This window comes from Dermochelys coriacea, chromosome 5 (genome assembly GCF_009764565.3).
Source record: "Dermochelys coriacea isolate rDerCor1 chromosome 5, rDerCor1.pri.v4, whole genome shotgun sequence".
Taxonomy (NCBI): domain Eukaryota; kingdom Metazoa; phylum Chordata; order Testudines; family Dermochelyidae; genus Dermochelys; species Dermochelys coriacea.
In genome coordinates this window covers 120,865,104-121,118,704 of record NC_050072.1, presented here as the reverse complement: position 1 = coordinate 121,118,704, position 253,601 = coordinate 120,865,104, and the positions used below count along the sequence as shown (strand labels likewise).

Sequence of the window (253,601 nt, the reverse complement as noted above, 5' to 3'; positions counted from 1 at the left end):
AGGACAGACATTTACATTCCTAACCTTTGACCCAGAAAAAGTTACATACTTATGAGTGTAAAGTAGCCCCACTGACTTCAAAATGATTTCAACGAGCCTGCTCATATGCTTAAAGCTAAGCATGGGTGTAACTGCTTTGCTGGATCAGGGCTTTAGTGTGAAACATTGTTTTCTCTTACTGAATCTTGACAAATATCACCAAAACATCCAGGTAGAAGCAAAAAAAAAAAAAAAAAAAGAAAAAAAAAAGGGAGCAATATAGCATTGATCCAGAGTGTTTTTTTCCATTCGGTCACTGGATGTTAACTCTCAGTCCTGTGGAGGAAGAGGCTAGATTCAAATACTCATGGCCTGTTAGGATTCCTACAGTTCCCAGCACTGGAGCTGTCAATCTAAATAGCTGGCTTTCTGATCTCCTCAGGCTAGTTTATTGCTACAGAACTTCATGATTCATTCACAGATGGTTGTTTGTATAGGAACACAGCTCAGTTTCCAACCCCAAAAAGTAAGTTATCCCAATGCACTCAATAGAACCAGGACCAAGAATGAACGCACACTTCAACATGTACATTAACATAGCGCTGACACGATCTCATGATCTCTGCAGAACTTTCCCAGTTACTGATTTTTCTAAACACTTCTCCAATTTATTCTAAACTCAACATTTCAATTATTTGTATTAGTAAAGTGTGTGTCTAGCAGTTACAGCGGCGAACTAGAAGTCAGGACTCCGGACTCCTGGGTTTTGTTCCTGACCGCCACAGACTCACCAGGTGACCTTATGATTACAAAGTGCTTGACCATGAACCGCTGAAATCAATTGGATTTTTTACAATAATGGGAATGGGAGCAGGATTGAAACCTTAAGCCTCCTCCCGCATTCAGTTTCTCCAGCTCCGAAACTGTTAAAATAACCCACTTCACAAGGATGTGTTGGAAAAATCAGAAGAAAAACTTTCCATTTTTGAAGCACTTGGATGAGAGGAAGGTGATCAGAAACAATCAAGGTAGATTCACCAAGTGCAAGTCCTGGCTGACTAACCTGATTGAGGAGATAACTGGCTCTGTGGATATGGGGAAAGTGGTGGATGTGAGATACCTTGAGTTTAGCAAAGCTTTTGATACAGTCTCCCACAGTATTCTTGCCAGCAAGTTAAAAAAATATGGATTGGACGAATGGACTATAAGTTGGATAGAAAGCTGGCTAGATCGTCAGGCTCAACGGGTAGTGATAAATGGCTCAATGTCTAGTTGGCAGCTGCTATCAATTGGAGTGCTCCAGGGATCGGTCCTGGGGCTGGTTTTGTTCAACGTCTTCATTAATGATCTGTAATGCTCAGATAGTCGATCTGGAAGTTGATCAGGAGTCGATCATCACATACCAAACTGGTGGATATGCAGTTACATGCTGCCACGCGTATCATCTCCGTCATCCTGCATCCGACTCCACTCCCATGGCTCCCAGTTCTAAGCAATATTGCTCTGCCTCCTATCAGACAAGAGGTTGCCACTGGCAGGTTACTGGAGAAAATACAGGCCAACTCAAACCTGCTGCTGCACAATGACCTTTTTAAACCACCAGCTGCACGTTTGCCGTCACATCACCCATTATGGACTCATCCAGGGTGGAAACACTCTGGCGAGAGGAATGGATACCTGTTTTAATCCACAACCAGTCCCTCGTCACTGATCCCACAATCTGCTCACCTGGCTTTGACCTGCCCTGTCAGCAATGGTCCCTGTTGAACAGGTTCTGGACCTGGCAAAGTCTCTGTGCAGCTAACCAGTATCCCTGGGGCCTTCAGGACAGCCCTTTGTGCAGCTGCGGCGTAATAAAGACAATGGCACACATTGTTGATGAATGCCTGCTGACTAGGTTCAGCGGTGGCCTAGAAGAACTGCATCACGCCACTGAAGATGCCATCTCTTGGCTAGACGACAATGCACACACTAAATAATAAATTAATGATCTGATGATGGGATGGATTGCACCGGCAGCAAGTTTGCAGATGACACTAAGCTGGGGGGAGAGTTAGATATGCTGTAGGGTAGGTATAGGGTCCACAGTGACCTAGACAAATTGGAGGATTGGGCCAAAAGAAATCTGATGAGGTTCAACAAGGACAAATGCAGAGTCCTGCACTCAGGATGGAAGAATCCCATGCATGGCTACAGGCTGGGGACCGATTAGTTAAACAGCAGTTCTGCAGAAAAGGACCTGGGGATTACAGTGGATGAGAAGCTGGATATGAGTCAGCAGTGTGCCCTTGGTGCCAAGAAGGATAATGGCATATTGGGCTGCCTTAAGAGGAGCATTGCCAGCAGATAGAGAGGAATAATCACTTCCCACAATTCAGCACTGGAGTACTGCATCTAGTTTTGGGCCCCCCTGCCCAACTACAGAAAGGATGTGACAAATTGGAGAGAGTCCAGCGGAGGGCAACAAAAATGATCAGGGGGGTGGGGCACATGACTTATGTGGAGAGACTGAGGAAACTGGGCTTGTTTAGTCTGCAGAAAAGATGAGTGAGGGGGGATGTGATAGCAGCCTTCAACTACCTGAAGCGGGGTTCCAAAGTGGATGGCACTCAGCTGTTCTCAGTGGAGATGGAGGAAGTGGAGGATGACAGAACAGGACCAATGGTCTCAAGTTGCAGTGGGGGAGGTCTAGGTTGGATATTAGGAAACACTATTTCACTAGGAGGGTGGTGAAGCATTGGAATGGATTACCTAGGAAGATGGTGGAATCTCCATCTTTAGAGGTTTTTAAGGTCAGGCTTGACAAAGCCCTGGCTGGGATGTTTTAGTTGGGGATTGGTCCTGCTTTGAGCAGGGAATTGGACTAGATGACCTCCTGAGGTCCCTTCCAACCCTAATAGTCTATGATTCACCACCAGAAATTTTTAAATATATTTGGACAGAAATTAACCTTTCTGAGGACCCAAGCAGATTGTGTTACTCAGTCAGGAGTAAATGACTACATCAGCAAATCATTCATCTCTACTGTGTGCTACATTTCCTGGGGAGGGAGAAGTAAGGCAGTATTTTGTGGTTCTCTCTCCCTATATATGGGATATAGTAAGGATGAATTGGAGGAGTGGGAGCGGGAGCGGGGCGGGGGGAGGAAAAAAAAAAAGAAAGTGCTCAGCTTTGGCCTAACTCTGCTGACAATCAAAACTTCCATTGACTTCAGTGGGAGCAGAGTTAGTTACCACTGACTGCACTGGGAACAGAGGAGTTAGGTCAACACTGAGTGCTTTAGAAAATCCCATCCTAAATCTCAATTTTTATAATGTCAGTGGTTATGCAAGATAAAGCTTTACATCTAAGGTGAGATGAGGCAGGAAAGTTTCAATCAGTGAATGCAAGTTTATGAATTGCTGCATGTTATTCGTAAAGTTATATAAATGTGACTTGTGGCTGACTTCCTTGGCAGCTTCTTGACTTGCAATTAGAGATCTGCTGGCTACATTTTTGTTCTGGGGCCCAGACAGTTTGTCTAATTCCAGATACAGTACTCATTTTTGGCAAGCTGGATATCCAAACACCCTGAAACGGTCTCCTGGAATGGCTTCCCTTGAGAGTCATATACTTTCGTTGGCAGATGAATGGAAGGTTTTTTGGTTCTTTTCCCCTCTTTTTTCCAGCTATAATACATTTGTAAGGAACAACACTGGCATCCAGTGACTGACTAGGATAACAACAGGTGATCTCAGTGGATGCCCCCAGCACAAATACAACATGTTCATAGGTATCCTCTTTAACACACACATCTGGAAATATGGTCAAGTGGGACTGTATTTCCTGGAGTCTTCCACATGTATCTGTATAAAAGCACTAATGTACTACAGAGTCAAAGCAACGCAGTTACATTGTCCTGTCCTCTCCCTGCTGTCTATGGGACAGTGTTCATTACCGTCTTGGAATGTGCTGGTGTGTGCAGGTTGGGAAGGAATGAGCATTGTTTCCAGGCTCAACACTTCCTTCCTGGCTAGGCAGTTGCCAGCCCAGCCTATGCTGGTAGAAACCGAAAGCTACTGCAATCTGGTAGCTCTGGGGTTGGCTTTCATGAAATGAGCCGGTGGTCTCAGTCCAGTCCTAGAGAACAGGTCTATACCATCAATAGCATTATATAGTAGCCTTTTGGAGGGCTCCACAGAGAGGCTAAGGCTTGAAAGGCACCTTCTTTCTAGCTCTAGCAGTGCCCTGCTGAGAGTATGGGTAAAGCACATTGGCAGGGTGGTATGGAAAAGCTGTTGCTCCCCATACTGTACCTGTTCTGGGGGTGACAGCCTCTAAGGCTGTCAAGCAGGCAACTTTCATCATCAGTCAGTTCACCCTCACCCAGCTGTTAAACTCCAGGGTCATTCATTTGGGTGACGGGAATCCTGGACTGATCCAGCCAACCGGAACCAAATGGGCACAGTGGTGCAAGGTCTCTGATACCTATCTACAGTAGGTTTGCCACGTGTTGAAACGTGACTGGGATAGTTCTTGGAAGAACCAAGAGTGATGGACTCTCAGAGTCCGCAGTTGTAAATTTACCCATACTACTCCGATGTGGCTTCTCGGGCATATTGATGGGATTGGGGTTCAGCTAAATGATCCAGCAGCATTTTGCCAGCACGGCTTTAGTTAAAAGCCATTTACCCAACTGTCTGTCCAACTGAGGCATAAAAACCACACAGTAGCCTAGTGGAAATTTCATTAGACCTACCACAGTCAATTGATCGTTTGGCATTCTTCATGGAAGAAGGCAGACCCCTGTAAATGATATGCTGGATCGCTGTGAGAAATGTTCTTGCATCATCATTATTGATGGACCGAGTTCTGACTAGTAATTAATCCCAATTGAGTAGTTTATATGAGATGTCGACTACCACTCCCATGCACCCAACAGATGTCAATGCTTAACTGACCACTGAAATGAAAGCATCTGGAGCTTAACCCATCTCAAGCACAAAAGGTTGAGTATTTGACCGGGAAACCATTTGAACCTGCACATCAACAGATGCCTGGAAATGACACACCTACAAAATAAGCGTTCAAACAAATGGGATGTCTCTTAGAAATGTTCAGCCATGTCCTTCATTCCCTCCCCACACTGTGGCCTAACCTTGACTAAAATGAAAACAGAAATGTAGAATTATCTGTAGAGTCAGAAAATTAGTGCCTGATCCAACTCCCTTTCATGTCAATGAAAAGATTCCCATTGGTCTCAATGGGAGTTGGACACAGTCCACAGTAAACAGAAACATCTTATGGTCACTAAAGTTATGTAAACACAAAATAAGTACCTACTGCACATCAGTGATCTTGCCATAGGATATGATCTCCTCTGTTCTCATGAACTAAGCAGAGTCCAGGTCTGGCCAACATTTGGATGCAAGACCTCCAAGAAATCAGCCTGTTGTAGGAAATAGTTCTGGTGATTCAGTAAGTGACACTTTCCCCTGAATCAGTATTAAAGTAACACTCCTGCCTGATGTGTTGAGGGTGGGGGTGGTGCAGTGTTACCAGTGGCACTGTCTTTCAGATGAGATGTAGACCTGAAGTCTTTTTTTTTTTTTTTTTTTTTTTTTTAAAAAGTCCTATGGCAATTTCATAAGATTAAAGATTTTGGTCTTAGTGTCCTGGCCAAATCTGAATTTAGGTAATTACATTTTATTTAAATTTCCACTGCTGCTTCAACTAACATAGTTATTCTTTATTCCTAAAATGCTTTGAAGCATTGCTGTGTGCCATTAAGTAGTTGCAACTTTCCACCCAAGGGTTGCATTGGTTATATTTCAGTGGGAAGCACTATGATTCCTAAGTTTGTAAGGTGTTTGGGAATCCTTGGGATGTGGGATAATATATAAATGAGACCAGTGGTAGTGAAAACCATTTTCTATTGTGGGTCACTACCTATAACATGGACGTTGTCTTGGGGTCTCTCTCACTCCAATCCTGCTTCCCCACAGGTATTATACTAGATTGGTTATATTAAAAAGCATATTAAAACAGTATTAAGGAAACAAGATTAAAATAACTCTCTTAAATGTGATGGGTGTGGCTGCTTGGTAATATCTGCTGCCATCCTCTTCTCACCACCCCTACCCCCGATTATCTGTGCTGGTTACTTTTGTCTCTGGTTGCACAACTTCACTTCTATCAGTAGTGAATCTCCTCCATTTCTCTCAGACACTCCAGTGAGGAGTGTAGCATAAATGGTCACTAGAGAAACCTTCTGAAAACCCTAAAAGACTCTGAGGGCTGGGGTATGCTTAGCGGAAGGCATCACTGCTCAAAAACTAACAAAATTCTGACTACAGCAGCTCCATGGATCTCACCTGGAAATGTTCTGGACCACACAGTTTGGAGTTTGCTAGATACTGTTCCTTTCATGAATCTGGCCCTCTGTCAGACCTTCATGTTCTGTCTGATGTGGCTCTGTTTCCACAAAGGAAACTGGAAAAATATGAAATGATTCATTGGCTTTCATGCTGATTGCCTGAAATTTTCACAATCCTGTCCAATTTAGGATCTTTCCTCCTCTTGATGGGCCTAATCCTGAGAGGTGCTAAAAACACCCCTTTACTCTAGTAGATATAGGATCAGGCCGTATGTGCATACCCCCTCCCAGTCATATTACAAGAAGCTCCCTGTTTGGATTCAGAGGAGAATGAGTTGACACCTTTGCACTTTGAGGATAGGGTGAGGTGAAGAAAAACTATCACATTCAGTAGTGGCAAGATCCACTGAAGAAAATCCTGTGTGTGTCATCACTGTCCCACCATTCATTAGCTCCTGGCTGTCTATAGCACCACCAGTCACACCTCCAAGTGGCAAATGTAAGGGACCAAAGAGGTAAAATATTGTATGTTGGGGGGCGGAAGGTGGGGGAGAGAAACAGAAGTACTCTCTTTCCCTCCAAAAAAGAACCAAGAAATTATGGGGAGAGGGGGTAATGTTTACCCAAGAACAATCCAAAAAACAGAATTTGTAGCTGCTGAAACCAAAACCAGTTAAAATGGAAAGAGCTAAGGTCCAGTGGTGGGGGGGGGGGGAAGGGGAGGGAGGGAAAGAGATGCAGGTGCACCAAGCAAAAGGTCTGATTAAGTGCTAACATGTTTATGGAAGCCGGATGTTTTGGCATGAGTGTGCCTTTATTCTATTGTGTTCAACACCGTGGAGCTTTGGCTTGGAAATGCATTGGTGCCAAAATACAATGCATACTCCAGTCACAGCAGTATACTGTACTGTCACAAAGATAGCACAGCATACTTTTGGGGAGTAGAATGAAACAAGAACGGCAGGAAAGCAGCAGTCATGAGGTGGGATCTCAATGACCATTGTTCACCGAGTCCTTCAGTATGATTCTGTCAGAACATTTTGTGAAAGAGGGGACTTGCCACCCAGCAATCAACTAGCTACCACTGCTTTAACCAGAGGAGCTGTTGAGACATAGGGCTTTCATTTCCTGCTTTGTTCTTGGATCAGAGAAATTTTGGCCAACAATGTTTGCCAGGTTGGAAAGACTTAGAGCCTCTAAGCATCTGTGGGCTCATATACATCACATAGGATTACCCTTTTGTGGAGATCATATTAGCTCATCCAAATGTTTGACATTGCAAGTTACCAGGATGTAGAATTACTGGTAACACCATGTTGGTTGGGAAGTGGAAGGAAAGAGACACAGGAACAAGGCATTCAATATTCCTGGTCAAATCATTGGCTCATTGACTCAGGCACTTTGCCTACGGAAGTGATCAGCATTTCTGGAGAAGACAGCCCCCAGGCTAAAGAAAGCACATAGATAACTGTGGATTGGAGGGGGATTAAAATACCCCCGTTTGGCCACATTTTTCAAACTGTGGTCCCTAAAATTAGGCTCCTAAATCCATATTTAGGCATTTAAATAAATGGCCTAATTTTCAGAGATGCTGATCGCCTACAGCTAGTTTTAGACACCTACATTAGAAAATGGTGGCCTATGCACCTAGCCAAAAGTCTCATAGAATCATAAAAGATTAGGGTTGGAAGAGACCTCGGGAGGTCATCTAGTCCAATCCCCTGCTCAAAGCAGGACCTAATTCCCCCACTAAATCATCCCAGCCAGGGCTTTGTCAAGCCTGACCTTAAAAACCTCTAAGGAAGGAGATTCCCCCACATCCCTAGGTAACCCATTCCAATGCTTCACCACCCTCCTAGTGAAATATTGTTTCCCAATATCCAACCTAAACCTCCCCCACTGCAACCTGAGACCATTACTCCTTGTTCTGTCATCTGCTACCACTGAGAACAATCTAGATCCATCCTTTTCAGAACCTCCCTTCAGGTAGTTGAAAGCAGCTATCAAATCCCCCCCTCACTCTTCTCTTCTGCAGATGAAATAATCCCAGTTCCCTCAGCCTCTCCTTGTAAATCATGTGTTCCAGTCCCCTTATCATTTTTGTCTCACAAAGAGACAAAGCCCAGCATGGAACCCTGATCACGTGACTCTCAGCCCTGTACCTCAACTACAAGTCCATCCTGCCTCTCTCATTATTAGACCCTAAATACATAAAAGGTGTCGGATACCCTTGCAGAAATTACAGCCCTGCTGAATCAGGCTCAAATTCCTGGTGAGTGGGTTGATCCGGGACTGGAGGCTGTAATACCATGGTGGCGCTTGTGCCTGCGAATGAGGGATTGTTTTCAATCTCATTTTGGAACACTTTGGCTGGGACATGTCTGTATGCATTACATTAAATCTCTAAAGGCTCCCCTGGCTTTTGCAGAATCAGAGATTTGTTCCTGGAAGTTGGACGCAGGCCTCGTCTGAAGGAGCTGACTTTTGAGCCTGTACAATAAATCCTTGGCAAGAGCCTCAAACTTTAAAATAGGCTCATTCTCTAAAAACAAAGTCAGAAGGTCCTTTTTCACATAACGTTTTGATAAACCACTTCAGGAGAAGCTTTTTTTTTTAATTTTAAACAATGCACAGTAAAAATATGAAGTACCGAGACTAAGTTTTAACCATGGGAAGCTCACTGTGGCAGTTGAAGTAATGAACAGAGGGCAAAAGACAGTTTGCAGTGATTGAGCCGAGGGATCCCAGAACCCTAGGAAGATAAGGACAAGCACAATGGGGCTCTGATCCTGTTCGAGGCCCCGGAGCATTAGAATAATACAAATATCAATACTACTAGATTGGAGGTCTCCTGGTATTTTATCCATCCACTTTGAATAGTAACTACACAATTTTAAAGTAATAGTTTGCATTAGGGTGACCAGATGTCCCAATTTTATAGGGGCAGTCCCGATAATTGGGGCCTTTTCTTATATAGGTGCCAATTACCCTCCACCCCCATCCCGATTTTTTGCACATACTATCTGGTCACCCTAGTTTGCATTCAAGAAATGCCTCAATTTAAGCATTCCCTGCCCACATTTTTTGGCCAATCTAGAAATATGCTGAAATCCCATTCCTTTTTCCAGCTGTTTTGACTCTCAACTGGTGGTTCTGTTTGAAAGTGGGAAAAGGAAAAGCTTTCTTAAATGGTTTCTGGAGATTGTGGTAAGTGACTGAAATTTTAGATGCTGGAGGACTCATAAGATGGTCTAGGAATTAAGGGGTCCTTGCCAGTGGACTGGGGAAAAACCAAGTTCTGTTTAATTTAATATACTGTACTCTTCTCAACTATTGTATACATGACGGGGAAGCCAACTACAAAAAATGTGCCATTTCAACTGTTTCAAAATGCTCACGTCAGGACTTTGCTTAAGCAATTCCTCTGCAACAGAGACTAGTTAGTCTCTGTGGAATAGGTTAGGTTAAAACTACATTAGAGAGATGTCTTTTAGGAAAATAAGGCAACTTAATAGGGCAAATGCATCTTTGGTGTAATTCCAATTGAATGAGTTACATCACGGATGACTTTGACCTTAGCTGTTCATGGGGAAGGATGGTCCAATGGTTAGGGCAGTAGCCTGGGACTCGGAAAACTAGAGTTCAAGTCCCTGCTCTACCACATGCTTCCTCTGTGACCATGGGTATGTCACTCCATCTCTTTGTGCCTTAGTTTGCCATCTGTCAAATGGGGATAACGGTACTTTTCTACTGCACTGGGGTGTTATGAGGTTAAAGGTGCTCAGAGACAGCAGTCATGTGGGTCACAAGTATCTTAGATAGATATAATTTTAAGCATAAACAAAGCAGGGTTTAACACAGGAGCTCCCCAGGAGTACTGATCCTGCAAACACTTACTACTGGGCATAAAAAGAAAAGGAGTACTTGTGGCACCTTAGAGACTAACAAATTTATTAGAGCATAAGCTTTCGTGAGCTACAGCTCATCACGACTGCTTCTATTGAGAACAGGACTGCACATGGCAGTAAACACTATGCCTGGTAAGTGTTTGCTGGATTGAGTCAATACAGCTAGTACAAAGAGCACGAAGTCTCCCATCTTCCACCACATTCATATAAGAAGCACTTTTATTCCCAGAAGTGGATCCCAACATCAGATAACCACTCCCTCCATCAATGAATTTTTCCCTCCAACACTACACATGTTCTAATAAGTTCTTATGAAAAGATGTCAAGTGATACAACCTTCACAGACAGCATATAGAAGAACCTCATTAATTTGTATTTATGGTACTATGAATTACTGAATGTTGTGGTTTAATGAGTGAATAAACACAATAAAGAAAGTCAAGGATGCTGCATAACAGGAGACTAGTTAAATTATTTTGACAACTATTTTTATGATACTATTGAAAAATGAGTCAAAAGTATAGAAATGAACTATGAACTTGTAGAAAACAAACCACAGACTAGTTTACAAAAACAATGATGGTTTGGTAATACAGGGCCTAACTGGAATGCTGTTTTATCCAATCTTTGTTGGGATATGGGGAGAAACCACCATTTCTGCTGTGAACTGTACTGTATGCAAATTAACAACATGAAGATTAGCAGGGTTCTACTGTACTTTCTTTTGCGCACACAACATTCTTTGCAGCGATAAAGGATTTTGGAAGATAAGAATAGACGTAAGCCAGTAATTCCAAAAAGACACAGAACAATTTTTAAAGCTATTCTGCAGTAACTAAACAACGTATAAGCAAGATATATAGTCCACTGAAGAGACTTTAGCCAACTGGGACCTGCATTTGACATTACAAAAAATGAAACTGGCAAACAGAACATATCAGAGGCATCTGAAATTAATGTGGGTTGCAGCATATGCCATGTTTGTCTCATGCATGTAAAAGTTTGCCATAGTCTGCTATCTTAGACTATACTAGGATACTAAAGCAAAAAAAAGCATTATTATAAAGCACTCAATCTAAAGTGAAGTAAGAACAACAATTTAGAATAACTTCACAATCATACTGTAACGGAGCATAGACTCACCACCGCAGCGCCTCCTGCCAGCCTCTCTGGGAATTAGCTCCATTCTAGCCATGGAGCACCCTCTGCAGGTAGCTTCTCACCCATTGTATGCTCTACTGTGCTGTCTGGAACCCACGTTGATCCCTGGCTTGTGGAGTCTTCTTCTGGACATAGTCTGCCAGGTGTGGTCACCTGCCACCCCAAAGTCTAGTCCCTTGTTTCAGGGACAAGGCACAGTCCATCGGCCATGCTCCTCCATGGTAAGGTGCAATGTAAGAGGAGGACCCAGGCCATTCCACTACTCTGGGTCCCGATGCCGGGACCCTCTAGCAGCAGCTTCCCATTGTCCTCCTTCAATCCCCTCTTCTCCCTGTGTACCCTGGGCCACTTCCCCTTGGCCCTTTTTGTGAGGGGCCACTGCCTGGCAGCACGTGCATGTGCCCGCTCTCCCCTCCGCCTGCCCAGCACTGGTCTAGCCTAGGTGCTCTGTCTACAGGGAACGAATCCTTCTCCCTTGCTTGTCAGGAAGAGACTGCTATCTTCTGCTTTGCAGCCTTTATATAGGACCTAGCCTGGCCCTGATTGGCTGCCTTTCTGCCCTTCTCTAATTGGCCAGGTTCTGCACAACTGCTCTAAGGGCTGCTATTAACCCTTTGCCAGCCAGTGAGGGGCAGCTACCCCATCACACACTCTCCCCCTTAAGACCACACACCAGGGGTGGGGTGTCTACCTCCCCAGCTTCCCTCACAGCTGGGTGCACAGGAGATCCCTCTCCTGTTGCAGGCTCTCCATTCTCTGGAGCAGCCTGCTTCCCTCTTCCAGTGTTTAGGTCACCACTGTAGCCTGCTTAGCTCCTGCGTGGGTTTCCCTCACCATTTAGGTCCTCACTGTAGCTCCCCCAGCTCCCATGTGGGTTCCCTGGTTTAGCTGGGGCCTCTTTGCCCCAGTCCCCATCTCTTTTTGGGCCTCAGCCTTTCCTGTCCCTCCAGCCTGGGCAGGCTCAAACTGGGCCTACTGCTCTGGCCTCCCGCTCCATCTCTGGGGGCAGTGCCTTTTTAAATGGCCCTTGTTGTAGCAGTGAAAGCACCTCCTGTGCCTTCTGGGCCCTTTGCCACAGCCCTCCCACAGTCTGTCCCTGGCTTAGACCTTCCTTCAGGGCTAGCCTGAGCTCTGCAAGTCCCCTGAGGGCACTCCCTCTTTATGTGCCCTGATTTCCTGCAGGCCCAACAAGCCTGAGGCCCCTGTTTCCCTCACAGGGGTTGCTCTCCCAGTTCTTTCCTTGTCCAGGTGTGGCCTCTGTGCCCCAACCCGGTAGGGGCCTTCTAAAGTGTCCCGGTTGCCCACAGGAAAAACAGCTCTTCTGCCTTGGCACCAGCCTCCTGCCCTTGGTGTCTGGCCTCCCAGGAGCTCCATGTGCCCATCCTTGCAGCAGCCGGCATAGTCCCCATGGCTGCTCGGAGAGCTGGGCTGCACAGGTCCTCCGGTAATAGTCCATCTTCTCCACCCTTGGTCTCTCAAGTCTCTAACATGGCACAGTTTTCCCAGTCCTTACTCTATTCCCCTTGTATCGGGGGGAACACCGTGTATGCCTGTTCTTTTTGTTTGTTCTCCCTGTATACCCTGGGCCACTTCTCCTTGGCCCATGCACCTTCTTGGCCCTTTTTGTGAGGGGCCACTGCCTGGCAGGTAACAGGCCAAAGCTAGCTAGCGCACGCGCTCTCTCCTCCCCTGAGTCTGCCCAGTACTGCTGTAGCATAGGTGCTCTGTCTGCAGGGAGCCAGTCCTTCTCCTTTGCTTGTCAAAAAGAGACTGCTGTCTGCTCTGCTTTGCAGCCTTTATATAAGGCCCAGCATGGCCCTGATTGGCTGCCTTTCTGCCCTTCTCTGGTTGGCCAGGTTCTGCACAGCTGCTGCTATTAACCCTTTGCCAACCAGTGAGGGGCAGCTGCCCCATCACACGTACTTTTCAAAAATGCGTTTGTTACCGTTCAGAGTGAAGCTGTACCTTTGTGCGTGCATGTGCACTCTCTCTCTCAGCACCCTTTCCACGTGACAGGCCTACACCTGTACTTCTCTCAAGGTGGAATCCTGCAATTCACACCATTTTTAGACTGTACTGACCAAGCTAAAGCATGCCACATTTATCAACCATGTCTCCTGTAGTTTGGGCCCCTGCTATCAGGAGCTGCGAAGTGCCATTTAAAGTGGGTGTGTATGGCGCATAGATGTGCACACTCCTGCTTGACCCTCCTCGTCCCCTCTCAGCCCCCTCCCCACAACAGCCTGACCCCCATGGCTCAAGAGTCCCTACACTTACCCCCTCCAAATCTGAATATGGGGGGGTTGTGGCCTAGTGCATGAGGTCGCAGCATCACTCAAATCTGGGCCAAACCTGAGTGGTGCTAAGACCCTGCATGCCAGGTTGCAAAACCACCCACCCAGATTTGACCGGGTCACCCATCTGCCCAAACCGAGTGAGTAGCATTGAGACCTGGCGCATGGGGTTACAGCACCACTCAGGTTTGGCCCAGTGAAGAGTGGCTGGGCCATGGCCTGGGTGGCTGCCTTGCTCTGTGGCCTGTGCCTGCTTTAGACTTCTCTCCTGGAGCTCATGAACAGTATGAAATCACAGTGACTCAGGACAGCTTCTTTAAAACAAGTATTATTTATCTGTCCACTCAGCATGTGGACAGATAGCCTAGAATATGGAAGTAGAGTTGTGACCTCTTGGGTATTTCAGGTTCATGGGCCTCCAGACAGAGACTTGTTGTGAGTACTTCTACTGACTCCAGTGAGACTGCGCACCTGTGTAAGGGTGACAGGGCTGGATGCTGGAAGCCTCCATATGCCTTTAAGAAACAATACAATTCTAAAAATGGCCAATAACGAACGACGTGCATTCTGTTTTAATGTTCCCTCAGACCAAGTAAGTGCTGTTACAGACATTTGGAAAAAAATGAACAAAAACAACACTTCAGGTGAAATCCAGGACTCATTAGAGTCAATAAGCATTTTGCCATTGACTTCAGTTGGACCAGGACTTTACCCTTCATATTTTCACAGGCTACACTTTTACTTCCCAGAGCCAGCAAGTTGTCCCAAAGCCCCAAACCAGAACAAAATAGGGTTTCCAATCACATTTTCTCCCCACGGTAAATCAATAGTGTATAGGACTAGGATAGGTTTCACAGTAGCAGCTGTGTTAGTCTATATCCGCAAAAAAGAAAAGGAGGACTTGTGGCACCTTAGAGACTAACAAATGTATTTGAGCATAAGCTTTCGTGAGCTACAGCTCACTTCATCGGATGCATGCAGTGGAAAATACAGTGGGGAGATTTTATATACACAGACAACATGAAACAATGGGTATTACCATACACACTGTAATGAGAGTGATCAGGTAAGGTGAGCTATTACCAGCAGGAGAGAAAAAAAAACTTTTGTAGTGATAATCAAGATGGGCCATTTCCAGCAGTTGACAAGAACGTGTGAGGAACAGTGGGGGTGGGGCTGGGGGAGGGGAAATAAACATGGGGAAATAGTTTTTCTTTGTGTAATGACACATCCACTCCCAGTCTTTATTCAAGCCTAATGTAATGGTGTCCAGTTTGCAAATTAATTCCAATTCAGCAGTCTCTCGTTGGAGTCTGTTTTTGAAGTTTTTTTGTTGAAGAGTTGTGACTTTTAGGTCTGTAATCGAGTGACCAGAGAGATTGTAGTGTTCTCCGACTGGTTTTTGAATGTTATAATTCTTGATGTCTGATTTGTGTCCATTTATTCTTTTACGTAGAGACTGTCCGGTTTGGCCAATGTACATGGCAGAGGGGCATTGCTGGCACATGATGGCATATATCACATTGGTAGATGTGCAGGTGAACGAACCTCTGATAGTGTGGCTGATGTGATTAAGCCTTATGATGGTATCCCCTGAATAGATATGTGGACACAGTTGGCAACGGGCTTTGTTGCAAGGATAGGTTCCGGGGTTAGTGTTTTTATTGTGTGGTTGCTGGTGAGTATTTGCTTCAGGCTGGGGGGCTGTCTGTAAGCAAGGACTGGCCTGTCTCCCAAGATCTGTGAGAGTGATGGGTCATCCTTCAGGATAGGTTATAGATCCTTGATGATGCGCTGCAGAGGTTTTAGTTGGGGGCTGAAGGTGATGGCTAGTGGCTTTCTGTTGTTTTCTTTGTTGGGCCTGTCCTGTAGTAGGTGACTTCTGGGTACTCTTCTGGCTCTGTCAATCTGTTTCTTCGCTTCAGCAGGTGGATATTGTAGTTGTAAGAATGTTGATAGAGATCTTGTAGGTGTTTGTCTCCGTCTGAGGGGTTGGAGCAAATGCGGTTGTATCGTAGATCTTGGCTGTAAACAGTGGATTGTGTGGTGTGGTCTGGATGAAAGCTGGAGGCATGTAGGTAGGAATAGCGGTCAGTAGGTTTCCAGTATAGGGTGGTGTTTATGTGACCATTGCTTATTAGCACTGTAGTGTCCAGGAAGTGGATCTCCTGTGTGGACTGGTCCAGGCTGAGGTTGATGGTGGGATGGAAATTGTTGAAATCACGGTGGAATTCCGCAAGGGCTTCTTTTCCATGGGTCCAGATGATGAAGATGTCATCAATGTAGCACAAGTAGAGTAGGGACTAGGATAGTATCCCTTTAAATAGTTTGTGAGCCCTCCTGTGATGCTCCCTGTATTCAGTGTTTCAGAAAACAGGCAGAGCAGGCCTGTGTATATGTAGCTAGGCCTTGCATGTTGTGAGTATGTAGTAAATGTATTTGATCCCCTCTGTACCCAGATGGTTCCTGTACATTACGCTTGTTCTGTAAAAGACAAAAGACACACACAATAATAAATAAAAATAAAGACACACTTCCATAACCCTAGCCCATTTGAAAGAGAGATCAAAACCAATCAATAGATTTAAATGCAAAAGGTCTCTTTACTACTTTCTTTGCTCTTTTCAGGGATGGGGTTAATTAAGATAAGTCAATAATCCTTTCAAAAGCCCTGTCATAGTATTTGTGCTCTACATTCACTTCATATTATTATTATTAATTAAGACTATGTCTCATTCAAAATTGCACATGCAATTTCACACCTAATTTTTGCAGGCAACTATCATCATTGCATATGCAAGTGGGGCATTTACTCAGGTTAATAACCAGCTACTGCCATCATGCATGCAAATCCTCACTTAGATGACTGTGTGTGCAAATTAGATCCACAACTGCAGGCATGTTTTTTAGATTTGTACACATACAGTTGAACCCTATGTTTTTGCTGGAGAAGGGAAAGGACATGATTTGCAGTTCTTTTTGTTTGTTTAACAAACAAATCAGGAGATTGGAATTTGAAATGTTCTAAGAGTTTCAAGACAACATCTAGTCCAGGCTCCATATAATGACTATCCCTCCCTGACTTGTTCTAATAATCAGATCCTCTTAAGCCATAATGGCATCATGGAAGAAAGGAGAACTATCAATGTTATGGTCAGTTGAAAACAAAATAGGGCCCGATCCTTGGCAAGAGATGCTCAGCAAGAGAATTGAGCCCTTGCTGAGCCAAAACAAACCTCAAAAAAAGCAAGAATTCCACATCCTCCATATTAAACAAACATTCCACTCAGTTTATCGACTTATATTGTTTTATTGCTTTGGTGTCCAGATTCTAAATTAAGTCCTACATTTTATAGGAAACCAGAGGTCAAAAGCAATCCTTCAAAAGCAATAGACATCTCTTGACCTCTGCATGGCCTTTTGGACCACCCACGATCTTCTTTATTGCATGTTGTGTTCATGTTTCCAAAAAGAGCAGAAGATCAACTTCAATAACAATGTTAAACGTACATTTTAAAAAATCTTTGTTCTTAGAACGGACTTCCAAAAATAAAAATATACTATAATGTTGAAAGGCTGCAAGGTGAAACCTCCATAAACTAGTGTTTTATGAGGGACTTCTCTGCTGCTTTCACCAACATGTTGCTACGCTTAGAACCAAATTGTGACTATTCTTCTCTGGCTGTACTAGATGTGTCACTAGCTCAGAGAAGCTTCTTCCTCCATTTGTGCACCCAAACAGAAGTTAGGTGCAAAACTAGTTGTAGCCAGCTCTCCAGGCTCCCACCTGAAAGCCAGTGACAGAAAAGTGGGTGCTGAACCATTTTTAAAGGAGTAGTTGGGACTTAAGCACCTGACTCCTACTGGAATTCAGTGAGATTTGAGTAAGTGGGAGCAAAAGTAACACAGCTAAAAGTAGAGAGAAAACACCCCACTTCTTTTCTTGTTTTGGGTAAGTAGCACTCTTCCACAGCTCCCTCTCCTGATAGACGGAAGGCTCCCTATCCTGTTTCAGTCTGACAGTGTTGCCAACTCTCATAATTTTATCCCAAGTCTTGTGATATTTAGTGTTTTTCTTAAAGCCCCAACTCCAGGAGTCATGTGATTAGTTGAGAATCTTAGCTTTCATTTGCAGTAAAAGGTTCTCTTCAGGTACAATACAGTCAAAGCATGCAGAGATTAGGAATTGGTAATAAGAAGTACTGCCACCTAATGGTTAAACTTTTATCCTACATTCTAACAGGCCATCTACAACTAAAAATTCAAATACACCACAAATATTCATCATTCTCTGATTTTATACTGATTCTCCTAGTGTCCACTCAACAACAAGGCACAACTTTTAAGGAGAGACATTCCAATCCACACTTGCAACTGACTAATTTTTTTGTGTCATTTCCCTTTGATCTCCTCATTTCTGAATTATTTTGTCAAATCACTGTTCCTTACATGTATGTAACTCCTGTTGCAAAAAGGGGAGTTGAATAGATCACTTAAATTACCCTGTAAGTGCTACACCGCTGAGGGGAGGAGGTTCCATATCTATGTGCGGTTGATAACTCTGATTTCAAACATCGTCAGTTTAGAAGTCAAGAGATGATTATTTTCTCATTGCTATGCCTGCAAAATCAGCTGGACTCTAGTAATCAAGCTGCTCTTTCTGTGTTTTACCTTTTCACCAATAATATAAATTCTGCAGTCAGATCATAGCTGGAAATTTGGTGGGTGATGCAAGAGGCAGAAGAGTCTCCTGCTCATTCATAGCTGCAGTATGTGCTAACAGGAGTCAATAAAGGAAGCAAATATGACTCCTAGACATTCAGGGAATTGAATAGCAGAGTAAGAAAAGAGATATTTTTTTCCTTTGTCATTCTCCTAATCATAACCACGCCTCGATTCTGATCATCATGACCTGCCGAGAGGAAAGTACATCCCACAAAAAGGCTGAAGAGTCTATCTTAATATCACGTTTCTATGTTCCTAAAACTGAACCAATATCCTGCCAGTTTGTCTTCTGTTCATTGCCCTGCTTTTGTATAAATTGATTAAGAAATTATGCATCCTAAAGGTCTTTCTGCTTTGATTTAATTAATCCAAATAGGAGGGGTTACTTGCTCCTTTGTGGGTTATGAGTTTATCTAGCAGGCTAATATGATCACCAATTTCAAATAACCAGACACTCCAAGAAGGAGGTTGTACAAGATGCAGACAAAGAACACAAGTACCCTGCAGTTAACTAGCAGAAGTTTAGAGACAGGCCTTGTTATCCTTACCACAGGATTTTGTGCACAAGATATAATAATAAAAACTCTGAGGTGCACTTTTAAACCATTTTAAATGACTTTACAGGATGTAGCAGGCACAAAGCCAAGTGGCTGGAGCGAACTTGAAAGACTTGGGCTTATGCTGAATGTGTATAAAAAAAATCAGTGGATCTATAAAATATTGATGATAGGGGAATCCCAAAGGTTTGACGAGTTGGACCAGATGCTTTCCTGAAGCTTATTTAAGTCACCATGCCTGGATCAGGTTCTTGCATAAGATTTCTGCTTTCAGATGAGCTAGAAATACCACGAGAGACTCTCAGATATTTTGGTTCCTCTGTTTCTTGTGCCAGCCAAAAGCATAAGCATTAGAAAATGACTGAAAAAAGGGAAACCAAATATTTTCAACACATAGAGACATTGGGGTCAGGACAGATGAAGACTTGGGTGAAGTATCAGTTCTTATTTTATCTAATGTGGTTGGCTCAGCCCTATTTTAAACGTTTTCAGTGGGAACAAGATTGGGACTAACAATGATATAACACCTGTCAACTTCAATTGGAGCAGTATCAAACCCATGGTGGTAACGTTGATACATGTGCAACAATATTAGGATACATTCTCGATCCAAGTATGTGAAAAGATTGAGGGTGCACACAAACAAACTCATTCTTGTATGGCTGAACTCCCTCTCAAACCCCAACCCACTGCCCCAGCCCGGAGTCCCCTCCCACACCCAAACTCCACACCCAAACTCCCTCCCGGAGCCTGCACACCCCCTCCGCAAATATCCCAACACCCTGCCCCACCACATCCTTCACTCCAAGCCCCTCACGTCCAGTCCCACCGCAAAGCCCACACCTCCCGCCGGAGCCCTTCCCCCTTCCCCCCCCCCCGCCCAGCCCGGTGAAAGTGAGTGAGGGTGAGGCAGAGCAAGCGACGGAGGGAGGCAGGATTGGGGCCTCAGAGAAGGGGTGGGGCAGGGGGCAGGGCAGGAGTGTTTGGTTTTGTGCAATTAGAAAGTTGGCAACCTTACGTACCTTACCCAGCCCCCAGTTCAGAGAACAGGCTAGAAGGCTCCCTCGTCCTGTTCCTATGGCAGCTTCTTTGTGCCCCTCCCTGCAGCCCCCGTGTGATCCCAAGTTCTATTAATTCCATAGTTGCATGCAGTGTAGATTGCCTCATCCACCTTCTCTCTTTTCCTATTAACTCCTCATTTATCAGGGCCAGAGAGGGCCTCTGTGCCAGGCCTTGCTCAAATGTTGTAGATTCCTGCTCATCCTGCTACATTTATTGAAGCAGGCTTCTTGTTGAAATGGTTGGTAGGTGGGACTTGCTTTGTTAAAAGGATGGAAATCTAGTTCCCCAGCAAAATTGGACCATTTTCAAAAAATCGAAACGAAAGGCAAAAACCAGTTTTCAAATTTTGTGTTGGCTTTTTCACATCCTTCTAAAGCAAACCAGTTAAACAAACCCTTGGAGCCTTCTTTTATACTTTCTCCTCGGGAAGATGGACTGGCCTGTTTCTTACAGAGGAATATGGACAAAGCAGCATGTGTTTTATGGGCTAGGCATAAAGCATATGCATTTTCCAGTGGTGGTTTTGTAATCTGGAGTCCTACCTATCTCCCCATGCCTTGCTGCTTGGCAGTCACACATTTAAGGCCTTCTCAGTGAACAGTTCCACATTGTTACTGGCTAGGTCTCTTGTATCATACTATTTTTAAATTAATACACAGCCAGTTTTCCCTCCCTTATGGAAAAGTCATATAGAGTTTAATAGAGATAGTGGACTAAATTTTGCCTGGTGAGTAATGTCTTACCCTGTGAATAGCTCCATTGACAACGAGTTGTGGCAGAAGGCCCTGCTGGGGTGAATAAAGATGGCAGAATCTGGCCCTAAAGCAATTTGATTTTGAGTTTCTGCTGGTTGAACTGATAGAGAGTGGGACTGCAAAGGGTGATTCGGTATAGGGTTATTTTTTTTCTTTAAATATTAAGATATTTCAGGCAGAAAAATATTCTTTTCCCTCCCTCTGGTTGCACTATGGCCTTTCCCTATATTTGTCCCACAAAAGCACTCCCCCATCAAAGTCACCATACATCACTTGTCTCATGTTTCCCCTCAGCAAATGTACATCTAACTCCAATGTCTTTTAACTCATGCATCCGAAGAAGTGGGCTGTAGCCCATGAAAGCTTATGCTCTAATAAATTTGTTAGTGTCTAAGGTGTCACAAGTACTCCTGTTCTTTTTCCAATGTCTTTGTGACTGCCCAAAAATTCCTCCCAGACAGGTTTCCTGGAAACCAAGTGTCAGCTCCAAGATTTCTTCATTAATCATTAAGCTTACTGCAGCTAGCACCTACATGACATATGAGTCCTCTCAAATGACACCCAGCACAAAATGACCTCACACCTTTTCATATGCCCCCCCCCTTTGCCTGCATTGTCCTCTCTGTACTCCAGATGTCTCACTCTCTTCCTTCACGGCTTTATATCCATGATCCCTTGCATATAAATGAGCCTGATCCTGGAACTCTTAGTCAAATAGTCGCATTAAAACCAATATTAGAGAGAGAGAGAGAGAGAGAGAGAGAGGTACACCTACATATACAGTCAAATCAAGTATGTTAGTCTAAGTGTCTTATACATTCACTAGCTGAGGGAAGGACATTGTGAAAGTCGATGAGTGAACCAGGTAGGTCTTGCTGAATGGTACCAGTTGTATGTGGCCAACATCTTGCAACTGGCCACAGAGGCAAAGAGGGAAGTAAACAAAGGCCCCACTTATTATCATTCTCAACATATCTGATCACTCTGCTTCTGAAGCGATTGAGCTTTAGAAGCAGAGTGATCAGATGTGCTGAGAATGATAGCATGGACGATCTGGGAGATCTGTCCAGAGATAGCCATTGGCTAAGTCTGATGCTTGTCCTTGCCACTCAGTATGCTGCCTGGAAGTCATATTGAGACTCCTTAGGGGAATTATCCAAGCGGGGTGCCTGGAGCTGAGACAATGGCTTGGACTACTTGCCTGAGAAAGGGTTAGAGGATCAGGTCATACTTAGATGTCATCCAATAAATGGGAAGACATTTATATTTCGATTTGAGCATGTCCATTTTTTCATGGCACAGCAGCAGAAAGGGAAAATATAACAACTGGATAGGGAAAACTCCTAGCACAGCAATAACATGAGCAGAGGACTGGGAAAAAAGTCAATAAAATGCACATTTAGCATGCAGCTCCTCACATTCATATTGATGGCTCCCCACAGTCCTGCTCATATTTTTTTCCAGCAAGATCGTTTCAAGTGGTGGAATCCAGAGAGCAGCTGGCAGCATCTAGTCTGATTCACATGCCCTCAGATGCAACAGGCAGGTTTATAGCTAAACCAGTGTCCTTTGAAGATTAACGGTATTTGTCCAAAAGCATCTCGACAGGCTCAGCAGCTGAGTGAGATGGAACTTTCTGCTTGACAGTTCTCAACATCATCAAATATGTGGATCACGATTCTAACATATCGTCTCAGATCACAGTCCTAGTTGCCTTCCTTTGACGTAGGTGGACAGGTATATTAAAGTTTCCCACAAATTTCCTTCCATACATTGGATTTTTTAGATGTTTTAAAATCTAAATTTGCTCTTTTCATTAAACAAAACACAAAATTCTCCAAATCAATCTTTGTTTTGTTTTGGTTTTCTACAAGGGCAGCTATTGTGACAAATCATCCTACTCTTACCTGACATGACTGCTTTTACAAAACTAGTTAGGCATAGTTATTACCAGCATTTAGTTCTATTGCATTACAGCTCCTAGAGGCCCCCATCAAAGATCAGGGCCCTGTTGTTCTAGGGATTGAACAAACATATAATAAAGAGACATTCCCTGTCCACAATTAAGGACAAGATGCAACAGGTGGATGAAACAAATGGTAGGAGCAGAGCAGAGAGAATGAGGTCACAAGATGAGCACAAGATGAGACTAGCTGTACATACCATGTAGATCACCTGCAGCCTCGCTGTCCTCACATGACAATGTTCTGTAGGTATAACCCATGCTAACACAGCATGGTTCTTGGTCGTCCTCTGATGACCAGACCACTTATAGAGGTTTGTATTGATGCCCCAGATAAGGCTGTCTACAGGGTTGACCCTGCGACTTCTGGATCTAAAAGTATGAACCTCTGTCACTTGAGTTAATCAACCAGGTATGTTAGCTCAAAGGCAGTAGTGGACTCAGACAACCTCTAAAGGGGGGCTTAAGCCAGTAGAGGGAGACTAAGAGATACACTATATTAGCATAGGTTACACTAGCATCATGGGAGAAGCCAGTCTTAAGGCAGGATTAGGATGAGAGGAAGATAATGGCTCCACCATTTTTACAGGAACGTGTACCACCCATAAGGGGTGGCCTGGAAGATAGCATGGAGGTTCTTGAGGGAGAAGTAGGCTAATAGGGGGTGACTATTGCAAGATGCTGATAATGTGATAAGATGGGTACATTTGACCAGTAGGCTGGAGCCAAGCTGTGACGTTCCTTAATAGGGAGACTAAGAAGCTTGTATTTGATGAGGTGGAACTAGGGGAACCCCTGGAAGGATTGAAAGAGGTGGTGATGTAATTGAAACTGTGAATAAATATCTCAGCATCCACAGGCTTGGGAAAATGTGGAACTCGTACATTGCTCACATCAGCCTACAAAGAGCAGGTTTCATCTGTGGTGCTCAGGGTCCCCTTTCAGGTACAACAATAAAAAGGCAAACAAACAATGTTGATGGCCCATTGAGGAACTGCACACACTCACAAGGCTTACCCCTGGAACTGGTATAGTAGAAACCTCTCAGCAATAGCACTACACAATGGGAACTGCTATGACCTGGGTCATAGCAAGAGCTTTCCAGCAAGTTGGAAAACAATATAAAAGGGGGGGGAAGTGATGTCATGACTGGGCCCACACTCCCCACACAAGAGAACACCTGAAAAAAACTGAGGAAAAAGACTGAACTGGGGGAAGTAGAAGGGATGTCTAGTCTGTGTATGGAAGCATGATGGACTGTTTGTACTATTTAACAGTGAGTCACTGCTTGATTCAAATCCTATCTAGTATACAAGACAGACTGCGATTTTGTTATTTCTTAGGTAACCATCTTTGATCTGTTTGCTATCACTTGTAATCACTTAAAATCTATCTTTCTGTAGATAATAAATCTGTTATATATATTTTTTACCTAAAACAGTGTGGTTCGAGTGAAGTGCTTGGGGAAAAATCTCAGCTCAGGAACGAGAGTTGGTGCACGTCCACTTTCCTTTGTAGAAACGATGGACTGGGAAATAACTCATATATACTGATCAGGCTTTTGACCAGGGCAGGATGGTACAGCTCCAGGGTCCTGGGCTGGGGAGCTAGCTGGAGCCTCTGTATTGTTGCTTCATGAGTGGCTGGCAGAACATTCATGAACACAGCTGGGTGTGGCCCCTGCCTATGAATGTTTATGTGAAGGCAAGCTTGGAGGGCTTTGCAGCTTGTCACAATGTCACAGTGTGAGAGGAAACCCAGACCGGTAAGACAGATGGCTCAGTGATACCCCAGGTCCAGATGGCACCCCGGGATGGGGGGTATCACAGTCTGTCTGTACCAACACCAATATTCTGAGCCTTCCAGTTCCCCTTCGACTGCCATTTTAAATCATTCTTTTAAGTATAATAAAAACATATTGCAGGCTAAATCTTGACATGCCAAGTGCCAGCCTGAGAGTGTTTTATCTTTAAACATTACAAACAATATACTGAATGAGTGGAATATAAAAAAAAAAAAACCATCTGTCATACTCAGTGGGGTTTTTTGGTTTTGTGTTTTGCATTTGTCTAGTCATATTTTTATATTTACAAAATACTAATTTTCTGTGCAAATTATTTCCTTTGGCTAATTACAACGCGGGATGTCTTAAATACTCTAGTACATCGGGATTTAAATATTGCACTGTGTGCTGGTGCAGTACCACCTTGTAAATGAGGGTTATATGATCAGGAAAGGTCATTAAGAGCATGATTGTCAAAGCGCATGGCATCCAGCTACGCACACAAAATATCAGGTGTGGCTTTGTGCCTAATTGGCATATGCATAAACCAGGACTGTGCAGGCAAACTGGGGATATGCACATGCAAATGACCAGTTAGACACATTTATGTATGCATGTCCCCAGTTTGCACATACGGCTGTGCTCCCAAAGTAGGTGCAGAATTGCGTATGAATTTCGTGCACAGTTGTGTTTTTCATCATTTGAAAACCAGGTTCCAAAGGTCATTAAGTGAATCATAGAAGTAAAAGATGGAAAAGCTCTTACAGTTCCTATGAACTGATACCCCTGCACTCACAGGAACATCCCTAACAATGCTTAGAACTGGCCACATTCTGGATCTGCTGGTTGGATTGGGATTGGAGATTGAAGGAACAGATGTTATAGCCACAGCATTGTCCAATCATTGTTTCCTGTGGTTTGAAGATGGGGCCAGTTTCTCCTGTTGGGGATGAGAATCAGGACCACCTGGGGATGGGGAGGGGGTGGAAAAGGGGCAGTTTGCTCCGGGCTCCCAAAATGACAGAGAGGTGGGTAGGCCTAATTTGAGTGAGACATTGCAACCTGGCTCATGGGTTCACAGCGCCACTCAGGTTTGCTAGTTCAGGGAATGACTCACCTAGTCTGGCAGGGCCCAGATCCCACCGTCATCACTGCTGGCATCATCTTGCTGGACCCAAGGCAACCTGCCAAGCCAAGAGCTGGGAAATAGGAGTGGGATCGCGGGCCAGGGATACCTCTCCCACTGGCAGTGGAGCTGGAGCTCAGGGAGAGGTTGGACTAGGAAAGGTCTCACAGTTGTACTCAGGGTGGAAACCCTCATCTTCTTGGGGATGACAGTGACCCCGCAAGCCTTGGACTTCTCTGACCCCCTATCTCCTCCCATCTTCTTAAACTTTCATCTCCATGGTAATTTTTTTGGAAGGGTGGGGGCCTCCATTTCAGATTTTGTCCCAGGCCCCCCAAAATTTCTGTGCAGCTCTGCTGGGGATCTGTTTGGGGCTGGGGATCTCATACAGCCCAAGTGCTCCCAGACAGCAGTTAGGATGAATAGCATGTGGCCAACAGGCCTATAATATGCCAATGGCTGAGCGCGACTTGATAATGATCTCTTGTCCTGGTAGCATGACTCATAGGCTCCCCTTTCCACAGCTTCATTCTCACAGCCCATAGCAGCTTATGGATGGCCTATAAAAGATATAGCCGGAGGGAAGGCAGGAGTGCTGGAGAGAGAAGCCTCCTGGGGAAGCTGAATGGTTGGTGGTCAGAAAGATTTTCACAAGTCCCTGACCTTGGAATTCATCTCCCATCTTAGTCCAGAACAGCCTGAATTGCTTTACCTTCTGGCTACTTGCAAAGCCCATATCTCAGGGCAGGGTTCTGTGGCCAGCTGGGTGTCCTTTGGGAATTGGCACAGTGCAGTGATTTTCGTATAGGCTGGGAATGGTGATGCTATTTTAGTTTGCCCTGGTTTTAGTGAGCAAAGAAACTCACTAAGCGGGTGAAATCCGGGCCCAACTGAAGTCAATGGGAGTTTATCCAAACTTCAAGGGGGGTCAAGATTTCACCTTGTCTTCCTAATTGATTGCACAGTTGCAGAGTGTGGGATTTTCAGATGTCCTCAGCATGGACCTAATTCTGTTCCCAGTGACATCAGGGGTGTTTGACTATTTAGCTTCAGGGGAGCAGAGTTAGTTTGAGCTGAGCGCTTGAGAGCCAATGGACGGACGTTTTGTGATTGTTTAAATCCAGATAAATACATTTTCTAATAGAATGTTTTAGCTGATTTGAAATACTCAAAGCAACAGCACCTCCACCATTAATGTAGGGATACCACTCCAGAGTTTAGCAGACCTGGCAGTCAGGAATGTTTTAATAATCAGCCTCAATGTTCCCTCTCTTAACCTCACCCTCCTATTTATAGCCGCCCCTTTCCACTCTCCAAATAACTCCTCCTGCCCTGGTATTTACACCCTTCAGTCATTGTGTACACTGTCATGCATGTCCTCTCCAGAGTCATTCCACAGCAAAGCTTTACTTAATCCTATAATCTGCCATCATTATTCAATTCCTTCCATTCACAAATGTTAGGAAATGGTCAAATTATGCAGGTAATTGGAGACAGCACTCAAGTGTTTGTGCTGATACCTAATGGATCATGTTCTGAAGGGCCTTCAGCAGCGCTGCCCCAGTTGGCAAGGTTATTTCTATCCCCCATGGCAGAATGTAGTGTTTATTTCTTCAGAGGTCCAAAGAGGTGAAAGGTCAATGAGCAACTCTGGATTTTTAGCACTCCTACCTTAGCTGGAGATGGAGGAGGTGCTTTAAAAGAAGAGCAGACCATGAGGTGGGCTTTTTCCTGTGACTGACAGGCATTTGGTCAGGCAGGTCAGGAATGTTAGCTATTTGCAAAGGGCCTTCATGACTGGAATTTTGAGAATTCTCCAGTGGAGGAAGAAAGTTACATTTGGCCAGCAACACACAAGCCAAAAACATCCTTCATATTTTCAGAAGCACCGATAACCAAACTCCTATACTTTCCTGAAGCTTCCCTTCCTAAGGCCTCTATTTATCATAAACATGACAACACGGTGAGGATTTTTGCATCTGAGTGCGTGGTAGACAAGTGAATCAGCACATCACCAGCTGTGCAAACTTTATCAAACGCCTTATGGGAAGAGCCCATCATAAAACTGCACCAGAGACTGTTTGGAAACAGGTGCTCTGCAACAACATTGCAAGGGCAACAAGGTTGTCTTACACAGGGTGGTCCTTAGGATTAAACCACCAGGCAGTAGCAGACATGAAGGTAAAAAAGGAGTGGGGAGGGAGAAAGAGTGGCAAGTTATTTCCTAATCTTTAAAGGGGTTAATGCTGTGGATTCAGTGTGAGTTGAGCACAATAAGCATCTTGCAAGATCAAGCCCTTAGACAACACTTACAAGGGAATTAGGGGTTTTTTTCCCCCAAGGACAGTGATACAAGGGCAGTACATAAAAGGCCAAATCCTACTCCTAAATCTGATTTAGGGCACAAAATTGAGAGAGGTAAATTCCAGATTTATAGTTTAAAATCAACTCTTATCTAAGTATAGTTGCCATCCAATAGTTGTGCATGTTGTAATACACTATACGTTCAATACTTTCCACTGCAGAGTGAGTTCAGAGAGTAAATGGCAGCCTTAATGCCAAGTGCCTTTGGGTAAAATCCTAGCCCCATTTCAGCCAATGGGAGTTTTACCATTGACTTCAAAAGGAGCAGAGTCAGGATTCTGGTTTTAGTTATGGAGTGTAAATCTGGAGTGACTCCACTGACTGCAGTGGGGTTCCTCCACATTTATACCTGTGTACATGAGCCAAGAATCTGGTCATTAATGTTATTACACCATAACTTTTTATATTTCATATTCTTGGTTTTTATGGCAGTGCAAATAAAATATCATAGACATGGCTCCTGGGATTAAAAGCCTTTGACGTTGGTCATTGATTTAAATCCAGCCCAGTGTAGGGTCATCTCAAGGCCTAGAGGAAAAGAGTTGATGGCCCATTTTAGTTAGTGGACACAAAACAGAATTACCACCTTACCTGAGCACTAAATAGACCCCTATAGCAGTTGTGATGAAGACAGTAAGGACTACATGGACATAGGGAAGGAACTAACCTCGAAGTCAGAACATCTCTGCAGGTCAGGTCAGAAGTGCATTGTGAACAAGCTTGCCTTGCTGGTCCTGGGCTGAATTGGTCTGTGGATAATTAGTGGGAAGACCAAAATTCATGAAAGCAGAAGCAGTAATCACTCTCATAACAAAGTGCAGCACCCTCAGTTTGCCTTTCTTAAAGTGTCTGGTGCACTTAAAAAGCCTGAGACCAAAATTCTGCTCTTGCCTCAGCATTTTGATTATTGATCCAGGTCATCCAATCTTTAACGGCTTGATAATGCTCACTGCTGCTGAGCAGACTGATTTTTTTTTCTTTTTACAAGAGTGCAAAGAGAGATTTGGAAAAGGCCAAAATAAAATGGTTTCCTCTCATTTTGGAATGATTGGACTGATTCGGGGAAGGAGGCAGAGGGGTGGAAGGATACGGCGTTCTTTACCACCAGTTCTAATTCAGCTCATATTGGCCAACATTTGGTACCACTTGATGGCTGATCATAGGCCTGTACAAAGTGAGTTTGTTGGTCTCGGTCCCATCGCCTGCTGAGAGGCATCAGTTAAACCATCACCACCACAACCGCCATTATTCGTGGATCCCCCTAGCCGAGGAGGCTAAGGACTGAGTGGGCACAGAGGCTGAACCATCCCTTCACCCTCAGTGCCATGGAGAAGATATATTGCCCGGCATCATGGGGAAATGTGGGCTCCCACTCACTATGCTGCATCTGACCTGTGGCTGACCAGATGATTCTAATTTCCAATAACGTCAGAGAGACTAACACCTTTCCCCTACCATAGGGCCCCAATTCAAAGCCCTTTCAAGTCATTGGGCATCTTTCCTCTGTCTTCAGGGTTTTGAATCAGGCCTGCCCATCCCATTGAATTAAAAAAATCAAAATCTATTCAAAACTATGTAAATGAGAAGACTCACAGGTGGGCTGAGACCTGGTACTCCAGATTTTAGTCCCCTTGCATTAAAACGCCTGCTCTAGAAACAAAGCCCCTCAAACACCGAGTTTGCCACTCTGAGGCTTTTGATTATAGTAGCACGGCCAGGTGCTGTGATGATAAGGCCTTTTATTATTGTTCCTAGGCTTGCCTGTGTGAAGCCTGTGTTGCTGTTTGGCCTGTCCATAAATAATGGCCTGGGTGCACAGTAATGCTGCTGACTTCAGCTGCTGCACTCCAAATTCCTGGTCCCTCCAGTGCTGCTGTACTGTAGACTGATTGTCTTAATGAAATGCCTGCACTGTATGCCTTGCATACCAATCATACTCGTTTGGCTCCACAGAAGAAATGGGGAACACATTTCCATACAGCACAAAGAGGGAAAACAAAACAGGAAACACAGGGCTGGCAGCCTGACAGCTTAGGCTGCATCCTACACAATGCCCAATAGAAAACACCCCACAACAACTTGGCAGCTGGCTAGTGGAGGGCTGCTTTGATATGGTAACCAGAGTCCTTATCTTCCTCAAGGCTGAAGGTTTCATAGTGGAGCCTGTGAAGGCTCTCTCTTCCCATGTATGAAATGAACACACCTGTTACAGAAAACCAGGGACTATAGCTTGGTGATGCTTTACACTAAATGGACATGGATTAATAATCCCATCTGACAACCACATGTCTAGGTAAAGAATTCACTGCACTAGATACCAAAGAAAGGTCTCAATAATTCACTACTTGCAAAGTCCTTTGGGTCTACAGCACATGTTAGGGCTTTATTATTCTGTTCCTTCCCTTACTGTTCTGTCAGGGCAAATTCCCTCCTCTTGTATTTCTACAGTGATGGCACCAGGGAATCATAATGAAAACAGACCTCAGGTCTGGAGGCTGCTCTCAGACCTTCCATCTTCTTTCTCATGAACTGAAATGAGAATGTGTGTCTGGCTGAATAACTAATATAAACCTTCTAAGTTCCCTTGCAGGGAACTGATTTAGGGCCCAATTTGCACAGGAGCTCAGCAACTGCAGCATCTTTGACTTCAAGGGGAGTTTGAGTGCTCTACCCTTTCAAAAATCGAGCCCTCACGTTAGATCCTGCATGGTGCTGAGCACTCTGGCCACTATCTAGCAAAACATCTGCTTAACTTGAAACCCGTGCATAGTCCCATTGAAGTCAATGGGAGCACATGTGTTTCTAGTTGCTTTGCTGGATCAGGGGCCTAATGCTGGCGAATCTTCAGACATATCACAGTTAAAGCAGAAAGCCACTTACTTTTCATGTTTTTATTTTTTTCACCCTGACATCTGCCAACAGTGAAAGCTGTTTATGTTTCACCCTCTTCCTAGATCATCATATTTTGAGCCCTGACCAAATTCCAGTAGGTAATTTCATTCTGCTTTCCTATAAACACCACCCTGCGTAGCTTCAGTTGAATATAGCATCTGTGTCTTTTGGCCAAGTAGTGCTGCAGTGTGCAGTTAAGTGGTTGCTGTCTTACACCCCAGAGGTGGCTGCATTTTTGAGGTGGGTAGAGTGATATTTAGGTTATTATTTGTATTACAGGGGCACATTAGAGATCACTTCCACGAGCAAGATTCATTCACCATTCTGAAGTCTCTACAAACACATAATAAAACACAGTCCCTGCCATGAAAAAATTATAATCCAGATAGACAAGATAGGCAAAGGGTGGGAGAACAGAAATACTACCCCCTTTTAAAGGAGGGGAAACACAGATAATGTGCTTTCAAGGACACACAAAAAGTCTGTAGCAGAGCCAGGAATAAAATCTGTATCTCCTGAGTCTTAGTCCAGTGGATTAACCATTCGAGCATCATTCCTCTCTACAGCTGAGCCCTAATGTTAATTGAATGCTAATGGGTCTATGGGTTAAAAGCAGTATTGTAAGTGACTGGTTAATTTTAGTGCTGCAGAACTCCAGTGTAAAAGTGCTATATCCTGTATGTGCAAATTATTATTATTTCTAGTGCTATTATTACAGCATGTGAAGTCCAAATGTTTGTAACATCACAATCATCTCTATAGCATCAGAATGCAGTGCCAGAAAGGGCTGGTTGTTAGGGAGGGGGAATAGGCCCATGGAGGATCTGCATTGCAAAGGAGAGTATTTGGGAGGAATCTAAACTGGGGAGTAGGCGTTTTGGGGGGTGCACTTGGGAGCAGTTTGCCTGAGGGTCTGGATGGGTAGAGAAGCATGTCTGCTATGGCCTACGCTTGTAACACACCAACCTGAACTGGGACCCTGCCAGTGAGCCCACCTCTGGCAAGGCTGTAAATCGTTCAGCAATCCAGGAGTGCCAGAACTAGGAGAGCAGGGAGGCTTGGCACCCCCATAATGGAAATATTGTGAGGGCTCCAGCCCCTGCAAACTCATGCAGTCCTGCGGGAGAGAGATAGAAATGAGAATGGGACCCAGAGGGGCTGGACCAGTTGCTGCCGGGCCCAGGATTGGGCCAGGGAGGAGGAAGACGGACCCAGAGTGGATTGAACGGGCCCAGGAACAGATAGGATCCCCTGGGACCTTCATTCTCAGCCAGGAGTAGGCTCTCCCCTGGCAAGGCTGTCATCACTCCCCTTACTATCTCTCTGTGTCCCCATTCTTAGGGACTGTCTGCCCTCTCCTAGAAAACTTACAGCACAATTCTGGTCTGTAAAGCAGGACTGCCACTGGGCTGGGGTAAATAAGATCAGGATTAGGTTAGGGCTGGTAAAGAAACCACAACTAGGGGGAAACCCACCTGGTTTTGGGTTTCATTTCAAAGGCTCATTCAGCTTAACTGATGAATGATGGGACCTGCCTTGTTTTGCCCTGATATGCTTGAATTGCACACAGCATTAGCTAATGAAATCATGGTTTTCTTTATTAAAATCACACATATGTCATTATTAGTTTGTAGCAAACCACATGGGCTTTATAGTAAATTTATGCACAGTATGATTTTTTCCTCACTGCTAATGAAAAGCACTCTTGTGTTTGGAACATTTCCATATTTTTGGACGATAGAGTTACTCACTGAAGGTGGAAATGGACAGCTAGGTTGCTTTAAACATTAACATTACTAGTAAAGCCACTAACTCCAAAGAGGTTTCAGAGTAGCAGCCGTGTTAGTCTGTATCCGCAAAAAGAAAAGGAGGACTTGTGGCACTTTAGAGACTAACACATTTATTTGAGCATAAGCTTTCATGAGCTATAGCTCACTTCACAAGTACTCCTTTTCTTTTTACTCCAAATACTGGCTACTCTACGACTATCTTGACTAGGAGTAACATCTTCAAAAGTGCCTGAGTTAGGAGCCTAAGGGCTGGTCCACACAAGAAAAGTTTTACCGGCATAACTATGTCCGTTAGGAGCGCAGGTTTTTTGCCAATATAGTTATGATGGTAAAAGCCCTAGTGCAGACACACTTATACTAACATAAAGGCCTTCTACCAGTATAGTTTATAAATAAGATATATTGGTGTAAGTGTTTGTATACTGTTATAACTGTCCACACTAGAGGGATTGTGCTATTTCAACTGTTGGCATAGTTAGAGCAGCAACATTTTTACATACTGACAAGCCCTAAGTCTCATTTTCAAAAGTGACTTTGGCACTAAAAAACCCAAATCCCACTGACTTCCAGCTGAAGTCGTTTCATTGAAAGTCATTGAGACTTGGGCTCCTAGGTCAGTTAGGTGCATGTGAAAATCTCACCCTAGGAGATAACGAAGTTCTATTAGAAGGTATTGGTTAAGACAGTCTAACTAACATGTTCTAAGTCCATAATCCATGGTATGCCCACATCTTGAATACTGCGTGCAGATGTGGTCACTCCATGTCAAAAAAGATGTATTGGAATTGGAAAAGGTTCAGAAAAGGGCAACAAAAATGATTATGGGTCTGGAATGGCTGCCTTATGAGGAGAGATTAATAAGACTGGGACTTTTCAGCTTGGAAAAGAGACGACTAAAGGGGGATATGATAGAGGTCTATACAATCACGACTGTGGTGTGGAGAAAGTAAATTAGGAAATGTTATTTACTCCTTCTCAGAACACAAGAACTAGGGGCCACCAAATGAAATTAATAGGCAGCAGGTTTAAAACATATAAAAGGAAATATTTTTTCCACACAACACACAGTCAACCTGTGGAACTCTTTGCCAGGGGATGTTGTGAAGGCCAAGACTATAACAGGGTTCAAAAGAGAACAGGATAGGGCCATCAATGGCTATTAGCCAGGGTGGGCAGGGATGGTGTCCCTAGGCTCTGTTTGCCAGAAGCTGGGAATGGGTGACAGGGGATGGATCACTTGATGATTACCTGTTCTGTTCTGTTCCCCACTCTGGGGCACCTGGCATTGGCCAATGTCAGAAGACAGGATACTGGGCTAGACTGATCTTTGGTCTGACCGAGTATGGCCATTCTTAAGTTCTTAAGTCCTATATAGCCAAGGCAGTGTATACTTTTACCGTGTGCTCGTTGGCTGATGTAATCAAGGGTGAGGAGTCTAGGCTACAACTCACCACTTAACACATGTTAAAAGCATACACTGTCTTGTGTACACTTGACTTTTAGACCAGGCTATCTCACATCTTCTAACAACAGAACTTTACATCCTAGTCAAAACAAACCTGTAGGAACATACTGGGCCAGATTCTCAACTAGAGTACATATTTTAACGCTTTTAAAATCTCTGGAATTACATTGATTTACACCAGTGGATGAGTGAGTTCACAAGGTTTACAATTGCTTACAGAAAAGTAAGAGCAGGAAAATAAATTGTGCAACTCCACTCAGTTACACATCACTCTTAGCTCTGTCACAAAACTCCTGTGTCTTTAACGATCACAACTGCATTTGCAACAGGGGTCAAAGGCACCTGCCACAGCACAAACAGTAGCTGCTGTTTTGCAATCTGAATTCCCTAACGATAGAAATGTAGCTCTATCCCTGTCTTCCCACATCCCAAGCAACATGCTTTAGCCTCCCCTTCCATGGCAGTTGCAACAGTGCAAATATGAGACATGTGATTGAAATCCATCTAATTCTATTCCGTTATCTGACGTCACTTTGGAAATCACAGGTCAGATTCAGAAGCCAAGGGAGCCTATTCTCAAAGTCTGCAACCCTTCTAGAACAGTATGTCATTCACTAAAAGTTAGACCATCTTCTAAGGATGGCCATAAAAGAAAGAACTTTGCTTTCTACTGAACCTTTTTGGGTTTCCAGAATCAAACCTTTTCTACAATTTCAGAGCACTTAATTACATTCAGTGGGTGGTTCATCCAATGGCTGGTTTCAGTCCAGCTCCCACAAAAAATCATATATATTTTGAAGTTTTTATATTGTGCCTATACATTGTTAAATGTTTATCCTGTGAACGTTCATGATGTTTGGCTGAGTGAAATGGGCATGGTTTTCTTTCCAACAAAGGCAGTCTGATTGCACCAATATTTAATTTAATTACCTAGAAACAGTCAATAACTGGAGTAGTCATTTGCTGCTGGCCTCTACCAATCTCAAGTAGTAGGGTGGGTGAAACCAAGGCTCTCCTCATTCCAGGAGAAAGCAAGCAAGCATGGAGCACCCTCTTACACCCTGAGTACCCACAAAATCATAAAAAACTCTAAATGTTCTTACTCTCCTGCATGTGTGTCATCATCCAGCCTTTAGCCATCCTTTGAGCCTCATTTCTTCATCTATCAAATGGAGATATTAATTCTTCTCTAGCTGATAGGAGAATAATGAGAATGAGCTGGATAGTACTTGTAAATGCTTTGAGATCTTCAGGTGAAAAGCATAAGAGAAGGCCAAGCAGGATATGAAGGAATAGTCTATTGGGCCAGAAAGTTTGTATTCTATAGGTTATTTATTGGTCCAAAAAGAGGGACCACATTATCTACCTTGTAGTATATAGATAGAGGGTTGTATCCTTTTAAATGGCCCATGAACCCTCTAAGCATGCTCACCATAGTCTGTGTTTTAGAAGCTGCCAGAAACCAGCCAGGGCTGCAGTGGGTTGTGTATAATTAATAAACACCACTACCTGGAACCCAGCTGTGGTGGTCTGATTCCTTCAGGTTGCTGTTGCCATGAATACCACACCCTGAACCCTTTTCCTCAAGGCCTGATGTTCATTACAGAAGGTTCCTTTATTGAGGAGGCCTACAATAGTCATGAAAGGGTTCGATATTTAAATAGTCACATTCCAAACCCTACATCCTGCTGGTAGAACTCTCTTGATTTTATTTTTGATTAATAAACAGGTTTACACATTCATCCATACGGCTTTAGACTGACAGCTATTTTTGTAAATCGCTTAAATACAAGTTACGAAGCATACGAATGGCAGAGCCTGTTCCTTAAGTGCATGCCAGCTAGCTAGTTAGTAGGGAATCTGTAAATCGTCGGGAAAAAAGTATGCAGGGTCACCAGATAGCTGAACCAAATATCACTTAATTCATGTAAACAATTCTGGCCACTTAAGATGAATTAAGTCATGCCCTCTGGGGGTCACCCCATGAAAACAAGAGTATAAAGTAAACTGGATATGAACAGCATGATATTTATCAGCAGTAATGATCCTCTGGATTTTGCTGATATGGACTAGTTTATATCAAACCAGTGTTTTACATTCCTAGCTTCCCCCTTATCAGTCAAAGTAAATAATCTTCACTCAATAACCTGTAAAAACCTTTATTTTAAAAGGGATGATTTCCAAAGATCCTTCCTTCATCTCCTGGCAGTGGAAGTAACGCAACTCATTTTTCCCTGCCTACCCCCAAATCTCAGGTGTCTGGATCATGGCCTATTGTACAGAGAATATTGCTACCCTTCTCCTCGCATGCACACAGGAGTGTGAACACATGCCCCCCTCACCTGTAGCAGGGTCGGTAATTGTTGTTATATAACAGGAGTGCCTACTGGACATAACTGTGCTAGGTGCTGTCCATACATGTACTGTACAAATAAAGGAGCTTGCAATCTGGATAGTTCAGAGAAGCAAAGGGTGGGAAGGAAAACAGAGGCACTGAGAGGTGAAGTGATTTGACCAAGATTATAGCAGGTCAGTGGCAGAGGTGGGAATAAAATCCAGCATGAAAACCTTGCCTCCTTGAAGTCAATGGCAAAACTCCTACTGACTTCAGTAGGCCCAGGATTTTAGCCCAGGTCTCTTAAATCCCAGTGCAGTAACCTATCCATTAGGTAATGCTGCTTCCCATCAGTATTTATTTAGACTGGAATTTTCAAACTGCCTAGCACTGGCCTAACTCAGCTCCCACTGAAGTCAGTGGGTAACTCTGTGCCCAGGGAAGTCAACCATTTAGCAGAGACCATCACTTGGCCCTTTTGAAAACCCCACCCTCCGCCTTCCTCTGTGTCTCCTGCTTCTTAAGGCCCCCTTCAAACACTCCTTACCCAAGCCACATTCCAATTGACTTCATAGTGGTGAGTCTCCCCACCCAGGGTCAGTCATTTTTAAGCCTCGAGCCACCCTGAGTCAGGAAGCTGTACGTTTTCTTAATGTGCCTCTTTAAGAAACGCCATCTGAGGTAGGCTGCTTGCTCGCGGGATAGTGCATTAGCTGTAAGATCATGTATCTGTTGCTGGCATCTCCCCCGACACAGGAATTTTTAAACAAAATAAGTGTCGTCTGCTAGCATCCAGCAACAGTCCCAACTCAATCCTCATTGTCAATAAATGGCAGAGAGGTCTAGAAGGCAACAGCAGCTGGAATGACTCAAACTCGTGCACATTTCTGAGCAACTCTCTTGAATTGCCAAGTGTGTATAGATATAAAAGTTCCCGAGACAACACTTGAGGAGAAGAGAACAAGTTGCAAGCTTTTTAACAACAGGGAAGAACAAGCCATCCCAATACCCAGAAACCGTGACGCTGGGACAATCAGAGCAATGAAAAGCACAGGGTTTCAAGCTTTTCAGCATCCTTTAATTAGTTAGTGGTAAAGTGCCACTTATTTAAAAATAGTTGAACTTCATGTCAAATGTGGGTGGGAAAAGGGAAGGCTTCTCCTTGTTTAAATTGGCTCTTTGAGCTCTTAATAAATGAAATGCACCTAAAACAACACAAAGTCTTTTAGCCTCCATCTGGAAAAAGCCATACCATGCAATGGGCATTATTCCTTTTGAAAACAAAAAGCCTTCTCTGAACTTGTCAGAAACCCCCTGAAGAAATCACTGTCGAAACTCTGCATGAAAAGAGTTCAGTCCTCTCTCTTTCTTTAATTTTTCCCTTCCCCATCTCCCGATTTTTCAAATCACTCCATTTCACTGAGTGTTCCAGAGGGTCCCATGCAAGGCTGTAGGCAGCTCAATGTTCAGGTCTGAGCAGCTGACGATGAAGAATTATGTAGACAACATGGAGCGAGTTCAGAGAAGAGCAACGAACATGATTAAAGGGCTGGAGCATTCTTATAAGGGAAAAGTAAAAGAGTTAGATCGGGGTGGGCAAACTTTTTGGCATGAGGGCCAAATCAGGATTCCAAAACTGTATGGAAGGCTGGGTAGGGACGGCTGTGCCTCCCCAAACAGCCTGATCCCCGCCCCCTCAGAATCTCTGACCCATCCAACCCCCCCCTGCTCCTTGTCTCCGATCATCCCCTCCTGGTACCCCCCACCCCTAAATGCCCCCCCCGGGACCCCAGCCCCTATCCAACCCCCTGCTCCCTGTCCCCTGACTGCCCCGCCCCCTATCCACACCCCCGCCCCCTGACAAGACCCCTGGAACTCCTATGCCTATCAAACCCCCATGTTCCCCATCCCCTGACCACCACCACCCGAACCTCTGCCCCATCCAACTGCCCCGTGCTCCCTGTCCCCTGACTTCCCGCCGGAACTCCCTGCCCCCTTACGATGCTGCTCAGAGCAGCATGTCTGGCAGCTGCGCCGCCCGGCTGGAGCTCACAGTCCCGCCGCCCAGAGTGCTGATGGCATGACAAGCTGAGGCAGCAGGGGAGGGGCCGGGGGCTAGCCTCCATGGCCAGCAGCTCAAGAGCCAGGCAGGACGGTCCCAAGGGCTGGATGTGGCCCGCAGGCCACAGTTTGCCCACCTCTGAGCTACACAGATGGATTGCTTGGGCAAGCGATGAATAGAGAACATGCCAGCTATGTAGTACACAGATATTTGAAGGGCAAACATACACAGGAAGGGGAAGAATTAGACAGGACAGTGCTAGGCAGTATAATTAAGATCTCATCTACATGATGGTTAAAGCCCCATGGTCATTTGTGAAATACTGTGTCCACGCATAGACCACAAGTGATCCGACAACCAGTTAGAACAGACTGATTTTCAACTGGTTTAACAATGGGTGAAACCTAAAAAGTCCAACTTGAACCAGTTTAGTGTCAGTGTCCATGCAGAATATCAGGAGGCTGAAACAGTGCAACTAGTCCTCCCACTCCTGTCCCACAGTGGGGCAATCTCCCAGCATGTAACATATCCCTGCTCAATGGAATCCTCACCCAACTGCTGAGGGCAGGAGACAGAACCAACAAGGAACCGAACTCACTCCCACAAGAGAGAAAAATGGCCACTGGCATCATCACTTTCAGAACGAAATGTATGTGGACACAAACACCTCCCCCCCCCCCGCACTTAGACTCATCTCATTGAGCTCTCCCTCGTATAGACTGGGAGAAGCTGAGATATTACAAAGCTGGGGGCCCTGCCTATCTCGACAGATAGATCTGATTCTTTCCACGCAGGTGGTCTCCCTTCTCCCTCTCTCTTTCCTCACAGTAGGGCCAGCTTTCAAGGTGCTCCCTCACCATAGGTTTCTGTTGCTCACACAACCATGCTGTTGTCCAGAGTCAGGCTAAGAATTTTGGGGAGAGCTAGTAAGAGGATCCATGGGGGTAAACGTCATAGGGAATGGACTCATTTTACAGAGAGCAGACATGAAGGTCGCCCTTGGCCACCTGCTGCAGAATCAGAATCAGCTGCATGTTCTTTTTTACACTTAGCATAAGATTTACCTTTCCAAGGCTACCTGCGTATGCACTTATTTGCTCTAAAAGCTGAAAATCTTCATTCTGTTCCTCCAGGTCAGGGGCCTGTGGCCACAAGCTTCATAGGTCCTAAGAAGAGTTGTGCTCAAGATTCTCCCTGCCCTTGTCTTCTCCTTCCACCCTCTGCTTTCCCCATCTCTGTCTGCCTCCCCCTTAATTTCCCCCATCTGCTAGTCTCCTATTTAACCACCCGTCCCAGCCCCCAGGGGATTGGGACTGCAGGACTGAACAGATAGCTGCTGCTTGGCACCTCTGGGCCACCTAAGAGACTTCCTTCACCCAGAACAAGTCTGTCACCTCAGCTTTCCCTGCTCTGAGACATGCACAATGGGAGCCGGAGGGGAAACCAAGCTGGGTGAGAGCTCTGGGTGATAGGATGGCTGGCCAAGAGGAGGAGGAAATGGACCCTCAGGTGCTGGCCTCTCGCCTGCCAGTCTCCAGGAAGCAAAAATTTACAAAAAATAATCATAAAATGTTGGCAGCCAGCCAAGAAAAGCCAGAACTATATGGGGCAGCAGGCCAGGGAACAACAGGAATGAGAGGGTCTGGCCAAATGCCACAGGTTAGACAGGTCTTCCATAGGAAACCACCCTGCACCAGCAAAGAGATGGAGCAAATAGAAGACTAGTAAGTCTTTGCAGCCCTAACTTTTATGATTCTCAGGTCCTTCTTCTCTTACATTGAAGAGATGGCACAGCATCTCCCTGTTCTCCAGACTTGGGCCCTGCACCAAATGAGCAGACTGCTGAGAACGCATGAAGCTCATTGTAGAATCTGGGCCTTAGTATCTAAACTCTAGACCAGTGGTTCTCAACCTATTTACCATTGTGGGCTGCATATGCGGCCCAGAATGCGTTATATGGGCCGCATCCAATACTACCTGTGTGGCCCTGGGGATGTCACATGGGCCGCAGCTCTGTGCTGATTGGGCAGCAGGTTGAGAACCACTGCTCTAGCCTACTTCTCCAAATTATTGTTCAGTCTGGTGCCTAGTGCACGCCTAGCCTGTGCGCCCTGCATCACTGCACATGTTGTTTATTCAGTGTTAACAGACTGCAATATAAATAGTCCGACTTCCCCAGAAAATGGTTATTCAGGTCTAAAAGAAATCCCAGAAGTACCACAATGTTTTCATGAGGCTTGATTTGTACAGTAATTGTTTATGTTGGCTTCCTGCTCATTATGTCAAGGCAAGGCAAGCTTTATGAAGCCTCTTTATTTTGCCCATGACAGGTCATGGAGGCTCCGTTGTTAAACTTTAAATATTACATATAAAGGACTTTTGGGGGGGGGGGGGGAATTGAGATTGTGCCTATTTTACATCTTTATGAGGTGTTAAAAAAGCGTGAGAGGATTTTTTTCCCAGGCATGTCAACTCTGGTTTTGCTGAAGGACTTACTCAGCTCACAGTATATAAAATGTTAGCTTTCTACCTTAATTGAAGGCCTTGGGTGAGTTGCTGATTCTTTAACAAAGACCTTTTTTTTTGCAAGAGTGTTAACTAGTCAAAGTTAAACAGAGATTAAAAACAAACAAACAAAAGTTTAAAGCAGTCTGAGGGCTGAACTACCCATAAACGGGCACTAAAATAACTAAATCAGTTTTAGTCCACTCTCTTTCTTATTGTGGTGCAAGTCTGTGTGTAGACACACTGATTTTGGAATCTAAGTGTCCTATTTCAGTTTAGTTTTAGTTGATATTTTAGCTACTTCATCCAAATCAAAATAGGACATACATTCTGACATGGATGTCTACACACAGACTTGCACCATAATAGTAGAAGATAACTGAAAATGATTTAGTAATTGTGTGTTTGTATAGAAGGCCCAAGTAAAAATCCCATCCCTTCTCAATTGATTAACTTTCTCTCCCAGCCGTTCTAATGCCATCATTTCATAAGCTCTTCTGTCATCATAGTGTGTCTTAGATTGTAAGCTTGTTGCGGGGTGTGTGTTTGTATAGGACCTAGCACAATGGGGTCTGGTCCATGACTGGAAATGTTAGGTATTATGGTAATGCAAATAATAAACAAAAGGCTAAATTTCTATTGTGAAAATCTAGCCGAAAAAATCCCAACCACTATTAGGCTGCCTTTATAACTGACAGCGCAACAATAGAAAGCACAAGCCTAATTCTTTCCCCCATGCTTAAAAAACTCAACCCTATGTAACCAAGCCTACCATTATGCTTGCGTAACTCTCATTTACGCATTGTGGCTCTCTGTCTCCCTTTCATGGCTAGACCACATAGTGAGATTTATGAGTCTGCTACTAGCAGTGAGCTAACAGAGCTGGGTTTTCTTAGCTCAGGCAGTAGAGGCCTGTGATTTTAGAGCCATAGGTTCGGAGGTTGATCCCCCCCTACCAACAACCCACCTGGGGCATCACGATACATTTGCACCTAGGTAACCCCTTCAGAGGCATGAAGACCACCTGAGATTAAAATGCCACAATCATGGATTTAAGCAGCCCAGAATAAGGGCCAATGGGGGTTTGACAGTCTGGAAGAGGAAAGAGAATATGGAGCTACGCTCAATGCCAAAAACTAAAACATTTAAACTGGCTTTGATTTTAATACGATTCACCAGAAATAAACATCCCATAATGCTGCTAAATCATCCCGGGGCACCAAAAAGCAAGTGTATTGACTGCTGGAATGGAGCTGATTACACCTATATGCAGACATATTTGTAACAAATTGTCCCCACAGGAGAGTTCCCCTAAAAGGCCTTCTCACATACTTCATATTATACACGCCAAACACTTCCCTATAGTAGGTATAATCTATAAACATGTATCTGAACTTGACATGCCATTAATTTGCCAAGTAGTGTTGGCTCCATCCATAGTTAAGAGTTACAAGAAACACTTTCATTTAATTAGGGGGAAAAATAACTAGATTCCAAACTCCTCACATATACACCTCTCATTACAAGGAGTTTATTACAGGCAGGGAGGGAACATGTTGTGGGAGCCTCTTGTTAAGCTGTTGGCAGCACATCACTGGTCTGGATTTACTTAGGACGATGTAGTAGACAATATGATGGTTTAAGATCACAATATATTTGTCCAGCTGTATTTTTATATTGTAGGGGTTTTTTTCCTGGTAGCTTTAGAAATACTTATGAGGATGAGCAACTGTGTCTAAAAGCCCGTAAACGAAGAAAAGGAGAGGAAGGGATATATTGTATGACAAAGCATAGTCTCTGGAAGTGAGGTAGCTGAACACTTGAAAAGACTTTTGTGATGCTTTAGAAGGACTTTTTTTCTAAAACTGGACAGCTGAATTAACTCGTAAAAACTGGATGCAGTGGTTGGAAATTGAGTAGATTGTATTGGTAGGTAGCGTCAATTACGTAGACTAATCCCTAACGGCAGGATTGGAAGACTAAAATGCGATTTTGGGAGGCTCCATTAGTATTTATATAAAGCTTTCACTGTCTCTTAGTTCTTGTCTACGCTGCAATGGATAATCATGTTTTAACCCATGGTAAACAACACTCTTGTCGATTTTATGTAGACAAGGAACAAACATTTGTCACTAGTTGTGTTTCACCCTAAATAACACTTGGCATTTCTTCAGTGCCTTTATTAAGGACTTATCTACACTACAATTTGCAATCTCATTAGTTAATGTACTAAAATATGATTACAAATTCTAGTGCAAACAATCCTTTAATAAAGACTAAAAGAATGCGAAGTATTTCATTTATATAAATGTAATTCATTATGTCAATAATGCAACATGTAAAGAATTAAAATACTTAAGGCAACCTAACCACATTGCATGATTAGAATGGACAAAACAGAGTTCTAGGTACAAAGCACCTTCATGGCTTGACTAAGTGTCCTAGGGTAATAAGTCTTTCCTAACTGTATCTTGTATTATTCTCATTTATTTCAAGGAATTTGTGTGCGCGTGCGTTTAAACCTCTCAAAACCATGGTGTCCCCTTTAACATCACTCGAGAACTTTTTTGCACATAATTTTATCGAAAAATTGTTTTAGGCGGCGTTCAGATAGGATGGTGCTGGGAGCCCTACAAATATAGTTGACAGAGATATATACTCCCTCTTGATAGCTGTACATGCTTCAACAAACATTTTAAACACAGTGCTGTTCAATATTGTTTGAAGTTTATGCAGATATTTTAAGAATAAACTGTTGGCTCTTTGATGTGCAAACTACCTTGCTTTTAAATCGGAGAACTTTTGATGGGGAAGAATTCCCTACAGCCTCTTTGCCTTTTGAAATGCCTTGTGCCTGCGCTTAGCTCTACTGACCAATAACTGGCTAGGATGCCTGTTTGTAGATGTGACCACAGGCATTTAACTATAGATCCAGGTCTGAACTTTAAGTATAATTTGGATTTGTGGTTTTAGTGATAGGAGCCAGAAGTAAAGTTCAGCTCTGTTCCAAACTTCATTACACTCTGATCTGGGTTTTCAGTTTAGGCACATCTCTAGTTATTACAGAATCTGAGCTCTTCCATAGATATCAGAGGTCACTGATCAAGAGGCAGGGTTCACAACAAAAGAGATGCTGCAGCTAGAACACGATGTAGATTTGTGTTCTTACAAACTATAAATTTGTACAATTAATAGCTTCAGAAAAATTTCCCTGCCTCATCATGAGAGTATATATCAAGACAGCTGCAGCTATCCACTCCATCTAGAGTAAAAACAGGGAACATGGAACACAATAGAGGTAAGGAAGCTAAACATTCAGTGAATGTTCCATTTTTTAGATTGCAAAGAAATCTGTGGCACCCCCAAGAATGCCCTAACTCAGGGGTTCTCAAACTTCATTGCACTGTGACCCCCTTCTGACAACAAAAATTACTACACGACCCTAAGGGCTTCAGCCCTGGGTGGAGGGCCTGTAACCTGATCCCCGGGCAGTGGGACTCAGGCTTTGGCTTCAGCCCCAGGCCCCAGCTAGTCTAACGCTAGCCCTGGCAACCCCATTAAAACAGGGTCGTGACCCACTTTGGGGTCCTGACACACAGGTTGAGAACTGCTGCTAACTATTTCCATTTGTCCATAAAGAACTCTGACGCTAGTGCTGCTGCCAAATAACTGAACTGGGAAAAACATTTTGCTTATTGACATGCAAATGACCTCATCAAACATTTCACCTCACTAAAGAACTCCCATGCTTACAACTGTCTGAGCAAACACCACTACATTTGAACTTGGGTAATATTTGCTTGGGCGAGACATACAAGTATGTTAATTATGTTGGGAGAAACTTTGGAATTTTAAAAAGTCTCCCAAACCCTTTTATAGGATTCTTTGAACCATTGTTTAAAAAAAATTATTTAGCACTATATTTTAACACAACTGGAGACAATTATACAACAGCCTAAAGAAACTGAGAAATCCAAATGACAGATTTCTTGGTTTCTCTGCCAAAATAAGTGACATGAGAACCATCAGAGACAGGAGGTTGAAAGAATCATTCTATTCCAAACTCTTGTTTTCATTTCCTTTGCTCATGGCAGCTGTGATTACATTAGCTTCCAAAAAAACTATGCAGTTGGCAATTCAGAGTTCTCAAGGATATAGGTCGGTAATTTCATTAACATACAGCACCACTTACATTTTTAAAAAGCCACATGCTCAGTTCCTTCAGTGGAATCTTATAAAATAAGTTTTGCACTCTATTAACTTTAAGCAAACCTCCGTAGTTCACCTTTAAGTAGTGAAAAGCCACCTGTGTAACAAGTGTTCCTGGATTAATCTCTTTGATGCATGAGATGTAATTGCTGTTGCAAGTTCAAAAATTCTAGCTTCCAGCACTGGCTAGTGTCACTCTGGAAATGGCCACTAGTTAGAGGACGTAGGTGGTGACTTCTGCCCATTGTACCAGCAATTAAAATCTACATAGGGACCATCTCTTGATGAAGAAATAGAAACATCACAAAACATTCATCATGCACGCTAGGCTTGTCAACCCTTCTGTCTTTTGCAAACAATTCTTGCTGATTCAATCTTTCCTATACCTTTTCCAAAACTTTCAGTCACCCACATTTTAAAATATTTGGGGGGGGGGGATGAGAGGTGTTTGCTGCTGTCTTCTGGACCTCATTCCGGGACTAGATTTGGCTGTTTCACCAATCGGCTGATCCCTTTTCCCTTCCTTCCATGACAACCCACCAACACTGAATTTCCACCATCAGTCCTATCGACTCCCACATGTGACATCAGAAATGCCTGCAGGAAAGGAGGAAAACCACTATTAAACCCAGATAGTGTAGCGTCCCCCATTTCGCTGCAGGAGACACTGGAAGCTGGGAAGACTCTTCAAGTGCCGAGTCCTCTATCACGCCTACCTCCTCACTAAAGCAACCAGCAGAAGGGAAAGCAGATCTGGGAGCCAGGAGAACAGAGATGACATCCTCCCAAAACCTATTCCCTTCTTTGGGGAATCACCCTTGTTCTCTGAGCACTGACAGGCATGCACACCAAACATTGTACACTCATTGAGAAAACTTTATTAGTGGCTTAGTGTGGAGGGTCTTTTCCCCCCCGTTAAGTTCAAACAGCCCATCTTCTAGTTCTCATTGTAGTTACATGCGTGAAAAATCATGAGTTCATTTGTTCTCAACCTTAGAAAAGAATATAGCTATATGTGTTTTGTACAAAGTAAGCGTAAATATCCGTCCCTTGTTTGACACATGATCCCTGGACACCTTCTCTAAGCCCACCTGCCTGCTCTCATCTCCCCCACTTTCACATAGCCCATGCATACCTGCTAAACATTACAGGTGAAAATCCTGGCTCCACTGAAGTCAATGGCAAAACTCCCATTGGATTTCACACACACTGGCAACTTTACACTCTCTCTGCCTCCTTGGTGCTGAATTCCCTTTTTCAGGAATCCTTCTTAAATCTACATACTCTGTCCACCTCTGCACAATAGCCTCATGACAATATTCCAACACCTGTTATGAAACATTCCAGAGCTTTACACTGACTGATAAACCTCAAGCAAGTTATTATTTAGGCATCTAACAACATGGAAAACCGCCTGTCATGAACTTTAGTTATGGTCCATTACATTGTTATGCATACTTGGGCGCACACACACAAACAAGTAATTTGGCATACAAAGGTCCCAAGTTCTTTAATACAAAGATCTCTTCTTCACTAAAATTTATTTGATGGCAGACTATGGATTTTCATTAGTATTTAATAATTCATAAGAGTTTATATTTAGACAGGTGGTATCTCTTCTTAAAAGTAGCCATGTATGAGATGTCCAGATATTTGGCTGGCTTATCATAATGCAGGTTTCAGTTGTTTGACAGATTATATATTTGGTCTCGTTAAAAAAATAAAATTGTACTTTAGCTCCAAGTAACTACTGTTGATGAGATGAATGGTAAATAATTGTTTAGATACCCTCAAAAATGTCTCTCACTCAGTGCAAAAAAAAAAATCTCTTTTTAAAAAATGTTTACAAAGTACACTATATTATGCATTAAAAAATCCCTTTGCATTCCACAATGAATGAGGAAAAACACTCCAACATCATAAATACATCTTACAAAACACTCTTGTACTTCAGTTTAGCCTCACGACTGTATCTCTTTTAGAGCATTGAAGACATATCCTACTTTAAGGAGCTGACCATGAATAAACTTGGGACCCCTTGTGTATGTTACATATTTCAAGACCACACTTCAAAAAAGAAAGTTAACTACCTTGTGACTAGAGTACTGTTTATTTCATAATCTAAACAAACACTGTAATACAGTCTATGCTTTTCTACTTTCCTGTGGACATTACAACGAGCATCTTTTTCCTAATTAAAATAATCCACCAACACACAGAACAAGTGTGCTGTAACACCAGTGAAGAAGATAGGAAGAGTCAGAATTTCCATCATTTTCCTGTGGCCTGTATTAGAAAAATATTTTTGTTTTGTTGTAGTTATGGTATCGTAGCTAAGAATACAAAGACTACAGCATGTTTTTTCTCCCTGCACAGTTAATGTCCATCACAAGCATGCAGATGGTGATAAATATTAAGTGTCTATTAAATGAAATGCATTCTTTTTTTAAAAACAAGACTAAGTGTCTACACGTAAATGCAGTGAAGCAGGTATACGCTTAATTAATCGGAGTTGATTTCAACTGGCACCAAGACAAAGCATATTCTGACAGTCTAGTTAGTGTAGTCTAAATAAGACTTTCCTAGTGCTACTTATGAATTCCATTGCAAGGCATCTGCTTTCTACTTTCAGAAAGTATAAGAAAGGATGAGGGCTATAGCATGGCCAGTTCTGCATACATGGTTGGTGTTGTGCGTGGGTGCATTTTCTGGGGGGGGGGTAAGAGTTTTGTAGTCCATTAGTATTTAAAAATGTCTTGTGAGTTTGTTACTTTCCTTGTGCCCAGCCCTCTCTATGTGGTTTTCTAGCCTGTTATTGTTCGTCCATCAATAAAAATTCTCGGTGGTTCTTTTTGATCTTTCAGTTTCTTTTTAAACCACAGAATGATCATTACTGTGTACTCCAGCCAAGATGGTGTGATTGAGTGATGAAGCAGAGCGGTCAGAACCCTCGGTGGGGCCGTTGGCATTCTCACTGCGCTGACAGCAGAGGATCTGTTTGAAGGTAGCACTCATTTCCTTGTCCCGGTAGGAGTAGATGATGGGGTTCATGGCAGAGTTGAATTCAGCAAGTAGCAGGAAGAATTTTTCATAGGCCAGGACATTACATTGAGGACAGCAAACATCAAGGAGCAACAAGACTAATCCTGGGGTCCAGCAGATTATAAAAGCACCTAGTGACAAAGAAAAAAACAAATATCAATGCTTTAATCACATAAAAGGCTGTGCAAATGTTCTGACCAAAAGCAGCAATGTTTAATTTTATTTTTCTACAATAAATATACTCCCAGCAATGATTTCTTTAGTGACATGATGAAAGGTTTATCTCTTAAAATCTGAAAATAATGTTTTCTGGCAGTACTTCAAACCAGAAGAAAAGCCACCCCTCCCCTTTAAATATCCCTTCCTTAGCCAATATATTTCCATTTAAAGGTGATAATGAGGACATTTTTCCACTTCAGCTAGAGACCTTTGATTAAATCTTGCTCTGGGGAGACAATGCTGCAAATTACTTTTCAAGCTAACAACAACAAAGACAACCATTTTGTAGCACTGTGAATAAAGCAGCAGAAAGAGAGAAGCGATGCAGGGAGTAATTCTCAAGGAAAAGAATTTGTTTGGGTCCTGCTAATCAATTTCAGGTCCATAATGTAAAGGAAAGTACTAAACATGCCCTCCATGCACTGAAAGGTAGTTGTTCAAAGGGCTTTATTTCCTTTCTTAGAGCTCTCTTCAGCAGAAATTCAGAAGCTCCTAAAGCTTCAGTAGCACGATTGCCAAAGAATCTTGCATTGATTAAAACACTTTTTCTCTCCCCCCAACCCCCACCCCTACGTGCAGAACAGAGTGTGGGTAAAGCTCAGAACAAAATTCTGTATTTAAGTACAGGGATGAAATCAAGTAGCTATTATCTTAAAAGGGACAGTGAGTTTAGGTATAGTACTCTCTTACTGAGCCCTTCAAGATGCTTCCAATATATATATAGAAGACGAAGCTCTGACATGAAAATATTTTAGGGAGAAAAGGGGGGATTTCAATGCTCCTGAGATTTGCTGGATTGACATCAATGGAAAAATAAAGTCCCTGCGTATAGACATATTTAGCACAGACAATGACAATACAAGCTTCCGTATATTGCCCTGTACATTCTATTCTGTTTAGGTTTTTATACTGCAGCCATCACTATGGTATCTGTTAGTGTACCCCCATTGTGACTGGAGGGGTCAACTCAAGGGGGAAAATAGTTTACTATGCATGGCCCATACATCCCACAGCCTCTTTGCTGTGTCTGCCATGAAGGTGTCAGTTATTCTCACCTATGGCAAATGGTGGTTTTGTGCAATTTGGACACCTTTCCATTAGGAAACCAGATAGGCCATCAAACTCATTATACACAGGTCATTGTTCAGCCATAGACCTTGCTCCAACAGAATGAAGGCCCCAGAACACTTATGCGAAGACTCAGGGTTGCACTGTTCTCGTTACCTACTTTTATAGACATGCTTGTGCGCTCGGTGCCTCTGGGTGAAATTTCAATTATCTTTTTTCAAAATGGTTGAGTAAATAAATGCCATGCACTAACTGCACTATCCCCAGACCAATCCAAAGCAACACCACAATTTAAAGGAACTTTCAGACACCATTCCTCTTCAGGCACCTCCCATTCAAACTTCACCGAAAGACTTAGGCAAACGCAACCTTCATAGCCCGAAGAATCACTGATGTCCGGGGTGACATGGAACTTCCAGGTCTGATACATGGAGGAAGGACTGTAAAAGGAAGAAGGTCAGAATGGATACTCAAAGAGCATGGGTGAAAGGGCACTGCGTCCACCAAGAGGATTTTACTGTTTTTTTTCCAGGGAATGGTGCTTTGCAAATATTGTGGATATGCATAACAAAAGTAGCCATGAGACCTTATTTCTCCACCTGTTGTAGCTCCGACATGATGCATCTTGTCTAGGATTCAAATGAAATATCTTTGTGGCAGAGACGGTCTCGCTCCATGTTTTGAAAATACATAGCACATTTACAGGTTTCAGAGTATCAGCCGTGTTAGTCTGTATCCGCAAAAAGAAAAAGAGGACTTGTGGCACCTTAGAGACTTGTTAGCACATTTAGGGGGCTATCACAACAAGCAAAAATCATCATCATCATAAATCTGTCTTAAAGGATAAGAAACAAAGGGTAGGAATAAATGTTCAGTTTTCAGCATGGTAAATAGCGGTGTCCTCCCAGGGGTCCGTACTGGGACCAGTCCTATTCAACATATTCATAAATGATCTGGAAAAAGGGGTAAACAGTGAGGTGGCAAAATTTGCAGATGATACAAAACTACTCAAGACAGTTAAGCCCCAGGGAGACTGTGAAGAGCTGCAAAAGGATCTCTCAAAACTGGTGACTGAGCAACAAAATGGCAGATGAAATTCAGTGTTGATAAATGCAAAGTAATGCACATTGGAAAACATAATCCCAACTATACATATAAAATGATGGGATCTAAATTAGCTGTTTCCACTCAAGAAAGATCTTGGAGTCATTGTCGATAGTTCTCTGAACACATCCACTCAATGTGCAGCGGCAGTCAAAAAAAAGTGAACAGAATGTTGGGAATCATTAAGAAAGGAATAGATAAGAAGATGGATAATATCATACTGCCTCTATATAAATCCATGGTATGCCCACATCTGGAATACTGCATGCACATGTGGTTGCCCCATCTCAAAAAAGATCTATTGGAATTGGAAAAGGTTCAGAAAAGGGCAACAAAAATTATTAGTATTGAATGGCTGCCATATGAGGAGAGATTAATAAGACTGGGACTTTTCAGCTTTGAAAAGAGACGACTAAGGGGGGGAATATGATAGAGGTCTATAAAATCATGACCGGTATGGAGAAAGTAAATAAGGAAGTGTTATTTACTTCTTCTCATAACACAAGAACTAGGGGTCACCAAATGAAATCAATAGGCAACAAACAAAAGGAAGTATTTTTTCACACAACGCAGTGTCAACCTGTGGAACTCCTTTCCAGAGGATGTTGTAAAGGCCAAGACTATAACAGTGTTCAAAAACGAACTGGATAAGTTCATGGAGGATAGGTCCATCTATGGTGATTAGCGGAAGCTGGGAATGGGAGACAGGGGATGGATCAGTTGATGAGTACCTGTTCTGTTCATTCCCTCTCAGGCACTTGGCATTGGCTACTGTTAGAAGTCAGGATACTGGGCTACATGAACCTTTGGTCTGACCCAGTATGTTCCAAATTTGGAATGGCTTGGGTAAATATGACATAACTGATTTACAAACAGTAAACAATTATGCACAACAGATGTATGGTACCAAGCATTTAACTGTAATAGAAGTTTTTTTTTTTCAAAAGACATGCCTCATGAGAATAAACCCTTTGAGAAGATGGCATACAACACTATTAGCTACTTGGACTCAGAGGGAATACAGTCTCCTATTGTTAATGTTTGGAATATCAACAAGAAAAAAATGTATAATATGAGTAAGAACAAGATTATGTCATGGAGGTCAGAGATTCCATGACTTTCAAAGACCTCTGTGACATTTTCCACTTCAGCCCCAGCATGGTGGGGCTGGAGCTGTCATCCAGTGGGCCCCCACAGTTCTCAGCCACTGAGGGCAGCAGGGGGCCTGGAGCTCTCAACCACTGCGGTGGTGGGTGCTGGATCTCCCCCATTCAGCAGGGCTCGGGCTCTCATTCCCTTTCTCTGGTTTCAGTTGTCCCCCCATCAATCCTTCCCCCCTATTATTTTTAGTAAAAGTCACAGACAGGTTGCAGGCTTCCATGAATTTTTGTTTACTGCCTGCAACCTATCGTTACTTTTACTAAACATATCTGTGACAAAATATCAACCATAATTATGAGAAGATACTGCAGGAGGGAAGTCTAGGACATAAAGGACCATCCTGAAACAAAGTGATGTTTATTTAGGTCTCTGCTTCAGTGCAAGATGTATAGTAGTCACATTCACACTTTACATCAACCAGTCACAATCTGTCAGTTTGGTCAATCATTGATGAGAGTCTATTTTTCCTCTACCCATATATGCAGTCTTCAACCAATGGCTTTGCTTACACAAAGAACGTGAGAGCCATTGAAAGAACAAAAGGCCCTCTTCTGAAGAAACAGACATTGCTGGAAGTAGATCTGACAAGTGTGATTGAAAAAAGAGAAAACATTTTCAGGCTGATGGATTTTGGGGTTTGTTTGTTTTTTAAGCAAAAGCAGACACACTGCAGATCCAAAACCAAGTGAAGGTAAATGGACTTCAAGCCATTACCCCAGCGTGGACAAGTCAGGCTTTCTGCAAGGGAAGACACTTGGTCTAGTTTTACTCGAGTTTCACAGATGTTTTTATTGCAGTTACAGTGTGAAAACAGCTCTGTTTTAGCTGGAAACCTACCCAGTACTAACTGCAATATAATGTTGTATTAAGCTTCACTTTGAAGAGATTATTGGAAACTCACAGACAACTTGTTCCCTTAGGGCTCAAGTGAGCCCAGCCCTGTAACAGACTATTCCAAGCTAGTCCCACTGTGGCATTGGCTTCCCTGGACAAGGGAGGGGCAGTGCCAACATAGCTGGCTCTGAGTGGGAGAGAACATATGGCACCAGAAAGCGTGGTGCACGTGTCACGTTCCGCCTCTGCTTGTAGTCCACACACCCAAGAACTCCCAATGGGCTGCTGTGTCTCTCTGCCACCCCCTACTGCTCCGGTTTTAAGCCACAAAAACAGCCTCAAGCCTTCACATTGTCCCACAGTAACCCACACACTGAAAAGTTACGTGCTCATTTTTAAGTTACCCGACTGAACGGCAACTCTCTTAAAAGTTCTCCGATTAGCAGATGAAGCATTTCCTAATTAGCGCTCTTTGCCCTTTTGCCTAAAATGGGATATGATTACATTTATTCCATGAACATTCATTTTCTCCTACTTTACAACTGCAACATAAAATAGAAGGTGTCTGATCCCTGCCAAGTCACGCACCATGGTGATTTAGCTATTCCCAGTTTTCCAAGCTCAACAATTCCCCCGCTCCTCCCCCCTAGATGGGAGAGGAATATCAGCACTTCTTGCAAATATAAAAATAAAGTGTGTTTCGCTTGGAGAAGAAAACAACGAGGCAAAGCCTGAAGGAATGAAAGAGACCAAGGTAATAAAATCTGAAAGAAAGACAGGAGGAAGAAAAGGGAAGTTATTGCACAGCTCTGATAAGATGTGATGTATTCTGAAGCACTCACTTCCTCCTTTTTAACCGTATAATTTCCCCCCTACATACCCCCTGTGTCCCAGGCCTGGCTGCAGCATTGCATTCACCATTTGTAAGCAAGGCCTTTAACTTCGTCATGCCTGGTTCCTCATTTGAAAACTGGGGTGAATATTACTCATATTGTAAAGTCTCACTTGGACTGGAAGCTGTCTGGGCAGGGAGGTCTTTTTGTTTTGTGTTTTCACAGCTCCTAGCACAATGGGATCCTGGACCTGGATTAGGACTCCCTAGGTCTGACCCGTAAAACAAACCAATAATAATAGTGATACTTACCCACCCAGGAAAAAGTGCTTATTTACCTATAAACTGTTGTAAGTCCTTTGTATTATTATTTACTCCACCTTAGTCCTTCCATAAATATGTCCATCCAACTCTCCCATGCACAGGACTGTCCTCTCCCAGTACCCAAACTCCTCCCCACTTTTGTCCCTCTCCATAACGCCAGTCTCCTCTGCCCCGCTCTCCAGCCACTCTCTCCTCCTGTTCCCATCACAGGATTCTGCCTGGGGAGCTGCCTTTCTCGAGTCCACTCCCTACTTTGCTGGACACATTGAGACCTAGGGCTAGGAGAAGAGGAGTGCTGCACTGTGAGGATGAAACTGGCTGTTGCCGCTGGTTACCTGCAGGGGAAGAAGTGTCGCAGCACTTGGTTGGTGGCGGAAAATGCAGGGTCGGGAGACTTTTGGGGTGGGAAGGGCAGTAGTGGAGAAACCCATGCTCAGTGTGGGAACTCTGCCTGTGAATGATGTGGAAGTGAATTGGGATGTAGCATCCCTGTAGAGGACAGGAAAAAAAATGATTGCAATAAAATTAGCCCCAGACTAGCAATACTTGCAGGAGCGTTTACGCTGCACTTGGTTAGAGCTGTTACTCAGGGCAAGATGTAGCAGGAAGCATCTTTGGAAAACAACCTTAATTTAGCAAAATAAAGGAAGAAACAAGGCTCAGAAAGATCAAATCCCATAGGAGTCAGAGCGTGGTCAAACAGAGCAACAGGGATAGCATCCATACTGCATGACAACTTCTAGGATTTTAGTCATGACAAATGCTAAATAGCTAAGTATGACTAATTTCTCCGTAGGGAAAACTGTTAGCTCCAGTAACTTGGAATGTAAGCTAATTAGCCACGAGACAGCCACATGCTTTTCATGCCTTTGATATCAGTAAGCTTTCTTAGGCTGCAATTCTTTTGTGTGTAGCATGAAGCGCTAAACTCCCAATTAATTACATTAGCATTTATTTACAGCTTATTGTCTTTTTCCATTAATGCAAAATTCAGAAGGTTCATTCTAAGTTGAATACTATTATCTTTAACGAGTAATAGTGAATACAGTTAATGGTTCTGCAAATATAAAGAATAGGAGTAATTTTTCTTCTATTTCTAGCCAAATATGATGCTCCCTGATTTTCTCCAAAATGGCTAAGGTATCACCCAAAACTCTCAGCTCAAGAACAAATAGTTATTACTACGAGTTTGAAGCTTTGGTTGGAAATTTTGAGTCCGTTTTTTTCACGTAGTTTTTATTTCAATTTCTAAAATGTGCCTGTCTGAAACTCAAGCTCCATGAAGATATTTTTAAAAAAGGCCAAGTTCTAACCAACCCAATTCCAGCTCTCCACAACTCATCACAACAAAAGCTCTGTCCTTCCACTGACTCCCTCAGAAAATGTCTAGGGAAAAAGATGTTCCCTTACAAAATACAGAGAATGTCAACAAACTCGGGCTTCAGCAGAGCAAAGGGGAAGCAAGTTCCAGATTTGAAATCTGTCCTCTCAGAATGAGCTAGCCAATAAACATATGTAGGGACAGTGGCTTTGTTGAACACAGGGCAAAAGAATTTTACCTCGCAGTAAATGCCATCACAACATGCCAACAGTTTCTGCCACTTTCAGAGAGTTCATCTGAGCAAGCTGACCCTCTGGTATACATTGCTGAACAAATATGGAATAAGAAATGTGTTCCTGCGTGAGCGTGACACTATTGTACACCAACACAGCAGTGTTTTGTTGAAAGCATGGTTGTGCTCTGACCTATATACATTGTACTGTATGCTCTGCTGCAGTTCCCACCAGTTATTTTTTTAATTAAATGCTTCGATTGTATGCAAGAGGCAAACGTGATCTGTAACCGTTACAATGAAATCAGAAAAACATGCCATATTCATCCCACCATAAAACAGTATGTACGTATTGTAAGAGAATTCAGAGCAGGAGAACCAAAGCTAAGAGAGGAAATGATACACCACGGAATGAGGGAAAGATGGCATTCAGAATGTAGCATGCCACACAGAATACCACAAAGAGCCAAGAATTGGTCATCCTACCGCATCAATGTTTCCAGCATCATTTCACCAGGCCAGCCATTGGAACTCCCTATAGACATCACCATTCCAGAGTCACCTGTAAAATCCTGGCTCCATTCAAGTTAATAGCAAAACTCCCATTGCCTTCAATAAGGCCTGAATTTCACCTCAAATATCACCACATTTGCTGCATTTTTCGGTCCATTTGCGAAAAGCATTTTCAATAAATTGTGTCTACCAAGATTAAATCCCTCTCCTTCCTGAACCCCTATCTCTTTTTGATTCTTTCTTCAGATTGTTGGGATGTTGAGTTTGGTCCATTTGCACACAAGGTAATACCCAGATTACCTATTATGCAGACATCCCAACTTTTTCCAGTATTTCTTTCCCCTCCCTTAGGGAATAAAGCACATGTCTGCTTTGATATCTGTTGCCCTCTGATGCTGATCATTTAGGCATAGAATTTGTTCAGATTTTAGCAACGTGTGTGTCTCTCTCTCTTCTGTCAACAAATTACCCTCTCTCCTAGGACCGTGGCTGTTCTCCTCTTGAGGAGTTACACACTTCAACATTCTAATGACTTAATATCTTGTGAAAACATCCTTCATGCTCCGCCTTTGCTCTGTTTGTGCTAGGAACCAGCACAAACAAAATCAGGTGCCAATATCTATTGACATCACAGGGCTGACTTCATCCCTGGGCCTGATATTTAATATCTCCCCTTTGTCTTCCTTACCCTTTAGTTCTTTTTTTTTTTAATATATAAAAGAAAAAAAATCACTCCATCTTTCCACATTATTGAAGTTTCTAGCATGCTGCTACAGTAGATATTTCTAGGGGGCACGCAGGATTCTTTGGCATATGTTAATCTTTGAACTCTTTTTCTGTTCTCGTCCTACATCAATGTCATCACATGTTCTAAACCATTTATAATTCATAATACATGTGTACATGATTTTCACTTCCTCACTATATTCTTTAGGTTGAGTGCATAATATTAAAATCTTAAAAAATTAAAATAAAAATATTTTAAAAAAGTGTATATGTTGCTAGTTTTTTTTTTTTTTTTGCTTTTGGTTATGTTTCCTACAGTTCTACACTTTAAAAAGTGACTTTTTCTGAAGTATTATTCTCATTCCTTAACTTCCTCCATCCTCCTAGTATCTCCTCTGCTGGTTCCTCATCGCCATCCAATTACCTGCTTTACTGCTCAATAGAAGTATGAAGCTGTCCTGCGGTAGCTCAAGAGCCTGGGTACCACTCACAGGACAGACTGTTAGGAAACATAGTAAAATCCCCAAACTGGTTGTGAGTTCTATTTGCACCAACCAATCATCAAGAGTAAACTCCGCAGGTACTATAACAGCCTTAACATGGAATCACAGACAGCCCCCTGGGGTACTCCACAGTCTCGCCATCCAGACAAGCATACCTTTGTGACAGATGGTCCCTTACATCAAAGATCACAGCAATATTCAGGTTACTCCCAGTCTCAAAAGTAGCAGTCACTCACCCCAGGTAAATTACACCTTTGATATCATACCAAAGACACTGCTTGTAGCCAACCCTATAATAAATTATTTAAAATTTATTACTAGGAAAAGGAAATAAGACAGTTATTTACAAGGTTAAAACAGGTAAGCAGATATACAAATGAGCTATAATCTTAAGTTTGAAAAGATAATAGAAGCTTCTATAATAAGCAAGCTCTAGATTTCTTTTAGGGCCAACCCAGAGTCCAAGCAGCATAGAGATACACTTCCTTCTTGTTAAGGTTTTTATTTGTTCCCTCCCATGTACTCTGAACTGTGAACTCAGCAGATGGGAGGAATTCACTTGCATGACTCTTTCATGGGGTGTGTGGAGGGAATAGATGAACAACAAAGCCTTCTATCCTCTTTAATGTCCCACTATAGTCCATCTGGTGCTGATGGCCTTTTCCTGTTGGGAAGGATGTAACATCTTCTGCTGGAGATCAGCATTTCACACTAATTAATTTCTCTCTCCTGTTTGGTGATAGTTACAGAGGCTTATGATACAAATGATTAAATATTACCTTAGAATACGGAATACAGATGTTGATTAATGCATGAAGCAACTCACAAGCATTCAATGAACACTAAACGCATTCTTATAATCTTAGTGCCTATTTGAAGAATACTAACACACAGGTGGGCAAGTCTGATTCCAACTATGTATTTGCCAGCATTCAGCTGAGACATGGGGACCTTGGCATGAGCCTTGGCATGACAGCAGCACAAGATTTACCACTCTAGCCAGCCACTTCGGCTGCTTTGTCCATCACTATCTACCCAGAACTAAATGCGTCACCGACAGTATTTCTGAAAAACAAAAAACTCTTCACAGTTAATCCTTCATCTTATTTAAATGTTTCCATCTTTATCGCAGGTCACAGCACATGCAGTTTACTGACACTAATGTCATTGGCTTTAACATGAATCAAAATAACTTTTTCCTTCCTGGCTCTTGTTAGAAGTTTGTGCCCCCCGGGAGCAATGTCTCCTTCACTGGCATCCAGAAAGCACCAACTTCTAGAGACAACTGTTAAGTTGCAACGTTCCCTATGGAAAGGAATTCTATCCTAAAATAATGAGGAAAAACCTTATTGAAATCTGTTGTATTTCTTCATGTTTAGTGCACTGTAATGGAAGACAATCAGAATGTTACAGAGAAAAGACTGCATTTGCTCGTGATTGCTAATGAGTATGAGTCACAACTGCACAGTGTGCTAATTAATATCACGGGGCACATCTTGAAAAGGACGTAGCATGCAGGGTTCATCACATAAATTCTTCACCATAGTTCTTTTCTCTCCTCTTCACAGGAAGCAGCAAAATCTCTGCGCCCTCTTCAGATTTTTAGTGCTAAACTCTTTTTGGGCAACTACACTGCTTGGTTTGCTATGCCAACTTGGTCACCACATTGTTGTTCTACCCACAGCTGAGCTCCAGTTTTCCACTACATTATAGACTGCATATTTGTCAAGTTCTTGGCATGGTTGCTTCACTTTTTAAGAGAAAGAGAAAGAGAAAGAGAAAGAAATAAATGGCAGTTTCTCCCCCCTCCCCCTCCCCCCCCCAAGAAGATTGGCAAGTGACAATTTATACTGTCAGAAAACCAATCCTCATTTGTTAGCAGCACATGAGGGCTAGGAAAAACACAACATACATAGTGAGTCTGCTATAGTCTCAGACTAACACACAAGCAAGTTTGCTCTGGAAGACTTGGCTTGATGGCAACTTTCCACTGACAGTTGGATAAAGCCCTAGAACAGTCCTATTGTTTAAACAGTAGTTATATGCACGTGTTGTCTGTGGCTTCCTTATATCTAATGATTGCAAATCACCAAACGCCCCTTCATTTTCTATTTAGAGTTAAGAGCTCTTGAAACATCTCATAGCGACAGCTAAAACCCAGGAAAATATGAAGAGAAAAAAGAAAACGGGAGGCAGTGGGGATGCAAAGAGCAAGACTGATCACCTTATCTCTAAGTTGTGGGTTCAATTCCAGCACCAGTGCCGGCTAAGAGCCGCTACTGTCTGCTAGCTGTTTAGTAGCCACATGAAATAAATTCGAGGGTCTCTGTCCCAATTGTAAGGGACCATCTCCTCCATCAGACTTGACTGACTGACTAGACACTCCTACAAGAGAAGCCAAAGACTGAAGGGACATGGGAGTAAACCATACAGGTTTCCAATTATAATAGCTTTTTTTAAATTAAGGAGTACACAAAAGTCCCGCGTTTCACATATACAGTATAAGTTATTTATAAAAAGGCATTCTTCAGGATTGGTGCATGAAATTTACTTTCCTTGAACAACGGTAAAATCTTGGGCTGAAACAATTTAGCAACATGCATTTAAAATGTCGTAAATTAAAGATCCGAAGGAAAAAAAATAATTCACCATTAATCCAATAACTGAATTTAGTGAGATTCATGAATAAGTGAGTTCATTTTTTCCCTAAAGGAAGACAGTAAACTGTTTATCTATAGAAAAGCATTTTAAACAAAACAGGAAATTAGTAAGTGACAATGGTCAAGATTTTGGCTGGTTTCTAAATCAGAAAGTTATGGGAAGCTAATGTATGAATGAGGTCCAGCTGTTCCCAAGGAAATTTAAATTTTTTCCCTCCATAAAATAAAATGGAAGTCCCTGAGCCACACACTTGCCAAAAACCTGACACAAACAGGAAGTTTTGGTGTCTATCATCATCTTGCAAAGTTAAATAATGGCCTTCGCACTCCTAAGGGGGCACAACGGGTGACACAACCTCGCCTGTAATAGCAACTTGGCTGGAAAGGGTGCATAAAATATCGTCGATGACAGGGTCTTGCAGAGTCAGACCTTTGCGGTACTTGTGCCATTGGCACAGACCTATGTAATACTGTGTTACGCATTGGACAAGAGTCAAGGAAAAGCAGATGATGATTAAAGGAATTCAGATTTGGGGAGAGCTGGAAGGAGGAGAAAATATTTTCAGTGCATACATCCCCTCCCACCTGCAGCTTTTTAGGCTGGATTTGACTATTTGTTGGCAGCTGGACTACACAAATTTATAGCTTATGGCTATCACTGGATGTTGTTTGTTTTAATTTTTTGAAAGAAACTGGCCCCCCCAAAAGTGAAGTAATTAATATTAGTTGGTCTGAAGCAGATGCTTAGAAGACTATGTAATCCCCCCAATTCCTCCCTGGGTTACTTGGGAGCCAGCAACACTCACCTGTGTGACCGGGTGCCTGATGTTGCTGACATTAAAAGAGATCCTGAATATACCAGTGGTGATGTTGGATAGGTGAGAATCTTTTATCCACACCTCCAGTGCAGTCCCTTTACTCCTAAAGGAATTTACAATTGGCGGTGCCTCCCTCTGGCTGGTCCCTGTACACATTCAAGGGTGTGCCTTGGGAACCTCCAGGAATAAATCTATACTAACAACAACCACCTGTGGCATGGATCTAACTCCAATACCAATTATAAATAATATACATCCCATATACTCAAATTAGAGTTAACACACCTTTACCTAACAACAAAGTAACAGGGTATAACCGACTAAGATTAAATGTCACTATTAATTTAAATCCACAGAGGGCAGTTCAATAAAGCCAATTAACAAATATACTATACAGTAATAAATGAAACTTATCTAACTGGCATTTACACAGCCACTCTTTACCCCACCCCGGAGTGTAAACTCCTCTGGATTTCAAGTCCTAGGCACTTGCGTGGGCATGCTGGAAGATCTGCAGCTGGAGACAGCATTCAGTTAGTTCTGTGGATCAATCCAGCCAAGGCAACAAGCTGCACAACCCCACTGATGACTGGAGCCAGCCCCAACAAATGTCAGCAGCTCTGGGTCCTAGTTTGGTGTGATGATCACTCTACCTCTCCTTAGACTCAGTCTCTCTGCTGTGCCCCTCCCCTTGCAAGTACTTGCCCAAACCAGAATGGGGGTTACTCCCAGCCTTTCACTGCAGGCCCACCTCAGTCAGCTCCAGGCACAGCAATAGTCTCTGCCCTGGCTCCAAGGAAGCCACCAACCACCTATGAAGCTCCCTGCTCAATCAAGGCCCCTACAGGCTCTCGACAGCAGCTTCTGGCTTCCTAGCAGCAGCTCCTGGTATGGACAGAGCTCCACAGCAGCAATCTGGCTCCTTTCCCAAAATGGAGCCCATTGCCTGCTCTCCTTGCGCTCCTTGGAAGAGCAAGCATCTCACTTTTTCCCCAAGGTATCATGGGAGTTATGATCTCTAAATCTAGATTGCAGCACACAGGATCTTCCCAACTGGAACACTCCCAATAAAGTTCAGAGGCCCCTCTAGTAAAGGGGGCCTAGAACTACTATGGCCAAGATTTTTTAAAATGACTAATGATTTTGAGGTGCCAACCTGAGACACCTTAAAAGGACTGCCTTTTCCGAAAGTGCTGAGCATCCACTCTATGAGAATCTGGCCTCTTTAGAGATACCTCTAGTCGGATATTCAAAAACGTAGGTACACAAAATCACTAGGCAAGTTTGAAGATCTGGCCATATTTATCTAAGCAGAAGCACTTAGCCAAGTAGGTCTTTTTTATGTAATGCATTAAGCGCACCTGAACTTGTACTGGAATTTTAAAAGTAATTTCACTGTTACGAATTTCTTTGACACTTGGTGCCCCTTTAATTTTTAAAAAAGCCATTCTGAACCTAGCTATAGCAGTAGACATGCTTATGCAAACACGAGGGCTCACCACAAGAGGTCATCTGAGGCACAGAGTGGACAATTGGCACGCTGAATGAAGCCGCTTACAAACCAGACTTCGTGAGCACCTGAGTCTGCAATGTATATTTAACACATTGAAGACTTTGCTGTTTCCTTACTACCACACATATTGCAGTTTTTAATCACAGAAAATTATTTCATGCTGAAGTTGAAAGAACTTTCTTTTAAAAATGTCCTCCCCCTCCCTCTCCCCACTTCTAGTATTTTGGTACTTCTCCAAGTTCAATCACAATGCTACATTTAAACAATATGGTTTGTTCAATATCTTTTCAATGTGATTTCTTTTGTTGTTAAAGTCCTTAAGTATTACTTTATTATGATTGGATCAGCTCCAACTGCAACGCAAGTTTCTGACAAAATGATGTATGTATGAAGTTTAAATGTTAGGAGCTGTTGTGATCCCACTATAAGTAGGATGAAATTACTAGGGATAGCAGAAATAGAATTATTAGAAACTCTTGGTTTCCTTAACAGAGCTAAATTTGCTTCTAACTTAACACACTTCTGGAAGCCACTCAGACATTATAGCCATGAGGATAGTATAAAATCTGAGCAGAACAGAATAAGAATCTAAGACAGATAATTCCAATTATCAGATTCAATTCAAATTCCAAATCAACTATGAGCAATGCAGATGTGTTTTCTCCCATCTAGTTATAGTTGAATGGTATCCAATTATGGCTAGGTAGTTAAGGAATGATCATAATCTTTTAAAGTAATTAATAAATCAACCCCAACTACATTAAAGACTGAATTTTGATCTATAAAACACTGATAGCTGCACTCCCCTGCGGCAATATAGATCAATACACCCAGAATGAAACACACAAGAGCTGGGGACAAAGCACTCTCAGCCAAGGGGAACTGGTTATGGAACAAACTTCCAGGGGAGATAAGGAAAATCCTGAGTCTGACTGTCTTTTTGCAGGAAACACTGCAATACCTTCCTGTCTGAAAAGGCCTTTTCCACTATAAGAATGAGACTCAGCTATGAAACCCCCTTCTGCCTCTAAAGGTGTGTCTATACTGGCAAGTTTCTGTGCCACAAGTTATACCACTTCTATTAAAATGCTGGAATTAAACTGCTGTTGTGTGTCCATACTGTGCTCCTTCTGATGCTGGAGGCGCATTCACATTAGCAGCTCTTGCAACGGCGAAGACAGCAGTGCATTATGGTAGGTATCCCACTGTGCAACTGGCCGCAAGGTGCTTTGGGAAGGGTTTGCAATGCCTCGTGGGACAGGCACAACGTCACATGATGCAGGTTTCCCAATCCCATTGTTCCATGGACATCCTACTACATTATCAGCTGCTTTTCAACTGAAGGGGGGGGGCAGGAAGGAAAAGTTTGTGACAAGGAGTGCGTGTGTGTGTGTGTATGGAGGGGGGGAGAGAGACAGTGTGTTTTGAGGGGACAGAGTGTGTCAGCATACTGTCTTGTAAGTTCAGACATCGGCAAGAAGCAACCAGTCCTGAGGCAGGGGGAAGGGGAAACACACACACACACACACACACACACACCTGCCTCTGTGTTCAACAACACCAGCATTCCACATTAATGGTTTGCTTTGTGTCCCGGAGCAGATCAGCACAGCACAGCACACAAAGGCGATCAGAAATGGTGCTTTGAAAGGGGAGGGGCGTGTGTCTCCAGGGCAGCTGAGTTCCAAACAATGAGCAGAGTGGTCACTTGAAGCATATGGGACAGCTCCAGAGGCCAATTACAGCCCAGAAAGCAATCAAGTGTCTACACTGGCAATAGAGCGCTGGAGCCTCGTGGAGGTGGTTTTTTGCAGCGCTACAACTGAGGAGTTTCTGCGCACAAAGTGGCTTAGCAGTGGGTACACGTCTGCAATTTGAGAGCAAAAAGCTGCTTTACTGTGCAGGAACTTGCCAGCGTAGACAAGCCCTAAGCCCCTATCAACCAAAAAACAAAGTTATCCTGAAACCAATAAACCTTCAATGAAAATGTTAATTAATGAAAACTAATTAACTAAACAAACACACACACCCCGCAAACCTTCCCTACTCAAACAGAGTTTTTACCCTGAATAGGGAGAGGTGCCAGAGACTCCATGAAGTCTGCCAGGACCTCACTATTGCTATCAACTTTATGTTGAAGACCGTCAGATACTATGGTAATTGGCAAGAGTATAAAACCCTCAGACAAAAGGCAGATAGTTATAACTCCATTTAGTCACAGAAGAAAGTCAATGGAAAGGGCACCCAAACTTTGCTCAAATGAGCACTATACTGGCAACTTCTCAGAAGTCCAAAGGCTAAGTACAAATATGCATGAAATGGAGCAGAGCAAGTTTAATTCTACATACATTGGATGTAGGTGGCCTAGATCAGGTTGAACCATAATACGCTGGAAAATGTAACCTCCAGCCTGGACTTCCGTATTCAAGATGACATGAAAAAGCACAGAACTTTGGGGACTGTATTTAGCTTATACCTAACATTTCGACTGTCTCTGCTTCATAGTTTCCATAGCTCCTTCAAGTTTTCCTGGGATTCAGCTAACTGGCAGTGTCCAGACAAGCTCCCTTTACTACCAGGGAAATTAAAAGCAACAGAAACAGCCAGCTGACATGCACTGGAGACGCTGTACCACTACATATCAGTTAACAGAGGTTTAATTCATTTAAACCTATCTGTTGTAGATAATTCTCGGCTTTCACTCGTGTAGACATGTAACAAATCCACTGAATCTAACAGAGGTCCTTCAGATTCACAACATGCAAGATATGAACACCTGGCTCAAGGAGTTGAATTCCTTTTCATGTTGCTAATCAATCTGCATGCATAATATACATACACCTAGGCCTCTCTTGGGTCACTCGGCAATGTATTCTCATATTCTAAATCCACCAGTCAGTAAAAAACAAAAACTCTCACACCAAGAATAGCATTTGCCTTTCAGCAGTGGACATTACTACAATCTTCAAGTCATCACGATACTGCTAAAAACCTATATATAAATAGCTGTGATAAATGAAGGGGGGGGGGGAAGGGTAAACTCCCTTTTATGGACACCCAGCCAGCCAGTAGCTATAAAATCCCTTTTAGTAGCTGTTCTCTAATTGCTAAACCTGTAAAGGGTTAAAAAGTGTCACTACTATGCATAGGTTAAGAGGAAGTGAGTGGACACCTGGCCAAAAGAGCCAATGGGAAGGCTAGAATTTTTTAAATGGAGAACAGACTCTCCTTCTGTCTGTCTGTCGTTGTCCCGGGAAGAGGAGGACAAGGCAGCAGTTATGCTGTGAGAAGCTTGGGGCCAGGTATGAAAAATCATCAGTATCAGATGAAACTACTAGAAACTACTCATTTAAAACCCCAGATATGTAAGTAAATCTCGAAATGTCTAGGAAGACATGATTAGGTTTATCTCTTATTTCTTTATGACTTGAGGATTCCTCTGTGCTAACCCCACGTGCCTTTGTTTTGCTTGTAACCTTTAAGATGGATCTCAAGGAAGTTATTCTTAGTGCTTAATCCTTGTAGTTGCTCTTTTAAAATCTAGCAATAGCCTGAGGTCCCAAATGTATTTTCTTCTTTTTAAAAAAATAAAAATATAATTTACCTTTTTTAAGAACATAATTGGATTTTTGTGTCTTAAGAGGTTTGGGCACATGTAGTTTAATTAGCTGGTGGCAACAGCTGATTTCCTTTTTTCTTCCCTTTTTCTCAACTCTTCCCCGGAGGGGGGTGAAAGGGCTTGAGAATACCCCACAGGAAGGAATTCCCAAGTGCGCCTTCCTGGGCACTCAAAGGGGGTCTGTACTTGGATGGTAGCAGCATCTACCCATCCAAGGTCAGAGAAAAGCTGTAACCTTGGGAGTTTAACATAAGCCTGGAGTGGCCAGTATTAATTTTTAAAATCTTTGCAGGCACTCACCTTCTGCACTTGAAGTGCCAGAGTGGGGAATCCACCTTGACAATAGCCTTTTGATAATCATGACAAAGGGCAGTGGTGTTAATATTTGGAAGGCTGCTCGATCTGCATATTTTTGACAATACGACTATTTTAACCTTTAATTCCCTGTTTGCCATAGTCATAATGAAAGACTAGGTTTTGGCTGTGGTAGAAAGGAATCAAAAACTAGTGCTGACTCAGTCTTCTCAGTACAACAGTCATTCTAATCTAGTCATAAAAACACAGTTGTAGTAGTACAGCAGATGACTGAAACACAAGCAGGGCAAAATTGGGTTTATCCCCACCAAGAGGACACTGAAAACTGCAGTCCACTATCCATAGAACAGGTAAGGAAGGGAGCAGCAATGCTGCAACCTTTCCTACAGAGCTCTGTCACTTGTCTCAGCTTTGTTCTGGAGGTTCCTTTGCTAGGGATGAAAAGGGACTGCTGCCTCCATGCCCCCTGAATTATCCACTAAGATCAATTATTGGCACAAAGGTGCCAATTATCATCCACTGGGATTCAGAGTAGACTGAGATCACTTGTTTCACATAGGTCACTCAGGAACTCTCAGATGGTAATAAATTATGGTTACTACCAACTTCCAACACCCTTATTCACCCTAGGAGTTCCGTGATCCTGCTTTCTCATGAGGGTAACTCAAAAGCTGCTTATTTTGCTGACTTCTCCATTGAGGACTAAAATCCATGGCAAGTGAGGACACATGCCTTTGACATGTGTATAAGAAACGTACTTCAGAAATTTTAATTTTAAGTGTTTTCTAACATTCTCTGCTGTGTTTGGATATCAAGGTGTTGAGACATATTTTACACAATGTACTGAGATGTAAACTCCAGAAGGGTCGAGCTGGTATGGTAAATCCCAGGTCCTAATAATTCATTCCCTTTATAAATATGCTACAATATTATTTTACCATTTCCTAGTGACATGAATGACGATCATGCAGATGTGTCAGATATTACATTAAGGCACCCAGTCCAAACACCCTGAGGGCGGGCAGGCGCACGCACACACACACACAGACTGACACCTGTGAAACACCAGGAATACCAGTGAGTGCATAGGGGATGGCAAAATACTGGCAACCAACAAACCCTTAATTTCTGCTGCATGGCTCCTGTGTTTTTCAAATCAGCTCTTATTGATGCTGCACATTATACCCACCAGCTGAAGTCTAAAACTATTGGCATGACCTACAACTGTGATAATCCACACTGATCATCCTCTTCTAACTAGATCATATCTGATCCATGGATGGGGCAGTGCTTTGGCGATACCCATGAAATTGCCAACCCCATTAAGTTCCAGAAGTAATTGCAGAATTTAAACTGTTCTGATAGGCACAACAGCATTACAAGAGAAACCACCCTCAAAGTTATTTCAGTACTAGTAGCAGAAAGCTCACGCTGTCTCACAACTATAATTCACAAAATCATGTGTGTAAAAAATGGCTGAGAACTTAAAAACTGGAAGGTAACAGACCACAAATCCCAGCGATGATTCAACCTGGTGATATTCTAGACAAAAGAGCTCTCAAATATGTGTCTACCTTTTCCCAATTACTCCACAGTGACTGAAGAAGAGCTCTGGGTAAGCTCAAAAGCTTGTCTCTCTCACCAATAAAAGATATTACCTCACCCACCTTGTCTCAGATACTTCAGGTATTCAATTCTAAAATTATTCTAGCATTTTTCAAGGCTTCAGCATGTCTGATGGGGCCAAACTCTGTTGGGGTGTTGGGGCAGATAATATAACCTGGTCAGGGGAGGTATTTCCTTTCCCTATTAGCTCCAGCCATATTTGGTTGTTCTCATCAGCAAAGCACATGCTGACAGCTCTTCACAGTGGTTGATGGGTCTGATGTCTGGGCTATGCAACTTGGGTTGACTAGCTGGTTGGTTCGTTATGCAAAACAGCTCTGCTGCATTGAGTGAGGAGGAGAAAGCTCACTGTGTATCCTGTACTGCAGTGACAGTCTTATAACAATTGCTTGTGCTGCTGGTGGATGGATTCAGAAGTTTTTTTGTGGCACTGGAGCTGTATCTTTCTGCCTGTTCACCTTATGGGTTATGGTGAAAGGAAGCAGATGGTTTAACATTCCTGCTGGACTTGTGTCTGCTTTCACAAGGCCAGACAGGAATAGTGGTCACACACTATTTCCTGCTCAACTCAGAAGACTGCCTCATAAGTCAGCTGCAGCTCTAGCCACTGGATCTATCTGCTTGTCAGCTCCAGGCTAGACTATTGTACTTCACTACATTTGGGCTGATCACAGAGGCCACCTGGATGTTAAACCACCGAGCACCCCACCTACTAACTATCACAGAGCCGTGGCATGGTCTTACCAGTGCTTCATGCTCTATGCTGGCTGACTATTGACTGAGTCCATTTAAAGATCCTGTTCATTTATAAATCCTTAAGTGGCCTGAGGCCTGGTTACCTCAACAGCTGCCTCTTGTTCTGCATCATGGAATGGTCCCTGTATTCATCAGGGACATTGTGTTAAGAGCTCTCAGAGTATGGGAGGAGAGCTTTTCCGGTGCTGGGCCTGCAGCTGTGAAACTGACTTCTGAACCTGAGTTTTACTACCTTTCAGACATGTTGCAAGATACCCTTCTTCCTGCAAATGTTTGCCCAATGGATAGGCAGGGCCCATGATTGCCACTTGGGTCCTGATTCTTCGAATAAGAGAACATGATGGAGGATAGGAGGCATGAGAGCGACGCTCCAACAGAGGGACGTCTCTTGCTTAAGAATAAACGTAGGAAGGGAAGGCCCAGGGTTACTGCAGTGATGGGGACCTCAGAAATGCGTCCAGTGCAACCAGTGAAAAACAAGAAAGTATCAGACACACCACAGTTGTGAAAAATAAATGAACAAAGTATGTGCTGATATATATATTTTATATTTTAACTGTGCTTGCAGTTATGACAAGTTCAGTAATTCACAAAAGGTCTGGAAGATTTTTGTTCAGTAGAAACTCACTTGCACTAAGGGATCAAAACAAGAAAAGAAATGGCTTTGTCTGCAAATCTGATATATACTAAGATTATACCATGAACAACAAATACAAGGATGGATTGCCATATGTGCTATCAATTTACATAAGCAACCAATGGGCTTCTCTCTTCTGAGTATACAGGGGAGTATGCACCAAACTCTTGCAGCATTCGTATTGCTAGAACAGATCTGGCTAAATGTCTAGAGAAGGTACTTCTTAAAAATAAATCTCAAGATTTATGGAAAAAAATGAGTGAAGCATCAAATACATCTGTAACAAAGGAGATAAAAAGTAATTACCCAAACAGAAGTTATATGATCGTCTCTGAAAAGCTAGTTAAGAGCTGCTACCTGCTTAGCATTTTTCCTGGCTGTACGTCATGCATTTACTGATGAGTACCAATACGAAACAAGTCTGTCCTATGGAGCTATTGTCACAAGAGGATGAGCTGTCTTCCTGTACTGAGTAGCCAAATCATATAACCACAGTTTACAAATCTGAGAAAGCACAGTGTCAGGTAACATCTGCTGACAAACCAATTCCTGATCAAAACAGCACTTTGACAGTGTTTCTGGGATACTCCCATGTACAGTTAAAGGGACTAACAACGTGTTAACTAGGGGGAAGGGGAAGAGTATGGGTTAAGGAAGCAGAATCCCCAAGCATTTTGTATCCTTGTTTGTGGCTCATTTAACAAATGTTACTTTTGACATCTATTTGATCATAGCATTGGTAATTAATTAGTGACAGAGGATTTATTTTTTTAATTGAAGACTTTGTAGCTGTTTTTCAGTGGTGCAAAAACTCTTTATTAACACCAAGAAAAGTGCTGGCACTCCCTGAGCATCGTACTAAAATACCACCCTGCTTTATGGCAAAACTCCAGCATGTGAGAGCTGAGGTGGAAGACAGGAAACCTCCTCCACTTAAAGATCACTCAAGAGAAGACAGGAAGTGAGCTAAGCATCCCAGTGGGTTCTAGAAGAGAAACCAGGCTAGCCAATCCTGCACCTCTTCATGGCATCTTGTTGTTCTTTTGGGGTACTTTCAGTTACATGTGACTAGTCCAGAAGGAACCTAATAAAACCAAGACCATCTAATCCAAAAACTCATTCAGCTTGGAGATAGCTATTATAAACAGAGGACGTAAAGATGACCAATTCTCTACAGTTGACTCAGGTCTGTTTCAACAACAACAACAACAAAATAATCACTAATTCTATGTATATTTGAAAATAAAAAAAATGTTTTAATAACCCCAGAGCAAAATGACAAAAGATCTAACCTGCAGCAACACTAAACCTACATTGTATTTTCTTTTTTATACAGATTGCCATTCTCTCACCATGTTCCATTTGTTTTGAACAACCCACCCTTCCCTCTCCATGCTAGACTAGATTGTTATACAAAGGTCCCCTCTACATTGTACAAAATACTACATGCAATGCCCTTGCTACAACATGCTAATTCCCTGACAGGGTTAAAAATTGCAGGTTTGTTTTGTGGTGTGGACAGGGACTTAATTTACATAGTTTTCCTGAGCCTTTCTGCAGCCTTGAGCTACAACAGGGAAGTAGTTCAGCAGAGGAAAAGAGCATGCAAGACTGAACTGGATTTCAACCATGTTGTAACTAGATCTCCACACATGGTAATTTCTACAGTGTAACTGCGTCCAAAATCTTGTCAAATTATCTTATATTTCCTATGCTTCTACTAGTTACTGGAGTGAGCTCCAGTCCATAAGCCTATTTATCTTGTGGTGTCTTTCTCCAACCCAAAGGAAAGGCAATAAAAGAGCAGGGAGACAACAGCCCTTCCGTCTCAGAACCCCATAATGCCGCTACTTTTCAATATGATTAATTTGTACTATCCTGGAAGCCCAACCAGACAATAAAAACACAATTACCAGAGGCACCACAGAAGTACGTGACCACTCTTTCACAATATTTGTCTTTAAACTTGTCTAGTTCCCATGAATCTGCTTCCCAAGCCCTTCCTGCGATTGAAAAATCCTAAGGTGGTCTATCAAAATAACCCACCTAAATGCGGATGGCAAAATTCCAGCTGGGGAGGAGTTGGGTCTGGACCAAGGATAAGGCCAGTATGCTCACTAATGGTGAGGATCCACTAGCAATAACCACCTCTTGACGGCAGTGCTGATGACATTACCACTAAGTTTGTTGCTGTGGAATGTTGGTTGTGGCAGTGACTGTCCCCTCACCTCCCGCACAAGACCAGTGTACACTGAACTTCTGTGAGGGATGCAAGTTTCACCAAGATTTTTTTTAAAAAAATCTTCAGTAGTCCAATCTAGCCCATATAAGTCTTCAGCATCTGCAGTTGACTATAACTAAATGTTTGCAATAAACTATGCTAGGAAATGTTTGAGGTGTCTGTTATTGATAGCTATCATATTAGTACATGATAATGTTTCTGAACCCAAATATTAGCCTGGAAACTCCTCTCTCATTCTAGCAGTTCTTTCAACCACTGGCAACTGCCTATCTTTGGCAACTAAGTTTTTCATTTGTTTTTTCCACCTCTATTTTTAATGCACTGATGAAAAGTTTATTTCCCAGGGACTTGGAGAGAGAAAATTCCTTTTGAGATTTATTTGAAACTGGTATGTACATGAAGTGGAGGAGTAAGGCTTGAAGCTTGGGGTTGTAAGAACACAGAACGATACCATGGATTTACTAAGGTAAGCAAACGAATCCTTTGAACTCAGGACAATATATGCTGCATGCCCAACTCTGCATTCTATGCTTTACTGATATTCAGCGTCCACCTCATGCTGATGACTTGATTAACGAAAATCTAGAAAGTTACCAGAAGCTTTTGTTTGCACTTACATTCTTGTGTTTGTGGTGGCTGCTGCCTCTCCAGGTACATCGAGGCTGCTGTTCACTCAAACTAACAAACACAGCAATCATTCTCCCATTTCCCCTCATTTCATTTTTTTAAATGCAATGAAGACACTGGACTTGCTCTTCATTTGAAGTATATACTAGAAAGGCTGAGACATTGTTATAACTCCACACTATGTTTGTTTTTCGAAAATTTAATATTTTCAGTAGTCTCCACACATTAAAATTATGCCACTCCCACTAAGATCCCCAGTTATCAGTGTAAATTAGGGCTGTCGATTAATCACAGTAAACATGCGATTAACTCAAAAAAATTAATTGCAATTAAAAAAATTAGTGATTAATTACAGTTTTAATTGCACTGTTAAACAACAGAATACCAACTGAAATGTATTAAATATTTTGGATGTTTTTCTACATTTTCAAATATATCGATTTCCACAGAATACAAAGTGTACTGTGCTCACTTTATATTACTTTTGATTACAAATATTTGCATTGTAAATATGACAAACAAAAGAAATATTTTTCAGTTCAGCTCATACAAGTACTGTAGTGCAATTTCTTTGTTGTGAAAATGCAACTTACAAAACAGATTTTTTTTTATTACATAACTACACTCAAAAACAAATCAATGCAAAACTTTAGAGCCTAAAAGTCCACTCAGTCTTATTTCTTGTTCAGTCAATCTCTAAGACAAACAAGTTTGTTTACATTTACAGGAGATAATGCTGCCCACTTCTTATTTGTCACCAGAAAGTGAGAACAGGTGTTGGCATGAGGGTTTTGTGGCCAGCATTGCAAGGTATTTACGTGCCAGATATGCTAAACATTCATATGCCCGTTCATGCTTCTGCCATCCTTCCAGAGGACATGCTTCCATGCTAATGATGCTTATTAAAAATAATGTGTTAATTAAATTTGTGACTGAACTCCTTGGGAGAGAACTGTATGACTCTGGCTCTGTTTTAGCTGCATTCTGCATATATTTAATGTTATAGCAGTCTCAGCTGATGACCCAGCACATGTTGTTCATTTTAAGAACACTTTTGCTGCAGATTTGACAAAACGCAAAGAAGGTACCAATGTGAGACTTCTAAAGATAGCTACAGCGCTCGACCCAAGGTTTAAGAATCTGAAGTATCTTCCAAAATGTGAGAGGGATGAGGTGTGGAGCATTGCTTTCAGAAGTCTTAAAAGAGCAACACTCCGATGTGGAAACTACAGAACCCAAACCACCAAAAAAGAAAATCAACTTTCTCCAGGTGACATCTGACTCAAATGATGAAAATGAACATGCGTCGGTCCACACTGCTTTGGACTGTTATCGAGCAGAACCTGCCATCAGCATGGACACATGTCCTCTGGAATAGTGGATAAAGCATCAAGGGACATATGAATCTTTAGTGCATCTAGTATGTAAATATCCTGTGATGCCAGCTACAACAGTGCCATGCGAACACCTGTTCTCACTTTCAGGTGACAATGTAAATGAAGAGAGGGTAGCATTATCTCCTGCAAATGTAAACAAACTTGTTTGTCTGAGTGATTGTCTGAATAAGAAAAAGGACTGAGTGGACTTGTAGGCTCTAAAGTTTTACATGGTTTTATTTTTGAATGCAATAATTTTTTGTACACAATTCTACATTTGTAAGTTCAACTTTCATGATAAAGAGATTGCACTACAGTACTATTAGGTGAATTGAAATAATATTATTTCTTTTGTTTTTTACAGAGCAAATATTTGCAATAAAAATAAATATAAAAGTGAGCACTGTACACTTTGTATTCTATGTTGTAATTGAAATCAATACTTTTGAAAATGTAGAAAATGACCAAAAATATTTAAACAAATGGTATTCTATTATTGTTTAACAGTGCCATTAATCACGTGGTTAATTATTTTAATTGCTTGACAGCCGTAATGTAAATATATAATAAAGGTATCAGATCTGGAATTCCTTCCAAGCTCCTAGCTGCTGAATGGGTCAGAAATATCTCTGGACAATAGCAATGATCCACAATGCCAGCAGGAATAGTGGGTGGGTGCAGGGGACTCAGTAAATCATGATCTGCAATTTTTAAAGACTCTTTCAAAAGGTGTTTCTATTAAAGACAAATGGGATTGAACCAAATATGGATCTACCCAAAAGCTCTGGGGGTGTTTGGCTCCAGGGTTTTAGTTACAGTAAAAGCCAGTCAATTTCGGGTCCTCTTCCAGGGCCAAATTTCACCAAGATTCAGGGGGTGAAATCCTGGTGCCAACAAAGTCAATAATTAAACTCCCATTGACATCAATGGGATAGGATTTAATCCAAGATGTCCAGATCCTGGATTCAGGCTTATCTGTACTCCTAAAAGGAGGGGAAAATATTAATATAAGATGTTTTAGAGTATCCTATACATCTTAGGAAACTAGCTAGTCCTCAGGTGATGGATGGAGTGTTACAGTAGTCAGAACTCTTACCTGGAGTGAGTCCTGACTGGTCAGTGTCCCTGGTCTGAGTTTTAGCATGACTAACTTCCCCTATTGTTGATGCCTGATTAGTTCCTTGGATTGGGAGCAAACAGGGAGAGGCAGATAACATTGCTCAGGCAAATGGAGATTTTAAATTTAGGAAATAAAAAAGTTAACTGGGGTAAAAATTTCAGAAGTGCCCAAGTCACGAGGAGCCTAAGATCCATTAAAACACAATGGGACATTGGCACTTCTGAAAATTTTATCTTATGTGCCTGTAATGTTAAAGTCATAGAGCCTGATCTTTCCACTGACTTCAATGGGCTTTGGATCAAGTTCATAGCACACAATTTTACTACACAGTAATGACAGAGAGAGCAGGTGGGTTGTTAAGTACCATTTGAAGGGAAAATCAAATGACTCATAAATCATGGTACTGATTGTAAAAAAAACAATTACTGTTGATAAGTGGCATTACTTACTAAGGATAAGTAAAGATTTTATCACAGATCTACTTGTACTTCAGAAACAGGGGCATTTCTCAGTGCTCTATTGACACAGATTAGTTCAAACTATGAAGCAGTAACTTCATAGTAACTGGCCTTCTTTTGCAATGTCATGGTCTCTTTCACATTTCAAACATGATCATCAGCAAGTTTATGATTCATTTTTAAGAAATAACATTTTGCAGACTGAGAAAAGATGGATCGAGTTATGTTGCCACAACAGTAAGCCCCAAGGAATGATCTGATATGAAAAGTGGCTCTTCGTACAATTGAGAGCTTTTCAAATATATTGAGACCATTAAACTACTTTCTTAGCCCGCCAGATTGTATAATTTGATACCACAGTTCATCTTGCACATTCTCCATAGCACTGATAGCTACAGGTGGCTGAATAGTTATCACTTGATTAATGAATATTTTCACAAATAAAAAAGAACTAAGAACAGCTCATTATGATGCATATATTGTTCATTATTCACACATACTTAGAGACCAACTAAGGCTTAGTGAAAATTTTTGAATCCGCAAAGTTTAACATGAATTTTCACTTGTTCAAAATGTGTCACAGACAAAATATTCTTCAATATTCTCCCCATTTAAAAAGTTTAACTCATCCAGTCAGTGAGTGGAAGCAATACCATGCAACTTAAGTGTCTGACCAAACACCACAAATAATCAATAGCAAGGAATTAAGAATTAAATTTTCAAAAGTCCCTAAATCTCATTTCCAAAAGAGACATAGGAACCGAAGTGCCTACCTCACTTCTGAAAAAGAAGCTTCAGCTTCTAAATCATTTAGGCGCTTTGAAAATTTTATCCAAAATTAACAGTTTGCAAATAGCCTAGTGGCTGAAAATTATGTATCCAAACTATTCAGCAAATACTTACAAGTAACTAACTAACAGTTAAATCGGTTATTTATATTAGAGACAAGGTGGTGAGGCAATATCTTTTACTGGACTAACTTCTGTTGGTGAGAACAACAAGCTTTCGAGTTTACACAGAGCTCTTCTTCAGGTCTGGGAATTAGGCACTTAGGTCAGAATTAGTTCATGAACCATTTGTTAAAGGGCTGAATCCACAATGGATATTATTGATATCGATCAGCTCTACTGCTATTTTAAACTTCATTTGTTTTATGGACAGTGAACAAAATAGGTTATCAAAAGCAGTTACAATATAAGCAAATACTGTCAAAGAGCCAGCCCTTCTTCCAGCAGTCACACTCCATGCTTATTCAATCTTGAATGCGAAGAAGGAAATGCAGGGATATTTATGTCCATAATAAAGCTTTGCAACTAGTCAGCGATGTTTCATTTTATAAAACACGCCCAGAATTACTATGCACTGCCAGGATAAAAACCCAGGTAAAATTTGGCATCGAAGTCCAGCTCCTAGGCTCTGAGACACTTGAGATTGGGCTCACTGAAACAGGAGAATGCAGAGTTTGAGCTGAAAGATGCTGACTGTAATGCTCTTGCAGTATCTCCTGATAATCAGTTCTTCCACTTACCATCCAGCATCTGTGCAAGCTCTGAAATGCGTAACTCTTGCCTGCCATCTGAATGGGAGCAAGGTCACGAAGATAAGGTTAAAAATAAAAAAGGGAGTGGAGATGTGAACAAGGAAGAAATGGTAGATAATAAAACTAAAGAAAGAAAAGTCACATGGGGCAAAACATGAATCACTGCTTTATTCTCTGGAATGTGTTTCAGAGGTCACATTTTCCTAAGTACATACAGCTTTACATATACCAATAAGCTTATGTGGCAGGTCAGAAAAAGCGATATTGAACTTGTGAAAGCCTTCTGCTCATTAAAAATCGCATCGCAACAAGATGGTGTGAATTTAGTGTTGGTGAATTTGCTGGATTGACCGTAATGGAGGCTGAAGTCCTCTAGCTACAGAACAACGAACTAATAAACTGGGAGTGATTAATTTAATTTTATATATTTTTAAATGGACACCTCTACCACTACAAACTGCCCTGACCACATCATATAGCCATCAATGGTAAAAACTTTCAGTCATTACTAACTAGGATTGAAGCTAAGAAATCTTGTTTCATGCAGACCACCAAACAGCCAGCAGCAGATAAATTTCTGGTCACCATTAACTCAGTCATTCTTATTTAGAAATACAAGGCCCTATAGCCCGATAACCAATATGCAGAGCTATCCAGTCTGCTGTGAATGCTGTCTGGCTGGTAGCATCAATTTAAAAGGACACTTTCAGAAATGAATTTATGTTTTAAGTCATTTTTAAACGGAAAGTGGTGTAACTCTACACTCAATTAGAAAGTAATAGTTGGTCTGTCAGGCTGGTCATTTACATCACAAGGGGAACAGGAAAGTCCTCCATGGCCCTGTGCTTTTAGCCTATGACTCAGCAGTCCACCTCTGATTCTGAAATAAGCACACTTGTTTCTTATAAGTTCATTAACTGGAACAAAGGCCTTCCAGTCTGTGGAAGCGGGGAGGAGATGGGAGGGTAACACTGCACAACATTCAAAGAAGCTGCCCACTCAGAACTAACTAGGATATTTTCATTCTATTCAATTAGTTTCATACAATGATCATTTTCAAAATAATTTACACGCTATTTTTCTTTATAGTGCGGATTTAATTCCCTGAGCTGGTATTCACAGACCAAGTCAAGTCCCGCAGAAGAAGGCAGACAATGACACTTGAACAAAAGAGCTACAACTCCAGAAGCACATGTCCTCATTTCCACATGATCATTACCATCTGTTTAGATGTGTTACATTCAGAGTATCTCTACTGAACAATACTATCTCCTCAATAACGAGCCAAGATTACATTCTATAGTTATATATAGTAAGGTACAACTCTAACTGGCTGTTTTACGGACATAAAAGTGCAGAGTTCTTCATGGAATAATCACATAAGCTCCAGAAGCTATGTACTGTACTCTGAACAAATGCTGATCTCTTGCATATTGTACAAAGTACATACGGTACCACTATCAATGACGTAGGAAAGCACTTTTTTCCCCTCATTTAACAATATATTTCTTCCTCTGATTAGGAACTAGACTTTTAAGCAAGATGTTTGATTGCTGTGATGTAATTTGGCAGTTTACTGATACACCTTAGTCAGCAGAAATTAAAAAAGGTTTGTTTCTTAGTTAACATTTAAGACCATCAACTTTTAAAAAATATCACCGACTTTGGTTATTTTTGTTTATGCTTCCCTTTAGAACCATGAAAATAAATGTCTTCCTTTATGGTCTTGACTACATTGCAGATTTTGATGTTTTTGGAGTATTAACCACTGTTTCTCTCCCCCCTCCCGCCCCCAACTTGCCTGTTGAGATGTAATGGGGAGAAAGGTGACTCTGGTTCTATTCCTAGCTTTGTCGTAAACTGCCTGTGTGACTTGGGGCAAGTCACTTGAAATCAGATTTTGAAAGCCATTTTCTATTCCCATAACATGCAGGTAGAACTCTTTGCAAGCATAATTTTGCCCTCACAATAGCATGCACCTGCAAGTTAGGTCAGGTGGAAGTTTCATGTGTTATCTGCATAGTGGCCATATGGAGGCTGAGGCCCCATCATGTTAGATGTTTGTACAGCACATGATAAAAAACAATCCCTGAGCAAACAAGCGTTTTATTTTATGGCTGCAATTATTTACTCAGTATCAAAATCACCAACATTGCAAAAATAACTGCTTCAACCCACTAAATAGACACCCACATGAGCTAAGCTGCAGGTACAACATGGAAGCCTAATTACGAGCAGGCTAAACATTTGGCCCTTCATCCCTGGGCTTCAAGTCTCCCGTTCTGGATAAGGAGATCATACTTTGCTGGATGTAGGAGTTGCCAAACTAGACTCTCTAGGGTTAAATTCTTGGCTCTGAATCGGCCAGTTTTGTGCAATGGGACTGGTGTAGGGGGTGTAATTTAAAGCACTTCTAAACTGTTCCTACCCCAACCTGGGCTTATCTCATCTGTATAAAGTTTGCCTCCCTCTCCCTGCAATTTTCAAAGTTGTAAACTTTGGAAAACTCAAAGCGTATTTCACACAGCAATGAAAATCTCCAACAAATGTACAGTGTCTTCTTTTCGGGGCAATTGCATGTTAATAAAATATGCACTTGGAATGGGGAAGCTGGGTTGGGATTGTCTGGGGCTCTGTCATAGGAAAAATAATAAGTGGAAATTTTACCCTGTAATCTCTGAGTCAAAACATCTCTTCCTGCATTGTTGCTACTTCAGAAGAGACCCACCAAGAATCAGTGATACACTGGCCCTCCTCAGTATGAAAGAGCAAAGGCCCAAGTCATAAAACATGACCTGGCCCATTTCCAGGCAATTCTTACATACTTTACTTGGGGAAGTGTAGAATGCACCTCTTGCCATGTAAATTAGGATTTTTGGCAACTCCTTCAAAGCATTGTTTCCATCTTAAACCAATACCGTGCATTGCACACCCAGTGGGTGGAGGGGGGCAGGTGCAGACAGGAACAGGAGTAGATTAGACTAAAATAGGTCCATGCATACTGTTCCTCCATTTTGGAATCTCTCTACTGAATAAAATGCTTGTGAGCATGGCATTGCCTCTGCCATACCAGAGAAACCCTCAGCTGAGAGGACGAGTTACCAAACCAGAAATAAAGGGCTTGGAACAAAATTTGCATTTCTTTCTACATGCCCCAACCCTCCTGCCTCTCCAACAAAACACACACTTCAGCTTAACAATAGAACAAAACAGTAACACACACACACACACCCCGCCACAAAAAAACCCAAGATAAAAACCAAAAACAAATCCCAAACTCAAAATAAATACGTACAGGGCACTCCATGTCTTAGCAGCCCAACAGAATCCTAGGTCTGGCCTTCACCTGCCATTTTTACCAGTATAATTATGTTGGTTAGTGTGTGATTTTTTTTTACCTAATACTAGGAAAAGTCATAGCATGGACACAATTATAGTGAAGTAAAGGTGCCCTATATACTGGTATAGCTTATTCCCCTTCCCTTGCAGCAATAAGATATATCAGTATAGAAGTGCTTAGACTGATGTAACTATGTCCACATTAGGGAGGTTTTGCCATTGTATGGGGGTGTATATATAAAGTGGTACAACTTTCTAAATTGGATAGGACTACACTTTTAGCCTGTGCCCTGTTCTCTTTCACCATCCTCTCTGCAGAGGCTAGAATTAAGCTTCTTCTTTGTAACCCTTTCACCAGTTAAATTAGAGCAACAAGGTGAAGAAGATACCATTAGTATTGAAATGTTCTCATTGTACAGTGAAAGGAAAGAAACATTTTGCCATGTGTTTATCATACTTCTATGGTCAACTGCCTCATCGCCTAAGCACTTGCCCAAATGCAGGTATGCATGTCAGTACATTTTCAACTTAAAAAAAAAAAAGCACTCTTCAGCACTCCTTGTAGATTAATGGGGACAACACAATTTACTTTGTACTTTAGTAATGAGCCAGTCCTTTCATTTTTCACACTGCACGTCAGTGGAAGAGATAAAATGTTTCAAAACACAATTTCTGTTTCTCATTTTTAAGTTCACATGATTTATAAATCAGGGGCTTTTTGTTGCAAATATGTAGCGGTCATTCCTAAAATATTAGTTTCCAGAAATATGTACAGTTATATCCATATTAAAACGTACCTATTTTGACCTGTGTGTTACTTACAAGACTGGCAATGAGCAGTGATCCTGATTCTACATATAAATCTGTTTCTTGGAATGTTAGCACAGCTGCATACCATTTAGATGACAGTTCCAAAGAATTTTCTTCACTTTTTGTTACTTAATTAGGTCCCAGTATTCCAGGACAAATATTAGTGCCAAAAAATATGTGCACAATTTCAGTATTCCTGATGTTGCTTTGCTTGACTACAAAGTGAAAATGCATTCAACTAATTCAGGTTCATACCTAGACCAAGATAGCAATTTACTATTTGTCTGAATGTTTCTTTTAGATATAGAATTTTTTCAAGTTATCTAATTTAGCTGTGCCAAGTAGTAGCTTCTTATGCAGACATGCAATAGACTTACATAGCACATTTATTTTAAAGGTCTGATAAGAGAACTAATCTTTATTCGTTAGCTAGCTAAAGAAAGAGTAAAATGCATGAGTTTCAGAAAAAATCATCAAATGAAGAAAAAATAACAAACCTGTATATAAGAGCAGAGTGGGTGCTGAGACCACATCAAAATCTTAAATGCACAAGCAAAAGAGTGAGCAACAGAAAAAGGAAACTACCGGATCAGAGGAGAGAGGGGGGAAAAGCTATTTTTGCGCCAGGAGATAAAAAGCTGGAGACCACCAGCCTTTACTACTTCTGAAGGCTGTGATTTCTTTTCTTTAAAAGATCTCTTTCAAAAGAAAGGAGGAAATTACGTCACAAACTTTAATGTATCTTTGCAATTATTCCTGTGTTGTTAATCACAGTCTTGTATGCAGAGTGTGTATCTTAATATAATAAAACAGGGTTGTAGGTTTTTATTCAAATGCAAAGCCTATAATGAAACAGTGAAAGTTGTTCCTTTACCCCCCCCCCCCCCCCCGGTATGTCTACACAGCAACTAGACACCCACAGCTGGCCCATGGCAGCTAACTTGGGCTTGCGGGCTTGGACTGCAGGGCTGTTTCGTTCCTGACTTCTAGGCTTGGGCTGGGAGATGGGAGGATCCCAGAGCCTGGGCTCCAAACGTGGGGTTTTTCTTTGGTGTACAGATACACCTTTAGCGACCCATTTTCAGTCTGGCTTATTATTACATCTTATGTTTTTACACTAAAAATACTGATTTCATTTAAAAACAATATTAATTTACAAAGAACAAATAGATCCTCTCCTCCATTCTGCTTCCCAGAAATTATTTCAACCTACTCCAATGTTTCCCTGATAGTACAGTAGTCTGCCACAGCAAACTGCCCTCTAGATACAAATGGCACATGCCAATTTATGTAGCAAGTTTATATTTTACCTTTCCTAGTCGCAGAATGTAGATGTTGCTCTGTAAGAGTATTTCTAAGGCACCTATCACCATGGTACTTAAATTTCTCCTTTTCACAGTCATGTCCAATTTCCTGGAATCGATTTTTTTAAATTAATTTCAACTAAATATGCCTTCATTAACTTCCACATACTCAATATTGCCAACCCTAAGCATTCCAAAATAATAGTTCAGGCCTCAAAAATCATACAATTGTCTTTAAAATCATGAGATTTTTAAAAATAATAGATTTGGGGTTCTTTTCATTTGCCTTCTGGTTTTTGAATCCTTAGGGTTCATACTTTCAAGTTTCTGCAACCATGAGAGATAAAAACTTCCTTTTTTTTAACAAAAGGTGAGATTTTGATGTGTTCATGACTCCAAGAGCTGACACTTGAAGAAAACCACCAGATCTCACAAGACTCGCAATAAAATTGAGATCACAGGAACACTGGAGCCCTGATTTTGTTGTAATGGTTGCAATGCTAGAATTTGCATTGTTTGAGATAGTTTTTAAACTTCATAGCAGCAGTAGGGCATTACTAAACAAGTTAGATTTCAGAGAGAATACACCATTCTCAAAAATGATAAGATATCTAGTGGCTCTAAGTAACAGCCAATGGTCTACTAATTATTTCAATAGGCCAATTTGTAAACTAACATGTAATGTATTTTGTGGCAGACACATGGGGATGTCAGGTGGGTTTGGCAACCTTTATGCATGTAGGTAATCCTGCAAGTTGTCCTGACTGACAGCAGTAGGATAACTTACATGAATGAAGACTATTTAGATGAATAGAAGGGTTGTAGGCTCAGCCTCATATTGTTACTAATTATTTGCAATTCAGTAGTGCTGAGGTGCCTTAACTGGGGATGAGGGCCCCAAAGTTCTAGGCAAAACATGTAACAAAAATATGGTCCCTGCCATTAATTGCTTTCAAGCCAAGTATAAGACAAGAGGATAACAGATGGATACAAACAGGTAGGCAGAGCACAGGGGAACAATGAGACCCACCATTATGAACAATGGGATACGCAGTATTTTAATGACATCGTGGCAGAGGTATTTTTAAGGAGGGATTTGAAGCAGGAAAGCTGACCTATCTGAAAACCCATTTGATATGCCTATAAGAAACATGACTGCACATAACTGTGAATGTTTCCTAACACAGCTCTGCTGGACTGCAAAGAAAATGTACTTCAGACTGCTGACCTGTCATATCCCAAACAAATGCCATCAATTGGAATTAGTTTTACAATGACTCTGAAGCTTTATTTGGAGGACTGTAGGTGTGTATTTATTTAGGAAAGAGATCAGTCCAGCTGAGAGGTCTGCCTGAATGCCATCACCGCTTACTATATTTTCTGTGCAATATTCTCCAGTCTATGGTAGATTGCACTTTCTAGAGTAGCAGCAGACTCCTGGTCTGACTGACAGTAACCACACACACACACATATATATATATATATACACACACATGGTTCATAATTTTTCAGTGAAAGAAAAGCTGTTAAATCAAACATAGGCTGTCAGCTAAGACATAAAGGCATCACTGAGAGAATACTATGTGTTCACAGTGATTTGTGGATAAAAACCATGGAAGTGTTCCTGTTACCATAAGGGAGTGCCAACATGTCAGTCTTTGCATTAACAACTGCTTTCTCCATCAGCTACTGTATTTTTAGGCATACATTCCTTAGTGTTTCCTTTAGCAAACCTTTACCTGTACAAATAGTGTGAATGTCTTGAAAGAGCCTTAAAAAGAGATTATTTGCATAAGTAAGGACTATTGGCAAGAAGATTTGCAGGATAAGGACATGCATAGCAAGGTTTCCTTATACTTTTTATTCTATGTTATTTTTAAGCACACCAAATTTGCAAATATGTTGACGGCAATTTATTTCGGTAGCGAGGTTGAAAAATCAGACATTCACTGATTGTTATCAGTTTCTGCTTAAGTCACGTTTGCAGACTTAAGTTATAGAGTTCACTATCACAGAAACAATATGGTGGTTCAAAAATTCCAAACACAGATGCTAAAGCCAACATTTTCAAACATGGATGCATTTAAATTCATATTCTATTTCCTCTTGTGAGAGCAGAAAAAAAAACCAGCCACAGACATCAACATCAAATAACTCTCTCCAACACATTCCTAATTTTAAGTCTAATACTGTACGTACAATGGCCTGTATTTGAAAGCTAACATTTACTGACAATTTCCTATTCTATATGTAGGGAAATACAAAACTGGTATCTGATACCATTCTGTGTACTTCTGCTGGCAAATGTTAACTTTAATAGCCATCACTACACTAAGGCTATAATGAAAGGAAAAGTTATTTTTGGGTGCATCTACATATTAAAGTATTTTCTTGCTTTGCTGGAAGCTCCTAAATAAATTACACCTGGAACAGCTGCAAGTACTGTTTACTGTAATGTTTTTTTATTAATAAAAATGAAACTTTCTCAGAAGTACACTACTAGAATTAAAAAAAATTTCTCACTATTTGTGACACTTTGGGCAATACATTTAGAACAAGCCAATTTTCATGACTCGGTTAGCACAAGAATTACACAATTTGACAAAAGTTAATAACTGACATTTTTATCTAATTTTTTCCCCAGTGTTCTAGGTTTCAGTAAGGTCCAGTGGTTTGAGTTCCGTTTTCTAGTTAAGTTCTCTGAGGTAGATGAAGGTCAAATGATTTGTGCAAGTTACAGTATGAGTCAGATTTGGCTTGGACAAGAAACCAAGATCCTCCGAGCTCCCAAACCCTTTGCTTTCAAAACCACACGACCACATGGGAACAAACGTTTTCCAAAAATACGGTAGTTTGGATGAAACCATATTACAAAAGTGGTATGGGCATCTTTCCTATAGTGTGAATGTCCCCCTTCTGTTTTAACAGATCCTATTGCACTGGAACATTGAGTGTGGGTCATTCTAAGGCCTGAGGTCTAAATCAAAGAATTTTACTTGTGTTCTGAAATAATCACATATCGATCTTCTTATACCCACTGAATTTCTAGTTATGAAGTTACATACTTGGCCACCCCTTCACAGCATCACAGATCTTCACATTGCTCACTAAGATCTTTGGGGTAGAGAGATTCTCTCACAAAAAGGTCTCAACCTCTAGTATTATGGAGGTGTCAAGACTGACAAGTACATCTTTCTATGCAGTATTGTCACAGACCTGATGGTCCTAGGATATTAAAGAGACAAAGAGGGTGAGGATCTTTTATTGAAACAACTTCTGTTGGGGAGAGAGACAAGTTTTCGAGCTTACAAGAGCAGCTCTGTGTAAGCTCAAAAGTTTGTCTCTCTCACCAACAGAAAATGGCTCAATAAAAGATATTACCTCACCCGCCTTGTCTCTCTAAGTACATCCTAGGCTGTAACGCCACTGAAGGAGAGTAGTTTACTCAGAACTATTTCATTTCCTTTAGGTGGGGCTTTCAGCAGCTACATTTCACTACTCAGCCAACTGTTCATTATTTCAACTTTGCCCAGCAGAAAACATTATTTTCTGTATTCCAGGTGCAAGGATATGCCCAATACTTTTGTTAATGCATGTGTCATAAATATAAAGGGAAGGGTAAACACCTTTAAAATCCCTCCTGGCCAGAGGAAAAACCCTTTCACCCTGTAAAGGGTTAAGAAGCTAGGATAACCTCGCTGGCACCTAACCAAAATGACCAATGAGGAGACAAGATACGTTCAAAGCTGAAGGGGGGGAGAAACAAAAGTCTCTCTCTGTCTGTGTGTGTGATGCATTTGCCGAGAACAGAAAGGAATGGAGTCTTAGAACTTAGTAAGTAATCTAGCTAGATATGCGTTAGATTCTGTTTGTTTAAATGGCTGAGAAAATAAGCTGTGCTGAATGGAATGGATATTTCTGTTTTTGTGTCTTTTGTAACTTAAGGTTTTGTCTAGAGGGATTCTCTATGTTTTGAATCTAATTACCCTGTAAGGTATTTACCATCCTGATTTTACAGAGGTGATTCTTTTACTTTTTCTTCTATTAAAATTCTTCTTTTAAGAACCTGATTGCTTTTTTCATTGTTCTTAAGATCCAAGGGTTTGCAATTTGCAAATTGCAAATTGGTGAGGATTTTTATCAAGCCTTCCCCAGGAAAGTGGGTGTAGGGTTTGGGGAGGATTTTGGGGGGAAGACGTTTCCAAGTGGGTTCTTTCCCATTTACATATCTGTTAGATGCTTGGTGGTGGCAGCAATAAAGTCCAAGGGAAAAATGAAAATAGTTTGTACCTTGGGAAAGTTTTAACCTAAGCTGGTAAAAATAAGCTTAGGAGGTTTTCATGCAGGTCCCCACATCTGTACCATAGCGTTCAGAGTGGGGAAGGAACCTTGACAGCATGTTAATTATGTGCACCAGAATAGGCCCAAAGCCTCAATTTTGCTATTTAAAGAAACCCATTGAAAGAGATCCTAAAAAGTGCTTTTAAAATGAGAGTCTCTACAAGTCACTATTCCAAGACTCTTTACCAAGAACTGAACTTGGAGAAAGAACAGAACAATGAGGATTACTCAAGATTTATCTTTATCCCATGCATTGCTGAATGCGTCAGAGTTTCCATTTCCCCTCCAATATGTGCCTCCCTACAAAAGGTATTAATCTGAACTGAATTTAGAAAAAGGTCTTTTATAAATGAGGCATCATTTTCTCCCACTGTAAGGTATTGGCCCTCCCACAGGGATTCCTCCCTCCCCCCAAACATAAGACCACATGCCTCCTTTAGGCCCTCACAGAAGTTCTTCAAACCATAGTCTCAAAGGAACCCAAAAGGAAAATAAATCTGTCCTATTAAGTCAAAGGAGCCAAACTTCCAGATGGTTTCTCCCAGGGCGAAGCCATGAATTCAACAAGGAAATTTTAACTATTTTAGAGAAAAGCTGTTTCTTGAAGATGCATCAGTTTTACTTGTGGATGTAGTAGATTTCACTGGGAGGGGCAGTAGGGAAAGAAAGAAATATCTTTAGTTTTAAACTGTCCGAACATCAAACCAGAAGTAGAGTTCACAGAAAGGACTTACTACATCATTTTCTAAACTCGAAGTTCAAATTACAGTCGCTTCAGCTATGTGAGCAAGCATTGGTTTGTTTTTGGAAAACAAAACCGTTGTGAAGCCTCGAGTCGGACATACGCCAACAGTGTCCAATACGTCAATCTCCATTATTTTGAGGATCAAGACAACCAGTAGAATTCATTTTTATTAAAGTATCATCTTTGACAGCCAAACAAGTATTAAATTAGTTATGATAAAGCTGATTTCATGGCAAATCAGAGATAAACGATAATGAGTTGCAAGAAAATAAATTCCATTAGGAGTGCCAATTGAGTCAAATTCTGAGAGATTCTTTATGGAAAGAGTGCATGCAATAACAGTGTTTTTTCTCAAACCAAAACCAAATCACTAAGTGACTTTCAAAACTAAGGTTATTTTTCTGGACCCTGGTAAGGATTTACAGATTTTGGGCCAGATCCTCAGGTCATGCAAGTCTGAATAGCTTCACTGACTTGAATGCAGCTATCTAGATTTACAGATGAGAATCTGGACCTATAGTTTGCTGATGCAAGAACTGACTTAACAATTGCATAACACATTTTTTAAAATTTCCTATGTATTATAACTGGGTCTAAACCAGTTAGTACAATAGTCAAGATATATTAAACAGGAAAAAAAAATCAGGAAAGATTTTATGCCTGGGCTGGTAAATTATCTGCCTACTCTTTCCATGATGACAGTAATGACAAAAATTCAAGACATGTATGGCAAACTACATGGCAAAGGTATAGCATAGCTGGATTTTCCTCATCTATCATCCTCACAAACTGATTGTACTCAACCTTTTATCTAACAATACCCAACATTTTACGCAGGGGATATGCAAAAAAGGGCTGCATTATAAAACTAGCAGTATATATCATTTTAATAAAAAAAATAAAAAGAACTACAGCAGCTATTTCCTCCAATCAGAGCTTTAGACGTGTGTTAGTATTAAGTCACAATTGCTCTGAAAGTCCTTACATGAAACCGTCAAAAAACCCCAACTCAAATGACAACACACACAAAAACACAAAGTAAAAACAAAAATCAGACCTCTCTCAAACACATTTAAAATGCAGAAATCCTTAAGGTATCAAATTTGGTTTCACTTTTTCATTCAAATAGTATCTTTTATGGTATAATATAATAGTTATCAGACATGTACCATATTCATCATTTATAACTAATGATTTTACAGTATGTTACAAACTCATTGTTTCTTCATGTATAAATACGTAGTAAGAGAATTTAATCCTATGAAATACATTAGATATGATCAATTTCGTCTATAGATCATCAGCTGCAACTTCCCAGTTTACTCGACCGTGGGCTAAATTCACAGTCTATGCGCTTTTAAAATATACTTATCTAAAAACACCAGGAGACCAAATACTGCTTCTCCTGTTTTAGAACAGAAAGTCATTGATGGCCAGACTCCGATTCCTGATGCCAATTCCTGAGTTTGCAGAACTTGTTTTCTCTTTAGGCCTGAATCAACACACAAACAGCATTACTGTGCAGGATTGGCGAAGGATGAACAAGCCCCTCACATTGAAGAGATTCTACTCTGCTTCCCAATTCCAGGAGCACCCCGGTTCTTAAAGGTACCCTTTGCAGAGTGGTTGTGGGAAGCAGAGCCCCCCACCAACACCACAACTGCCTTCTCTATCAACATGAAAAGAAAACCCCTAACAACCATCCAAATCAGGCCATGCCTGCTAAATAGAACAGTGCTTTAAAGTTAAGAAGAGATAAGCATTTTCAAAGTTCTCCTGGGGATACAGATTAGCACCCAGGTCGCACTCTCGAGCAGCACGTGGCTTAGGCCGGGGAAGCTAATGGTCCAACCAGTGGACCATATTCAATGATGAATCCCGGTCACGTGCCACCTGAGGCACGTTGCACATACACTAAGAAGAATGATCTCAGGGAAAATGATATTAAGGCTTCAGTGCACTTTGTGTTGACAAACTCTTCAGGAACAGGATGAACAAATGAAACCATGAGTCTCCAGTCAACAGGGTGCCACAATTAACCACAGATGCCAAGTTAAATCCCTGCTCTACTAAAGGATCCTGATATTGATGTGTCGCACTGCTACAAAGTAATGTTTGCTTTCGACCATAGAAATAACGGTCTATTGGCAGGGAAGGTCTGCCAGAGTTTAAGTAAAGCCACAGCCAAGCTCTGCCTAGACAATATTGTCTTCACCTCAGTCCCCGAGTCCACTCACCTGAGAGCTAATGAAACTCAGCTAATAAAAAGTTATGTTAGCGGCCTTAAGATTTGAGGAAGTAATAGACATTCATGAAATGTAAGCATTCACCATCATATGAGCTGTGTCTATATGCCAGTATGGGGAATTAGCTCATTACAACTGCTAAATGATATGGGGGTTGCTTTATATTTAAACGACAAACCTCTCTAATGCATGACAAAGATGGGCGGACACACTTGTGAATATGTCAGTTACAACAGACAGACAGACAGCATACATATTGAAAACATCTTTTAAAAAAGTCAGTCTCCACAGTATTGGCTGGTTTTCATCCTACCATGTAACAACTGCATGTCAAAAAATCAATCAATCAATCACCTGGTTAGGGGGACAAGTTACTGATAACACAGTGGAATTTGCTTTAACCAACTGCATATGTCGAGAAATAGGTGACTTCCTGCTACATTCCTTTAACCAAGCAAAATGAAAATTACCCCCAGCCCTGAGGATTAATTCGGTTCATAAGAGCTCACTATATTACCTTTGTTATTGTCTGCCACATTTAATTTCAGTTTGGTAGCCCGGTTGTGAAAGAGTTTCAGAGTCAGTACAACAAATTAAAGTCTCTTGTGCAATTCATAACTGTGGCAGGAAAAACTCCCATGTCAACAAGAAGTTCTACCCTTCCAGGGGTTTACCCTGAACTTTCAGATGTTTCCATCACATTTCATCTCTCCACAGCAATAGTGGGGGTGGTGGCAGCCTTTAAAGAAAGTGACACTCTTTTATGGCAAAATGGTTAACAATAACTAAAATTCATTATAATCCAGCACCTACCTCTATTTCCAAGTCTTGCAGGTTAAACTAAACTGATCACTCTCGCACACTGCCAGTGCCCTTACATTTCAGAGAAAACAAATTGTGCAGGTTTTCCAGTTCCCAGGGAAGTCTAGGTGCAAGCAATCAGGAATTCATTGCTTGCTCCACCTAGGTCACAGAAGGCAGCTACGGAGTTAAAGTCAATATACATAACTAATTCTGGTAAAATAATATTGACAATGTGCAGGAAGGGAGGCTAAAAAAGGATGGAATAAATCTGTGGCTCCATTATATGCAACTTTGTCACATTTCTATCATTTAATTGGGAAGAGTTGTTACTATCATTTCAATGACAGACACAAGAGCCCAATTCTGCAAACTCTGACTATTGGCTGTAGTGTTTGCTATTTTGAGCAGCCCCACTGACTCCCTCCTATGGGAGCACAGTAGCGATACCACACTGCATTATGGATAGCCTCTAATGAGACTGCTCACTATAATGTGCGCCATGAATGACCCTCACTATTTGTTCATTTGTATTACCATAGAGCAGTGGTTCTCAAACTGTGGGTTGGGACCCCAAAGTGGGTAGTGACCCCATTTTAATGGGGTCACCAAGGCTGGCATTAGATTTTCTGGGGCCCAGGGCCCAAGTCCAAGCACCCTGTCTGTACCCAAAGCCCAAGCCCCATCACCTGGGACCGAAGTCCAAGGGCTTCAACTTAGGCCTCCCCACCCCGGGGTGGCAAGGCTCAGGCTTCATTTCTTCCTCCCCGACCAGGACAGCGGGGCTTGGGCAGGCTCAGACTTTGGTCCCACCTCCTGGGATCGTGCAGTAATTTTTGTTGTCAGAAGGGGGTCGTGTTGAGATGAAGTTTGAGAACCCCTGCCATAGAGGCTCTGCAGAGACAGAGTCCCTGCCATGAACAGCTAACATTTTAAATAGATAAGACACGTTTTTGCTTACCCTGTGTGTATCCCCATGTTACAGATAGGAAACTGAGAAACAGAGATTAAGGGCCAGATTTTTAAATGTCTTTAGCCATCTAAATATGCAGATATACCCCAAGTGCTTTTAGGAATTCCACTTGCAACCTATCTTTGTACTTAGACACCTAAATAGCATTAAAAAAATCTGGCTGCAAGTACTTTTTCCAAGGTCACACAAGTACTGTAGTCTAAGACGATGCTAGGATTTGAACTTGGATCTCTGGAGTCCTGGTTCAGAGCTTTAATACCCATCTTCCTCATATAGCAGCGAATGTTTCCAGCCCTGCGTTTGGCTAGTGAAGAAGATTCAGATAACAACTTAACTAAAAACCCAATAGGAAAACTGGTTTAACTTCCTCCTCAAAGAGTGTTCTAAGATAAGCAACAAAAAGGAAAAGCTGCATGTTTTAAGCTTATTGTATCTGTTAGGTTCTTTCTGCAACTTCCCTTTTCTACTTTAATACAACACTGCAATGAAATGCTGTCGGTATGGTTTGAGTCTCAGCCTAACCGAGACCCCGTTTTACATCTGTGTTTGTTATATGAATCAATTCTGCATAAGCAGAGCAAAAAGGCATGTTATGGAGAAAGAGTTTTATGTTCTTGTTATATTACAGATTTCCAAAGGGGCCTTGTTAAAAGAAAGTCCTCAACTATGAAATCACTTCCTTCTGTTTAAAATATTTTAATCAAGGGGAAAACACAAATGGGCATGAAAAGCAAAAAAAAGAAAAAAAAAATCTAGTTTCTGCTTTGACTCAGTCCCAGGATTCAACACCCTAGCAGCTCTGTGGGATGATGCAGTGTGCCGGTTCCCGACCGCTCCAGCCAGAGCTTCAAGCCCTCTTAGTCATTGGGGGAACAATGAGTCCTCTTATGCAACTCAGTTGGATTCCACCCCACACATGTTGACAGCACAGCCATCAGAAGAGGATTCTTTTCCCTCTTGGGTGGCTGTCCACTTGGAGCAAGGCAATGAGATGTGGGATGGCAGACACTGTTCGGCATTTACTCGGGCTGATAAACAAGAAGTTCTTTTGTTTATCCGCCTCCCCTTGAAACTGCAGTAAGGATGGATGGAAAAGAATTCTACGCTCATGGGCTAACTTCAGAAAGACCAGTTTATGTAAGTTTAGAAATCAAGTGAAAGAATCCCTTGTTGACTGGCTTATGGGATGGATATTTATGGATTCAGAGGACTATAAAATAAGATCAACATTATATCTCTTTGCAGTGTTTGTTGATTTATATTTGAGGATTCCTCTAGAGCCCCTTTCCTCCACTCATTTTTCATTCTGATTCTCACCTTACCCCTGCCCCATTGCACCAAAGCAGCTCTGTGCTGAGCAAACCCAATCTTCCAGTTCTAGAGGACTAGCACACACTAACTGCATTCTTGAGTCAGCTGCAGGGAATTTCAGGGGAGAAGATCTTTTGAGAATAAAACCAAGGCATTTCCTTTCCCCTCTCTCTGTAGAGGGGCTGAGCTTTGCCTCAGACTTTAATGCACTACATTGCATTGACAGCTAGACCACCAAGAAAGCCCAAGTTCTCCCTTTCTGGGTAATGTACTGAGGTAGAAAGAGAAAGCTGATTTGGAAAGAGCCAAGTAGAATAAAGATAAACATTCCAAGAGCTTTTCCACACGGGTCTGAAAATGTATCTTATCCCAAGGCTGGGAAAACCAATCCCAGCATAGTTTCCCTATGGTGTACTTGTGCGGTCAGTTTGCTATACAGAAAGACATTTAGAAGCTGCTATAACTGAAATCAAGCTCATTTTGCTCACCATGAACATTTTCAACCAGACCTAAAAGCAGGCCTCTAGAAGTCTAGATTATGTTACCCTGCACCTTCTCTGGCTCCCCTTCCCCCTGACAGTCTGATTTCTCACTGAGATCCATACTGGCGAATAATATAGTGCGGATATAGAAAGCTATGCTTTGAAAGTCTCACTGGAAAGCCCAGCTAGAAACTTCCACCTCTATTCATTGTGCAGTCATTGCATGAAAGGCAATATTCACTGGCTGATGGATCACCATTAATCCATGCCAACAAACTGTTGTCCTTAATACTGAGGAATAACTCATCTGAGAATTAGAGGAAATTAAACCTGAAGGCCAGAGTCCAAATGCATCTGGAGGCCAAAGTGGGAAAGCTAAGTCCATGTTTGATACATAGGCAAGTGCGCTGATTTTCAGAGGGGTTCAGCACCGGTGACTGTACAGGTGGTCAAAGGCTATAAAAACCATGCAACCTATTCAAGGCCCTCATTCAGTAAAGCACTTAAATATGTGCTTAAGACCCAATGGGATTTAAGCCCATACTTAAGTTCTTTGCTGAATTGGGGCCTGGATGGTAACTTTAGAGACCCAAGTTTGAATATGTTGGCCTCAAATACTAATTTTTTACTTTTTTCGGTAATCCTTACAGTGGTCATCACTATGAAATCAGCATTTGCAAACCACAGCCACAAAGGCGATAGCTATACTAACTGTGTGGCTATGGTTGCTGAATGTTGACTTTTAATTGGCTTCTACAGATAAGGAAAATTACTGGAACAGACTGGTCGTCTACCTACTTCAGTCCCTTGGTCCCCACAGCCACCAACGTCAATACTCCAGAAGAAGCCTTCTAAACATATAGCTAATGGCAATAATACACCCAGTAGAGTGGTTCAGTGAGTTCCTTCCTGACCCCAGCTAGCAGTCAGCCCAATACCCTGGATTATGAGGATTCACAGCCCTTGTAGATTGTCCTAGCAAGTGTAACTACAGCTTTTATTTTTCATGTAAGCATCTAATCTGTTTCTAAAAGCTACTTCAAGTGCCCTATACTTAATATCCTGTTACGCACAGGATACACATTTCATAGAAGAGTTGGCCACACAGTAAAACACACACAGTAAAGTGCTGGAACCTGGGAACCGCATTCATTCTTGTTTTTTAAGGAAAGCAATTTTATAAGACTTCTCAAGAAGTGTTTTATGGGACTACAGCCAAGTCTACACTAGCACTTATGTCAGCAAAACTTTCAAGGGTGTGAAAAAAACACTCCCCTGAGCAACACAAGTTTTGCTGGCATAAGCGCTCACGTGAGCATCTGTCACCGACATAGTTACCATTGCTTGTTGGGCCTGCTTTTATTATGCCAACGGGAGAACTCTCTTGTCAGCATACTGCAGGCACACAAGCGCTCTTACAGTGGCACAGCTGTATTGGTGCAGCTGTGCCACTGTAAGCTTGCGAGTGTAGACATGGCCTAAGATTTAGTGCATATAGAGAACATGAGCATCACTGAATGGATGTCAGCACTATTACGGAATCAGTAATGTCAAGTGCAATGAGCCTGTTAAAATTATGTAGCAATCTGCACGTGCTAACAATTATTATTCAGAATAACATACCAAGGAGCCATGGTGGTTGTTATTTAAAGATATTAGCAGTGACATTAAATTAGTGTGATTTATGCTAATTAACCTTCTGAGTTCTTCCTACTGTTTTCAGCAATGCCCCAGGAGAGAAGATGTCTCAGTTTAAGTTCTCAGTTCAGCCTTACTATTAAGGAAAGGCTGAATCTGATACCCAACTCTTCAGCATAAACTTCTGGTTGAACTGCGAGGAGAAAGGAGAAGAGTGAAGAGAGATTTCCCCCGACTTTTACCAGCGCAGACAATCTTAGTCCCAAGGATAACTGGCATTAACTATCACATGAGATTTACTCGGTAATTTTTTACTATTTCAAAGCACTGATAGAAATGCTTACTATTTGCCTGGTTTACGGGATTTAACCAGCCAGCTACGTGACAGGAAGTACTTTACTGCTACACAGTTGGAAAGAGTGGCAGTTCATCCAAAAGGGAGAACATAGATTTGCTTTCGGAAGATACGCTCAGAGCTGAAGCTTTCTTCTGAACCTCATCTGCCTGCCTGAATTTGGCGAAAGGGAGGTAGGATGGGTTGGGTTTAAAAACAGTGCTGAGTGGAGCAGTGCAGTCCATGAATCAAGGGAAAAGTGTACCCATTTTATCTTACCCACCTCAAAACAATTTTTCTACTCTAGAGAGAAAAGCAAAACATGATAATGATGCAAGTAAAGAGACAATACAATAACATGAATTGTTGGTAAATTTCCAGCTTGTTCTTGCTATGGCACACAGACATTTGCTCCTCTACCAAAGTCTGAGCTAAGTCAGCACACCAACACTTACCTGCTTGTATTAATGAAACTAAAGCACAGATCCTTGCCTCTTGCTCCAAGATTAGTCAGCAGGCAGTTAAATATAAACTTCCACCAATTCATGTTAATGTAACTAATAATATAACAAAGATGTCCATGCATTTGAACATTATATAATAGAGATCTGAACCTAGCGGGACATACTTTCACTTCACTTGGTGAGATTTAATAGTTTTTGACAACATCAGTCACTGAACAGAGGGAACGGTTTTGTGCCACAGAAGCAAGTCAAGCATGTGTTACCTGGACTATCTCCAAATATGGCAACAGACACCTGTGAGAGTGTGCCACTTCTTGAGCAACAAGAGAGGGCAAACACAACGGGTGCTTACCTGGGAGATGAAAAGCATGCAGCAAGTAGCAGCTACCTCTGTGCCACTTCCGTGCTGCAGCTGCTTAGCTCTGCCAAATACACAGGCCTAGCACAAGAAAGACTCTTGGGGGATAAAGTTTCTATGAAAGAGGGTACGTGTCTGCATTGGGGAGGTTTATAATGGACCAGGAAATGTAAGTGAAGCTCCCCCTGGGGAAGGGGCTGTTACTGCCTTTTGCATATCAGCATTATAATCCATGTCCTGTTTTCCATCACTCCCTGAAGTGTTCCCTAAAAAAAAGTTATATTACCAGGACAGATGTGGAATTATAGAATGATTGAGATTCAGATATCACTGCCATAAATATGATAATTGCAAGAGTGGTATGAACACTTGGTGTTCGCTCGCTCATCACTTCCTTTCCCATCCCCCACAAATTTATGATGTGCCAATGGGACTCTTGAGCATGCACGTTCCAGTTCTCCTCTAGCACTAATGAAATGTTTTATTAACTTACGCTATGGGAAACAGAGAGGAACATTTTTGCTGAAGTAGACACTCACCAAGCACAATGACCACGGTCTTCAGGAGACTCATCATGGTGTCCCGATTTCTGCGGGGCCCAGAACTGTGTCTGGACATTCTCATAGTCCTTTGGCGGACATACCCAAAGATATGAGCATATAGGACCACCATGACCAAAAAAGTGACCAGGTTGAAAACAGCCCAGAAGACCAAGTAAGAGTCACTATAGAGTGGCGCCATATTGGAGCAATGGGTGATATCACAGATACAGTTCCAGCCGACACTTGGTATGGCACCCATGACAATGGCCATAGTCCAGATGACAACAATTACTACCACCACTCGTCGGTTGCTCATCCGAGTATGCAGCTGCATTCGGAAGACCGTAATGTGCCTCTCAATAGCAATGGCCAGCAAATTGGCTACAGAGGCTGTCAGGCTAGTGTCGATGAGACCCTGGCGAAGAAGCCAGGTGCTTACAGTCAATCTTCTAGTGTTGGGTCCCGTGTTAAACATTAGGTAAAAGTAGGCCAGCCCTGCAAAGAAGTCCGCAGCAGCTAAATTGGCCATTAAGTAATAAATAGGAAAGTGGAAGCGGCGGTTGACATAAATAGCCACCATAACCAAGAGATTGGCCAGCATTATGAAGATACAGACGGTAATACCCAGTCCCATCACAAGCTTGCTGACAGTGTTCCATTCAGTGGCTAAGTATTTTCCACTCCGGTTATAAAAGAAGGCAATGTTTTCATTGTAGTAGCACTGGGGTTCACTCATGACTGTGGACTGAAAAAAAAAAAAAAGAGAAAACAGACATCAGAACTGAAAGCAGCATTCCAGTGACTGCAAACTTGTCTCTGCAAGTAAGGCACATGCTGAAGCAAGGAAACATGAATAATTCTGCAGACAATGTATTTAAATTCATATCCAAGATGACAATACAATTGTTGTTACAATGCTAGAACTGGCATTCAGACTACAGGGAACCAAAGGTGCTTATATCAGTCTTTGGAGGTAGAATTTTTTCTGTGGTAGCTGTAAGCTGCCTAGCAATTCTGACAGCCTGCTATACATACAGTCCTTCTAAAAAATAAATCAAGTTTAATACAGACAATGCTGCCCATGATATGTAATGAGAGAGCTTTAAACAGTATTAAAAGAACCATTAAGTATGTTACTGATACATAAAAATAGACTAGACTGCCTTAGGTAACTATTACCCTTCCTCTTCTTTCAGGGCACCTCCTTTTTAGCATGCATCTCAACAAGCTCATCATTCAAGTTTTCCAAAAGTGACATTCAATAAAGGCATTCCCCTACCACTCCTTCTGTTCTCTTCAGCATGGAATGCATGAGCTTACTTTAATAGCTGATCTCTAATTGTAAATGTCTTGGTGCAAGGGCTTGTCTACTCCATATCCTTTGTAGTACTCAGTACACTGCCCAAGAAATAAATAAAAATACCACAAACAAAAGCAACAGGCCTGTTATTTTCACTATTTTCCCTCCCTCAATTTTAGTCTAATCAAGTCCCTCAACACCTGGGATTAAATAGCTTAAGCACCACTCCTTGCTCAGGTCTGTGCCTTAAAATCGAAGTATCACCCAAAATGGCCTTTTTTTTTTTTAGTTTGGGGTGAGGTGAAGGAGACAGGGAATATTCAGAAAGTTTTAGCCATACTAATATTAACAGCATCAAGCTTTATTTCTTGATTTCCTGACATTACAGCTGTATCAGGAACCAATTTAGAGATGAATGGTTTTTATCTATTCATTCTCCTTTCAAAATTGCCTTTTGAATGCTTATATGGGCTCAACAAAATCAACCCTATACCCTACCAGTATCTTAAAACATTTCTTAACGCATAAAAAAGGGCACTCTCTCATTAACTAAATTATTTTCTTCCCAAATCATTACGCAGGATGGAATTCCCAAAAGGCGAACTCCAGGGTACATGCACTTATTTTTATATTATTGTTGCTGCACTATGTAGCACAACTTAAAGATGGTTTTAAAAAATCTTATATTTATTCACGGTGTCTGACTCTCTGCTCTGTTACACTAGTTTTATGCCTGTGGAACTCAACTGACTGCACTGGAATTTCACCTGTGTAAGAATGGGTGGGAATCATGGAGTGGAGAACAAGACCCACTATTAGAACTGGTCAAAATAAAATAATAATAATAAAAAATTTAGTGACAAAATTGTTTATCCTCCTCAAAATAATTCAGAATTTTTCAGCCAGCTCTACTCACTATGTATAAAGCTGTACTTTTAGTATTACTAATCCGTTAGAACTAAGTATGCACACAACTGGGAAACAGAATTGGGGGGTGGAGCTGAGTAAAAACAGCCCCAGAAAGATTTCTTTGGAATTATTAAAAGTTATTTGCACTAATTGTCATTTGTGAAAGTCAACACTATTAGGGCAATTCCTGTAAACCAACATGGCAAAATTTTCCATGTATACACAAAACGTGTTGCAGAGCAGCTAAAACTTAAGTAAAACTTAAGTTAAGGAATAAAAATGTCCTTTTAGTTACAATAATTTTACCCTCCAACCTAAACACTGCTTAGCAGGCTGAGCTTAACTTTTATAACTCTTCAAATAAAGCTCTTTCCTAGACGTTTGGCCTTTAAGTCCTAATTATTTATCAATTAAAATCTCTTACAGAACCCCTCAATTGAATAGGGCAACTCATGTACAGTGGATACCTTCAGTAGGACAGACTTAAGGACATAACACATATGGCTTTAAATTCTTTGTTTAAAGATTGAGAGAGAATAATAGGTCAAGTATAAAAACCCTTGGGAGAGAGGGGAAGTCGTATAGGATTTAATTAGTGAACATTATAAAAAGCTTTGCCAGAATCTGATTATCTGAAAACCAGACTTTTTGCAAATTTTACAGGAGTAAATTGGATGAAGTTCTCTGGCCTGTGTTAGGCTGGAGGTCCGACTAGATGATCTAATGGTGCCTTCTGGTCATAAATCTATCAATGGATGTTCTCTGTTACATTCATGCACTAAGTTTAGTTGCTGGAATTTCTTTTTCAGATGGTCAATACCCATATTTATGGTCTAGCTTCAGTGTTGCCTCTCCGCAACTGATTAGGGAAGCCAGTTTATCCTTGCAAATATAGCTTTGAGGAGTACATTTTTGTAGTTGTTCTGCAAAATAGAGTTAGCTTAAAAAATGCAATTCATATAACAGTTGAGTATATAGCATTGGCCCCTTCCTGTCAGAACCCCCACCACGCCATACACCCATAAGCAAGCTATGATAAAATCAATGCATTACAGGTAGCAATGTTAAGTGTAATGTATCTCAATTATGTATAAAAACTGAATCACCAAGCCAGCAGGAAATATATATGCAAACAATGCATATATGAATATAGGGTATGCTTAAACTATAATTGGTTAAATTCAGGAATGCTATAGAACTTGAGTATCCTAAAAAGTACCTGACTGTAGAGTCTAATAATACTGAAGACAGTGGGGCACAGTGCTCTACAAACTGCTCTTTCGAGGAGTTTCAAAAAGAAAGAGGTTTGCTTTTCAGTGGATGTTAGTCTAAAGTCTGTAACTGCTGGTAAGAGTCATCTCTATTCCCAAGGGAAAGAAAGGCATTTCTACATTTCAGACATGCAGGTGTTTGCTCTTGAGAAGGAAAAGGACAATTGATTCATGGTCACTACTGGAATTTTAAGAGACCTCAAGAGGCATATCTGGGATAGTAATCAGGTGTGGTTTGCTGACATAATTCAAACAGGGGAGCTTGCAGCTGATCAGCTCTCCTAATTCCAGCACACATCTTTATAGAAGAGTTAACCACCCAACTACTGATGCTGAGATTCCAAGAAAATGCATTTATATACTGAATGGTTCTACACGACAGCTTATGGCCAAGCAATAAAAGAATAGGGGATGTCTTTGGACATCCAAAGCGTTAACCTAACATAATGGCATAAGCAAACAGACAGGACTGTCCCCAGCTCCTGCCCCTTCAGGAAAGAGGCAGGGAAGTTTATATTTTATTTTAATTTCCTGAAGTTTCACTCTCAGCATTTCATAGCCCAGTTAAAAACAGATGTTCAAGATCCTAAACTTTACCTTATCCATGTAATAGATGATTTTTGCAGAAGTTGATTTAAACTGAATTGCAAATGTTCATCTTAAATACATCTTTATAATGTTCAGGAAATAAGTCTATTGTGAAGCATAGATGAGACAAATGAAAGGCAGAAGAGAAGGAAGCCAGACTCAGAGTACCTGGTTAATCACATCAGGCTGAACTTACCTCTCAAAGAGCCAATTCCTCCCAACAAAATAAAATAAAAGTTTGTTAAGAGATGGTCACATTTGTAAAATCGTATTTATTAAAACTTTATTAGAAATAGTTCTAACCAAAGCAAGACAGGGCCAGGAGATTCAGCACTCAGATTTAATGAATAAAATTCACTCTGCCCCTCTAATCAATGCCCAATCTTCACTCTTGCAGGAAAGGCAACTTTGCAAAAGGCTCAAAGATGGCTATTTCCTATCTTTTTTTTTCCTTTAGGCTCATAACTCCCCTTTTTTAAAAACCACACTAGGGCCAAATCATGGATATTGTCTTGTAACCACCCTGCAGGATATAGTTGGGTGGGGAACAAACATCCTGCCTCAGCTACTCTCCCTCCTCTGCCAGGTGCATGAAAAACCTGGTATTAAGAGAATTGCAACAGCATCCACTCCATCTCTCTGGGGAATGGCACGGGAACAGCTCAGGGGCTAGCAAAGAGGAGCCAGTGAGTCAAGAGGACAAGGATATCTGAGGTTGGTGAAGATTCCATCACCACCTTTTCTCTTATGGTAGAGAATGTGAGTGAGAGGGAGGTGCTGGCTAGCTGAAGCAGGAACTCGATAGAAGAGCTCTGGGAATTCACTGCAGCAAAACTGGGAATAACCTGATTTTCAGGGTGAAAAACAAATACTTACTAGTTTTCAGACCACTAGCAATTGACTGATATTTTCTAAATGGAGCATACGTTAGCACTGGGAGGGTCTGAAGGGTTAATGGTCATGGTATATAAACCCTGCTGGGACCTGACAGTTTTCAAAGCTCATTAGTGAACAGCTCTAAAATTAGCTACCCAGCCTACCTAAAAAAGAACACTCAAGTGCGTTATTTTTTATTTATCGCTGTGTAATCTTCGGACCTGGAAAATGGCTCATCCTGGAATTTCCAAATGTTTTTTCAATAGTACCTGACATTTTAAAAACTGAAAGAATAATAAAAATAAGTTTTAAAATCCCCCCAATAAGTTTTTATCAAAAAAGCAAAAATCTCATCTATAATTAAAATTAAAAATTCTGCCACATTTTTCTTATGTTGTTAGAAAACATACAGAAGGGATGAAGGCTTTTGGGGTTTTTTAAAATGTTGAGGGAGGGATCAAAATCATGCTTATAATAAACATCAAATAAAACTCAATGCCTGAAATTTTGCAAAGGGATTCAGCTTGTATACAGCCTTCCCAAAGCCAATGAAACTCAGAGCAGACTGATTGCTTTTGCAAGATGAGATCTTGACTACCTTGCTTCCTACTTAACAAAGATCCCGGAGAGAAGAGGTAATCTGAGTGCACTCAGAGAGATCCAGAAGACAGTTTCTTCAACAGAAATTTAGAGTCAGGAAGGATGTGGGATTCTGTACTGAGAGAGACTTGGATTCACATAGAGTATTTACTACAGGAGTTGTCAGGAAAAAAGCACTGCTGCTTTGAATTTAACTACATGACTTTAAATCTACTAATGTACCCAGAAGGCTAGACTTGAGACAAATCAGCAGTCCCAGCCAGGGGCCCAGAATAAAGGGTAAGAGGTTAGTCAGCATATGAATAATTCCCCACCCATCCCATAATTACAAAACCATATTTCAGAAAAGTAACATTGCAAGTTGAAAAGGGTCTGGTTAGTGGTAAACGTAGAGTTAGAGCATAGACTAAAATGACATGGCTGCAGCGTGCAAGATAAAAAGGAGATACAAAAACCAAGTGTAACAAATATATATATTTTTTACACACAAATGTATTCATCAAAATCTATGTTTGAGTAAAGATATTAACCCTTATTTTCAAGTTCTTACATTTAGAAGAAAGTAAATGCCTTGCTGTGAAGTCCACAAAAGAGGGAACTTGGGAACAGAGAGCCTGATTCTCCACTGCCTCACATCATGTGTAGCTATTTACATCTTACAATATGGAGTGTAAAACATTATCTGGTAGCACTTTACATACATTTTGCACAGTCATTTTAGTTTGTGCTCTAAATCTGCATGAGAATCATGCCCAGAACGTCCGCAGCCCATGACTGCTAAGACCACCACAAAAACACAAAAGAACTGTAGGCATCAAGAGATGCACTGAAGGAAAGTCAACACCTTCCTTGGTTTTATAGGTAACCTGCCATATAATGGGGCAGCAATGAACAAGCAATGCTCACATGCATGAATAGGCAGCGCTAATAACCATACTGCTCCTCTCTAAGGGCATGCCCACACGTACCGGTAGATCGGCACTGCAATCGATGCAGCAAGTGTCGATTTAGCAGGTCTAGTGAAGACACGCTAAATCAATGGGAGAGCACTCTCCCATCAATTTGTGTACTCCACCTCCCTAAGAAGCATAAGGGAAGTCGATGGGAGCTTGTTGCCTCCTTGGAGGTGGTTGAGATATCCTGGGCTTTGACTCCACTTTGAGGAGTGAGACAGGGCAGGTGTGGTACTCTTCCAAGACCACGCTTGTGCTATAATACCACTGTCACTCAGTAGATTGTGCAGGTCTTCATAATACGGTCCTTTATCTTTACATGTTTCGATAAGCAGAGAAATAGTTAACAATGGTAACATTTAAAGTATTGCATTAGGCATCTGAGTTAGTATCTACTGAAATTTCTAGTCCAGTCCACGCCCAGCTTGCATCTCAGATTCTGCAAATGAAGGTACACCTCAATGCACCAGCCAGCCTTGAAAATGTGGACCAAATGCACTTCAGCAACCATAAACAGCCAGAGACTGACTGACTGTAATGAAAAAAACCTATATTCTGAACCAAGAAAGCATCATGAAAGAGGTGCCAGCTCACCATTTTCAGATAATGCTGAGCACCCAACCTAAAATGATCAGGCTCCTTTAAAAGATGTCAAGCCAGGCAGCCATAAATCACTCATTACCACCTTTGGAAATCTTGGCCAGAAAATCTCTGATGTCATTGGACTGCATTGCACAGCAAGTTGGGATGTTCACTTGGCAACTGCAGGTTTACTGCTCTTATTAAAATAATGTGTAATTGCACCGGTTCCCAGAGGCCTCAATCAGGTTCAAGGTCTGATTGTGTTAATTGCTGTACACACACAGTCTCTGCACTGATGTACTTTGAGATGAAAGAAGCTATCAAAATGCATTCAGTGCTTTCAGTCCATAGTGAACTGCAACGCGTAGACTTTGTGTCCAATTCTATTTATATCAAAATACTATTGGCTTCAATGGGTGCAAGATTGGTTCTCTACAATAGGATGCTTGGACCACTCTTTACTTCCAAATAAGATGCACCTTCCAGCTTTTCCATGCAGTGTACAAGCAAGGTAAGCGTGTGGGAAAACTTAGCCAGTAAGGAAAATGTTTATTTAGAATTATGTTTACTAGTATAGGACATTTAGCTTGGGGTAGAAAAACAAGTTTTTAAATGGAAATAAGACTACTCAGTATTTACCTCTTGAAATACTTTTTCCTGGCAATATACTGGACCTTTGAGTACACAGACAGCATTGATCAGTCTCTCAGTTTACTTTGCTTTGATGGACTCTTCCATGAAACACGTCTAAACAGAATATATGAAGATGTACATAACAGAACCCCTCTTTTTGGGACACTTGCAACAATGGGCTCTCTATCAGTGACACATTCAAGCCCGAACAACCAGAAATCCATAAGACACAATGCTATTCTACTCTGAAACCATGAATACATATTTTGAACACTGACCATTTCATTTGGTGCAATGAGAAAGCCACACAGTATTTAAGTTTCCCCTTATGAAATGCTTGTAATTGGGTGAATTCATGTTTATCACTAGTTATTCATTTCCTGGCCTGTCTGACCACAGCTGATTTGCTCTCTCACTCAAAGTACTCAGCACTACCAGACATCTGTTTTGGTAATGACTTTAATCTGTTTACTCACCTTGAGGGGGAAAAATGCTACATACTTCACTCTGCTTAGTCCTGCAATTGGGTGCCAACCCCAAACCACAGACAATGCTGTTTTGTCTAAGTGGAGGGGACAGTAATAGCTTTGCTGATCTTTTCTATATTAAGACTGTCCTCAGGAGTCAATAGTTATGAGCATTAAAACTAAGTCTATTATCAACACAGACTTCAGCGGGGTCGCTGAGAGCTACAGTTCAACAGCCTATCAGGAATAGCCGCTGTGGAGGCAGAAGAACCCAGATCATTCTATGACAATCTAGACTAGGGAGACACTAGTAAGATAGTCTCATTAGTTTAAATTACAGCAACACTTTCTACTGGAATGAAAAATGTATCAACATTTCTCCCCTCTAATGTTTGTTGTTCATTTTATTCCAACACTGTCATTGTAATTCCACTGACTGTACTGCAATTAAAGAGTTCAATTAATCACCTTTTCAAAGCTGCTGGCACTACCACTATTTAGCCACATGTCAGTGACTGGAGTTTTCTACTATGCCACGTTTGGAAGAAGCAAACCCCAATGCTGTGCATTTCCCCCTTTTCTGAAGCAAACAGTCATTTCACATCACCTACATTAAAGGTCATGATATCTTGACTTAGGATTTCACCTTCACAATGGGGGTAAGGAGTGTAAGGAAGAGGTCGGCATGTCAGCATGTCTTACAGGATTATTCAGTATAATGAGTCAGGGAAAAGAGCTCAGATTAAGCACATGGAAGAATAAAGCTACAGTGCCAATAGAGAGAGGCTAGAAATGGGATTGAAAATACACAGGTCCAATATCAGCTACCATTGCATTCTCCCTGCCCTTTTCCCCTCCTACTCATTGCCACACTTAAAAAGTTACAGCATTAGTACATGGGAATCCAGGTCTCCTCCATGAAGAAGCAGGAATACGTGGAGAAGAGCGGGGAACAGAAACTTATTCCATTTCAAAAAGAGAATTGCTTTCTGAAGACTGGTTTGGCAAGCGCGGAGAGGACAATGAAAGCTGTCTTCTGGACTCTCTTTTAGAGCGATTCCAGCTATTTATTTGTGCGTCTCCATTTACATCTAGCACTAGGTAGCTCTCGCTGGCAAAATCCTCTGCTGGCAAAATAAAAAATCAAAATGTAAACAAAAACACAACAAGAGAACGACGACCTTTCTAGCATGTTTGAAGTGCTCGAAGAGCTCTTAGTTCATAAGAGCAAATAATTTCTTCTTGAAGCTGTGAAGTGTAAACAGGATGGATCAACTGTTTCTGGCTTCTAATTTCCCACTGTGGGAAAAAATATAATAATCTCTCCCTTATCTGCCACCTCATCTTTAAAGGCAACCTTCTAATCACTCTATGCTGTAAATTATCCTGTCTAGAACATCATTAGTTATCGTTTCCCCTTGCAAACAATATACAGCCTTCCAGGCATCCTGAAATGCTTCCTCAAGATTCCTGCTGGCCACTCAGTAAAGCTTTTAACCTACTACACTATGAGGCTCATACAACGTATCTCTCTGTGTAGCATTTTTGCCTTGATGAAGATGAGGGGGAAAGATTGGCTGAAAGGAAGGAGGAAAAAGGAGTAGGAGGAAGTCACACTTTAAAAAAAATCAGTCCAAGACTCTAAAGATGAAGAATCATGTTTGTCAAGTGTTGGTTACTTTGTGTCTCTACACTACTTCAGTTAAGGAGAGTGATTTTTTTACTATTATTTTTTGTATTGCTGTAATGCCTCTGAGCCCTAAGCATGAATCAGGATCCCAATGTGCTAGACGCTATACAAACACAAAACAAAAAGATGGCCCCCTGCCCCAAAGAACTTACAATCTATTGCTATCCATTTCTGTATGTGGGCAAAGTAACCAACACCTGAGAGATTTATTCTTAGATTCTTTCATTGTTCAAGTGCCTTTCCTTGAAGGATTTGAGAGGTGTTGGTACGTACAGTGAGCAGCTTTAACAGAAGTTATTCATATTTCCTAGTCACCTCCTCCTCCTAAACTTCATAATCTTCACAAACTTCTAAGAATTAATCTGCATAACCATCAGGATGTGCACACATCTTCATGTACAATGTGAGCACAAACATAAGATGGAGAACATTTTAAGTTACGTGCAAGTTTTAACAAAAGGGCGTTCAATTATATTGAACACTGTACTACATACAGTGACAAACCATAACCGTCCTTCCTGATACACACATAATTTCACATTAAACAAAAGAAAGATTAAAATGGGGCAAAGATTTTAGGCACTGAAGGCAGAGAGGGACATTAGTTATTTTGCAAGTTAGTTGTGAATCATACAAGATCATAGAATATCAGGGTTGGAAGGGACCTCAGGAGGTCATCTAGTCCAACCCATTGCTCAAAGCAGGACCAATCCCCAACTAAATCATCCCAGCCAGGGCTTTGTCAAGCCTGACCTTAAAAACTTCTAAGGAAGGAGATTCCACCACCTCCCTAGCTAATGCATTCCAGTGCTTCACCACCCTCCTAGTGAAAAAGTTTTTCCTAATATCCAACCTAAACCTGCCCACTGCAACTTGAGACCATTACTCCTCGTTCTGTCATCTGCTATCACTGAGAACAGTCTAGATCCATCCTCTTTGGAACCCCCTTTCAGGTAGTTGAAAGCAGCTATCAAATTCCCCCCTCATTCTTCTTTTCTGCATACTGAATATAAAAAAAGAGCAGCTAACAGCCATACCAAAATGAATTGCAAAATTAATGTACAGTATGGACAGATTATGGATAATCTATGCTTGTACCAAAGAAAAACTATGGAAAAATAGTGATCTTTTATACTAGTTAAATCTTGACTAACTCTTTAAATCTCATGTTAAAAGATGTGATAGACCCAAAGAACCTTGTCTGGGGTTAATGTAGGATGATCTTCAGTAAAAAGATACCACTTGAGGATTTCTACTGTTATTCATTATTAATTAACTCCAGCAAAAGTGGCCAATATTACAAATTCTTACAATAAGACTTTTAGAAATAAAATGGCCTAACCATTTGGAAATTAGAAAAAGACAAATCCCTACCGTGGAATGTGACTACATCTTTTTTAAATGTATTGGAAAAATAAAAATGCCTAAAACATCTGAACACATTATGAGTTACTGGAATGAAAAACAAATGGATTCGTTTAATGTGTAGAACAGCCTCCTGGAGCAGAGATTGCTTAAACTAGGTTTCAATTCTGGATGAGCCAACTGCCCTGAACGTTCACCACCCTTCAGCTATAAATTTTACTAACATCCCTTAAGCCATGCACCCAAGTACCTAATCATTTTTTATCTGTGGTAACAGTATGCTGGAAGGAGGAAAAGGGTGGTGTACCGAGAACCTGAGACAGCTCAGCAGGGTGAGGGGGCTTATGAAGGGACTCTACTGAGGAGGTTTTGATCATTCAGAAGACTTTACCAAAGCATCAGAACCTTTGACAGTGCTGAAATTAGTGATGGACAATTCTCAAAAAGATTAGACCATCTAGTACCACCAAACAACTTTTGGAAGCTCATCTGAATTTTCAAACTTTCAAAAAGCACCTGTTACCCACTCCAGAAAACATTCAGGAAGGAGATCACCTTACCAATCTTAGTTTTTGGGGTGACACTGAAAGAATTTTACCTCTGGAAGTGCCATCAGGTGCAATTGTAGGTCCCACTCCTGGACAAGGATCTACAAGTGTGGACTCTTGTTCCTACACAGAGACCTACTGAGATCAGTGGGAATCCATCCAGGATTAAGGGACCATGGACCTCCCCGTGCAGGATCAGGGCCATAATGAAAGGATGGGGGTGGGGCAGAGAAGAATTAGATTTGCTCTTTCTAAAATAAATATATCCAGTGTTTTCAATGTATTTCCTAGATAACTGTCCACTTAACATGAGGAAATCTGATTGCATCCATAATTTGAGTTTTCAAAAAGAGGATCAGGTTTTTTTTTAATGTAAATTAAATGTAATCCAGCTCCCACAGGAGGTATGCAACCTTACTTCCAAGCACAGAAGAAGAAAAAAATCCCTGAAAATGTTGTCTCAATCTCCTCTGCAGAAAAATGTTGTCACCTCTCCTGACTAGACAGAATAATATACGCCACAAAAACTATATTTACTGAAGCATTGGGACTTCCTAGGTAGCCTGGAAAACATTTAAGTTTTATTAAATTTTAAAGATTTAAAGTGCTTACAGAGAATACAAACAAAATAACAAACAAAGAAAAATCTCTGTGTGTTTAGTTTGCATTAATTGACTTGGTTCCAACCTAATCATCGTTCCCATTAGCCATTTTGGTTCTTTATGTTCATACCTGCTGTAAAAAAAAATAAAATAAAATAAAAACCACACACACACACACACACACACACACACACCTTACTTTAGTCTACAAATAGCAGCAATTCAAAATCTCACGTAATAATTTTTTTTACATATGTAGTGATCCTGGATGATATAGCGTATTACAAGCTATATGCCAGTTGGTTTACAGTCATTACACATTTTAAATTGACTAGCACAGCAGTCTTAAAGTCAGATTCATGCAGGTGCACTGATCACAGTGGGAATTCATTCAGACACACAAGTCTACCTATCTGGAACTTAATGAAGAATCAGAATCTTTGTAATAGTGCTGTGATAAGACAGACATATAAAAAGAGATGAACTCATGAGTGTTTAGAGATTATATCTACACTGTGTGTACACTGCAAAAAAAAAAAAAGTGTGTTAACTCATGTTAACTAACCTGCCGTTTTTTTGTTTGAGGGCTTTTTTTGGTTTGTTTATTTTTGCAGTTTAGACATACTCTACATGTAGCTGAATTGTTCATTTTCTAATGTAGGGGTAGTACAGTCCCTGCTAGCTCATGTAACATTTGGTCAATGGATGTGAATTTAGTAGCAATATTTTGGCCAATAGAGACTTCCTGTGTTTTCTCATTAACAAAAACAAATGTAGACTAATTGCTTTTGCGTGCATGTGTGTGTGTGAGTGAAAGAATGAGCGTGCACATGACTGCGCCTAGAACAATTAGGCCCTGATCCCAGTTGGGACCTCAAGGTGTGACCAAAACACAAACAATGGACTGTGAACTAGCTTCTATTAATAAAGTACTGTAGCTACTAACAGAATACTGTCACTTCACAAAAAGGATAACATTATGCAATGAATGCCGAGTATATCCAGAGTACAAAACATTAGGAGGAATTCTATCAATGACTTGAAACCAAGCTAGCCAATGATTAGGAATCCAATCTTAACATCTTTCTGTACACAAGTTTGATCAACTCTACTCTACCAGAATTTTGTATTAGTCTACTCACCTCAATTACCTGTGGTAACGACATCATTGAGGAGGGCACCAAAGCAGATGGGACTGCCATGGTTGCTCAGCAGATGTTAACTCTGTTAGGCCCTTCCTCCACACCTGAAGTATTGACACAGTTGGTCAGATCTCAATCATGCTGGCATCCACTCCTAGAAGGAAGGAAAAAAACCTTTTAGATCATCAAGAAAGCCATGTAAGCATAACGACCGAAATACCAAACTGCCTCCAAACCAATCTCCGATTAATTTAATTGCATGGCACAGTTTGCCTATTGGATGCATGACCATTTACAGAAGACTTCCAAGAGAAGTTTCAAAGGGCACCTTTGAAAGTTTGGTTCAGGACAATAAAATATTGAACCCAGACATGTAAAACTAAATTCAAACATACTGAATCCAGCAACATGTTAACAAAAAAATTCCAATGTATGTTTCAAAAGAAATGAGATATTGTGACATACATAGTACCAGCATTATATGCATGCATTTCTTCACCAGGAAAATTGTTTCAGAAAAATTAGTTTTCAGCTTCAATGATATTAACAATTTCTAAAGTACCAACATGATAAACCAACATTTTATTTTTTATTTGAAACAAAGATAATATAACTACTCTCATATCTCTAATTGTAAACCAGGGATGGATTTCAAAAATGGAAAGTATCTCCCCTCCCCTCCAAACTGTCTAAATACTGCAGCATGATAGAGTATGATCACATTAACTGCATAATTTTTCACCATCAGAACAGACTAACTACTAGTAGCTTGAGTCTCAACATAACTGATACTCAGTTTTAAAAGCAAAATATGCTTATTCAAGAATGCAATTAAATACTTGAAAATTCCCCAAACTTCTTCAGAAACATCCCAGTGTTATATTTAAAAAAAATACAAACATTACTGCTCATTACCCATCTCTAAAGGAGACAGGCAATTGTAGTTAAAGGTAATATAATGATCTCAGCTTTCCCAAGACATGCTGAAATAATTTGGAGGATGAACAGAAGTATAGCAGCCCTTGGTAATTTTTAGTTTGCATTCATTCTTTTTTGTTTGTGCTACTTACACCACTGAAACAAACTGTTTTTTGTGAAGTATGATAAATGTATTCCCTTGTGTCACTTATTGGTTTAAGGTTCAATTGTTGACTGATTTTTGTTTTATGGGGGAGAATTTATTCAAACATTTTAACTTTGTCTTCCACTGCCATAGATATATTCTTTCTAACATCCTCATTTTGTCAGGTATCTCTTGCATAGTTTTAGATAATTTATCTGGATAGTTTAATTGAGTGCATAAAATGATATTTTAAATGAGTCTGCCACTTCAATAAGTATGCTAAACCATTTCAGAAAACAGCAACGACCCTTCTTCTGAAAAATTTGAGTTTTTTGTTGCCTGTGTCTAGCGTAGACTTGTTGTGCTGTTGATCTTCCAGCATTGTATTACCACTTGTGCAGTTCCAGAAGCAGTAACAATAGTGGGGGCATGAATGTAGACAAGGCACCGTCATTTATACCCCTATGTCATCTCACCCTTACCAGAACTAGTCTAGATATCATTCTGGCAAAAATGCCAGCAGCTGCCTGATCCCACCATTGCTACCACTAGTTTAGCTAGTAATGCAACAGTAGAGGTTTAAGAAAAAGAAGTCTAATAGACAACACCATTGTGTCTTGGTAATTAACAAACATGCATGCAATACAGTTGCAACATTCTATGCATCTGGTACTCTGTGTGAAAGTAATATACTTCAAATGGTCTCTCACTTAAGTTGCAGGTATTTAAAGGTGTACTCAAATGTAGTTTGAGCTACTGGTCTCAGGCAGAGATAACACATTTGTGAACTCTGGGCACGATCATTGCAACTCGTCTTTAGAAATGAAGACACATTCTGAAAAAACTCCCAATGATACAAAACAGAGCGGCCTGTGTGCTTAGGGATACAGGTCACGGTAAGCACATTGCACCAGTACGCCTCAAGCTGTGCTGGCTCCCCAGTGAACATGAAGTACAGTTCAAAGTCTCAGTCCTGATTAAAGTCCTCCATAGGATCAACACTAGGTGCCTAAGCGATGTTTTCTTCCTTGGTAACCATGACAACCTCCCAACAATGGCTACATGCCACAACTCTTGAACAACATGGGGAGATTCATGGAGTGCTGGAGACAGAACTTTCAGAGGAGCTGGACCTACACTACGGAACTCACACTCACGGACAGAATGATGGTGCTCAGGACTAAATGCAAAACATACCAACAGCCAGTATCTTGGTAAACAACTCAAGACATTTCTCCTACATGTTTTGAAGGAGGTAAGAAGAGTGATCGTCTTTACTGCTGTTTCAGTCCTTGCAACATGCTCCGATACTAGAATAATGGTTCAAGACAAATTTGATTACATTAGACATGCCATTGTTAAAGTTTTTCCCACAAACCAAGAACAAATGTGCCGTAGGAAAACAGATGTGTTAGTCAAATGCAAAAGAGTTCCCTATTCAGGTTGCTTTGGCCGAGGTTATACTAGCTTCTTTGTGTATTTCCCTTCATTATATGTGCAAAAAATGAAATAAAGAACAGTGAAAAGAAATGAAGTTAGTGTGTTCTCTGAAACTAGTTTTAAGATGATCAAATTCCAGGATCTCAACTTTTGAAAATAGAATTTAGCAGTTTCATTCACAAAACAAAAATCCCCAACATCCCTGTATACTGATATATATTAATGGCCATGGAAAAGATTTAAACGTTTTGTAGGCAAATTTAATGCTGTCCCTGCCTAACAGAAGAAGTTGTGGAAAACTGCTCCCACTGACTGTACTGAACATCCAACAGATATGCAAAAAAGAGTTAATTGGCATTTATCAGACTGAGGCCACAGCATAGTCATATAGATCAACCCTGCCAGTAAAAAGAAAAGGCGTACCTGTGGCACCTTAGAGACTAAGAAATTTATTAGAGCATAAGCTTTCATGAGCTACAGCTCACTTCATCGGATGCATGCAGTGGAAAATACAGTGGGGAGATTTTATATACACAGAGAACATGAAACAATGGGTATTACCATATACACTGTAACCAGAGTGATCACTTAAGGTGAGCTATTACCAGCAGGAGAGGGGAAAAAAAAACCCAAAAAACCCACAACCTTTTGTAGTGATAGTCAAGGTGAGCCATTTCCAGCAGTTGACAAGAATGTGTGAGGAACATTGGGGGGGAGGGGGGGTGAATAAACATGGGGAAATAGTTTTACTTTGTGTAATGACATATCCACTCCCAGTCTTTATTGAAGCCTAACTTAATGGTGTCCAGTTTGCAAATTAATTGCAATTCAGCAATCTCTCGTTGGAGTCTGTTTTTGAAGGTTTTTTTGTTGAAGAATTGCCACTCTTAGGTCTGTAATTGAGTGACCAGAGAGATTGAAGTGTTCTCCGACTGGTTTTTGAATGTTATAATTCTTGACGTCTGATTTGTGTCCATTTATTCTTTTACGTAGGGACTGTCTGGTTTGGCCAATGTACATGGCAGAGGGGCATTGCTGGCATATGATGGCATATATCACATTGGTAGATGTGCAGGTGAACGAGCCTCTGATAGTGTGGCTGATGTGATTAGGCCCTATGATGGTGTCCCCTGAATAGATATGTGGACACAGTTGGCAACGGGCTTTGTTGCAAGGATAGGTTCCTGGGTTAGTTTTTTTGTTATGTGGTTGCCGGTGAGTGTTTGCTTCAGGTTGGGGGGCTGTCTGTAACGAAGGACTGGCCTGTCTCCCAAGATCTGAGAGAGTGATGGGTCGTCCTTCAGGATAGGTTTAGATCCTTCATGATGCATTGGAGAGATTTTAGTTGGGGACTGAAGGTGACGGCTAGTGGCGTTCTGTTATTTCCTTTGTTGGGCCTGTCCTGTAGTAGGTAACTTCTGGGTACTCTTCTGGCTCTGTCAATCTGTTTCTTCACTTCAGCAGGTGGATATTGTAGTTGTAAGAGCGTTTGATAGAGATCTTGTAGGTGTTTGTCTCTGTCTGAGGGGGTTGGAGCAAATGCGGTTGCATCGTAGAGCTTGGCTCTAGACAATGGATCGTGTGCCAGTAAGTTTCCTATTCTTAATTCACTTTCCTCAAAGCCAACATATATTTAGCATGCCAAGTAAGAGCAGATACTAATGTAGGAAAGCTGTATTCCACATGCTTCTCTGAGTCAGTCATGTCTTTTTTTGTTTAAGCTCAGTCTCTGCCTGCCATTGTGTAAGGTATTCCTCCCTCTTAAATAGGGTCATCCTAGAAAGCTTGCTTCAGTTTCATACATAGCTCAGCATGCTTACATCACATGTAACTGAAACCGACCATCTTCCATGCATTAGGGTCAGTTTTTCCATCTTCTTTATATAGCTCTCCACTGAGCCCTCTTCTCCCCAGCTTAGCTCCTGCAAGAAATCTTTTCATTCTTTCCATACGGCATTCTGCTCCAGACCTCTGCTACTGTCCTCACACTGAGGAAAAAACATGGGGATCTAGCCTTCCCCAAAAGGCCTTCAGAGGAAACTAAATAACCAAGACAGAGCACTTTAAAACTCCCAAATCCTTTGCAAAACGCAGTTTTGGCTATTTTATAACTCTCTGATATTTAGACTAAACAATGATGCCCTCTGACAAACACAGAAAGCAGATTAACACTGTGTGAATATTAGTGTGCACTTATTTTATTTTTTATCAAAAGAAACTTCATTATTTGATTAAACACGAATACATCAATAAAGATCTTTTCCAGTCCTTGGCCACTAGCTTCCCCTGCCGCTGGTTTGATAGATTTTATCACTTTCTCTCTAGCCTTGGTAAGCCTAGCATAAATGCCTCATGATGTCTTACTGCCTTCTCCAAAGACAGCTGGGGATAATGGTCCACACACACTATATTTTTCACATTGCTTCTTCTCTTCTCTTTTTATTCCCCAAATGTTGTTACTGTTGGAAAATAGTCGTCAGGCTTCCATTGAGAAAAAAGGGGAGGCTCTGGGCTGGGCCAAGGGGTTTGGAGTATAGGAGGGGACTCCAGGCTGAGGCAGGGGGTTGCGAGTGGGTATGGGCTCTGGGCTGGGACCAGAAATGAGGGGTTCAGGGTGCAGGAAGGGGATTCAGGCTGGGGAAGAGGTGCGGGCTCTGGGGTGGGGCTGGGAATGAAGGGTGTGGGGTGCAGGAGAGGGCTCCAGGCTGGAGCTGAGGGGGTGGAGTGTGGGAGGGGGTTCCGAGCTGGGGCAGGGGGTTGGGGTGCAGGCTCCAGCAGCAAGTTTGGGTGCTGAAGGGGACTCAGGCCTGGGGCAGCGATGTGAGAGGGGGTGTGTGGTCTGGGAGGGAGTTTGGGTGTGTGTGGGGGGGCGCGGGCAAGGGGTTGGGGGGGGGCTCGGGCTCCAGGAGGGAGTTTGGATGTGGGAGGGGGCACGGATTCAACTCACCTCGGGTGGCTCCCCACAAGTGGCAACATGTCCCTCAGTTCCTAGGCGGAAGCACAGCCAGGCGGCTCAGTACGCTACCGTTCCCTGAAGGCGCTGCCCCTGCAGCTCCCATTGGCCACGATTCCCAGCCAACGGGAGCTGCACAGCTGGCACTCGGGGCGGGGGCAGTGTGCGGAGCCCCCGCGGCTGGCCCTTTGCCTAGGAGCCAAGGGATATGTTGCCACTTGCGGGGAGCTGTGTGAAGCCAGGTTGGGAGCCTGCCAGACCCTCGCCAACCAGACTTTTTAACGACCCAGTCAGCCGTGCTGACCAGAGCTGCCAGGGTCCCCTTTCAATCGGGCATTTCAGTTGAAAACCAGACACCTGGCAACCTTATCTCCTTATACCTACCAGACAGCATCAAGAGACAAAAAAGATTCTGAATCCATTCGTCCTTAAATTGATTATGTTCACTATCTCTCACTTTGGTACATGATATACAACACAAAAAGCATAAAACCTTTTAAATGCTATCTTAATTTGATTTTATTTAGAAGTTTAATGCATCTTGGTCCATAACTCCTCAAATGTGGAGAAAGTGGTTATATCTGTTTCCATAAAAACTAACGATTTGTTTTAAGGTTCCTCCAAACAAATACAAACTAGATTTAATTCAGAATTCCTAAACATACTCTGAGGACACGTCTATTTATTCATTCACTTCACCACATTTAATCGCTTCTACAAACATATAAATTATTTCTTTTAGCAGCTACGTTTAACAGCCAAGTATTTTAAGACTCTTTTGGGAATCACCCGCTTAAGCAGCAGAGGGTGCCACCAGATACAACGTACTAGTATGTGTGTCCCGCGGCATGAGCTTCTTCATTTGTTACATACCATAGATACTTTGACTAGATGCATTAGAGATACTTTAAAATGTTGAGCACAGCACCAGAGAGGCTACAGGCCTGACCTGCAAGATGACAAGTGTCTAGGGCAGGGGTGGGCAAACTTTTTGGCCCGAGGGCCACATCGGTGTTGCAAAACTGTATGGAGAGCCAGGTAGGGAAGGCTGTGACTCCCCAAATAGCCTGGCCCCTGCCCCCTATTTGCTCCTTAACACTCCCCCTCAGAACCCCTGACCCATCAAACCCCCACTGCTCCTTGTCCCCTGACTGCCCCCTCCTGGGACCCCCCGCCCCAAACCACCCTCCCGCTCCCTGTCCCCTGACTGCCCTGATCCCTATCCACATCCCCACCCCCTGACAGGCCCCACAGGACTCCCCCGCGCTATCCAAGCCCCCCTGATCCCTATCCACATCCCCACCCCCTGACAGGCCCCACAGGACTCCCCCGCGCTATCCAAGCCCCCCTGTTCCCTGACCCTTGACTGCCCCAGAACCTCCACCCCATCCAACCGCCCCCTGCTCCCTGTCCGCTGACTGCCCCCCAGGATCTCTGCCCCAACCGCCCCTGTCCGCCCCACCAAGCCCCCACCGAACCCCCCCCTACTGCCTCGTGTGCGCACCATCACCCCACTACCATGCTGCTCAGAGCGGCAGGAGCTTGCAGCCCTGCCTTCCGAACAGCGGCATAACAGCAGGGGAGAGGCTGGGGGTGAGCCTCCTGGGCCGGGGCTCAGGGGCCAGGCAGGATGGTCCCACAGGCCATAGTTTGCCCACCTCTGGTCTAAGGTGACCAGACAGCAAATATGAAAAATCAGGACCGGGGTGAGGGGTAACAGGAACCTATATAAGAAAAAGACCCCAAAATCAGGGCTGTCCCTATAAAATCAGGTCACCCTACAAGTGTCTCCTGACAGATACTGAGCATCCTCAACTCCCTCATTCACTGCATTGGCAGTTGAAAGTGCTCAGTAATATGCAGGAACTAGCCAGGAAAGAGGAGAAGGCAGACCATAAAGAGAACCAAAGAATCAGATTTCAGAGTAGCAGCCGTGTTAGTCTGTATTCGCAAAAAGAAAAGGAGTACTTGTGGCACCTTAGAGACTAACAAATTTATTAGAGCATAAGCTTTCGTGAGCTATGAAGTGAGCTGTAGCTCATGAAAGCTTAGAGACTAACAAATTTATTAGAGCATAAGCTTTCATGAGCTACAGCTCACTTCATAGCTCACGAAAGCTTATGCTCTAATAAATTTGTTAGTCTCTAAGGTGCCACAAGTACTCCTTTTCTTTTTGCAAAGAATCAGAAACTCTCTCTGCAAGTGAAAATGGCAAGTGCTATCAAAAGGGATATGGCCAATTTTTACCACCTGGGACTTATTTGCAGTGAGCTGTTTAAACATAATATTAAGAGTTGAGAAGTAAAACTAAGACCCCAGGCCTGTACACGAGTTACACTATTATTGTATGGGTTTTTTTGGCAAACAAGAGTCACTCTAATGCTATGGTCACAGGTACCACATACAATCTCCTCATTCTGAAAGTTTACTTTGCATATGAGACTGAAGAACTAACCAGCACCGTTTTTTATTTGAATTATATGTCCGTATATTAGGGAAACCAAATACATAACCTCATCTTTGAGGACTGAGTTCATTCTACACAAAAGGCACATTTCCTGCTCCCAAAATTTTCTTTTAGAAAATGAAAACTGGAGATGAGTTTTCAAGGCAACAAAATGGGCCAAACAGATTTAAATTAGCTTGTAATTTAAAGATAGGTTACAGTGGTTATTTGTACGAGGAATTTAAGGTCTTTTGCAGTTCATACAGACATGGGAATTTGTCCTATATAAAAAGCAGGGAGTATATAGATCGATCTACCTATATATTTTAAGTAATCGCCAAAACAAATAATGAAACAGTTAAATTAAGTACTATCAATAATTGTATATTACTAATATATTGTAGTATACCACTAAAAATAAGGAAGCATGAGACACCACTACAGATCTCTGGTATTCAATTTTGGAGAAGTGAGGAGAGACTGAAAATGTTGAGCTTATACAGCATGAAGATTAGTGAAGAACAGGGGGTGGTGTTCTGTCGACAGGCAGAATTCTGTTACGATAACGGACGGAAGTATCAGAAGTTATGAAGAGGTTCACATGCCCTGCAGGGGCATCTCCTTGTGGCTAGGTCTGGGAATTAGCTCTGGCACCATCTGTCGCCTCCTTCCATCGGTTGGTTACTCACGCTGCAGCCCCTTCTCTCTTTGTAACTCTGCCCTCCGACCAAGTCACTAGATTGGGTAGGACTAAGCCTCATTGGATAAGCTGTCCATATGCTATTTCAAGTAGTCTTCCATTCCAATTCCACACCCACATCCTACGCCACTCTCTCAGTGACTGGTAGGGGAACCCAGGCCTGCCTTCTATTCTGGGTTCCAGCCCTGAGGCCCTATGACTAGCAATATAAGGCTGTTTAGTCCCAGACCATGTTATTTCCCTGCGCTCCTTTCTACCCCTCCTCCCTCTCCTTGCTTATCTCTGAGGTTACCACTGGAGCTTCCTCCATACCCTGCAGCTACTTCACCCCTCTAGGCCTCTTGTAAGATTGACTAGTCCAGGCAGGATCCAGGGCTTATTCTCCCCTGGCCAACTCCCTTCTCTCTAGGGAATGACTACAGACTTCATACCTGCATCCCCTCTCCTGCTCTCACTTCCTAGGTTTATGCTTCTATCCCAGCTGGGCTTCATCTGCCCTAGGACCTATCAATCCCTGGTTCCCCTCCAGGTGCAGCATTTGAGATTAACTGGCCCCGCCTGGCCCACATGAACCTGCTCAGGGCTTGGGTGTGGCATACATCCCATCACAGAAGTATTGCAGTTAACTTCCAGTGTGGTTGTAGCCATTTTGGCTCTAGTATAGAAGAGAGACAAGGTGGGTGAGGTAATATCTTTTAGTGGTCCAACTTCTGTTGGTGAGAGAACAACAAGGAGTCTGGTGGCACCTTAAAGACTAAACAGTTTTATTTGAGCATAAGCTTTCATGGGTAAAAACCTCACTTCTTCAGATGCATGTGTGGATACAGACTAGCACGGCTACCCCCTGACACTTGCTGGTGAGAGAGAGGTTTTCAAACTTACACACACTGAGAAGTTGGTCCAATCAAAGTAAAAAGTAGCCTAGAGCACAGTAGCCTGCTGATTCAATGAACCTCGCCCCAGTGCTCCACTTTCTTCTTTGTCTTGCCACTGAATACCAAGTTTCAGAACTCATCTTTTAAGTCCACTGTGGGAATAGCACGAGTTACTGGAGGGACTGCCTACCTCTGCGTGACCACGGCCTCCTACAACGGCTGCGTTCCACTGGAGCAATGTAATTGTCAACTTCAGGAGTGAGGCTTGTGTGAGCAGAAGACAACTTTTAAGAAGATCTGCTTCCTGAAGAGATCAGAATGACCACAAACCTCAATGAACGTGAAGTTAAAAATACCTTCATGTTTCAGAACACATAGACACCATGTACAAGAAACCAACAGATCAAGGTTCATTCAAAAGTACAAAATACTGAAAAGTGATGGGGACAATGTATTAACCAAAATCACTGATGCATGGAACTCTCTCCCTTCTCTTAATGTATATATGCGCGCACATGCACACACACACACAAATAGCGCACATCCACAGAAAATCCCTGTAATAGAAGGGGCAACAGGATATGAGAAACGGGGTCACATCATCCACAAACATATGTATAGTTTCTGCTGAGTATTTTTTTCATAAAATGCTTATCTGAATTCCTCAACTAGCCTATCACGTGCAGTAAAGGAGAAGTCACTAAAGTAGTAGTAACTAAGCAGCTCATCTGGACTTAACAGCCAAAACCAGTAGAGAATATGTCAGAGCAGTACTAAAACACTGAAATCCCTGTCACAGTCAGATACACATGCACAGATTAATCTAAACCAACAATCCAAAGCTAGTATCGTGTGTGTTGCTGCAACAACCTGCACTATTCTGAGTAACTAATTTTTATGTATTATATATAGAACCCTGGTTGGAATCCAGCTGGTGGCCGGATAGGTGGATTTCCCACTGGAGCATTTGCCTAGAACCACACTGCTGTGAGCCCCACCCCTTCATCTTTCATAACATCTTCTAGCTTATGGCATCTGGTAAATTTTTAAAGTACTGGTTGACAAGAAAAATCTTAAAATCTTTCCAAGTAAAGGTTAAGACAGTTTCTAAGAGCTCTCCAGATTTAACAAAATAATAGAGCATAAAACCTGAAAATACACAGGAAAACCATTGTGTAGGCAAATTATAAAGGTCGGATCACAAATTAAGCAGGGGGGAAAAGCCTGCTTGTACTGTGTCTGACTACTTGACTTGCTTAATAGAACTATTACAGTGAGAAGCTTCTGATAGATTATCAGGTTTTTGAAAGTGCTCCATCTGGAAATTAATAGATCCATATTAAAAATACTCCACAACTCTGGCTGGATGATATACAATAGGCACTGCTGTAGAAACCCACATACACGCACACAAAGTTGATTATGGTCTTGCATCAGTATAAAATCAGGAATAATTCCATTTAAGTCAATGAAGTTACATGGATATAAAATGAGTGAGTTCAGAATCAGGCCCTGAGCCCCTGGGGGAAAAATAAGGAAACAGAATCCTCAGACAAAATTTAGTAGAGCAAAAAGGCACAGTGCCAGAAAATGCAGTCGCTTGTTAAAGAGGAACAAGTCTGAACCACAAAAGGACAAGGGCAGCTTCTTACTAATGAGGTTTTGACAGCTTGCTGTATTACAAGGCATTGAAAAAGAGTGCCAAGAATTAGTGAGTGGATTCAAAATCATAACCAAACTATGAAATGGCAGGTGTTTAATACAAATATTGCTCTAATTACTCCTACTGTTTATAGATACAGTTATCTTTACAGTAAACACATCCAGCAAACAAACTATATATGGGGAAGTACATAGGTGCCATACATTTAATGATGAAACCGCAGATTATGGAATTTCTTCTGCTTTATGAACATGACTAATCTCTACCAGATGCTATTTGGCCACAAGACAGTATTCAGCATCTAGAAAGCTTCATTTATTTTAAAACTTCAAGCATTGGGTTTGCTAAGATAATTGACACTGTAGTATAGCTCTGACATACAAAACACACAAATATCCCTAATGAATAAAGTACATCTCTCTCAAAAAATGTTGTCCTTGATCATGTTAATCTCTGGATCATCTGTCCCAGACTCAACACAAAGAGGAACAAAAGTGTCTTTTTAAAGTTATTTTTAAAAGGTAGATGAATAGATCTCTGTATAGAAGTAAAGGTGAGGTTGGAAGTACATGGGCAGTGGGACAGCATGTTGTTTGAGCTCCACAACTAATTTGTTTGAGACCCTAAGTATATATTTACTTCATTGGAAAGAAGTCGAAGCTGTTATAAGCAGACTCATTAGGCCGAAGGGTAAACTGGGATTTTAGAATTAGTAACTTTTCACTTTGCCAGATTCTCTCTTTGATAATCTGCTCCAACCTTACAGTGTTAAACATTGAACCCAAATCAGAGCTAGGTAAGGAGTACTTGTGGCACCTTAGAGACTAAGAAATTTATTAGAGCATAAGCTTTTGTGAGCTACAGCTCACTTCATCGGATGCATACAGTGGAAAATATAGTGGGGAGATTTTATATACACAGAGAACATGAAACAATGGGTGTTACTATACAGACTGTAACAAGAGCGACTAGGAAAGGTGAGCTATTACCAGCAGGAGAGCGGGGGGGGGGACGGGGACCTTTTGTAGTGATAATCAAACTGCTGGAAATGGCCCACGTTGATTATCACTATGAAAAGCGAGATCTTTCCAAGGGACAAGGGCACATAGACAGACCCTCAGACATACACCCATGAGCCATGGATTGTCCTAGAACTCCCTTTCTTAGCTTCTGGTGCAGAGGGCCAGTATAGTAGCAACTCACCTCTGCATCTTCTTCCAGACACAGTTTCTTCTGGTGGGCACCCATTGGCTGAAACTCTATCCCTTAACCACTCTGACTCACTTTCTCCATATCAAAAGTGGGGGGGAGGGTAATAGTACTGCCTGCTATACAGGAGAGTTCTGAAACTTAAATCCTTATTTTTTGGAAAGTTCTTCGAGGTACTTGGATGGAAGGCACAACAGAATTAACAACTATGTGCCCCACCTGAAACTGGGTGCGTACCCTTATTACTCTTTGTCACTGTGCTCCATTTTTTATGAAATATCTAAAACCAAAAGTACATGAGAAGTAAGTCATATTGCTCCCCATATTTAACAGTATGCGTCACTTTTATTGCACGCTAACTAAATGCACTGTTTCGTGTTTGTGTTTTATATATGCACACACAAAGTGAATTTTTTCACTGTTCACTTTAACAATTTTACTGTTTTAATATTACATGTAGGCACTAATGTAATAAAAATTAACACAAAAATACCCAAAAGAGTGTTTGTTAAAGATATTTATTTTATATACATAAATGTACATTTGTGGTTGTTTTGTGGGGAGAGGGAAGGAAGAAAGGGTTGCAGTGGTTCCTGGTAGTTTTCTCTAGAATTTTATTGTAGCATCATTTGGTCAATGCAGGAGCTAATATGTGCTAGAAAACGTCACCATAAAGTATGTAAATACGAAAGAGAGAAAATGGATCTAATTCTGCTCTGTTACAAAAGAAAATTTAGTTTAGTATTATTATATTACAGTGATGCTAGGCACTACTAAAAATTTTAAGCACCTCAAACTACAACCACAAAATGTTGTCCTCTAGCTTCATCATCACAACATAGACCATGTTACACCAAATTTATGGACAACTAGGTTAAAGTAGCTATAAGAAATTTAACAATATTTCTATTAGACAAGAACACCAAATTAAAACCATTCTTGAAAAAAGTGCTTAAGCAATTACTACTTTTTGTTTTTTTGCAAGCGACGAAGGGCAATATTTTTATTAAGGCAAAAAGGTCTTTGAAAACAGTGTTTTATTTTCAGGCCAAAAGTCAAACTTGGCAAATGCAGGTGAGAATCTATCAACTTCACTGTGACTTGACCCAGGTCTAAATTTGACCAATTGTGCAACAGACATTGGTTACTCTCCTTTTCTATGCAATAATTTACTCCAGTAGTTTACTTCAAACAAACCACTGTATAAATATGGCAACTATTTTTGGTTTTTATAGCTGCACCAGTATTTTAAAAAATGTGGAAGCACAATTAGCTTTTATGCCAAAGTAATGTTTTATCAGGAGACATTGTCTTATTTTGTAGCAGTGAGCAGATTGTTGAATCTTGACCTTGAGTTCAGTACATGCTGTACTAAGACAAATAAATTTGCAGAAGCTAAACTCATGTGAAACTTTACCAAATGACCTAGCTAAGCACACTGGCTCAACTCAAATTGATTAAACAGTTATGACCTAAAGATGCATGTTTGTTTATTCCCCCCCCACCACCACAACTCATTACTCATTCCAGAATGTATTTTGCCTGAAGCTGCAATCTAAGATAAACTCCTGCACTCTGCATTCAATTGCAAGGCGATTACAAGGATTACAATACATAATGCCTTTGTTTCAATAATTGGGGGTCTGGATAGCGATCGGAGAAGAGAATGACAAAGAGGAGGGATGCATATACAAAGATATTGATGTGACCAGTTACTAGACAACATCAAATTACTTAGATCTTTTGAGCAAGAGAAAATGTTTGCTGACAACACACATATTTAATGGGAAAATAATCTTTTCAGTTAGTGGAAAAGATCAAAGCTCTTGCAAAGCTATCAAATGTCCAGAACTGACATGTTGCATAAATAGAATTTATAACAGTTAAACGATGAGAATTCAAGTAAATAAAATACATGGCCCCAATTCTGAAAAAACGTATGGAAGTACTTAATTTAAAGTACACAGACTTCAGTGGGATAACTCACTTGTGTTTGCAGGATTGGGTCTCATTTGTTAACACACCAGGACATGTCAATCTACCAAGCCAGTATCAGCCAGTGTTTAGAGACATTTGTTTATAGATAGTTATCTACATTCTCATTTCAGCAAATCGCTCTGTTTATCATCACTGATCAACTATGTGTCTAACAAAAATCAAATTAGTACTTCCTTAATATTAATATCTGTGGCCAGCTCTATGGATGACAGAAGTTCTGTAATTTTACCTGATATTCCAGAAATTTGGTTTAGACAACTCCTACAAAATTCTATTCTCCCACAACCCACAACAAAAAAGGAAAAAATTTATAACAAATTTGGGAGGGCTTCTGAGGACATGAAGTGTCACCTCAGAATAAGAACTTAAACAAATAAACATTTAAAAAAAAAAAAAGACCAGGTATCCTACAATGCATTTTGAAATAGGGAAATCTGTAATATGCTATTTAGAGGAAAAAAGTTTTCAAATCTAATGACAAATCAATATAGACACATTTGAAAGCAGCAAAAAGCAGATTTCACGGAACCTTTGCCAGTTTAAGATGGTGTTAGGGTGGTGTATCAATTCAGGATCAGTGAACAGAGAATTTATTAATTAATTAAAGAGGCCCATTTCTTTCAATTATCTATTCAAGTCTCTTCTGAAAACCCACTTCTGCCATGATACCTAAACAAAACTTGCTGATGCACAATGGCAAATTTGAGGGGTAACTAGAAATAAACAATTTAGTAGGCTGTATAAATTAACAACCCTGCCTTACCAAGATGTGGCCAGTCACCAACTGGATCACTTTACTTACACTGTGCACCCCTTGCTCCTCTCCTCTTCAGTTTGTGAGCTTCTCTGAGCAGAGACTGTACCTCCTTTTCTATTTAGAATGTGCCTAGAACAGTGTGGTGCTACCAAGTAGAGTTAATAATCCCATGAGAGCTTATTAATGTAGATTGTATTTCAGTACAGTCAAGAATGAATGAATTTTATTCTATGAACTGTGTTATTCAATTAACTTTTGGCCTGAGGAGAAATATTGTTTGCTTGACTCCTTTACCAGACTTCATTATACTGAACATGATAAAGGGATTTTGGCAACCATTGCTATTTCTCTATTAATCACTATTTGAATACATTTTATAGTATTGTAATTAAACCAGTTTAAACAGCAGCAAATCTGCAATTACAGTGCATAACGCAAAAGAAATTCCCTCAATAGCAAGGAAGGTAAGAATTTCTTTCAGACATCCACAAGACAGAAGAAACAGGAATTCTTCTTAGGTTTCAACATTGCTCTGCAACTTTCCGTAAAAGAAAGAGGCAACTGTTCAGCATGGTTTTGGACACAGCAAATGACACAAGTAACACCACCCTTGCAAGATATGCAATAATTACCAGACTTCTCAGATGAAAAACAGCTATATTCTCCCACATAAAATATGTATCCCAGAGCCCTAACTGCTCCTCAATTCTACTGATTGGAAGCATTTTTTATTGGAGTGAACAGAGAGGGGTGAAAAACAAGAGCTGGCTACAGAGGTGCGCATTCTGTTCTCCACTGAGCTTTCACAGATGAATATGGATTCCTGAAGTTTTAATACAGGTTCTCAAAAATCTGATCAGGCAGTCCCAGAAAACAGAAAGACAACTCCTTCATCTTCCCTAAAGCAACATGTAATGGAACAGAACTCAGCTGTATGTTGTATATTGAAGAACACAAACACACAACTTCATGATCGCCAGAGTATTCACAACACACTAGCACATCCACCTCTCTCTCACACTCTCCTTTTCTTTGTTAGCAGCACATCTCAAACACCGAGAGAAAATCATTGGAGGCAAAATACACCGTTTAAACTGGGTTCATATCATATCCCTAAAAATATAAATGACATTCGAGTGTCTTAAATTAAAGAAGGAGGGGAAGGAGCCAATCTATACAGTGAAACTTCCTATAAATGTATTCAGTTAAAAAAACCCAACCCTTTGGTGGTGGTCTCTGTCCATTTTCCAGAGGACAAATGTCCACAATCACAAAAAAACACCAACACCATAACTGGCTCTAAGGAACTGGCAACCTTTATCAAGTCTCAGCAGAGAGGTCAAAGACTGATTGAATAGGCACAGAAACCGAACTACTATCTCACTTCTCCAGGAGTTTCCTCCATGTCATTAAGGCATACTGGCAAGGAATGGGAGGAAGTTTGCTGTATCTCTATTCTAGTTTTGAGGGCTGTCAGTATAGCACCTTTCACAGGAGCTAACTTTACAGAGACAAAATTAAAGGCAGATCCTAATCAAGATTGCATAATCTGAATTTTGCGGCAGAATTTGAAATCCAAACCAATATCCAGCTCCATATTTTGCAAAAAGGCCCTTCTTCCTCTCCTTATAGTGGGATGAAGCAGTTATTTCTTAGCATATAGTCAATTACATATTTCTTAGTACACAGTTAATTGCCACTTTTGATTTGGTATTAAATAATTACATCTCTTTTCAGCTCATTTTATTTAAAAGACAACTTCTTTTGTAAGTGGCATTTTCTCCAACAAAATCAATCTCTACCCAGATGGGGTTTTGCTTACAAAACTCCTGAGCAGGAACTAGTGAAAGTGGAGAATTTCCGAGAACCAAAACAGATTGTGTCTCAGGTCTCTGACTGGTTTCCCCAGTGCGAATTCCATCATGCTTTACTTATTAAAAGACAGGCTTTGAGCTCAGATCAGAGAGAAACAATGGGATGGAATGAAAGGGACGTAAGGGACATCCCCCTTCAAGAGTGACTTCAATTTTACTTGGTTTACCTACTAAAGCACTAGACATTTGATCTCAAAAGTTTACTTGAAGTCTAAACTGAGGGCCTTCCTTCAATAAAAGTTCTGTGTGTTCAAACTCTAGTTAATTAAGGTAAAAGGTCAAAAGCATGTTATTAAAAAAAGAAAATCAGATCAACCTCCTTCCCTTCCACCAACCCTGCTGCCCTCATACCATTCACTCTCAGGGCTCAGAGACAGTTATTAAAAAGGGGCTCTGGTCAAGCTTCCAACTTTCTGTGGATATAAAGGATTTTCAAACCTTTCATTTTCACAAGCATTGTACAAATATTCACCTTCTTAATATAAAATAGAGTACTTGGCAAAGCAGATTACCCAGTGTATAACTGCTCTGTGAAGAGACCATCTTCTGTGCCAACCAATTTACCGTTTCTGTACAAATTAACCCCTATATTTAATTTTGTACCATTCACTTTCTTCCCCCTTCTGCATCCCATCACTTGTTCTTTCTTGCTACAAAAGCAGCTTTCCCTAGTTATTTTGTTAACAAAATTTACCCTTACATGCCGTAATATTTTCCACAACATGACAATCAACAGATGATCTCAGACCGAGGGCTGATTTACATCAGTTGCATTCACAGCTCAGCTTTTCCTCAAAAATGACATCAGACAAACCTCTTGGAAAGGACCATTGTGGCTAATCAAGGAAAGACCATTGTCCTGGCAATACTGTGCATACTATAAAACAGCATCTTTTTCTGACTGAATACATTCAGCAACAAGTTTACTACAAACTATTTTGAGCAGCCTCCACATATAAGCTGAATAGTTTCACTTACTCTGCAAGGATACTGCTTTGTCTGAAAACAGGCACAATTGACTGTTCCTTCTTTATTGCTGTTGTTCAATTGGTTCTTTAAATAATCATCTGCCATTTATCTGCTAACTTCAACAAGGCACCATAGTACAAACCAGGTGGCCACTGCTAGGAATAGGCTCATTAAAGCCAGTGGGACTACTCATATAAATAAGGGTGTGCAGGATCAGGAATCAGGTTCTCGGAACAATCTCATGTAGGGAGAACAATCTGAAGCAACAGTGAAGAGGTCATTGTATTATGAGAAGCAAACACTATGAAATATCATCTGAGCTATAATTTGAGTATTGTAATGAACTCAAAGAGCCCTCAACATTTTACTCTCTCTTATACAGAAGGCTTTTCCATGTGTCTAATCATTCTGTTCACTAGAGTTACCAATTTTGGTTGGACACGTTCCTGGAGATTTCCCCCACATGACATAATCTTTAATTAAAAGATTAATCTTTAATTCCTGGATGGTTGGCAACCCTACTGTTCACCTGTCTTTGGACCCCCTCTATTTCATTTGTATCTTTTTAGATAGAGTGACCGCAACTGAATACAGTATTACTTCAGGTTTGGGCATACAGCTAATTTATATAATGGCATTGTATTTTGAGCATGCCTTTCTATCCCCTCCTTTATATAACTTAATGTTTGTTTTGACTGCTTCTGTACATAAAGAGGCTTTCAAAGAGCTGTGCATGATGACACCCAGACCTTTTTCCTGAATGGTTTATTTAAAACAATGTTGATTATGAGTAGTTCAAATTACTCCTTTGCATTTGTCAACAGTGAATTAATGATATATGCCGTTGCACTCTCCAGTAGCTTTATGTCACGTCTCTCTGGAGCTTCTCATTGTCAAATTAGGAGCATGATCCTACACCCGTTAAGTGTAAAGATACTTTTGCCATTGACCTGAATTGCAGAAGGAGAAGGCACTCAGGGTTGGATTTTCATGAGTGTTCAGCATTGGTTTTATACTGTTCCTACTGAAGTCAACGATAGAAATCCTATTGACTTCAATGAGAGCAGAATTAGGATAACACAGATCACTTTTGAATACCATCCAAGATTTCTGAATTAGATATTTACTATTTATTAGGACTCTTTGAATGCTTGAAATGAACGTTATTCTTCCTGCAACATGTAAGCATACAATGGTTTGTTTTTGCAGATTATTCATAAGTAAGAGAACACTGGCTCTGCTTTAAAAAAAAAAATCACAGAAGCATTTGGGCAAGGGGATTTACCCTCCCCCAAGAAAAGAATTAGATAGCAAGTGGTATTAAGAAAACAAATCAGAATAGATTTCCTCTTTACATGCCTTGACAATGTTCCTTTAAGATACATGGAAAGTACAAACAACACCTTAGAAAAAGGCTATAAATGTTAGTGCTAGCATGAAATTATCTTATAAGTCTCTTCCGAATCATATAAACATCCCATCATGCATGCAGTAAGATAAACAATAGCATATCTGATTAAAGAAAAGAATTTTCTTGACTGTGCTTTCTGTGTACAAAACAATTATTTCCCTTCCCTTAGGGTATTAAGCCAGATTTTTATCTCTAAGAAGTCTATTTCCTCAGTAACAGAAATTCAGACCTGAACAGCACATTTTACCAAGCTCTGTGTAGCTTGAGGATACATTTTGAAAGGACAAATCCAGGGTACTTGATTTGATAAATGACATGAACTCACAACATAGTTTAGAAAAATTCATTAAACTGCAGTATCGGACTGAAGACTGAAATCCACTAACCGCTGAATAGGTACAAAATAGGCAACAGCAGTTCAAGTTTCTCCATACTGTCCCAGTGTGCCTGAGCCCTGGCCTTCAGAAATAAAAGAGTCCAAAACAGTCCAATCACTTTTCCTATTCAGATCTGGATTCTTCAGTTGAAAGAGCCAACATTCAGCTGTCCACAATGACGACCAGGTTCCTATCTCAAGCTGAGTTTCCAGAGTTCAAGTTTTTCCCTCCATTACGCATCTATCAACATTGAACTTTATATACGTTATGTCAGCCATTCATCTAGCTTGGTTAAATCCCTCCTAAATTCTTCACAGTCTTCTCTGGACTTCACTAATCTAAATAACTGTCATCTCAAATTTTGCTACCTCACTGCTCAACCCTTTTTGCAGATCATTAACAAATATATTAAAAACATGGGAGCTATCACAGAATCTCAAGGCACCTGGCTGTTAACTTTTTGCTATGATAGAATTGGCCATTTATTCCTATATCTTTTTTCCTATGCCTTAGCCAGTTTTTGATTTACACACAGTGAATGCAAATTTCGGAGAAGCTTGTTCCGTGACACTGAAGAGTTTGATTCTGAGCTTCTTAAAAAGGTACTGATGGGCTGTAGTTTACAGGCTTTCTGGACACATACAAAGAGTGTCCAGGTTACAATATGTTTGGCAATGGGATCTAAAAAGGGGCTAGATCTTGTTGCATCTGATGAAGTGAGCTGTAGCTCATGAAAGCTTATGCTCAAATAAATTTGTTAGTCTCTAAGGTGCCACAAGTCCTCCTTTTCTTTTTGTAGATCTTGTTGGTAACTCTAGTATTGTGGTAGCACTTAGGAGCCCCAGTTATGGACCAAGGACTCCCATTGTGGTCAGTGCTGTACAATTACTGTTCAGGCAAATCTTAGATTCAGTTAAGGAAGAATGTTCAGGCAAATCTTAGATTCAGTTAAGGAAGAATGTCAGATGTCTTAACGTCATATGATGGGTGGCCCTTTCTTCATTTGGGGAGTTTACTTATCATATGTTAAGTTCAGGATGGGAAGAATGAGATCAAAATCCCCTTGCTCATTTAGCAGTGGAGAATAGGAAACAGTGCTGCACTAGTTCATGCCCGGAGGCTAAAAAATGTGTTTGCAGTGTTGTAGTCATGTTGGTCCCAAGAGGTTAGAGAAACCAGATGGATGAGGTAGTAAAACTTCTGTGTTGCTCAAAAGTTTGTCTCTTTCAACAACAGAAGTTGGCCCAACAAAAGATCTCACCTTGCCCACCTTGTCTCTCTAACAAACATTTGGTCAGTTTCAATGTTGCTATTGAGGACTCTGAGGGATGTTGTGAAACAGACAGGGCATGTTCACTGCATTCTGCAGCTTAGGAAATCTTTGAGCTGAGCTCATGTAAATATCAGTTTGGAAGTTGATTTGTCTGAGCGTTTTCTTTCCTCTTGTGAACAGTCCATAAACTGGATGTGACTTTTTTCTTAAAATTAGCTTGTTCACTGTATTACGTTTCTGAGCTTCTTGGTGCACAGGCTGTCTCTTGCTGTTTAGAGTGCTCAGCATGACCAATCATGAATCCTGGATTCAGTCCTCTGGCTGCTACTGCACTAGAAATACTGGTAAATGGTGAATAGTCTTTCAGAGCCCTATTTTGAGCCTACTAGTTTTTGCAAACTGTTCACAGAAATATCTCAATTTACTGTTTGGTCATTTTAACGACACAGTCTGTTTTTTGTCCCGTGCCTGGGTGATCCAGCCACTGCAATTAGTAGGGCCATTTAATCTCCCCTGGGAGGTGCAGTTTAGGGGAAGAGATATAGCAGAAATGAAGAGGCTTGTGACTTCTTTAGGACAATTAAATATTGTACCTGCTCTATTATGTATAAGATACCAAATATAATCTGTGTACATCCACTCCAAATTTAAAAGTAGCTAGGCTCCTTAAGTGAAGGAGTGAGAGAAACAGTATAAACCAGACCTATTGGTTGCCTCTCTAGGAAACTTTACAATCAATTTTCTCGTCACATGCACAGAAAGCTATTGTGTGAATGTTATTTATATCTCTAACACTAAATAAATGGTTTTAAAATAAGGTGTCGGAATGAGGACTTCTGATATGAATATGCCTATTTGTACACATATTTTTGCATGCCTAAAATCTTCTCCCCAAATTTTCATGTGAAAAAAAATTCACCAACAAGATGTTCACAGGAAAAACAAGCAAAGAAGGGTCTGAACATGGTTGGCAGAATTGTGAGTCAGTTTTAGTGAAGGTGCCTGTGAATAGCTCTGAAGAAGCAGTCAGTGAAGGGGAATGGATGGACAGAAAGGGCCCACTTCCCTTCCAGCAGTGAAAAGGAAGGTGGTTAGTTGTGGGACTTGAATTTGATCAGACTCATACCTAACTGTGGGCTGATCTGGAATTCTGCACCCCTAACTTTTGGTGGTAGGCTGGTTTGCAGGTATAGATAATTGTGCACACGTGAGGGAAGAGGAGAGGGCTTTACTTAGTTACAGTGCTAGTCTTTTCCTACTTGGTAGAACATGTTACTAAGTTGGTTGTAAGCATATGCAAAATCCAAGTTGTTGTGGAACTACAGCCAAGTGGGATGCAGCACTAAGTTTGTTTAGGGCATATCATGCAATAAGTACCAGGCGACTATGGCTATTGTCCGATAAGCCTGAATGCAATGGCATGTGTTTATGTTCCTTTCTGAACACCTCAAAGCAAACAAACAAAAAGCTTGTTTCAGGAATAAAAGGTACTTGGTAATTTAGACCCCAGTATCCTGTGCAGTGCCCTACTGAAGTCACAGAGGGGATCAGCCTGGGTGCAGTGGGTCAGTCACATAGGTCCATTTTGGGGCCACCTGTGAGTTCCAAAACCAACCGTCTGAGGCGATTTTAATTTTCCTTTTGTTCTCTGGATCCCTAGGATTCCTTTGCACTCCAATTGTATCTTCACAATAAAAAAAATATGTTTTGCTGGTTTCCCTATAGCGCTTTACATTTACGCTTTTGTTGAGAACTATCATGACATCATTCTGAAGTATGCGCACATCTATCTCCATCCATGCAAATGTTCAGTGAATCCCATGGGGAGAGTTTGAGGTAACTGCCATTTTAAATATTAGTAGAGTTAAACAGTTACAGTAGTTGCCCGATTTTTTTTTAAAATTGTTTTACAGTTTCTTACCCTTTAAAACGTTTTGCCCTCCTCGCTTGCTGTGTGAAGGACCCAAGCAAACAAGCGGGAACTTATTGACTATACTAGGAACCAGTGAAATCGACTACACAGGTGGTGCTGTCAACTAAAGAATTCTAGTGTTACAAGTAGTGTTGATTTTAAAGATGGCTGTATCCCTCCAATTTACTTTTCTGTCAGACTTATCTTTTTTGAATTCCAGGGACAGCATCTTCTAAACTTTCTGATCAGAATGCTTGCCAATTCTGTCTATTCTGTGGGATAGGAAATTTTAAAGTTGGTTTATCTGAGAACTAAGATTGCTCAGTTGGGTCTATGCTAAAAAAATAAAGTTATCTTTTTGTTGTTGTTGCATCCTAAATAATTGCATGATTGTGCAAAGTCTTCAGCATGTGGTAACTTGTTTCACACATCAATCACTTGCTAAATTGACAACTAAAATTAAAGAAATACATGTTCCTCTTTCCAGGACAAGCTTTGGAACTGATCCACATTTAAAAATCCTGAATGTACTGAACGACCAGCATGACCTTCCTGATGATAAAAATGAAAACTGGCCTCCTGCTTCAGTTTTCTAGTAAATGTTGTTGGCAATTGCAGCTTCTTTAATACTTTTGAGAGAGCCCGGTATATGTACTCCCCAAAAATGAAGGGTGGGGCACAACTGGCTGAGTCGTGGCATTGAAGAAATTGAGGAAAGCAAAGTATGTGGCAGAGGGGTGGGGGATGGGAAATCATCCCTTTAGACTGTTTTTGATCTTTAAAAAGGAACTAATGTCAGCAACCAGTCTTGATTTTAAATCTGGTACTACAGCCAGGACTTATTAGTGCCCATCAGAAGCATGTGAGATAAACAGAAAGTAATAAAAATTTTAATTTGTCAGCCTTGGGATTTTGGTTGTTCTGGGCCACTCGGTTTGCTGGCCTTGTACTGTGCCAAAGATCAAAGGTATGATCTTCTTTCTGGGTCGCTGCTGTTCATCAGATAAGTTTGTTTGCGGCCTTGGGTGGAGGGAGGGACTTGAGAATAGAGAATTTAAACCAGGCTATTAAGATAATTCTTCTTTATTGTCAATTGTTAATTGTTGCCAAACTTTAGCCAGCTTAACTATACAGAATACAGTACTGCAGAGTTAATTAAATGAGCAATTAACTGGACCAATGCAAATGTTAAAGTAATATTGCACCAGAAAATATTTTCATATTTCCAGTTTGTTTTGAGAGGCTGATAAAGTTACCATGTCTGCAATAGTGTGAGCCTGAAACCCATTAAACAAAGGTCTTGACAGTCTTCAATGTACAGCTATAGCAGGGAGAGGTTGGCAAATGTCTATTTAAGATAGCACTAATTAAACTCCCATTTGCACACCATGGTCAGGGTCCATGTAAATCTATATTCAGATGTTACATTTGTGATTTGGCTTGTTTTAATTCTGGACCTCCTTGACTTCAGCAATTCCGATTATTGTATTTTGTGGTAGTTTATTCTGCCTGCAAATTGAACAGCTATTTTGTGGATGTAGAAGGAGAATAGTGTATTTGCTTTAGCTGTGCCCCCCCTCAAGGTTGTTTAGAGAATTGTGATATTCTGTTATCATGCAGATATCTAATGAAAAGGATATAATCTGAATGTTTAAATGCAAATTGGCTTCAAAAGAATGTCAGTGAATTATTCAATTAAGAAAAAAAGCCTCTAACCTATGAAAGAAGCATGATTTTTTTTTCACTTTCGCTTTTTCTTTGAAAGGTTAGATTAAGAGTGAGTTTGCAAACTTCATATAAACTATTATACATGTCAGGTCTTGCTGCTTTTCATACTGAGAAATGTTGGATAAGGGAAAGAACTTCCTGATCTCTTCCCATTCTCCCTATGTGTGAACATTTTACACCTGGAAGTAGGGGATTTGTTTGCCTTCTGTTGTCTTAACTCTGCATAGAAATAAATACTGCTAATGGTAATAATTCTCTAGTGCACTTAGACTCAAAAACTGTAGCTAAAAGTTTGACATTTTTTCAGTGAATTCTACAGGATGACTATGTTGTGAATAGCATTATTTCATTTATTCTAAATATATTACTCTTTAAATTACTTCTTATTTTCAGATTATTGGTCAGGATAAAAAGCAGTAACTGATCGATTTTTCCATAGCCTTGCAAACACTTAAGCACATTATTTACTTTATTCTCACAAATATTCACATTGAAGTCAATCAGAGGGAGGGAGAGATGTTACCTATATGAGCAAAGTTGCACACTTGTTTGAGGCTATGGGTACACGGGCAATTGAACAACAAAACTTTTGTCTTTCAGAGGTGTTAAAAAACACTCTCCTGAAAGACAAAAGTTTTGCCGATGATTAGCGCCGGTGTAAACAGCACTTTGTCGGCAGCTCTCCTGCAGACAAAGCTAACACTGCTCGCTGGGGATGGAAGTTTTTTTGTCAGCAAGAGACCCAATAAACAGCAGCTAAATTGCGCGCCTTTTAGCGGCACGGCTGTATCGACACAGGCGTGTCGCTAAAAGCCGCATAGTGTAGACATAGCTTCAGAGTTTGCAAGACTGGGGCTTTAACTTATGCTGCAGACCTATCTTCAATGAGCTATCCATGGTGACTATGATGAGAATTTCCATCCCTCCCCATGTTCCTTCAAATCCAGAGTCCATCAGTAGATACCCAGAGTTCTGATGCGTTTTCAAAGGTTTATTTTGGAAGTATGAGCAGCTTTCGAAAAGTACCAGAAACTGTTGCAGATTCTGGAAGCAGCACAACACGGTGCTGCATTTTTCTGTTTTTATTGGCTTTTATAAAAAAACTACCCGTTTTCATTTTAAGTTACTAGGCAACCATGGACAAAAGTGACTCCCTTCAATCAGACTGTAGGAAAGATACTTAGTTTCCGGTAATGAAATGCAATCTACGCATTTTGTAAAAAATTCTTAATTAGAGTTCCACCTACACTGGCAAAACTGTACAATCTGGTGTCCGTCAAAACCTGCAAACAAACCTCTAAGTGATCCAAAAGATCAATGTAAAGGTTAGTTATACTACGTCTTTCAGGGCAAAGTCCCTGTAGTTAAATCACAATCTCATGGGTTGAGCAGTTTGTGTTGCCTTCTTCCAGTATGGTTGGTTTTTTCTCCCCCCCTCGTTTTCCTGGTGGTTCTTTTTCTTCACATTTACATCTGACTAGCAGTACAATATCAAACAAAAATGTTCATCTGATCTGACTGAATCAGCAATATTTGCACCTCCAATAATTAAATTTAATTTTGTTTTGTTTAAATGATAGTACATTAATCAACAATGAAAAGGACTAGTTTGAAGTACAAGTTCATCTTTCATTGAGTGTCAGTGAAATATGGGGGAGCATACATTAGAAAAAAATCTAGTCCAAGTTAATTATAGTTGAAAGTTGTTCTGAACTGGTAATTTGAGTGATAGCTACTCACACAAGAGGAGAGGTAATTCTCAAATTAGTTTTATGTTATTTTGATTTCTGATGCTATTCTGACCGGTTATTTCCCCCCCCCCCAACCTGTCATGCAAAATCTTTTATACTCTAGCAATTAACATGAAGTGTAGAACTATCAAGTAAACCCTGCAAAATGCTATTAAGTTTAAAGCAATAAACATTACCCCAGGCAATGTAACCAAATTGTCCATTTACATCCTGCATCAAAGCAACACCCCTTCCATTTAACACAGCTCATCTCACAACTACTTACACATTGTAAAAACCACACCTAATCTCTCTAATGAATCACTCAACTCCTACCTGTTCCAATGCCTGTGTTGTATGAGAACCACAAACCACCCAAGAAAAACCCAGCTCATATAATTTACCTCTCTGTTCTACTATCCAGACTGTCAGAAGAAGAGTCCCACTGGTCTAGGAAGATACAAATAAAAAAAAAATCACGTTGACTGCTCCTGACCTGAATAAACGGACAGATATCATTCGTAAAATAGAAAAGGAGTACTTGTGGCACCTTAGAGACTAACAAATTTATTAAAGCATAAGCTTTCGTGAGCTACAGCTCACTTCATCGGATGCATTTGGTGGAAAATACAGAGGGGAGATTGATATACACACAGAGAGAACATGAAACAATGGGTTTATCATACACACTGTAAGGAGAGTGATCACTTAAGATAAGCCATCACCAGCAGCAATGATAAACCCATTGTTTCATGTTCTCTGTGTGTGTATATCAATCTCCCCTCTGTATTTTCCACCAAACGCATCCAATGAAGTGAGCTGTAGCTCACGAAAACTTATGCTCTAATAAATTTGTTAGTCTCTAAGGTGCCACAAGTACTCCTTTTCTTTTTGCGAATACAGACTAACACGGCTGCTACTCTGAAACCTGTCATTGGTAAAATAGAATCACAATTTTAAAAAGTTACGTCCCAGGAAAACTTAGCTGATGCAAACTGAAATACTATTTTGCTTTTTGTTACCCACGAAGTGTAACCATGAGACAATTTGTTAATGTGCCAGCACTGCTGGCTGAATGTAGCAGTAACAGTTATATATACGGAGATTTAACTGCCAAGATCAATCCCTCAGCCCTTCTAGAATTCCCAACTATGCAGCTAGACCTGAAATTTGCAGGCCTTTGCATTCTTCTGCACCATTCATTTAAATAATTAATATTTGTAGTCTAATATAATACTCATTCTGGAGGGAAAGGAAAAAATGGACATAACTTCAAACAATGTAACAACATTAAGTCACCAGTGTCACTACTAAACTTGCAACGAGGGCTCAAAACCAAACTTCAGCAAGGCAATTCAATGATTATTGTGCCAGCACCAATGACAGAATACCTTGCAGCTGAATCTACACAATAGATCAACTGAAATTCATGTGGAACCTTTACTGATACCTAAGGCCCTTCCAAACTCACGGTCCTAGGATTTTAAAAATAGCAAATGTCATGATTTCAGCTATTTAAATCTGAGATTTCACGGTGTTGTAATTGTCATGGGTCCTGACCCAAAAAGGAGTTGTGGGGGGAAGGGTTGCAATCCTGCTACCCTTACGTCTGCACTGCTTTCAGAGCTGAGCGCCCTGCTAACAGCCACCACTTTCTGGCCGCCCAGCTCTGAAGGCAGCGCAGAAGTAAGGGTGGCAGTATCCCCTAAAATAACCTTGCGACGTCCCTGCAATTCCCTTTTGGGAAACTCTGCAATCCCCCAATTTAAGAACCTCTGGTCTCCCTGTGAAATTGGTATAGTGTAGGGTAAAAGCACACAAAAGACCAGATTTCACAGGGGAAAGCAGATTTCACAGTTGGCGACGCGTTTTTCACAGCCGTGAATTTGGTAGGACCCTACCGATACCCCACAATAACAGACAGAACAACTTCAAACAAAGAAGCAAGACATGTTATGCCCATATCTTTCTGCAACAGGAGGATGAGCATATTGGTTCTCTTTCATCCCACATGCACACCCCCAAATAAAAGGAGTAGTCAGAGTGAGCTATGCAGTATCAACCAGGCACTTCAGGTATTGATTACTTATTGCTACAGTTGATATATGTGTTAAGCTCAGTAATATTAAATAGCCACCAATATCTAGTAAGAAGTTATAATACATAAGTCTATATTAGGGCTGTCGAGCGATTAAAAGAATTAATCGCACAATTAATCGTGCTGTTAAACAATAATAGAATACAATTTATTTAAATATTTTTGGATGTTTTCTACATTTTCAAATGTATTGATTTCAATTAAAACACAGAATACAAAATGTACGGTGCACACTTTATATTTATTTTTGATTACAAATATTTGCACTGTAAAAAACAAAAGAAATAGTATTTTTCAATTCACCTAATACAAATACTGTAGTGCAATCTCTGTCATGAAAGTTGAACTCACAAATGGAGAATTATGTACAAAAAAGTACCTCTATTCAAAAATAAAACAATGTATAACATTAGAGCCTACAAGTCCATTCAGTCCTACTTCTTGTTCATACCTTGCAATGCCGGCCACAAAAGTGCCATGCAAATGCCTGTTCTCACTTTCTGGTGACATTGTAAATAAGAAGAGGGCAGCATTATCTCCCGTCAATGTAAACAAACTTGTTTGTCTTAGCGATTGGCTGAACAAGAAGACTGAGTGGACTTGTAGGCTCTAAAGTTTTATATTGTTTTGTTATTGAGTGCAGTTATGTAACAAAAAAAAAAATCTACATTTGTAAATTGCACTCTCACGATAAAGAGATTGCACTACAGTACTTGTAGGAGGTGAACTGAAAAATACTTTTTTGTTTTGTCATTTTTACAATGAAAATATTTGTAATCAAAAGTAATATAAAGTGAGCACTGTACACTTTATATTCTGTGTTGTAATTGAAATCAATATATTTGAAATGTAGAAAAATATTTAATAACTTTCAGTTGGTATTCTATTGTTTAACAGTGTGATTAAAACTGAGATTAATCGCGATTCATTTTTTTGAGTTAATCACGTGAGTTAACTGCGATTAATTGACAGCCCTAGTCTACATATAAAGTGAGGATTGAATCTAAGCGCAAAACTCACTTAACTTGAGCTCACAACCAACATCTCCATAATAAAAACATATAGCCATAGTCTTTTATCCAAACAAGAGCCAGCCATCTTCAAATGGCCAGTCTTTGCTTACTGCTGACATAGGACAGGTTGCCAACACATCATTTTACAAGTCCTCCCTAAAAGAAAAAGAAAAATGCTTAAAAATGGAAGATAGCATGGGTTCCCTTTGCCAAATTTTACCATTGTCTTAAATCTCCAACATGTTATGCAGAATGGCCTCGATTTTGATTTCAATCCCTTTTTGTTGTTGTTGTTGCTTGCTCCTCTGCATATTATAGGATGAGATTTTTTTTCTAGCACAGAAAGAAATTAGCATATTCATTAAACCATGTCTCAAATTCACCCTGTGCAGAGATGACAGATTTCAGAGTAGCAGCCATGTTAGTCTGTATCCGCAAAAAGAAAAGGAGGACTTGTGGCACCTTAGAGACGAACAAATTTATTTGAGCATAAGCTGCTGTAGCTCACGAAAGCTTATGCTCAAATAAATTTGTTCGTCTCTAAGGTGCCACAAGTCCTCCTTCTCTTCCTGTGCAGAGAGATTCATACATCACTTCAGTCCCATAAATAAGGACTGAGTAGGATTTAAGTGGTGCATAGGCCTCCTCCTAGCTGTATTTCACTCCACATGATTACCAAGATCATCAGCACCCTTTTCAGTAAGCTTTAAAAAAAAAAAAAACATTTCAGAGAACTTTGCTTGTTAGTCAGAAATGGAAGCAGAAAGAAGATACTGGACTTGCAAACTTTGTACCAACACATTTTTAATAACGGGTAAGATAGCCTCCAGTTTGTATGTAGCATGCCAAACTCAAGCTTAAATTTCCCCTCCTCCCCCCAAATGTTTGGTTCTATGATGTTTAAAAATCTTAACATTGGTACAAAACTTTAGTGTACCACTCAATTTTCATTTCTACAGAGAGCCCAAACAGCGTTCGCTCTAATATCATTTATAGTCTCATTTTTTGATGTAACTGCAAACTGCTTTCTTGTTCTCTACTCATAATATTTCCACCGAACAGATCACCTATATAGCTGCTTGCATGAGAATCACAGGCTATGAAACTGCAAGGAACAATGCTTAGCCCTGCATTTCCCCATTAGAAATGGGGTAATTTTAGTCATCCAACTTCCCTGATATTTTTAAAAATAAGTGTCTCCACATTTGCCAGTGCAGGATTCTGTCCAGTCCATTCATCCCAAAATTGACCTAAACAGAGTCAGAGGCAACATGGATATCATATCCGCACCAGATGTCTGCGCACACTGTCAGAAAGAGGTAAAACATGCCAACCAACCAGGATCTTTTAACCTGAGCAGACAAGTCTTAAGGGTAATGTTTTCTTCTGTCAAAAGAAGAACATTTGTTTTCTTTTTAACAAGAAATTCTTCTTTTCTCTAAAGTAAACACCACTTGAACTAAACTACTCACAGTTTTATACCTACTAATCTAATTGCCTGCATTGTGGAGGTCAAAATGAAGGCGGACTTTCTAAGAAGAGGATGCAGGACATACAGCATGATTAACAAGTTGGTCCATGCACAGCAAACTATGTCTACAGAAACTCTGAATAGGTCATATTGATTTTAGAAAGAATACTATTCCACCATACAGAAAAGCAGAGCCATCCCGGTCTGAAAATGGAGAAGCTAATTAAGAAAGGAGCACATATAGACAAATTGTTGTCATACAAAGTAGACTTTTCATGGTCAAGTTACAAATTTGTAAAATAATATTTGCATTTTCAGAAATATTAGAACATATTTTAATTCTAGAGCATATTCTTCCACCCATCAATACCCACTAATCTGGAATTCAGGGATACAGGTAATCAGCTTGGGGCTACTGGTGGGGAGGGTGGGAACAGAAAGGGAGGAGGAAACGGGCTGGAGATATTAGAGCAGACATTTGTCATATGTTTCCCTGTTTCTTCACTAAAAAAAACCACCACCACAAAATACTGGACTGTTTCGTATGTTAACATTTTGTTATAGCACAAGTGTTGAAACAGTGAGAACGTACTGGCAATATTTCCACTTCTTTTAAAGCAGGTTTCAGACTAGCAGCTGTGTTAGTCTGTATTCGCAAAAAGAAAAGGAGTACTCGTGGCACCTTATTAGGCAATGTTATATAAACATTACATTCTACAGTATTGCAGTGTAAGAACTGTACTGAAAATTTTCAGGTAACTGGGGAATTTTCATTTTTTTTTTTTTAAAGAAACTTTCAAGGGCTTGATCCAAAGGCCTTGAATGTCTATGACAACACCCTCCTTGACTTCAATGGATTTTGGATCAAGCCCAAAGTTAGGATTTAGATGAGGAAGACAAGATTGCTTCCAGAAAGGAAAGTAGTACTCAGGGGTGAAAGTAAGTTAGAGGATTTACCGGTACGCCGGAGTCCTGAGCAGGGGGCATGGCCTCAACCAGAAGAGGCAGGGCCTTAAATCCCCGGGGCCCTTTAATCCCCGGGGCAGAGGCGGCTGGGAGCCCCGGGGTGATTTAAAGGGCCCGGGGCTCCAGCTACTGCAGCTGGAGCCCTGGCCCTTTAAATCAAGATTTAAAGGGCCCGGGGATTTAAGGCCCTGCCTCTTCAGGTTGAGGCCACGCCCCCTGCTCAGGACTCCGGCGTACCGGTAAATCCTCTAACTTACTTTCGCCCCTAAGTACTACTTTCCTTTCTGGAAGCAATCTTGTCTTCCTCATCTAAATCCTAACTTTGGGCTTGATCCAAAATCCATTGAAGTCAAGGAGGGTGTTATCATTGACATTCAAGGCCTTTGGATCAAGACCTTTAAAGTTTCTTTTTAAAAAAAAAATATGGAAGTTCCCCAGTTACTTGAAAATTTTCAGTGCAGTTCTTACACTGCAATACTGTAGAATGTAATGTTTATATAACATTGCCTAATAGCATATGCAGACACACTGTTGCAAGACACACATGGTGAAAGTTGTATTTTGATTTTACTTAAAATAGCTCATGAGCAAATTTCTTGGGAAACAATACGGATTTTTTTCATATCATTTAATTCCGACAGCTAAAAAGGGTGTATCAGCCCAGACCTCTTCCATTCAAAAGGAAAGGAGTACTTGTGGCACCTTAGAGACTAACAAATTTATTAGAGCATAAGCTTTCGTGAGCTACAGCTCACTTCATCGGATGCATCCGATGAAGTGAGCTGTAGCTCACGAAAGCTTATGCTCTAATAAATTTGTTAGTCTCTAAGGTGCCACAAGTACTCCTTTCCTTTTTACGAATACAGACTAACACGGCTGCTACTCTGAAACCTGCCATTCAAAAGGGAAATTATAACAGTCTGATATTAAAGGGGCCCTTTCAGTTCAAAATCTAGTCAATTAAAAGAAGAGTTTCTGCTAATATCTACAACCACATTTTCCTATTTTTAGAAGTCTTTTTCTCTCCTTTGCTGCTGTTTAAAAGATCCTCACAAACAAGAGTGGAACCTGTGATGGGGTGGGGAGGGGGAGAACAATGAAACTGACTATGGACAAGATGTTAATCCACAAAGTAAACACACTAAAAAGGCCAGACTTTTTGTTCAGTTACATGTTTCTTATCTGGGTATTATTTGTCACAACTGCAGTTAAAAATGGCACTTCTGTCTGAAGTTTTTGAATTAACAGTGTCCCTTAAAAATACATACAGCTTTCTTTCCCTAAAGAGAAACACCTAAAGTTGACAAACTCAAATTATATTCTTATTGCCATTTTTCATAAAGATACCAGTCCGACTGTGTAACTATTTCATTCCTTGGGCTTCTTCTAGGTGTTCCCGACCCACAGAATCAAGTATGTATGCAAAGTGGACACATGCTTTCTTAAGATCCAAAATACCTTGTGTGTAGTTTTGTAAAAAATATATTTACATATAATCAGTCACCATATAGGACTTCTGCATTTACTGCTTGGGCACTGTAATATGTTTTATAAAAAGTTAGCATGGTGACAGGACACCACGTAACATTGCCCAACCCCCAGCACTTAAGATTTCTGATGGAAATATCTCACATCTGGAAGTTAATGAACAAAACATCTGGGAACTGAAAGAGACAAAATGGTGCAAGAATCTCAAGGAGGAAAGCTGCTTAAAGAAATATTATTCTATTGGTTTAAACAAGAGACTTCTATTTAACTTTGGCCACATTAAATTCAATGAAAGATTTCACAAAACCCCTGTTACCTTATGATCAGGCCCTTCTGAAGCAATTCACTCCTCATTAGGATACTCTGAGCTGTTCATCACAACTGTGTTACTGTCTGCCCTATTTAAACCCTAAGTACATTTAGGTTCCAACCAATTTCTCCTTCAACTCTGCATTATAGATTTTCTAACAAGCTTCATCCCTGTGCTGAGAATGCTTTAATAGTTGTCCAATTTTCTCTTTGCATATCTTAGGATGAAAGCAATTATTTTTTATATTTATAATGCACTGCAAAACTTCCCAGTGACAAACATTTCATCTTGACTAGATCCCTTAGCACCTCTTAACATGAGTTAGTTGTTGCCCACTTACCCAGATCACTGGTTCAGTTACTAACCGGACTCAAAAGCTGTTTTTAATTTTTAAGCCATGTGTTTTGAAGTAGAGGGGAAAGGAAATATCACTAGTCACTTTTCTCCTGAAGTTTTTCTTCTGTAACTCTCTCTGTATAGCTGATAATATAAAATGATTCCAAGGAGTCTGTAACTAAGAGTTAAGCACCCAATTTCCACTACCCCACCAATGAAAAAATGAATACAAGTGAACAACATCAAATGGCAGAATTCAAAAAGAGGGCTCTCTGAAGTACATTTAAATGTATTTCCTTAATTATTTTGGTTAAATGCTAAACAAAACAAAAACCACAACACACACACATACCACCTAAGATCACCAGATCCCTTTTGAGTCATTAACATGATTTACAGGTTTGTATGAAAATAGAACCTCAGAATTACAAATACCTGGGGAATGGAGGTTGTTCGTAACTCTGCACAAAACGTTATGGTGGTTCTTTCAAAAGTTTACAACAGAACATTGACTTAATGCAGTTCTGAAAATTTACTACGCAGAAGAAAAATGCTGCTTTCCCTTTATTTTTTAGTAGTTTACATTTAACACTGTACTGTAGTTGCCTTTTTTGGGGGGGGGGGGGTATCTCTGCAGCTGCCTGATTGTGTACTTCTTGTTCCAAATGAGCTGTGTGGTTGACTGGTCAGTTTGTAACTCTGAGGTTCTACTGTAAATACAAATCTTAAGTATGGACCTATCAAAGGGGTTATATAATTGTGTATTTATAAATAAAATCACAGTAACCAGTTCTGTATTGAGATTCCAACTAATGTCAGTACCTAATCGGTTGCTGAAACCACTGGGATATTTCATTTTAATGATACAGTATACTCATGCTAGTAGAAGGCTGCATGGCATGTAATTTTGACTGCCAAATTGAAACATGATTCTCAGACCTTAGTAACTCATTTTAAACCAAATGGGACAACATAACAAACCTGACTTGGCATGAGAGAGTCTTTCTTTCTAAAGATCCGCTCGTTTTCTTTTCCAGTAGTTTCGTCTAGGCGAAGTCAAGTCACAGCCAGCCAAAATTTAGACAAAAAGTTACAGAAAGTATGTCATCGACTGAAGCTCAGAAGCCATATTTTCTCAAACTTTTAAAAATTATAGGAGTGAGGGGAAAATATCAAGAGGGTTTCTACTTCTCAGTCAACAGAAACCATGAATCTTTGTAAGAAAAGTCAGGGGACGTAAGAAAACAAGGAGAAAAACTCCATGATTAAAAGCTGGAGCTGCATATGAGGAAGACAGCTCATATCAATGGGAGTTTGGGGAGGAGAAATAGTCATAGAAGAGCTATCAAAAGAATCTTCTATTGAGTTTCCAGGCAGAGAAGTTTCCAAGTCACCACAAAAAGCAGGAGAAAAGTTGAAAGGGGGAAAATAATGGGAGGGAAAGGAACAGAAGAGGTCTCTCCATCTCCTGTTTCACTCTGGTTCTACTCCCTCTTTCTTCTCCTTTCCTTTAACTTCAACCCTTTTGTCCTCACACTTTCCTACAGTTCACTGTTCTCTCTAACTTGTTCATGCGTCTGCCTTCCCATCTGCTCTTCATTCACTGAACTATAGTCCCTCCTCTCGTCCTTTCCTTTTACAAGTTCCACTAGAACATTCAGACTGTAGTTGATCATGTTGGCAATAGGGTCTCGGTTTCTATTGAGCCAGCTTTGCTTTTAAGCGATTGATGTGGGGGGGGGGGGTGTGGAAGAGGTGGCAACCCCTGAAGGAGGACTTCTCAGTGTGTGGCTGGTATAAAGAAATCCAGGGACATTGTATAGAAAAGCTGGATTGGTCCTAAGTAAACCAATGCTGGCAGCACTATTAACGTCCATTAATCAAAGAAACCACCAGGACTTATTCCAGGCAGATTTTTAACGGGTTTGATCATTATGTTAGTCCAGAAGAAACGAGACTGGTAGAGCAAGAGCGCCTATTAAACAGGATTAGTGGTAAGCTATTGACAAGACCACACGCTATAGACCAGACGCAGAGAGCACTAGGCGATACACACAGACACCAAGCGGTCTATATTCATACCTACATGCCCGGATAAATTAAGCAGATCACGGACTGAGATGCCAAAATAGAAAACGCACACGTTTGTTTTAAGAGGGTGTGAATCAACCACCGTTGCCGGTGGGCTCGGGGCTGTCAAGTTCTCCGGGGACAGAAAGGATCCAGGCAGCGAGCGGGTTAAGCATTAAGCGCCGGAACACGCCTCACCTGTGTCAGCCAGGATGGACGCAATGAGCCTAGGGTAGCTTCACTCTCGGGGCGTCACGGGCCATGTGGCATCAAAGAAAGGACACAAAATACCCTTTGAACCCTATGCCTGCAGCGCGGCGAGCCTCGACGGTTCCAGCCTCCGACTCAAAGCCAGGTCCCGCCCCTGCCTTGGCGGCCCCGCGGCCGCTCGGAGCTCCAAGCCAAGCTGCGGCCGGGATTAGGAAAGGGGAATAACGCCGCGAAAGAAAGGAGAGGGAAAGGAAAAGAAAAAGAAAAAAAAAAAAAAAAAAGCCGCCGCGAGCTAAAGCAGGAGGAGCCGGTTCGGTGAGGCCAGACACCGCCCGCAACACGAAAGGGCGAAAAGCCGCGCTCCTGCACCGAACGCGGCGGACTCGAACCCTCGGCAAAGCCCCACCCGCGCCGCGCCGCTCCCCCGGCCCCCGGCCCAGCCGCGCCGCTCCCCCGGCCCCCGGCCCCAGCCCCAGCCGTGCCGCTCCCCCGGCCCCAGCCGCGCCGCTCCCCCGGCCCCCAGCCCCAGCCGCGCCTCCTGCCTCCTGCCCCAGCCGCGCCGCTCCCCCGGCCCCCGGCCCCCAGCCCCAGCCGCGCCTCCTGCCTCCTGCCCCAGCCGCGCCGCTCCCCCGGCCCCCGGCCCCCAGCCCCAGCCGCGCCTCCTGCCTCCTGCCCCAGCCGCGCCGCTCCCCCGGCCCCCGGCCCCCAGCCCCAGCCGCGCCTCCTGCCTCCTGCCCCAGCCGCGCCGCTCCCCCGGCCCCCGGCCCCAGCCCCAGCCGCGCCGCTCCCCCGGCCCCAGCCGCGCCGCTCCTCCTGCCTCCTGCCCCAGCCCCAGCCGCGCCGCTCCCCCGGCCCCAGCCCCAGCCGCGCCTCCTGCCTCCTGCCCCAGCCGCGCCGCTCCCCCGGCCCCGGCCCCAGCCGCGAGGGGGAAGCTGGGCTGAGCAGACGCCCCGATTTCAGAGGGACCGTCCCAATAATATTTGGGGCTTTGCCTTACTGAGGCACCTCCCCCGCTGTCCCGATTTTTCACACTGCTGGGGCGGGGGCTGGGCTCAGACCCGGGAGCGGGCTTTGCTAGGACCTGACGCGAAGCGCAGCGGCGGGGGCGCGGGGGGGGGGACGATGGAGATTAAAAGCAGCGGCTGCCCAAGGCGCGGGACGGACGGACGGACGGAGGCCAACGCCGACGGGCTCCCCCCCCCCCCGGTTACCTGGGCGGGCCGAGCTCGCCGCCTCCTGCAGGCGGCCGGCCGGACCCCGTCCCACGCGGGGCAGACGGACCCAGCGGGCGCCGCTCCGCCTGCAGCCGCCCGGCGCCGGAGTCCCGCGGCAGCGCCCGGCCCGCTCACTCTGCGGCGGGAGAGCCGCGCGGGGGGCGCGCCCAGGCGGGCGGCAGCGCCAGCGCCATCCTCCGCCTCCTCCCACCCCGCCCGGCGCCGCGAGTGGGGCAGCCGGGGCTGGGCTGGGCTGCGCCAGGGCAGTGGGGCGCCGCCTGCTGCAGGGCCGAGGTGCACGGAGAGCGCCCCCCTCCTCCGCACGCGTCAGCCCGCCTGCCCCCCTCCGGCTGCCCCCGCCATCTGCCCTGCCCCGCACGCCCCCGGGATCTGCCCTGCCCCCCTCCGGCTGCCCCCGCCATCTGCCCTGCCCCGCACGCCCCCGGGATCTGCCCTGCCCCCCTCCGGCTGCCCCCGCCATCTGCCCTGCCCCGCACGCCCCCGCGATCTGCCCTGCCCCCCTCCGGCTGCCCCCGCCATCTGTCCTGCCCCGCACGCCCCCGCGATCTGCCCTGCCCCCCTCCGGCTGCCCCCGCCATCTGCCCTGCCCCGCACGCCCCCGGGATCTGCCCTGCCCCCCTCCGGCTGCCCCCGCCATCTGCCCTGCCCCGCACGCCCCCGGGATCTGCCCTGCCCCCCTCCGGCTGCCCCCGCCATCTGCCCTGCCCCGCACGCCCCCGGGATCTGCCCTGCCCCCCTCCCGCACGCCCCCGCGATCTAGCCTGCCCCTCTCCGACTGCCCCCGCGATCTTCCCGGCCCCTCTCCCGCACGCCCCCGCGATCTACCCTGCCCCTCTCCGGCTGCCCCCGCGATCAGCCCTGCTCCCCCTCCGGCTGCCCCCGAGATCTGTCCTGTCCCGGCTGCCCCATCTCCTCACGTACCCCCTCCACCTGCCCCCCCCGCACCTGCCCCCCTTACTCGGGCCCCGCACCCCGCCACACACACTTGTCCCTGTGCTCGTATCCTCCCCCCACCGGTCCCGCACACCCCATCTCCCCACGTATCCCGTCCATCTGCCCCCCCAGTCATGCTCTTCCCCCAACCTGGCCCCCACATCCGGCCCCCTCGGGCCCCTTTTACACACCCCTCCAGCTGCCCTCCTGCTCATGCCCCTCCCCCATCGGCCTCCCCCATCCCACCCACCTCCTTTCCTCCTGCCTCACACACCCCTACAGCTGCCCCGTGCTCATGCCCCTCCTCCCCCACACATCCCACCCCCATGCTCATTCCCCATCTGCACCCACACCTCTCCACCTGCCCCCATGCCCCACACACCCCTCCCTCTGCCCCGTCCCTCTTCCCCACCTGCCTCCACCCCACCCCCATGTTCATATCCCTTCTCCCCACCGGTCCCCCGCCCCCGTGGTATTTCCTTCTCCCCGCTCCATCCCCACCCCTGTTTTTTCTCCCTGATTGTCCCACTCAGCAAATCTCTGGGCCTGTTTCTGGCCGTCTCTCCTCTCATTCACTCACCAGTTCTCCCTTTTCCTATTTAGCACCTGTATTTATTAAACCCAGCCTCGCGATCTGCCCAGATCCCATTCCCCCCCCCCCCCACTCTCCTATACAGGTGCATATAGTTTCCCAGGACTCAGGGTTTCATTCAGTTCTTCCAGATCTCTTTCTCCTCCACCAGTCATTACAGCCTTCATGGATAGCAAACACTATAGCTAAGGCTGAGTCTATGTCACCCCGGGATTGGTGAGGGGAAGAGTTTCCTGAAATCCATGCAAAAGCTGCTGGTTTCATGATCATTACATTGTGGGTGGGGGAGCACTTGCTTTATAAATCCAGTCGCCTATGATGTCCTTCTGTCCTCTGATTATTAATAAAGACTTCGGTTTTTCTCCTCAGACTTTTCTGCCATTTATCTCCTTGCCTTTCCCCTTCTTCACAACATAAAAGCCTCCTCTGTTTCCCTTCCTTTCCATTCATTCTTCTGCCTTATTTCATGTAACTCAGCAGTCTCCTCCTCTCTGTAACTCTCCCCTGCTTTTCACAAACATGCTGCCTATTTAGTCTTATAATAACCACATTCTGTTTCTCCACCCTGGCATCCCTGGGCTTCATGAATCCCTAAATTCCTTTTCTTGCTAGTGGATTCCAGTTCCTTACCCAGCCACAAAAAAGTCAAGTTTTCAAATCAAGTGTAGTTCAATCTGGATTTATGATATCAACAGATTAAACCTTTATCTGCATTATTTGTATACATTTTACAAGGATCTCTTGCAAGGACCAGTTGCAATTGAGCCCACTGCATATTGTCTTCTAGATACAACTTTTTCCATGTACCCTTGAGAGGTACATGCTATGAAATAATGAATCCTGCTTGCCTATTGTATTCAAAAATGTATTAGAGCAACACCCAATCATTAGGAGTTCTGTCAGCATATCATTACAAACTCCAGGCCTGAGTCTCCTGGCAGTTACATCTGTGTAAAGGAAGAGTAACTACGTTATTACAAAGTTTCAATAGTTCATACAACTGGTGTTAATCAGAGAAGAATTACATTCTTTGTTTTTAGTTGGGGGGGGGGGAAGAACCTAAGTTATTTTAAACTGACACAGGCTGATTTTTTTCTCTCAATATTAGCATTCATGTACTATCTACATGACAGATAAGGCTAAAAGTTTAAGAGTTTACACCTCACCCCATTTTCGGCATGTGTGACTTTATAGAGTGGATGTTGTGGCAATTGGGGGCCAGGGGTTGATGAGAGTAAAACAGCCTACTTCACAAAAAGAAAAGGAGTACTTATGGCACCTTAGAGACTAACAAATTTATTTGAGCATAAGCTTTCGTGAGCTACGGCTCACTTCATCGGATGCATTACAAAGTGGCTGCATACATGAAAGGGGGTGTCAGGGCTACTATTGTAGTTAAGAGCTAATAGAGATGCTACTGTCCTAAAGCTACGGGACCACATTATTTGTGATCCATATGAAGAGAGCATATGAGGATGATGTATTTTCAGTGCACCAATAGGATTATCAATTTGCAAAAGTCAGGAAACTCAGCGTTCAAGTTTTCAGGTGAACCTCAGCGACACTTGTAAATGTTCATGTGTGAAAGGCAAGTGCAGGGTGTGATCCATCCACCTTCTTTCAAAGCATGGCCCAAGGTATGTGTTTGTTGAGGGTTGAGCCATGATGGAACTGGTTTAGCAGTCGAGAGTGGAAGGTGAAGAGGAGATATTCAGCAAAGTTTTGTTTCCAGTTTGTATTTCAGAGTGTGTAGGTTTGCATGCATCTGAAATTCAAAGCAGAATTTGGAGTTGCTAAACCTGTATACAAATCCAGGCCTTAACCCAGGCAATCAAAAATGGATCAGGTTTTGCACAGCTCTGTTTATTTGCACAATGGATCATTTGAAAATAGAGCCTTTTTATGACTTGACAGAAACACGCTATTATTTCAGCTCTGTATGCTACGTAAAAGAGGTTAAACGTTTCAACTGTGCAGGCTTTTTTACCATAAGCTTTTACTATCAAATAACTTATTTGTATTGCAGTGGCATCTGGGGGCCCCAGGGCTCTACTGTGCTATATAATGGAAAGAAAGCCCCTGCCCTGGAATTTATAAACTAGTGGCTGCAATGATGTAGTTCTCTTTGGAAAGATTCTATAGCTTTAAGAGATATTCCTTATACTTGAAAGAAGGAATACAGACAAAATCAAACATACACTATAAAGTATATCAAAGCCTTGTCATGCAGAAAATATTTCTTATTGTGTTTCCAAAGGAAGCGGAAGATAATACCACTAACTCTCCTTAAATTACATCCCTGTTTGTGCACCATCAATATAAAGTACCCACTAGACTCAGTGGATACTGATGACTGTCATGTAACAGGGTATTACTGTTACAAAGATCATCAATATCAACATGAGCAGATATCTGAATGTAATATCTGGTTAACTCTTTGTTGTTAGGCATTAGGAAGAACTCAGCATTGTTGGTATATCAAAAATAGCAATTTAAATTTTTAAACAAAATTGCACATCTAATTCACAGACTGATATACTGCTACTGAGAATGCACATTGGGTATCTCCATGGTGAAAAGACCAGTTACATGTTTAACTGGCTGTTTGCATGCAGAAATACCTGATTTTCACATGCAACCATGCTAACTCCTGTGCATAAAATCGGAATTCAATGACACACCATGGCAGACTGTACCCCTATGTCCATCCTTTTTACAAGACTATGATAAATTTTGTACAAAATATGTCTTATGAGGTATCATTTGAAAACTCATAATCTGCTGAACATTATTGTCCCAGTAAAATATGTGTAGCAACCCCGCATGTAAAGTTATAAGAGTCTACTGCACAACATTGCTGTGATATGTTCCAAAGTTAGAGAAGCAGGCCCAAACCAGTTCTTCAGAGACAAAATACCCCAGCCAGGTATCAGCATAATCAAATGGAATATCATGGACTGTCACTCAGCTAAGCGGCCATTCTTTGGCAAGAAGAAGAGGGTGAGCAAGAACTTTACATATTGGCAATGGAACAGCTGGGGTTTTCCATGTAAACATTCTGGCTGTCACCTGAACCCCAGCTGGAGGTAATCCTCAAAGAGGCGAGAAGGGTATAAGAATGAGAAACAGATGCTCCCAAATCACCTCTATCCCCTCATCTCTACTCACAACATCAACAATATTTGAAAGACAAAGGAAACATTACTGAACTGTGTGTGTGTGTGTGTGTGTGTGTCCTGTCTGAAGCAATCCAGCCAGACTGCTGTAAACTTATGGTGAGAAAAAACTTTTTTGCTTTAAGTTCACTTAGCTTGTTAAGTTAGGTGTTGGTTACAAAGAAAATAAAAGGTAAAAGGCAAACTAATTTTGATTTTTATGCCTCATTACTTGCAATCACTTAAAAACTATCTTTCTGTACTTAATAAACTTGTTTTATTGTTTTGTCTAAACCAGCGTGTGTTTGGCTTGAAGAAGTGTTTGGGAACCTCCACTTGAGATAACATGATTTGTGCCAGGTTTCAGAGTAGCAGCCGTGTTAGTCTGTATTCGCAAAAAGAAAAGGAGTACTTGTGGCACCTTAGAGACTAACAAATTTATTTGAGCATAAGCTTTTGTGAGCTACTGCTCACTTCATCCGATGATTGAAAAATCTTTTCATGATTTGTGCATATCATTTTCCATTGGTGAAATGACAGACTTTTTATGATCTTGTATTGTCCAGAGGGAGAGAGCTGGGCAATACAAGATGCACATTTCTGGGAACTAGCCTGGGACTGGAAGTTTTCTGGTGTCATCTTGTATGTAATTCATGAATGACTGGCCAGAGCATTCATGTAATTCAGCTGGGAGTGATTTTGCATGCTAGAGGCTGTGTGTAAACTGGCCAAGAGTGATTGTACTTACTGCGAAGCAGTGTAAAAGGCACCCCAGATTGGGGAATTGAGGGGACAGAGCTGTTCAGCAGTCCAGATTGCACCCTGGGTGGGGTAATATCACACATACACATGCTTTTTTGTGTGTGACCTTAGGGGTTCTGCCCTGAAAATCCAAAACTGATTTCCTCAACATTATAATATTTTAGAACTCCTTAATAGTAAAGATGATCTTGTGTCAGGGGTAACACAAAGGATGAGATGGCACAGCTAGTTTCTGTCATGTGAGGGATCTGTAGCCTTGATTCTGCAGTCAGAGTTGGATGGGACTCTTTGCAGGAGTATGGTTGCTTGGCCTATGTTTGCAAGCAAGCCTGCAACTGCCACTTCTTAACAATCATGAAGATGATCACATGGAGTGGGAGGGATGTGCTAGTCTAATTTGTTCTTCAGCTCTCTGGCAGCTGTCTCTAAGAGTTTGTCTTCATGGCAAAAAAATGGGGGGCATGCATTCTTAATTTGGGTTAGCTAACTACAGTTAAAACAGTGATGAAAGACACAACAGCTCTTCTTTTAACTCAAGTTAGCAGCTGGAATTAACACCCATAGAGGACCCGAGGTTGAATTTGAGCTAGTAACCCGAGTTAAAAGTCAACATACTGTGTCTTCATTGCTATTTTAACCCCAGTCAGCTAACCTGGGTTAGCTACTCCAAGTGAAGGTTAACCCTTTTTTTCCCTCCCATACCTTAAGTGACAGTCTCATGGGAGACTGGCTGACCTTGCTGTACATCCAGGGAAGTACAACAAGACTGCTCCGTGCAGGGGATGGAGCTATATAAAGACATCAACACATATTGAAAGTGAGGTGGCCACTGCCACATCCCCAGAATATCAGACATTCCAGTACTTCCGGGAACAGCGTGGGCCCATCCTGAGAGTGTGACCTCACACTCACAGAGGATGCCATTTTGAAGAGCACATGAGGTCATGTCGGTGGGGGCAGATCTACATGCTCTTCAAAATGGTGTTCCCTGTCCACAATTCTGGACAAAAACACATCTGGTTTTGTCTCAGTACCATACAGGGGACAAAACTATAGAAAAAGAGGACTGTCCAGCTTACAATGGGACAAATGGCTTGCCTAATTGAAAGGATAGAAGTTCAAATCCGTTTCTTGGGAAAGGTGATGGCCTCTGTGGTTAAACCAGCAGTGATCTTTCAATTACCATTAAATCTACTATAAATTTCAGACACAGTTACTCGGTATTGTAACAGTGACTTGTTATTTATCCATATATCAGATAATCAGATAACAATTGTTCACGCTGGCTGTAACCATGAAAGAAATGAGATCTTCACTGAGTCTTAGGAACAGGCAGACATTTAATACCAAGAGAAGACCAGACGTCTGGAGCATATTTACAAAATCATGTACAGATGTACTGAATATAATTAAATATGGAAGCAGTTTCTCACATCTAAAAGCCTTGAAAAATACATATTTCAATAATATGTTATCTAAATTCTATGCTCCTATTTTTGTAAGTAGATTTAAATCATAAGTACCCTTTACCTGTACACACACACAAACATATTTATATTTAATTCTTAGAACTGATACACTTTCAGCACTTCTGGAAAATTAGTCATGAAAATCTAATAGATGCTAGGCAGCTAATCGCCCTTCATCATAAGCTTGAAAAATTATTCTAATGCTTTTGATTTAAACTGAACAAACAAATCCAGGAAATTCAGAATTAAGATGGAAAGTTTGGTGTCTGCCCACTCACTTGTTTATGTATAATATTAAAGAGTTCTTTTAACAGTGGATGATTTCACATAGGATTTGAGATGTGCTATCTTCAGGTGCAACAGGTCTTGTTAAGGGAAAAAAAAATCAGCCTTAACTGGGTTTTTTATGCTTCAGGTCAGACCACAAATATTTTTTCTTTAATAAAGCAATAAGAAAATACCAAACCTTAAGAAATGTCTGAGGTGAGCATCACCACAATTAACTGCACTACAAAAATATTTTAAGTGGACATTGTTTAGCTGAACGAATGGAAGGGCCTTAAAATAAACAATTCTTAAAATATTGTAATTTCTCAAACCAAGGCAGTTCTGCATTGTCACAGCATGTGTTATGCAGTGTAGTTATGTAGTTACTGTAAATGCTTTTCAGTGCTTGATATTTTATCCACTATATATATTTAAGACCAAAATGTTAGTTACCAATTGTAAGTTCTGTAAGGCCTGTATGTTAAGACAGATTTGATTAAATAACAATGGTAGCTGATATCCTGTGAATATTTACTCCTAGAAGAAGCTTTACGCAGATGGGAAGTGCCATTGAAGGAAAGCCAGGGTTTCAATGCAGAGTATTTGCCTAGTACCTTTGCTTCCGATCCTCCCTCCGTTCACGCCTCCGGGCAGAGTTACTCTGGGCGGCATCCACTGACTCCCTTGATGCCTTTGAGGAGCAGTGGGTGCTGTTCAGGGTTCTCTGCTTGGTATCCCCATCCGGTTCCCTTCGTTTGACACTTTGACCGCACTCCTCTCCCTGTTGTTCATTAGTTGTCCCCCGTAATTATTTGGTTTTCCAGGTCCTGTGGATCCCCCTCTTAGGCTGGGGGAGGGGGGATCCTTTAGCAGTGGGCGGGCTTTGCCCGCCCACTTCCTGGATCCCAATAAGACCTTTCCCCAGTTGCTGACTTTCACGTGGTAAATAACCACCCTGACTTTCACAATAAGCCAAAAAACAAGCTAATCCCATTTTAAAACAAGGCCAGAACAAGCCACTCCCTAAGAACCCCAACACTCTATGTGACTAGATCTCCCGGCCTGCAATCTGGGACTGTGGTTGGCCCAATGTGCACTCCTGACTTTCTCCTCCCCTTGCTTGCCAGGAGCTGATCTTTTTAAAAAAAAAAAAAAGAAGAAGAAGAAGCAACTAGCTTCAAACCAAACAAGCTACTAGCCAACAAGCAACTCACCAGCCAATTAAGCCAAAAACAAGCCCAATTTCTCCTTTTTTTTCATGGGTTTGGCATGTTTGTACCTTTCTCAGCTGACTCTGTATAGCTTCCTGCAACAATTTTAAAGAAACAGTACACCACAGCCTCACAGTTCAGCAGATCCTCCAAAAATCTGTAAAGGTTTCAAGGCAAGAAACAGTTTTCTGTGCAGGGTCCCTCTCTGCAATGGAGCCTCACCTTCTCCCTGGTCAGGTCTACCAAAGTTGGTTTCCTTCTGTAGAGTATTCATACCCTAAATAGTTAACAGTATTGTATTGCAGTGTTGACCCAGTGAGTGTTATAAAGCAGACCTGAAGAAGAGCTCTGTCTTCCAAAATCTTCTCTCTTTCACCAACAGCTGTTGGTCCAATAACAGATATTACCTCACCCACCTTGGGTCTCTCCAGGGTATGTCTACACTACGAAATTAGGTCAAATTTATAGAAGTCGATTTTATACAGTCAATTGTGTGTGTCCCCACACTAATGCACTAAGCACATTAAGTCAGCGGAGTGTGTCCATAGTAACGAGGCTAGCATCGAGTTTCAGAGTGTTGCTCTGTGGGTAGCCATCCCACAGTTCCCGCCATCTCCGCTGCCCATTGGAATTCTGGGTTAAGCTCCCAATGCCTGATGGGGCAAAAACATAGTCGCGGGTGGTTTTGGTTACATGTCGTCAGTTGCCCCTCCCTCCGTGAAAGCAATGGGAGACAATCGTTTTGCGCCTTTTTTCCGTGCGGGCGCCATACTGCTTTCAGCAGACGGTGCAGCAGGACTGCTAACCGTCATCATCATCCACCGCTTCCGCTGCCACTCTGCTCTCCAGATGCTATGAATCCACCTTGCAGGTCCTCTGTATGACCGTCATCATCCACCGCTTCCGCTGGCACTCTGCTCTCCTGGTGGTCTCGCAGGGACGCTTCTGCTGCAACTCTGCTCAGCTGTTCTTGTCTCGCCACAGCATGGCAATCATGTAGCCACTCAGCTGTTGTGTCCTGGCTGCAGACGGTGCAGTAGGTCTGCAAAACTGGTCATCCAACCACTGCTTCCCCTGCAACCCTGCTCTCCTGCAGATGCCATACCACGGCAAACATGGAGCCCGCTCAGATCACGAGGCAGTTTTGAGCACTGTAAACACCTCGTGCGTTATTGTGCAGTATGTGCAGAACGAGAACCTGCAAAATCAGGCGAAGAGGCGATGGCAGCGCAGGGACGAGAGCGATGAGGACATGGACACACACTTCTCTCAAAGCACGGGCCCCGGTAATTTGATCATCCTGGTGGCAATGGGGCAGGCTCATGCTGTGGAATGCTGATTCTGGGCCCTGGAAACAAGTTCAGACTGGTGGGACTGCATAGTGTTGCAGGTCGGGGATGATTCCCAGTGGCTGCGAAACTTTCGCATGTGTAAGGGCACTTTCATGGAACTTTGTGACTTGCTTTCCCCTGCCCTGAAGCACAAGAATACCAAGATGAGAACAGCCCTCACAGTTCACAAGCAAGTGGCAATAGCCCTCTGGAAGCTTGCAACGCCAGACAGCTATGGGTCAGTCGGGAATCAATTTGGAGTGGACAAATCTACAGTGGGGGCTGCTGTGATCCATGTAGCCAATGCAATCACTGAGCTGCTGCTATCAAGAGTAGTGACTCTTGGAAATGTGCAGGTCACACTGGATGGCTTGGCTGCAATGGGATTTCCTAATTGTGGTAGGGTGATAGACGGAACGCATATTCCTATCTTGGGACTGGAGCACCAAGGCAGCCAGTACATAAACCAAAAGGGGTACTTTTCAATGGTGCTGCAAGCACTGGTGGATTACAAGGGACGTTTCACCAACATCAATGTGGGATGGGCAGGAAAGTTATATGACACTCACATCTTCAGGAACTCTGGTCTGTTTCAACTGCTGCAGCAAGGGACTTACTTTCCAGACCAGAAAATAACCATTGGGAATGTTGAAATGCCTATAGTTATCCGTGGGGACCCAGCCTTAATGCCATGGCTCATGAAGCCATACACAGGCAGCCTGGACAGTAGTCAGGAGCTGTTCAACTATAGGCTGAGCAAGTGCAGAATGGTGATAAAATGTGCATTTGGACATTTAAAAGCGCGCTGGCGCAGTTTACTGACTCGGTTAGACCTCAGCGAAACCAATATTTCCATTGTTATTGCTGCTTGCTGTGTGCTCCACAATATCTGTGAGAGTAAGGGGGAGATGTTTATGGTGGGGTGGGAAGTTGAGGCAAATTGCCTGGCCGCTGATTATGTGCAGCCAGACACTAGGGCTGTTAGAAGAGCACAGCAGGGTGCGCTGCGCATCAGAGAAGCTTTGAAAACCAGTTTCATGGCTGACCAGGTTACGGTGTGACAGTTCTGTTTGTTTCTCCTTGATGAAAACCTGACCCCTTGGTTCACTCTACTTCCCTGTAAGCCAACCGCCTTCCCCTCCCCACTTCGATCACCACTTGCAGAGGCAATAAAGTCAATGTTGTTTCAAATTCATGCATTCTTTATTAATTCATCACACTAATAGGGGGATAACTGCCAAGGTAGCCCAGGAGGGATAAGGGAGAAGGGAAGCACCGGGTGATGTGGTGGATGAGGGGAGGAGGGAAGGACAAGGCCACACTGCACTTCAAAACTTACTGAATGCCAGCCTTCTGTTTCTTGGGCAGTCCTCTGAGGTGGAGTGGTTAGGTGCTTGGAGCTCCCCCGCCCTGCGTTCTTGGGTGTCTGGGTGAGGAGGCTATGGAACTTGGGGAGGAGGGCGGTTGGTTACACAGGGGCTGCAATGGTGGTCTGTGCCTTTCCTGCAGCTCAACCATATGCCGGAGCATATCAATTTGATCCTCCAGTAGCCTCAGCATTGCACCCTGCCTTCTCTCATCACGCTGCCGCCACCTCTCCTGTTGCTCCAGCCATCTATCCTCTCGCACGTCCCTCCTGTCCTCGTTCATTTTGTGCTTTCCTGGACTCTGCCATTGTCTTCCTACATGCTTTCTGCTGGGCTCTTTCAGTGCAGGAGGACTGCATGACCTCAGAGAATATTTCATTGTGAGTGCGTTTTTTTCGCCTTCTTATCTGCCCTAGCCTCTGGGACGGAGATGCTAGTCGCAGCGTTGAAACATTTGCAGCTGCGGGAGGAAAAAAAAGGGAGTTTAAAATTGAAAAAGACACATTGGCCATTTAAAAAGAGGGGCTGATGTTTTTGGCTTAACTTGCAGCACAAACCCAACTAAACCCTCCCCACACCCAATTCTCTAGGATGATGGCTTCACCCCTCCCTCCACCGTGTGGCTGACAGCGGGGATGATTTCTTTTCAGCCACAGGCAAACAGCCCAGCAGGAACGGCCCCCTCTGATGTCCCCTTAATAAAATTGCCCTATTTCAACCAGGTGACCATGAATGATATCACTCTCCTGAGGATAAAGAGGATAAAGACAGAGAGATAAAGAATGGATGTTGCTTGAATGCCAGCAAACACTGAGACCACACGCTGCCATGCTTTCTTATGTAATGGTTTCAGACTACGTGCTACTGGCCTGCCATGGTAAAGTGTCCTACCATGGAGGATGCAATAAGGCTGCCCTCCCCAGAAACCTTTTGCAAAGGCTTTGGGAGTGCCTCCAGGACAGTTTCATTGAGATGTTCCTGGAGGATTTCCGCCCCATCCCCGGACACATTAACAGACTTTTCCAGTAGCTGTACTGGCCGTGAATGCATCCCAAGTCTTCAGGGCAAATTAGTCATTAAACACGCTTGCTTATAAACCATGTATTATATTTACAAAGGTACACTCACCAGAGGTGCCTTCTCCACCTTCAAGGTCCGGGAGCCCGGGTTGGGAGAGTATTGGATCCAGGGTGATAAACAGTTCCTGGCTGTTGGGGAGAACAGTTTCTCCGCTTGCCTGGTGTGCGCTGTCTTCAACTTCCCCCTCCTCATCATCTTCCTCATCCCCAAAACCCTCCCCACTTGCAGGAGTCCACATACAGGGGTAGGGCAGTGGTAGGGGCAACCCCTAGAATTGCATGCAGCTCATCATAGAAGTGGCATGTCTGGGGCTCTGCCCCCAAATGGGTGTTTGCCTCTTGGGTTTTTTGGTAGGCTTGCCTAAGCTCCTTAAGTTTCATGCGGCACTGCTGCAGGTCCCTGTGACAGCCTCTGTTCTTCATGCCCTGGAGATTTTTTCAAATATTTTGGTATTTCGTCTTTTGGAACGGAGTTCTGATATCATGGATTTATCTCCCCATACAGCGATCAGATCCACTACCTCCCGTTTGGTCCATGCTGGAGCTTTTTTGCGATTCTGGGCCTCCATGGTCACCTCTGCTGATGAGCTCGCCACACTGGCCAAACAGGAAATTAAATTCAAAAGTTTGCGGGGCTTTTCCTGTCTACCTAGCCAGTGCATCCGAGTTGAGAGCGCTGTCCAGAGCAATCACAATGGAGCACTCTGGGATAGCTCCTGGAGGCCAATACCGTCAAATTGCTTCCACACTACCCCAAATTCGACCCAGCAATGTCGATTTCAGCGCTAATCCCCTTGTTGGGGAGGAGTACAGAAATTGAATTTAAGAGCCCATTAAGACAACAAAAATGGCTTCGTTGTGTATATGGGTGCAGGGTTAAATTGATCTAACGCTGCTACATTTCACCTAAACTCATAGTGTGGACCACGGCCTAGTATTGTATTGCCCTTGTAACCCAGTCCTGGACTCTTACAGACTTCCTGCCACGCTCAGCCTGTACCGTGGAGGATAATGAGACCAGAAGCAACTTTGTGTATCTTTGTCATCATTTCTGAATTATGAACATTATACCTTCTACCCACACAGGCAGAGGAAGTGCCCGAAACTGATCACTGTTAGGTTATGAGAGGCTAGCACTGGAGTAGCGTCATTCTAAATAACTAAAATGCCTATTTTTTAAAATGGTGTTTTATGTTCATTGCTACTGCCACAAGGCTACCTTGGTATCATAGGCATCTATGTCTGTGCAGTTCCATGCACAACATTTTATGAAAATTATCTTCTGACATGCAATTCATGAGTTCATTAAATATGTTGCATCTCCACATACAATTTGCATAGGGCCAGAGACTTCAGCTGAAGGTCTTTAGTTTCTGTCTCAAACAGTGGTGAGGGTCAGACATAGAGCAGCACAAAACTTGACGGCTGTGGAAGATGGGTGGATGGATAGGGATGGTGCAGCTGCTGAATGGCTGTGGTGAGCAGATAGGGGCTGTGTACAGTAGGGGAAGCCAGGACAGCTGTGTTTGTAGGGGTGTCTGGGCAGTTGTCAGAGGGGCTGGGTGGCTGGGGAAAGCCGAATCTGAAGGTGTCCAGGAAGGGAAGGCTGAAGGTAAGCTTAGTGGCTGGGGAAAGCTGAGGGTAGAGGTCTGGGTGGGTGGAGGGAGCTGGGTTTGTGTGGGGTTGCTGGGAGGGCATCTGGGATAAGAAAAAAAAAAGAACTGATGGGGCAACTAGGGGACAGGATTAATTGCTGGACAGGTGACAGGCAGATGTGAGGGTGAGAGCTCCTGCAGCAGGGACCAAAATCACCTTATCCAGTACATGTGGGAGAGTGGGCAACACTGTCAGATGCCCACACCCTGGGGATGGGCAAGGCAAGGGTAGTTCAAAAATCAAGAGACAGACCTAAAAAACACAATACAATCTTTTTTTTAAAGTGTCATGAGTTTTTGGGCCAATCTCATGACTTTGGGGGGGTCCGACTCATGACTTTTGATCTCTTGAAGTTGGCAAGACTGACATCCGTACTGGATGCAGACATGACAGTGGGAAGCTGGTTGTTTACACAAATAGTTTCAGAGCTGAAAAGGCCATTAGGATATTGCTTCTTTGTTAGCATTTCAGCTGTTTGGGGTTTTTATTTAATTCATTCATTTATTATTAATTATTATTATTATTATTCGAAAACTGTGTATAAGAGTGAGAGATGCAGAGAGAGAGAGAGAGCAAGTGAGCAGGCGTGTGCATGTTTTGGTAGTGAAGCCAGGATGTTGTTCTGAACAGATTCTCAGACAATCAAGCACAGGCCCTGCTTTCAAACATTCTTCCTTGCAGACTGCAGCTGCAGAGAATGATTGCAACCTCCCAGGGGAAGAAGGGAGGCTAGCATTGCCCCTGAAGAAGAACAGCAGTGGCTGGGAAGTTGGTGCAGTGGCTGGAGAAGTGCCGCTTTATCATAACCCCTCAGTAGCCTCCTTAGTGCATGTGATTTGGAGCTCCAACAATAACGCAAAGCTGTTCTCCCATGAGGATTGCTTGCTGGCCCATGGAACGCTAACCTATGCCTTCTATGGTGAATCTGGCCCCATTGTCTATATTTTTTTTAAATGGTATTTTGACTGAAAACTGTGTGCTGTTTCACCACAGTGAGAGAGTTCTCAACAACTGACAAACACACCCCTTTTCAGAAAAAAGGTTTTATATGGAGAAGTCTGAAAGATCCTTCTCTTCTGTACATAAAGCCCCACACATGCTTTTGTGATGACTTTGTTTAAATTCCAGCTTTTTAAAGCGCTGTGAGCTAATCGCCAGTTGGGTAACTGAAATAGGTGCAAGTGACATGTTTACCCATGGCTGCTAACAAAACGTTAGAAGATGTGCAATAGTATTTACTCTCAATTATTAAATATTATTTTCATTGAAGTGAATTTTGCTACATTGGACTGCAAGCCTCCCCCTCCCCCCTGCACAATACAAATAAATGTTCAGCTCTTTTTCTTTTCCTTCTCCTACAACTTGATCCTGAGAAGTGTTGAGCATCCTCCATTATCACTGAATTCAATGGGAGTGGAGGGTATAGAACACCTCACAGGATTGCAAGGCTCAAGAGTCTGAAACTTCAACCATATAAAATAGTGGAAAAGGAGGACTGTAACATTAGCCAACTACAAAGGGTTTGGATACATTTAGTTAATGAAAGCCTTTGCTTGGAGGTAAGATTGGGAGATGTATGTCTGCAAAATAACAGCCCCAACAAGGAACATATGAATGCCAGATGGCTGGAGCTGTTCCATTAATGAACTGATGTTTTCATTGTTTTGAATATGATTGTGTAGCTCTCTGCGTATAATGATTTGATTGCAGCATTAAAAACTTTGGATAACTTTCCCATAATTATTCAGTTCTATGCATGTGAAAGAGGGTATGCCTGCGAGCCTTGTTGTCCATTGGTCTCAATGGGACCAGCAGGTGCTCAGCACCTCTGGAAATCAGGCCAAAGCATATATATATCAAGCAGTTTTCTAATGGATGCAGAGCTAAAGAACAATGGTTTCTTTTCAAGTATGGACTAAATTCACTCGTGGTATAACTCAGTTAAACGCAGGGATGAATATGACCCTATTTGTTCATAGAGGAGTATATTTGGGGAAATCTCATCTGGATATGACTGTCTCTCAAGTGCCATACAAGATTACTTCACAGAACATCTCATTTACCCAGAGTACAGTTTGCTTAAATGTATTTCTTATTAAGGAACTCACTAATCATAATTCATCAGTGTCCAGCTAAACCTCGCCTCAGGTTCCATTTGCCCAAACCTGCTCCCCACTTGCACAACTCCATACATATTCACTTTCAGCTTGGACCTGCAATGGCACAGGCCCCCTTCTTCCCAATCACACTCAAAAGCAGAGCCGTCACTGTGACCTCATACCTCATTTTCTTATTCACAAACAATATATAATAGACTAATGCTGCACTTCTGTCTATATCCGTGAGATACCTTAATCTTGCAGTGGTTCACCCAAGATCATTGGGCCTAAGCAGACCTATTGGACTGGGACTCTCATTGGGCAAACTGGGGAGAAGGGTCCTGGATGTGTAGGAACTGGCAGGAGAAGTGGACAGCAAAGCTCCCTGCTGGCACCCTGGCTTTCCAGCACACCTATGCCCAACCTGACTGGAGTTCAAATCCCTGACCCCTAGGAGAGAAGTTCTGGTCCCCAGCTCCACTCCAATCCTCAGTCCATCTTGTTCATGCCTGGGAGACAGGAGATTAGGAAAGATGGAGGTGGGAGCCTGGGAGGAGGGAGATGGGCTGCTCACTGGGGCCAGGGAAACACAGCAGGGAGCCCTATTGCCCATCTCTGCTTCCCAGGACTGAGGACATCTGGGCCTTCCCATCATTTATTTCCTCCCAGCTTCTGTGGGATGTGCTAAACTTGACAGAAAGAGTCCCAGTTCCACAGAGCTGGTAAAATCTCTCAGAGCAGGGCCTCTAAGAGCAGGTTCATCGGAGGGAGCAGGTCCTGCTCGTGGTCCTTCTCTGGAGAACTGCCTGCCCTTCTCCCTGGCCCCTCTGGGTAACAGAACATGGGAGCAGGGTATGAGCGCAGCTACAGTGAAATCTGCTGTAGAAGCTGCGCCAGCAGCTCTCTTCTCTAGAGGGCCTGATGTGGTTTGTTCAAAAGGAGTCCCAGTCTGATGGACTCTACCTGGTATTTATATTATTGTAGCATCTAGTCATGGCCCCAGGGCCAAATTGTGCGAGGTGCAGATCAAAAAGACAGTCCAAAGTATTTACAATCTCACTAGGGGAGACAATAGATGCAGACGTACAGATAGACAGGGGAATGCAATGAAACAATATCCGTCGGCCGATCAGCAGCATACCAGCAGTCTAACCTTTACGTTTTTTGTAGGCGTTACGACAAAGTGGACTCTCATTGTAGAAGGTTACCTTATCTGAGGGAAGCTGTTACTACTGCTGGCTGGGACTGTAGGGCTGTTAGGGGGAGCAGCGGCTACAAGATTCTAGTCTGGAAACCAGAGAGGGGAACATAGGGCAGGAGGGCTAAGGTGGCAGCAACGGAGAAAGAAAGTTCTCGGGGAAGATTCAGTGCTTCACCCCCCTCCATGGTGGCAAATATCACAGTTATGAAACAGAAGCACAATAACCACGGTTTAATTATTTAAAAGCCACCTTCTGTCTAGGTGCAGTTTTCAGTGTGTGATGTCTAAGACCCTTATAGAAGAAGCCTGAAAGGAAGGTTACAATGTCAGTGGAAATGACAAAAGGGAGTGATTTTAAATCTTCCAGATCTGTGCCTCTCAAGAGCGTGAAAAATACTCAATGAGTTAAATGTCATTGTCCTCCTTAACACAGTCACATTTGGGACTGATCTCAGAATATCCATGTTTGATTAGGGGATTTACACCCTGCTTTAAGTTGAAAACTAAACACAGCTTTACTTATAGAGCCTTTTAAAAAGTATATTTTATTTGCTACTTTTCTTAACTGTGACAGCACTCTTAGCAAAATAAGAGCCCCTTATCCTTAGAAATGTGAATTCTGATTGGCTACCAGTATGAAATGAACACAGTGTTGCTGTTCAATCAAATAAATTCATGCTTCCCTTTCAGCTGCCCAGTTAGACATTTCCACTTGCCACAAGTAATGAAGAAAGTGTAGGCAGTCATCTCAGCCCCTTTAATTAATAATTAAAGGCCCTTGTCTCCTGCAATTAACTATTACCTTTCAGTTATGAATGACTCTATTTGCAAACCCACAGATGTTATTGTTTTCTGCACTTGTTTGTGTGTGCATCTAAGGTACTGCCTAAGAGCAAGATTACAGTATGATAGGGAACAGCTACAGAGCTATTTGTTTCAATAGCAGAGGGATATTTACTTTGCTTGTGTTCTTTGGGGCTATGTAATATAGGGGGCCAGATTCTTAGCCAGTGTAAATTGGAGTAGCCCCCTTGCCTTTGAGTTATGCCAATTTACACAAGCTGAAAATCCGGCCCAGTATTGTATCAACCCAATTTATGTTTTAAGCCTCTCTTTTCTTTCCCCACATCTGCGTTTTGATCAAGGCCACAAATTCCTTCTTTGTACACTTAGGCAGCTTTGAAAATAACCGTCCAGGTGTCTGGATTCTCATCCCCCCGCCACCTTTTTTTTAATGGGAATTGGCTGTCCAAATTGCAGAGGCCATTCTAACACTCCCTGCTTTAATTCTTTCAGATATAGTTGGCCTGATTCTGATCTTGCTAATACTGATGGAAATCAGAAGTAATTTGATTTTTTTATCAATCGAGTTGCACCATAAGACTTGTAGAGACAAGATCAGAATTTGGATTTCTGCTTTATCCTAACCATGTCATGTAAGAATAAAGACAAAGTAGAGAATATTTCTTACAATAAGGATCTAGGAGGCTTGTTCCTATAGTTTCATCAGATAGAGAGATGGATTTTCCTGTGGTTAAGGCACTTACCTGGGCCTTAGGAAACCTGGGTTCAAGCTCCTGCTCTGTGACAAACTCCTGATGATTTCAAATTAAGGCTGGGTGCTTTTCTAGAAGATACACTTTAATCAGACAGAAGTATTGAACTCAGTAAAAGGATAACTGGGTGAAATTCTATGGCCTGTCTTATGCAGAAGGTCTGATGAGATGATATAATGATCCCTTCTGGCCTTAAAAATCTATGACCAATTAGCATTGGCCTGATTCTAGGCCAGCCTGGTGTGGAAATTTATTATCTGTTCGGAAGAGATGACCAACAGTGATTAGAGGGAAAATGTAGTTCCGAGGGAGGGCATTGACCTTTGCACCACCTACCACCATTGTGCTGAGTATAGAGATTCTTACACATTCAGAGAAAAGATGATTGAATAATTAGAAACATTGGCTGGGTCAGTTGAATTTATCTCCTACTGACTTCAGGACACTGATTGGGATTAGTAGAACAAGAAAGGTGTTACTTTGATTGGAGAACTGAATCAAAATCAGCAAATTTTACATTAATTATTATTATTATTATTTTTTACTTAAAACAACTCCTAGATTTTCAGGATGGAATCACAGCTAAGACCTTGGAAGTAAGGATAATTAGCCAAAACTCAATTAAACACTACCATTTTGATACAATAGAAAAATGCAGCCAGATATATGGCTACTACAATAAAGCTGCATGGTTACTGAGAGACTGATTTTGGCGCATACAATTAGTGATGGTTAATAACAAGATAGAGCACCAAAGAATGTTCTGTTCCCCCCCTCTTATTACACACATTGTATCTTTTGCTCACAGAAGAGCAGGAGACAGGCTTCAGTCAACACCTTGCTGACATAAACAGAGTCCAAATTGAGAAGCTGTCCCCTTTATCCCCCTCCAGCAAGACACACAAGAGTCTGTTCCTTTGTAGGTCTGTATAGCCTATGAACATTAATTAGCGATATGGAAGTATTTATCTCCGAAAAGGGTGGAGGCTAAAGAAAACTCTATTATTAAAATGCCTGAGCTGGACAGAAGTCTGTGGATTTGTTTCTCTATCTGCATTCAGCATAGACATATTAGAACCCTGTTCTTCACTCACAAAGTGTAACTCCCATTGAAGCCAATGGCATATACATCCTGTAGCTGGAGAGTTGGTCAAATGGAATAATGGGGAGTGTGAGTGAGATGTGAGAAGTCCATATCTGTACATTGATAGTCTGACCTCTCAATGGCCCATTCTTACTACCCCACAACTAAGCCACATGATCCAAATCTTTTATAACTTTGTTCCATCCTGCATGGAATTTCCTGTTCTACCGGGTGAATTCCATTGAAGAATATCAAGGAGAGGAGTTAGGCACCTAAGTACCTTTGCGAATCCCACCAGAATGTCTGCAAGATGGGAAGAATTTTATAGGACCAGGATTTTATACAGTTTCTTGATTATATGAATGCATATGCAAGTGGTATTGTGCATGTTTTCTTATGGCAGGAAACACCATGATGCCTGCTTCCTTTCAGTTGGCAATGATGGGGCAAGATTTGCAGGCAGAATTACACTACAAATACACCTCTCATTTGCACAAAATCCTGCCCTAAACCGGCTGAAGGCACTGGCTCTATGTGACTTGCCAACATATAACAAAAAATATGCATAAATTGTGAGGAAATATCTGATTCTGTTGCAGGACGTGTCTTGGAACGTTATTTGCTCACCGAATTGTGTGTATTTTAAGAATAAAATCCACAAGCAATCTCTGGGTAAAATTTAGACATGGCATAAATGGGCACGTCTCCATTCACATTAATGGATTGGCACCCGGTTAGGCCAACGATGGGTTTGTGATATGTCTAGCCAACCTGTGGCAGACAGTGGGAAATGGTGTGAATTCTAAAATTCAAGATAGAACTTGTGTGTTATCCCCAAGCAGTCAGCTACACAAGCACATCTCTAGAGTATGAGGGCACAAAAACCATGATTTTGCCTCTCAAAAACATCTCAAAAAACAACCTTGCTTGAATGAAACACTTCAGATATTTTTTAGCCAGCAGGAGACCCAAGAGAGACCAGCACTCATTCATGCTCAACTCACCCACTGTTAGCAGAAGTCAGTACAATCAGTTGTACTTTTGAAACCTATGTTCACCAGATTTCAGGAAAACATAAAGAAGAAATATGGGTTTTCTCTTTAAGGAAGACTGATTATGAGGGTATAAGATACCTGTTCCCAAGAGTTAACCTCTGTCTCCTATGAACATCCTTGTAGAAGAAAAGGCAAAGTGACTCTGAGGCGAGAGAGCTAGCAGCAGGTGAAGTGAGAAGCTCTGGAAACTAACTAGGTCAAGAGAAAATACTGAAGAATCAGATTTGTTTTAGCAGAGAAATATCTAAATATATAGCATGTATATTTTACAGAACATAGCATCAGAAATATGGCATCTATGTAAAAGAGTTATTGCATTGAGGAAAATTCTTTAACAAATTATCTCAACAATTGTCATGACCTATGAGGAGTATAATCTCAACTGGTCATTCAACACAGCTGTTGGACATGTCTCTTTCTTTAACTTTGACCAGTTCTCCATCTATATTGTCACTAATACAAAACTGTGTTTACTAAAATAAATTAAAGATTACACCTTGTGGGGACTGTAATGACTACAATATTAACAAGATGAATCCTTCAGGATCAGTCCTGTCCTTCCAAAATACAGTGCACTGTATATATATATTTTTACTCCAAAGATGCATTGCTTCCCCTAAGAACACAAGAACTAGAGGTTTGCAAGCTTGTCTCCCCATCCCAGAAAGGACTAACCACAACCAAAGTCTGATTCTGTCCCTCAACTTTAAGGAGTCTGGTGGCACCTTAAAGACTAACAGATTTATTTGGGCATAAGCTTTTGTGAGTAAAAAACCCACTTCTTCAGAATCATGGAGTGAAAATTACAGATACAGGAATAAATATGAAAAGGAGTACTTGTGGCACCTTAGAGACTAACAAATTTATTAGAGCATAAGCTTTCGTGAGCTACAGCTCACTTCATCGGATGCATTCCGATGAAGTGAGCTGTAGCTCACGAAAGCTTATGCTCTAATAAATTTGTTAGTCTCTAAGGTGCCACAAGTACTCCTTTTCTTTTTGAGAATACAGACTAACACGGCTGCTACTCTGAAACCAGGAATAAATATATATTGGTACGTGAAAAGAAGCGAGTTACCTTACAAGTGGAGAACCAACGTTGAAGACCAATTCAGTCAGCATGGATGTGGTCCACTACCAATAACTATGAGGAGGTGTCAATACCAAGAGAGAGAAAATTGATTTTGTATTGAGCCAGCCACTCCCAGTCCCCGTTCAAGCCCAAATTAATGGCGTTAAGTTTGCAAATTAATTGTAGCTCTGCAGTTTCTCTTTGAAGTCTGTTTTTGAAGTTTTTTTTGTTGAAGAATGGTTAGTTTTAAACCTGTTATAGAATGTCCAAGGAGATTGAAGTGTTCTCCTACTGGCTTTTGTATGTTAACATTCCTGATGTCTGATTTGTGTCCATTTATCCTTTTACGTAGGGACTGTCTGGTTTGGCCATTGTACATGGCAGAGGGGCATTGCTGGAACATTATGGCATATATCACATTAGTAGATGTGCAGCTGAATGAGCCTCTGATGGTGTGGCTGGTGTGGTTGGGTCCTATGATGGTGTCGCTAGAGTAGATATGGGAACAGAGAAGGCAACAGGGTTGTTACAGGGATTGGTTGCTGGGTTAGTGTTTCTTTGGTGTGCTGTGGTGTGTAGTTGCTGGTGAGTATTTGCTTCAGGTTGGGGGGCTGTCTGTAAGTGAGGATTGGCCAATGGTGGACCACATCCACCCTGACTGAACTGGCCTTCAACATTGGTTCTCCACTTGTAAGATAACTCCCTTCTCTTCATGTGCCAATATATATTTATGTCTGTATCTGTAATTTTCACTCCATGCATCTGAAGAAGTGGGTTTTTTACCCACACAAGCTTATGCCCAAATAAATCTGTTAGTCTTTAAGGTGCCACCAGACTCCTCCTTGTTTTTGTAGTTATAGACTAATACGGCTACCCCTCTGATACTTGCCCTCAACTTTGTTTCTTCACAGTAAAACATAGAATCATAGAACCACAGGGTTAGAAGGGACCTCAAGGGTCATCTACTCTAAGCCCCTGCCAAGTTGTAGGATTTGTTGTGTCTAAACGATCCAAGAAGGCTGCCCAGCCTCCAGTGAAGGAGCCTCCACAACCTCCCTAGGCAGTCTGTTCCATTGTCCTACAGTTCAGTACATAAGCCCAGTCTTTCCCCCTGACTTGGGATCTTCTGCAGGGGCCTATCTATTCCCTAGAACTTCCTGCTCTACCAGCCATTTCCCTAAAGTCACCCTGTCACAGACACAGCTTCCTGTAACTGCTTCATAGAATCATGAAATCCTGTAACTGCCTGTAACTAAGTGCTTCCTGCAACTCACCGGTCTTTACAGGAAAACGCTTGAGCCCTTCACCAATAGGTCTGATAATCCGTTCCACCAGTCCCAAACACCAGTACATAAAGGGGCTCTGCCTCAGAAAAAGGCTGTCTGGCTTCAAATCCTCCTGGCCTTTAAAGGGGCAGACCAGGCTGTTACCTGATGATACTTGTTGTGGTGATAAATGCTCATATATTGGGAGTCAAGATCAAGTTCTTAGTGTTAAGAAGGAACAAATACCCTTTTAGTAACTTTAGATGAAATAGTCTATATTGTCATCCTGATGCACGGAGTACAGCACACCACACATAACTTGCACTAGCATTTAAAGGAGTTTCAGCTGTGCAGTAAATTTCCTGACCGTCAACCCTGGTATTTCAGCACATTACAAAGAAGCCTAGAGCCATAAAGTCACCATGGCTCCACACCGGTGGTTTCCAGATACTCTTTTTGTCACTCAGATAATTTTGGATTGCACACTTCTCCTTTAAGTGACATTGGCCCACAGCATCGTAATAATCCTCGGGCTGCTCATTCTGCAAAACAAAAAGCCTATACAATAAAATTTAAGACTCTAAAAAGTGACAGAAAATAGCATTTTGTTTTTCCTAGCCTGCTTCCCATGGGTGGAGCTGTTTGATCCCAGCCTCAGGGATTTTGTTATGCCTGAGTTTCTCTGGATGTTCTTGAGTGTAACTGAGAGCAGAATCTGGGCCCAAGACAAGCCTGGTTCTCTCATAGTGAAAGAAAGGATCTTGTCACGTAACAAATATTTGGAAGCAAGGAGAAGTCCTCATCAACATGACATGCTGCCCTTATCTCTTCTCTACTATTCACCGTGGTACTGCCACCACCAACTGGAAGAGAATGGGATAAAAGTAGAGACTGACCATCATAATTTTATCTCCCCTGTTCATCCCATGTGCAGGTTGAGGCCAGGGGAGGATTCCCTTGCTGCAGCTACTGCTGGGACAGCTGTAATGCTCCTACCAAGCCCCAGTGTGAGCTACGTACCAGAGGCAAGGCTGTGGAAGTGTGTAAGAGGCAGGGCTGCTTCAGCACGCAGTGCTGTGGCTATTAGGGTGGCTTTGGGATGTTTTTATAATGTAACTCAGTCCCCAGGGGTGTCCAAATTACACAGCCCCTGGAGTAGGTCAGGATCAAATGGATTAAAGCCACGTTAGTACACCAACACCACCACCCTGGTCTATGAAAGAGGTACTGCACAGAATCTCATCCTAGCGTTTTCACTTTATTTCAGTGTTTTAAGTGATCTTTACAGCTTCAAAATAGATTTAACAACCCCTCTCTCCCCGCACCCCTGGACACTGTTTTTAGTTACTCCATGTAAGAGGATAAGAATAAAACCTTATGAAAGCAACAGCATTGATTGTAAGCTCTTCAGGGCAGGTGGGATCTGTACTGTGTTTTTTTACAGTCCCTAGCACAGTAGGGCCTTATCTTGACTGGAGCCTCTGAGCAGTACAGTAGTATAAATATGAATCAAGAATGATGATATCTTGGTTACGGGCACTTGTTGGGTGGTTGAAGGCCTGGGGACCTCTGACTTTGTGCCTCCAAAGCACATGAGATGCACTGGCGTCTGATATAATTTCTACTCCTTACATACTATGTTACATGCTATTACTTATATAAACATTGTCCTGGTTTTTCCTCACACTTTGGAAAAACTTGTATTTCACAGCTATAATGTCACACCTATGAATTAAAGCCCTCTAATGACATCATAGCTATGAGGCCTAATTCTTTTCGCTAATTGGTAGTGAACATGGCACACTCAGTTTTCATTTATACAGATGATAGATACATATTATGCAGAGGAGAAATGCATGAACTTGAAATACAAGCTTATGTGATCAACTGAACCCATTTTCCCAACAACAATATGAACCCTGTGCTGGGATTTGAAACGATCAGATCACAGCTTGGAAACATTCTACGCAAGCTCCACCCTTTTCTCTCCAGTCTGAAGTCTCAGAGACTGTACGCTGCAAAACTGTAAAAAGCCAGGAAACCATAAAATAAGCACAGCTGTAATCCATAAAATCCCCCTTCAGTTCTGAGACAACTTTTAAAACAGTCTAACTTTGAATGTTTCTGTTTTGCTTTTCCACTAAATTTGAATGTGAAAGATAACTTTTGGGAAAGAGGTGGGGGGTGAAGGAGAGAGACTGGAACATTACAAATAAATAAATCCAGTTATCACTCCTTCTTGATTTAATCACCATTATTTTATTTTCCTCAGTTCAAAAAAATTATGCTGGTCACACAGATGTCATTGGATTATGCAGACTGAATATATTAGATATGAGAGAAACCTTGAAATATGATAGAATATAAATAAGTGATTATTAAAAGGCAGGCGAAAAATTGAATTTTGTGTAAACAAAAATCTAACTTGTACTAACAAAAATTACTTGTTGTCTGCAGTACAATCCCTTGGGTTTTGTTGCCTCCTCAGAAAGATTATCTGGAAAATAAACTAAAAAAAAAAAATCCCTTTAGTCCAAGGACTACTCAAGTATTTTGGGATATCTCCATTTTACAGGCATCCATATGTCCCAGTAATGAGGGAGCAACACAACTGGTTTCTGTATTGTTTATTAGTTTAGGAGGGTTTTTTTTTCCTACCTGGAAAGCTCCTTTGGGATGATCGTTTTAAAATACAGCATATTTTTCTTTCATTTACAAAGACCTTGGAGAGCTGCTGGTGGTTTCATGAACTCTGACAACTACACTGTGTCCCTTCTCCTCAAAAGAGGAAAAAGGTCCTCTCCAGAAAAGTCAAATTATTCACAAAACATTTTGGATCTCAAATCGAGATCTGGCCAATGTAATGTCCTAAATCAAGGAGACAGTTTAGGGAAATAATCAAGGCTCACTGGCAGTCAAAGGTTAAGGGGACTGACTGAATCAGAAATACACACATACAAACACACATTCCTCCTTATTATTCCAAGTGTCCCTCTTTCAGAATAAACAGTCACTGACCTCCTTTGCTTTTCATCTATGTCTGTGCTCCAAAGCTTCAGAAGCTGCATGTGCAACGAAAGAGAGCAGAGTGATTATGCCAGCCCTGGTAAACATCTCCTTCATATTAAATATTGGCTGGATTTTTTTTTTAACATAAAAGACGACCTCTTCAAGGCTTTGAAAGGTGAGCACAGGATCAAAGCAGCCAGTACTGAGGTTGCCAGACGGGAATGTCATCAGTGCAGAAGGAAAACCCATTATTCTTTTAAAAACAAATAAATGCATAAATATAAACAAGCCCTAGCAGTTTCTAAGGGGTTTGGGCCTGGGTTGTATGGAACATCAGGAACTAATTACACCTTTCTGTGGTGGGGCTGGGGCTGACCCCCCGAACTCAGTGCTGCCCGGAGCTGGGATTGAGAGCCTGAGCCCCATGCTACCCGCGGCTGGGGCTGACCCACCAAGGTACGCGCCACCCAAGGGCTCAGCTCTGAAGGCAGCACTGCTCTCCAAGAGCAAATTTCTCCACTGCTGCTGGCGGGCAGTGCTGCCTTCACCTGATCCCTGGGCAGCAGCTGCTGGTACTCTCTGCTCTGCCTTGCAGCTGGGACAAATTGGCAAAAAAGTAGGGACGTCCAGGGCAGAGCTGAAAAAGGTGACCAAAATGGGACGTGTGTTCACCCTAGCTCAGAGGCACCAGCTGAGACCAGGTCCCATTTTGCTAGTTACTGTACAAGTAGCATAAGAAAGTCTTGGTCCTCCAAGCTGGCAATCTAAATAGGGAAGACACGTAAAGAGTCAGAGAAAGGAAAACTCATTTTCCCCATTAGCAGCTGAAGTACAGAGACATTAAGTAACTTGCACAAGGTCACACATGAAATCTGTGGCAGTGCTAGGAATTGAAACCAAACCCCTGGGATCTCAGACTAGTGCCTAAACCACAAATTTGTCCTTCCTTTCTGTACACTTTGCTGATGCGGGGGGGGGGGGAGGAGAAAGTAGCAAAAACGTACCTTAATTAACCCATTTTGTTTTTGATCAAAAACTACAAACAAACAAACAAACAAAAAAAACGAATCACATACACATGAACAGTGGGATACATTTAGTCCCAATATAAGGGGTACAACTTTGTTTATTTCACTGGAATTGTTCCTACTTACATCAGGGCTGAACTCAGCCCACTACGTTTTTGGGGACACACATGATTGATAGCACTGCGGGTATGCATCTGAAACACACTCTTCAATTGTTCAATCTGCTTTTCAGTTGCTTAAACTTTTCACCTCCTAGCTGAGTTTCTAACCTCTGAACATTCTAGTTTGAGTTCTCTCTCTCTCTCTCTCTCTTTTTTTTTCTTCTCAAAGTAGGCACTTTGAGCATGAAGTGTTGGAATAAATACTTAGTAATGGGACTGATTTTGTCAGCCTGACTCATGCTGAGTAGCATCTTCCTCCTTTGGTTTCAGTGGGATGCCTTGCAGAGGAAGATGCTTCTTGGTGTGAGAAAGCATGGCAGAATCTAGCCCTTACGAGATATGAAGCACGAAAACGAAGCTAATCCTTCAGCCAACATGCAATGGAATTTGCATGACAAAGGAACCCATATTGCACCATTGCTACCACAGTGACTGCAAAGGGAACTGTTCATTCTCAGCAATGTTTAATGATTTTGTTCTGTGACATTTCACATTACTGGGGGCGGGGGGGGCGGGATGTGTCATCTCTCTGTAGCTGATGCCGAAGCATGGCTCTTGTTAAAAATCCTCATCCCCACTCTACCACCCTTTTTATACTGCCTATAGGGACTAGAGCAGAGGCATAAAGCCACAGTTATGGTAGAGGATTCCCCCAGCACAGAGACACTACAGAAGACAACCACGAGACTTCCCTCTGAGCCCTGATATAGGGGGTTATGAAGGTGTCTGCAGCACTGTGGATTCCAGGCAGTGCAGTGGCCTATAGGCCAGCTTGGGGAGGCTGCCCTAATTTAGACAGGCCCCCAGGGCTGTCCAAGTTATGCCAGAGGTCCCAAAGCACCCCAGGATTGGGAGGGCACAAAGGTGGCTTAAAACCAGCATTGCCTTCCCTCTCCCCTAGGCTGAGAGTTCTGTGCGAGGTGCAGCCCAGAGTCTCATCCCTGGTTCACTCTATCCCCTCGGTCAAAAACCAGCTGAACTCTTTCAAATTTGGCACAGCCTAAGCTGCCACTATACAGAATTGTTTCCACCAGCTGGGTGGTAAATTAAAAACCTGAGTTTGTGGGAGGTTGCGTCCAGCATTTTTAAGTGTGCTGACATTTTAAGAATCCTCCAAACATTGTTTGGCTTGCTCTGTTTAACTTCTTCCTTTATCTACAAATTTCAGAATGGTCTGATTCATAGAAAGAGGGAGAGCTCAGAAAGCCTCACAGACAAATTTTGTATATCGAGAGCCTACATCTTATTTACACTAAGGTCCCTTTGCATCACTCCCATTTTAATATCACGTTGCATGGACAGATTGGCATAATGAAATCTTGGTGTAAATGTGAATCACATTCATCATTTGCATGCAGATATGTTTTTTAAATGTTATATTCAGAAAATTGCACTATTTGACATCTTGGCTAGGGTTTGCTCTACGGACAGGAGTAATTTAAATCTATGATGAAAAAGTCATACATTCCTATATATAAATGTACACACACACACACAAGATAAAAATGGTCACATTTAGACACCAGGTCAAGCCCCAAGGACGAGTAGACAGCACCGTAACAGGTTTTGGGGTGGGAAGGGTCAGGTTTGGGTTGGGTCTGAAAGCGACTCCACCCTCTCGGGCTTGGGTAGGGTTCAGGTCAGCTTGTGCTCAGATCAGACTTTAATATTAGGCCTGAGCAGACCTCTAACTTCTTGATCTCTCCTTCAGTAAAATGACCCACCTTCTCTGGGCTCAGTGTGTTCTGGAAACAATGCTCCTTACTTCATCCCAGCCAGCAGAGAGGGCATTCCGGATTTCCCCCCCCCCCACGCTTTTTTTTTGTATGATTAAGTTCACAAGTGGTTTTCAACACCTCCATCTGAGAAAACATCCAGTGCGTAAGGCCCATGTCTGACCACTGGCACTTGTTTTACACTTGGTGTAACTGTATTGACTTCAATACTTCAGTACAGTAACTCCTGGTTTACACCATTGCGAGATCATAATTAGATGCATAGTTCTGGGGAAAGACTACCTGCATGTAAAGGAATTCTTTAATGTAAGTTCTTCCTTCTACTTCTTCTATTTATCCTTTTTAAGAAGGAGGGTTAGGCAAGCCAGGGGAGATTCTCCTTCTGAGTTTACAGCAGTTTGATTCCTGGCCAAAACGAGACTCCAAAAACCTCCTACAATATGGAATGTAGACATTACAGCAGTTTCCTGTAGGGTTCCTAAAGGGTGGAGCTGGAAAGTTATGTGGGCGAACATGTGGGATCATGGTTGTTTTCGCTATTGTAATGGATATTTTGACAGGGAGGTTTTGACAGTTCATTGTGTGATGGGCTGTCAGTTCACCTCATGGCATAGGGTGTCTGACACTGAGCAAGACAATGAGCCGATTAATTTAGGGCCCAATCTTGATCCCATTGAAGTAAATGGTAAAACTCCCATTGACTTCAAAGGGACCAGGAATTGTCAGCTTCTGAGAGGGAGCTTTACTATGTATTAATTTTAGGGCTGTCAAGTGATTAAAAAAATTAATCGTGATTAAACGCACTGTTAATATTAGAATACCATTTATTTAAATATTTTTGGATATTTTCTACATTTTTTCAAATGTATTGATTTCAATTACAACACAGAATACAAAATGTACAGTGCTTATTTTATATTTATTTTTATTACAAATATTTGCACTGTAAAAAAACAAAAGAAATTGTATTTTTCAATTCCCCCATTACAAGTACTATAGTGCAATCTCTTCATCATGAAAGCTGAACTTAAAGGATATAATGCTGCCCACTTCTTGTTTTCAATGTCACCTGAAAGCAAGAACAGGCATTCGCATGGCACTGTTGTAGCCGGTGTCGCAAGCTATTTACGTGCCAAATGCACTAAAGATTAATGTGCCCCTTCATGCTTCAACCACCATTCCAGAGGACATGTGTCCATGCTGATGACGGGTTCTGCTTGATAACAATCCAAAGCAGTGCGGACCGACGCATGTTCATTTGCATCATCTGAGTCAGATGCCTCCAGCAGAAGGCTGATTTTCTTTTTTGGTGGTTCAGGTTCCACATCAGAGTGTTGCTCTTTTAAGACTTCTGAAAGCATGCTCCACACCGCATCCCTATTAGATTTTGGAAAGCACTTCAGATTCTTAAACCTTGGGCTGAGTGCTGTATTTATCTTTAGAAATCTCACCTTGGTACCTTCTTTGCATTTTGCCAAATCTGCAGTGAATGTGTTCTTAAAATGAACATGTCCTGGGTCATCATCCAAGACTGCTATAACATGAAATATATGGCAGAATATGGGTAAAACAAAGCAGGAGACATACAATTCTCCCCCAAGGAGTTCAGTCACAAATTGAATTAACGCACCTTTTTTTTTTAAATGAGCATCATCAGCATGGACTCATGTCCTCTGGAATGGTGGCTGAAGCAGGAAGGGGCATATGAATGTTTAGCATATCTGGAACGTAAATATCTTGCAATGCCAGCTACGAAAGTCACATGCGAATGCCTGTTCTCACTTTCGTGTGCCATTGTAAATAAGAAGCAGGCAGCAATATATTCCGTAGATGTAAACAAAGGTGTTTGTCTTAGCGATTGGCTGAACAAGAAGTAGGACTGAGTGGACTTGTAGGCTCTAAAGTTTTACATTGTTTTGTTATTGAGTGCAGTTATGTAACAAAAAAAACTTGACATTTGTAAGTCACACTTTCACGATAAAGAGATCGCACTACAGTACCTGTACAAGATGAATTGAAAAACACTATTTCTTTTGTTTGGCTTATATAGGACCCCACAGCTGAGCCTGCTTCCAATCAATTTCCTGCTCCCTGGCTCCTCCTCTATATGCAGCCTGTGGTGTTAATTGGCCCCTTCCAGTCCTGTGTGGGGTGGACACCCCATCACATGGTCGCACAACGTTCTCCCAACACATCCAAAAGCTTGGTAAGCAACACTGGCCAAAACTCGTCAAGCAGAAAGACGGAGGCCGTATGTACACTGCAAACTTATGCCAACTCAAGTTGAGTTGGCATACAGCTGCCCCAGTTAGTACATTGCTCATGCATGTGCATACAGTACTTGGCTCCTTGGGTCAGTGGCATGCGTACTCACCAGAAGTGCTTGTATCGATTTAGAGTACAGTGTACCATGGATAGATATCCCATTGTGCAACTTGCCCAAGTCCAATGCAATGCAAAGTTTTGGCAATGTATGATGGGGCCAAAACGAGTCATGCAGGGGGTTCTGGGAGCATGGGGGTCAAATTCCCAGTTTGCAACTATCTCCCTCCCACTATGTTATCTGTAGCTCATAATTTTTGTGCCTTTTTTTTCAGAATCCCACAAACCTGCTTGGTTCTCCTTACTATCCACCATCTCTGACAGAAGCATGGACCCTATACAGCTCTGCACTATGGTTAGCAGCGTTTCAAGCACAGGCTGCACAGTCCTGAAGTATTTGCAGAGCTGAAAGAACCACCAAATCAGTGAGGAACACGGCGATTCTTTGGAGGACAGATGGCTGTGGGACATAGAGAGAACCAATTCAAGGTTGTTGGGGGCATCCATGAGCAGCAGCAAATGGAGTGCTGCCTCTGGGCCCGAAAAACAAGCACTGACTGGGTGGGATCACATCGTAATGCAGGTTTGAGATGATGAGCAGTAGCTGCAAAACTTTCAGACACACAAGACTACACTCTTGGATCTGCGTGCCGAGCTAGTCCCAGCCCTCCAGCACAGGGATACCAAAATGAGAGCTGTCCTGATAGTGGAGAAGCAAGTGGTGATTGCACTGTTGAAACTTACACCACCAGATTGCTACTAGTCAGTCGGGAATCAATTTGGAGTCAGGAAATGCATTTGGGTACCATTGTGATGCAAGCGTGCAGGATCATTAATTGCCTCCTGCTATGCAGGACTGGGACTCTCAGCTATGTGCAGGACACAGTGGATGGATTTGCAGGAATGGGGTTCCTGAGCTGTGGTAGAACGAAAGACGGCACACATATCCCTACTTCGGCATCAGAGGTGGAGACAAATTTAAGTGTAGACACATGCACAACAAGGTCAATCTAAGCTGCCTTGTGTCAACCTAACTGTATAGTATAGACCAGGTCATAGTGTTTATCTTCTCCAGATGTTGCCTGACTCCATGATACAATCAGTTCGGTCTGAATCTGGTTGATTTTAGCTACAACGTAACATGACGTTTCCTGACAATAAAAAAGACTCAGCTCAAACACAGAGTGGAGAACAGAATAGGACCTAGCTCCCTCTCTCTTACCTCTGTTGGCTCTTGAGGACTAACTAGAGTGAAAAATCAGCTTACACCTTATTTTTGTCACTAACGTAAGTGTAAGCAGAGTCAGGATGAGCTCCACCCTGACATCTGGTGGTGAGGTGTGGCAAGTTGTGGAAAAGAACTTCAGGGGCTGATCTCATTTGCATAGGCACACCCACCCTGCCTAAAATGAGCCCATAGCTGCCCAAATGGTTACTTTGGCTGCTGTGGGATCCCCAGTGTCTCTGTTATTGGGGCAGGAAGAATAAATTGTTATTATCCTGATTATGGGAATCAAGGACAGTGGAACTGTACTTGGCCTTTTGTTATGATGGAGGGACTCGCCATCAACTAAGTAGCACTCGCTAGGCAAGGAACATGGGTTCCAAAACTCTGTGACTTAAGAGAGGCTGGAGATAGGTGTTAGTACTTGCTGGCGTGGACCCTAAAACATCAATTGCACCTCTGTCTCTAATGTGGAACATCAGAGCTAATTTTGGGTCTATTAGGAGTCTAGCTACAAGTGCTGAGCTGAATTCACTTTGGCCTTATGGTGCACCAGCACTGAGGCTCCCATTACTACAAGCTGAAATCACTAAAGAGCTAAAATTACTAAGAGCTGAAATCACTGAGCACTGTGTTAAGTAGTGGGGAGCCTGAAGATATATTGCGGAGCAGAGCAGTTCATGGGACGGCTAGAGAGGCTCGTGGACTGGCTGGTTGAGCAGTTCATGGGATGGCGAGAGCTGCTTGTGGAGCAGTTTGTGGGACAGCTGGTGGAGCAGAGCAGAGTGAAGCCCTATGGAGCTGTGGGGCAGTCAGCTTCAGATTATGTAAGGTGCCCCTTACCTCTTCCCCCCCCAACACACATTTTCACCCAGACTGGGGAGTAATACTCTGCAGATGAACTTTTGAACTCTGAGGCTGGACTTTTGGGTTGTTGGACTTTTTGGACTTTGGGTGATCTTTGGTTGCTGGACTCAAGAGACGTTTGGATTGTTGGACTCAAGAACCCGAGTGAAAGGACATGGCCCAATTTGCTGGGGTGGGTCTTTGCTCATGGTTTGGTTGATGAACCCCAGTTGTGGTGTTTTCCCAATTTAATGCTGATGTCGTTTACCTCATGTTATTAAAGATTCTCTGCTACACCGAGACTCTGTGCTTGCAAGAGGGGAAGTATTGCCTCTTTGAGGCACCCAGGGGTGTGTGTAAGATTTTCCCAGGTCACTGGGTGGGGGCTCGAGCCAGTTTTGCACTTGCTTTGATGAGAGGGAACCCCTGTGTACTGAATCCGGCCCTTGCTGCTATCAACTCGGCCTGGCAGAAGGGTTACATAAGCAAGCATGACTCAAACAAGGACATCAGTATCAGTAGAGGAAGTAAGTGCTATTTGTCACTTTTCAGAGGAAAAACTACCACTCTTAAGCAATCACAAAATTTGCTATATCAGAAAAATCTCTGATATAACAAAAGTGGTCAGGATATGTTCTGAGAACCGCTTTTCTCATAGTATGTTGGTATTTCTGCTTCTAGTGCACATTTTATTTTTGTTGTTCTTCTATTCAAATCAGCTCACCCCTAATTCCTGACAATAAGTCTTCCTAACATGAGTGACAGCATTACACGGTCATCAGAGCTGTCCTCTTGCACTCCGTTTTCCCTGGATGTTCCCAGTCTGACCCTGCTCATCCTCAGCTGATAGTGAATCCTCAGTTTGCATTCCTGTGCCATCAGGAACTAGCTCACACACAGGACATTGTAGGGGCAGGGCAGGGGACAGGCAGCCAGAATAGCAGTGTCAATGAACCTAGATATAGATTGCTCATTTTGCACTGGGAAAAAAGGTGATTTACTGACACCCTCTGGAATTTAGGGCTTTTTTCTCAGCTTGGAAAAAGGGTCTGTGACCTGATTTATCAGCAGTACTGAACACTGCAATTCCCATCGACTTGCAGGATCTCCTGGGACATGTCAGCCCATGTTGTCTTCTTTCTCCACTGGCTCAGGCAATCCACAGGAGGGGGTTTGCGGGTGCTCAGCACCTAAGTTCCCTCTAAGCTGCATGGCCGTGCAGAAGCCTATTAAATGCTGCGCAGGTGCTCAGGGCTGTGGTGGGGAGAGATGCCTCTCCCTGCCGGCCCCAGCCCAGCCCCAGACCTGCTGCGGGGAGGAGAGGCACCCCTCCCCCCGGCCCCAACCAGCCCCGGCCCTGACCTGTCATAGCCATGGGAGAGGCACCTATCCCACAGCCCCAGCCCCAGAACTGCTGCAGTAAGGAGAGGCACCTCTTCCCCCCCCCCACCCATATGCTGCTGCAGGTAGAGAGAGCTGGGGGGAGTCCTCTCTCCCCGCTATAGCCCCAGGGCAGCCTGCACCACAAGCCTATCATCCCCGGCCCCACTCCAGCTGGAGCCCTCACGCCCCCCCACCCCCCACCCCTGAACCCCTCATACCCAGCCCCAACCCAGAGCCCTCACCCCCCACTCCAACCCTCTGTCCCAGTTCTGAGTCCCCTCCCATACTCCAAACCCCTTGGCCCCACCCTCCCCATGTATTTTGTTATGTGCACCAATATGGAGGTGATGCGTCACACATCACCTCCATAATGGTGCACATAACATTTATTCCACACATGGGTGGGAAAAATTAGAGGGAACACTGCTCAGCACTTCTGCAAATGTGACTATTCACTGATTTTTTTTTTTCAATGGCTTCAAATAAATGATTTGGTGCAGTGTGGCGGGAGACCCGCTGCCTTGCAGAAGACCTGGGTTTGTGAGCAGTCATGGCTCTCTTGCTTCTCCTGGGTTGATGGAGCTCAGCAGCGGTGCTGTCTGCGATCCAGTGGGCAGGCTTGAGTGTCTGTGCTCCTCAGGAAATACGCAACCGTGCTGTCCTGACTGTGATGAACTAATCTACAGAGCATCATCGGTAGTAACAGTAATGCCACCTCCCACCCCATCTCCCCTTGAGTCATCAGGAGTGGGGATTGAACATAGGACCTCTGGATCCTAAAGCACAAGCCTCTCCTGCCTGAGCTAAACGGCTGTTAACCAAGGCTAAAGCAGGCTCACCAACCTGTGCCCCAGCATCCCCCCACACTGAGTGAATCACACAGCTTTGGAGGAGACCTCATTTAATATCCTCTAAACTGCAACCCATCTAGCTGTGCTACTGCAAGGTAAAAGTGGAAGCGGTAAGAAAATGAAGTATTTAAAAGTATCCATTTCATCTGCTGGCACAGTAGGAACAATTCACCCGGCCCATTAAAGGTTTAAAAAAAAAAAGTCGTGCTGAATTCCCATCACGTCCCATTGCAGCCTTCAAGTATCGGAACACAACATTCGAAGATTCGTGGCAGGAAAAAACAAAAGCCAAGAGGGCTTGCAGTGCTCTCAGATAGCTTTAGTGGAGTGGGATACATTTTTCAAGCGGGTCAAAAGGTAACAAGTGTAACTAATTACCGTTCTATGAGTGCTTTTCACACCACTTAGCATCACCCCGCTGCACAGCGGAAATGAAATGGCCATGTTACAGGTGACTGCGGCAGGCTTCGTGTGACAGCACATCAGCCTCACATGCAGCCAGGAACAGTTCGTAACGGGCAACTCTCAAAAGATTTGGTTTGGTTGAATAAGCTACCGAATGTTGGGATGCTTACCAAACCAATCGAATAGTCTAAGGCAGAACAACAGAGTTAGAAATCTCACTCATGCAGGCTTCTTTCACATTTCTGGCCAGAAGCTGCCTTTCCCCTACTTCCTTGGAACATCCAATTCTGCACCCATCTAGAAAAAACACTCAGCCACACATTTCAGAAAAGTTTGGTTCTAAAACTGTGCTCAGACTCGGGGGCCTCTTCTTTGACTGGAATTAGTTTGCCCATGACTATTACTGGGCAAATGCATCATTCCTGGCAGACCCCACTTTCATGTTGAAGTCCGTGGGGTGCACCAATAATTTAGAGTAAGCCTGTAAATAAATGAAGAGGCTTTAGAGAGTAGAGTGAGCTGGGCAAAATATCAGTAGGGAATTAATAAACAACCCCACAAATGTACACGTTTGCAAACAGCAACTGAGCAGCTCAGTGACTGCTCTCCTCTAGAGAGCAGATTTTCAGTGGACTGGCTTCCCTTGTCAGACCAGCCCTAAGAATTTACAGTCACAATTCCATCGTCTGAAATTATGAAGCTGCTTTCTCATCAGAAAAGAATCACATTTTTCTCCTCTGGAGCAGAGCATCTCTTGGAACATGTCCTCACTGAAGCACTGCAAAAATGCAAGAGTCTCATTTTACAGAATTTCATGTGAAAGCTTTTTTTTTTTTTTTGCTACTTTGTGTGCGATTTCATCTTTTTCCCCTGCTCTCCAAGCCCTACAAACCCGGACCCTCCAAGCAAGGAAGGCATAATCCAGACTTCAATAGAGCTGAATTTGCCATCTTGGTTCAATTTTCTGCTCTATCACAGACTCTCTTTGCGATCTTGGGCAAGTTACTTAGAAGCCTAAATACCTTTGAGGATCTGGGACTAACTTCCATGGACTTGGAGGGAAGTCTGGCACCAAAACGCCTTTGCAGAGCTGGGCCTTAAACTCTGTGCCTTGTTTTCCCCATCTGTAAAATAGGAACAACAGCACTTCTCTATCCTCCCCAGGTATGTTGTGAGGATAAATACAGATTGTGAGGCACTCACATACTATGATAATGGGAACCATGTACGTTTAAAAGTATCCTTTCCTTCTTCCACAGCAGGAACACTGCAGCTACCCATTAATGTTTCAAAATTTAAAAATTGATATTTAGATATCAAGTGCCCTTCAGGCCTTCAAGTCAAGGAGGGCAGATTTGAAAAAGAAGATGCTTGGCTAAATTCATTCTTGGCACGAGTGACTGCAACTCTATTGAAGTCAAGAGAGCAGCAGCTGCTTATGTAAGGGCTGACTTTGGCCCATTGGTTTGGCATAAGCGTCTGTTCTATATAATCACTACCTTGGAACATTACCATCTGAGGAACACAGGAAACAAACAGAGCTAGGGGAGTGAGGTTTTGCTTCTTCTGTCAAAGGCAAATGTGTATAAAGGGGAAAAAAAGTGGAATGAAAAGCACTCAGTTGGAGAAAATATCTGTGTGACTATGTTGGTGAAATTATTCCACAGCAGTACAACTTAAGTGACTTAATCCAAAATATGTCCCTTTACTTATTTATAAAGGGGACAACCAACTAAGCTACTGATTAATGGCCAGCTCTCGCTCAAAGGAATATAAAACTTTGTATCCTCAATACTTTCCTTTTGTAGCTTTGACTTTAGCCCTGGGAAAAATATTAATATATTGTCTTGTTTATGAACATGCTAGAATTTACAGTCAGTTTGGGACTCTTGAGGATTTTCTAAATGAAATTTTACTTTGAAGTTTATTTTTTATTCCACATGATGAACGCGGTTTTTGGCTATGAGAATAAAACCGTCCCTCTGTCTACCATTTCCAAATTTCTCACTAACTGAAATTCCGAGGAAAATCTCTGTTCTGTGTTTTCTTAGTCTTATTTATTTGGAGTCAGTTTCTGCTGTCCTGAGGTGTGACCCTTTGACCTGCACTCTGATTTTCACTCTGTCTAGTATAAAAAACACACAGTTTTAGTCTATCACCCAAGACCTGGCGTTTGGAAGCATTTCCATTCTGGAGATAAGCCAGATATCTCCTTTTCTGTCAGGCATAGATATATGGACCACTAGGTTACAGAACAGTCTCTCTCACAAGCCTCTCCCTCTTGTTCCTCTCCTCACAAGCCTCCACAGACTTGCCGTGGAAGATGGAAACACACTGTGTGCGGTTTTGAAACTGAAAGCCCAGCTTTGGCCCACGCGGTGTGTCATGCTCAGCACAAAAGAACATTTAAACCTGTTCCGGTTACAAAAAGCTCCAAGGACAAAAGGTTGGGAATTACGGAAGAAAATCAGCAGGGTGTTATTCTTAACAAGTCTGTGGATATTTTCTCTTACAGAGAAAATGATAGTTTTGCTTGTGCATATCCATCCAACATCATTACTAAGGGAAAACAAACTCCTGGGATGCAGACTGTGTCCCCGAGATCCGTGCACCAAGGGCACTGTTTAGATCTCCTTCCACCCCTGGAGGAAAGGTGAGCTCCCTCTATGGCACCATTCCCACCCCCGCCTCCTGGAACTCTGCAAGAGACCATTGGTGTGGAGCTTAGGCAGGAGGAAGTCAGGGAATGGATGGACCACATTATCTGCCATCAGTCCTATGGTAAATACCAGGCTGTATTTCTTTTTCCATCGAGACCCTTTACACAATCTCCCTATCTGCTTTTATACGCCTCCATTACCATAATATCTGAGCAACTCACAGTCTTTAATGTCTTTATCCTTACATACCGCCATGAGGTAAGGAAGAACTATTATCCCCATTTTACAGATGGGGGGACTGAGGCACAAAGTCTTTGGGTATGTCTACACAGCAACTATACATCTGTTGCTGGCCCATGCCAGTTGACCTAGGCTCAGGCTGCAGGGCTGGTTCATTGTTGTGGTTTTGGGCTCAGGATGGGAAATGGGAGAAGTCCCAGAGCTCGGGCTCCAATCTGAGCCTGGAAGTCTACATAGCAATGAAACAGCCCTGCAGTCTGAGTGAGCCCCATGAGCCCAAGTTGGCTGGCACAGGCCCACCTTGGGTTTTTCTTTTCTGTGTAGACATACCTTCATCATGCAGGGAATTACAGCCAGGAACTGAACGTAGTCTCTCAAATCCAGGGCCAGCATCATAACCATTGGAGCAGGGAATCCCTTTTAAGTGGGATTCCAAGGCTAAGTATAGGTGACCAGCTTGGCTTAATAGTGAAATCCTTGCTGATCTTAAACACAAAAAAAGAAGCTTGCAAGAAGTGGAAGATTGAATAAATGACGAGGGAGGAGTATAAAAATATTGCTCAGGCATGCAGGAGTGAAATCAGGAAGGCCAAATCACACTTTTGTGTGAGTTGCAGCTACCAAGAGATGTTAAGAGTAAAAAGAATGGTTTCTTCAGGTATGTTAGCAACAAGAAGAAAGTCAAGGAAAGTGTGGGCCCCTTACTGAATGGGAGAGGCAATCTAGTGACAGAGGATGTGGAAAAAGCTAATGCACTCAATGCTTTTTTTGCCTCTGTCTTCAGGAACAAGGTCAGCTCCCAGACTGCTGCACTGGGTAGCACAGCATGGGGAGGAGGTGACCAGCCCTCTGTGAAGAAAGAAGTGGTTCAGGACTATTTAGAAAAGCTAGATGAGCACAAGTCCATGGGGCCAGATGCACTGCATCCGAGGGTGCTAAAGGAGTTGGCAGGTGTGATTGCAGGGCCATTGGCCATTACCTTTGAAAATTCATGGTGATCGGGGGAGGTCCTGGATGACTGGAAAAAGGCTAATGTAGTGCCCATCTTTAAAAAAGGGAAGAAGGAAGATCCGGGGAACTACAGGCCAGTCAGCCTCACCTCAGTCCCTGGAAAAATCATGGAGCAGGTCCTAAAGGAAACCATTTTGAAGAGCTTAAAAGGACAGGAAGGTGATCAGGAACAGTCAGCATGGATTCACCAAGGGCAAGTCATGCCTGACTAACCTAATTGCCTTCTATGATGAGATAACTGGCTCTGCGGATAAGGGGAAAGCAATGGACGTGTTATTCCTTGACTTTAGCAAAGCTTTTGATACGGTCTCCCACAGTATTCTTGCCACCAAGTTAAAGAAGTATGGGCTGGAAGAATGGACTATAAGGTTGATAGAAAGCTGGCTAGATCGTCGGGCTCAATGGGTAGTGATCAAGGGCTCCATGTCTAGTTGGCAGCTGGTATCAAGTGGAGTGCCCCAAGGGTCAGTCCTGGGGCTGGTTTTGTTCAATATCTTCATTAATGATCTGGAGAATGGCGTGGACTGCACCCTCAGCAAGTTTGCAGATGACACTAAACTGGGAGGAGTAGTAGATATGCTGGAGGGTAGGGATGGGATACAGAGGAACTGAGACAAATTGGAGGATTGGACCAAAAGAAATCTGATGAGGTTCAACAAGGACAAGTACCGAGTCCTGCACTTAGGATGGAAGAATCCCATGCACTGCTACAGACTAGGGACCAAGTGGCTAGGCAGCAGTTCTGCAGAAAAGGATGTAGGTGTTACAGTGGACGAGAAGCTGGATATGAGTCAACAGTGTGCCCTTGTTGCCAAGAAGGCTAACGGCATTTTGGGCTGTATAAGTAGGAGCATTGCCAGCAGATCAAGGGATGTGATTGTTCCCCTCTATTCAACATTGGTGAGGCTTCATCTGGAATACTGTGTCCAGTTTTGGGCCCCACACTACAAGAAGGATGTGGAAAAATTGGAAAGAGTTCAGTGGAGGGCAACAAAAATGATTAGGGGGTGAGCACATGACTTATGAGGAGAGGCTGAGGGAATTGGGATTGTTTAGTCTGCAGAAGAGAAGAACGAGGGGGGATTTGATAGCTTTCAACTACCTGAAAGGTGGTTCCAAAGGGATGGATCTAGACTGTTCTCAGTGGTACCAGATGACACAACAAGGAGTAATGGTCTCAAGTTGCAGTGTGGGAGGTTTAGGTTGGATGTTAGGAAAAACTTTTTCACTAGGAGGGTGGTGAAGCACTGGAATGGGTTACCTAGGGAGGTGGTGGAATCTCCTTCCTTAGAGGTTTTTAAGGTCAGGCTTGACAAAGCCCTGGCTGGGATGATTTAGTTGGGGATTGGTCCTGCTTTGAGCAGTGGGTTGGACTAGATGACCTCCTGAGGTCCCTTCCAACCCTGATATTCTATGATTTTATCATTCTATGAAGTGTGATGGCAGAGCTTCATTCGAGCATTGCTGCCAGTGAGCAACTTGAAGGCCCTAAACATTTTATTTTCAAGGAATTCTTTCATTTTTTACAAGGGGCCAAAATTCTGAAGCTCTGACTTAGGAAAACCTCTCCTTTGCTGCCGAGGGAGTTTTGTCTGTGTAGCGAACTCACAACTTGGCCCAAGGTAAAGTCAGTTTGGGGGCCCAACTGAACTGTCATCCTTCTCTATGGGAAGATCCCTGCTAAGCTAGCTCAATCCTTTTAAAAACGGAGGTTGGCAAGGTTTTTCATCCAGTTGATTGTTTCTTCCTGCGACAGATGGCTGTGTCTAAAACCAACATTGTAAGTGGTGAAAGATTTACAGCAAATCTACTTTTTTGGGCTTATAGTGGTGGTTAGTGCCCAGATACCACAGCGAGGACAGTGATAGAGATGCCGAGAGATAGCATTACAGTCTATTACCTGGCAAGCAGAAATTACTATTATACGATTAGATTCCTGCTTTTTATCCACTTCCATTTTCATTAGTGTAGGTTTCGGGAAGGCACTACACCTGCTCTGCTGTGTCTCATCAAATAGAACTGCACTGGGAGAGAATAAACTAGCATGACCCTTGACATTTCTGTTGATTTTTCCAGGAGCTCTCTTGCAAGCTATATTTGTGTAAATGCGAAACAAGAGCAGCGCAGTGCTGCCAGGAGACAAAGGCACTGATGTATTTGTATTCAATCCAGCAAGGAATTCACCCTTTAACACAGGCTGACTCTGGTGAGGGATTTTCAAAGCAAAAAGGTGTATTGTATATAAAATCAATACCAAAATCCCATACCTTCGTTAAGTGTTAAACCAAAGTTCAGCAATATCCACATTAGAAACTTAGACTTCTAACTTTGTGATAACTTTGATATTATTAAATATGAGAAGATATCTGATCTACTACAAATCCATCACATATTTGCTGCTTCAATACCTAGTATCTTTCTTAGGGACTTATCTGGCCCCGTCATTGTACCCGAGTGCCTCCCACTCTATCATATTTATGCTTACAACACCCCTACAAGGTAGGGCAGTTCTACCATCCCCATTGCACAGATGGGGAATTGAGACAGAGTCTAAATGACTTGCCCAAGGCCACACGAAGAGTCTATGGCAGTGCAGGAACGTGGCTACATGTTTCCCAAGTCTAAGCTGAACCACAGAGGTATCCTTCCTCACATGTCTGATCCAAACATTATTTTCTATGTGTAGGTGAAGACTTGGACATCAGGACGTATCTGCTCTGTAATCATATCACCTTGGGTTCTGATCACATCAGGTTTCACAAACTAAGCTGAACTGGACTTGGCCAATACTCAGTTATGAAAGCTCTGGAGAATGTCATGGTACTTCAGGAAGTGGTTGGTGGGGATAGTGAGATGTTACTTTTCCTTCTGTGTCAGAATGGACAATTCCCCAGCATGGCTTTAGAAGGTTCTGTGCTGCTGAAAGCAATGGCTTTTGGATAACACTTTTTATAAGCATACAATTGCTATCAGGGTGTCCATACCAAGTTCACACTCTCATGCTTATTGGTTCCAGTGTTCTGTAATTCAGGCTGCCGTGGCTTGCTGAAGTGGTTACAATTAGGTCACATTATCAAGGTTTTCTTTGCGATATGATGGCTAGGCTTACTTAAGAAAAAGAAACCAACTCCAGAGATTCGCAGGGCTTGTCAACCTGGCCCAATTTGAGCTGTGAGGTCCTGCTCTGGAGGTCTATTTTCTCCCAGTGCAATGGTTTAAGCAATAATAATCATCTAGAAGATCAGTCAATTTACCCCTAACAAGCCATATCATAGATAACAGGAGATTGACGGACGTAACAACCATGACCCAAAGCCTGGAAATGCTTATTGGGAGAGCCTGGACAGGTGCTTTCAGCACATCATTTAAAAATGATGTTACTTTCATGACTGTTGGCAGGTGATGTAATGGATTTAATTTAATCCAAAAAAAATGGATTGCTTTAAAAAACAAAAAAAGTCTGCAAAGTGTCCTTCAGCGCTCAGTCTCTGCTCCTCTTTCTCCACTACACATCTCAGGAGATACTATGTTCTAGTATTGCATGTGTCATCTCTGTGCTGAAAACTTACTACCCCTCACCTATCCCCTTGTGGGTATCTATTGATAGTCTGACCTATCATTCAAGATGTCCCACTACTGATGCAAGCCCAACATGGCAAAAAACAGGTGCTTCCTCTTTCTTCCTAAACTCTTTCCTCTTCTTCACTTCATTTGAAATCACTGCTTTCTTACCCAGGCTCACAACCTTGGAGTCATTCTCCCAGTACCTCCAGACAGGCACCAGATCCTGTCATTTCTTTCTCTACAGCATATTCAGACTTCATTCTGTCCCCACTGTCCTTTTAGCTAAAACAGCCATTGCCCAACCCCCAGGAGCAACCCCACAAAAAGTAAACAAATGTGGAAGTACAACTCAAGAAAGTAAACACTGGTGATAAGGTAATGAGATTTCAGTTTCAGGATTCCACAGGGTGATTCCAAACAAAAAACAAATAAGGACTTTTAAAATGATGAAAAGTATCTTTAATAGCACCCATTCAACTGACTCACTGGATTATTGAGAGAGAGAGAGAGAGAGAGAGAGAGAGAGATGATATAAACGTACATAAATAGGGAAAACAGAATATGACAGACAATGCCACATTAAAATGTGTAAAAAGAAAAGGAATACTTGTGGCACCTTAGAGACTAACAAATTTATTAGAGCATAAGCATCCGATGAAGTGAGCTGTAGCTCACGAAAGCTTATGCTCTAATAAATTTGTTAGTCTCTAAGGTGCCACAAGTACTCCTTTTCTTTTTGCGAATACAGACTAACACGGCTGCTACTCTGAAACCTGTCATTAAAATGTGTGTAGCTCTTAAAAGAAAACCAAAGAAAAGAAAACCAAAACCTAATAATTCTGTTTGTTGTCTTACCTACTAAATGCCACATTTTTCAAGAGATGCTATTTTTTATTTTATTCTGAGGTGCATTTTAAATTGCTTTGCTTTTGTTTGGCATAGCTGCTCTCTTGCTACTTTCTAGCACTGCACGTTGCTTTCCTGTTTCAGACTGGTGGCAGCCAGTTAAAATTAAAGTCATATGCCTTTCTTGTTACAGCCAGTAACGGATTAGGGGCATGTGTGTGTGTGCACGTGTGTTCTTCATTCCCATTAGACAGTTCCTAGGCATTTCAGACATCTAAAGCTTGCTGTCATTAAGTCTGCACTTACTTTGGATCATTATGGCACAATACGCTCGTTATAATTATTTGTTTTATAGTAGCTCCCTGTTGTGCTAGGTGCTGTGCAGGCATATAATAGACAGTGCCTGCCCAGAAGAGCATAAAATCTTGAGCCAAAATCATGCAAATGACTCGACGTAGGCAGATTCCCACACCCACATGGAGCCCCACAGAATTAGGGGTCCCCCCACCTGGAGTCTGTTACGGGCTCAGGTCTAAGTTTGACATAATGCACAACAGGCTGGAGAAAAGAAAAAAAATGAACAGGGAATGGAGGAGCCACTGGATGGGGTAACTGAACATGTACATGTTTTTTTGCACAGATCAGTTCTGTGTACAATTTGAGGTAAAGAGATGATTGTTAATGGTGATAGATAACTGCCCAAAGGCTATTAAATCAATATGGTACCAGCACATGGAAAATTATCCCCACAGAGAGAATCTGAAAGGTTGTATGTTAGGGGTGCAGAGTTGCATCATCACATTATCGAACTCTGTCTACTTTTTCCACAAGGGATAGTAAAGCAAATTTCCTGCAACTATCTTGGACCATTTCAGGCTCCAAATGCACAGGCCAGATCTGATAAATGCCCATGAGTATTTACCAACACCGGAGAACAAAAATAGCTTTCATTTGCTGCATTCCCAGCTGACCATGCAATGACTTGTGGTTGTTATAGGCCACCGCAGAGCTCCCACATAAAGAGCTTTAATGTGCTCTAAGTTCCAAAGCCAAACAAAAGGCTGCTCTGTGCTTTGGAGACCTTAAGGGCTGGTGTCACGCTGATTATCTGGTCTTGTGTCAATGTTGCTTCTGGGGCACCTTAGCTACAGTAGGAAAGTGTTTGAAGTGGCCACCTTGCCAGTCTAAAGAATGAAAACATTCTCAAGGGATGACCTTGTTTGCAGCTGGCACACCACCCACCACGCCAGCCCTTGTGAAATGTTCCCTACAGTCTCTGGCTGCTGGATTGGTGGGAGAAAAATTAAGTTCCTGGTGTTAGAAGATGCTGTAACTGGTGGAACTCGACCAGCTTTTGACACTGATGTCGTAGGATGCATGATACAATGGCTCAGAAGTACAGTTTCATTCCCTGTGGTGCCATCACTTGTTGCCTCCTCCTGGTTGTAGGCAGTGCAAAAAAGGAAGCTGGCCTCCCCTTGCCACTGTTTGTCAAGGTCAGCAAACTCACTCCATTTTTCAGCAGCGGTAGCGCTCAGTCTGGAATCCAGTGCCAAGGGTCTGCAGCTAGCTTTGGCTTTACAGAAACATGCCTCTGTCCCACCTCCCTAACCAACCCCTTTGCTGATCCAGGGTCCCCCTCTATAGACAGGCTAGGACTGGGTCCTGGCATGGGTGTTCCACATGCAGTTGTGTGCATGTTAGAAAACCATTGTAAAGAGCAAAAGCTCCACATTTGAGGGCTATGAGGTTCACTCTCTCCTTCCTACTGGCCCAGTGTTTTGTCTTGAATGGAAAAGCATTTCTACCATTATTTTTGCCATGTACCCAATCGCACCTGCAGATCAGTGCCAGCATGCTCTCCAAGAGACTGCCATGGGAGAAGATCAGCCACCAGCCCTACTCCCTTCCCTATCACAAGTCAGCTCTGCAGTGGAGAAGGGAGTGTCAAGGGGAAGGAAAGAACGTAGGCCTCCAAAACCCTAACAGCAGCCCTGAAAGTTCCTGGTATCATTCACTTCCCTTTCATGGCCTTTCTGATTAGACAAGTTTCTGGGGGGTGGGGGAAAGAGTGCAATGTTAGGCAAATATACAATGCTGGTTTAAACAAATTCCTCACCATTTAACCAGTAGAACTCACTGCCATAGGATGTCATTGAGGCAAATCATTTAGTAAGTTTTACAAAATGCAGCCACATTTCTAGGAATAAAGAGAGCCTCTGGAGTTGGGCTACCTGAGGTCAGATTTATGAGTGTTGCCGGTTTTCATAGATTCATAGATACTAAGGTCAGAAGGGACCATTCTGATCATCTAGTCCGACCTCCTGCACAGCGCAGGCCACAGAATCTCACCCACCCACTCCTATGAAAAACCTCACCCATGTCTGAGCTATTGAAGTCCTTAAATCATGGTTTAAAGACTTCAAGGAGCAGAGAAGCCTCCCTCAAGTCAACCATGCCCCATGCTACAGAGGAAGGCGAAAAACCTCCAGGGCCTCTCAATCTGCCCTGGAGGAAAATTCCTTCCCGACCCCAAATATGGCAATCAGCTAAACCCTGAGCATATGGGCAAGATTCACCAGCCAGATACTACAGAAAATTCTTTCCTGGGTAACTCAGATCCCAGGTTCTCAGATTTCAGGCAGAATCCGATTTTCAGCTGAGGCCAGGGAGAAATATTTTCCCACCGTTCAGTATTAATGAATGAGCTGCACTTGGCGGTCTTCTGTTTTTTTGTGACGCAAAAAAGCTGGTCCTACGGAGAGGAGAAAGGGCATTCGGACATGGCGTCCTTTTCCCTCTGCCACATGCTTAGTGGCTGAGCCCTGGGCTCTGATTGAAGGTGCATGGCAGGAACATTCTGGTGGGGAGGGACCAGGAAAAACGAGTATGTAATTTGTGCACCACTTCATTCCCCCACTAGTGATTCATTTTAATTTTATACCCACATTTTTAAGGTAGTTTATTTGAAAATACTCCTTCCCCCATATCACCCAACTTGAACACATGCACACAACATTTCCAATATGGCTTTTGGAATTTCCTGGGGCAAATCATGGCTGGGATGCGGTTTTATGGCCAGTTACATTGTCCTCTCGTGTTATATTGCCTATCATGCTATGTGGATCATCCATATGACACATTAAGTCCAGGAAATTAGTAATAGACCACTGTGTAATTAAAAACATGCTTTAAAAAAAAGGATTGGTGACTTTTTACACTCATGAAAGCAAGAGATTGAACAGATGAGAAGGGCTTGAACTGCAAAGTTCAGATCCAATATTTCAAAGTTTGGGGCTGTCTCAATCCAGAACGATAGCTTGGACCATTACAAACATATTGAAGTCTGAATCTAGGTCCAAGTCCAGAGCTGAACTCAAAGCTCCTTTAGATAGCAGGCCCTGGCTTGGGACCATCGCTGCTGAAGAGCATTAGCTAAATTGAGATACACAATAGTCATACATCACAAATGCTTCCTCACATTAGTAAGTGATGTAGTGGATGGTATAGGAATGCTATAGCCCTCAGCTGGATGCAATTGGTCTTGCTGAAAAGTTTATGATTTTGTTGCCTTTTAGTGGTAAGCCAACATACGATAGATAGTAATGGGTATTGTCACAAAAGTCACTTGATAAAATGTCTTTCCTGTTAGTAGTTCTATGTGTGCGCTTTCCCAGTGATCATATCTGCTTGCCTTAGTGACTAATTGTTTTAAATAACTTTTTAAAATCCGCGAGTACTGCAAAACCCCTACAGCTAAAGGACAAAAAGAAAGGAGTACTTGTGGCACCTTAGAGACTAACAAATTTATTAGAGCATAAGCTTTCGTGAGCTACAGCTCACTTCATCGGATGCATTACGAAGTTTATGCTCTAATAAATTTGTTAGTCTCTAAGGTGCCACAAGTACTCCTTTTCTTTTTGCGAATACAGACTAACACGACTGCTACTCTGAAACCAGCTAAAGGACAGTGAGCTAGATTTTCTGACTCAAAATCTCCAGGATTGTTGAATTGCTTTAACTGTAAAATCTTTATCACTGGTGAGGCTGCAAGAGCCAAGAAACAGACAGACCTTCAGATGATGGGTCTGCAGCAACCATAGCTAATAAACTGAGCCAATTTGACATACTATACGGGGATCCAGATTTTCTTAATCTGGCCCTTAATGGGTAGAGGGAAGGACCAAGCAGAAATATAATGCTGACCTCTGAGGAAACTACTTCAGCTCTTCCAGCGGAGCAATATAGAAGAAATAGCATGGCACTGGAATGTAACCACCTGCCTGCCTGAGTTACAACTGTCATCATTTATTGCATCTGTCTCATGCTTCTGTGACTGCAGTTTTAGGGCTCTGGGAAAGAAGGAGGAAAATCTGTTGAAGAAAGTACAGAATCTGGATTAGAGTATCATGAATGTCACCATAGATGCAACCTAGCTGATGAATGGCACTGTCACAAAGAGAAGAAACTTTAAACAAAGGCCCTTCATGGAGAGGAAAGGAATTTTCCTGAAGCATCTAAAGATCTGTTTATCCAGCACATCCTTAATGGAATCCTAGGTGCTGCAGTATTCTCAGCTGCCATCTACCATTCACTGCCTGATTCCTGAGGGGTTCTCCCCCACCTTAAATCATTCATGTCCAGATGCGCTGACAGAATTAGGTTTAGGAATATTTACACAGGCAAGAGAGAATGCTGAAAGACCATAAGAGGGATAGAGGTTCATTAAGGGCTATGAAGTAGCATAACTGGGGTCAGTGAGCCACGTTCATTACTAAGAAAATAGGAAAGCATTCCAGCAGGTAGAGAATTAGTAACTGTGAAACCCTTGTAAGTGCTGGTAAGTTCAGTCCATCCTTTTATTTCCATTCAGAGAGAGGCCCCCCCAACCAAACCCCAGCTCCAAAACACATAGGAGGGGTGGAGGAGGTGTTGCAGCCTGAACCTTGGACCAGTTCATATTTTGCAAACTACACCGGAAGCCCTAGGTCTGAACAACCCCAGACTCTGTGGGGCTGGAAATCCAAATCCAGATCTGAAATGTGCAGCTTGAGCCCATCCTCCCTTAGGCCTTATCTAAATTGCCTGAGTATAACTTAGGCCTGGGACGGGGGGGAAATCAATCTAAGTCCATCAATCGATATACTTAGATGGACTTACTGTGGTGTCTTTACCACGGTGAGTCAACTGCTGCCACTCCCCCGTCAATTCTGCCTGTGTCTCTTGTGGTGGTGGAGGACAGGAGTCAACAGGAGAATGCTCGGGGGTTGATTTATTGCGGCTAGACTAGACGCGATAAATGGACCCCCGCTGGATTGATTGCGGCCTCCTGATCTCGTGGGTAGTGTAGACATACTCTTAGGGGTGAATTAAACTGACATAATTAAACCAGTGCAAACCCCTGTGGTGGACACTGTTTCAGCGTGGGCGCAGTTTAAATCAGTTAGTCACCGTTTAAAGTGAAGTAAGTTGTTTATACCAAAACAAGAGAGCGTCCACACTGCCTTTGGCACTGGCTTAATTATATTTATCAAAAAAACAGTTTAAGTTATAGCAGAGCAGCATTCCCCTGTAGACAAGCCCTTAGTGTGTTTAACCACTCCACATTGCTCTTCAGCCAATGACAATTTCAAGCCCCTCTTTCTTTCCACCTCTCACCCTCCACCTCCCCTCTTTAATCACATCCATTACAATGAAGAGTACAGGCATGGCAATGAGGAAGGAAGAAATGGAGAAATAACATAGCCAGGAGTTTTATAGGTTGTGACGGTGTCCCCCATAAGGCTTTATGGAAATACGCTTATGAATATATATGACATAACTGGAATATGTTCTATGCGTGTAACATATCTATGTAAAAGGTTATGATCTACTGAATCTATTGATCCTATTTGTATGCATGTATCATTTTTGTATTCAAAGTTATGACTATTGGCCGTGTACTGGCTTGTTTTCTAAAATAACCTTAGTAGAGCATTTGGTCAGTTCCTGGAGAAAGGAATCACAAAGTTAAGTGCCCAATCAAGAAGCACTTAAGAAACAATGCATCTTGGAAGGCTCCAATCCACATAAGAAGTCTTCCTGGAGACATTCACAAAAAGAAAAGGAGTACTTGTGGCACCTTAGAGACTAACAAATTTATTAGAGCATAAGCTTTCGTGAGCTACAGCTCACTTCATCGGATGCATTCCGTAGCTCACGAAAGCTTATGCTCTAATAAATTTGTTAGTCTCTAAGGTGCCACAAGTACTCCTTTTCTTTTTGCGAATACAGACTAACACGGCTGCTACTGTGAAACCTGGAGACATTCAGGATACCATGTGGGCAGTGGCTTCTGCCTGTAAAAACTGAGTCATGCATGGACATGTGACTGGCCCAGGTGACTCCAGAACTCCATCTTGGAGCTGGACTATGCATAGGAGAGAGGAGGGGGTCTCCACCCACAAGAGAAAGTCTATTTAAGCCCATAGGAGACCCCTCCATTTTGTCTTCAGCTAGCTAAAGAGAGAGCCTCTCCACCCCCAAGAAATAAACTGGAACCAAGGACAATAACCACAGGGATTGCTGGACCCGGACTAGAAAGAGATCTAGAAAGAGAAAGAGTCTGTAAAAGGAAGGTTACTGGAACTGGTGAGGTTTTATCTGTATTTAGTTTTATTAGACATAGACTTGTGGGTTTTATTTTATTATGCTTGGTAATTCACTTTGTTCTGTCTGTTGCTACTTGGAACTACTTAAATCCTACTTTCTGTATTTAATAAAATTACTTTTTACTTATTAATTTACTCAGAGTATGTATTAATACATGGGGGGGGGGAAACAGCTGCACATCTCTCTCTATCAGTGCTATAGAGGGTGAACAATTTATGAGTTTACCCTGTATAAGCTTTATACAGGGTAAAACAGATTTATTTAGGGTTTGGACCCCATTGGGAGTTGGGCATCTGAGTATCAAAGATAGGCACACTTCTGTAAGCTGCTTTCAGTTAAGCCTACAGCTGTTAGGGGACATGGTTCAGACCTGGGTCTGGCTCAGACCAGGCAGGGTGCTGGAGTTCTAAGCTGGCAGGGCAGGAAAGCAGGGGTAGAAGTAGTCTTGGCAGCTCCCAAGGGGTTTCTGTGATCCAACCCATGACATAGGTATCAGGTGGAGAAGTGTCCCATTGACCTATTAAGGTTTCCCACCTATTTGTAAACCACTCACCCTATCAGTGCTCCCTATAGATCCTTATTTGTCAGGCAAATACCAGGCAAAGTGTTTGATAATGAAAATACAGCCAGGCTGGTTAAAGAACAGTCAGGAGGCCACCTCCACCGGCTCTCCCAATATATTCAAACCAATGTATGTTATGGTCAAACCTTCTTATCCATTTATATTAAGATCAGCATATTATATCTTGTGTGTGTGTATTTGATGTGCTACAATATTAGTGCTTCTGCTGTGAAGCTCCTACCACATAACAAAAAGCAGCAGACAACCACCACATTCTTTTGTCAGGAACTACGTATCAATATCTTCTTCCCCTTTATCAGGTCCTGGCTGGGGCAAACCACTGGTTTCCCCCTCTTTGTGTTTAACAGGAAACTTCCACCCACCATTCCCTTAACTTTCTTACACACATTCATCAGTTTTGGACACATCATTTCTTGCCCATTCTTGAATCCCCCATCTGGTTTGGTGAAGGAGCTTGAAGCATTTGGGAGCTGGAAAAAGTTTCACATCTGTGGAACCAGATCCTCAACTGGTGTAAATCAGCAAAACTCCAATTGACTTGCATTCAAGGCCCCCCAGTTTAATATCTTTGCTTTCACTGAGCTTGGTGCGGGGCAGTAGAATAAGCAATCAGGATGGTGTTTGCAATTAGCTGTGTGGTTTATCAGGCCACTTACAGACTCAAAAGTTGTCTGTGGAGTTGAGCTGCAGCAAAACTCGCACGCATGGTTACAAGCTCACAATGTATTTTTCGAAGAATCGCTGGCTTCTTTGGGCTGAACATTTTGTCACTGCAATGTGTGTGAAATACTTTTCAGAATAATGGTCAGTTTGTGTCACCTGACAGAGATGATCTGGAAAGACTTGCTGCAGAGATGGTGGTTATTACACTTCTGATTCAGAGGGTGTCACGCACGTCTGACTTCCTGTGGTTTTGAGCTGCAATTAGTTGGGCTACTTTCGTGTGTTGGTGCTTAGCACCAAGACACCTGCACTCATCATCATTTGCACTTGAGACAAACTGCTGTGCAAGTTGTAATGTTTTTTCCCCGTGGGTACGGGAAGCCCAATCAGGCAGGCAAGTGACCCTGAGAGATCCCAGGCTGAGCTCTATAGCAGGCAACTCAGAATTCAGCCCGCAATTTGTTTGTTTTGCACAACTGGGGCACAACCCTCGAAGCTGTTTCCTGCTCCCCAAGCCCTGGGGCACTAAATATTAAAAATATATTCGGTCCCCACCAGGGCTGGATTAACTCTCCTGTGGGCTGGGGCTATTAGATTTTGTGGGGCCCCTGTCCGAGGGGATGCGGGATCTGGGAGGGAGTTTGGGTGCAGGAGGGGGTGCAGCCTCTAGGCTGAGGCAGGGGGTGAGGGTGCAGGAGGGAGCCAGGGGGTCGGCCCTTACCTCAGGCAGCTCCCAAAAGCTACTGGCACACCACTCTGGCAGCAGCTCCTGGGGGTTAGGGGGAGCAGGAGGTCTCTGCAGTATGCTGCTCCCCACAGGCACCGCCCCCACAGCTCCCATTGGCTGCAGTTCCCAGCCAATGGGAGCTGCGGAGTCGGTGCTGGGGTGGGGGCAGCGCTCGGAGACATCCCCCCCAAGGGGCTTCAGGGATGTGCTGGCCGCTTCCGGGAGCGGCGCGGAGCAAGGGTGGGCAGGGAGCCACCTTAGCTCTACTGCGCTGCCGGTGGCGATCGGGGCCCCCAGGCCCTTTAAATCGCCCAGGCCCCTGGGCAACTGTCCCCTTTGCCTCCTCTGTCGGCGGGCCTGTTGCAGGCCCCGCCCCCCATAGCCCAAGGCCCTGGGCTACAGCCCCTAAAGCCCCTGCATTAATCTGGCCTTGGCCCCCACACATGTCAGCAGTTCTCCTCCTTTTACTGCTGGCTGAGCAATTCCAACTACAGGAGCTTCTCCACCGTGCCAGTGCTGTACCGAATCCTGCAGTGAAAATATAACACCTGTCTAAACCAGACCTATTTTACTTTCTCTGGAAGAAGGATGTTGCATGCTAGAGGGTTTTTTTTTCTTCCCCCCGACCTTCACTCCAGCTTCAGCAATGCATGTAAAATTATTCGTGTTTAATGTATCACCAAAGGAAAGGAGAGAGAAAATTCATGGCAGAGCAGAGCCTAAATGAGAAGGTGACAATGCATTTACTGAACTGTCCAGGAGATGAAATGCTACTTTGTTACCCCTGAATGGGTTGGGTGGGGTGAGGAGAAAATTTCTCTTAATATGTTTATGCAGGCAGCTGCACTATTTCTAATGTCCTAGCTTCATTTGGTTCAGAGATCCAGTGACCGTTTTTCTTTGAAATCCCAAAGAGAAAAAGGCTCAGACAGGACTAACTATGCCCAGATTCTGGACAGATCACATCCCCTTGCATAGTCATTAAGAGACCTATATTGACTTCTGTGGAATTTTTCCTTATTTACATTGGAGTAACTATGATGGGGTGGCCAAGTTGAGCCTGAGAAGGAGCCAGAATTTACCAATGTATATTGCCGAAGAGCCATAGTAACACATCAGCCACCCCCTATCAGCTCCCTCCACTCCCAACCTCCCCCACCGAGAGCCCCACCTATCAGTGCCTCCCCCCCCGCCCCGCACCTTCCGATCAGCTGTTTCGTGGCATGCAGGAGGCTCTGGGTAGGAGGGGGAGCAGTGAGGGCACAGGCTCAGGGGAGGAGGGTGGGAAGGGGTGGAGTGGAGGCAGGGCCTGTGGCAGAGCCAGGGGTTGAGCAGTGAGCACCCCCTGGCACACTGGAAAGTTGGCGCCTGTAGCTCCAGCCACAGAGTCGGTGCCTATACAAGGAGCTGCATACTAACTTCTGAAGAGCCGCATCTGGCTCTGGAGCCACAGGTTGGCCACCCCTGAACTAAGAAGAGAACTAATCTCATGCTTGTATGATTCATAGGACAAGAGGTCAGAAGACACAGGTGCAGATAAAAAGCAACTAATGGAAGGGTACATGTTTCATTAGCAGTCAGCGATGCAGCAAGCAGGCAGAGTTGTAGGAAAGAGATCTTTACTGACCATGGTGACTTGTGTAGCATACTGAGAAGCCTGTGTTTGTCTGGTGCCAGCATAGCCCAGATGGACATTTGAGCCCACAGATTTCACACTGAACAAGGTCCCACCTGAAACGTGTCCCTCTTTCTCCAGTTCCCATCCTCATGCTACAATAGGAATAAGGAAGAAAGAGGAAGATGAGCCTTAGCTTGAATTTACACCTTCTTCCAGCTCTTTGGCATGTATTTTGCCCCAACAGAGAGAAAGGTAGATCTGGTTTCCCTTACAGTCTGCTCTCCCAGATTGTTTGGGTGACTCTGGGCAAATCATAGCACCATTCTGGGGCTTGCTTTCTCCATCTATAAACCAGGGATACTACTATTTCTTTTCTCTCACTCTGTCTGCCTTGTCTTGTTTCCTGTAAGCTCTGCAGAGCACAGATGGTCTCACTATGTGTTTGTACAGTGCCTGACACCACAGGCCCTGGTCTCAGCTGGGGCCCCTAGGTGTTACCAAAATGCAGATAACAATAACAGACTCTTTTACATCAAACATCAGTATGTGGGCACAAAGAGGTTAAAGTAAACATAAGCGCCTCTAAATTGCATGGAAAGGAGCCTAGCTTATGCTAGTGTACACATCCCCTCTAAATATTGGGCAGGAATCTCTCTCGCATGTAGGACAGAACTGCTTTTATAGTGATTCTCTTTCCTTTAAACATTATCAGTTCCCAAAACACGGCACGGCACGTGGCTGTGGCTGAAATACCAAGAGTGTGATTCTGTCTTAAGGATCTGCTGCCTTCAAGCTGTGCTCCAATTGTGCTCTCATGGCAGATGACATCAGCAGTAGCACTTCACAAGCCTAGCATTGAAGATTCTCAAAGCAATACAGGAAATAGTTAATTCCAAGTGTGCTTTTAATTTTCCAACACTGTCAGTCCCCCCCCCCCCCGCCATCTTGCACATTCATTATCCTAGTTGGGCAACCAAACCTTAAGCTTTCTTCTCAAGAGGTTTTGAAGTGAGTGGCATTAAACAATCAACTGCAGTTGCACATATTCCCAATGCACTGCATGGGGCTTTTGCAGTATGGATCTCATTAATGGTCAAATAGAGCCATGCATGTAAAACCTGGCATGCTGTAAGCAACTAAATACTTTGTATCTCTAGCCCTCTTTCAGCCAAGGATTTCATCATCAAGAGGCAACATTTCAAAAAGTAGCTTCTAATTCTGTGCATGCAAATACAGTATTTGCACATGCAGATAGGTATGGGAGCATGCACATCAGGTATTTAGGAATTATCTAATATCTAATTATCTAATACAAATTAGACATCAGTAAACATTTGGAGACACAAATCTAAGAACACTCCTATATGGGCCTGATAAAACCCACTAAAATCAATAAGGAGTCCACTGGCCCATGGAAAGGATACATTCTTAATTTTTCTGAGCCCTGGTCTAAACTCAAATTAAGCTAAATTGATTAGATTTCAGCTGATTTAAGAGTGTCCACACAAGGAAGTTACAGCTGTTTATCTAAATTGATTTAGAAACCACTGAAATTGATGTGATGTCTGTTTGCAGATGAAGCCTGAGGCATAGAGAGGTGAAATTAGTTGTCCACAGTCACACACAGCTAATTAGCATGAGAGCTGGCAATAAAACTGCAATGTCCTTCATTACCAGTATGCAACACTCCTTCCTTGAGAGCATGCCCTATTCCCAGGGCAACTATTTTTCTCGATTCTTTGTTTCCCAAATATGATAAACAGTGGTCACAGTTGTCAATCGCAGTGTCCAAAATCAGTCCACAATTGCAGCTCCCGTGAACTTCACACTGGCATTCTCAGCACATAGCCAAATCAATTCATCAGAGATCTGTCAATCTGCTGAAAAGTGACCGAAGATTTCAGCTTGAGAGTGAATTTTTCTTGTCTAGTATTCCAAAAAAACAAACAAAAGAATGGTCTCAATGTCATTCATCTCATGCTACACAGACACAGGGAGATACTTGTTTGCTAAAGGCTAGAATAATTGAATAAAGTCAAGGGAGTTAAGGCAATTTACACCAGCTGATCAGGGTGATTTTGCTTTTCATTTTTCAAAAGGAAAATAAAAGGAAATAAAGAATCAAAGGATTTTATCTGTTAAAATTAAAAAATGTATACAACAGGTCTATTGATATTGTATGCTGTCTTGCTTGTTTTTTATTCACTTTCCTCTGAAAGCTGCTCAATTGTTTGTGATTTAGCATCGCATCTGCCTATCTACATAGGCATCAGACACACACACACACAAAAAGAAAAAAAATTAAATAGATCTAAGTTACGACTCATTTTTAACATCTGAAAATAAAGGAGTGCAAAACTCCCAGAAGAGCAGTGACAAAAGACCAGCCTTCTTAGAAGAACTAGGATAAGAGCAAGAACAATTATTCACAGACATGTTAACCTCTAGCAAATTATTATAGCCTATGAGCTGCAATAGCCGCTGTGCCCATGCCCACAGACTCAGGGGAAGAATACTTCAGCCTGATCCTAGTAGATGATCTGTCAATAACTATAAATTGTGCTGTTGATCAATGGCTTTGGGCAGCTTTTGCCCACAGAATAGCTCCCTCTATCAGAGGGATTACTGGGTGAAATTCTATGGCCTGTGCTATGCAGTAGCAGTGTTGCCAACTCTCACTTTATTATCCTGAGACTCGCAATGTGGAGTGTTTTTTGTAAAGCCCCAGCATCTGGAGTCAAGTGACTCATGGAAAGCTCAGAAATATTTTCTAAAACGTTTCTAGCGCTTATGACCGCAGGGAAAAGCTTGCAAACATGTAGTGAAGTGCAGCCTAAAGGTGCAAAAACCAGAACGCAAATTGTGACATTGTCTAATTAAAATATACCCATGCAAATCATTATTGCTACCACTGTTTTATAATTGCAACAAACCATATACAAAGTGTAACACATGGCTAGAAAGGGTTAAATAGCTTGCAGGCTAATAACCCAAAGCCAACCTTTAAAGACATGTTAGAAAGTATGTGAATGGTAATTAGGGCTATTTTCAGGGTTGAAAGTAACTTAAAGGATTTACCGATACGCTGGAGACCTAAGCGGGGGGGGGGGCGGGGCCTCAACCGGAACAGGTGGGGCCTTTAGCACCCCGGGCCCTTTACATTGAAATTTAAAGGGCCTGGGGCTCTGGCTGTGGTAGAGGCGGCTGGGAGCCCCAGGCCCTTTAAATCACCGCTGGAGCTACCAGCTGCGGAGGCGGCTGGGAGCCCTGGGGCTCGGGGGCAATTTAAAGGGCCCAGGGCTCCTGGCCGCCGCTACCGCCCCAGGCTCTTTAAATTGCTGCCAGAGCCCCGCTGCTGGAGCCCTGGGCCCTTTAAATCGCCCCCAGGCTGCTGCCGCTACCTCAGGGTTCTGGCAGCGGGGCTTGGGCAGTATTTTAAAGGGCCGGGGGCTCCCAGGTGCCTCTGCTACCCGAGGGCTCCGGCAGCGGGGCTCTGGCGGCAATTTAAAAGGCCCAGGGCTCCATCCGCTGCCAGGAGCCCCAGGCCCTTTAAATCGCCAGCCTGGGGAAGCCCGTCCGGTACGCTGTATCAGACCGTACCAGCTTACTTTCACCTCTGGCTATTCTACGATAAATAGGCTAGAACTTTGAAGTGCAAACCTGTATTGTTAAAAAATTAAAGGTAGGCTAATTATGTGTGTTTACTTATAGATGCTAGCCCTGTAAACAAACAGTTCCTTTCTGTCATGATAGCTATTAATTTAGAGATCAAAAGAGAATATTAACATTTAGATAAATCTTGGGTGATATAATGTCATTATCTCTGTGTCTTTTTGAAGGTTGTAATAAACTGCCTAATGAATAAATTGCCCTGTGTTAATTTGTGTAAGTAATTACCAGTGGTGCTTAGAAAATAGGTCTCTATAATTGCCTATTGTTCGCGGAGAGACTCCAACCAGCCAAAGAAGGCCTAAATCTGTATAAAAAGGGCTTGGGTCCTGATCCTGTCATCTCAGATCTGCTTGATGCTTCAATGCAGGGGAAGCCTAAGCCATCAGGACTGAGATCCCAGCGCTGATTGCACCGCCCCAAATATAAACATTGGACTATAACCTATGGACTATTTCTGAAAGAACTCTTTGCAGCTACAATGCTCACCATCTCTGCTATGAATCTGAACCTCAAGAATTCTACTCATGTTTGTACGTATACTGATCTTTTAACCAATGCGCTTTCTCTTCTTTTTAAATAAATTTTAGCTTAGTTAATAAGAATTGGCTGTAAGCGTGTATTTGGGTAAGATCTGGAATATTCATTACCTGGGAGGTAATATGTCTGATCCTTTGGGATTGGTAGAACTTTTTATATGATTAATAAGATTTTCAGTAACCATCATATTTAACTTGGGTATCTTTGTGAAGGCCTAAGGCAGGGTTACTTTAAGGGAACTGTGTTTCTGGCTTCTGGATAACAAGTAAGGTATTACAGAAGCTGTGTTGCTGGCTTGGTAAATCTAAGTATTGGAATATCCACCATCTTTGGGGATTGTTTGCCCCATCCTTTGCAGTTCACACTAATTGAGAGACCTCAGTTGGCCCACACTGGGACTCCGGTCACACAAATAAAAAGAACCCAAAAAGTATCTTGTTTTCTTTTAATTCATGATTTTTTGAAAAACAACCTAATGATATTTGAGACCCTTGACTCATGATTCTTGAATGCTTGGGCTGTGGTACTGCAACAGGTCACACTAGATAGTCATTCAGGTAATTCTGGCCACTAATGTTGGGAGTCAATGGGGTATACTGATTTATACCAGCTGCTGATCTGTGCCTATGAAGCACTGGACATTGCTGACTCCTAGTTTAGTGCCTATAATAAGTCTTTCTACAAGGCTATTCCTATGAGCAGAGGAATTCTATACAATATGTGCATTATAACAGACTTTTATGGCATCCACGGTATGCAGTATATATTTGTTGGGCTAGCCTTCAAAGAGCTCTGTAGTGAAGGAGCCCTCATCTAGGTTTTAAAGCATAGGGCTCTGACATTTTTTCCCCATGTTATTGTCGACAGCTCTCAAGGACACAATTTGAGATCATATAACACCAGGCAATGTTTACCAGTTTTTATATGTAAAGATTTGCTTGAGGTTCTTTTATAGACTGAGTCTGAACTCTGGTATTCCAACCCCCGTATTTCCTATGCTCCAGTTGTAAAGCCAGAGAATTAGCTAAAGCTCTTATTTACAGTGGGTTCTTTTCCAGAGAACTATCAGGAGGGAGGGAGGGAGGGATGTTTACCAGCATCCCACTGTGATGTAACAGTTGGCTTTCCTGGTTCACAAACAGCCCTGGAGGATCCCACCCTCTTGAGGCTCAGTTAGTTGCAGTACGCAGTCCTTGCCAAAAGAACAAGCTGTTGCACTATAGGCTGCGTGCCATTCATCCATAATAAGGGCTGGGGACAAGGAGTGGGGTTCCAGGGAGAGACTACATCATCTGAAAACAGGGGTACATTTCTTGTTTCCATTTAGTGGCTTTCATCACACCATGTTTGCATGGGGGTTGTGTGTGCCACCTAGCAACAAGCACCAGACCAAGGCAAATTGTGAATTGGAAGCTTCTAACCATTGTTTAGAACACTTCATACTAAACTTCTTTATCAGTATCCAAGATTGGGGGTTTTTTTCATCACAGTTGACAAAATTTTTGCAAACCCGCTCAAGCTTCCAGTGTGCTTGTCAAGCTTCTACTTTTGCAGAGCTATCTGGAGACTCTTTTCTGGGCTGGGATTCTTTTCAGGTTAAGATACCCAGTGAGCTCCTCCATTCAGTGACAGCATTACAGCCTAGCACAACAGGGCCTTGGTCCATGACTGGGGCTGTAGGCTCTAGCACAATACACACGATAACCAATAATACAGGAGATGTCTTCATTAGCCTGAAGTGGGAGATCTGAGGGAGGTTTCCCTTAGAAGCTCCCTTCCTAGCAGATTGAAAGATGCCTTTGTAAAAACACTGATAGGTACATTAGCTACTGGGACATAGCTAGAATCCGACCTCTCTCATCTCCAGATCAAGTAACAAACCATCTATGACTTCAATGGGAGCAGAAGCAGACCCCTTAGGACTTCTCAATATGTAACTAACACTATGGCCAGGTGGGTCATCAGCAACCAGTACTGAACCCAAAACCTCTGGATCTAAAAGTGTGAACATCTACTGCATGATCTAAAAGACCCAGCTCTGTCAGCTTTAAGCCAGTAGTATACTCAACCCTCTAGATTGTCCAGCCACTAAAGGGGGACAGAGCCAAACTGTGTAAGCATGGGTTATATGCGCAATAACACACACTAAGATATGTGGTTTAACAGATATTGACAAGTATTGGGTGTGTTTTGAGGCACAAGGTTGAAGGACAAATTGCATTCAACAATCCAAGGAGAGTGGGTACATGGGATAAGCATATCTTTTGAAGTTTTTTTTGAACTTATCTGTATAAAAAGCAATTTAAAATTATTCCAAAATTTCTGTTGTAATGGGAGACCCATATCACATCTTACACAGCAATTACTCAGATTATATTACTTTATACCCTGCATTCCAGAAATGTAGTCAAGCGTGAGGCTGCACAATATAGTAAAGTACAGATGGGCTTATTTCCCACCCCGCCCCACATTACAAGTTCTGTTTCTGCTGACAGTATCAAGCTTATTTGCAATTAAAATACATATTTTACTATATCCTTCCTCAAATTAACGCAGACTCTGTAAAAATATTATTCGGAGAGCTTTTTTATTCAGTAGCTGAGCGTTTTAAAAATCTCTGTAATTGTGCTTTTTTCTTTCAGTCACTCTTTTAGATGTTCATGGCCACCACTTTCCTGCCTTAACATTTTGCTTTATTTCCTTAATTACGTCCCTCTCTTAACAGTTGCAGGCTTCTGTACAGGTCTGAATTTAGTTTAGTTAGGGTTTTGTTGGCATATTGGTGACACTTCCCATGAGAGGACTATATTTTAAATCACCTGCATTCTATCACCCCTATTTATCACACCCATGCAGTGTTAAACTCTAACACTTCTAAACTCTGTGCTAAACTCTAGACCCACCTGCAGAATCATGCTACAGCTGTAAGACCAGCTAAAAGACATTTTCTCTTAGCCACATTCACCTTTACCACCACAGCACCATTGGCAGAGTTGTTCTACAAAGTCAACTGCCCAATTGACTCAGAATGTGCACATGACCCCTCTCCACCCCCACCTACCACATATCCAGACAACCCTTGCCTAACCTATAGAACTATCCTTTTTACTTTGCCAAGACAATCAGCAGAATTGTAGAGATTCACTGGAACAACGGAAACAAGCCTAAAACCAGGAGCTGCCCTCAGTCCACTGGTTTTGATGATATTCATACCACTCTCCAAAGGAGAAGTCTTGGAATATCAGGAAGCTTTACTGGCTAAGCAGACCTCTGCCTTTCAGGACTGGCAAAGTCTAGCCAAAAAACAAACAAACCCCTGTCTCCCAGGATAACGTCAATGTCACTGTAATAAGGCCACCATTTCCTGAGCAATTCCTCTTGGCCAGAAGTCATTTTACAGGCAGCCTGCCTCAGTTTCCCCCTCAAATGTTTCCTTAAACAAACTCCACCGTATTTTAAACAAAATTACCCCTTGTGAGTGGGGTCCACTTTATTTAATCTCTCATACAGTCTCCAGTGGCCCTCTAGGCCCAAAACCCTTCCATCTTGACGAAGGAAACCCCCACAATATCTCTTCAGGGCTTGGGCTGTTCTTTTCTCAGGTTCCTTTGCTTTAGCACCCTTCACCATTCCATTTAGGCTGGCAGGGCCAGATTATGACATTCTGAGGCCCTAAACTATGTCACGTGTAAGAGGCCCCATACAATAAAAACATTAATTATTTTCACAGAAAGTCATTGATGTCATCCTCAAATGATAAGCTACGGCGTTTGCACAGAATGCTTAGGGGCATTGACCAGAATGCTTAGGGCAGATGTCTACCTAGAAAATGCTGCCAGAAAAGCTCTCTCTCTTCGAGTTCACTTCTCTATCCTCTGTCTCCCCCAGGATCACTAATTAATCTCTAGTAAACTCCTCGAACACACAGAGGGTCAACAAGCTATATGTGTGAAAGAGAAAAAGAATTTACCCAAAAAAAAGGCTGGTAGTCTCTAGACAGGGATTGAGAAAGTGAGAAAAACTAGCCTATATTCAAGCAAATATAATCAATATTAGAGGCTTTAATAGCCTATAAATCGTATATGCACATAGTTTGAAATAACTTGCTTACCAAGTACTCAGAATATTTTGATATATATGCATATCTTCCTTCGCTTCTCTCAAAACCCTCTATTTATCCTTCTGTCAGCACTTTTTGATATTTACTGTGAAGGTTCCCGAAACTGACGGAGGGAAGCCAACACAAATGTATCCTCCTCAAGCTCCACTCGACCCAAGTCCATAAGACGATCACCTGCAAACTCAATCATGGATAGAGCATGAAGCAGAAAGCGGCATGCACAGTAAAACACACAATTGTACATATGTACAGATCAAAAGAAAGAACACACTGACACTTAAGAAAACTAAGAAAAACAGGAGCGAAGGCACTATACGACTCAGTGTGCTGGACCATAAACAAAAGATGGCAACCTTCCGGCTATTACCAGCCCAGGGGGACACTATACATGAAGTCACTCCAAGGACAAGTCCCAGCTTGAGTATGAGCATGGCAGGATGGCTTCACGACACTGCCGTCTCCGATCTTGCATTTTCCCCGCTTTTATCATCAGTAGATTATTTATTTAAATCAGTTATGAAGGCACAGTCAGAATTTTACCAGTAGCAGCTGGCCAAAATACCCACTGCCTTAGGAGACCGATAGCAGAACTTAACTCATAGAAATACTAATTTTACAAGTGCAATCATCTTTTTTCCCCCCCACAGCCCTGGCCTCCCGCCTGTCAATAATGAACAATTAGTGAAAGGTAAGGGTAGGTAAGGGTATTTGTGTAGCCAGATGTGTATATTTTTGCCATATTTGAACAAAATATGTCTATATTTAGAGAGAATCTTCTTTTTCTTATGTCTCTTTTATTTATCAACTGATTTGGATAAAATTTGAAATGGAGTCAGTTTTTTCTTTTTTAGAGGACCCGCATATTGTGAAGCCCTTAACCAGGGGTGGAAAAACTTTTTGGACTGAGGGCCACATTGGGAAATAGAAATTGTACGGCAGGCCATGAATGCTCACAAAATTGGGGTTGGAGTGCGGGAGAGGGTGTGGGCTCTGGGTTGGGGCTGGGGATGAGGAGTTTAGGGTGTAGGAGGGTTCTCTGGGCTAGAACCAAGGGGTTTGGAGGGCAGGAGGGGGATCAGGGCTGGGGCAGGGGTGCAGGAAGGGGTGCAGGTTCTGGCTGGGGGTGTGGGCTCTGGGGTAGGGCTGGGGATGAGAGGTTTGGGGTGCAGGAGGGTGCTCTGGGCTGGGATTGAGGGGTTTGGAGAGTGGGAGGGGATTCAGGGCTGGGGCAGTGGGTTGGGGCATGGGGAGAGGCTCAGGGGGTGCAGGCTCTGAGCAGCAATTACCTCAAGTGGCTCTTGGAAGCAGCAGCATGTCCCTCCTTTGGCTCTGCGTGCTGCCCCATCTGCAGGCACTACCCCTGCAGCTCCCATTGGAGTGCGAAGGAGCCGGAGCGGGGCCTTGCCGGCTTCCGGGAGCTGCGTAGTGTGGCCCCCAACCAGTGCCCCAGCCAGAGCACCGGAGCAGAGCTGAGCCCGCAGCTTGTGGGCCAGCTTAAAACGGCTCGCAGGCCGTAGTTTGCCTACCACTGCCCTAAACTGTAGCTTAGTTAATTTATGCTTTTATCTGGCCCTGTAGGCTGGCAACAAAGTCTCTCAGAAACTGAACATAGTGGTGTCTATTCCCTGGTAGTTCAAAACAAACACAAAATCTTATACCAGTATCAAACTGGGCCCAGCACTCCCAGACTTTCCCTGGCTGAAGCTCAGCCTTCTTCAGCCCTCTGGTTTCCAGGCCCCCAAACCTTGCTCCCCTTGATCAGATTAAAGTGTTTTGAAACAAAGTTCTAATCAGTTATATTCAGTCATCTCTATTCATCAATCAGATTTGTGTTTTCATGATGCCCATTTTATAAATATTAAAACACATAAAACCACCTGAGAAGTCATAGAATGCTACAGGATTGTATTTTACGGGTTAATATCAAACCATGAAATTTAGAGCAGTGTGAAATGTTTGCAACCAAACCTCAATCCACATGAAAATATCCGCATCATTACAAACTCTAAACTCAGATCACAGTCATCAAAAGTTTTGATGTATTAAGTGAACCAGGGTCCAGTTGTTCAAAGATGGCCCAGTTTGTGGTTTTATATTAAAACTATGAGAAATAAGCAGTTTTACATTTTTGATGAAAACACAAACAAACAAACAAACAAGCAAGCCTATGTATCACTTGGGGCTTTTGCTGATTTCTTCTTTGATATTTTGGATTTGTTTGAAACTGAAAACGTAAGCAACACTCCCGTGAGTTTTGGCTGGGTTTGCGTTGGATAGTCTTTTTTTGATTGGAATTTGCAGCTAGGTATAATTGGCCGAAGACAGCCCAGGCTTTTAGAAGTTCCAAGCAAAAGTGATAACTCTAACCATAACTCCATCTTGATAAAAGGTTTTGTCCGGGAAGTTCCTTGTATTTCTGAATAGGTGTTATGACATCGATGCACACTGTAGCTTTTAAACAGCACATTGCATTATTGATGCTGTAATGTGAGAATGTTGAATCACAAAAGAGCACGTGTCTGGTGGGGTGTTTAAATCCTGCACCAGGATGGAAGGGGCGTGCGTGTCTGGTGGGGTGTTTAAATCCTGCACCAGGATGGAAGGGGTTAAGAAGCTGCAGGAAGAGACCTGGTAGCTAGCAGAGCCTCTGCTGACACAGAAAGGGATCATAGGTCCGACCTCTCTGCTAAAACAAGGGGAAGAGGCTGTAGCCTATAACTTGTGCTGGAGACATAGTGAACTTTGGGCCAGAGTCTACTCCAGCCAGGGCTCCTCTGAAGAAAGCTAGGCCAAATATCCTGGCTGGAACTGCCTATGGTTTTTGTTTTTTTTCTCCTTTGCCCTTTTGTTAAAGTCTCTTGCTAATCTTGGATTGCCTATTTCCCTGGGAACTCTGAAAAGGGGAGAAATAGTCCAAAGGCCAAGGCCAGAGGGCTGAGAGCCTGCCATTGCTAGATGGACACTGAATGCGGCTGCTGGAAGGACCGGACTTGTGTAAGTGCACTTTCCACGCAGCATCCAAAGGGAGAGCTCTGCTGGGGACAGGTCTGAGACGGCAGTGTAATGAACTAAAATGAAGAAAGCATTCTGCTGCTTTGTTGTCTGAGGCCACCGATACCTTATGTGTGCATGACAGACATGATGATATCCACAGCCAAAAGGAATGTGACATGCAGTGCCTTGTAAGACCTGTGCCTGTGGACAGCCTGCAGCGGGCATGGCACGAGAGGTCTGATGCTGCCCTTGGGCTCAAGAGCTAAGCCAGAGTCCATGCAAAGCTCAGAACATCTGATGGAATCCATACAGGTCTATAAAGCCTGCATAGGGGCACATTAGTCTTCTAATGTTACTATACTGAGATCTTAGTTAATAACTTCAAAAATCTACCCATCAATTGTCCAGAAATAGTCAAAGGTAGTAGTCACCACTAAGGCCAGCAGATGGAACTACTAGCGTAAAGCTGCTTCTGAGATAAACAGAGCCGAAAACCTTTAGGAAGCTTTTCCCAAAAGTTAAATCCATCTCACTTAAAAACCAACCCCACACAACCAATCAACCCTGCATTCTCTCAAACACCTTGTCTGATTCACTTCAAAGTCTCCTAAAAAAAAAATAGTTGACACAAGATCAGGCCTGTGGCGATTTAATTGTATTGGTTCATTTTCAGTCACCCCCTCCCCAAAAAGCATTACAGAGGTCAAAAGGAATTTATAATGGAAAGCTAACTCTGGAGCATCGCTGCTTAATCCACAGAACCAGTCATTTACTAATCCATTCCCAGGGGGAAAACAGCACAGTAATATACAGAAGTTGCTCAGGAAACAGATGAATGGAAAGGTTTTAGTGGCAAGAAGTTTGGTGCTGTTGCAGAGCCAACCCAAGTGCTGGGGAGGTATCCTTTTCTAGCTGTGATGCATTTGCAAAAAGCACAGTTGGGCGAGATCCCGCTACTTCCGCTTTTTTTAGACACACAGCTGGTGCCTACTAACATAAAGAGATACTGTTCCTCTTTGCTGCTTGTTCAACAGTGGAAGCGCCAGGTAAAACCTAGAGTCTGTCTGAAGAAGGGGATTAAGTGGAAGGGAAGGTATTCGCGGGCCTGAAAAGTAGGGCACCCAGATGACCTTCCATCTCCAAGTCAATGCAGCGATATCATTTGACTGACTCCTGCCTTTCCCAGTCTCCTATTTAAACCAAACCTGTAACACACCAATGCAGCCATTGCTTTAAGCTTAGGAAGAGGTGTGTGTGTTTTACTGCTTAAAGCATTGAGAAGCCATGTGAATAATACCAGCAAAAAGTCATATTGTAACAGTATATACATATTTTACCCTGGAGAATCCCAGCATATGGGATAAACGTAACATCAGAGTGAACTACCCACAGGGAATTTGTCAAATTAACTTTTAATTATGAATATCAATAATAATATGAATCATGTTTTCTTCCAAACCTCCTCTAATTTAATACCCACTTATGTACACCTCATCCAGTATGGAAATCTTCAGGTGAAAAGTTAGAGAACCCTCCTCTCCAAACCTCACTGCCTCCATCAAATTTTTCAGCAATGAGCCACCAAATGGGTAGACTATTTTTAAAATAAACATCTGACAGTTAACAGAAAGAGACCTCAACCTGTTTGACTTTCATGTCCATACTGTAGTATCATATCTGGGTAGGATGAAAGAGCCTTAGGGATAAGGAATGTTTGTACAGTGACGTGGTGGAAACTGGTTCAATATATAATCTCATGAATGAACATCTATACTTGTGTTTGCTATTCATTAGCAAACAGATTCTGCTTACAGCGAACATTCGTTATTCACAATATCTAGTAGCTTAAGCACCTAATTTTCAGTCTATAGGTTGTTTACACACCCTTCATTTTTTGACTGTTCACTCTACTTTTATTGTGTGTGTGTGACTGGTCTCCCAAGTTCCATGGCATTGTCTTTGGTTTGCCAAGACATTTTAAACTAGAGGAGTTATACTCAGACCTCAGTGGTTAAGAAGCCAAATTAGTGATCAACATTACCCAAAAGAGACACAGTACTGTTTATTCATTGTTTCATTTACGATAGTATTATATAGTCATATTTGAACAGTATGTTGGGAAATATTTAGTTGGATATATTATATATATAATAATATAATATATGTAATATATTATTCTCTCAGCAAAATGACCGACCAAGTATTTTTTAAAATCAACTACAGTTGGTGAACAGCATAGTAAAAGCATCCTGATTGGTTAATAATTAAATCATGCAGTGTTTTAGCAGCATGTGCGGCAAAGAGCTGCAGGAGACATATTAAAGAGCCAGTTACAGCTCGTGAGCCTCAGTCTGAGTATCGCTGAACTAGGTGGTAATAGATGACGAGCAGTAAGCAATACCTTTGTAGCAAGAATAAGCATTCGTGCTAACACTGGTGAAACTTGTTCTTTAAAGATTTTCAAAAATACCTGGAGATTATCTGAATGCCCATGAATAACTAATGATACAATGGCATGCATAACAGCAAACACAAGGTTTTTATTCATGAAAATATTTGATCTGTATTTTAATATTCAAACAGCTAAACTAGAGCTACTTGCAGAATAATGTACTAATCAGTAGGTGAAACTCACCTCTTCTGCAGACGGACTGTTTTGGGGATTTAAGTGTTTAGGGGAGAATTTCAGTGAGTGTGTGGATGGTAGAATCAGGACCAAGGAGAACAGCACATCAAAAATGTCTTACATATCAATCTATGATATTTTAAGTTCCTCTAAGAAACAATCGTGGGGAAAATGGTCCCTTCTGTCTTTCATTAAACTTGGAAACTTCTATTATTGAATCTCCCAAGTGTCTCAGGAATCTGCACGTAGACCTGGAATGGGACATTTGGGCTCCAGTTCTGACTTCTACAAGCACATTCTCATCCAGTTCCTATTTAGCAATGAATTGACTAGGAGATCACATGTCAACTTAATAGCACAATTATTTCCAGATTTTAGGAATGTTTATTTTATTAGTCTCCATCTTTAGGAATCTTGACATGGATAAAGTCCTGAAGAATCTCTTGGATGTTGCTTTTCTGTGTTTGCCAGTAGATCATCCCACTGATGGAGTTATAATCTGAGTTTTGGGACTGAATCTTGGGCCAGAGCCTCAGCTAGTATAAACTGACTTCAAGAAAGATATGATAGTTTACACTCTGAGGAACTGTCCCTTGGTGTTCACTCCCCCCTTCTAGGAGACAGAGGCTAGGAACACCCAGAGCATGGGGTTCCATCCCTGACCATCTTGGCTAATAGCCATTGATGGATCTGTCCTCCATGAATCTATCTAATTCTTTTTTTAACTCAGTTCTACTTTTGGCTTTCACAACATCCCCTGGGAAGGAGTTCCCCACATTGACTGTATGTTGTGTGAAGAAATACTTCCTTTTGTTTGTTTTAAATCTGCTGCCTATTCATTTCATTTGGTTCTTGTGTTACATGAAGGAGTAAACAACGCTTCCTTATTCATTCATTCATTCATTCATGATTTTATAGACTTCTATCATATCTCCCCTTAATCATCTCTTTTCCAGGCTGAAAAAGTGTAAGTCTTTTAAATCACTCCTCAAATTGAAGCTGTTCTATACCATTAATCATTTTTGTTGCCTTTCTCTGTACTTTTTCCAGTTTTAATGTATCTTTTTTGAGATGTGGTGACCAAAACTGTGTGCAGTATTTAAGGTGTAGGAGTACCATGGACTTTTATAGTGACATCATGATAGCTTCTGTCTCATTATCTATCCCTTTTATAATGGTTCCTAACATTCTCTTAGCTTTTTTGACTGCTGCTGCACATTGATTAACAGGAGCTAGGGCTCAATGACCCTCTGATTTCTATTTCCACGATTCAGTGTTTTGTCTTTGGATTTAGAGGCTTTGCAATGCAGTAATTCACAATTGACTTATTATAACCTCTTTCAAGGAAGGACCTCAGGCTCCTACCACTTTCCAGATTCATCTTTCAGGGAACAAAGGAGAGGTTCCAGATCATGTGTGTTCCCTTACATCTTCTCAAAAAACTTCCCTGGGTTCGTTCATGCTCAGTGTCTGAACATCCTGTATGGCAGGATTGGGTTACAGACCTCTCCTTTGTGTGTTGTGTGCAGATTCATAGCAAGAGCTGTTTCCTGCAAACTTTGCAATCTTATTTGTGAATCCCCGTAAACACAGGAAGTGAGGAGGCCAGAAAAAAATAAACCACAATATGATTAAGTGGCAAAATGCTGAGACAACAATGCATCCAATCCTGCTCCCTTTCTTATTAATAGTAATATTGCCACTGACTTCAGTGGGAGCAGAGTTGAGACCTCCCAGGGTACTTTTAACTTGTAATCCAGATTTACAGGATTTATCTAAATGTGGGGATGGTTGATACTATGACAGAGGCAAAGACTTTATTACCCAAAACAGACGTTGTATCCATCCACAACAAAATGAAATTCTGGATTAGAAAGGAAAGAATGTTCATTTTGTTTCACATGATCACTTTTATTGAAAAAAAATTTCATGGGAATTTCATTTTTGACAAAGCTACATTTTCCCATGAAAAAATGGTTTTTTTTTGGAAAAATTTTGACCTAGCCTTTTGGGCCCCATGTCTGTTCCGATTGAAGGCAATGGGATATTTGCCATTATTTCAACAGGAACAGATTCAAACCTATTTCTCTTATATATATTTGATCTGAACAAAAGATGTGTAAAATGAAGCAATAGGAGACAGGTTCCTTCCCATTCTGTTTGTAATCAATTCTTTACAAATAGTTACCTGAATGTTTTCACTTTGTATGAGATAATCTCTCTGAAAGTCTCTTGCTCATTTTTATCTTTATAGCAATAGTTTTAATAAGCAACACATACATAGTAAGGCAACCTTGCATGAGAGCTTGCAAGAAAAGCTATGCCCCATATGTAGTTCATGTGTATATATATATATATATATATATATGTATATACACACACACACACACACACACACACACACACTCCTGGGTTAAGCAGGTGTGGTTAATATCCATGAGACATGTCAAAAGCCCACTCAGGCCACATTTATTTTTCTTGCTTTAAAGCTGATCATTCTATCAGATGTCTCAGTATTACATACAAACTTCCCTCAGGCACAGTCCTTAACAACTGATGGGTGTTTATGATTAGCAGGCAGAGGAAGGTCGCCTGTTGGATGCTAAAGAGAGGGAAAGGTTTCCCTGAGGATTGAGAATAATTGTCTGCCCTTGTATAGTGCCTTCCACCTGAACATCTTCAAGGACATTACAGTAATGATTGTAGCTTCACCACACCCTTGAGAAGCACAGAAATGTTCTCAACCCCATTTTATAGAGGAGGAAACTGAGCAACAGAGAGGGTATGTAACATGGTGTCACAGAGTCCACTCCATGCTAGGGGCACTTTCTCCAGATCACTCTGGGAATCAACACCTTCCAGATGCTGTGCCTTTCTCTGGTGGTCTCTCCACTCATCGCCCTCTCTCACCCTGTGGCCCCTCTCTCCCCACCAGTACTTCAGAACCACCAGGTGGCAGGGAGGCCCTGGCTCTGATAGCAACACTCAGCTCTGAAGAGAGGAATGGTGGGACTTTCAAAGCACTCCTTGTTGCTCTTACTCTGTCTCCTATTGAAGTGGATGGGAGAAGCTCAGTAATGAGTCCTTTTGAAAACTCCATTTTAAGTATCTTGGCCATGGCAGTTAATACCTCTCACTCTTCCCATTTTCAGAGACAATCTTGTTGATGCCAGTCTAACAGCTCTGCCTGTCACTGTATCTACCGGAATAGTCTATCGTACAACATTGCCCTAGGAGTATTACTCCAATAAGGCACTTTCAGTGCACACTGACTTGGAAGTTACTCATTTCTAATTATATGGCATGTTTAATGTGTGAACCCATCGCCCTCTGAACGTTATGGTATCCACATCCTCACTGGTCTGATGGCTATTTCACTGGTATTCAGCTTGTGGTGAAAGAACAAATATTGAACAACCTTTTGAAAAACATGTCAGCCTATATAAATGGAAGCAGGGTTTCTTAAATTAAATATGTATTGTATTGCGGAAAATGGTTTTGCATGTCTACAATGCCACTATCTGTATGTAGCAAGTTGTGCTATTTATAAAAGCCCCAAACACATAAGCATTCCACAGGGGGTTGAATCAAACAACACCATCTCTAGTGCTTTCAGATGCAAGTTGACCACCAAAGTGAGGGAAGGAAAACATTAACAAAAAGTAAATTAAAGAAACACCTCTTGTCATCTGAAAATTGCCAAATGTTGGGCGCTAGTGAACCACCCTCAGGAGTGAGTTTCAAAGGCTTAGATGATGGTTGTGTGGCTTTTCACTGCCTCTCTCCCAGGTCTCTGGCTGGCTTGGAGAAAGGGCTGAGAGTGGAGTTGCAGCAGCATAAATGAGGAGTATCAGAGTCAACAGTGATGAATGAATTCTCCAGTTGATTACAATACCTTTATCGCTACCTTTATCAGCAGGTAGCCCTCTTCACCCATCCTCGGAACTTACAGTAATTATGGCAGAGCCAATGCAAGACGAGACAGGACCCATTTCAGCTGGATTGGTTTATTACCACTCAAAGAAAAATCTAAGGGAGGGCCTGCTCGCCATGCCCCCTGGAGGTTTCTGAGCTTTTAGAAGTTCTGTGCCATTATTTGATATCCTGTTTCTCTAAATAGTGTATCAGACTTATACACAAGACTGGACAGTATCTCAAGCCCATTTTAAAGGTAGCAGTAGAAATTCACAATGTCCACTCTGACTAGAGGCTTGGATAGAGCTGATGGAGCTTTAATCGGTATCACTGAAGTCAATGGCAAAACACTCTGACTTAATGGGGCCAGAATTTCACCCAAAAAGTTGAATGGGACACTGTCAGGTTAACATCAGACCTGATGAGCCAGCAGATCGAAAAACAATAAGAATGAGTTTTTTTAAAAGTACATTAGGAACAAAAAGAATCCTAACATGGTATTGGTCCATTACTAAATGGAAATGGTAGAATTAATAATAATGCAGAAAAGGCAGAAGTGTTTTAATTAGTATTATTGCTCTGTATTTGGGAAAAACAGATGATGTAGTCATATCATATGTTGTCTTTCCATTCTGCTAGTATCTCAGGAGAATGTTAAACAGCAGCTAAAGTTAGACATTTTTAAATGAGTAGGTCCAGCTAACATGTACTCTAGAGTTTTAAAAACTGGCTGAGGAGCTTGGTGGATCATTAATTTTGACTTTCAATAAGTCTTTGAACACTAGAGAAGTTCCATGAGACTGGAAGAAAGCTAATGTTGTGCCAGTATTTTAAAAGGGTAAAAGGGATGACGCAGATAATTATAGGCCTGTTAGTCTGATATCGATCCTGGGCAAGATAATGGAGTGGCTGATATGAGATTCAATTAATAAAGAATTAAAGGAGAGTAACATAGTTAAAGTCAATCAACATGGGTTTATGGAAAATAGATCCTGTTTAACTTGATTTTTTTTAATGAGATGACAAATTTGGTTGATAAAGGTAATAGCGTTGATGTGATAGACTTCTGTAAGGCATTTGACATGGTACTGCATGACATTTTGATTAAAAAACTAGAACATGTATAAAATTAACATGGCACACATTAAATGGATTAAAAATGGTTAAATGGTACATCACAAAATGTAATTGTAAATCACCAAGCAGGTGCGTTTCCAGTGGAGTCCCACAGGAATCAGTTCTTGGCCCGACACTAACATTTTTACCTGTGAGCTGGAAGAAAACAAAATCATTACTGATAAAGTCTGCAGATGACACAAAAATTGGAAAAGTAGTAAACAACGAAGAGGACAAGTTACTGATAGAGAGTGATCTGGGTTGCTTGGTCAGCTGGGTGCAAGCAACCAATATGGCAAAGTACTAGTGGTTCAGATTAATTATGTCCCTATGTTGTAAAGCAACCAACAGGGGAAATGATGGTGAATGTCTTATAACTCATTAAGCAGCAAGAAAACAACCTCATCCCTGATAAAGTTTGCGAAGACACAAAAATTGGGGGCACAAACAAAAAATATGCATTTCAACGTGGCTAAATGTAAGTGTATGCGTCTAAGAACAAAGAATATAGGCTATATTTACACAGAATGGGATACTCTATCCAGAGAAGCAGTGACTGAAAAAGATTGGGGGTCATGGTGAATAAGAAGCTGAACGTGAGCTCCCAGTACGATGCTGTGGCCAAAGGGCTAATGCAATCCTTGGATGCATAAAGTGGGGAATCTCGAGTAGGAGTAGAGAAGTTATTTTACTCCGGTATTGGGTACTGATGTGACCACTGCTGGAATCCTGTGTCCAGTTCTGGTGCTCACAATTTGCGAAGGTTGTTGAAAAATTGGAGGGGATTCAGAGAAGAGCCAGGAAAAAGATTAAAGGATTAGAAAACATGCCTTTAGTGATAGACACAAGGAGCGCAATCTATTTAGCTTAACAAAGAGAAGGTTAAGAGGTGACTTGATTACTGTCTATAAGTACCTACATGGGGAATAATTATTTGATAATGGGCTCTTCAATCTAGCAGAGAAAGGTCTACACAATCCAATGGGTGGAAGCTGAAGCTAGACAACTAAGGCACAGTTTTAACAGTGCGGATAATTAACCAGTGGCATAATTTATCAAGGGCAGTGGTGGATTCTCCATCACTGACAATTTTTAAATCAAGTCTGGATGTTTTTCCTAAAGATCTACTCTAGGAATTGTTTTGGGGAAAGTTCTGGGACCTGTGCTAATCAGGAGGGCAGAAGAGATAATCACAATGGCCCCTTCTATTCTTGGAATTTATGAACAGAAGCAGAACACTTAAGCATGTGCTTAATTTTAGCCACCTCAATAGTTCTATTTAAGTGAACAGGAGCATGTACTTAAGTAAAGTTTCATGTATGATTAAATGTTTTGCTGGATTAGAGTCAGAGTGCTCAGCCCCCTCAAGAATTATGCCCTAAATGGGGAATGCTTAATAAAGTGGAAACTCTGCTCTGGCATACACATACTACGCCTGGAAGTGGTGCACCATTATTTAGCACTGTTAGTTTCCATTTTGATGCTGACGTATTCAGTTTCTCATCCAATTGTTTATTTTTATACTGCTTCCATAAAACCTTTCAGTATTTGGCACATGACCATGGTCTCAGTCTTAACAGGATTATTGGATGGATTGTACTACTTTGAGGGACCAGCTTTGGAGTATTGCATGTATTTTAAACATGAAGTCACATAATTGACCTCAGGGGCATTAGATTCTCATTGTTGTTTGGGTCTAGTCCTTCCCCATGTTGCTAAAAACTATCATTCTATTTTGGCCAAGTGTTGGTTTAACGATTCAACCTTCCATACCCAAAACAACCACCAAGGGGTATTTTGAGGTTAAATGCATCATGGTCATGATACAGTCAAACCATGTATTACCATTTCCCGGTTTAAAACTTTATACTGGACTCTGAATCCACAAGACAAAGAGTGGTTCATAACCAGAATTAAGCTTTCTTAGTCGGACATATGGCAATGAAGTCCTCATTATATAATTGAATTCAACACGTACACTTTCTGCCCCTTTTAAAGTATGGGTCCACACTGAAAGTGAATGCAAAAATGGCACATTCTTACTCAGCAGATCTGCAGCCTTATGTGCTTTCAGTATGATAGCTGCTGACTTTTAGGACAATAAAGGTTTTGCTGCCCCTTCCCTTAAAAACACTCTGTTATCCTCGGAGACAACACACCAGGAATGACACAACTGATTCCCAGCCTATCCCCAATTTTCCTTTCCTTCCGTAGTCAGCATGAAGCTCCACCACAAGCACATGAAGTCCCCCCTACACCTCATGCAGTCAATCCACACGCACACTCTGCAGGAGTACTGCAGGCCTAAAATGGTATAGAGTGGCTTGGGCCAATATCGCCCAACATGACCATAGTCTGTTTTTTTTTAATCAGGGAAGCATGTGAAATGGCAAGAGCAGTTGCAAAGCTCTTCAGAACTCGAGAAGCAGCTGCAGTATTGCCAACCATAGCATTCCAAAAATCATGAGTCAGGTCCCCAAAATCATGAGATTTAGCACATGGTGGTGATGTTCAAACTTCAGTCATACAGCCAACGGCCCCACATCAGTAAGTCTGAATGCCTACCTCAAAACATTAAAATTTTGTGTTAAATGCATATGCCTAGACTTATCTCAAAATCACCATCCCAGACGTAAGCCTGAGAAATCAGCAATAACAGACCAGCCATTGCCAATCCACGGCTGCTGTTCTGGCTAGATATAAAGGAGGCTGTGCAGCTCACGAAAATGTGTTCTTCTGGAAAGCTTTCTCTAGCTGAATGGTTGCCACACTTACAGTTATTCTGGAATGACCATACCCAGATTCCGCTGAAGAAAAAGCAATGCTACCCCATATGTGACACGAATCAATCTGTATTTTTCAGGCTTTCTAAAGGAGTGTGTTAGGACATGCTTTTTCTGTGGGAGACATGGCTCCTTGCTAAATGTTCAAATCCTCTCTCTAGCTCCTGGCACACATCCAACCACTCCACATGCCCTCCCGCCCCCCACCAATGCAAGAGAGGACTCAGTAGTGTAGTCTGCTCACCACTGCCCAGGAAAAGCACATACAGTGATGCCCCTTAGGTTGAATGTGACTTTGGTTACAATGTGCTTAAAATGAGCGCAAGTTCATTGACATCAAAGGAAAGGAAATTAACTCCCAAATAAGTGGGCTATAAATACAGCATATGTATTTTGAAAAATATATTAATGGGAGTAAACTATGGGCTACATCTGTTTCTTTATCATCATGACTGTTGTGTCTCTGTCTTCAAACCATTAAAAAGCCGCTAACATCAAATCCACTCTGGGGGTCATTAGAAAGACTCCCATCCTTGAATTAGCTCCTGCTCTCTGCAGAGTTTTTTCTCTGTTTATATTACAGACTTGGAGTAGATGGTAATTGAAAACATGAAAGATGGTGTGTGGATTATCTAAGAGGAATATCCTCACAGTTGTGCTGTATGCCCTTGGCAAAAGGCTCATCAGCCCAAGAACAGATTTCTCATACCAGATGGAGAAGACAAGACATCGCTCTGCAACACTTCTGCAAATGTTTTCATCCCACTGAACACATGAAGCCTACGCTGAGGAGCCCTCTTGCCAAAGCCAGACATTTAATTCATACAGTGTATTTAATGAAATGCCAGGAAATCTTAGTCTTGGCATCACTGTGATCTTGCCTTTGGTAAATGTGCTTGTATTTCTAACATGGCAGGGACTGGATCACCTTTGAAATCTTAAGAACCAGTAGACTTGGAAATTTAGAGCAGATAAATAAAACCAAGACTAAAAGGAGGAGGGAACCAATGGCTTTTTGAATAAGGCTTACTACAGAGATTGGACATAGCTATTTTCCCTGTAGTTGAAGGGAGAGCAGGCAGGGAGGGTAGTGAAGGGTGAATAAATTAATTAGGACCCAAATAAGAGGCCTTCTTATTTATAGGGGAAAGAATGTGATCAGGTGCTTTTAATTAAGGAACACCACAAACATGTGTCTCTCTCTACACTATAGAGGTTTGATTGCTACACAAAAAACATTAGTGGAACTATTTCCCTAAATAAGAATGTTACTGCAATTATTTTTTTAATGAAAATGGTCTTATGAGTGTAAAATAGCTGTGTCACACTAATAATGGCCCCTGCCCAGTTTTGCTCGTATTTTAAAATAGAGATTGATTAAAACAAAATTTGGGCTGTTGAAAATCCAAACTTAGGTCCAGATTTGGAAGGTGCAAATAGTCCTTGTTTATACACTGGGCTGGACTAAACCTGTGGGTGCGAATGTTCACAAAACTTGGGAGGTCTAGTCTCCAGCTCTACAAATCTCTCTTTACCCCAACATCAGAACAGTCCTGCTGGATGCCCATCGAGTCTCCAGCAGTGATCAGCACCAAGAGCTTCCAAAGGAAGGTTCAAGAAACCCTAGGTGTTGCAATTTTTTTTTGTTCCTAATCACCATTAGCTAGATCTTGCTTTGTGTCTGCAGCATGAGGCTTTATATCCTTCCAGATGTTATTATTGTTATTTTTTATTAAACTCTTTCTACTATAACTGTGGATGTTCTCATTAATCATATACTCATCTGATGCATTTTTATAAAATCCTGAAAACCCTTTGGTCTAAATAATATCTCACCCTATAAGTTATTTATTGTGAAGTCATTTGCTCAGCTCTGGTAAAATCTTCTCTTTGCTTCGTGTCCTAAACAGTTTTGTCGTTGTGATGACTAGCATCTTTGTCATGATCAGGGATTGAACCTGGGGCCTACTGAAGTAAAAGCACAGGGCTGGCCAGCTTGAGTTAGGACTAAGACCTAGAGAGGAAGAGATTCGGGAGGGGTCTTATAACAGACTCGTATCGTCGGTGGATTGGGCACAGAGGACAACACATACCACACACTGAAAAACAGGTAATGGAGTGTTGCAGTTAGAAATTCTGGTCCCTACACAGCTCTGTTTCATGGGAAATTCTGTAATTCAGATTTGTTTTCTTTCAGAACCAGAACAAAAAAAAACAAAAAACAAAAGTGTAGAAGTTCCCCACAAAAATGACATTTCAAAAAACTAGTTTTGGGTCAAAACATTTCATTTTGATGTCAACATTTTAAAAAAAGATGTAAAAACATTTCAAAACAAAAGTCACCTCAAAACAAAAAAAAGTCAAAACATGCTGTTCTGTAAACAGCAAAGTGAAATGTTTCCACCTTACCAAAATGTTTTCATTCAAATTCTTTTTAATGAAATTTCATCAAAATTGACTTTTGCCCACAGGAAGTTTTGCTTTCAATGAAATCGCATTTCTGCCACAGAAACATTCCAGCTCTGGTTGCTATCGCTAAATTGCTGTGACAGTTTTAAAAAAACAAAGCAATGTTTGCCATTCAGTGGAGGGGGTGGTGGTAAAACATTCCTGTATAATTATTTTGTAAATTATTCTTGGGGATGAAAAGCATGTCTATGCAAATGTTTATTTTATTGTTAAATCCAGGTAGACAACTTTTTCTTGCATGGACACTAAAGAAGAACTATTATATGGTCCAAATCAAACTCAAATGTGAGAAGTGTGGTAAATGCGAGTAAGACATGGATAGGTTTAAGCCTCTTCTTTCACTAGACTTTCTCCTTGGCCTCTGGATGACAAGGGTATCGGGAAAAGGAAACAATTTTTCATCCGGTCCTTCGGGAAGGAATATTTGAAAGATATTTCCTGTGACTGGACTACATCATCCCTTCAGTGTCTGGTCTGAAAATTTGGAAGACCATCTCTCCTTAACGTTCAGCAGACATGTCTTTTCCCATGAATTAGTGGGTGTCAGATTCAGTGAAGGCTTGTAGGTGAGCTGTGCAAGGGGCTGGACTGGGGGTGGATAGATAAAAATGTTTCAGCATTCCAGTGAAATTTAATGGCCCACTGGGACAGTCCCTTGACAGCTGATCCTTTTGATCTCCTTAAATTGTATACCACTTACCAGTTCCCTCATGCCAGAGGCAGAAACGTTCACTTAATACAATGCAACACAATATCCTGTGTTCAATACCCAGTGCTGATGAAAATTCAGCAACAGTAGCAAAACAGGATAGCCTCTTCAGAACGTTATAATATAATGCATTCAAAAAGTGCCGGATTAATGTAACATCAATGTGGATCACCTCAAACTATCGAATGACACACACACAAAAACCCCAAGTCCCATTAAAATGTGGTCTGTTTAATCATTTCAAGGTCACATGTCAGACCCATTGATCTAAAAGGTCTGCGAGATTCCCAAGGGTACTACTGACTGATCCAGAAATAAAATTCTGGGCTCAGTACCATCAAAGCCTGGCCTATTTGCCACCTTTAAGTACTCTATTTGAAAGTGATTTTGGCCATTGTGTGGCTACATTGACCAAGCAGCCTACCTGGGGTGATTAGCATCTGTACATCTTCCAACATTTATTAGATCCAGCCTTTTTGGCTTTGTGGCAATTCCTCTTGTTCTTCTATCTGGCTGTCCCATGACTCCAAGCATCTCCCTGTCATACCAACTTACTTTTTTCACTTGTTCCTTAGACATGCATCATGAAGAGATATCACAAAAGGATACAGTCCAATCATCTACTGTCATAAGGGCTTCTTTAAATTACATATTTTTAAAGACCATTATATAAAAACACCCAACCCCACAAAGGGCCATGACAAGTTTCAAGAATTGAAATCCTGGGTGGGACCCTGCTTTCATAGAAATCAATGGCAAAATTGCTCAGAGAAGCTGATGATATGCTTAACACTGATCTTAAGAGGATGGAAAACTACTTTCAGTACTGGCGGCTCAAACCCAATCCATCAAAAATGGTATTGTCAGCTTTCCATCTCAACAATTCTGAAGCTAAGAGGATGCAAAACATAAGCTTCTACAGCAAGGCAATTGCCTATGATCCTAATCCCTGCTACCTAAGCAATCACTCTCGAGTGCAGCCTTACTTATCAACAACACCTCAGACAGGTGAGCCATAAAATGAAGAGTTGCATCAATATAATCTGGAAGCTACCAGGTTCTAGCTGGTATTCTGATGCTCTAAAAGTATGTATGGCAATACTGGCTTTAGTTTTTTCCATGTAGTACTACTCATCCATCTGGGGAAGATGCTCAGACATGGATCTTGTTGATATCTAGCTAATGTGGCTATGAGATTTGTAACTTGGGCCCTGAAGTCCACTTTGCCACCTTAGCTTCCAGTCCTTGCAAACATCCTTCCTCCAACTATGTGGTGAGAGATGGCTATGTTGCCTAAATACAAAAAAAGCTCTCACTAACCAAAAAGTCCCACTCCATGACAACCTTATTTCTCACCTTGCGCTCACTTTAGGTCCCACCAACTTCTGGGTGGCTGGAGAAGCTCTTTTGTCATCCAGCTTCAACCCAGAAGACACCTGGCATATGCAATGGCCAGACTCTGATATAAACAAAGAGCATCAAACTGCCAGGTTTCCTGCTCTGCCAAAGACAGTGGATGACCATTAACCATATTAGGACGACGTTACATGGACCGTGATGCACAAATGGAGAATCAAGAATTTGCTGCAATACAGATGCAGAGTCCTCCATACTGTCAAACATATTGTGAACAAGTGCCCGGTCTTCTCATTTCCAGGAGGTATAGCGAAGGTACACTCTGCCTGAATTTCAAACCTTTCTATTAACTTGTACATGTTGCTATTTCCATATGAAAGAAGAATGGCAAATCCTCACTGAAACCCTGGAAGGACAGTTGAGGCCCCTGGATAAAATTCTGTTGGATAGATTACAGAAACAGGCAGCTATAGTTGTGGGGGTGGAGGTAATAAGGATGGAGAAAAAGGAAACAAGCTGGCCTTTTTCAACAAGAAGTTAGGAGACTTATATGGTCTTGCAGACAGCAAGCCAGATTCATTGCTTGTGAAACTACTAAAATCAATGGGGGTCACCCCACATGTGAGTTAGCCCTTTATTTCTATACTCCCTAAACCTGAGGAGTGTCTTCTATGGCTGAGTGTGTGTGGGGAATCTCACATGGTGATTGCCAACATATTTGCACAATGACAGAAAATGGTTTAATGTTTACACTAAAATGTGAAAAGTGTCCTAGGAGGAATAAAGTTGGGTGGATAATAACATCACTCTTTTCGGTCACTTAATCTGACAGGAAGCAGCATTTTCACTCTGCTCCAGCTACTTCTGAAAATGAAGCTATTTTCATCAAGTTTTCCCCAATGTCTTCCTCAAAGTTTATCAGTGAAACAAAACAAGGCAGAAACTCCATTTGTGCTCTAGCCCCAGACAGATATTTACATAGTGACCTTTTGGCTACTCATGAGGAAACCTTACATTTTCCCATGCATATGTGCACAAAGCCTCATTTTAAGCTCACACTGATAATGGGTTTCAACTAATTTGTAGGAGTGAATTAGCAGTAAAGTTGGAACCACATCCTGTGTCAGAAAAAGATACATACAGCTCTGGAACAGGCTGATTCATGAGCAAGTTGCACAACATTCTTATCTTGGACACTTGGACGCTTGTTTGTGAGTTGTTCCATTCAACACAACAGAATTCACGCACAACCCATTGTGGTGCCTGCACAACTTCTAGTAATGACAATTGAAGTAAATTTGAACCCAGCTTGCTGGCATCTGGTTAAGGAACTTTTTAAGAGCATGGGTATTTTTAGCTTTAAAAACTATAACAAATAATTACAGGGTATCGAGGTCACTCCTTTTCCTATGAGATATGTTACATGAGAAGAAATGGTTTACTGACTAAACGAAAGAGGCTACAATGTGGCTGAGAAGTAACAGACTTCTGCTCTGTGGATTGGGTACACATCAGACAATGGACAATTGTGCTGCTGTGCTGTAAATTGCTACAGCAGTTAAAAAAGCTAGACACTGCTGCAATTCAGTGGGCGTGGGGGGAACGGTTCCCGCCTAACTGTTTTGTGCTAGGCTGCTTTGCGTCAGCCAGCAAATGCCAGCTGGAATTTCCTATGTAACGTCCACCTTGTAGAAAGTGAATTCAGAACATTCCCAGTTGTTAGAACTGAAACCCCAAAGCTGAACACAAACCGCTTTGAGAAAGATGAGTTCTGGAACTCAGCTTTACAGCTGGTACCTAAACTTCATGAACCAAAACAGGACCTTGGAGCTCAACTCTCCAGAAGATTGAGACGGTTAGAATTCTGATCTGTATCTCAATCAAAACTTCGCAGTTCGGTTCTAGCTCCAAATCATGCCATTAGATCCCAACAAAATGGAACATCTAAACATCTCACTTGGGGATGGGGGGGGAGGGGTGAAGCAGCCTAGGAAATTGGCCATAATCCTTCAAAAATAAGACTGGTGTAAAGTTCACAGATGATTTTGTCATCTTCTTACTTCCACACCAGTAAATTATCATTTGAGATTAAATGTGGAAGCATTGGAGAAAAATAGAGTTTGCACTTCTTTTTGCATTCAGAAGTTAGTCATAATTACTCAGTTCAGACCCGCAATTAATTATTGGGATTGTAGTTTATTTCTCAGATATTCACATTGCATGAAAAAGCAGGAGGTTGTTGTATGCCATCATGCATATGGCTTTTAAACTGGTGTGCGTGCTTGGTGTTGTGACACACATCTACATGAGCTCTGGCAAATGGACCTGCTCAGGGCTTGTTTACAAATGTTTACATGCTATTGTAATTCTCCTGTTTGTTTACATAGTCTAGTGCTGATTATGTGTTACGCACTATTGAACAGCACAAATTAGTCATTCTCATTTGTAAAACTAACAGGCAAATCCTCTTGTATGTAGTGCTTTTATGGGTGGAATCTTTTGCCATACTTTTAAGACAAACTCTTCACCCTGACATTAAAAAAACACCCCAAAAACAATCACTCATATTTGGCCAGATTGTGTTCTGCCCCAGCACATGTATGGAAGAGTGGGGAGAAGGTATATGCTTCTCTCTCCCCTTTGAGCTCCTAACTCCACACACAAGCTAGGTATAAAGGGAGTCCATGCCGCTCTCTGCCCCAGCAATAGCATTTGCAAAGGGGACAAGGCCCTAGAATTGCCATCTGCTGCACCAGTCAGCAGAACTTTACTCTTCTGATTATTAGTCAGAGCCACTGATGTAGGATGCCTTGCATTTCTATTCTAAGGGCATGTCTACACTGCAATTAGACCCCCACAGCTGGTCCATGTCAGCTGACTCAAGATCGGGTTAAGATGCCATTTAATGGTGGTGTAGATGATCTGGCTCAGACTAGGACCCTGCAAGGTGGGAGGATCCCAGAGCTTGGGCTGCAAATGTCTACACTGCAATTAAATGGCCACTTAGCCCAAGCCCTGAGAGCCTGAGTCAGTTGGTCTAGGACAGCCGCAGGTGTCTCACTGGAGTATAGACATACCCTTAGTGTCTGTTCCAAAGTCCACTGAAGCAAATGGATCAGGTCCTTGCTTTGTCAAGCTGCTCTGAAGAGCAAAGAGGTTCTGATACATGTGCTCAACAACCATAGAACTGCTGCTTGCCTTAGGATGTGTTATGAAGGCTTTGGGAATCAGACCAAAAGTCTATGTACAATTAATATGGCTTTTTCTTCTAACTGCTTTGCACACACATTTCACACGCATGTGTTTCTGAGGGGAAGTGTGGGGGGAGCAGGTCCCTATTCATATTTCATGTTGTGAGATCACAATGTTAATGACAAAATATTTGGTCCAACCACAGTCAGTGATTTTAGAGTAACCCATCTTCACTTTCTAATGTACCATTCAACTCAGGTTGCCTTCTTATTTGTAGATGTTTTTGTGCCATGTACAGCTACTGTAACGGTGGTAAATTGATCAAGTATGTTTCTACTCAGCCATCTCTGTCTAGTCTAGTAACACCTCCAGGATATTTACTAGAACTGCCTTCATATTTCAATTGTTGAAACACTAATTGAAATATAGTGTTTGACACTATCCCCTTGCAGAATCAAGGCACACTGCTATATGGGCCTGTACGCAGCATAGTCAGTACTGGAATGAACCCACTTAGGCAACATAACACCTCATACAGAAGAATATCAAAACTCTTGTTGGATATAAACCAGCAGCGCTCTAGTGAGGGCAAAATAGGATGTGGATGCTGTTTCCTGGAAATCCAAATAAATCACCACCAAAGATCAATCACCAACTAAGTGTGGAGTCAAGAGTATATGCTTTGTGGAAAATAGAAGAGGACACTGCAGAGTTTGTTAAGGCAAGAGTGGAATGGAAGTGAACACTTGACTACTGCAAACAGAGTCCCTCCATCTGCTCTGCTCCAGAACTTATAGGAAGGCAAAGAAAGGACAAGCTCTTGTGCAAAGAGTCGTCAGCTTAGCCAAAATTCTCAAATGTGCCAAAGTGACTTAGGGGCCTAGATCCCATTGAAAGTCAGTAGGACTGAGGCGCTTTTGAAAGCATTATCCCTTACCAAATTTTCCAAAATAAAGATTTTGCAAAGTGCAGAAGACACCTCTCACCACAGAAAGTGACCAAATGGTGTAATATTGGGAATGGCATTCAGTTGATACAGTTGAATCTTGCAGAGCACAGCTAGTGCCCGAGCCTGTTCTAAATGAATCCAATGGAAACACTCTCAGACTTCACTGAGAGCAGGGTTGAGCCTCCAAGCAATGACCACCTTGGATAGATTAAACAGAGCTCTCAGGTGTACCAGATTCAGTTGAATGTTTTACATTTGAGATGAATCAAGGGGCATGCTCAGCCAAGTCAGGCACTGTTCTCCAGAGTGTGTTTGGGGGTGGGAGGAGAAGAGAGGGGAGACAGAGAGGGAAGGGACCAAATGGCTGTAGTCTAGGAGATAGTACCCTGAGCTGGGAGCCAGGAGACCACTTATTTAGATTGATGGTGTCAAACATTGGCATATTTGAAGTCTGAGAAATCTGGATAGACTATTTGAAATTGGAGGATGACAATGTAACCTGTAACATGCCGATATTGTTTAGAGAAATACATTAGAAAGACACAGCAAGAGTTAATAAAACCCTGAAAAATTAAATTAAATACCACACATGAAATATAGCTAAACAAAACAAAAAACATAATAAGCAAAAGACATGAAATTCAAAGTAAGCGTCTGATTTGGGTTGTAAGCTTAGGCCAGGAATCTGGCCTACTATGTTTGTACAGCAGCAAGCACACCATTCATGCTTAGTAATTAATGAAAGAATAAATCCCCCAAACCACAAAAACCTAAAAACATTAAAAAAAAAAAAAAAAAAAAACCTAACCATCAAGGTTCGGTCAGAGGAAGTGGAGCAAGCAGAGAAGTTCCAGGTCTGATCCTGCAAGCTCTTTGCACCTACTGAAATAGACTTTAGTGGGAGTTGAACTCCACTGCCAAATTAGGTCAAAGGACTGCAGAGAATTACAAGAGATGGAGAACTAAATTCAGTGATGCCAGTCTCCATCACCCTTTGTTAAATTTTCAAACAAGCACCTAGATGCTTTCTCCCACACTGCTTCTCCCACTTGGGAGTGGTTTCCTGTGAATATCTCCAAAGCTACCTCATTATCCTTCTTCCAGGTCCCTCCTTAAAATTCCTTTGGCACGAAATCTACAAAAAACTTCACAGCAGTTACAAGTGGGGGCTCATCTGGGATTTCAACTGGGAAGTCTCTGAAGTTCAGGACACACTTCCTCAGCTAGGGGGAAGTATGTAACCCACACACCTCCTGGGCATGGTGTTCTGTCCCATCTAGTGGCATCGAGACCACCTAGAGAGAGTTAAATGAATCTGCTCTGTAGCCTTAGCTAACACACAGTTGGCTTTTAGCTCATGCTGTAGAGGCTCCATGCCCTAAACTCCAGAAGTCCCCGGTTCAATCCTACCCGGCCTTACACTATCACAATATATCTATTAAATAATTATAACAAAGTGTATGAATTACTGCATAAGAATGAAAAAAAAAACAATGCAAATGAACAAGAATCCCATCACAAACACAGCTCATAAAAGCTTACACATTTGTTTAGATGCTACTATAAACATCCCTAGATTGCCAATTAGCGCTCTGGCATTTGAACAGTTCCAATGACCATTTATCCAAGGGGACAGGACTGTGGCAGTAACTCAGCAACAAGCTCGTGAGAAAGGAACACATTCTCATTTCCAAACCAAAGCACTGATGTTTGAAGCACTGTAGGGAGAATAATGCATTGTTGTTGGGTTTTTTGTTGTTTCAATTGTTAGCCAAATCTTATCTCCAAAAACATGTAGCCAAGAATACTTAAACTTAATCCTCCAGGAAAAAAAAGCACCCAAAAAAGCAAACTAAATTTTACAGCATCATATGATTTGTACAGAAATACAGATCTAAACACAACCCAACCTCATATAGTGGCTGAGCTAGCCAATAGAAGCTGTACTAAATTACAGAGTGCGCCCTGACACATAGTCCAGCTCCCTATGGTTAGGAGATGGTTCGCCTTTTCTTTTTTGGCCACACCGTTGTCCCTGCTATTTTTATCTCTCCTCTTTTTCAGCAAAATCCTCCCTCGGTGTTTCAGTTGCCCCCCAAAGTAGTCATAAGCCAGGTGCCCCTTTTGGTTTTATATATATATGTTTTATTTCAGTAGATAAATTCAGTTTGCCATCATCTCTTTGTTCCCTTTCCCCTCCCCTAATTTCACCCTTTTAATCAAAAGTTCTCTCTCCCAGGGTCGCATCTCTTTGAAGTGACTGAGTCTGACACAGAAACAAATGGCTTAAGTATTTGACATCTTGGTATGCCAGTGGATTCCAGCAGCTGCTACTGGACTCTGCTGGCACATCCTTCTGTCAGATACCAACGCCAACAGTATTCACAGGGGCCCACTCAAAGAGACGCAGGCTTTTCATTCCAGTTGGGATTCCAGCAACAGCAATGCTTCAGTGCATAGCAGGAAGTGTTGGAAGAAATTTTAAAAATGCTTAACATATATGTGCTTTATCTCCTGAACTTGTGTCTCTTAAGGGAAATCTTTGTGTCTCTGGAGAGCTAAAGATCATATTATCTGAGTCTAAGCAGAGGCACTGTGTTTGTTCCTGTCACTAGAGCACAGGACAGTCGTTCCAACTGTTATTTAGCGAGCAGTCTTTTTAGATCTTGTTCATCACGGATGTTGCGGTTATCTTCTCAGAAGTGCCCCCTCCGGCCCCCGCAGAAAACAGCCAACAAAAAACAAACCAACCCCACACAGATGTACAGTAAATGTCTCCAAAAGTCCAAGTTTATCTGAGGTTTGAAAAAAAAAAAATCTCGACTACTATTTGGAATTCTGTGTGCTGCAGATAGTATTACATAAAGTAGGTATTTTCCTCAACCAAGCTGGCTTCAGAAATACCATTTAAAAAGAAGTCTCTTTCCCTTTAGATTCTTTTCACACACTACTGCAGAACAAGCCTATTGAAGAAAATCTCTTTGCCTTCACAGCTTTCTCAGACAGAAAATAAGAAATATTTTCCAGACAGCATTTGCAGAAGGACCTTTGGTTTGTGAGAACATGCGGATCAGACTCAGGGCCAGCTCCTCAGCTGCGCCAGAACTCCCCTCAGCGCAGCTGAAGGAGTGAAAAGGCGACTTTAAACTTCCCGTGTCTTACTGATTCTAGGGGCGATTGGGGTTGAGCCAGTTGCAAGGATAATTTAGAGCAGTCCAAAGGCTCCTGTAAATTATATTTGTCTGCGTAAATCTCAAAAGGTGTTAAGTGCTAGGGATCAAAGTTCAGTGATTCTCTGGCTATATCCCCTCTATTCCAGAAGAATCTTCAAGTGACTGCATGAGCTCATTTTCTGCCAGCTTTGTATCACCAGAGAGGTGCAAAGCTGGTGAGCTTGGGCAGGGGGTGGGGAACAATCTGGCCCTAAAAGTGGAGACCATATGTTGCAGAAATACTAGTTTACATAAAAAGATAAATGATTTTGGTTTAATTTCAGATCACAACCACAAGTCAGGTAGTTAGATGGCTGCTACTGTTTGATGATCATAATTTACTTCAGGCTCAAACAGGTCAGGTAGCAAGATGTTTAAGTGCTAACACCTGCACCTACAGCTTTGCAGGAGCACAACTGTTGGAATAGTTATGTTTATAAATAATAGACTAGGATGATTTATTAATTCTATTTTTGTGACCACATTTCCCTCCTAAAAGGTAACCCCTTCCTTCCCTAACCTACTTCTTGAGTCCAAAGCTCCCAGAATCCTTGGATGTCATATGTTGGGAAAATGTAAAAGAAACAAAGAAAACTGAGTGAAGTCGGCTAATGGCTGATACATCAGCAAATTACAGTAAATAAAGAAAATGAGAGCCTGGATATATGTAAAGGACGTTCCTAGCAAACCAGCTTTTCTTTGCATATGATCACTGAAATTTCACAAAACCAACTTCCTTTGACTATTAAGTTCTGAGGACTGTGTTCCTCTTTCCATTTCTGAATTATCTATGCAAAACAGTTGTCAAGTGCAATTAGCACAATAATTTCATAGTCCCGTAAAATTATTTTTTGTTGTTGTCTACAGACTTAGGCAACTTTTTTACAGTGCTTTGCCATATCATTGTATACCATTCATGTACTATACCAAAATATTTCTACAATCAGTGCAAATACACTTATGTTTACTTCCTTATTGTGCCATAAAAAATTCATTTCACTGCTATTAGCTTGAACGTCCCTTAAATTGGACTTCCAAGACACATTGTATTTTACCAGTCAGTGTCTGTGGCTGAAATATCCAGTTTTGTTTCACAGAATTGTATTCTCCTTGGTAGTACTAGTTGCCAGATGTGGGAGTCATGCTCCCATATGTGAGAGACTTACTCATGTGCACATAAACCAAAACCACCTCTATGAAAACGTATAGTCACAGTTTATGTATTTTAAGCTTACTTTGATTTCTGGTATGCTATGTTGTATAAGGGCTACACCACTGAATTTTTTAAAATCACATGTATTCTGGGATCAGTTACAAACCCTCCTGCATACCCATGCATGCAGAAAAGTAAGGGAAAATAAGGAACCTTATGATCTATGTGAGTTATTCACAGAACTGTAGTGTAGGCAGAAGAGATGGCAGAACAGTTTGATGATGACCTGCTAGTCCCACTTCTGCATAATAGGTGGGAGGGGATTAGCAGTACCTTGACTCTCCCCCACCACCCAGAGAGGGAAACAGGAACCAGATTTCCAGTGGGGAGGGGAAGGGGATGATAAAGTGGAGGGAAAAAAAAACAAACTTTCCCCCACTTTCTTTCCCTTTTTTATCCCACCCCTCCGTTTTCAGTGGAAAAAAGGGATGGATAGTTTTAAAAGAAAAAGAAAGAAAGAAAGAAAGAATTGAAAGCAGAATTTTCTTTGTTTCATTTTGTTTCCAATTTTTTTAATCAAAAATGGAAAATTTGACTAAATTTCAGTGCTTTTGCAAACTATTTAGATTTTGACAAAACTGTACTCTTCAAAGACAAAACATTTTAGCTGAAACCTTGTTGACTTGCTCTTGTCATAATTCATACCTTAGAGAGCCACCATATATCACCATGGTGTTCAGATACTGTCCCCCTGGCCCTAAATGGTTATTCCTTTGCACGTGGTCCAGGACTGAAGGAATGATTGCCAGATTGAGAGTGAGTACCAGAATCTGGCCCTACATTAGTTATGACCATTCTCTGCATGTAGTCCCATTGAATCAATGAATTTACTCATGGAGCGAGGCACTTTTCAAAGGTGTGCAAGATATCAGAGGTTTGATCTACACTTGAAAGTTACATTGGCATAGCTATGTTAGTAAAACATAAAGCGCAACATAGCTGCCTGCATCTATGTTGATGAAAGAGTCCTTCTGATGATGTAGCTAATGTCATTCGGGGAAAGTCTTACCCTTACTGTTGCTGCATCTACACCATGGGGCTATGCGGACATAGCTGTGCCGGTACAGTTTCTATTGCATAGACAAACTCTAAAGGCCAGATTCTGGATGTTTCTTTGTGATGCTACCAGGAGTTTCTATTTAAAATTAATGGACAGCCTTGTCACACTAAAGTCAACTCTGCAGGTATCACATTTTTTTTCTGTTTGGTTCACGTTTGTGTCCTGACTTAAAGAGTGTGACTTTACCGTATCATTTTACTCCTCATCATAAGTCAGGGTAGCAACTGTTGACTTCAGTCAGAGCAGAGTTAGGCCCACGTAGAGTGGCTTTGATAATCCCAAGCTAGGTTCCTCAGAGAATGTCCGAATCCATATGCTATCCGTGCTTGATGGATTGTGCTTTGGAATCTGATTTAGCTTAGCCAGATATGTATACTTAAACGTGGACTGAGATTCCCATTGATTACTCAGCTAGGGATGCTCTTTGGCATAATTTAGTCCAACAAATATACTACACATATTGGGCCAGATCCTTATCTAGTGTAACTACACATAGCTCTGTTCAAAGAAATGGAATTATACTGCTGAAAACTAGCTTTAGATGTGGCCCTCTGTGCTCATAAAATGTATTCGTGATCACAGGTAGGCCAACAATTCATTCCAAAAATATTTGTTTGACATTTGCTAGTTATACAGTTTGCCTGCATATCTGCCAAAAGGAAATTTCATTCTGAGTTCAAGCAGCTTGCTTATTAAGGGGCAGATCCCAAATGAATTAAGTCAATATGATTCAGTCCATTGACTTCAGTGGGCTTTGGATCAGGTTATAAGGCCCAGAATCAAGACAGCATTTATGCATATGTTTAATTTTAAGCATGATGGGCCAGACCCTCAAGGGTATTTAGGCACCTAACTCCTATTCAGAGCACTGGAACTTGAGCAGAGGCTTAAAGCCAACATATGTTTAAGTGCTTTATTGAATCTGGACTTCACATATTTACAAATACAATAGGCGCATGGACACAAAGTGAATTTGTTTTTAAATCTGAATTAATATTTGAGGAACCTTTGTTATACTATTGGCTCAGTTCTTACTGTTGACATTATGATTTCAGATAGGAATGTGAGAATAGTTGGGGCAGAGAACTAAGTATCATGCTATTGTGTATCACAAAAACTGTTTCACTAGGGGGAGTGTTTTCCATCAGTACACATATAATGCCAGATCATCAGCTGATGTATACAGGAGTCATTGACTTGAGCGGAGCTATGCCCACTTACATCATTGGAGGTTCCGGCCCACATGATTTTTAAAAGACAAAGGGCAAAATTAACAATCATCATCAGCTCTTATATGGCATTTATCATCTGTGGAGCTCAAAGCTCTTGAACACTGCAATATTGAATCAAACTCCTATTGCTTTAATACTGCCATAGAATTATATAGATTCTGCTGCAGTGTCTGGGACTCGAATATTCTGATGTTAAATTAAAGACGGCAGGAGGTAAAATATGAAAAAAAAACCCTCAGAAATACGGTTAACATGTGTGATTGGAGATTTTGCCACAGAAAGATTATATGTCAAATGGGTCTTATCCATAGGACTTTTATAGCACTAAAATCATACACGATTGGTAATTCTGCAAAGTTCCTGTATTGCAGTGGTACAGTATGATGTGTCAAATTCCATTAGACTCCATGAAGCCAGTCATTGATGATGATGATGATTTCTATTTGGGGTTTTCCCCTAGTGAACACTGTAAACCACTCTCCCTCTTCAACTTGATGTGATTGTTCCAGTTGTTATTCTTCCAGAGATACAGGACATGGGTAATCAGGGTGTCCATCACTTTTTATGTTGAAACTTGACAGGCATAATAAAACCATGATAACTACATCTGAGAAAAAAAATCTCATGAAAATATAAGATAATGGGCCATTTAACACATGAAATATTGGCTTGGGTAATTATGTCATCCTCAGACTAAATAGAGTAGCCTGTCTTTCTTAATGATCTGGCCTCTTGTTTAACAGAATTTGAAAGTTCATTTGTTATTGTAACCTAACCTCTCCAGTATTAATTTTCCCTCTGCTCTGTTGCGTTACTGAGAACCCCAGAGCAGCAATGTGGACAAGAGCTACCGTGGTCACCATGGGTAGCATGGAATTCGAGGAGCAACGTCGATGTAATCTGCTTGTATCTGGCTCCGATGCAATTTTCAGTTGCTTTATGTAAAGCCAGCCATTGTTTGCAGTTCATCAGCTACAAAAACAGGACACAGAAGGTACTGGCAGGTCACTGATACAAAATATACTGTGCTTCAGACAGAGGGCCTGCTTCTGATCTCATTTATACCAGACTTACATGGTGTAACTCTATTGGGGTACTCCTGATTTGCACCAGAGCCAGATCAGAAGCAGGCTTTTACTGTATATTTATTCAGACCTTGAAGGCCTGCCATTTCTGTCAAATAACCTAATGGCTTAAGTAATTTTCTAAAGACTTTTCCATATTAATGTTTCATACCCCTCTGAACGCTGTGCTTAAAACATAATTGCAGATAATTTTTCCAGTAGTTGGCCCAATACCTTTTCTTCTTCCTTCCACTCCCTATTGCCAAATGATCTGTTGATGCCTCACACATGATGTACCTGCACCCTTTACAGACATACAGTAGCAAGTTAGCTTCAGTTTTCAGAGGAAGCTCCTTTTACCACCACGTTCTCATGTCATGATGTTGTTTTATGGTCCAAAAGTTCCTAGGCTAGATTCTTCCATGTGTAGTGATTCCTTCTTAGAATAAATAGCAAGATTTCAGTACCATCCACTAGGGCAAAGAATTAGAACCTTCAAACAAGAAATACTTCCCTTCGCATTCTGAAGTTGGCTATATGCCAGCTGTTGAGATCTGCCTATATTATTGTTAAGTGAAAGGAACACTGGGGGTTGTGGGCCCTAACAACATGAGCCTGGCATGTCTACTGCTGTAATTGACAACAGATGGCAAACATACTGCGATGTACCTTTGGCAAGGCTGTTCTAGAAACTGTACTTTAGTGCTCTGGATATAAAAGCGTGGTTTGAATAAAGGAGTGTTGAACTGGCTGTATAAATTTGGGGAAGATCATAAAAGAGTACTTGCCTGCTATTGTTTTCAACATATTCTCTCCCTTCCCCTGCCAAATCCACATCACAAACACCACCAATAAATACAATGGACATTTCCTGCAGACTAACACAATGAGGAACTATAAGACAGAAGGGTATTGAGCAGAACTTGCTGGGAAATGACTCCCCCCCCCCACCTCGCCATCATGAAGCATGGATGAAAATTTTCTCCAAACGGGTTTGATTTTTTTATTTCTGGAACAAAGCTTTTTTCAATTTAAACCTGTTGGGTTTGGGGGTTTACAGTTTGAAGGCAAAAAAGCAAATGAAAGCTGATGAAAACAGCTGTTTGATGAAAACAAGTTCCTCCCCCCATTATCCACCAAAAAAAGGCTTGGATAGAACATTTTCAACCAGCTGGAGTACTGGGGAGTTATATTATTAAAGGATTGCGTAGCGGATCAAGACTCACCAGTGCGGTGCCTCCTGCAGGTCGTCGTGGGAATTAGCTCATTCCAGCACTCAGAGAAGCTCCTGCTGGCCATTGTCTTGCCTGCCTCAGGTCCTGTGTCCCTCCTGGGCCCCAGTGCCCCTTTACCTCAGGGTTCTGCCCCAGAAGTACCCCCTCACTCTGCCAGGGGAACCCCAATCCTCTATCTCCACCTTGCCTCAGTGGCTACTGCCAGTTGTCATCTAGCCCCCGCTCACTGGGGCAGCTGCAGTCTGTAATGGCCACTCATCATTGGCAAAGGTTTAGGACCAGCTGCCTCTGCAGCCCCAGGACCTTTGTAGGTCTTCACCGAGGCCTGCAACCTGGGGGTTTACCCAGTGGTGAACTGGAGCCGGTTCGCTGGAACCGGTTGTTAAATTTAGAAGCCCTTTTAGAACCAGCTGTTCCACAAGGGGCAACCGGCTCTAAAAGGGCTTCTAAATTTAACAACCGGCCAAAAGTGGCACCTTAGGCGCCGACTCCATGGGTGCTCTGGGGCTGGAGCACCCATGTGGAAAATTTGGTGGGTGCAGAGCACCCACAGGCAGCTCCTGCCTTGCCCCTGCCCCCATTCACCTCCGCTCCACCTCCGCCTCCTCCCCGAATGTGCCGCCCCGCTCTGCTTCTCCGCCCCCGCGCCCCGGCTTCCCGCGAATCAGCTGTTCGCGCGGGAAGCCAGGACGGGCTGAGAAGAAGGTGGAAGCTTCGCGCTCAGGCCCAGGGAGGCGGAGGTGAAGCTGGGGCTGGGGGGGGACAGGGCGCGAGGAGGGCCGCCCGCTCCACAGCAGGTAACCCAGGGGGGGCAGGGGAACCGCTCCCCGCCCCAGCTCACCTCCACCACCCTGGGCCTGAGCGGGAAGCCGCCGCCTGCTTCTCAGCCCTGCCAGGCTTCCGGACGAACAGCTGATTTGTGGGAAGCCGGGGGGGGGGGGGGCGCCCGGAGAAACAGGGCAGGGTGGCGCATTCAGGGGAGGAAGCGGAGCGGAGGTGAGCTGGGGCTGGGCGCGGGACGGGGAGCTACCGGTGGGTGCTCTGCACCCACCAAATTTTCCCCACGGGTGCTCCAGCCCCGGAGCATCCACAGAGTTGGCACCTAAGGTGCCACTTTTGATGTGATCGGTTGGGGGAGCGGCCACTCCCCCTGCTCCCCCCCAGCTACGCTACCCCACCCCTAGGAGCCAGAGGAACCTGCCAGATGCTTCCTGGGAGCTGCCCCAGGTAAGCACCTCTGGGACTCCTCACCTCGCCCCCCGGCAGGTCCCTCTGGCTCTTAGGGGCAGGGTGGGCACCCACTATGGTGGCCCACGAGACCCTCCTGCACGGTTCTGGGGGCAGTCAGGGGAGGGGGGTGGATGGGGCAGGGGTCCCGGGGTGGGACATCAAGGAACATGGGGGGTTGGATAGGACAGGAGTCCCAGGGGGCAGGGGTGGGCAACGACCCCCTCGTGGGGTGAGGAGGGAACCTGTTGTTAAGATTTTGGCAGCTCATCACTGGTTTTACCAGACTGGAGCTCCCCAGCGCCTCTTGTCTTTCCCCAGCTCTGCTCTGCTCTGCTCTTGGCACCCTGAACTCCCAAGCACCTTGGTCCTTCTCTCTTCACAGCGAGCCCTTATAACAGGGCCAGGTGTGGCCTGATTGGGGCATGGCCCCAGCTGGGACTGCCTCCCCAATCAGCGCAGCCTTCCTCCACCAGAGCAGGGTAGCTGCCCTGCAACAGATTGGTAATCAGATTTGCAGTTCTTCATTGCTATTGCACCAGTTACAACGCAGCCCAAGTCGGTGACCAAAAGTTAATATTATCTGGGGGCTTTGTTGGCAGAGTTTGGTAGCCTCTGCCCTAGTTCCTCTCTCCCACCCTTTATTGGTCCCTTATTTTGCGTGCATGTACCACACAGCGGGGCTCTGGGGGTTGAAGATTCTAAATGCTTCTGGAATACAAACAATAAATAATACAGTGTAGTTGGTTGTTCAATGGCATGAAAGTTTTATCAAGCTGTGAAGTGTGTTGCATCACCGAACAGATTCTGAAGCAGTGCAGGCTTACACACTTCTACACAAGCCTTTAGTCATGTTTCAAGGCCCTGATCTGCAACACTGAGGTTAGTAAAAATAAAAGGAGTACTTTGTGGCACCTTAGAGACTAACAAATTTATTAGAGCATAAGCTTTTGTGAGCTACAGCTCACTTCATCGGAGGTTAGCGGGAGCTTCAATGAGCCGTGGATCAATCCCTAAGCGTAGGGCAAGATAAGGACTGGGACCCAATTTTAGCAGTTATTGCTATTAAAACTCCTCTTTTTAGATATAAAGCAGAGAAATTATGTAGGTTTTCACCATTCTCTAGTCCCTGCTCTGAACTCCTTAAATGTCCACTTGTAAAAGCAGTATGATAAGGTGCACTATTCACTGCTGGAATAGCACCTTCTTCGGGCCATTCTGGGGATCAGCTCTGTGAGGGCAACACACCTTCCAATTATTGCATGCTGTTTCTGTCTCTTATTCTCAATCCACACCTGCTCTCCTTCCAGGAGCTGGTGCTGCCTCTTTGTGACTCAGCCATCCAGCCAGGTTACTCAGCATTCCCCCCCCCCCCCTTGCAGGGGTATAGTCCTTCAAAGTCTCTGTCACTGCTATAGTAATCCAGGCAATCTTCCAGTTCACTGCCCTGCCAGTGCCACTTCTGTAGGGGAAGGTAGGGGAACCTAGGCTCACCCTCTACTCTGGATCCCAGCCCAGGGACTCCACAACAAAAAAAAAAAAAACCAAGGGCTGTTTAGTCCCCAACCTTGCTGCTTACTCTCTAGGCTATTTCTTATTCAACAGGAATACAGCTTCCCTCATCTCATCTCTCTTCAGGGTATTCCTTTTCCTCTGGACCAGGCACCCACGGACCTACTCTTTCTACTGGATTCCTTGCTTTCTGCTCTCTAAACACAGGGTGATTACAAATTTCCTCCTAGGAGCTCTTACTGTTGCCAGCTTCTTAGCTTTACACTAGCCCAGCCCAACTCTGCTCAGGTGAGTGTCCTCCTCATTAGGGCTTTTCTCCCACCCTTAATTTCCCCATCTTGCAGCCTAATTGGCTGATTGGACTCCCTTGGCCTACCTCAGAGCCAGTGTGGGGAGTATTCTCCAAAACAGGCAGTGAGAATTATCCTTCAAAATAGGACTTGTGCAGGACTTGAGTGATACACAAGCTTTGTGCTGGCCTTCTGCACAGGGGTGAAATTTCATCCTCAGCGTGAGCCTTGATAAAGTGTGATGGAAATTATGCTGTCCTTGGTAAAGAGGTGGAAAGGGGAGACTTCACTGATGCACATAGGGAAATGAAGCAAAACACCAGAAGAGATTTCACGAACTAGTCCATAATTGGTTCAGGGTTGTACATCCTGAAGGTGCAGTGGAATGATATCCCTGCTCAGTGTGCCCAGAGTCAGAGTAGAACTAATGCAAGGGCATGGCAACATGCACACCATCTACTTTATCGCCTCAATTCCCAAACCGCAACAGTTCAGTGAACTGTAAGCCAGAGTTTTAGATTTACTCTGCTGTCTGGCGATGGGCTGTGGAAGAATGATTGAAGCTCAGTTAGATGCCTAACGCTGCTAATACTGTATTTCTCCTCCTGCTGTTGCTGATATACTGTCCAAAAAGAACTGTCCAGCAATTAATATGCTCTGAAGGACAGACTGGTTATGGGATTCAGTAACGACTGGAGAAAATCAGAGACTAATGAATGGCATCTTACTTCCTTTCACACCACTAACTGAACTTCACATAGGCCAAGATTCATTCTTAGAGATAAGAAGGACTAAATAATTCATAGCAGACATAGGAGTTAACCAGAGATTTGCTAAACATTTTTTTAGGCGATAACACTGAATCATGGAGAGATGTGAAAAAAGTGTCTCAGGACCATTAATGCCCAAAGTCCACTTTCTCCTTTCTACCAAGCAACTACTGCTGCAGGGTTAATCCAAAAATCAAATGGCAGCATTAGGTCCAGGTGATTCAGAGAGTTAGTACATTTGAGGGAGAAAATCCAAAAGATACATAAGGAACAATGGACCAGATTCATCCAGATGCTCTAGCTGCTTTGTGTCATTCTGGTGATGCAAAGAATTTACAAACCCAGTATAGTTAGCCAGTTTATGATTATTTTGCCTCACCGGAGCACACTGGTTAATCGGACTTGGGTTTTCTTCAGTCATAGTGTGAGGCAGTGTAGTGTAATGGATAGGACATTAGATCAGATCTCCTGAGAGCAGGGTTCTATTCCTGGCTCTGCTTTATTACGCTTAGTAAGATCTTCAAGGCAGGAACTGTCTCTCACTATGTATTTGTCCAGCACCTACCACAATGGGGCCTTGATTTCAGAGAGGTCCTCTAGGTAACTTGTGTTTGACTAAATCATATCTTCCAGAAAGGCATCCAGCCTTGCTTTGAAGACTTCAGAGAAGGCAAATCCACCACTTCTCTTGGTAGCTTATTTCAATGATTAATGACCTCCACTGTTAACATTTTCTACATCTGTCTTAGGTTTTTCTATGTGCAGGCCAGAATAGCACCCCTTAAATGACAATATTGATCCTGGAGTGGGATAATGAAAACTCAACACTGACAAAGCAGAAAAGGCTAAATGTGCAGTGAAATAACTAAGTGATTTCAGAAAGCAGTGGCTGAAAAAGCTAAAGCTGCCAATACACATTTGCACACAGTAGTTTGCAGGAACACAGCTGGGCTGTATTTAAACAATTAAGAAAAAGGTGTCTGATTAACCTCTAAATGCACCAAATTCCACCAAATGCATCCGAAGAAGTGAGCTGTAGCTCACGAAAGCTTATGCTCTAATAAATTTGTTAGTCTCTAAGGTGCCACAAGTACTCCTTTTCTTTTTGCGAATACAGACTAACACGGCTGCTACTCTGAAACCTGATTAACCTCTGTTAGCTCAGAAGCTGACACAGATGTATTTGTTACTTGTTTGAAAGTGATCTAAAGCACTCACATCACACCTCAGAGCACAATGGACATAGGCTTATGTAAGGGTCAACTCATGTTTGACTTGCTATGCATCCAATGCACCAGATCTTCAGCTGGTGGAAAGCAGCAGAGCTCCATTGAAGGTCAATAAAATTGTGCTGATTTGCACCAGATTTTTATACCAGTTTTGAAAGTGAAGTTGGATTGAAATGCAACACATAAAATGCTATTCTCTCTTCCCCAAATTAATCCTGACCTCATTTAGTTGGAAGATGGATGCTGCTCTATTCCTTTGACTAAAAGGTGGTGTGTGAACTTCAACCATGGAATAAAGAAATGTTTGTAATTATTTTTTACATTAGTTTGTGGTGGTTTATGAGATTTCTCTGGGCAGAAATGGTTCTGTCACGGGTCATGTTTGTGAAATGCTTATTATCCAGTAGTGACTTTAAGTGGCGCTTCTGGGTACTCAGCACTTTTGACAAATAGACCACTTAATTAAGTGCACTACATACAAACATAGGAGATTATGTTTAGGCTCCGTCCTTTTGAGAATCTTGGCCATAGGGCCCCAACTCTGTAGCCCTTCCTCACGTAATTAATACCTCTGAAGTCAGTAGGACTGTTGGTGGGAGCCTGGCATAGCTGTGGGAAGGGTTGTGAGATCCATCCATCGGTGGACAATTTTCTTTCGTTTTAATTAAACTTGAGGCCCTTAACGGCCAGATCTTTGCCTTTACACTGTGCAATTCAACAGCACACAATTGCTAAATAAATTAAACAAAATAATAAACCACAAACGGAAAAATATATTTCTGTTATGTTGGTACTAGTGCTGAGATCAACGCCAACTCTACAGCCTTGTTATACTGAGAGCACACTTCAGTTCTCAGACCCTCCTTTTCTCAAGCCAGCAAAACCTTCAAACTGCTTTGTAAGCTTGGCTTTTATTCCCTAAGCTGACTGCTGATTCAGGCTCTTAATTGGGTGCAGAATTGTACTAATCATACACCTGTCTTTGTAAGGGGCATCAGAAGAGATTTTGAGCAAATAAGTCTCTCACCTAGACCAGTGTGATTACTGCAGTCAGGAGTTTGGAATCTTGGCATAGAGTTCAATGTGACTCAGGGTGACCAGATAGAAAGTGTGAAAAATTGGGGGGGGGGGGGGAAGAGGGTAATAGGCATCAATATAAGAAAAAGCCCAGAATATTGGGACTTACCCTATAAAATTGAGACATCTGGTCACCCTAAGGTGACTCCACATTATCAGAAGTGTCTGTCCACACAAAAGTGCATGAAGGATCAGGACCAAAGAAGAATTCTGTTTTTGTGTGTGTGTTTTCCTTTCCTGTTCATCTTTCTCTAGCTCAAGTTTTAAAAATCAACCAAAATTTTTTCAGGGAAACTTAAAAAACCCAGTTATATAAATACCCCTAAAAATCCACAATAAAATAAAATGAAAAATATTTGTTTGCCTCAAGTGGGAATTTAGCCAAGTAATGTACAGTATTGAGAAAATATATCAGACTCTGGTCACGTGATTAAAAGTTCACTTTTGCACATACAATAAAAATTGTATTAAGATTTTAGTTATTTAATTGTTGTAGTTTTGTCATGCTATGTGCAGTGGTTTGCGACCATAAGTGCCAACCTGTGGGCAGACTGTCAAAAAGCAGGGCAGACACCCCAAACAAGTTGTATGTTCTAGAATTAGATTTCAACAATCCAGTAACACATATGAACTCCTGAAGCACTGTACCAGTCTTACCAGGGAGTCACAGATGGTCCCCTTGAGCATTCCAGTCTATCTTGCCACCCAGGCTAGCTGGACTTAGTGATAGTTGGTTGCCATACACCAAAGACCACAAAAGGTTGAAGTTGTTCCTGGTCCCAAGAGACCAAGCACTTACCCCAGGTCAATTTGTATCTCAGATCACACATGAAGACAGCGCTTGTAGCCAATCGTATAGTAAACTAACTAATGATGTTTTACCTAGAAAGAAGAAATGAGAAAGTTATTTACAGGTTAAAGCAGGCAAACATATATACATATATGAGTTACAGTCTATGGTTCCAAAAAAGATGACAGAGTTGTAGCAATCTATCAGCTCTGAATGTCTTTTGGGACTAACCCAGGTTGACCTTGGGGATCTCTGCTTCTGTTTCGTAGTTTCCAGTCCTGTGAAAGTCCAAACAGCAAGAGATGAAAAATTTTCTTATCAGCTATCTTTCTTTTTTTCTTCCACGCTTCAAGTTGAGGGGACAAGACCCTTTGTATATAGCCTCATCATGGGTGTGAAGGGGCAGTTAACAAAGCCTATGATTGTGATGTCCCCCAATGGCCCATTTAGTTTTGATGGCCTTATTGGTGATCAAGAGATTATCCTTCTTGATAGGCCCACAGCAAACATTTTTTACAGCTACAAAGCAAAAACTTCTATATTACATTACAGCATATGATAAAGCTATTACAAGTGAGATTAATGCATGCAAAATCCACTGTTCAGCTGAGGCCTAAAGCCTTGGCTAGCACCTGGTGTGCCAGCATGACAAGTTTATTATGCAATTCTCTAGTACTGTGGCTATGGTGTTTTGTGTATCTAAACCACTCTGAAACCCATCAAGTGTTACATATTTTTACAACTCTAGAGTGGGTCTTCTTTTTCCTTTTGGTTCTCTAAAAACAAAAACAAACACACACCAAGGAAATTAAATGCAGAAAACAATGTTATTGGAACGTTACAGTTGCAAATGTAAAAGCAAAAAATGCCAGTAAATACGAAGTTCAAATAGCAACACTAAATTGCCCACTTTGTACAAGTATGTAATGTTTTTATTAATTACTGATTAGGGTGTTAATTGCATAACTTTACATAGTATGTGGCCAGGTCAATATTGCTATTAGTACCTTTGTTTTTACATTTCTTGCCTTGTTTTCCCATTCAAATTTGCCACTTTGGCATTACAGTAGTGCAGACTTTTTGCATGTGATGCAATAAATGGAATGTGAGCGAAATGATGACATTTCATTAAATCTTAATCCTTTGTCCCAATAGTTCATTTGTAAAGATCAAGCTACAATACCTTCATCAGAAGAAGGGCCTCTTTCTCAGAATGGACAACGTCTGATGTGGCTGAAGCAGGAGAACCGTATGCATGCCAAGGACCCTGAAGTCACTGCATACTTCAAAGCTGTAATTCGAGCTTCCCCAGTGACTTTACAATAAATCAAATAAACCAAACTAACAGAACAAGGATGGCAGAAAAAAAATGAGAGAATGAAAGAAAGAGATTCCAAACAAGCACAGGAATAGATAAAGGATTGATATTGACATTTCCAAACAATTTGGCTGTTCCCCACTCTCCTAGACATCAAGCCCAAGGAGTGAAGATTGACATGTGAAAAATTTGGAGCACTGCCTTTTCTTCATGTAGTGATTTTTAGTGCAACACAGACAAGAGTGACATGAGCCACAAATAGTATGGGCAGGGGCTAACTATGTAAGCTGCCTCCAGGAAGTGTTTTAAGGCACTTCAGTTCTGGCTTTTAATATTCCTGTGGTTATTCCCTCTCCTATCATCAAATGGTCCATTCCCTGTCACTCATTCCCAACTTCTGGCAAACAGAGGCTAGGGATACCATCCCGGCCCCTCCTGGCTAATAGCCGTTGATGGACCTACCCTCCATGAATTTATCTAGTTCTTTTTTGAACCCTGTTATAGTCTTGGCCTTCACAACATCCCCTGGCAAAGAGTTCCACAGCTTGACTATGCATTGGGTGAAGAAATAGTTCCTTTTGTTTGTTTTAAACCTGATGCCTATTAACTTCATTGGGTGACCCCTAGTTCATGTGTTATGAGAAGGAGTAAATAACACTTCCTTATTTACTTTCTCCACACCAAGTCATGATTTTATAGACCTCTATCATATCCCCCCTTAGTCGTCTCTTTTCCAAGCTAAAAAATCCCAGTCTTATTAATCTCTCCTCATATGGAAGCTGTTCCATACCCCTAATCATTTTGGTTGTCCTTTTCTGAACCTTTTCCAATTCCAATATATCTGGTATTCAAGATGTGGGCGTACCATGGATTTATACAGAGGCAATATGATATTTTCTATCTTATTATCTATCCCTTTCTGAACGATTCCCAACATTCTGTTTGCCTTTTTTGACGGCCCCTGCACATTGAGTGGATGTTTTCAGAGAACTATCCACAACGACTCCAAGATCTCTTTCTTGAGTGGTAACAGCTAATTTAGACCCCATCATTTTATATGTATAGTTGAGATTGTTTTCCAATGTGCATTACTTTGCATTTATCAACCTTGAATTTCATCTGCCATTTTGTTGCCCAGTCACCCAGTTTTGAGAGATCCTTTTGTAGCTCTTCCCAGTTTGCCTGGGATTTAACTATCTTGAGTAGTTTTGTATCATCTGCAAATTTTGCCACCTCACTGTTCACCCCTTTTTCCAGATCATTTATGAATATGTTGAATAGAACTGGGCCCAGTACAGACCTTTGGTGGACACCACTATTTACCTCTCTCCATTTTGAAAACTGACCATTTATTCATAGATTCATAGATATTAAGGTCAGAAGGGACCATTATGATCATCTAGGCTGACCTCCTGCACAATGCAGGCCAAAGAATCTCACCTACCCACTCCTGCAATAAACCTCTCACCTATGTCTGAGCTATTGAAGTCCTCAAATCATGGTTTAAAGACTTCAAGGAGCAGAGAATAATCCAGTAAGTGACCTGTGCCCCATGCTACAGAGGAAGGCGAAAAACCTCCAGGGCCTCTTCCAATCTGCCCTGGAGGAAAATTCCTTCCCGACCTCGAATATGGCGATCAGCTAAACCCTGAGCATATGGGCAAGATTCACCAGCCAGATATCCAGGAAAGTATTCTCTGTAGTAACTCAGATCCCACCCCATCTAACATCCCATCACAAGCCATTGGGCCTACTTACCATGGATATTTAAAGATCAATTAATTGCCAAAATTATATTATCCCATCATATCATCTCCTCCATATTCCAACCCTTTGTTTCCTACCTTTTAACCAGTTACCAATCCATAAGAGGATCTTCCTTGTTATCCCTTTACAGCTTACTTTGCTTAAGAGCCATTGGTGAGGGACCTTGTCAAAGGCTTTCTGAAAATCTAAGTACACTATATCCTCTGGATCCCCCTTGTCCACAAAATAAATGGACAGGGACTGCCATTTTCATAACAATTCTATGTGGGATAGTTTAATGTCAGGTGACTAGATGTTCTCAAAGAACTATGTTGAAATGATAAAATTCATTTGATTTTTGACTTAGGTCAGAATGAGAACCTAGGTCTCCAGAGGTAAAACTCCAGGTATGAACAGGCAGAAGAGGACCCACGAGGACTTGTAAGAGTTGTACTTGTCTTTCTATTTCTGGATTCCATTTTCAAACTCCATCAACGGTCCTTATTTAGGGCCACATACTGACTGACATGGGTGATCACTGACACAAACATTCCCAATGATGCCAGTGGGTCTAGTCACATACACTAGTGCTCAATGGGGGAAGGACTCCACAACCTGTCCCTTATGAGTGCTCTTGCCTCTTTACATTACTTCATCATAAAGAACAGAGACGGTTGAATAATCGATATCTATCTATCTAAGCTATTTATGTGTCCCCCCCATTACCATAATTTCTGACAGGTTTCAGAGTAGCAGCCGCGTTAGTCTGTATTCGCAAAAAGAAAAGGAGTACTTGTGGCACCTTAGAGACTAACAAATTTATTTGAGCAAAAGCTTTTGTGAGCTACAGCTCACTTCCCCTCTCCTGCTGGTAATAGCTCATCTTAAGTGATCACTCTCCTTACAGTGTGTATGCTAACACCCATTGTTTCATGTTCTCTGTGTATAGAAATTATCTCTCCACTGTATTTTCCACTGAATGCATCCGATGAAGTGAGCTGTAGCTCACAAAAGCTTATGTTCAAATAAATTTGTTAGTCTCTAAGGTGCCACAAGTCCTCCTTTTCTTTTTGCATAATTACTGAGACTCTTTTAATGTATTTTTCCTCAAAACACTCCTGTGTGGTAGGAAAATTCTATTATCCCCATTTTATGGCTGGGGAACTGAAGCAGGGAGAATGAAATCCTGGTCTCGTGGAAGACAATGGGAGTTTTACCAAAGAAAGACTAAATGACTTGCTCAAGGTCACACAGCGAGCCAGCCATGGAGCGGAGAATTAAACCTGGATCTCCCCAGGCCCAGGGTAACACCCTAGCCACTGGACCATCCTTCATCTCTAAATTGTGGGGGAAAAGCTTTTGGCAACAAATTTGTGAAATCCAGCTCATGATTTGGTTCAGCCATTTTGAGGCCATTTTTGGGGGTTTATTTTTCTACAAACATGGAGAGACCTACTTTCCGTCCATGAGACTATTGAGGGTATGAAACCCTGCATTTTTGAGCAAGCAAGAGTATTCTCTATTTGCTATTCTCATGTCTAAAAGGCTTGTCAACCGATCTGGAAATAGACACAACACTGGTCATTTAGGTGACCAGTCACACACATTGAATAATCGTAGGGCAGAGCACTCATTTCTCAGATAATCATAGGGCACAATTTATTTAAACAAATGACTTGGCAGAAAATTATTAATAATAGATTTAGGGAAATTATGATCTGTTTGCCCCCTTTCTGTTTGTTTATGAGCTGTAGGCAAAGTATGTCCAATGAATTGTTACAAATAGTTTGCCTACCTACCATACACAGGAAAACTGCGCTTTGCCAAAATCTTGGCACTATTTTTTCTTCACATCTTCACTTACACAATATAATTTCCTGAAAATACTTTAAAGAAGCAAGAATACTGTGGACTCAGTCCAACCAAAATTCACTTCTGTGATCTCTCCAGGGTTCACAGACAAAGCAGCTATTCCCTGTTCAGAAGAGGAACTAACTTCTCTGCAGCGGTCATGAAAAGCTAGACATTTTTCACTCATCCTTTACCCCCAGAGTCTCTGCCTTCATCCCCACCGTCCAATGTAAGTTTACCCTCTTTCCTGACCAAAGGGACTTGTAGCTTATGGAACAGGGGGCTAACGTTTCAGAAGAGTGAGGGAAGGAATATGCCACTCACACCTTCCATATCATAATCTGATCTCAGTCGATGAGGAGAAAGGCTTTGCTGTCTCTCTTTATTG

The 253,601-nt window shown here is 42.3% G+C and overlaps 1 protein-coding gene across 3 annotated transcripts; it reads right to left on the bottom strand.

Annotated features, from left to right (window-relative positions):
• Positions 1–46,148: 46,148 nt before the first annotated feature.
• LPAR1 (lysophosphatidic acid receptor 1) lies at positions 46,149–147,508 on the bottom strand. Of its 3 annotated transcripts, none has more exons than XM_038403476.2 (4): positions 147,243–147,508; positions 109,692–109,845; positions 96,163–96,910; positions 46,149–48,463 (listed from the first exon to the last, which is right to left on the bottom strand). In XM_038403476.2, exons 2-4 carry the CDS (start codon positions 109,749–109,751, stop codon positions 48,162–48,164), a joined length of 1,110 nt encoding a protein of 369 aa, XP_038259404.1. In that variant the 5' UTR covers positions 109,752–109,845; positions 147,243–147,508; the 3' UTR covers positions 46,149–48,161. The 3 variants fall into 3 exon arrangements, with proteins under 3 accessions (XP_038259404.1, XP_038259405.1, XP_038259406.1); XM_038403477.1 differs by lacking the exon at positions 147,243–147,508 and adding an exon at positions 146,020–146,467; XM_038403478.2 differs by lacking the exon at positions 147,243–147,508 and adding an exon at positions 144,733–145,439.
• Between the last annotated feature and the right edge of the window lie 106,093 nt (positions 147,509–253,601).

Bases quoted from the DNA above. Each gene is read 5' to 3' on its own strand.
- LPAR1 (XM_038403476.2), bottom strand. From the start codon at position 109,751: ATGGCAGTCCCATCTGCTTTGGTGCCCTCCTCAATGATGTCGTTACCA. The intron at 96,911-109,691 runs GTGAGTAGACTA...TTTTTTTTTCAG, and splicing joins CGTTACCACAGGTAATTGAG to TCCACAGTCATGAGTGAACC. The intron at 48,464-96,162 runs GTGAGTGTCTAC...CTTTGTCACTAG, and splicing joins GACCGTGGTCATTGTGCTTG to GTGCTTTTATAATCTGCTGG.